The sequence below is a fragment of the Schistocerca piceifrons genome, chromosome 10 (assembly GCF_021461385.2).
Source record: "Schistocerca piceifrons isolate TAMUIC-IGC-003096 chromosome 10, iqSchPice1.1, whole genome shotgun sequence".
Lineage (NCBI taxonomy): Eukaryota > Metazoa > Arthropoda > Insecta > Orthoptera > Acrididae > Schistocerca > Schistocerca piceifrons.
This window is the reverse complement of record NC_060147.1, coordinates 142,389,143-142,677,500: the sequence shown is the minus strand read 5'-3', so window position 1 is coordinate 142,677,500 and position 288,358 is coordinate 142,389,143. Positions and strand designations below refer to the sequence as shown.

General features: G+C 40.7%; 3 protein-coding genes and 1 pseudogene across 5 annotated transcripts; 2 read left to right on the top strand and 2 right to left on the bottom strand.

Annotated features, from left to right (window-relative positions):
* The first annotated feature begins 20,273 nt into the window (after positions 1–20,273).
* Positions 20,274–65,753, top strand: LOC124719004 (SAC3 domain-containing protein 1). Its single transcript, XM_047244675.1, has 7 exons — positions 20,274–20,633; positions 20,923–21,144; positions 29,633–29,794; positions 37,912–38,136; positions 46,461–46,598; positions 54,481–54,673; positions 65,568–65,753. Exons 1-7 carry the CDS (start codon positions 20,557–20,559, stop codon positions 65,649–65,651), a joined length of 1,101 nt encoding a protein of 366 aa, XP_047100631.1. The 5' UTR covers positions 20,274–20,556; the 3' UTR covers positions 65,652–65,753.
* A 19,975-nt stretch (positions 65,754–85,728) lies between these two features.
* On the bottom strand, positions 85,729–145,612 carry LOC124718821 (tetraspanin-31). Of its 2 annotated transcripts, XM_047244440.1 has the most exons (7): positions 145,415–145,612; positions 145,013–145,180; positions 113,474–113,572; positions 107,042–107,137; positions 106,325–106,438; positions 101,410–101,515; positions 85,729–87,630 (listed from the first exon to the last, which is right to left on the bottom strand). In XM_047244440.1, the coding sequence occupies exons 1-6, from the start codon at positions 145,472–145,474 to the stop codon at positions 101,441–101,443; spliced, it is 612 nt and encodes a 203-aa protein (XP_047100396.1). In that variant the 5' UTR covers positions 145,475–145,612; the 3' UTR covers positions 85,729–87,630; positions 101,410–101,440. The 2 variants fall into 2 exon arrangements, with proteins under 2 accessions (XP_047100396.1, XP_047100395.1); XM_047244439.1 differs by lacking the exon at positions 101,410–101,515 and having other exon boundaries at positions 145,415–145,606.
* An 18,966-nt stretch (positions 145,613–164,578) lies between these two features.
* LOC124718864 (probable mitochondrial glutathione transporter SLC25A40) lies at positions 164,579–248,022 on the top strand. 2 transcript variants are annotated; one of them, XM_047244497.1, is made up of 8 exons: positions 164,579–164,895; positions 165,011–165,192; positions 173,302–173,572; positions 178,651–178,749; positions 178,844–178,941; positions 189,973–190,054; positions 195,586–195,657; positions 245,964–248,022. In XM_047244497.1, the coding sequence occupies exons 1-8, from the start codon at positions 164,778–164,780 to the stop codon at positions 246,278–246,280; spliced, it is 1,239 nt and encodes a 412-aa protein (XP_047100453.1). In that variant the 5' UTR covers positions 164,579–164,777; the 3' UTR covers positions 246,281–248,022. The 2 variants fall into 2 exon arrangements, with proteins under 2 accessions (XP_047100453.1, XP_047100454.1); XM_047244498.1 differs by lacking the exon at positions 195,586–195,657.
* A 19,411-nt stretch (positions 248,023–267,433) lies between these two features.
* Positions 267,434–288,358, bottom strand: part of LOC124718781 — a 22,482-nt pseudogene continuing 1,557 nt past the window's right edge.

Sequence of the window (288,358 nt, the reverse complement as noted above, 5' to 3'; positions counted from 1 at the left end):
AAATTCAATATCTCTTGTGTTATCCAAGGATTTATATTAGGCCTTGTCTTTTTACCAATTTGATCCTGTACTGCCTTCATTATTTTAGCTCTTAAAGCTGCCCATTTGTCTTCTACTTTATTCCTTTTCCCTCTTCTAGTCAACTGTTGCTTGATGCTCCCTCTGAAGCTCTCAACAACTTCTGGTTCTTTCAGTTTATCCAGTTCCCTAAATTTCCAACCCTTTTCCCATTTCTTCAGTTTTAATCTACAATTCATAACCAATCAATAGTGCTCAGAGTCCGCATCTGGGCCTGGAAATGTCTTATAGTTTAAAATTGATACCTAAATCTCTGTCTAACTATTATGTAATCAATCTTAAACTTTATGTTGCCTCCAGGTCGCTTCCACATATACAACCTTCTTTTATGATTCTCACAGCAAAGTGTTAGCTATGATTAAATTATGCTCTGTGCAAAATTCTACCAGGTGGCTTCCTCTTTCATTCCTTTCCCCCAGTCAATGTTCATTTACTATTTTTCCTTCTCATCCTTTCCCTACTATCGAATTCCAGTCCCCCAGTCCCAAATCTGCATTTCCTTTAACTATTTGAATCATTTCTTTTGCCTATTCACACATTTCTTCAGTCTCTTCATCATCTGCAAATTAAGTACAAATTCACAAGATGGTGTACTTATACATCATGGATCATTGTAAATCTATAGTTAATAGTACTGCTTCATTCACCATTTCAAGTTATTTACACTACCGGTCAAATAGAAAGTATACTAACATCAATGGTACATAAGTGCTACTCACTGTACCATCTAATAAATTAAATGTCACATTAAGAGGAGGTTTTGTAATGAGGCAAGTCTTGAGAGAAAGCCTGATGCTGCCATTAAGAGGCATTTGTTAAAGATGTGGAAATTAGGAAAGCTTCCACTGCTGCAGTAAGGCCCAGAATGCAAACAGACTGTCTGTGGAAAGACAAGAGCGGTGAATGAGCACAACCATTAGTTTAAGTGGCTGGTGAACACCAGTGATGGTCCCCTTTTGAGAAACATGTCCAACACGGAATTACTGAACAAAAATGTTGATAGTGCTGTGTATATGGATGAGGCTGACCAAATGGTAATAGGTTCCACTGAGAACAGCATGAGACGGGCGTATGGATATAGGAGGGAATTAGCAGGAGTGAACATCTGGCCTTAGGTGATAGGCAGGCACTTACAAGTAAAAGCTGAGAAGGCTGCTAACAGCTGAGGTGTTCAAAGCTGTGTTGTTTGGAAATACCAGAGCTCTGAACAGAACAAACATGCTAATAACTTAGAATGAGACAAGGAATATTGATGCGGTAAGTCTAAGAGAATAGGAAAATAGGAATGCGGGTAAGCTACTACAAACAGCATAGTGAACGCATTATTGTGGCCAAGATAGATACGAAGCCCACGCCTACTACAGTAGTACAAGTTTATATGCCAACTAGCTCTGCAGATGACGAAGAAATTGAAGAAATGTATGATGAAATAAAAGAAATTATTCAGATTGTGAAGGGAGACGAAAATTTAATAGTCATGGGTGACTGGAATTCGAGTGTAGGAAAAGGGAGAGAAGGAAACATAGTAGGTGAATATGGATTGGGGGACAGAAATGGAAGAGGAAGCCGCCTGGTCGAATTTTGCACAGAGCACAACATAATCATAACTAACACTTGGTTTAAGAATCATGAAAGAAGGTTGTATACATGGAAGAACCCTGGCGATACTAAAAGGTATCAGATAGATTATATAATGGTAAGACAGAGATTTAGGAACCAGGTTTTAAATTGTAAGACATTTCCAGGGGCAGATGTGGACTCTGACCACAATCTATTGGTTATGACCTGTAGATTAAAACTGAAGAAACTGCAAAAAGGTGGGAATTTAAGGAGATGGGACCTGGATAAACTAAAAGAACCAGAGGTTGTACAGAGATTCAGGGAGAGCATAAGGGAGCAATTGACAGGAATGGGGGAAATAAATACAGTAGAAGAAGAATGGGTAGCTTTGAGGGATGAAGTAGTGAAGGCAGCAGAGGATCAAGTAGGTAAAAAGACGAGGGCTAGTAGAAATCCTTGGGTAACAGAAGAAATATTGAATTTAATTGATGAAAGGAGAAAATATAAAAATGCAGTAAGTGAAACAGGCAAAAAGGAATACAAACGTCTCAAAAATGAGATCGACAGGAAGTGCAAAATGGCTAAGCAGGGATGGCTAGAGGACAAATGTAAGGATGTAGAGGCCTATCTCACTAGGGGTAAGATAGATACCACCTACAGGAAAATTAAAGAGACCTTTGGAGATAAGAGAACGACTTGTATGAATATCAAGAGCTCAGATGGAAACCCAGTTCTAAGCAAAGAAGGGAAAGCAGAAAGGTGGAAGGAGTATATAGAGGGTCTATACAAGGGCGATGTACTTGAGGACAATATTATGGAAATGGAAGAGGATGTAGATGAAGATGAAATGGGAGATATGATACTGCGTGAAGAGTTTGACAGAGCACTGAAAGACCTGAGTCGAAACAAGGCCCCCGGAGTAGACAATATTCCATTGGAACTACTGACGGCCGTGGGAGAGCCAGTCCTGACAAAACTCTACCATCTGGTGAGCAAGATGTATGAAACAGGCGAAATACCCTCAGACTTCAAGAAGAATATAATAATTCCAATCCCAAAGAAAGCAGGTGTTGACAGATGTGAAAATTACCGAACTATCAGCTTAATAAGTCACAGCTGCAAAATACTAACACGAATTCTTTACAGACGAATGGAAAAACTAGTAGAAGCCAACCTCGGGGAAGATCAGTGGTAAAATACAGGGAGCGAAAGGCTATTTACAATTTGTACAGAAACCAGATGGCAGTTATAAGAGTCGAGGGACATGAAAGGGAAGCAGTGGTTGGGAAGGGAGTAAGACAGGGTTGTAGCCTCTCCCCGATGTTGTTCAATCTGTATATTGAGCAAGCAGTAAAGGAAACAAAAGAAAAATTCGGAGTAGGTATTAAAATTCATGGAGAAGAAATAAAAACTTTGAGGTTCGCCGATGACATTGTAATTCTGTCAGAGACAGCAAAGGACTTGGAAGAGCAGTTGAATGGAATGGACAGTGTCTTGAAAGGAGGATATAAGATGAACATCAACAAAAGCAAAGCAAGGATAATGGAATGTAGTCTAATTAAGTCGGGTGATGCTGAGGGAATTAGATTAGGAAATGAGGCACTTAAAGTAGTAAAGGAGTTTTGCTATTTGGGGAGCAAAATAACTGATGATGGTCGAAGTAGAGAGGATATAAAATGTAGGCTGGCAATGGCAAGGAAAGCGTTTCTGAAGAAGAGAAATATTTTAACATCCAGTATAGATTTAAGTGTCAGGAAGTCATTTCTGAAAGTATTCGTATGGAGTGTAGCCATGTATGGAAGTGAAACATGGACGATAAATAGTTTGGACAAGAAGAGAATAGAAGCTTTCGAAATGTGGTGCTACAGAAGAATGCTGAAGATTAGATGGGTAGATCACATAACTAATGAGGAAGTATTGAATAGGATTGGGGAGAAGAGAAGTTTGTGGCACAACTTGACCAGAAGAAGGGATCGGTTGGTAGGACATGTTCTGAGGCATCAAGGGATCACCAATTTAGTATTGGAGGGCAGCGTGGAGGGTAAAAATCGTAGAGGGAGACCAAGAGATGAATACACTAAGCAGATTCAGAAGGATGTAGATTGCAGTAGGTACTGGGAGATGAAAAAGCTTGCACAGGAAAGAGTAGCATGGAGAGCTGCATCAAACCAGTCTCAGGACTGAAGACCACCACAACAACAACAACAACAAGTCTAAGGGTTATATGTGCATCCAAGAGATGCAATCTTGTATTCAAAAGCACCAACTGCAATGTCATGCATAACTAGACACTACACTGTAAGCATTTGCACATTATAAATAAAAAACAAGGCAGTCTTATGAGGTAGACATAATATCAGATAACGGCATTGTACAATGGTCATTATCCCTAGCTGAGTGTTCACATTAAGCGAGTGTGTCAAACTGGAAAATACTCTTCATATACACCTATAAATGAAGGGTTATGGGGCAATTTAACATAGTGACCTTATTGGCAGTACTTTATTGAAAGTGCAATAAATGCACATTCTTGTCTATGTAAATCACAGATCTGTGTTTCATGGAATAGTAAGTGTCTGTAGATGTGGTATCAAATATTGTTTCATGCAACACACAAAAATTAAGTGCAGAATTATTAGTTTATCAATGGTGGTCCAATTTCATTTACATTTCAAGTTCATTTTCATTCTATTTCAACTACAATGATGGCATTCCAAAAAGTGCATTATGTGGTGGGGAGCTACTTGAGATTCTGTTGGCTAAAGGTTGGTGACATTGGTAGGAACAGTGGTGGGAGATGTGCTCTTTGGAGCTGCTCGAAAATACAAGAAAAGTTTATATTATGGCCACCATACAGAGAAGCCTGGTTTGGTTTTTTCTGATGTGAGAGTGGACATTTGCTTAAGACCATAGGAGACACTCCTGATCGAGAGTGCAGCCAAATGACAGATTATGAACAGAGACTTGTGAATGTGACTTTGACTGTTGGAACATGTGACAGTATTTTGTTGTATGAGGACTTTAGTTTATGCATCAGAACTTGGGTTTAGAAGAACTGGTGTATAAATGCACTTACTAATTTGAGAATACTAAAAGAAGACTATCATCAAATGTGTTCTGCTAGTTAAGTTGATAATGGGACATTCTTACTGGACGAACTCACATTTTTATTCCATTAAGTACCACCATTCAGTAGGAAGCTGTATTTTGCTGAATAAATCAGTTATGCAAAACATAAATCTGGAATGCAGCGTACATTACTACTGACACTCCACATTTTTAACGGACAGAGTCACACATTAGCCCAGGAAAGTTAAGCCAAAGGTGAAATATTGCAATTTATTATTGCGTACTGGCAAAAGCATATAACATGAGATGACAAAAAACATCAATCACATAAGTATGACAAAGGCAGGTCACAAAGGCAACAGTACAAAAGATGTTACACGCTGTATCCCTTCAGCAATTATCATAGCATTTGGATAACAGTGTTGCCGTACAGCTCCCACCACCACTCACCCCCCTCCCCACTGGTAGGGTTGAGCTTGTGTTCTAGGAGTACTTGTAGTGCGCCATCTGGCATAGGTACAGACTTGTGATGGCTTCTGTGATATATGGACAGTGTCCAGTGGTGGCAAAGGCTATGATGTTGAAGATGAAGGAGTCATTCGTCATAGGCTTAGGGCGAAGGGCATGATGTTGAGTCACAGTAACATTTGAGAACACAATATTGTCTGTGGATCAAGGTTGTAATGATGATAGCTTGCGAGCCTTGAAAGTTACAGGAGCTCTGGGAGTAGTCTGAATGCGATATTTCGCACTATGTGAAATAACAGAACTAGGCGTAGGTTGATCCGTAGCAGCTATGACCAGAGAAACTCATGATGCTGATGCAGGCTGGGGCAGACAAAAATCTCTGTATTTCATACAAATTTTGGAATTTAACAGTTTATATTCAGTAGAAGTGTATGTTTTTTCCTTCCTTTATTGATGAAGCACACTTTAAAACATGAGAATCGTTCGAGATGTAGTTGTGGGCATGAGACCTGGAACCATTAGAGTCTACATTGGTTGCCAAGGGATCTTGTGCAGGAGAGCAGTGAACCTCACTATGATGTGGTGGGACATGAGACAGGGTGTAGTGCAGAGGATGCGAGCTGCTTGCTTTACCAAGCCATACGTAAACTGCCTCAAACCCCATACGGATTTGTGCTCGCCATGTGGAAATATCTTTGTTAAAATGGTGCAAGAAATGAATGCCAAGAATGGGTTCTGTGGCATCAGCTAGAAGGAAATTCCGTTGTAATGGTCACCTGAAGCCTAAGCTCACAATCACAGTTCATTTCCCAAATGTAGAAATTTTGGAGTTATTAGCACCTGTAAGCCAAGAGTCAGCTTATATTTGTTCATCTTGATTACTGGCAGTACTCTGACATCTGATCCTGACACACTGAAATATGTGCATGGAACAAGTGACTGTGACATATAATCAGCAGGATCCACAAGAAGTACCTGGAATGTTTTGTCACTCCCAAGTTGTGTAAATATTGACACGGCCAGTGCTGGGTGTGAAGTCAGATCCCTTGACTGATTTGGCAATAGCTGTTGGTTGGTCGCATTTGTTCCCAAAAACATAGAAAAGTTGCAAAGAACTACAAACATCAGTTTTGTCACTGTTGCAGAATAGGCAGAGCTTCTTGGAACAGTGGCCAGCTGGGCCAAACCCAGTCACTACTGTCGTTTGTAAGTGAAAAGAGAAATGCACGTTCTTGCTAGAGTTCCCCTCTGTACCAACAGCCGTCTGAAGCTCATTCGTAGGCACTACAGCACTTATTGCTGTGGGGTGTTGTCTTCCAAGAGGGTGTTAGGCAACGTTTTTTTCCATCACTTCTTTGAGCAACCACTGGAGAGCACTTACTTCTTGCTCCAGCACATGGATCTGTTCTGCTAGCAGAAGCTGCTGCCTTCTAGTAGTGTCAGGTGAGACTATTGCTGTGATGCTATTATCAGTTTGAGGGGACACACTCAAACTGATATTTTGCAAAATACTGTCAGCAATGGTCAATATGAAGACTCACTGTCACTTTTTATGGAAAACACTCCATTTTTAAATGTGGATGACAGTCGATTAACATTTCTAAGACAGCACCCGAGTTTCACTTGTGCACTGTTGTAGCCAGTGCCAGAGCCAAGACTCAGGTACTGGCTTGCGGGATTAAAAACAAGATCTGCATAGGGTTACTTCAGAAATTTCAAAGGTGATGCCAAAACTGTGATGGAAATTTGTCACCAAAAACATAATTATCTAGGAACTGTTGTATGCATAGGGTCTTTATTTATGCCCAAATTCTTACGGGAATCGCCAAAGCGTGCGCGAGTAATGAGTGAATGGGCAAATGTCTATAAGGTACATTACACATGTAGAATTGTGGACAGTTGGGAATGTGAGTCTCACGGGAAGCGTGCAAGGGATAAGTCCCTGCAGTCGCACTATTCATCTGTGTCCTCGGTGACTCAGATGGATAGAGCGTCTGCCATGTAAGCAGGAGATCCCGGGTTCGAGTCCCGGTCGGGGCACATATTTTCAGCTGTCCACATTGAGGTATACCATACCAACAACACCTGTCGGCAGCTGAGGGTTTCAGTTAGTCATCATTTATTCCAGGGAAAAGCTGCACGGTCATCAACAGTATTCTGTTCTTTCGAGAACAGTTACTGTCTTCATAAATAATAATAGAGTCTGAGCATCCAAAGTGCCAAACATAAGTGTGAACTAAATTGGAATCACATGCCATACGCCATAAATGATTGTTCCTGTATTTTCAAACACAAATATATGCTGCAGAATTACTGTCAGTCAGACATCTGACTCAGCAGACAACATTTACTTATGTTAATATAATCAAGCATGATGGCTTCATGACATCTGTTTCAGTGCGAATGGAAGAGATGCTGCAATGCAGCATGTGATAGGTTGAGAATTTAAGTCAGACAGGATGGTTAAGACAACTCTTCTGGAGAATCTGAGCATTTAGGTTCGAGTCCTGGGCTGGTACAAATTTTCAACTTTCACCACTGCAATGCCACAAAGCCCTCTTTGGCTTGGAGTCATGATTTCCCACCTACTCCTTTCCTTTCTTTATCTGCTTACAAATACAGCTGTTGCCAGAGAAGTAAAATGAAACCCTTAGATCACATAATTACATTATATCCCTAGTATTATTATGCAATGATTCACTGTAAAACTAACACTAGCCACAGCTATTGTCTGTAATGTGTTGGTGGCATTTTGCCACTAAAGTATTTAAATTTCATGATGTATTCTTGGATTGGATAGCAGATATCTCCAGGTAAACTGTTCGACTTCTTTATTCCTCTACCAACGTATAAGTATTTACCTCCACTGTTGTTCAATAATCACACACTTATTTTGTACTGATGGTCTCTTCCTTTATATACTCTGCCAGTAATGATTTTATGTACATGTTTTTCCAGCCATTCTCCCAGATGTACACTGGGTAAATTCCTCAAGACTAGCTCTTATCCTTCTTCATGCGTTACTTTCTTATTTAAATTCTTTAACAATTTTCGCGAGAGTGCTTGTCCTGTCGTGTCTCATATACCTACATATGGTTATACACTGAACAACACGTCGTGTGTAAAGTTCCTTGGGGTCCAATTGCTGAAGAAGTTAAAATGCAGTCAGTATGTAGATAAACTAAACAAGAAGCTCAGTTCAGGGTGTTGTGCTTGGTAGCATCTCTCACTGTACTGATCTAAAAACAAGTGTGTTAGTTTTTTTTTTTTTTTTCCGTATTTTCACTTGCTGCTGCTGTATGGAATTATCTTCTAGGATTGTGCACTTCAAGCAAACGAAGTATTTATTCAGCAAAAATGAGCAGTTAGAGTAGTATCTAAAGTAGATAATGTGGTGGTACATGTTACTATTGAAGGTAGCAACATGTCTCGCTGCCTTTCTATTGTGCCAATGGGAGATGGTTACGTAGAAATCCTGATTTATGCCAGTAGTGGTAGAGGAAAGAACGCATACTGTGGATGAATCTTTTATTTCAGATGCAAAACCCAAATGTAAGCACAGTAAAGCCACAAGATGCAATGGAGGGCATGTGTTTTACTGGTGGGGAAGGAGACATTTACACTATGATATCACGACTTGGGAGTGCGTGCCATGGATGCCAAAGAAGACGAGGTCAGCATGACAATCGCTGTCATTCCAAAATGAAAAACAAAAGAAGACTGTATGGAATTAATTAATTAATTAATTACTTCTTGGATTTGTGATACCAACAATATGTCTGTTGACAATTTTGTTTATTAAGAGCTTAAAAGTGAATATTTAATTGATATGTAATAGTGTTATGAGGCTGTCAAATACAGAAAGATTTTGAAAAGAAGTTTTTATGAGATTTCATAGCCAGTAGGTGGCAAACTTAATTTTCCATTATTACAGCGCTTTCTTTCAGGTGGTGAAGAAGTTCAATATAGCTACGAGTGCCAACGCATAGCGGGAATACAACTTCAAGCAGTGACATGAGTGCAGCGAGATAGGACTTAAGGTAGAGGTAATTATGAGCATAGAACTGACAGGTCACATTCACAGAAATTGTACCATGGTTAAGTACTCTCCAGCAGTGAACACCAAGTAGTAACAGACCAACAAGAATACATTTTAAAGAATGGTTTTTGCCACTGATAACCAAATTAGTTTCAGCTAGACTGCACTGGGACTGATGGTTTAACAGCGATGTGTAGGCCTAGATTTTGAGAGGCTGTGGTATCAAACCCTGGTCAGGACATGGAATATTTCATGTCTGTCTTTAACATTGAAAGACTTACATCAGATTATAGTCACAAGGAATCATCATCATCATCATCATCATCATCATCATCATCTGAGCTGTGTGTTACATAATCACAATACAATTACAAAACACTAATTTTCAGTAGACTTTGCCTTCTTGTTTAATTGCAAATAGAGTTACATACTCTGGTGGCAAGAGATTCAACAAGTTTCCATACAACATAAAGAAAGAAACTAGGAGTGTCTGCCATTTCAAAAGATAATTGAAAACATATCTCATTACCCAACTTTCTACTAATTAATAAAAGAATGCATTGTCCATTTTAGGCTGTATTATGCTTTATTAAAATAAAGCTATTAGCTAATTTCTGCCTTAATCCATTATCAAGCACACTTGTTATGTCATTTTACATGCTGTGCTCGTCACATTCTTTTATGTCACATACATAAATCGGGTCTAGTGTAGCAGGGGATACAACCCGTCGGCTTTGGACAATGACGTCACAAGTCGCCAGAGAGCAGTTTACCATTTTCGCTTTTGCTGTTATGTTTCAGTTTCGTTTTTTTACTGATTGCTTAATTAAGTGGATCTGTTTATTCTATCTCGTGAGATTTTTTTTTAAAGCCAAAAACCCCTTCTCAGCTACTGAAGGGAGCTACAACACTAAGATGAATCTCTTCTCGTTTGGCGACTTGTGACGACATTGTCCAAAGCCGACGGGTTGTATCCCCTGCTACACTAGTCCCCATAAATCCCGAAGTCATACTCAGTCATTAAAAAACCGATGTTACGATGGAGAACGACTCACATAACATATTGAAATATATCATTAACATATGTCACAGTTATCAAAGCCAGATAACTAGCAGTTATACAGTGCACTTTAGATGGCACCAGCCCTTTATTCAAAGAAGCAGATTTCTTTCTGATTTAGGCTACACAATTAAATTTAGCTGACATAAGCATGAGAAGTGTTAAGCAGTGTTATGATAATTTAGAGGTAAAGCAATAAACATGCTAAGTCTCTACAATTTCCTTGTCTTGTCAACAAATCATACATCCTGGCTCATTCCACAACTGTGAAGGCTATCTTTCTTGATGGGATCTATGGAACATGATATGAAGAAATGAATGCACCGCTTCTGGATTTACACCTATCCTCTTAGTAGCCTGCGTGGGTATGAGAAATTAGTTCTTAGTAAAATTTCTAATGTTTTGAGGAAAGACACTAAATATAGCTTCATTAACTTCCTTGGCTTTGTCCAAGCTGCAGTATTTGATTTACCTGTTTGAATGTTAACTATATTTACTCTGTAAGTCTGTCTTTCAGGTGAATTTATCCTAAAAATGACCTAGGGAATACAATGGTAATCACTGGAATAGGATGGATACTACACTGGTTAGATGATGTTTTCAAACAATTAGCCCTGCAAGTAGCCTCTTACCAGAAGCTGTCAGATGTAAACAATGTTTAGTATGATATGACCAAATGAGGGTTCGGGGATCCATTTCCAGTGAGCAATCTTAAAAGCTCTGCATTTACTCATTCCACAGAACAATTCATGCCCAGCAATCAAAGAGTGACACAATCTTCACACTAGTATGAAACGTTCTCAACAATGGGCCTGTTGTCATTCTTAACTGTATTGCCATCCAAACTGTTGACTGGACCCCCTACTATTATATGATTTTTTCCAAGAACCTTCCCTAAAGAGCATAAATCACAGATGACATCACTGAACCTTGCACTTAACTTAAAAATGCTACACTATACCTGTGAACTACTTTTCTGCAGATTTTTAACTAGTTCTGACATTCAGATGGGGAGGAAATAATAACTTGCCTGGAAACTTCAAAGTTTTTATATGTCCATATTGGTGAGAATTTAAACTGGAAAAAACAATTTTGGAACTTAGTTCTGTCATATTTCAACTTCAAATCATTGCAAATCTTGGGGAGAGACAAATCATTAAGTCATTTAATGTCATCATATTAAATAATGTTCTGGGATAACTCATCTTTGAGAAAGAAAGTGTTCATTGCATTGCTCAAAAAAGTCCTGTGAGAATAATTTGTGATGCTCATTCACGATCATGTCCTAGACATCTATTTGAGGAGTTATGCATTTTCACTACTGCCTCATAGTATATCCATTCCCTCATGAAGTTTAAATGTAACTAATCCACTGCAGTAAAACAGGTACAATGATACACATAATTACAATACCAGACAGAAAAATGAAATCGATTACTCCACATTACGGTTGTCCTTAGTACAAGAAGTGCATAATTGTGCCTCCAAAATTTTTAGTCACTTACCGTATGACATGAAATGTCACATAGGCAGAAAACTTAAATTTGAAATCAAACTGAAAAAGTTTCTTCACATAATATGAATGTGTAACGACAACATAAAAGGATTTGTTCCACATCATAACAATTTTTCAAATGATCCATGGAATGTGAAACTAAGTAACTCAGTCTCCAAAGAACTGAAGCCATTGGAGACGGCTAGACTGAAGCTAACAGACTTGCAGTATGACTTAGATCTTTGCACCGATTTAGAAGGCTTTATGTTAATCCAGTCACCTGGACCAGGCCTAATATTACTGCAGCTCCCAAAACTGCCAACTCTTCCTGCACTGCTGCCAAATCAGCATCTAGTTCCAAGATAAGCTACTGTTCATCAAATACGTGTAGCAAAAGTGACAATCACTGCATTTCCATAAGTAACACTCTTAGAATGAATACTGTACATAACATGGCATTACAATTTAAGAAAAACAAAAACAATGCAATTTACATACACAGACATTTGCATACTTACGGGTATAGTATGACAAGGATGGAAAAGGTAGCTGGCTGTGGCCATATAGTAGAAACAATCCGAAATTTCCTGAATTTTTTTGAGAAACCCTGGAAAACACAAATCAGGACGGTTGTATGAAGACTGGAGCCTCCATCCTCCTGCAACAGTTTGTACATTTGTTCAAAATAACACTTATGGTATTTGGTTGGCATGCTATGATCATGAAAGGTAAGTGATTTTCGTGCTAAACTGTTTCAAATTAAGAATTATTTTGGGGCAAATCAGTTACATAATTTAGGAGTATTTTTTTAACCTTAAATATTATGCACACCACAATGAAACTTATTTTACGAGAGAATATGAAATTTGTTAATTTAGATTTTAAGATCATTTATTGTCACACAAACGGTGGTTATGTTCGTTCACAGCTACTGCACAATCGAGATAAAACGAAGTAGTTTGACGATATTCAATGAGTAGTTTTGTGAACACTGGTGTTATACGAAATTGGTACCTACAATTACACAAAATTATTGGTATTTTCGTAAAACTAAATGCTAAAACTTATCTATAGCTCTGGGATACAACATCGATCCTGCGTATTTTCTTAGTAACAAATATTATCTATTAAGTACAAATAAACTTAATATATTATAATAGCTGTGAACGCACTGAACTTCTGTAACTACGAAACTTCAAGTAGTTGCGTCTGAGCTACAATTATAGCTAACCAGGAAAGCAATTCAATAATTAGAATCATGGGCTACATTACAAACCTATATTTCGCTGCAACCTCCATTCAAAATCAATCATTAAAAATAATGTCGAACATACTGAGCTGAAACTTCAATGAAACTACGGGTAACCTCTGTAGAGCGTCAAATAATTTCAAGTCCAGCGCTTCGAATATTCCCTTAGTTCCTCGTCTCTCATTGGCTACCTAAAACTGTCTTCCCATTGGCTAAGGGGACTGACGCATTGCCAACATATATGCTTCGAAAACAGGAGTGGTTGACACGCTCCTGATATGAACTGAAAAACTGGCATGTTGGATTTTATTTCCGCCAATCAACTTTTGTGCTGTTAAAGGACCTACACATGCACCAGTTTGTCTACCGACCTATCACATACACTGTTTTGACCAACAAATCATGTCGTTTGTTGCACTGTCGTGGCAACCGTCCCACAAAAGTTCATCTGCTGTCACTGCGAGCGGAATAAAGTTGTGTTAAATGAGGCTAAAGGCAGCTAACTGTCCCAGGTTCTGCGGGACCGTCCATCAAGGGAACCTCTAATAACGCACTGGAAGAATTAACCAAAAAAGGCCCACAAAACGTCTAACATGTCCCGCATTTTTGTAATTTTCACATTCCATCAATCATATTTTATTTTCATACTTCGTAGGAAGTATCGATCGACTTGTTAATAACGATCAACTGGAATGAAAGTAAATCTAATCTAATACAGAATCTCTGTTTGACTATGTGCAATAGCATACGTTGTCAAATGAAAACGAAAAAGAATGAAACACAGCATAACAACTTTTTAACCAGTACAGCTCCGCGAAAAGTTGACCGATTAGTCTGTTACGCGTGGGATGTTCAGATGAAATCACTTGACTTTGCTTGGAGCGGGAATGTGAGAGGAAAAATGCTGACACTAAAGTGCACGTCATTTACGACGGCGGCCGAGTTTAGGTTCGTTCTGCGCATCTGACGTCACAAAACACAGTCAGCCAATGAACAGAGAACGACGTTGCCAGAGCTCGACTGCAGTGCAGAGCATGGACGAGTGTCTTAAGTTTTAGAAACGTTCGGTCATAAATAAAGTAATTGAACAAAAGCAATGTCTTGATAGCAGACTTTCTATGAAAGAAAGTTTGGAAAAGGCATTCTTTATAACAACTGCTTCATATTCTTTTAATTAATTAAACCAAACAAGCAATAAGGCGATAGCAAGGAAATTCATTCTCACTAACCGCTTTTTTGCAGTAAAGAACAGCGGTAATTTCTTATTTCCTGTTGTACTTCGACGAAACGTGAGTAATTCATAGTCATATCAACAGTGTTTGTAGGTATTTTGCGTGATTCTTTAAAGAACTCCAGCAATTCTGTTGAACAACGAGGTGGGTTAGCGTAATGGTTATGGTGTTTGGCTGCTACGCCAAAGGTTCCGAATTCAAATCTTGTTCGATGCTTAATATTTTCTTTATTTACAAACAATATCGAAGTGTCTCACTTCATGAATTTTATTCGTTTGAATGTAATTTTTTGAAATTTCTAGTGGCAAGTAAATCGACCATACGGAAAGTATACGCTGTGGACTTTTACCTCTGCAAACTCTTCCAAATTTCGTGCAATGGATTACTACATTTAATGCTGCACAATAACTGCGTTGAACACCGAAACAAAATTAAGTCATTTATGGGGGGAAGGTATCAGTCAAGAAGACGTGAAAAAATCGAATTTTTGGGCCAAATAGTTTTTGTGAAATAGAATCATAAGTGTGTCATAGCAGTCGAGACACTGTGTGTCTACACAGGCGAGCAGTGTAGTGGAGACAAAATCGCGCACAGCGTGGAATGCGGGGTGCACGTGTCTGCAGCAGCGAAAGGGTTAATGCGGCCGTGGTGGCTTTACTTCATAAACTGCGCGTAAGTTTGCGAACTATACTATACTATGGCGCTACTTGGCACGTGCAACTGGCAACGCAGCAATCTCCCGCGTCTGGGCGGGCATGCGCGAGGCGCCAAGATAAAAGAATTGAACTATAGTGCCAGTAAACTACGGTTGCGCGTGCCTCATACTAGGCAGTGGCAAGCGAATAAATTTCACATAGATGTAACATGCATTCTTGAAAGTGAATTATAAAGGCCCTCTTGGAATGCGGTACTTATTTGTAGAAAAGAAAATGAAACTGAATTAAGGGTTTTGTAATACAATGTGGTTAGCATAACAAAATAACAAACACTGCTGAACCACTGAGGCTGGACACATCTGTAAAAACGACCTTCGGCGCAAAGCCATTGTTTGAGATTTAATTTAGTCCACGCGCTGACACGACATTGTTAACTTGTGTCTGTGTTGGCCACTTTGATGAAGTAATCTGCTTGTATTAGTTGGGAATGCCGACGACTGCGAATAAGCGAAGTTGTAAATACACAGAAGACTTGCAGAAAGAGTTCTCTTTTTTACAGTAGTGTTGAGCACCTTTTGGAGTATGGTGCAGTTCACTTTCGACGAGAAAAATACGGCGATCGAGAACTTGCAAGAGTTTGTGGACCTTCAAAGCGGTAAGTCAGAGCCAGAGTCTTAGATCTGTGGAGTGCACTTCTAAATTAATTCAAAAAGGATTTGAATAGAAGTATCGCTGCGGCAAAACTAAGTACTAGCAATTGTAAAGAGGTGATTGCGCTTTAGTCTTTAGACAGATTGAAGACAGAACTTAATAATGTCCCATTTATATGTACACGTACAGATATTTCAAATGCTAAAAACGTAAAAATATTTCCAATGCAAGCGCAGTACGTTCATCCTATCAGTGGAATTAATGTCAAAATATTAGATATCATCAATTTACCTCGCGAAACTGTAGTCATTATATATGATTCTTTAATAGACATTCTTGCAAAATATGATCTTCAAGAGAAAGTGACTGGAATTTGTGCTGATAACGCAAATAAAAATTTTGTTGTAGTTCAATGTGAAGGACGTTTTCTTCAAACTTCAAGAAGGCTTAGGAAGAAAAATAGCTGGTGTGAGGTGCTCAGCACACATTGCGTACAATAGTATACAAATATCGGTAGATTTGTTACTAGTGGACATCGAATATATTGTTGCATTATACATTCACAGTGTGTGTGCAAGCTCTCGAAGATTTTTGCGAAGAGGCGACGATTTAGTACAAAACTATTTTGCGACATAGTAAAACAAGATGGGTCACTCTTTTTCCAGCAGTTGAGAGAATCTTGCAAACATATGTACCACTGAAAGCTTACTTTTTATTTCAAGAAAAACGTTCAGCTGTACTACATGCATTCTTCTCTAATGAATGCTCAGAGCTGTGGCTGAAATTCGTACATATTCAAGCTGCATTATTTAACGATTCCATGAAAATGACTGAAGGAGTCAAAAATTAGCATTATGGATGTTTCTCATCTGTTTTTGTATCTGAAAATCATCTAGAAAAACCACCTCTGAGCATACGAAATAAGTTAAAAAACCTTGTGGAGAGCGGACAAGTCGATAGAAATTATTTTATTCGGTATATATGTTACTTCTATCACATCTGCATCCAGTACCTACAGAAATATATTCATCAGTACAACGAATTCGAAACATATAGTTGTAATGAGCTAAAACAATGCCTAAAATGGGCTGATGTGGAGTACACATAACAAAAGTTAATGGTGCAGATGCCTAAGACTGCAACGACAATAGCAGAAGCTAACATACTTGAGAAAGTTTGCTACATCTCACATTATGTGGATCACAATGTTCTGAATAGACGGGAAGAGATCAAGAACAGTACAGAGCAATGGTGGTTTAAGGTGTACAAAATCTTAACAAACCACACAAAATCTGTCTGGCTATCATCCAGCACCAACTCTGTTTACCAGGGATGAATGCACCTACTGAACAAGTATTTTCGTTGATGAAGGTCGTGTAGATTCGACGAAACCGTCACTTGAATTTGAAATGCTAAATGCAGTGCCTATTGTAAAATTTAACATGAGAAGTTGTGAAAATGTTTATAAATTTTAAATCAAAACGCAGAATTAATCAAAGAATGTCACTCTTGTCAGAAATATGAATTTAAAAATAAAATAATACATTAATAACTTACATTTCACTTCTAATTTCAGTGCAATGAAGACACTCAATCACCTATCCTCAGTCCCCACTCACACGCACAAAATGCCTCACAGTGATAAAGGTGGTCGCTTTAGGCTACAGGGTCCCACAGCCGATCGATTGATCACATGTGTCTATCGTATGGGCGACCGATGATACTGAAATCCATCAAGAAGAGTGGTTGGATAAAATACTGTAATAGTTTGACCAAGAATACTAAATTGTAGTGGATATGGCAAAAGGTCTATGTATTTAGGATTATCTCCCCTGGAGTCAATAATGTGCAATCACATGAGTGTATGGAAGAATTTTGTGATTTTATTGACGAATCAAGTACTCGCAATAAGTTATTCAGGAGACAAAGGAGAAATCCTGCAACTTGACATATGCTAAGTATGCAGTTCTCTACTGATGAGCTGACATCAGTCATCAAAGATAGCACTTATACTGCCTCAGCAATTGATCAAAAAACATATTCCACAATACAAAACATGCCTGACAATGCTGTTTGAAATCTATAATGGAATTTGGATGCATCAAGAGTTAGTCCCAAAATGGAAGACACAGATCATAGCCCTAAATTTTAAAAAAATGGAAGGAACCATTATTAGCCACTGCATACAGACTGACTTCACTGTCGTCACATATTGCTAAAACATTGGAAAAACTAATATAAAGGTAAATGGAATGGTGGGTAGAATTTTCATTCTTACCAGATGGATCACAATTCGGGTTCCGTAGAGGTAAAAGATGCAGGGACAACAGCATGTTAGTTGGCTTTGGTGAGATCAACTATAGAGCAGCAATATTTTAGGATATAGCAAAAGTGTATGATAATATTTAGACAAATATACTGTTTGATAAGTTGCTACATTTAGGACTCCACTAACGTTTGTAGAAGGTATTTCGTCATTAACCAATGAATGGACTCTATATATTAGAGAGAGTAAAACAGAAGGTGGTGAGCAACCTTATGTTATCGACAAAAGAACTGAGTCACTGACTTTGGGGCAATGGCCTGATGGTGACACTGGAGAAATCTTTGGTAGTCATTTTCACTAGGAATGGTTATGTACCAAGAAATTATTTAACACATATATATGATAAAATAATACAAGTTATAGCATTTATTTGGTTCTTTTGAATGACACTAGACAACAGATTTACTTGGACATTTCTTATTAATACCTGAATCATTCGATCCAGATTGAATTAAGGATATATGGACTACAAATCCACAACTTGCAAAATGTCGAGAAGCTGAGCAGATTACAGTATCACTGTATATGCACGTACTTAGGAGTGACGAAATCCTCACAGACAAATACACTACTAGTGGAGGCGTGAGAAATATCCTTCCAAATATGGAGGAAGAGTTTGTGGAACGATACAGAGTAGAGAAATTATTATGCTGACAGTTTTCAGTTCATCACATTCTATGACTGCACTGTCTTTTCCAGGAAATTGGGGCAGAAAGCCTTTTGATTTCATTTTGGCATGTACTGATTTGGAAAATAAGTGCAAAGATTTTCCCAAAAGTATAGAGTGACCTGCTTACCAATATGACTATTTCATCATCAGGAATCGCATCTCAATGGAAACGACAGAGGGAAAGTCTGATGTCTTGGAGACACTTACAGCAATGCAAAGACGAATGGAGGAAACAAGACAATGGGAAACCGACGTATTCGCAAATGGATCAAAGACAGCAGCAGAGGACAACACAGGATGTGCTATATTTAGTCCACAACTGCAGATAGTCAAAAATTTTAAATTACCAACTACTTCTATCTATTTGTCCAAAACAATCCCAATATTAAAGGCGATACAATGGTGTATGAATGAGAACTATACATCCTATGCAATATTATCAGACTGGAAAAGTCCCTTCAAGCAATATCAAATATAAAAGTCTCAAAAACCACCAATGAGTACCTACCTACTCCAAGTTCCTTATTGGTATTATGAATACCTCAAAAGACAGAAACAAATCGCCTTTACGTGGGTGAAAGCCCATTTTGGAATCCCAGGCAATGAAGGAGAGATCAACTGGCAAAACAGGCTATAAGCAACGGAACACCATTAGAAATAAAGCTCAACTATATGGACAACTTATTCAGAAACACACAATCGAATACTGACAGGAAACATGGATGCAGAGCTCACTACACAAAGGAGGCGACTGTCCACAAACAGAAATAGTACAGTCCGAGAGACATAATCTAAAGCGAGTTCTTGAAACTTTGTTAGTAGACTTTCTCGGGATAGTTTCCATCTATATTCAAGAGAGCTCCAGTATAGTTCCTACAGTATCTCTGAGACACTCCCATGGATAAATCAGCCCTGTAACCATTCATACCCTTCGTCTCTGTATACGTTCAACATCCCCTGTTAGCCCTGTTCAGTATGGATCCCAGGCATGAGCGATATTCTAGAACTGGTCACACGAGTGATTTGTAAGTATTCCCCTTTGTAGACTGAGTGCCTTCCCCAGTATTCTACCAACAAACGGAAGTCTAGCACTTGCTTTACCCATGCCTGAGCCTATGTAATTACTCCATTTCGTATTCCTACAATGACTGACACCCAGGTGTCTGTGTGAGTTGGCCGACCGCATCAGTGACTCATTGATATTATAGTCACAGGATATTATGTTTATTCGTTTTTGAAGTGCACAGTTTTACATTTCTGAACATTTAAGATATGTTGTCAATCTTTGCACACTTTGAAATCTTGTGCAGCTTTTTTCAGACAGTGTTTCGTTATAGATAACTGCATCAGCTGCAAAATGACCGAGGTTCCTGTTAGTATTAATACGATGATTGTAATAACACTACTCGGGGAGATACGACCATATGTTATTTCAATTCAGAAAATATACTGAGACGAGGAACAAGTTTCTAGCATTTCATATCAAGAGTAAAATCCTGCAAAAATTGCCAGTCTAGTCTGTGCTATATGATCCGAGGATTAAAACCTGCAAGAAGATAATCGTGTTTATATGTAATGGACAGATAAAGATATAAAGTTTAATAGTAAACTATGAGGGATAGGTAAAGCTTACCTACACGAAAGAATGTGGATAGTGAGTGAACAAAACTTTATTATTACGCAGCAATGACTGAATGGGGTAAAAAATACCATCTTTGGTTTGTTTACTTTTTCTCTAGCGTGTGTTATTTAGCTTTTGTGTGTTTGTAAACACGTGAGAATATTATGCAGATGAAACAGCATAACCTGTGGGGGAACTGAGTTTGACTTTTATGAAACCGTCGTAGACCACATGGCGCAGGGAATGTTAGAACGAGTGGTTCCGGCGTACGACAGTAGATTCGGGGAAAAATTATGTACTTTATTATTTCGTAATTTTGGATATTGTTGAGCGTAGTCTTCACACGTTTATATGAATTGCAGTAGTACATGTGACTTTTAAGATGAATAGCAGCTCAACTGTGAATACCTTCATTCGAGGGAAATGCATGTCAATGTGTCCAGAAAAAGAAATAAGGATGTGAGTTCGAACTAGAGTACCGAGCAATATCCTGTTCATAAATAATATCTTGAGTGACAATTTCTTTCCTGGAAACCCTCTGCTTTAGAGTTCAACCGCAACCTGTTTATGTGGCTACCTACTTTTACTCTCCTGTATGCTCATTGTACACCTGGCCCAGACATTGCGTCGGTCAGGCACCCATTTGTACCACACATGTAGAAAGGAAAAAGAATACAGTATACTGTTCTCTGATAATTATCAGAGTTTGCTATTTTAATAAGCGCCATCGTATTTTTTTCCCTTTTAGGCGAGAGCGAAATGGCTTGCTACATCAATTGGAAAGTGTGCAGATGGGGAAAAGTGAATCTGTAACTGGAAACAGAAGAACTATCAAGTCACGATGGCGAGCTGACTACAAACGCGTAATCAAAAGCTACAGTCGGCCAGCAGCTGGACACGGACCACCGGACCCCGACGATATCCGGCCCCCGCAGGTGCTGCTCCAGACTGTAAAATACCTCTTATCCGAGTAAGTCATCAGCAATGATGGTACGCAGCCGTAAGTCATTATTTGCACTACAACTTCTGGTAATGGGTATAACTTCCGTATTGGGCCTCCTTTCCATTTTTCGTAGTTTATATTCGACCCTACGTAGTACATAATATGCATCAAAATACGTGTTGTAGACTTGTTCCATTATCTAATATACGTTTTCATAATTTACCTTGTAGTGGTAATTTTATGACGAAAAGTGCGTTAAAATGTAGGCCACACTACAAGTGGGTCAGTCTATTACCACAAACTATATTTGTCTTTCACATTCGTTGCCTTCCACAACTCACGGTCATTGTATCACTTTTCAGCCTTTCCTGTACCGTGGGTATCGGTACAGATCTCTTTGTCACCATAAACGGTGCTTCATGTGTAGGCGAGAGGGGTATCCAGTGTACACTCTAGCTAGAGGTTTAGGTTAAGTTAAACGGTGATAATTGCTTGTGAATTCATGAAGCTAATAAATATGAAAACCAAATAAAGTTTATGCTAACAGATTGACCTGTAGCATAGCGTAATGTTTACATCTGCACGATATTTTAACGCATTTTGCCTTATTAAGAAAACCTATATTACATAATGGACTAGTCTTTGACATTTATTTGGATGCAAAGTCCATTACGTAACTTATGTTGTTGTTCTGGTCTTCAGTCCTGAGACTGGTTTGATGCAGCTCTCCATGCTACTCTATCCTGTGCAAGCTTCTTCGTCTTCCAGTACTTACTGCAACCTACATCCTTCTGAATCTGCTTAGTGTATTCATCTCTTGGTCTTCCTCTACGATTTTTACCCTCCTCGCTGCCCTCCAGTGCTAAATTTGTGATCCCTTGATGCCTCAGAACATGTCCTACCAACCGGTCCTTTCTTCTTGTCAGGTTGTGCCACAAACTCCCCTTCTCCCCAATTCTATTCAATACCTCCTCATTAGTTATGTGATCTACCCATCCAATCTTCAGCATTCTTCTGTAGCACCACATTTCGAAAGCTTCTATTCTCTTCTTGTCCAAACTATTTATCGTCAATGTTTCACTTCCATACATGGCTACACTCCATACAAATACTTTCAGAAACGACTTCCTGACATTTAACTCTATACTCAATGTTAACAAAGTTCTCTTCTTCAGAAACGCTTTCCTTGCCATTGCCAGTCTACATTTTATATCCTCTCTACTTCGACCATCATCAGTTATTTTGTTCCCCAAATAGCAAAACTCCTTCACTACTTTAAGTGTCTCATTTCCTAATCTAATTCCCTCAGCATCACCCGACTTAATTCGACTACATTCCATTATACCCTCCTTTCAGGATACTGTCCATTCCGTTCAACTGCTCTTCCAAGTCCTTTGCTGTCTCTGACGGAATTACAATGTCATCGGCGAACCTCAAAGTTTTATATCTTCTCCATGGATTTTAATACCTACTCGTAATTTTTCTTTTGTTTACTTTACTGCTTGCTCAATATACAGATTGAATAACATCGGGGAGAGGCTACAACCCTGTCTCACTCCCTTCCCAACCGCTGCTTCCCTCTCATGTCCCTCGACTCTTATAACTGCCATCTGGTTTCTGTACAAATTGTAAATAGCCTTGTACAAATGCTAGAAACGTAGGTTTGCCTTTCCTAAATCTTTCTTCTAAGATAAGTCGTAAGGTCAGTATTGCCTCCCGTGTTCCAATATTTCTACGGAATCCAAACTGATCTTCCCCAAGGTCAGCTTCTACTAGTTTTTCCATTCATCTGTAAAGAATTCGCATTAGTATTTTGCAGCCGTGGCTTATTAAACTGATTGTTTGGTAATTTTCACATCTGTCAACACCTGCTTTCTTTGGGATTGGAATTATTATATTCTTCTTGAAGTCTGAGGGTATTTCACCTGTCTCATACATCTTGCTCACCAGATGGTAGAGTTTTGTCAGGACTGGCTCTCCCAAGCCTGTCAGTAGTTCTAATGGAATGTTGTCTACTTCGGGGGCTTTGTTTTGACTCAGGTTTTTCAGTGCTCTGTCAAACTCTTCACGCAGTATTTTATCTCCCATTTCGTCTTCATCTACATTCTCTTCATTTCCAGAATATTGTCCTCAAGTACGTCGCCCTTGTATAGACCCTCTGTATACTCCTTCCACCTTTCTGCTTTTCCTTCTTTGCTTAGAACTGGGTTTCCATCTGAGCTCTTGATATGCAAGTGGTTCTCCTTTCTCCAAAGGTCTCTTTAATTTTCCTGTAGGCAGTTTCTATCTTACCGCTAGTGAGATAAGCCTCTACATCCTTACATTTGTCCTCTAGCCATCCCTGCTTAGCCATTTTGCACTTCCTGTCGATCTCATTTTTGAGACGTTTGTATTCCTTTTTGCCTGCTTCATTTACTGCGTTTTTATATTTTCTCCTTTCATCAATTAAATTCAATATTTCTTCTGATACCCAACGGTTTCTACTAGCCCTCGTCTTTTTACCTATTTGATCCTCTGCTGCCATCACTATTTTATCCCTCAAAGCTACCCATTTTTCTTCTACTGTATTTGTTCCCCCATTCCTGTCAATTGTTCCCTTATGCTCTCCCTGAAACTCTGTACAACCTCTGGTTCTTTCAGTTTATCCAGGTCCCATCTCCTTAAATTCCCACCTTTTTGCAGTTTCTTCAATTTTAATCTACAGTTCATAACCAATAGATTGTGGTCAGAGTCCACACCTGCCCCTGGAAATGTCTTACAATTTAAAATCTGGTTCCTAAATCTCTGTCTTACCATTATATAATCTATCTGATACCTTTTAGTATCTCCAGCGTTCTTCCATGTATACAACCTTCTTTCATGATTCTTGAACCAAGTGTTAGCTGTGATTAAGTTATGCTCTGCGCAAAATTCTACAAGACGGCTTCCTCTTTCATTTCTTAGCCCCAATCCATATTCAGCTACTATGTTTCCTTCTCTCCCTTTTCCTACTCTCGAATTCCAGTCACCCATGACTATAAAATTTTTGTCTCCCTTCACTATCTGAATAATTTCTTTTATCTCATCATACATTTCATCAATTTCTTCATCATCTGCACAGCTAGTTGGCATATAAACTTGTACTACTGTAGTAGGCGTGGGCTTCATGTCTATCTTGGCCACAATAATGTGTTCCCGATGCTGTTTGTAGTAGCTTACCCATACTCCTAATTTTTATTCATTATTAAACCTACTCCAGCATTACCCCTATTTGATTTTGTATTTATAACCCTCTATTCACCTGACCAAAAGTCTTGCCACCGAACTTCACTAATTCCCACTATATCTAACTTTAACCTGTCCATTTCCCTTTTTAAATTTTCTAACCTACCTGCCCGATTAAGGGATCTGACATTCCACGCTCCGATCTGTAAAACGCCAGTTTTCTTTCTCCTGATAACGACGTCCTCTTGAGTAGTCCCTGCCCAGAGATCCGAATGGGGAACTATTTTACCTCCGGAATATTTTACCCAATAGGACGCAATCATCATTTAATCGTACAGTAAAGCTGTGTGCCCTCGGGAAAAATTACGGCTGTTGTTTCCCCTTGCTTCAGCCATTCGCAGTACCAGCACAGCAAGGCCACTTTAATAATAATAATGAATAATGAATAAAAAAATAGGAGTGCGGGTAGGCTACTACAAACAGCATAGTGAACACATTATTGTGGCCAAGATATACACATGAAGCCGATGCCTACTGCAGTAGTACAAGTTTATATGCCAATTAGATCTGCAGATGACGAAGAGACTGATGAAATGTATGATGGCATAAAAGAAATTATTCAGGTAGTGAAGGGAGATGAAAATTTAATAGTCATGGGTGACTGGAATTCTACAGTAGGGAAAGGAAGAGAAAAAAACGTAGTAGGTGAATATGGATTGGGAGTAAGAAATGAAAGAGGAAGCCACCTGGTAGAATTTTGCACAGAGCATAACTTAATCATAGCTAACACTTGGTACAAGAATCATAAAAGAAGGTAGTATACATGGAAGAAGCCTGGAGATACTGGAAGGTTTGAGATAGAATATATAATGATAAGACAGAGGTTTAGGAACCAGGTTTGAAATTGTAGGACATTTCCAGGGGCAGATGTGGACTCTGACCACAATCTATTGGTTATGAACTGTAGATTAAAACTGAAGAAACTGCAAAAAGGTGGGAATTTAAGGGGATGGGACCTTTATAATCTGACTAAACCAGGGGTTGTACAGTGTTTCAGGGAGAGCATAAGGGAACGATTGACAGGAATGGGGGAAAGATATACAGTACAAGAAGAATGGGTAGTTTTGAGGGATGAAGTAGTGAAGGCATGGAAACCCAGTTCTAAGCAAAGAGGAGAAAGCAGAAAGGTGGAAGGAGTATATAGAGGGTCTACACAAGGGCGACGTACTTAAGGACAATGTAGATGAAGATGAAATGGGAGATATGATACTGCGTGAAGAGTTTGACAGAGCACTGAAAGACCTAAGTCGAAACAAGTCCCCAGGAGTAGACAACGTTCCATTAGAACTACTGACAGCCTTGGGAGAGCCAGTCCTGACAAAACTCTACCATCTGGTGAGCAAGATGTATGAGACAGGTGAAATACCCTCAGCTGCAAAATACACAGCTGCAAAATACTAACGTGAATTCTTTACAGACGAATGGAAAAACTGATAGAAGCCAACATCGGGGAAGCTCAGTTTGGATTCCGTAGAAATGTTGGAACACGGGAGGCAATACTGACACTACGACTTATCTTAGAAGATAGATTAAGAAAAGGCAAACATCTTTAGACAATGTTGACTGGAATACTCTCTTTCAAAAACTGAAGGTGGCAGGGGTAAAATACAGGGAGCGAAAGGCTATTTACAATTTGTACAGAAACCAGAAGGCAGTTATAAGAGTTGAGGGACATGAAAGGGAAGCAGTGTTTGGGAAGGGAATGAGACAGGTTGTAGCCTATCCCCAATGTTATTCAACCTGTATATTGAGCAAGTAGTAAAGGAAACAAAAGAAAAATTCGGAGTAGATTTCAAAATCCATGGAGAAGATATAAAAACTTTGTGGTTCACTGATGACATTGTAATTCTGTCAGAGACAGTAGAGGACCTGGAAGAGCAGTTGAACAGAATGGACAGTGTTTTGAAAGGAGGGTATAAGATGAACATCAACAAAAGCAAAACGAGAATAATGGAATGTAGTCAAATTAAGTCGGGTGATGCTGCGGGAATTAGATTAGGAAATGATACACTTAAAGTAGTAAAGGAGTTTTGCTATTTGGGGAGCAAAACAAGTGATGGCGGTCGAAGTGGAGATGATATAAAATGTAGATGCAATTGCAAGGAATGCGTTTCTGAAGAAGAGAAATTTGTTAACATCGAGTATTGATTTAAGTGTCAGGAAGTCGTTTCTGAGAGTATTTGTATGGGGTGTAGCCATGTATGGAAGTGAAACATGGACAATAAATAGTTTGGACAAGAAGAGAATAGAAGCTTTCGAAATGTGGTGCTACAGAAGAATGCTGAAGATTAGATGGGTAGATCACATAACTAATGAGGAGGTATTGAATAGAATTGGGGAGAAGAGAAATTTGTGACACAACTTGTCTAGAAAAAGGGATCGGTTGGTAGGACATGTTCTGAGGCATTTAGTATTGGAGGGCAGCGTAGAGGGTAAAAATCGTAGAGGGAGACCAAGAGATGAATACACTAAGCAGATTCATAAGGATGTAGGTTGCAGTAGGTACTGGGAGATGAAGAAGCTTGCACAGCATAGAGTAGCATGGAATGCTGCATCAAACCAGTCTCTGTACTGAAGACAACAACAACAACAACAACAGGCCTAGATGCATTGAAACAGTGCGTATTGGGAAGAGTATCTCCCTACACCAACATAATGAATGAGTCATTTCCAGTGGGGAACTTTCCATTATATCTTAAACAGTCAAGAGTTATGCCTCTGTTTCAGGAAAAGTAAAACAATAGGCAGAAAACTACAGGCCTGTTTCTCTGCCCTCATCATTTTTAAACCCAATAATCCATTTACCGTATCCACGAAATTGATTTCTCGGCAGAACAGAGCCTCAAGTTCAGTTCTACATGAGAAACAGGCCACTGCACTCAGGACTGCACCTCTTGCCAATAACTGAACGCCGGCAACTGGCTGCCTATCTCTATAACTCTTCAATCGAGTTCAGTGCTCTGTCATTCGACATTGCACCAGACACCAGTGTCTCTGAACTGAGTATCCCAGCATCACATTCTCAGGTCTGTTAATCCTCCCGACTTCCTTCTCTGCCAGGCCCTGTCCGACACCCACCTCCGCCTCTGCCTCAGGTACCTGATTCCCCTCACCACCTCCTCTCTGCAGCCTCTGTCCAGATCCACCCGTCCATGTCGCTGTGTGCCGTACGCAGTCCCACTGCCTTCAGCCTGAGTGGGCACACTGGTTCTGAGTCTCTTCTCCGTGTATCCGCTGCCTCTCTCGCAGCTATCAGCCACTTTTTGCCAAATTTTCACCCCATTTTGCACCTCCCCTCTCCCTGTGTCCACACCCATTCCATCTTGTACGATTCCTCTCCACACTCGAGTTGCAGAACTGGCAGAATGTAGTTGGCCAAGCCCAGACAGTGACTCTGTGAACATACAAAGGTGGTTTGATAATTCTGATAAATTTCCGTGAAACAACGGAACATGTTTATTGTGTATCATTGTTGGTAAGCGTTATTATCCCAAGGCTCATATAAAGAATTTCAACAATGTACGGCTTACAGTTCATTGATGACAGCTATCTGAATTCATCAATGTGTCAACAGCAATTGAAAATGGAGAAAATCAAATTACGTGCTGTTATTACAGTTTTTCTGGTGAAGGGTTGAAGTGCCACACAAATCAAAACAGAATTGCATGTATTTCATATGGACTCAAACCGCCATTGGAGACCATTTAATTTTGGATAAAAAAATGTAATACGATTGGACGAGCACTGAAGACGAAGCTCGTTCCGGCCATTCGGTCGGGGTCACCACAAAGCCTTCAAAACCGATGGTACGGTAATCTGAGACCGCTGAATAAGAATTTGTGAGATCGCTGAGACTGTAGGCATCTCAACTGAGCTAATGCATTAATTCCAGCATGGAGAATGACCTATATGAAACCTGTGAGTGACGTGGGTGCCACAGTTGCTTACAGTTGACCAAAAGCACATCCAGTACAACATTTGAACACAATGTCTTTTGATGTTTAATATAATCTGCAATACTTTTTGCACTGGTTTGTGACTGTTGATGAAACCTGGATCCGCCATTATATACTTGAGTCAAAACAATGGACAAAGGCTGATGAAAGTGCACTGAAGAAGGCTAAGACCATTTTGTCAGCTGGTAAGGAGATGGTCACTGTTTTTTAAGGAATAGTCCTCATAGAATACTAGAAAAAGGGGAGACCCATAACTGGACACTATTCTGTTTCATTGTTGGATCATTTGAAACTTGTGTTGGCTAAAAAAATACGAAGAGAGGCACACAAAAAAGTGCTGGTTCACCAGGATAATGCACCATCCCTCACATCAGTAATAACAATAGCGAAAGTGCTGAGCTTTGAAGCTGTTCAGCATCCACCCTATTCACCAGACTTAGCCCCAAGTGACTTTTGCCATTCCATAACTTGAAGCTTCGGCTTCTTTGGGAAGAAATTTTCATCAAATGGGGAAGTGATAGTTCAACAGAACCTACATTTCCGGCTGGATGAAAAAGCTGGAGGATTGCTGGACCAATTGTATATCCTTTAAAGAAGACTATGTTGAGAAGCAAGGTGAGTTGTTTATGAAACAAACATTTTTCTTTTTTTTTACCAGTATTATCAGACCACCATTGTATATAAAAATCATCATCTGATGTAGTTGGCTGCAGTTGACCACTATAAGAGCTTCATTGTTTTGTTTCTCACGAGAGAAATCAGTGATCGGATGCTATTGTGGTGTTCACCAAGTTTCTTTTTTCTCCCAACTTTATTGGTGTTTGGTCATTGCCTTACAGCCATCCCTCTGTACACCAGTTTGGTTGACAACTTTCCGTATTGATAATCTGTCTTGCCATAAAGTGACAAAGCATGCACTGCCTGAGTGTGTCGACTGAATGAACAGTACTCACTAACTGCATTGTCTCATTCACGATTGCAAACCCATTGCTTCTTATCATACTGTTCTAAGAGTGCAGGTTTACTTTAACCTCTGTCACACAGGTTGCAGTATGTAGTGACTTTCTGTGGTTGAAGCAAGATCGGGTTAGAGATTACCAACCAAACATAAACTGTGCAAGTCACAAGTTAGCTGCACATACTCTCTCTCTCTCTCTCTCTCTCTCTCTCTCTCTCTCTCTTTTAAACAGTTTATATTGTTAATGTCCTAGATGAAACTAACATGTGTTTATTTTTGAGCAATGCGATCATTGGCAGTGCCGCTCAATAAACATCTCACCCGTGTAAACTTTCAGAGTTGTTCCCAGCCAGAGCCTGCCTTGGAATGAAGTGTACGACTTTGTGTTCGACCGCCTGCGTGCTGTGAGGCAGGATTTGGTAATACAAGGCACGCCATCTGTGGAATCGGTGGAGATACTGGAGCCGATTGCGAGATTTCTGGCATACGCCGGATATAGGTACGTAGCACACAGCAGAGCGTGCCTTCATTGTTCATCCTCTTTACAGTTTTCTATGCGGATATTGGCTCGAGAAGATTATAGCGTTGTCAAAAAAAGCTGTTTATTCTTTTCGAGGATAGCCTATATGGAAAAGGGAACTTGGCTTCCCAGTGTGGGCAATCCCACATGTTGCAGAGGTTGTTTTGACTGCACTGCAGAAATTTTGCTGGGAAGCCCTTACGCACCATCTGTACAGTCTTGTTCACTCCAACAAATATTTTTCTGTGAAGTCATGGATTGTCTTGTCTCACATTGGCGTAAATGTGTTAACAGATATGGAAATTATTTTTTAAATAATAAAAAGTTTACTTTAAACAATCAAAAATCCTGGAGTGTAACAATATTATGAGAAGAAAAGTTGTTACTCACTAAATAGTGAAGATGCTGAGTCACAAATAGGCACAACAAAAAGACTCTCACAATTATAGCTTATTGCCATTAAGGCCTTCGTCAACAATAGACAAACATACGCACACGCAAACACACTCATGCAAACGTAGGGTGAGTTGAGTTTGCGTGAGTGTGTTTGCAAACTCAACTCACACTGTGTTTGCATAAGTGTGTTTGCCTGTGCGTATGTTTGTCTATTGTTGACAAAGACCTTAATGACGGTAAGGTATAATTGTGAGAGTCTTTTTGTTGTGCCTGTCAGCTACTCAGCATCTCCACTATATGGTTAGTAGCAACTTTCCTTCTCATAATATTGAAACAGTTAATTTATTTTTTTCCATCTGTCCCTCTTTTATTTGACTGCCCCTTATATATTCACTAAAGATAATTCTCATAGATAAACTGTTGCTGCTTGAGGAGAATAATGATTCCCACAGTTTCAACATTGGAAAAAGAAAGACCGTTATTACTCATTACCAAAGCTGTTATTGTCTCAGAAAGGAGTACAGTACAATATTTTCTGTTCCATAGACAACCATTTATTAAAAAGCGATAGTATGTACAGCAGTTTAAAGAAAGCAGCTTTATATCTATTATTAGGAAGTAGAGTTATGTCAAAGACTAATATGTTTATTCTTGTAAAATTTTTGCTCCACTGTGAGATTTACAAAAACGGTAATGTACCAGCTCCTAAATATATTGTGGATATGTAGCCTCGTTTCACACATTTTCTTTAAAAATTGTGAAAGTGCTGTATGGAACACACAGCTAACTAACTGCAACTGGTTGCAGATATTTGTGTATTTATGCTGACACATGTCCTAGGAATGCACCAGATGAGGAAGGGATCCAGTACTGGTATCATAGTACCTGAAAAAAGGATCAAAAAACTTCTCCTATCCTTTCTAATTAGGCCGATTCAAGGCTTCCTGGAGGAATATAATGTTAGTATCCCTTCTGAAACTCGGGAAGGATGTCACATTGCCAAGTAGTCACCGTAGTAGAAGTTGTGTTCGACTAGCACATGATCCAGCACTTAGAATTGTAGGAACTGCGTAGTAACTTTTTTGGCAGGTTTGGAAGTACTGTTCGACCCTCGATAGTCTCACACTGCGAGAAGTGGGAATACAATGATAGTCCTTCGTCCATGGATGGCACCATGTAGGTATCTTCTTCAAGCTGTGACTGACATTATTCAGAGGCGTAATGTCGTCTGAAGGCTCCACAAATGGAACATCTGAGGCTCTCTCTGGGTACTTGTACGTCCTTCCTTTCTCGACGCTTTTTTAGACATTCATTAGGTGATGCTCCTTTGGTCTGATTTGAGCAGGAGAATGGTATCCCTCAGAAATCTTGTTAAGTGTGACTGTTAGATACAGCAGTTGATGACATTCCACCCATACTTAATCCTTCCATTCATTGTTCAATGCTTGTTGACAACTTTACGATATCTTGACCCTTACCCGATCACATGACAACTACTCGTCGGTCACAACTGACGATACTGACTATAAGGTGGTAAGGTGGTCAGAGGAGTGCACTGGTACACAGGTTTTAAATTTTTCTTAAGCAGTGTTTCTGTGTAAATTTTGATCATTCCTGTCTTGCTTCTGAAATGAAAATGAAAAACTCTCAATTTTTAAGTTGAATGATGTTTTTGGGTTTCGAAATTTGTGAGAGGGTGACAGAATTATCGCACGTGAGGGATATGAAGGCCAAACACCTAATGGCATTGAATACATTAAAATGCCTCAGACATAGGTCACGGAGAGTAGACTGAATGTTATATGAGATTTTTGTGTGATCTGGCCTCGACTACAAATGCACAGTTCACGGTGTGGCTATGCAGTCACACCTAAAACTCATCTGTTTCGTTCACTGTGAGGGTATTTGGCTGGCAACAGGAACTTATAAGATGGGACATATTCCCACCAGCTGCTTTGACAAGGGTGGTGAGCCCCACTCACAATTTGGCAACAGACGCTTGTCATGTCTACAGTCTCGATGCCTCGGACACCAAGATTCCCTACTGTCACCCCCCCCCCCCCCTCACACACACACACACACAATGGAGAGAACTTTATAAATGGGCTGTGAGCTTTTAGGCCATTTGGAATTTGAGGGAACCACAGCCTAATAACAATTAATGTGGACCACACGACTGTGCTTCATTAAAGGTGCAGTTGTTCAACTGCCTGGTTAATAAACAGACCCGTAATTATTTTTGATTTATCAGGGTGAAAGTAATAGTGCACGTGACTTTGTTTTCAAATCCATGTTTTTGAGAATTTCATCTAAATACTACATCATTGTTGTACTTTACACTGATGAGCGTAAGCAGGGGTTCAATGGCTGCATTTTATTTCCTGAATATGCCCTAAAGGTTTCTCTAGCTAATTAGATCACAGTCTGCATTTTTTAATTATATGTGATTTTGATGGCTGTAGGGTTGGTAGGTCAAATTGTGCTAGCAAATCCTTCATCTGCAGTGACAATCTAAGAATCTCTCAGGCTATCAACACCTATAACCCAGCAGAAAAAACATGTTGAAATGATCCACCTACAGAGGAAAGGAAAGGATGAGTCACTGTGATAGTTACCTGGGCATTTTGGAAACCAGGTTCATGTGATCAGCAGCAGAAGTATTCACAACAAACTGCAAGAGTTTGAAGTTGTCCTAAAAACAGTGTAGTTAATAATTACTCGGTACACGACTCAATATTGAAGGTAAACACCCAATATTGAGAGTAAGCAGAAATTTGTGATTGGATTGTTCTATCAGCCACAACATTCATCGCCCAATGTAAGCGGAAACATAAGAGAAACCCTCAGTTTACTGGTAGGTATGTACATAATTGGAGGAGTCTTTAATCACCTGACAGTCAACTGCGATAATTACAGTTTTATTAGTGGTGAGCATGACAAGACCTCATGTGAGATATTACTGAATGACTTCTCTGAAAATTACATAGAATACCTCTACATCTAAATCTGCATCTACACTCTGTAAACCGCCATGAGGTGCGTGTCAGAGGGTACATCCCATTGTACCAGTTATTAGGGTCTCTTCCTGTTCCATTCACATATGGGGCATGGCAAGAATGATTGATTGAATGGCTCTTTGCACGCAGTAATCGTTCTACTCTTATCCTCATAATCCTTGTGTGAGCATTGCGTAGGGGATTGTATCGTATCCCTGGGGTAATCATTTAAAGCCGGTTCTTGAAACTACATTAAGAGACTTTCTCGGAGTAGTTTACATATATCTTCAAGAGTCTTCAAGTTCAGTTCCTTCAGTATCTCTGTAACACACTGCCACAGATTAAACAAACCTGTGACCATTTATTCTGCCTTTCTCTGTAGCGCAGCTTGTACATCATATGACTGGTTTCACAGGTAGCCCTGCCTTTGATGGGATAGGTGTTAGTGACTGGATTGGAGTACTTGGTGGTGGGAGAATGTATGGGACAAGTCTTGCACCTAGGTCTATTACAACGGTATGAGCCATGAGGTAAGGGGTTGGGAGCAGGGGTTGTGTAAGGATGGACGAGTATACTGTTTAGGTTCGTTGGTTGGTGGAACACCACTGTAGGAGGGGTGGGAAGGATAGTGGGCAGGACATTTCTCATTTCAGGGCACGGAAAGAGGTAATTGGAACCCTGGCAGAGAATGTAATTCAGTTATTAAAAAATAGTCATTTTCACCATAGTAATTTCATTGATAAATCAATCTGTGCAGCAGAAATTCTTCAAATGTGTATTCCATTTATGGTTCATAGTTTGGACATCCCCAAAGAGTTCTCAATGATGGATTAATTATTAGCAGTTGTGGAAGGATTTATAATACAGACAGAAATACTCATCCCTAATTTTAACCGCAATTATGCAACTGATAATGATCAAACTTTTTGTGGGAAGGACAGGCTGTTCAGAGACTTTACGATGAAAGCAGCTACACAGGTACTCATGAAAGGTCCCTCAACAACATATTGAAGACTCATCAACAAGACTCATCAACCTATGTGATTAACAGGTATGATTGTCCCCTTGTGAGTGTTAATATATTTTGTGCTTTTGTGTGTATGAGTGAATGAAAATGGAGCACAGTGGATCAGATTTCTGTTTCACACTTTACCTTTTAACATGTAATTATGAATGTTTTAGCCTCACTCACCTCAAAGAACAAGGATCATCCAATAAATAATGCCCCAGATTTTTTACCGCCTTTAATATATATAGGAAAACATCCTTTAAGTGCTTCAAACTTGATGTTACTTGTACACTTGTGTGAAGTTTTCAGCAGTTCCAGCGGTTGGAAAGCTATAGTGAACTTTTTTTGGAAAGCTATAGTGAACTGTCAGAATGTTTTCCTGATGAGACATTCTTTAACTGGCAAAGCCCTTTAATTGAATTTCTGCTTGTGGAAAAATAAACTGTGATGAATATGCGTAAATGTTTGTGTACAGTGTGTGGTAATGATGCATTTGACAGGGCTAGTGTTGCGCAATGGGTAAATATGGATAAAGCATCAGAAAGTGCAGAAACTGAGCTTCACAATTGGCTGCATTTAAGATGGCCTGTCATGACCACTGCTCCCAACACAGTGAATGAAGTGGATGCCATTATATGTGCGGACTTAATGTTTCTTTATGTGGGACACACTTTGAAGGTGATGAGGGCACAATTGATCTAGTGACAACATGGCTACGATCATGTGATGAGAACATTTACCAACAAGGAACATGTGTCAGTAAATTTAAATTTTTTTGGAGTATATGACTGCATTATAAGCATATAAAATTTTCCAGCATTTTGGCCACAATTTCAAATGGCCTTCCTCAGAGTGGTTTGCTTACTACTGAATGAGAAAAACTTTGGTTCTTATATACCAGTGGAAGAAGCTGTTTTTGTGATCCGATAGGATATTTAGTACATGGAGGAAGGGTATTAGATGTCTGTTATTGGTGTTTGCTTCATTTCTTGTCATTACTGGAAAGGATATGCCACATTCATATTAGTTTCAACACCGACAACAGAATATTGTGCGAACTGGATATGAAAGACTGGTAGAAGGATGACAGGTTAACTTTTTGACAAGCCACGAAGTCGAGCGATAGTATCACCAACCGTCAGACGAGGAAGTTCGAGAAGCTGTAGCAGAAAATGACAGATGAACATGGACTGACACCGGACATGTGACAGACAGTGGGTAACCTCTCTATCTACACCGTATGTGATGCAGTTATGCAAATGCTGACTAAGGTGATGAATTTTGCTGTAGCCTGAAAAGGGGTTATGAAAAGAAGGCATCATCGAATCCATTGAGGTTTCAGTATGTCACCTACCACAATTAGTGATGGATAAGAAAGGGTACAAGTCCTGGCTCACACAAAGCAACCCAAACAAAACACCAGCAAGAAGAAATGATATTCTATTGCAAACCTGAAGAACGGTGCTAAGTAGTATTACAGCCAGACAAGGTAAATGGCGCCATAGTGTTGGACATATCAGATTATATCAAATGACTGGAGGATCTCCTTAGTGAACCCATTTATAAGTAACGTAAAGGGAATCTGACAGCCAAGATAATCAAATTGATACAAGCACTGTTAAAGCAAACCAGAATGAACTTCACACAGCTGGAAGACTCATCCCGCAAGTTTCACCGGCACTGAGGACGTATGGGATGCCAAAGTTCCACAAAGGTCTTTTCCTACAAGACCCACGGTTAACAGCATAAACTCACCAAACTATAAAGTAGCAAAAGAAGTCGCTCTGAAGCTTCAACATCTAGTGAGCCAATAGATTCATACTTTAAGGACCCCACTCATTTTGGACACTTTTAAAAGAAGAATGTATCTTGGTTATGGATCTGCTGGTTAGTTACAATGTGAAGTCTTTATTTATGAATGGAGCAGTCGGCCACTGTGAACATCTCAGAGGAATGCGTTGCTACCGATGTCTGTGAGCTAGTGCGCCACTGTTTAATGACCGCCTACCTCAACAGACAATGTACCTGCATGTTTCCCCTCTCACTTATTGCAGCAGACATTTTCATGGAGGCATTTGAAGAAACAGCTCTCCAGTCAGCCCCATTATGCCCAAAATTCTGGTTCTGGTGTATTGATGATACCTCTGTTGTCCTGCCTCAAGGAGAAGAAGATTAAGAGAATTTCCACCAACACCTGACCGAACAGTATAGTAAAATCCAATTTACTATGGAGATCGAAAAGAATAGGGTGCTGCCTTTCCTCGATGTAGAAATTTACCAAAATCCAGATAGTAAACATGACCACAGCGTATACAGAAAAATCCACAAGCATAGACAGGTGTCTACATGCTTCCTGCCACTATCTCCCTGCTCAGAAGAAATCTGCCCTGCTCACTTTAACTGAGAGGACCCACAAGATTGGCGATGACGAACATCTGGAGGCAGAACTAAAAAACCTGGGGTCCACCTTTCGATCGTATGGTTATGATGTGAAAATAATAGGCAAAGCTTAGGTGGCAAAGGAAGGCAGTAGGGAAGTGCAGAAGGAAACACAGAGTACCGTCGTATTAGTGTGCCTGTGAGGGATCACCGAACGTGTGGGAAAATTCTCCACAGAGCAAGTTTTGAGCCAATTTTTCGAATCAGGGACGTAATAAAAGATATTCTCGGTTCAATGACAGCTGCAGTAGACGACTACATACAGCTGGAGTTCATGAAATCGGCAGTGAGTGTGAACTAGTGTACGTAGGTGAGGCTCGGTGACCGATTATGACACAGATATGTGGACACGAAAACTATATCTGCCTGAGAGAACACACCGAGTCGGCAGTGTCAAAACGCCAGGACGAGTGCGAAATAAGCACAGGATTTCGAGAAGCACGCATACTGGTGAAATGGCCGTTACTCTGACGATGAAGATTAGAGAGGTGATAGAAGTAACCGAATGACCGGGCAACACGAGTAGAGAAGATTGGTACACACTTTCAGCATCTCAGCTGCCAGCAATAACAGTGCTACAGGGTATCAGCTCTCACAAGAGACCTGAACAGTCGGGCAGGAGACCAAAGTGACCGTAGGCACACAGGGTACTGGCACGCCTCAGCTAGCACTGGGCAGCAAGTAAACGGCACTACATCACAACTGCCACTCATTTCTCATATGCCTATTTTCACCAGTGGTGAGAAATAAATCAAATGCCACTAGAGGATTTCTGTTTCCACCAATAACAAGAAACAAAAGAAAAACCAATAAAGGATGTATTAATACCCTTCCTCCTCATCCTTAAAACCTATCAGATCACGAAAACAGCTTCTTCCCTAGTCTATAAGAACTATTTTTTTTTTTTCATTCAACAGCAAGCAAAACACCTCCAGAAAGGTCATTTGCGATAGTGGCCAAACCGTCGGAGAATTTTACATACTGACAATGAAGTCACATACCCTGAAAAAGTTTGTTGACAGTGACCACATACTCGCAGAAGCCTACACTTTCAAGGAATACATACTCTTGTGTGTCCTACAGACTGTGTAGGAAAAAAGTAATGTGGAAGAAATGTCGATTGACATTGTCACCAAATTCTACCTCTTAAGAGAAAAATATGTTCCGAGAGAAAAGTTGTGGGGCACTATCGATCGAACGACCCCCGTTGCCCTGTACGTACGACTTACCTAAGTTTCAGGTAGCGCATTTTCCAGGTCGTGCGAAGAGCCAGCATCGCGCTTTGACGCGGTGATCCACAGGCAGCACTTGCTGGAGTGCGTGCAGCGGCTGCTGGTTCTCTACGACCGGCAGGAGCAGGAGAGTGGTGGGAGCGCGACCGGCTGCGACGGTCGGGCGGACACCGAGGCCCTCTACCTCGTGCTGGCGCCGGGAAGTGCAGACGCGCTGCAGCGGGCTCTGCAGCTGCCTGCGGCGTACAGGTGCGTCTGAGCCGACCCGTTAAAGTGCAACCACCAGAAATGGATACTTATCTTGCAGTTTCTTGAAGTTTGTGATATCTTCAAATATCTAAGGCTGTCAGTAATAGAGCTGCTTATCTCGGTTAATAAAATCTACTAAATACAGTGGAACCTCACTTAATGAGCACCTTGCATAGTGTGCAATTCGCATAATGAGCAAAACAAACTGTAAAAATGATTCACATAATGAGCGATGTTTCGCGCAATGAGTGACAGCAGTTTAGTGTGATGTCACACACGTTCAACAGTTTGAACACCTTTCATTCTCAGCAGCGGCATACGAACTGTGTCTTTAGTACATACTGCAATCTGGATTTAGCGTTCTTTCTGCTACCGTCTTAGTGCAGCTTGTGATCACACATTTCTCTAAACTTGTGTTCACACTGTGCTTTTTTTGTGCAAATTTTTGAAACGATCCTAGAAATGTTCCCGAAGATAAAGCTGCGAGAACATGACCGTAAGACAAAGAAAATGACCTTAGAAATGAAATGTAAAATCGTTGAAAAATGCGAACGTGGTGTGAGCATTGCTGATTTAGCAGGCACATATAATCAGTCTACATCAAGTATTTGCACTGTTCTCAAGAAGAAGGACAAGATTAAGGAGATAGGTGCTTCAAAGGGAGTGACAAAAGTATCTAAACAATGGTTTCATTTTTTGGATGATATCAACAGGTTGCTCCTTACCTGGATAAATGAAAAACAGTTGCAGGGCAACACTATTAAAGAGAACATCATTTGTGACGAGACGAGAATGATTTTCGCCGACCTCATTAAGAAGACGCCAGGATCGTCAGTGATTGAAGGAGTGTTTAAGGGAAGCCGTCGGTGGTTCGAGAAGTTTAAGAGAAGAACCGACATCCACAGTCTTATGAGGCACGGCGAAGCAGCCAGCTCTGACCCAGAGGCAGCAGAGAACTTCATCGGCAGCTTCGAGATGCTCGTAGATTCTGAGGGTTTACGCAACAGGTTTTTAATTGTGATGAGACTGGTCTATTTTGGAGAAAGATGCCGAATTGTACCTTTATAACAACAGCGGAGAATACACTGCACCGTCACAAGAAAATGAAAGATTGTCTCACACTGCTGTTTTGTGTCAATGCAAGCAGTGATTTGTAAATTAAACTGCTACTTGTTTACCATTCAGAAACTCCACGAGCCTTCGAGACGTATAAAGTCCAGAAGATGTAAATGTGATGTGGAGGTCGAACAACAAGGCTTGGGAGACACATGATGTTTTTTGTCATTGGATCAGTGAAATGTTGATTGCTATGGACGATGCTCCTACTCATCCTCCAGGGCTACAAGACCACTTCCTTCAAGAATTTCAGTTCATCAGTATCCTATTTTTGCCTCCCAACACCACTCCATTACTCCAGCCTATTGACCAGCAGATTATTTGTAACTTTAAGAAGCTCTACACTAAAACACTCTCCAAGCATTGCTTTGAGTTGACCGAAGCTACCAATTCCACTCTCATGCAATTTTGAGAATATCACTTCAATATCGTTGCCTGCGTCAAGGTGATGGTTAAGGCACGAGGGTTACCGAGATAACTCTCAGTTAGAAAAAGTCACAAGGATGCAGGTCAGGCGAATTGGGGGCTATGGAACAATAGGAATGCCTCTTGAGGTGAAGCATTTCGTGACGGAAGTAACTGTGTGAGATGGGGCATTGTCACAATGCAGCAACCATCGTCTGCAACAGTCTCACTCGATTCACCCTCTTCTGGAGCCTTTCGAGGACATATTTGTAAAACACCTAGGTGATAGTTTGTCCTAGGTGAACATATTCTTTATGCACGATATCCCTACAGTCAGAAAGTCAGATCGGCATTGTTTTGATCTCCAATTTGCTCATTCGAGCTTTTTTCAGTTGAGGAGATATCTCAGTCTGCCACTTCTCACTTTGTCACTTTGTCTCAGGATAGCACTCAAAAATCCACGATTCATCACTTGTCATCACACAATTGAACCATTCGTGGTCATTGGCAGTCCTCTCAAGAAGATCGAAGCACGTTTCTTCAGCACCGAGTCAAAAGCTGATGTATGGTGACAGTGTTGAAGTTTAACAGGTCACCTACCATCCTTAATTGTTAAACGTCGGTTTAATCTGACGAGAGCGTGCACACATTAGACGTTTTCGTCTGTTTTTTAAGTCAAAGGTCTCCCCGAGTGAGGTTCATCTTCGGCGTATTCTCTGCCTTCCAAAAACAATTCACGTCAGCAAAAAACTTGTGCTCTCAATAAGGAATATACCCCGTAGTCCCGTTTCAACTTTTCAGAGATCGTACTCGTGGATTTCCCAAATGTAACATAAAACTTGATGTTCATAATGTTTCTCTAAATTTCATTGTTCCCTGTTTGTAACACGCAACAAAAACACAACTTCACCGATTGCACTGTCAGAAATCACGTGACGGCTGTAGGGACTGAAACTCGAACTGAGCCTCTGAAAGATACGAACACGTCTGTCGACACAAGTAGAACAGCGTAACGTTGCCAGATTGCTCACAGTGTTGTCATTCTCGTGACTTTTCTCTCACATCTCGTACGAGCGTATTGAGTTACGTAAGTTTGTGTATACGTTGGGAGTTACTATCGGTTACTGTGCTGTCGTCTGTAGTGCAAACTTTGTTATGTATCTTAGTATTCTGTTACTTTACACTGTGCTGTGAATTTGTGTACAGTTTTCTGGAGGCAGAATGTGCAGCCAGTACTTACCTCAGGCAGGCAAAATACTGGCACTGCGGATAGGTAGATTTAAATGTATAAGACACAGTAAAGTGAACCCAAAATACGTCAGCCCATATCTGCACAGAAGGGGAGGAGACGATGGCAGCGGTGGGGGCTCCGGCCCAGATGACCACTGCCCAGCTGGGTGCTGCACATAAACGTGTACTTCTGCATCTGTCCAGAAGTAGTTTAGGCTCTGTGTTTCCCCCTCCTCTATTCTCTGTGTCATGCAGCTGGAGTTGCTAATGGCGTATGGAACTCTCTGGAGTGCAGTTTTTAATTAGATTTTTCTTTTCTCGCAATGGCACTGCATACACTGTGTCCCACGAGGAATGGTCAGTATTCGAGGATACGACAGGAACGTACGTGTGAAGCAAACAGGCTAGTAAAAATTTCTCTAAAATGCATACGTTAAGAACTGTGAGCACTTCTTCATCTTTGATACTGTGAAACAAATCTCTTCTATTGTAAGCTTGTGTTCATCTTTGCTACTGTAAAACACATCTCTTCTACTGAACAAGTACTCATAGCTCTTAAGGTATCCACTTTAGAGACTGCGTTTACTAGACACTTTATTCATGTTTTGGTCCATACTGTCTCCTCCCAAAGTATGGGAAGCAAATAGCTAGTGGTTTTTTATCACAGAAGGGCTCACTTTCAGTATGACTTTCAAGACTGAATACACCTTAACTTTACTGTGTTTCTGAGAAGCACATCTTACTACCAGTTATCTTACTGAAGGCATTGTTTTTCAACACATGGAGTTAAGATGTCAAGTGGACTAAGGATTTCAGGTAATTTTTTATGGAATTTATACAGTGCCTATCAGAGTAATCCACAGTCCCTTGTTGTGTGAGAGGAAAATAAATTAGGCAACTGTACACTTCAGACGGTAGAGAGAGAACATCGAGTAGATCTAACTGCGTAAAGGAAATTGGCTGTGATAGTGTCACGCTTTACTGGACTGTAATTAATGTTCCATTTCCAGAAAGGAAATATGAATTACTAATGCAAAAAAGCACAAAATTGCCATCCCAAAAGTCATCTCTCGAGGATATACATTGCACGTTTCAGTTCACGCACGTCGCAGCAGTTGTCGCAGAAAGTGGACTGGAAGTGAGTCAGTTGCTTAATGAAGTGGAGTGAGCCCTAGCAGACGGGCATAAATGAAAGGAAAATGTTTAAACTCGGACGAGATGGTTTCGAAGACGGATTTTGCTATCTGTGTATTAGATGTGATAAAGAAAAAAAGATGTGAGATAGACATAATAACGAGGATTGCGCCGGGGAGAGGCACATATTTACAGCACGAGATGTTCCTGAAAACTGCAGATGAATCGATGGTAGAGGGAAAGAATTATAGGGGAAGGATCTTGACACCCATTCCTAGCTTACCTGAACTCTGGAGATGGGATGTTCCCCTGCAACATGTCCTCACATACAGACACCCTCCTGGAGTTATTCTCCATTACAATATAGCCCCTCCTCCACTCCTTTTTTTTCAGTGCTAGCAGTTGTTTAATTCCCCTTTTACTTTTCTATCTCCATTTTTACCTCACTGTCTGCTTTCCTTCGTCACTTAGACGATGCCTTCAAAGGAGAAGTATTTGTGGGTGAGTATACAGTCAGTCGCAGTGACCGGGAAGGAGGCTGTAGGTGTGGAGTTGGACAGGCGTTGGGAAAAGTAGTGTTCAATAAGTGGCAAGGCTGTGGGCATTGGGGGTGTTCATTCTCAGAATCCCCCTGACCTCAACATTCACTAATCTCTGCCTCCCACTCACCAATCCCCATCCCTGCCCCCACTCCAGCACTACACACGCCTTCTATTTCAGTGATGTACCCACAGTCTTTCCCCCGTCTCTACCTCTCTCCTTTGCCCTCTCCCTTTCCTGCTCACCTGCCCCCACACAGCCTCCCAACTCTGCACCAGCAACCCTATCCTGCCCCATTACGTCCCGCATCCTCTACAGGCAATACATCATCTTCCCCCACCCCTCTCCTGCTGTCCTTCCCCCCTCCCCACCCAATGCCTCCTGCTTATCCCCAACATCCACCCCAAATTACTGCTCATGACAGACACTGTTGCAGTGCGCATTTGGGCCTCGGCAGCCGGAAATGGTGGTCGTGTGTGTGTGTGGAAACTACCCTTGTGTGACCTTCTGGTGGTGCTGAAATAATACTGTGGTGTGTTTATTTTATCCTTACATTTATCTACTTGTGTACGTACCACATGTCCTCCTAAACCACTGGACCGATTTCAGCCAAACTTGGTAAACCTATCACTTAATGTCTGCAAAGAATCACTGTGAGGTAAGAGCCAGCCACCTATCAAAAATGTGTGGGTGTGAATGAAAAAGCAGTGTAGCTCATGACATGCTAATAACCGGACTTCATTCATCCAGTATTTGAGGATGAGAGCCCTTAGTGACTTATAACAAACTTTGTACATAATTTCAATTCCGTATGAAAATTTTTCTCACTGACAATGCCACAAAATGATGGAAGGAAGAAAACTTGGCAGCCGGAGTGGCCGAGCAGTTCTAGGCGCTACGGTTGCTGGTTCGAATCCTTCCTCGGGCATGGATGTGTGTGATGTCCTTAGGTTAGTTAGGTTTACGTAGTTCTAAGTTCTAGGGGACTGATGACCTCAGAAGTTAAGTCCCATAGTGCTCAGAGCCATTTGAACCATGTTTTGAAGAAAACTTGTCACTTACTACATTTTCAGTTCTCGCAGTAAAATTGCCACATTAGGCATGACTTTTTACTGTACTACTAACTGTACTCGCAACACACTTTGCAGACAGTATTCACATAATGACTGAATGTACCCACAAAATTATAACATTGTACGACACATAGCTCAGGACATAAGATGTCGTAAGCATCGATAATGGTACAGTTCACTAAAGATGTGTGTGAAATATATTAAACATATGTGACATGTACGTGAGTGCTGAAAGCCTTGATAATAATTTAAAAAAAAGAAACCTGGATAAGTTTCAACCAAACTTGGTAAACGTAATACCTGGAAGTAAGAACGGGCAACCCCCTATTGGGGTTGGCGTTATAATGTGGAGAGAAACAGGAGGAGTGAGAGGTGGTGAGACAGAGATAGGAAGGGTGGGGGGAAAATTAGTCAGTAATTGCCATATGTGCTCATTCACTCTCTAAATGCAGCACAAAACAATGAGAACGGTGGAGACAAGCACAAATACACACATGTAAACCTTTGATATGCAGAGATCGCATCATTGCTGTGACAGGATCCAGTTCTACGTAAGACAATTACCACAAATTATGTAAACTCATTATGATTGTGCTTCCATTTACTAAGCAAAATATCACTGAGTTTTTATGTGACCTTCTCTCAGTCAGAGCACATACACAATAGTTGTCGAAGCTATGTACATGAAAATTACTTATTTTAAAAATAAGACTGGAACAGTGCTATGAGAAGGAAAGTTGCTACTCACCATATATCAGAGATGCTCAGTCGCAGATAGGCACAACAAAAAGGCTCTCACAATTATAGCTTTCGGCCATTAAGCCCTTCTTCAACAGTAAACACACAGACGCGCACACACACTACTTGTGTATGTGAGTTGCGCGCCTGTGTGTGTGTGTGTGTGTGTGTGTGTGTGTGTGTAGGACACCAGCTGTAGCCACAGTCATTTCCCACATAAGCACTGATATTGAGATTTGTGAACAGGAGACAGGATTATTATTCTTCTCCATTTCAGATTAATGTCAGCTCAGATTAAAAAACTACTGCATATTCAGTAAGCAGAGTCCACGCAGATTGTTGTGGCCAGTATGCAGTGACAAATTTTTCTCCAAAGTGCGGGGCGAGTTCATTTGTTTGTGCAGAAGGGGAGCAATGGTCGTTTGCTCACTTTCAGCCAGGCGGCAAGGAACTGTACCGGCAGAAGCAAGATGCGCAATCTGAAATTTTTCTCAAATTCTTTTACAGAAACTATTCATCGATGTCTCCCTTTAAGTATAACACTACCTGAAATTTGGTAAGTTCACAACGAAAAGCAAGGGCCACTTTGATTTTAGTTTAGGTGTATTTTACATCATACATTATTGTGTAAGGAATTAAACTAGTATATTGAATTTTTCCTTAGACTCGAATGGAGATTCGTACCTTCACCAATCTCGAGAAAATTGATTTTTATACAGTGCACTCATTTGCGATCACGTGCACTGGTAATAAAGCCAGAATGAAATATCTGAAATGTTCCTGACACCTGATAAACTTTTAAGATATTGAAACGACATTTTGTCAAATGATAGAACGTGGAGTATTTTGCCACACGATTAATTTGCGAAACTTCGTTATCTTCCATGTTATTCGACTAAATGCAGAATTTTTCAATTGAACACTAATTTTTAAGGGTGAAATGAGAATTGCTGTTGGTTTTGCAGCAACATAACTGAAGATATTGCACATTTATTTTTGTACTGAGAATGTGCCTTCTCATAAGATACTGGCTTTATTTGTCCTCAGTTCCTCACTTAAAACCACTGTTTCAAGATTCTCCCACAACTGAATCTGCACGACATGTTAGTGAGCTGACATTGTACACAGTGCTCTACATAATGGTGTGTTTTGGCAACAGAAACAATCAAAAAATTGCAACAAGAGAAATGTAGGCTTTACTCAAAATTCTCCACTCTTGACACTTCACTGGAAGTTTCAAACGGTTAACAAGTCAGGTGAAGATAAGTCGCTGCCTTCATTTCATTTTCAGCGGAATTATTTTTAGACACTAACCGAAGCAGAGGTGACAGTAGGTCTTTTTAGATGGCCACCGTGCAAGTGTGGGTGTGGAGGGGCTCCACTTAATACGAGTGTAGGCTTCAGTTTAGAAAGGCATTTCGCCTTCAGTGCTCAGCATTTCCCCCACCACTACTGCTCCCCCCCCCCCCCCTCCCACTTGCCCACGTCATTCTGCACGCGGTCTGTTGTGCATATTTTACAGTAGCAAAAGGTGACAAAGTTGCACGGATTTTTCAGACATTTGGAACAGTTTATTGCACACACCTGACTACTGGAGAGAGAGACCGTGTTTGTAAGCACAAAAGTCTTCGAGTAGTAGAATTGTGATCTTTCAGTATTTACACACACTCTCTCAGTTGGAGTTCCCGAGTCATTACGGTTGGGACCATTCGAGTATACTGTAAAATGGGGTCCACTGAACCTACAGAAAGAAGATGTTAATGTTGTTCCACAACAGAATGAAGATGTAGAGTGTGACATCGTACATGTACAAATGGAAGGACAATAGAACACTGACAGTATTTCTTTTTCTCTCTGTTAGTTTTTGGAACATTTGTCGTGGTGACAGACTGAACTGTAGCATAGCCCACAGTCTAGGTTTGGCAGTAAGGAGGCACCGTGACGGCTTCTCGCCAAAGCCGACGGATGGGAATACGGTGTAATGTAGCCCGAGGTCTAGCTTCGGTCGAAAGGTGACAATTCGGTCGTAAGTCCGCCAGACTTCAGTTAATCTGTAAGATTCCACGCTCGGTGCTTTCTTTTTACCAGGTCCGACACGGTGAAGAGTGCGCTGGAGTTCAGCCTGGCCTGCTACTCGGGGAACTACGTGCGGGCGCTGCGCCGCCCTCCACTCCTGCCGCCACTGCTCGCCTGCCTCGCCGCATTACACGTGCCGCACCTCCGCAGGTGGGTCGCCTGCCGCCACTGCCCCATCTCTGGCGTACGGACTCGGTGTACCGAATGTCCTCAGCTGTGATGCGTCCGTCCGACGGCTACAGTTTAGTACCCGGAGCACCTGCTGCCTGTGGCACAGAGGGGCAGTGAGACTTTAGCAGTCCGACGTGGAAATGTCCGGAGATTTGCGGATCGGAGGAGGATGGCCGGAGGTGTCCGACGCGTGCTCTGTCTTGCCCTTCCGGCCGCGGTCGAAACTACCGCGTCTGTGCGTTGAGGCCGTATTGTGTGATGCACTTGTGACGTTCACCTGTGCAACAGGACCCCAAATGTATGCGTTTGTAACTGCAGCTTTGTTCACATCACCCAATTACAGAGCACGTGTGGAATATTTGTGATGGAAATACTTGAATGGGAAGGTCTGAGTTAATGTTAAGTTGTTTTTCATTTCTACTAAAAATTTATGAGAGATTGAGATTCTTACTTATTAGGTAGTTTTTGTTCTCTTATGTAGCAGTCGTAGAACTAAGCTATTGCTGTACCGTATTACGGCCTCGACTGCTTGTTTTGTATCGTGCAGCTCACTTGCACGGGCATACACTTATCCGGAAGAAGACAGAAGACAGATACACGTATACCCTATTAGGAATGTTGATATTCTTTAAAAAATTGGGAATCCAGTACACCAGTATTTTAAAAAATATTGTTATCTGCCCTCGATAAATTGAAACAAAATTGTCAACGTTTTGATATGTTGACGGAAAAAGTATCGACATACCGGCCAAAAAAATATCATATGCACATTGTAAATAAACTGCCTGTTTTAGAGCTGTATATTTAAGTACTGGTTTATTATTGGATATAATGTACGCCGACAAGCTAGCAGCCTGCTTATCCCCTTCAAATCGAGGATTGAAAGAAAAACGGTGCACGTTTACGTTTGGCGATAAACACTGTGCTACCAGTGGTAACTGCATGTAAGAGGCACAATAAAAGGTATCCGGTGGATCTGTCGTTTGGTTTCATCACGTATCGGATTTCTCTGGAACACTTCGTGTCGATTTACCTCTTTTTTCATTTCTGCAAACACCTGCGACCTAGCAGTTGTAGCATCAAAACTGCACCGTGAAGTTAAACGTTGCAGTTTCTATCAGTAGTGTCGGCCACCGAACGTGTCGGCATTTCCCCTCAAATGTCTCCAACCTCCGCAAAGACCAATATTGTCATTTAGATCCTTGTTCATCAGTTTCAGCAACTAGCGTGCTATTTCTTCACATCGGATTTCTTGTTATTCCGTTCACACTGCCACTCCCCGTAGCAAACGGACTTCTTCTTTGTGCCATCTGTACTTGCTTCACACGGCCAAAGAGGAAGACTGGATGCGATGAGAGTTCAGAAAGCAGTGAGACTTCTTTACATGGTGCAACTAAAATTATGTTATATTTCAATTTCGAAGGAACAACTTCAAATATTTATCAGAAATTGTAAAAAAAATTTAATATAAAATAATATTGGCACTCAATAATAATATCGCCAATATATATTGGTATTTCATCGAGAGCTCTATTTCCTATTAGAAGGAGCTGAGGCCCCCGATCCACGAGAGTTGTTTTTCACTAGCTCTGTCGATGATAAAGGAAGGAATTCACTCGAGTGACAGAGTAATGAGGCCATCGGTTTCACGTAATCAGGAATAAGAATACAATTGCCTACATATCTTATAACAATACATCGGATCGTGAGGGATTGCACAAACATCTTTCCTCACTACACATCTCGGTTAGGATTCTCGAGCCTTGTTTGTGTTCCATTTTCAGAATATAAAGCAGTTAGTACAAAGAATGCATTTTGGAACAGCAGTACATAGAAAAGAGTGTCTACATGAGGAAATAACAAGTTTTCCCTCATCCCTGTGACATCACAGGCACTGTCACCGCCATTCTTCATCTTTGGCTCACACCATATCTACGAGGCTGGACTCGACGACACGGAATAACCGTCCGACCGACAGGTACCGTGAACGCGGCACGACGTTTATCGTCATCCTGACTTGTAGATATGCTGCATCTATCTATTTCGTGAGACACGCACACAAGTAAAATGTACATCCGAGCAGGAGGTTCTGTTAATTCATTAAAAAAATCGACTTTCTATGGTGACAATCATCAGTCATCGGTTCGACAAATGCTTGTGCGACACTTCACTTCACCAAAGTGATATGTTACACTAAAAATCACTTCAGGTGTACTCCAGATATGTGTGTTAGAAATCTTGCCATTTACATTATACATTAATGACCTCGAACACAATATTAATAGAAACCTCAGACTTTCTGCAGTTATCTTTAATGAAGTATTATGTGAAAAAAATTGCACAGTGTTCAGTTAGATATTGATTTAAGTGTTCAGAAATGTAAAAATGTGAACTTTACAAAATGCAGAAATGAATCAGTGAGTCATGTATGATCTTTACAACTGGCCTCAATCAATTCATACAAATTATTTGGTGTAACAATTTATGGGAATCTGAAATGGAAGATCATATAGGATCGTTCAGTTGTGCGTAAAGCAGGTGGCGGACCTTTGGATCAGTGGTAGGATGCTGACAAAATGCAATTGGTCTACAAAGGAGGCTTCTTAAAACACTTGTACGAGCTGTCTGTACTAATGATAAAACTGTAAAATTATCGTGTCTGTTCGAACACACTGATCCCCAAAGGTACATTACAAATTTTCATGGGGTTCTCACATTTAACTTGAGTACAGCTGGGTGAATCATGTAAGCTTTGTTTTTTTGAAAATCAGAACACAAAGAAAAGATATGATCTATAGTTTTATCTAAAATTGTCTGCTCAGCTTAGTAGTTCAGATACTTAATTACCACGGTAAACAGTGAGGTGACAAGAGTCGTGGGATACCTCCTAATATCGTGCCGGACCTCCTTTTGCCCGGCACAGTGCAGCATTTTGATGTGGCACGGACTCGACAAGTCGACGGAAGTTCCCGGCAGAAATACTGAGCCGTGCCGCATCCTTAGCCGTACACAATTGCAAAAGTGTTGCTGGCACAGGATTTTGTACACAAATTGACCTCTCGATTACGTCTAAGTCCTGTAAATCCGCCGTCGTTTGGGAACGTGAAGTCCACGAACGGCTGCAGACGGTCTCCGAGCAGCCGAACGTAACCATTTCTGGTCAGTGATTGGTTCCTTTGAACCTGAGGACCAGTCCATTCTGTTTAAACACAGCCCTTACCATTATGGAGTCACCACCAGGTTGCACAGTGCCTTGTTGACAACTGGTACAGTGGCTTTGTGGGATCCACACCAGACTCAAACCCTGCCATCGGCTCTTACCGAATGAAATCGGGACTCGTCTGACCGGGCCACACTTTTCCGGTCGTGCAGGGTCCAGCCGCCGTGGCCACGAGGACAGGAGAGGCACTGCAGGCGATGTCGTGCTGTTAGCAGAGACACTCGTGTCGTCCGTCTGCTGCCGCGGCTGTTAGTGCCAGATTGGCTGCACTCTCTGAACAGATATGTTTGTCGCGCATTCTGTTTTGGTTTCTGTGGTTATTTCGTGCAGTGCTGCTTGTCGTTTAGCACTGACAGCACTACGCAGACACTACTGTTGTCGGTCATTGAATGAAGGCCATTGTCTGTGGTGAGAGGTAGTGACCGAAATTTGGTATCCTCGGCAAACTCTTGACGTTGCCGGCCTCGGAATATTGAACTCCCTAATGATTTTTGAAATGGAATGTCCCTCGCGTGTAGCTCAATCGCGTCGCAAACCTTTTCACATGAATCACCCCAGTACAAATGACAACCCTGCCAATGCACTGCCCTTATATACCTCGTGTGTGCGATACTACTGCCATCTGTATGTGTGCGTATCACTATTCCACAACTTTTGTCACATTATTGTACGAGGTGTCCAAACAGTCTCTCCGCAGTGCTATACGATTGTTAGCCACGCGTGCCGTATGCCGCAGTGAATATACCGAAATGAAACTCGGTGAAATGCGAGTTATTAATTTATTGAAATTCATTTTTATGTACAAATTTTCACATTAAATGTTGAAAGTGTCCCCACTGTTGTCGAATACACAATTCAGTTTGTCTAATCGTGTTTCCAAACACGAGCTGTAACATTTCTTCTGTAACAGAAGCAGTGAAAGTGGATATTGCAATTTGTCGACAAATTTTGGACGGTTTTTATAGACAGTTGCTTTTGCTGCACCCCAGAAGAAAAAGTTAGATGGTGTTACGTCAGGTGATCGTGGAGGCCCAAGTCCCTGTGAAATTATGCGATCACCAAAAACATCGGCAAGCAGTGACATTGAAACGTGAGCTGTATGCGCAGTTGCACCATCTGATTGAAAGTAACCATTCACTGTTTCACTTAACACAAGTTCTCCTACGAATGGATACAGACTATCACTGCAGTATCGTTGTGCGTTTATCGTTTCGTTGAAAAACCCAGGCAGGCGAACAATCGTACGGCATGTGAGGCTAACAGTCGTACGGCACTGCGGAGAGACTTTTTGAACACCCCGTATTTTTTTAACCCAGTCAAATGTATTTTTGGTTTATGTGAGTGACAGAATTAAGTACCACAATCTTACATTTATATGAGTACAAACTAACATTGAATTTACATGGCTTTGATATAAAGATACACTGACTTTGCTTTGTGTATTAAAACCGTAATGACATTGCTTTACTTCTTTTAATAGGTTTTATTTATAATTTTTGTTAGGGGTGCCTACCCATTACATTTTGATTTCGTTTTGTTTACAAATAAAAATGATTCCTAGGAAGCAGCAAAGTCTTTCTTAATGCATCAGGATGGGTAAAATACTGAGGACCGGGCCCGACTCGAGAATCCACAGACTTGCTGCAGCTCGAGAACATCAGACTTTAACTTGCTGTGTAGAAACTCTTTCCAAAAGTGAAGCACAATGTAAATCTGAACAAGATGCAGTATTTCAGTACTCAGAATCTTTCACTTGAAGAGGTTTAAAGTTTCTTCTCTTCGACATAACTTCAAAGAAGCAGAAATTCTTATTGCGAAATGTTATTCTCGAGTGAGTTTTTATACCTCAAATCCCGGTTATTCCTAACAATTTACGATTTTGCTTTAACTGTACAGTTCCCGGCGATCTCGTGTTATAACACGACCGTAAACAGAGGACGAGGCCATACACTGCATGTCGCGGGCGTGGACCTCGGTGCCAGTTGCGTTTTGCATGGACGGCTCTGTGTGGCTCTCTCCCGTGTTGGCAAAGCAGATGAGCTCTTCGTTTGTGGCCTCAATTGTACTGCTTCCGACATCGTGTACAAAGAAGCTTTATAAGTGAAAAATGAATTCCAAACGTATGAATAAATAAATAAATACATGGGCAGAGATGGGTTTCTCAGCTTGCTCTAGAATATTTCTCAAGTGCTTCAGTCCTATACGAAACAGGGCTACAGGGGATACGGAATGTATACAAAGAAGAGGGCCATGAACGGTCACAGACGCCAACCATCCCACAAACACTTACTTCGAGAATGTGCTTTAAGTGATGAAACTAGAAACATATTTCACACTTCATGTATCTCTCAGATGCGAAGACAAGGTTAAACTAATTTGAGCGTGCACAGAAGCATTTAAACAATTGTTCTTCCAGAACTTCGTGTGTGAATGAAACAAGAAGACAACCAGTATTTGTGGTGCAGTGGGAAGCAGCCTTTGCCCTGCGCTGCAGTGGTTTGCATAGCCCAAATGTAGATGTAGTTGTAAGTATGTAAATCTGTGAGATTTGGCAATCTTTGTTAAGGAAATAAAATCGCTCTGTTGATTCTGCTGCATCATTTTTGTCTGAAAAGAAGAATGGAGAAGAGAAATATGATGCAGCCTAATCACTTAGAATATTTTATAAACATTTAAACCATTTAGTGCAATCACCTAGTGTGCTAACTTGCAGTTTCTTTACCCAGTATCTCAAAGCCCTGATTTTTTTTCCTGACATAAATCAAGAGTAATGTAGCAATTAATTGACACCTATGTGCAATTTTAATGAATTATGGAAATAGTTGTTGTGAGTATGCTGTAAATAATGTCAGTTTTATCTTAAGCAGAGTTTTACACTATCCACCTTTGTTCCAAGTTCTAACAAGGATTCAGAATTTCATTTGAATATTTAGAATGGCTTACGTCTCGAACTGTACCCCGATTCTTTCTCGATTAAACTTTTTTACATTCTGCAAAAATAATTTATTTTTAGTATACTGTATATCTAACGTTGTGCACACCAAACCTGATAGAGACGAGTAGTCGTATCGAAAGGGGAGGAGGAGTGAAGATAAGAAGAGGATGTGAAAGGCGGGGGCAGAGGACAGAGGATGGCCACCTGGTGACTCTTAAGGGAGAGTGGGGAGGCAGGGGAAGTTATCTACAACTTGTGCAGAATCCAGACTGCACTTGTAAGATCGAATGACATGAAAGGGAGTCAGATAGGGTTGTCGTGTATCTCCCACATTGTTCGATCCGAAAATGGAGCTCATAGTAAAGGAAACTGATGAGAAAGTTGGAAATGGGAGTACAGTTCAGGGAGGAGAATAAAAAACTTTACGGATTAGTGATGAAATAACTTTTGTCATGCAAAGAATTTGGAAGAACAGTTAAATGAAATGGTTACTATCTTAAAAAGAGATTTTTGAGGTAAATATCGAGAACAGTAAAACTAGGATAACAGACTGTAGTCTGCAAGGGTTCGTGCTGACGAATTGCAACGTCTCGCAGTTAGGCCCTCATGTTGGTCGGACGACTGCCCTGCAGAGTCTCAAAATATTTTCACACAATGGTTTCCTAATAGAAAATCTGTGTGTCGGTTAATGACTCACTTTATTATCTATTCATTAAATTGTGAGAAGTCACGACACAGAACTTCTCCAGGAGGGACTCCACGGCACACTGCGTCGCAGACTCCGAGGACACACTGTTCGATGACGTAAGCACGCCATAAAGAGACCTCGTGTCACTGCACAGCGGACCAGGAGTACCTCAAATGTAAAATTACTGCCAAATAAAAACACTTTAACTAACGAATGCCGTTGCTCTGAACCTTGTTTGAAATGTCCACACTTGCTCAATCATACACAAACATTGAGGGCACAAAGTCTATTCAGATGCTCTCTATGTTTAGAAAAACCTTAACCTGTACCCCCACGAGTGGGATTTATTGGGTAGTGCTGTGGAAATTGGACTAGGAAATGAGAAACTAAAAGTAATTCACGTGTTTTGCTGTTCGGGCAGCAAAATAACTGACGGCGGCCGGCAGCAAAATAACTGACGGTAGCCAAAGTAGAAAGGATATAGAATGCAGACGGGTTGTAGTTCAAAAAGCTTTTCTGAAAAGAGCAATTTGTTAACATTAAATATAAATTTAACTGGTAGGAAGTATTATCTGAAGGTATTTGTGTGAACTGTTGCCTTGTACAGAAGTTAAACTTTGGCGGAAAGCAGTTCAGATCAGAAGAGAGTAGAAATTTTTTATATGTGGCACTGTATGACAATGCTGAAGATTAGATAGGTAGATTGAGTAACTAGTGAGGAAGCACTGAATCGAACTGAGTAAAAAAAGAAATTTATGGCACAACTTCACAAACAGAAGGGATCGGTCGACAGGACACATTCCGAAGCACCGACAGATCACCAATTTGGTTAACGGAGGAAAGTGTCGGGGGTAAAAATTGTAGTGGGAGATTGAGGCTCGGATACATTAAGCGGGTTCGAACGGATGTAGGTTGCAGTAGTTATTCGGAGATGGACGTGCTGATACGGGATAAATTACTGTATAAAACTGCACGAAACCAGTGACTGTGACATGTAATGGGACTGTGCATCTGCCAGGCAGGCCCTGCGGGTGATGAGTGTGGCCTACAGCAGCCGCACCCTGCGCTACCCGAGCACCGTGCTCGCAGACCTCTTCTTGGCGGGCAGCGCGGCCGAAGTCGTGGACGAGTGTCGGCACTACGGGCTGAGCGCCGACGTCGACGCCGGAATATCTTTCGACAAGAACCGTTTCGACCTCAGTGTACGAGTGGTGAGTACGAGACGTGTACAGAATAAACACGTCTATTAAGATTCCTGCAAGTGGTCAGATGGTGAGGGCGCGAGCTATTTCACGATTTAGAGCCGGCTACCTCGTCGGATAGAGTACGGTCCCGTCACTGCCGCTTTTGGGCAGCTCGGCTCGTCACACGTCCGACGTGTCACGTGCCTCGTTCAGCTGACGGGGTGACGGTCGAGTGTAGTACGAGTGAGATACCTGTGTGTCGCCCACGTAGGTCAATCTGTCTCCGAGGTCGACCGGGTGCCGTATCTGGCGTGTGCTGCGAGTGACCCTGTAAGGCAGAGACGACAAGAGGCGACGTGTGTGGGGGACTGCACCTCGTCAGCAGCGGTTGCCGCAAACTGTCGCAGGTTGTGATCGCGGATAGGTGGATCGATCGAATCTACCGATACCAGATGCGAGGCCTTTGTCCCGTAACACGATGATGCTGTGGTGTGTGATGTTAGGTGTGCATAAAGAGGAGGACAGAAGAGTTGTAATCCTTTTTTTGTCACGGAATGTAGGTTATAGTGACTGGCTGATCTTTAGCTTAGCCCGAGTTCCGTATTAGGCTGGAAGATGACAGTTCAGTTGTGAGTTGGTGAAGCACTATTGAAGGATCCAGTTAATTCAATTATTCACGCTTTTGGTAGTGCTTAGTAATGGGTGATCAGTGGCCACACAGTTTGTAAGTCGGCACCTCATGTATGTAACTGTGATTGCTGCAGAAGATAGAGGAGACACGTGGGTGCCTTCCCTGCATACTCAGAATGTGGAAAACATTACCACAAATGATGAGTTACGAGTTTTGATACGCTCCTATTTGCTGGAAACCAACTAGAGGATGGAGAACAGCACTCTGTGGCCATTCCTCCTCCTCCTCCTCTGATATTTTGAGCACATCTGGGATTCCAACAAACATAGGGTTTCCCTCAGAGCCAATTCTGACCAACATTTGTGAGCTGTGGGCGGCAGTCAAAATGCAACTCCGTGGTGGTTTCGATTTCGTGTGGAGCCGAACCGAGCTCTGTCAGTAGCAGAGAGGTTGGGGTAGCCAGTTGCTTGGCTATTTGAGAAATCTGCAGACACGAAGTGGTCACACTTCTGAGAATAGCTCACGCATCTAGAGCAGACGCATTCTACCGCCCCAGTCTTAGTTGTTATCGATGCGCACTGTTTGTGTTAAAGAATTTCACAAGTAATAAAATTGATATTCGTAATATTGATCACATCGGTCAGTGACCGTTCGAAATCTAACTGCACAAAAGTATTTATGAGGCCTTAATATATTATCGTACACTGAATGAGAAGTGCTATTAACAGTGTAAAACACAATGCACTGATTACGTACGGAACGATACTATGCCGACCATCGATCATCGTCTCTCAATTACAACTGCTATTCCGTGCACTAACAGCCACTCTGCAACTACTACAATACAGCTCCACCCCCACTTTGTTTTGTGCCTCTACATATCGTCTACATTGGACTGTATTTATACTAATAATTTACAGATTATTTAAATAAACTTATTTCGTACAATCTATGTTAATGTAATTTGAATCAATAGTGTAATATAATTGATACATGCTTCCATATGTTCTCTTGCTCTTCTGAATATATACAGGTGGTTTGATAAATCCGGCAAAAAGCAAGGAGAATATTTTTCACTGTCAGTTTTGGCAATCTCACGAATTTTTATTCGGCTGTCTTACATTACCGTATCGTGGATTTTGTCAGTGGTTTCCTTTGTGGTCACCTTAGTTGGATGGCCGGAGTGCTCTTAATCTTTGGTGCTTGTCCAGTCATGTTTAAATTCATTAATCAAAAAGTAAATGTTCTTCAGTGATGCACAGGGTTCGCATAAACTTCATCCAGTTCTGTTTTGGTTGTGTGCCAGTGCAACCCTTCAAATGAAAATGTTTCATAACAGCATGAAACTCAGTTTTCTCAGTCGAAAAACTGACCAATACAAGTGCTGTCGACAAAGAGCTGTACACCGTACATTGTTGAAATTCTTTATGTGGTCCTTGGAATAATCTAGCTCACCAACGATGAGGATGCAATAGAAATTTTCCATTCTTTCATGGAAATTTACCAGATGTATCAAACCATTCATGTAAATTAATCATATCATATTTTTTTAAGCAAAAGTATGAAGCAATATTCATTATTATGTATTTGTAAACAACGAAATATGAGGGCTTTTCAGAAAGTAGGAAATGTTTTGGCATAAAAAAAAAACTAAGTACAAGAAATACATTTTATTATATACATCTGAAAGAGCGACTGACATACTACTTTTCCACATAGTCACCAAACACATTGAGGCACTTATCATAGCGGTGGACAAGCTTTGAAAAACCTTCGTCGTAAAATTCTGCCGCCTGAGACTTCAGTCAGCGAGTCACACCCTCCTGGAGTTCCACGTCGTCACCAAAGTGCTGCGATGCAAGCCAGTTCTTCATCTTGGGAAACAAGTGGAAAGCGCTTGGTGCAAGATTGGGGCTGTAGGGCGGATGAGGGAAAATTTCCCATTTGAATGAATTAAGGAGTTATTTAGTGCGGTTTGCCGAGTGAGGTTAGGCATTGTCGTGCAAAAACAAAATTTTGGAAATCAGTTTTCCTCAACCTTCGTTTTGAACTGCTCTTCTAAGGTTTTGCAAAGTTTGGCAGTACTGGGCAGAATTTATGGTTGCTCCATGTTCGAGAAAATCAATAAGCACACCTTGCCTATCCCAAAACACTGTCACCGTCAACTTCCTTCCTGACAAGGTTTGCAAACATTTTCTTGGTTTTTGGGGAGTCCTTGTGTGCCCCCACTCCATGGACTGTAATTTTATCTCACAATTGATGTGTTTCACCCAAGTCTCATCACCAGTTAAAATTTGATCCAGTAATGAATTGCCATGTTTGTGGTTGGCCTCCAGAAATGTCAACGTTGCCCCTTTCACTGTTCTTTATGGTGCTCTGTAAGCATTTTGGGCACCCATTGTGCACAAAATTTGTGGTAGCCTAGCTTTTGAGTGACAATTTCAAATAACAAAATCTCGTGAAACTTGTGGAAAAGAAAGCTAAAGCTCTGTTATTGTGAAGCGACGGTTTTCGCGAATCGTTTCATCAACGTTAGCGACAAGATCGTCAGTCACAATGCTCGGGTGTCCACTCTTCTCTTCATCATGAACGTTGGTTTGGCCATTTTTAAACCAAATGCAACATTTCCAGACTGAACATTCACTCATTATGTTGTTTTCGTACGCTTCGCACAGTGCACGATAAATTTCTATAGGTTTTAGGTTTTTTGCCAACAAAAGCCGTATCATAGACCACACATCACAACTGATGGGATTTTCGACCACACTTCACAACTGACAGGATTTTCGATTGCAGCGCACATTTCAAATTTCAATAATCGAAAAAATCAGATGCACAGAGATGTTCCCGCTTCATGGATCACCACGCGCCTAGCGGTGTCAGACGGAAACGTTCCCTACTTGCTGAATAGCCCTCATATGTAAATTAAAGTAACTTTTCAAATTAAAACATATTAGGTAAAATGAAACAAATTCATATACTCAGGAAACTTGGTAATTTATATCATTATAAGTCAGTGTATTAGCAAAAGTTTCTCAGAGGGTCAAAATGAGTAGTACTGAAAAATTTCATATATCTAGTTTTTCTGTAAAACAAAATATTGTCAGTAAAACTACAGTATGATTGAAATAACTTGTGAATTGTGACAGTGGATCGTGCCGCCATTACTCAGGTAATAGCGCTGACGAGCCAGAGTCCTCTCTAGCACTGCTGATAGATCGGCAAGCTCGGGCGTGACCTGTCGTTACTCTGTCGGTTGTTTTCTGTGTTCGTCAGCTTTTGTTGCAGAGTTGTGTTTTCAAGTATCAGTAAGTCTTCCATTTGTCTGCTGTTGTGAACTAGTGTTTTTGGATTAGGACTATTTTAATCAATGAGTGACACATACCGGTAAGTGAGTTACTGTAAAAGTGATAGTCTGAGAACACATTCACCAGCTTCGAAGATACAGAGGGTCGAAAGGGAAATTACAGTCTGCAGACGAGGACACTGATCTGGCTGTTTGCAACTGGAGTGCATTAGTAGAGGTCCAATTGCAGATGTAGAGGACAGTGATGTGCAGAACAGCTGCTACACTTAACATTTGTTGGTCTACTGTGCTGAAAGTTGGTATTGCAGAAACATGAGAACAGTGTAGCAATGCTGGGCAGGAAAACGTGTTGTTACAGACAGATAACGGAGATGGATGCATACCGGCAGGGTGCAATATGCAGAAGAGTGTACAGTTATTGCTGACATGAGGAATATGCTACTAAAGGGCCAACTAGGAAATCTGGGATAAACCCAGGACTTTTTTCATCTGGGGAAAAACTGGGAATTTTTTAGATTTCCAGGTATTTTTCATTGTTTTAGTTTTCAATTAAATTTTTGTAATTTTTACTGGTAAGAAGTGATACTCTTACAAAGAATTTTACTTTAGCCTGTTAATGCAGAATAATACTGCAGCAACAAAACATAAGGGAGAGGAAAAACCAAAAATAAAACTTAAATTGCAGAAAAAAATGCACGATTTATAAAACAAAACACAATGTGCACACAACTGCCTGCCGACAGCAAAATGTGTGCTGGAAAATACTGCGAGTGGTGGTTTGAGAAGTGTTACTTTCAAAGTACATTTCCTTTTACTCGAGATGAATTGCGTTACGTGTGAGAATGTTTAATGAATTTCTTAAATTAAAGAACATCTGACTATCATTCAAAAATTAAGAATATGAGGATCAGCCACTTAGAAAAATTTTGGGCCCAGGAGGTCAGGCAGTTGTGTCATTATTTAAAATTTTACTGGCACATTTGTGGTCGGTATTTCTTAAAGGGGAAAACACGCAAAAAAGAGTGATGTTGCATGTGAAAGCATAACTTTTTTTTGTAGCTCTACTATACGTTTATTAATTTAAACTGTTAACTTTTCGTATTCGTGTGTTCGCTCTACTTAACAGTAATTATTGCTGCCGGGGGACTAAATCACGTGTCGTGTTATCTGAATATCTGCTGTTACTTGCTGGCGAGATCATTGCTGACAAAAGCGCATCGCAGTCTCGATTTCAGTGCTTCGGAAGCTACCGTGCTGTGTTTGTATTTATGCTTTCGTGATACGAAAATATGCAGTTTACATGTTGCTGCACGTCAAAGGTCTTTTCAGAATGCTTTTTTTTTTTTTTTTTCTTTTTTTTTCTGCGTTTTGTTTCCTAAAGTGCTGGGAAGTTGTATGCTGGTGTATATAACCTTTACCATTCAATGGATTGATAAGTTTTACAGTTCCGAGAGAACATATACTGTCACTTAACATGGAGAAAGTGTATTTTCACACCGGAAAATGTTATTTCACCAGGGAAAAAATGTATTTTATCTCTTAAGTCCGGGAAAAACTTGGAAATTATTTTTCCTTGTTCAAAAAACAAAGATGATGTGACTTACCAAACAAAAGCGCTGGCAGGTCGATAGACACACAAACATACACACAAAATTCAAGCTTTCGCAACCAACAGTTGCTTCATCAGGAAAGAGGGAAGGAGAGGGAAAGACTAAAGGATGTGGGTTCTAAGGGAGAGGGTAAGGAGTCATTCCAATCCCGGAAGCGGAAAGACTTACCTTAGGGGGAAAAAAGGACATATATACACTCGCCACACACACGCATATCCATCCACACGTACACAGACACAAGCAGACATTTGTAAAGGCCTTGTTCATTTATACACACTGTACTACTGTGACAGTTTCACAGAGTGATTATCTAATTTTCTGATCCAAAATATTCCCAAAAATTCAACAGTAGTAATGGACAGTGGGCTGTAGTGTTACTCCTGTGAGCTACAACATTCTGACCCCTGCCCACTGTGAGACTGAATGCCTGGAGGCATTTGAAGTATGTGAAGAGGTGAGGAAAGAACAACACAAATGAATCGGGAATCATTCTAGTGACAATACGGGCTGCAGATGGGGAAGTCCACTGATATAAGTGACCACAATAAAGAGCAAATTGTTGTGGCTAGGGAGCAAGCCTCTCAGAAGTGGTGAAGCTGGTTGTCTAATTGTGTGCTGCTGGTAGTATTTTAAGGGTGGTGACTCACGATTAGGCGACAACTTGTGACGACATCTGAGGCTCCTCACAAAAGTGGAGGCTGGCTCGCCCACTCTGCAACGCAGGATACGTGTCAATCTGTGGCAGATTGGATGACAGAAGACGAGGTGTCTGTAATTAAAGTTCCAATTTTTAAATGCTGTAGGAAGAGAACTACTGCTCTGAATGACATTGAACAGCACATAGGGGTAAATGTCAGGGAAGGAAAAAATGTAACAAAAATTCTATAAACAGATGGAACTTTAATTGTCTTAATGTAAATGAGGTCTGCTACAAATGACAGATGATTCACAATCTGACTAATATGGTTTGAGGCGCACATTACACCATCTGTGCTGCCCAGTGAGCATGACTTTGTGCAGTCGACGACTGTGACATTATTAGGTAGATAAGCTCATCCACCATGGCAAGGTCGTGTGACACTGGATGGGAAAAACTGGTTTTTAATTGTTCCGAGGTTAAAAACTGCATAAAAGGCAGCGTTGTAAATATTTTGTAATTCTTCTAGGGTCTTTTTAATTGTCTTGTGGCCAAAAGTACATAAAAAGCAAAATAACATCGGTTTCTAATTGTCGAGAGACTGGTGCGAGACGTATTTGATATGCTGTCCGCTGTTTCCCACTACAAGTTGAAATTGAGAAACGGCGTGTTTCACAACAAATCAGTGTGTCTCGTCAGTCACATTCAGAGTGCATTGTGCAAAGTGTGCCTTTTGGATTAACTACATTTGTAACTTGAGCGCTGAACACATCATCTTTCAGATAACCTCACAGCCAGAAGTCAAATGGCAAAAGATCAAGTGATCTTTACAGCCATGCTGTAGGGAAATGACAACTGATAATTGTAGAAACTCCGTAACGCCTCTGCAGCGGCCGCTTCACTGGCTGTGCAATGTATGGAGGAGCACCATCTCGCATAAATTGCGGATATTCTGCAGTTCTGTGTATTGACGTGTCTCGGAGGTACAGATGAGCTTTGTCTGACCAGAGAATATTCTGTGGCCATTCAGTGTCCATTTCCGTGGGAGCAATAAATTCTAGAGCTTGCAGATCAGGAAGTAGCTCCTGAACGCAAGTGGTTTTGTTTGGATAGCAATGTAGGATGTTTTGTAGGATTTTGTGGTGCACACCATCGCTCGATTTCTCGTGCAGTGCTGTGGCCACATCTTTGACAGATGTCGGATCAATTGTTTTTCTCACTCTATCACTCACCTGTCTTTTCAAATTTTGTAATCTTCTCCAGACATCAGACCAATGCCTATTTTCATACTCTGGAGTGTCAGGAACTTCTATAGGGCTACTGGCCACAGTCACCATTCTCATAGCAGAGTTGTACCAGCAGTGTGCAATCCTTTGTGGAGACGGTAGTGTCAGGCGTCTCAGACGCAAACTGAGGAACAGCCGTGTGTCACGTGTTTGTCGATGTGTATATTGTGTCACTTGCGACGCCATTTATTGGTCAAATTTTCATTTTTATTTATTTTATTTTATTTTTTTTATTCCACGGCATTTCCCCCTGCATCAATGGTATGCTGTTAAAATTTGACATCATTCTTAGCAATTTTCCTTTCTGCACCATTTTGAAATTGTAACTTTAATTACAAACACCCTGTGCAATGTTAGCGCAGGCATTAGTGTTTCGGAGAATTCTATGTGGCAGATGCTGTTGACAATGGTGCTCTGTAGCATACATCACCTACACATTCCCACTTTGACCGACATCGTCATCATCTCCGGTTGCAGTGGGCACGAGATTGTGGACATTGGAATGTGGATCAGTGGAAACGTGTTGCTCATTTGAACGAATCACGTTTCTTGTTACATCCGATTGACGGTCGTGTCTGGATATACTATCAGGAGGTAAACTGCTCTTAGAAACGCATGTGGGTCAGGTGGGTAAGTAGTATGCTGTGGGGAGTATTGACCTAGCCATATGTGGGACATGTGGCAGTAATCGAATGCACTGCAGTAGCTGTGTATTACACGAACATTATTGTGGACCACTCACATATCTTCGTGCTCTGTGGCGACCCCGACGGTGACGGCACTGTTTGGCAGGATAACTGTCCCTGTCACGAAGTGAAAATTGTGCTACAATTGTTTGAGGAGCACGATAGTGAATGCATGTTGGTTTCTGGATCACTTAACTTGATCTGAACCTCAGAGAATACATATGAGATGCTATCTGGCATCAGCTCCGCACCTACAAACCACTGGTCCATAATTTACACGGACCGCGTGACCCGAGTGTAGATGTCTCATGCTACTACCTCCGGAAACCTATCGAGTTCTTGTCAAAACCGTGCCACACAGAATCGCTGCTGTATTGTGTTCTATATTTGAACCGACACACCGTTAAGTACACGGTTATAGGTGTTTTGGCTCATCAGTGTAAATAAACAGTGCGTTGTAGGACAGTAAATATGTCGTTCGAAGTAGAGAGGAACGTTCCACCGAGGAAATCTAACCCGATACAAGTAGTTTACAGAGCTCGTATTACTGTCGAGACCAGAAAACCCACACTATTTGGTCGACAGCAAAACGTGCAGGTCACTTCTGTACGTAGGAAGGGTGAAAGAATGGATCGACAAAGTTACAGATAGATGTCCTTAAAATTGGTTTTCTCAGAATCCTAGAACATATTCTAAGTTCAAATATAATAAAATTCTTAGGGGCCAAAAAGCTGATGTTCATGTATCACTCAGATGAAACTCAGCTTGCCCTTTTCTCACGTGATATACTGCAAACTATGGATGAAGACCAACAGGTAGATTCCATATTTCTAGAGTTCCGAAAAGCATTTAAAATGGTGCCGCATTGCAGACTGTTAATGAAAGTACGAATGTACAGAATAGGTTCCCAGGTACGTGATTCGCTCGAAGACTTCTGAAGTAATAGAACCCAGAATGTTGTCCTCGACAGTGAGCATTCGTCATAGATGAGGGTGTTATCAGGAGTGCCCTGATAGGACCGCTGTTATTTTCTATATACATGAATGATCCAGAAGTTTGTAGTGGTTTGCTGATGATGCTGTGCTGTATGGGCAGTTTTTGAAGATGAAGTGGCTGTAGGGTGGTACAAGGTGACCCACACAAAATGTCTAGTTTGTGTGAAGAGTGCCAGCTGGTTCTAAATGGCAAAAATGTAAGTTAATGTGGATAAATAGGAAAAACAAACTCATCTCGTTCTGATACAACATTAGTAGTGTCCTGCTCGACACAGTCACATCGTTTAAGTATCTGAGAGTAATGGCACAAAGTGATACAGAATGGAGTGAGCATGTGAGGATTGTGGTAGGGAAGGCAAACGGTTAGCTTCAGTCGATTGGGAAAATTTTTGGAAAGTGTGATTCATTTGCGAAGGAGACCACATAGAGGACACTCCTGTGACCTATTCTTGAGTGTTTAGGATCTGCACCATATTGGATTAAAGGAAGACACTGAATAGTTTCAGAGGCAGGCTGCTATACTCGTTACTGGAAGGTTCAAACAACACACGAGTAATATGGAGATACTTCGGGAACTGAAATGGGAATCCCTGGAGAAAAGGTGACGTTTGTTTCGAGAAGCAATATTGACAAAATTTGTAGTGCTGGCATTTGAAGCTGTCTCTAGAACAATTCTACTTCCACTTCACATAAGGACCACGGAGATGATGTAAGATAAATTAGGGCTCATGTGGAGGCATATAGACAGTCATTTTATCCTGTTTCTATTGGTGAGTGGAACAGGAAAGGAAATGAACAGTAATGGTACAGGGTACCCTCCCCCACGAACCACACAGTGGATTGCGAAGTTTGTAAGTCGATATAGATCTAGACGAACTGTTTATGCTAAATGGCCAAAGCATAATTAGGCTTCCTTTGGACAGTGTATATTGCAAAGTGATTCATTGTACACAGGTTCAAGTGGAAAGTAATGTGGCAAGAAGCTACAAACATTTTATTTTGAAATGATGTCGAAAGAAGCTGATGTGAGAGTTACTACCCTGTACGAATCTTGACTTGTGATCAGTGCTAAGGTAATTGAGGACGTGGATCTGTGAATGATTACTGCTAGAACAAATCGAAGAGATGATCATTCGTCTAAGAATTTGTACCATTTCTCGGTCCGAGGAAGAGTACGGCATCAGTTGGGTTGTTCGGCCTTACACAAAAACTCTCAGTAGTTAGAAAAAAATCACTGACAGAAGTACCTTTTTTGGTATTTCCATTTCTTCATTCCTTAGCATTATATTCTGACAGCCAGTTAACAACTAAAATCTGTATGTGCGCACGGTGCGGATAGTTTGTGCTGGTGATGACATTCCCCTCCACGACTGCCAAAAGTCACACTTTATATCGACTGTGGAAATGTTGCAGCTTGTTACATTCACAACCAGAAAAAAGTTTGCTGTGATGGCATTGGTGATTCAAACTAATAAAAGTGTGATGCTTGCTAATTTCAGAGTGACGAGTGATATTTAAACGTGTGTAATCTCAGGTGAAATTAACCTTATAGAAATGGATCGAGTGCCTGTGTGGTTTTTTAGGTAATTCTTAGACAAATATTTAACATGTCATTACAGCAAAGAGCACAAAGTTATTTGTTGCGGTCGGGGAAGGGCCTGTAAATGGGGACCAGTTATTTAACCTAACTGGTTGTTTGTTGTAATTACTGGTATTTCTATTTCCACTGTGTCAGTCGCATACTGACATGTATTCTTTTATCTGTACAGCGTACGCCGGTCCGCCTGAAAGCAGTCGACCGGAAGCTGGCTGCGGCAGACGTCACAAAATTGTTGCTGGGAGAACCTGTGTGATCATTTGGGAAGCAGTAAGCATTAAGTGGCACATAGGCCTACGTGCCAAAGGACAAAATATGTAATCCTGTGTTGTTGAACTAGTAAACCAGTGGGTGACTACTGCTTTGAGTTTCTTTTTATCCTGCTGCCTACTTGCTAACAACAAGAGAGCAACCATCACTAGAAAGGGACTTCCATAGAAGTTAAAAAACAGGGTACGTAAAACACCTCTGTTTTTCTCTACACTATACTGCAGTTAGTATCTATGACCCTAGCAAGTTGTTAGTTCTGTATGTTTTAGAGGATGGAAAGGGGCATCATTGAGTACTCAGTTTTAGCAAGTGTCTACAATGTAATAGTCTCACTGCAGAGTGGTAGCAAAAGTAGAAAATTGACAGTACTGAAAACTGTGAACCGTATCGCATGTGGCAATGTCGGCACATTGATTAGTCTGGCACGAGAAAAACGACAATTGAAAAATCCTGACTCTTTATTATTGCTCAGACACTATACTGTGACAGTTTTCGGTGGGTGACGTTTTGATTTACGGTTGCTAAAGTTACCGGTAGAGTCAGCCCTGTCTCATCACTCTTAGTGGCACTGCCGACAGTTACCGAAAGCCTCACGCATTCACTACTACACTTTGTTTTGCTTTGTATTGTGTGTCGCTCATTGCTCACATCTCGTAACTCTAAATGAGTGAAGATGCCACTCTGGCTCCGTCACGGGTTTCCGGTATGACTCTAGTGACCCCTAAAAGGAAAGGTATGTTTGTAATACGGACTGGTGCACTTAAAACGATGCTCAATTTGCCAGAGTACTGCGAGGTGGAAAAGGAGTGCCAAAAATGCCTACATCTGTAAGGGAGCTGCCACTTAGATCAACAGAAGTGTGTCAACCCTAGACAAAATTAGAAAGTTTGCAAACTTGGTAACCCAGGGAAGAAAGGGTCAATTTTGGTTGGAAATTGTACTGTAAAAGTATATAGCTGTTTGTATTTGACAGTGCTTTCAAGTAGGCAGCTGTTTGGTTCAAATTACTTTATTTTGTTGCTCTTAGGAAGAGATGCAGTGATATTGAAAAAGCCAACAACTTCAATAAATTAGTAGTAAGGAGTACTGCCGAGGTTTTCTACACTCGACAGAAAATAGTTCCTAGTGTGGCAGAACTCCTTCCAGTGCTGTGTGAGAAGATAAATTGGAGATGGGGCAGTACCTCACTAAAAAACTCGCTCGAGGCGATGGGGTTTGTACGTAAATCTGTACCGAACAAAGAAATCTCTTGCTGGAATGTGGTAACACTGTTCTCGGGCAAGCACATTTCCTTGCGCACGTGAGGAGCATTACAGAAGCTCGACAAAACATTTTTTACCTCGACAGTTCACGGATTGACAGCATCGTAATGTGCGGCAGATGTCGGCAGAGACCACGAGATGAATTGGGTGTTACAGTATGGGGAAGTGGCTCCAGAAAAATGGTAGTGGCAAGTGTCAGTTCGAAAAACGGGTTTGTAAAGCAAGGGAAGCTGAAGTTGACACGAGGAGGTTACCGAGGCCAAATGAACTCTGAGAATTTCAAGAAGTGGTTTTTGGAGGTGGTGCTCCACTTGTTCGGTCCAGTTCTCCCATTGTACTCTGAGAATTTCAAGAAGTGGTTTTTGGAGGTGGTGCTCCACTTGTTCGGTCCAGTTCTCCCATTGTCGCATACAGCGCATTGTGTCACTGTAGGCAAGTGGAGAAAACTCCACCAATATACTGTCTGAGGGTGGTGATCATAGAATAACTGCACAAAAGAAAGCTAAAATGAAACAGCAATACGACAGAGGGTGAGCTGTACGCTCTGGACTTGCCTGTAGAATTGCGACCTGAACACCACTGAATTCGTGTAGGCAAATATTAAACTTTATGTAAGGAAGAAAAATGTTTTTGGTGGCACGTTTGCAGCAAATCTCTAGAAACTCACACATGATGTCTTAGTTCTGTCACACCAGTCAGCTGAGAAGGGTACTGCAGGGAAGTACAAGACAAGGAAAACAATTATAGGAGGCACAAAGGTGTCACGGAAATTGCAATTGACAACATTATAATACATTCTAATGACTCTAGTGATGACTCATTTAATGCAAACACAGTGGAACAGAAAAGCTCATTTTGGACACACACAGCTGAAAATGAACTTTTGGTTTACTGACTTTTTGTGCAATATGTAAATGTTTCAAATGTTGTGTATATTTATATTTAATTACATTGGTCTTCTGTCACACATTTTGTTTACCTATAATTTCATATTGTATCTGAGAACTGTTACGCTCTTCATAGCAATAGGTGTCTTCACTAGTATCGGCATTCACTATCGTCCTCTACCACTCCAGTTCTCGTCGTTTATTTACGCCCACGGCTGAGTGCCACAATATAGTGTCAGAATATTAACAGAAAATGTATACGGAACTGATAGAGGCACAGCATTTTGTAGCAGGTGAAGAAAACAGTCAAAAACACAAATTTGTTTTCTCTTGAAATAAGTGAGCCTCCAGGCAGAAGACAGGGAGGGAGACCAGTACTGCTGGGGTGATCTGATGTGTCCAAAGCGCTCTTCCAGAACAAACCTCTCACTCTGCATCACAGTCCGCCATTTCGAAACTTCCTGATAGATAAAAGGGCCGGGTCAGAATACAAAATGTAGATAAATTCTCATATGTGCCTTACCGGGATAATAAAGTCAAACATTTATTTGCTAAGTGTGAAAACGGAGCAGACTCCCAAAGATTCATGCTGGAAACAACCACTAGGCTGTCACTAAGCATTTTATCTTCTGGGGGTGCTAACCCGGAGTTGTACCGGTTTAACTACCTGATAATCATGGACACTGCTGCAGATTACTTTTTATATGTGTATTTAGGTGAAGAGCAGCTACTTCGAGAACATTCCCCTCCTCGCCACTAGCCGACTCCTATTTTTATCTACTGTTGACCACTTATATAACTTTACTTATTTCTGAGAACACTGTAAATGTGTGTGGATTGGAAAAGCAAAAAACTTGTTTAATGTGAACAACAGTATTAATTGGACTTCATGTCCCCCAGAAGTCCAAATAGTCTCACAAATTATATGAGCAGTGGCTGATATGGTACTATTTTTATCCCTAAAGAGGGATGCATAGTCTACTTGGAAATTATTTTAATTCAGTCTTGTTACTAGCCACAAATAACTATGTTGGCACATGCTCAGTCCCTGAAGAGGCTTCTGCGAGATGTTCACTTAATAAACTGTACACGATATCCTTATGGCACAAGACTTCTTTGACCTTAGCTGCATTACCCCAAAAGTATGCTAGCAAGCCCACCTTGAGGCCAATACATTGTGAAAAGCTTATATAGGCATGATACAGGTAGGACTGAACTTTTTGGTTTAACTTATTTAAGTTTCTTATCTGTATAGACATACAAACAAGAAGAGAATAGAAGCTTTTCAAGTGTGGTGTTACAAAAGAATAATGAGGAGGTACTGAACTGAACTGGATAGAAAAGAAATAACAAATTATCTATGGCACAACTTGATTAAAAGAAGGGATCGATTGGTAGAACACATTGTGAGGTGTCAAGGATTCATCATGTTGACAATGGAAGGAAGTTTAATGGGGAAGGGGAGAACGGTGTAATTGTACAGTGAAACCAAGGCTTGAATACAATAATCAGATTTAGAAGAATGTAGGCTGCAGTAGTTATTTGGAGTTGAAGAGGCTTGCATAGGATGGAGTAACATGGAGAGCTGCATCGAACCGGTGTTCGGATGAAGATCACAAGAAGAAGAAGAAGAAGAACAGCAACATGTGCTACAATCCACGTTAAACAAACAACAAACACCTAGAAACTTTACACATGGAAGTTTGTGCCCATTGATGCCTACATCTGTCACCCGTAAATATTTTTATTTGTTTGATATTGCATCATTTTATGTATGTGTGTGTGTGTGTGTGTGTTGTTTTGTCCTTTTGTCAGTATACTTATGTTATTGGGAAGCTTCACAGTTTCAGTTTTTGAAGGGTCTTGCAATATCTTTGGTAAGTCATTTGTATAGGCCATGTGCTGAACCTCTGAGAGACTACAAGTAGATAAGATTTCGTACTGAGAGGAGTTGAAGAAATTGAAGGCCAAAACTGAGTTGAGGAGGTTTTGGTAAATTAAATAGAATGAAAGCTAAGTTTCTAGTGTTTATGAAAAGGAAAACATACACTTCTGCCAGTTGGACTCGTTATTTTAATGTGAATGCCACAGGTTGTGCACTGGGAACAAACAAATTGAGGTGGATAGGACATATAGCCCAGTAAATTGATGGAAGGTGAAACAAAAGCTGTTGGCTTGTTTCTGAGATAGCAGCCAAATGCAGTGTGAACAGACACTGCAGGAGCAAGTGGATGGGTGATATCTTCTTGATACTTTGGTTTGTTGTATGAAATTGTATTGTATCATACAGAATCACAAAGAATGACTGTGTGATTGTCTCTCTCTCAGGTGTGTGTGTGTGTGGGGGGGGGGGGGGGGGGGCAGGGGGGGGGGCATGGATGAATTCCCTCACTGCTGTAAATTTCAAGTTGACCGTACGAGGTGCGATATGATAGTCTGAGAAAAGAAGAGATTAATAATGGAACTTTTGAAACTGCCACAAGAAAAACTTGCTAGTACAAATTCAATCATCTTTAGCCCAACTCCTTACTCACTAAAAGACGTGTTTTTCAATAAACATATGGTATGATTAAAACTAACTGGCACTCGATACAAAGTTCCGACATATGTAGGCACCTGACGCAGTACATCGTACACTGCGGTGATAGAAAATTGCCTTAAAAGTCTATCTCCAACAAAAATCAAGTAAAAAACCTCAAATTCATGTACTTTATAGATCTCTATACTGTTTGTAAGTATATTAAAAATCTGTTGTTAATTTTTATTAGAGTCGGACTTACATTATTTTTAAAAAAAAAAACAGACGGTTTTCCCGTCATAAACAGCTTTAATCTTATCGCATCATATCTCAAAAACTATTGAACACACAGTAATACTTATGTTTCTTCGGTTACCAAAATACCTCGTTCAATGACAGATATTTTAAAAATTATGTATTGCATTGAGTTTCCTATATCTAAGCTTTTGAAAATTGCATTTTTATGCAATTGTGTCAATACTTGACTCGTAAGGGACAAGGTCGGATTAGGGAAGGATAGGGAAGGAAATCAGCTGTACACTTTCGAAGTAACCATCCTGGCATTTGCCTGAAATGATTTAGGGAAATCACAGAAAACCAAAATCGGGATGGCCGGACGCGGGTTTGAACTGTCATCCTCCCAAACGTGAGTCCAGTGTGCTAACGACTGCACCACCTCGCTCTGTAACTAAGAGTTATGTAGTTTAAAGTCTCTATCTCCTACAAAAATCATGTGAAAGTTATGAAATTCATATGTAGTATAGCTCTCACTAGTCTACTAAGCTTGTAAAAAGACCTTTTCTTAATTTAAAACATAATGGAAATTCCTAGATGAAGCAAAATGTAAAATACAGCAGAGGCAACCACCTACCTATAGTGGATTGGTGCTTGGCATCACAGAAACACACAACAGAAAACAGCATTCACACCAGCTTTCGAGCACTAGCTCTTTGTCTAGCAATAGTACACGCATTCCCACATGCAGCCACACAAACGCACTCTTCCACGTGCACAACAGGTGTAATTGTTGATACCGATTACTTAAAGCAGTTGCCTGACCAGATGGAGGTGAAGAAGGGTAGGGAAGGGTGTAAGAACAAGAGGCAGGTCTTTGGACGTATGACGACAAGACAAAAACACTACAGAGGATACAACAAAAGAGATGTAGGAAGAGGGAGAGGGGGCATGAGGGGAGGGAAAGGCAATGGGAAAAAGAACAGAAGGGTGAAGGTGAAGAGGGACAAATGGTGGGGAGGAGAAGGGAGAGAGGTTGAGGGCAGGGTGTGTGTGTGTGTGTGTGTGTGTGTGTGTGTGTGTGTGTGTGAGAGAGAGAGAGAGAGAGAATATGTCTGCATAGTGCATAGGGAGGGGCAGGTAAGAGGGGCGAGAGGAAACAGTGCTTGATATGGATGGAGGAGGAGTGGTGTGGACAGAATAGCACAGGGAAAAGGCAACACATTAGTGGAGTGTGCAAACGAATTTTGGCCTTGCAGCCGGTCAACGTTTAATTCACTGCCCGATATTTGGTGGGCACATGTGAGTCACCTTCAAGTGAGCCGTCGGAGACTGACAGAGACTCGCTCCGTTATAGCAAGCTGCAAGTGTCCCGTGCGTGCATCAAATTTCAAGTCGACAGGCAAACCACACGTCACAGGGGCAGTGCCCTCACTGGTGGATCTGTGAATTCAATTGTCCTCCGTGTTACCGCTTGCCGTGGCCGTTGCCGCACTCTGTCATCTTTGATTAGAACAGATTGTGAAGATGACTGGGTTCCGTGCGCTGTCCATCTGTTAGCCGCTATCACAGTTTGTCAGATTTTTCAGGAGGCGTGTTTCCGTGGATTCTTTAGTAATGGAGCCCGAAACAGTTGTAGCTGTGATCTGTATCACAGTTCTGTTGTACTTTATTGAATGTCAGTGGAAATGCAGCATTTGGCAAGAGCGGTCTTGTTTGGTTGCAAAAGGCAAATGCAATATTGATGTTCGGCACAGGGGTCTTTCACAGTACATGTGGTCTGTCCAACGTAAGCCATACCCCATTGACATGGTATTTTGTAAATTCTGGCTTTCCGCAATAACGAGTCGTCCTTCACCGATCCCAAAAGGTCTGCAGCCTTAGATGGTGGACGGAAAATCATTTTCTCTTGAAATTTACAGCGTATTACCACTGTTTTAAACAAAATGTTGCCCACAAAAGGAAGAAAAGCTAAAGATTTTGCCGACTTGCTCTCCTCCTTATACGTGATTTTATCTGACAGAACCCTATCAATCTGGTGGGTGGAATATCTATCCTTTATAAACATTGTCTTATGGGGGACTAGCTCTTTAGATAAAGTATCTAGATCTGAGGTGTTGGGAACTCTGTAAACAAATGTTTTAACCGAGCTCACAGTTTGCGATTAGTGACGACAACTTGACACTTGCAAATAGAAATCAGTGTGAGTGGGCTTACAACAAACTGGATGCCCCAGAGAGCCATCATTCGTTTGTCTAACCGAGACATCCAAGAAAGGCAGACAACCATCTTTCTCTATTTCCATGGTGAACCAAATGTTGTGAATGGATTTGAAATGGTGAAGAAAATACGTCAATTTATCTATTCCGTGAGGACACACTACGAAAGCGTTGTCCACATACCTCCAAAATATAATTGGTTTAAGGTCAGCTGATTCAAGTGCTCTCCCCTTGAAATCCTCCATGAAAAGGAGGCCATTTTCCCACCAACAGTCTCAGCAACAAACCAAGATGTTTGGCTAAACCATAGGTAGGTGCTCCAATGTTACGCATTATTGGACGTATGGAACACTTTCCTCGTGTAATTTTTGAGATCATCTCTTGTAGAGAACAGCAGTTTTTCTTAGTACTTTGAAGTGAACATAAACAGTCTCGACCACAAGAAACCTTTATTCTCGAGGTTACAGGTTTTGCCCAGTTCCTGACCGTGTCCAGACTTCATATCACGATGGTAGGCAGTGGCAGTGAATGGACCAGGAATCACGGACTCCACGAACATCTTTATGAATTTTTGAAAGGCCGTGCAGTATTGGTGGTACACAGCCACGAGGTCTTAACCACTTGATGATCTGAGGTAAGGAGGAGGAATTTAATAGTGCAGAAGGTTCACAGTGCACAAATCCTTTAGGGTTGTAATCAACCCTCCTATAGGTAGAGTCACTTAGTAGATCATTCATCTTACCATCATACCGACCCTGAGGTAACAAAACGGTTGCATTACCTTTATCAGCCTTCAGTACCACTACATCAGTTCCTTTCATTCACACGTTAGTGGAGATTTAGGCCAGGGGCATTGCAAGAACGCAGGATGTGTAGGAGGGATGATTCCCTCCTTCGTAGTTAACACACACTTATGCTGGTAGAGAGAGAATCCGAATGGCTCAGACAGTGAAGCAGCTGTCGAAGCCATTTGCCTTACGGTGTGTAGCACGTCTGTCAACTCGACAGTCGTGTTTCGGTGTCGGCCACTGTTCGGCAGTGGCCATTTGTGCGAGTTGACAGTCAGTTATTTGTCGTGCTCACGTAGAATGCTGTCTGTAATTGATATATAATGTAGCAGCATTCACACGCGACCCAAACTTTTATTGGGTAGGAAATGCCTGTGACTGGACTGTAGTAGGAGATGGTGGGTGGTGTATGGGACAGGTTTTGCACCCAGGCCGAACAGAAGGGTGTGGGATTGGGAGTAGGACTGTAATAGGCACAGACGAGGATATTCTGCAGGTCAGGTAGGTAGCAGAACAGTATTTTTGGCGATGTGGGCAGGAGTTCGGATAGGGTATCCCTCATTTCGGCACAACGGAGGTAATCGGAGCCCCGGTGGAGGGTGTGGTTGAGCTTCTCAGGGCCAGGCTGATACTGAGTAGTCAGTGGAGGTTGGTTAACAGGTGATTTGTTTATAGATAAGGTGGTTAGGATATTGTCTGTCAGTAACGGCTCTGGCAAGGTTATCGGTGTCTTTTGACAACTCCTGCTTTTCACTGCATATGATGAGGCACCACTCCATCCCCTCTTCCCCCTTCCTCTCTCCCACTTTTCACTCGCTCTACTTTCTCTCCCCCCTCCCTTTCCCTTTTCATCTTCACCTTTCTCTCCTCCCCCCCCCCCCTCCTTAAATATTGTTTCGCTGTACCCTCTATATTTTTTTCATCTCGGTGGCCGCAGAACCGTCTGTCCGAAGACTGGCCTCTTTCCTGCTACCGACTCCGCACCTCCACTAGCTCGGGCAAATGTTTTCAGTAATTGGTATCGACAATTAGTCTTGCTGTGGCCACAGAAGTGTGTGTTTGGGTGGGTGTCTGAGTTTGTGAATGTGTGTATTACTGCTAGAAAAAAAACTAGTAGCTAAAAGCTATAAGATTGCAATTTTCTGTGGTTTTGTTCCCCAGGCGCTGACCTGCTACAGGTGAGTGCCTTTTCCTTATTTTACATATTTTTCTTAATTTAAATTAGAGCCAGTGGTATGTTTAATTATTGAAATCCAAAAAATAATCACGTGTGGAAAATGTTCGTGTTTGTCACGACATATCTCTAAAACTGCTACATGCACTGAAATAACATTTTGTGTGTGCACAAATGCAGTTAAATTACCATAAGGAGGTGATGGCAGCTTACTCAACACCATAGTCTTACAACAGGAAAGATAAATTGACAAACAAGATTTGATTGGAGTCAGAGCTTCATTTAAGAACATTATACACTACACAGTAGTCAGACAATGGAGAAACACCGCTTAAATCGGTCTCAGTAGAACTATCGAGTTACCTGTTCGTAGTGGAAGATACAGTCGAGTCTTTACTGCACTGTTGCAATATACCTTCTTTTTTCCCTTCTTTCAGCATCACTAATTTCACATGTTTCACTACTGTTTTATTCTCCCCCCCCCCCCTCCCCACAGTTGCTTCTCTACGGCATCAACCCTCTTCAGAACATTTCTCCAATAAGTAATTTCTTTGTCAATCTAGACATGCAGTAAATTGCCAAGCTGGACATAAATCTCACTTCTTACTTTCAAACTAAGGATACTAGACGTGCGACATGCAGAGTTTTCATGCTGAGCTACTTGGTTTTGTAGATTTTTCCAGTCATTAAATCCTTCGTTCTCAGACTTAGTCTTCTTCTCCAATGGACCGAATGCCAAACAGGGCCCACAATATGTGGATCTTTTACTTTTAGAATAAACCAGCCAAATTCAGTTACTCACTTATTAGTTTTCATTTTTCTTTGGAAGATAGTCACTGGCAAGGAATGACACTGATCAGCTTTTTTTTCAGTTTTAGAGAAGTCACAAGACTTGTTTTGATTAAAGCCATTCCTAGCAATAATCCCCCTCAAGGTATCGTCGGTTTCCCATAAAGCTGGATGTTCGTTCAGATTTGCTGATGTTTGCACCTGGTTATTATGTAACATCTGAGACACATCTTCAATTGTGATTCCTCAACTGCCTTTTTCTCCAAAACAAAATGTCCCTTTTTTCAAAAGTAGGGTATTCAACGGATGACTGTTGTTGTTGAGCTGCAGAGGTCTAATCCGTTTCATCTTTTCCAGATTGTGTTGTGTCATTGCATGTTATTGAAGTTGCAGGTCTTTCAACACTAAACTGTTTTTTGCATTTTGGCCTTTTAATACTCAGCTCCACTAAGTCTTATTCTCGCATCACTCATTCTAACAACTTTTTATCCAATAACGAAACTAAAAAAGATTACATTGGGAGTTTTATTTCTCATACGTAATTAGCAGAATCTATTGTTCCGACTTCAGACATTGAATAATCACCTAAAAGTTCAAGAAATTAATTTAAGCAGGATATAACAAAAAATCAAAATATCTTTGTGTAGCTTCCGAAGCAGCTATTTATCAATTTAAATTATGGATGATATATTGTAATATATTATGATTACTCAACTACTATAAGTTTGTTCGCACTAGTGACGTTATTTTATGAGATCATTTATACAATCCACATACATAGAAATATTAATTTGTATTATTTGACCACAATAACTTGACGATTGCACTTGTGCTGGCACAAGCAAAGAAAACCGGTCCTAATTGAAAGATATTCATTTGTGTGTCCAGGCGCAGGTAATGGTGCTAGTGTTGCAAGCAGCAAACGCTGCCCTCACCTTACCACTAGTCTCCCTTCGACAACTTTAGTGTAGGCACAAGGCTGTTCTCAGCAGCCGCCATGCGAACTGTCAAATTATTGTGGCCAGGTAGTATTAGGAATTGCAGGACGCAATCAACCGAGGCAGTTTTTCTTTTGTTTTTGTAGTAAATATGGGACAGGCTTTCCCCATTTGTATTGCCGCCCTGTATCTGTCTGCCATCACGTGGCGTATGGTTAGTTGCACACACACCGATTTTGGACGGCCGGTAAAATATTGGCCATCCACATTCCAGTAGTGACCACTGGAGGGCATTGAACTTGGACATAAGCCGGCACCATAAAGAGACAGTCAGCGGCCGGCTGTTGCCACTTAAGACCGCCGGTGCGGGGAATACAATGGCGCACATTGTCAAATGGGAGCTTGCACACTCAACGATTGTTTAGGCCGGTATTACACTATCAAATTTCTTTGTCAAAAATTTGATCAAAGATGTGATCACATATTCCGTCAGATATATTTGACAAAGATCTTTGACGTAGCGCTAGAAGGCGTATATTACACTGTCGTCATATTTTTCGTCAAAGTTCAAGATGGCCGACAATAACAACTTGTCAACAGCAGTTGCATGTACCACAATTGTACTGTGTTCACATGCGGAAGAGAAGTGGGGGGGAAAAAAAGGAAACGTATCTGGGTGAAGCCGTGGGTTTTACGACACGATAAAGCATTCAACAAAACCTGTTATGTGAGCTTATAGTGGAGGACGTCAAGTCGTACATCAATTACTTAAGAATGGATGAGCATACATTTCTGTATGTGCTCAGTGAAGTGTATCCTCATATCACAAAGCACAATATTCACTTAAGAACTGCTATATCTGCAGAAGACAGGCTCACTGTAACACTCCGATTCCTTGCTACAGGAGAGGGTTATGTTAGGTCAGGTTAGGTCTCCAATCTTCTTAATCTATTTTTGTATTCAGGGTGCCTCACGTTGTAAAGCGCCTCATCAGCTTCATACATCTCTATTAATTTTGTAGTTGTCGGCACACGCCAATTGTATTTACTGGCAATGTTTATAAAAACACTACAGACGACAGAACGCTGCAGCGATGCTAGCGCTCCATGTGGAACCATGTCACATAGCGGTGAACAGAAGACAAGCGAGGCCCTAGATTTGATCAAATATGGGACGACATTTCTTTGTATGTTGTTTAGACATGTTGGGATCTCCTAGACTACACCTCATGAATTATATATATGTTTCTTCAGTATAGTTCAAAATATGTTCGCAGTTTCAACAATCGTAAGTTTGATGAAACTGATTTTCAGTGGATGGGGGAAGATGTCAGTAATGTAGATCAAGAAATAGATGAAAAAGTAAGCCGATGATTTTATAACAGTAATCATGGTTCTGCTAGTGAAGGATCCTTCGGAGGAAGAATTTCATGACAATTGTGATGGGGACCTTTCTGTTTTACCAATGGCACACTTTAAAGTGTTAGTTAAGATAAAATGTGTTCTGAGTGCTGATAAGGAAAAATGTAGAGAGTGAGCACTAAATGTCAATTTTGGAGTTTCTTTTTGTACCTATTGAATGCAATTTTTATGTGCAAGTCAAACCAAAATTTACTTGCTAGCAGTTCATTTGTGTGTATTATTTAAAAATAAAAAGCAAAAAAGTATGTGGTTTTCTGTGATAAAATGTAAAATACTGCTGGCTTTATTTAGTGTGGCAAAATCAGTGAGTAGTATTTAAACAACATTTAAATAATGGGAAAATAAATGTTATTGTTTAAGTTAAAATTTTCAAATGAATTCCACATAAAATTGCAGTTTAAACACTGCAGGCTGAGAAGCCCTACCTCGTATTACACATTATAGAAAAGCAACCTCATGGGCCGGTAAAGCTGTTGTCCCGTATTATCCTGTATCCCATGAAATACTAATAAATAAACTATAGTGCTATGGTGTCAAAAATAACGAACTGGCACTAATCAGATCATACCTGACAAACACGACTCAGGTAGTTATAGTAAATAGGCAGCAATCAAATGCCCTACCAGTTGTAAGAGGCATGCCACAAGGCTCAGTGCTTGGACCTTTTCTCTTCCTGGTATACATGAATGACTTGCCTACTTTCATGCTTCACAAGTCAATAATATATGCTGATGACACAACCCTGATTACCTCAGGTAACAAATTGGAGGAAGTGAAGAAACAAACAAAAGTAATGCTTGAAAAGTCTGCCATATGGCTCCACAGTAACAAGCTGATATTCAACAGTAGCAAGACTGAAACTATGTATCTCTTCTTGCACAATCTACAGGAAAAATTAAATGAGTCTGACTCTGTAAGACTTCTAGGAATACACCTGGACCCAAAATTAACACAGAACACCCACACGGAACTGTTATGTACCAGACTATCTAGAGTAGTCTTTTTGTTAAGGAAACTAAAAACATTAGTTAGCAGAAAACAACTTTTATCTTATTATTATGCCTTCTTTGAATCTCACTTACAGTACGGAATAAAATTATGGGACAACTCACTGGTGCTCAGACAGTGTTCATGTGGCAGAAGAAAGCAATTAGAGCAATTACAGGTATTAAAAGCCAAGAATCATGTTGAAAGCACTTTAAGGAACTTAACATCTTAACATTATCTTCTCTGTATATAAAAACGTGTCTTCTTTCCATAAAAAAAAAAAAAAACAAATACATACCTTACCTTCCAGAACAGATGTTCATTCACATGATACCAGATATAAAAACTATCTTGATGTAGACTTTACGAGGCTGTCTAAGGTTCAAAGTAGCTTTAAACAAACAGGATTAAAATTATATAACAAGTTACCACCATCACTGAAAGACGTAGCTATGATGTAAAGGAATTGGAATGTAGTAGAGAGTAACTATGATGTTAAGGAATTATAATGTAGATAATATCTCTTTATGCTCATGTAATGTAATCTGAATGTACATAGTTTCCCAATTTTAGATTCACTATCAAATGTAATGTCAAAACTGTCTATTTCAACAAATGTTGGCTAATGACAAGTGAATAAATAAAAATAAATAAATAAATATCATTCAGTCATTGTGTGTGTAACACAGAGAATAAAATGTATCCCTATTATCATACTTAACTGTACTCGAAACAGTCTGGCTTCTGCTCTAAGTGAATGAGCGCAGTATAGACACAGAAGTTCAGTTCTGAAAATTATTTTTTGTTGTATAGTATCTATGATGTGACTTAAGCAACATTTATATGTAATAAACTGGTTTCACAGGCAAACAAGAGAATTTGAAAATGCTGTTTGTGTAAGACACACATCTTTAGACCTTCACGACTGCACGCAACAGGTGAAATGAAGGAAGTGAACCTCCATCGATTTGTAGCACTAAAATTCTTCAGTGTTGTATTTATTTATGAAATTGCATATTATACTAAATACTGTACTTCCAGCAACTACTGCAGAAAATAGAAAAGAAGGCTGAGCTTTTTAGTATTTAGAGTCACGAAGAAATAAAAATGTGGTCAACTAATATCAAGAATTGTGTCTCATGAGCGAATTAATCTTCTATATTGAGTGAAATCGTTACATTCTGTGAACTAGTGAAAGTACCTAGAACAAATACGTGCTGGATGTGAATTAACTTGGTGAACAAAAATAACCAGCAAACAGGATTATTAAAGATTTGCAATTTTTAATTGAAGGCGTACTAGAAATTGTCATTGTTGTCACTGACAGCCGAATACTTAGACAAAGTGCACAATTAGTTGTAAGCACAACACACACAGAAATTTAAGAAGAAATAATAGTCGGTGTATACTAATTCAATTACAGACAAGATACAAGGGTGTGCTGAAAAGTAATGCCTCTGAATATTTTATGTGAAAGCACTCAAAGCTTTTTAAAGAAGAGTCACCCTGGTGACTAACACATTATTCCCAATGAATGACTAGTTTGTCGATACTGACACTGTAGGCTTCATTGGCGGAGCCACAACCTCATTCCAGCTAGCACCATTTCATCACTATAAGAGTGAAGTCCTTTAAAGTGATCTTTAAGTTTTGCAAACGCTCTGAGCACTGCCACACTTGTTGAGGTTAACACCACCATTTCCTCCATTACGAGCACAAACAACCCAACGTCACACATTACTGATGCCGATACACTCACCACCGTACACAGGTTCCATTCTGGTATGGATTTCAATTGGAGGCACATTTTCTGCAGTTAGAAACTTGATTACAGCACACCCTTTCTAATACACTGACACCGTTACACTACGTTACATGCTACAATTAAGAGCCTTCTATAGGCAGTGGGTTGCGTCAGGAAAGTCAACCGAGTAATATGCGTAATATGTAGTACCTCAACCGATATAGAGAACAGAATAAAAAATTTGTATGCATTATGTTTGAGCACACCATCATATACGTTGTAAAAGAAATTCCTAACTCCACAATTAAGGAGATTTATGTCCGAGACATCTGGTCCGTAACTATGCCACAAGTAGCAGAGTATATGTTAGCTGCTCATCTACCCACAGCACTGCACAGTTTCACTGGGTTGCGTGCGGTGTGATTCGTTGATCATTATGATACAGCATACTGCCCAAATAGGTTTGAGCAGCTGTATTTTCTTCTCATGGGGGGGGGGGGGGTGTTAAGTGAAGATAATTTGGTTTGTGTCAGTTGAAATTTGAAGTAGTGTTATTCAAGTGTTCTTATTATATGCCAGTGATAACCAGGAAAATGGAAGAAGTGTTGAAGCTACTGTTGATTGAATGTGAATATAAGGTGTTAAAAGTTGAGAAAGTGCTGGGTGAGACAAATGCTCAGACAGTTGCTTAAAAGCTGGATTACAAGTAGAAAATCCGCAATTAGATGAACACATTACGTGATTCCCACAAATAAATAATAAAAATATCCAAGCTACAATATACCCTTTTTACTTTATCAGGTGAGTCACGCTGGTTATTAAAAAGTGTGACTTAATAAGAAATGAAGTAAATGAACAATTTTGAGAGATTATTAAGGATTTCAAAAAATAAAAACTTACAGAACAGAAATTTATGAAGTACGCAAATTTCAGACACTGCACTAAGGTTAAATGTTTTAGAACGAAACTACAATCTCAGGCTCCGCTCTCACATCATCAGGGATCGAACAGAACAGAAGGTTCAAGAAAAGATTGAATTATCTGTCAGTGTGGCTCATTCGTCAGCTGACATAGATAGGACGAAAGCGGAATTTCAGTTCGAGTTAGCTAAAATGAAAGATCAATTTAATAAGGAGAAGCATAATGAAGACTGTGTGTACCCTACAGAATTAATGGAAGAACATGGTTTGGAAAACAAGCAAGTACTCGAGAAGTTAGCACTGGAGCTATTGGGGCCTAGATATTATAACAATAGTTGTGGTAGTAGTAAGTAGTATATCAAATGACAGTTAACAAGATCTAAATATTTAGATGATCCTATTGAAGAAATTCATTTAATAAAAGTATTAGTTCATAGACTGCCGCCCATAACAAGTAAAAATGGGAATATAGTATCAAGGATGGATGGATGGACGAAAAACAACAGATTAACATGTATCGAGGGATTTGACACATTATACAAAGCCCGAGGGGACTTACCCAAGAGAATACTCTCAATCAGATAATATGAATACTACTACCTAATAATAATAATAATAATAATAATAATAATAATAATGGAAGCTGTTATTCACCATGGTTTCAATGGAAAAGTGAAACCAGATACTATAAATTAAGGAAACAAAACTCAAGACATTTAATTCTAAAGTATGTCTTATGAAAAGGATAGATTGCTACTCATCATATTCAGGATTTGTTGAGTTGCAGACAGGTACAACAAAAAAGACTCCTAAACATTTAAGTTTACGGCCAGGAGGCCTTCTTCTGAAAAACACATATGACCTCTGTCTCTGGCCTTGGCAGCCAGCCAGAAACAGTGCTCAGGTGTGTGTGAGCTGCTTTTACATGAATGTGGGGGCTGAAAGCCTACTTGTTCAGTAGTGTTTTGTTGTGCCTGTCTGCGACTCAACGCCTCCACTATATGGTGAATAGTAACGATTTTTGGATGAAAATCAACAATCATTTAGACTATGGCAGTGAAACATCATTATCTCACAGGTACAGCTACCAGTAATAAGGAAAAAGTATCAGAGTTCTATAGCCAGAACATTTGTTGTTCAAATTACCAGTAATAAATGAAAACAATTTAAACAAGAAACCGTGACTGCCAGTCACAATTAAAATGTTGACCTTTTAGCAAATATTGCAAGTAGAACATAATTTAAACTTAGATGTACTATTGAGTAGAGAGTGGCTATTTAATAACAAGACACTATTGGATTTCAATAGGAGAAAGTGTCACAGGGGAAAGGGATAATATGGTCTCTAGTATACCTTTCCAGTACATATCACTAGAACTTAAAGACAATATTTAACAAAGCATATGCATTTAATAGCTTCTTGATATAAGTGCAGTAGAAGAATGAGAACAAGCAAAAGAGGAGTTATCTGGAAATGTTAAATCAAAAGCGCACGAATGAGATATACTGTCATAAAAACAGAAAATTCAATTACTAAATATTTTATCAGGATATAAATGTGTTTTCAGATCAAATGGGAATAATTAAGGAATACATACGTAGGTATAAGATAAAGGACAATAAGCGTTTCTTTTGCCAACCGTATCCTATACCTTTGAATCTTTGAACTGCAGTGAGAGAAGAAATAAAAAAGGTGATTGATAACAAATTGAAAATAGTGTTAGTGTATATAATCCGTTACTAGTTGTTACAAAACCTGCAGGAGGTGTTCCGTTATTCTTAGATGCATGAACACGCAATAGTCGCTCAGAAACTGAATACAATAGACCACAGCGGTGAGTACAGAAGAATTGAAGGCATTGATGCATTAACCGGGTAAGTCATGTGTACATATTTTGGATAACAAACAAAAAACTGTCTTTTCTCAACCTTTATGTAGGCCACCAGCACACTGTAACCGCTTATTACTCAACCTAAAGTTTATGATGATATTTAGTGTGTTATAAAACGTTGGATTCTCTCTCTCTCTCTCTCTCTCTCTCTCTCTCTCTCTCTCTCTATCTATCTATCTCTCTGTGTACATATTTTGGATAACAAACAAAAAACTGTCTTTTCTCAACCTTTATGTAGGCCACCAGCACACTGTAACCGCTTATTACTCAACCTAAAGTTTATTATGATATTTAGTGTGTTATAAAACATTGGATTCTCTCTCTATCTCTCTCTCTCTCTCACTTTGTTTTACAAGTATGATGTCAACCCAATAAACTACTATTAGTACTTTGAAGGTTACCGAATATTATGAGGACTCTTGCGGGCAGTGAGACAGATTCTGGAAATGTTTTTCGATGTCACGCAGCTGCTCCAAGCATAGACAGCACAAGCAGTACAATAGAAATATCAGACTATGCAGGCTGACAAAGAAAATGGTTCCTCCTTGAAACAGCTCATTTCCACAAGCAGATGTTTTGTAGGCTCCAATAGATTTTTGTGAATTTCTTAATGTCTCGTTGTTAAAGTACATGGCTGATGAACAGAGTAATTTATTTTCTGTTCAAAAGAATGCAAACAAGGCATTATAACTGACAGCAATAAACTTTAGCAGTTTCTTGGCACAGTCAGTTTATCATCTCTCAGACTCTTCTGTACCATGCAAGGGCAAGTTGACTTAAGTCATGTTACTGATGCCACGCTTCAGGATACAAGTCAGTGACGGCCACAAAATGATACGTGTCAGTGAAAACCACAAAATGCCAAATCCTGATGAACCACATAGAGACAGGTTGTTCAGAATATGCCCATTAACTGATTTATTGTTGCAGAAGTTTCAGGCAGTTCCTCAATCTCAGATAATCAGTGTAGATGAGAAGATGGTCCCTAAGAAACTGCAATCGGCACAAACAATATTTGCCCAATAATACAAATAAAAGGGGCTATAAAATATTTGTTTTATATGATACAAGAGGTAAGGTACATAATTTTGAGATTTAAAAGGGCAAAATAATTTCAGTTGCAGATACAGGTGCAAGTCAGAACACTGTTCCAGATCTGAACACAAGTCGTTTTTGATAACTGGCTTTCATCGGTGAATTTTCTAGTTGTATTGCAGGTGGTTCATTTATTAGGAACATTTAGACCAAACTGTCATTTAGGTTGCAAATTTTCAACTTACGCTAACCTGAAAAAATTGGGAACAGATGCTTTTGAAAAGTGAGACTAAGCGTTGAAGCCTGCCAGCATATCTGCATCTGCACGAATATGGGATACAACAAAAAGACATTTATGGGTACCGTGTCCTCCTATAGTCTCATTACACGATAAATTTATGTGAGGAGTGGATTATTTTCTTAATTCACTTATCTCCTATTACAGGGTATCCATCAAATGGAGGAAAAATTGCTGTACATTGTCTTTCCATTTGGTAGATCTGTAAATTCTCAGTTGCTACATTGGTGGGACTGTGAATTTTAAAATTTTCTGTGATAAACAAAATAATCTACCAGAATTCAAATCCAGAATAGAAGAGATACTCCACAAATGTGGAGAGGACATGACAAAAGGTGGCTGGCCATCAGCTATTACTACAAAGCAAGAAGCATCAGAGCGGTACAAAACCAGTTCCAGGTAAGTCTATCCAAATTTGTGCAGTATGACGTTGGTCTCAGGTTACAAACATAAGGTAAAGATATGAAATACCAAATTGTTAAGGACAGACAGTATTCGTGTGTAGAAAGTGCAATTGTTTACCAGAATTTCACAAATTAGTCTCTATTGTATTATAATACAGCTAGTTAAAATTTGTTATGTATTTTCTTTTCAACCATGTAAATCCTATCATTATATCATCAAAATGTTAAATTATCTTTTACTAAATTAAGTATTCAACTTCTAAAACACCTGTTGTCGCAAGTACGACATATTTAATTATACTTGATACATATAATATATGTTAGAGTTGACATTTATGAACTCTTAATGTTTCATTACTGGTTGCAAAATATGATTCTTTTTACCTGTGGAAAGGGTAATACAATAATATTGGTATGTTGTTATTCCAACCTGGACATTCTATTGTTTGACTGTTTTGTTTCTTTTGAGTATTATTTTTTTCTTTTTTGATAGTGTTAACTGTGCTGTGAAATAAAACATTGTAGGAGTAGGTTTTACACAGGGACAGACCAATTTTGTTGATTTGTCTATGCTTTATTAATAGCCCTTAAACATTCAGCTGTTCATATAAAATATTGAAGATTTCTTTTAGGTTTGAAATGATTTAAATTATACAAAAATATGCTAAAAAGATTTTTGTTTAAATAACAGAAGAGCTGATGGGATTTATCCAGTGGTAACAACACTACCACACAATTACTGCAATGCCTGAAACTACTCATTCAGGCAGAAAGTAGTGTTGTAGGTTATAAATTACACTTACGTATTTCAGCACAACCACAAAAGAAATGACTACAAGAGATTAGAAGCTCAGACATATGCAAGCAGTTACATTATACACAATATTTTGGTGATTTAGCCTCAAAGCTGGCCCAATCCAAATGAGTGTTTGCAGATAGGCAGCTTTAAAATTATGATTGCACCATGAGATTCCAGTATTAAATACTGTTCCTTCCTGTGTCTTTGTCAGTCCACTATACTGGACAGACAAAGGAAGAGAGAGAGAACAACATTAAGCATATTACGATGTAGGATGGCATTAGAGTGAAGAAACGAACCATAATGTCTCAACTCTGCCATCAGACACATCTAAGCACAAATGGAAAATACACGTTATAACAGTTTAACACACATTATTTCACATTTCTATTACAAGTAATGTTATCTTCAACACTCCTACGACAGTCTCAACGAACAATTCAAAATTTAGTAGGAAAATTAATGCATTCCCTGATGTTTTGCAAGCAGAGACATAACATAAAATGTCAGAATAAGGATGATTTCGCTAAAAAACTGGTATACCAGCAAATTGATTATTCTTTTTTAAAATAAGTTATAAAAGGTACATACATTGCAGAACCTATCTCAGAATTCATTTTTTTTCTTCGCACTGAATTAGGCATAATAATGAAATACATATGAATTAATCACTGTTCTACTGTCAATATATTTTAAGTAAGGCTACATCACAGGTATGTGATGACTGTTAAGAAGACAGTCAACACTACTCTCGCATTTATTAATACCACACTGTTGATAAAACTGTGTTATTTGTATACTAAGAACTAATCGATATACATGACACATCACCTTTCAATACGGGCCACTCTTTGGTGGCAAAGATTCACCTGGGTCAATTGGTATTTATACAGTATGCGACTAATGCCAAACTAAGCGGGGTATTGAGGAAGAATTATAGTCCTATTCTGGAACTGTCGGTCTCTGAGCTTATCCACTTACAGACATTGTGACACACATACAATTTTCCACAGTTAACATTTAAATCCTTATATCCGGATTTCTAACCATAAAATGCATCTCATGTTTCAATTTACTCCACCTACCTTTAATACGAGACACTTTTTCTAGGAATGTAAACGAGAGTTGTATTATATAAAAACTCTGTGAAATATCTGATACAACATTCTTCCAGTCAAAAGAACATATCCACACTTGGTAAAACAGTTACAAATATTTGTTATTAGTATCTAAATATCACCAGAATATTTAAGACTTAAAACTAATAAACAAAACAAAAAGAGATCTCCTAAAATGCTTCCAAAATTACCTTAACATGATAAATCTTTTTAAGTAAATGCAATAAAATGAAACACCCTGTGTAAAAACATGGTTTTACAATACAGCAAGAGCAAATTTCAAGTCATCATAAAGTACACATCTTTAGTCAAAATCTTGACTCGCATTACAATAATGTAAGAAAAATTTGTTACAATGGTGTTTTTCTCTCGCTGTAAGAAAATTTGTTTACACTAGTGCACAGGAGGTACACAGTTGACTAGTTCCCGTCTCATTTTAATACAAATAGCTGTTATACCTAGGTACATTAATGGCACTTGCTTTGTCTTTCGGATTCATCTGGTTGCGGTATCGGTAAGCGACGACGGCTGCAATTATCTGAAAACAGAATTTGAAACTGCCTGTTAGAGAGAAAATATGTATTTATAACAATACTAGTAAATGTTAAGGACACAGATTCCATGACAGTAGTTCTTTACGTTATTTCTTTTAATATGTTCAAAGTTAAATATGTTTTCAGTTTTTAGAACCTTTTTATAAACATGAATACTCTGCAAGCCATTATCTGGTATTCCATAGGATCATGTGTCATCCCCTCTCCCACATTCTCATTGCTGATGCGCTTATGAATAAACTGAAGAAAAGTCAATGTCTGTACGCCTTCACATGTGACTTTAAAGTGACACGTCTTTACACTTAAAAACAAACATTTATTGAGACAGTAAAACTTGAATAATGTTTTCCAAAACTAATTACATCTCGAGACTTTATAAGAGACACACCAAATGATGCAGGACGCCTACAGTAATTAGTGCTTAACCTGTACTTTACGTTATGAACGGTTCATGCCATTTAAAAAATTGTTGATCGGATGTTAAACACGACCCTCATTCGGGACGCCCTTCAACGTCTACTGACACCGTCGGTGTCAGGAATGTCAACAAAATTGCGTGCGCCAATCGAAGACTGACTGTCCGAGAGAATGCAGAAGAATGTAACATTTGTGTTGCATCATATCGTGAAATCTTGACACAGCATCTTAGAATGCATCGTATTGCCGCCACATTCATCCCGTGGCTCACGAGTCAAGAGCTGGAAGACATTCGCTTCACAATCTGTGAAGGGCTGTTGGATCGTGCAAATGAGAATGAGGTGCTCCTTAAGAAAATTATAACTGGCAATGATATGTGGGTCTAAGGTTATGATGTTGAGACCAAGGTTCAATCTTCACAATGGGTCGGGAAAGATTCTCCGGGGCCAATAAAAGTTCATCAGGCCAAATGCCAAAGCCGTGTTGATAGTTTTTTTTTTTTACTTTGAAGGAGTAGTTCATCACGAATTCTTGCTACAGGGACAAACTGTTAATTGACGGTACTATTGGGACCTGTTGCGATGCTTGCGAGAAAGTGAGAGAAGGAAACAGCCTGAAATGTGGTGAGAGAATTCACGGCTCTCGCGTCACAATAACACACCCACACATTCATCTCTGCACAAAACAAAAAATCACTGTGCTGCCTCATCTTCAGTACTCTACAGACTTGGTCCCTGCGGACTTCTTTTTTTTATTTCCAAAGTAAAAAATCCCGTTGAAAGGATGATTTGCAACGATAGATGAGATAAAAGAAAATTTGCAGACAGCGCTTCACGCAATCGAGCAAGAGGCATACCGAGACTGAGCAAGAGGCATACAGAGATTGCTTCCAGAAGTAGAAACAGCATTGGGAGTGGTGTATCAATTGTGATGGAGAGTATTTTGAAGAAGACCGTGCACAATAAGTAAAAGGTAAGGGTAGAAAAATTTTGTGGGCTAAGTTCTAGAATTTTTGAACAGATACTCTGCAAGCCACCCTACAGTGCATGGCTGAAGGTACCCTGTAGCACTACTGGCCATTTCCTTTCTTGTTCCAGTTGCAAACAGAGTGAGGGAAAAACAACTGACTATATGCGGTCAGCTTCAAATTCCAGTTCTCTAAATTTTCTCAATAGTGTTCCTCGAAAAGAGCATCGCTTTTCTGTCAGGGATTTCCATTTAAGTTCCCGAAGCATCTCTCTGACACTTACATTTTGTTCGGACCTACCGCTAACAAATCTAGTAGCCTGCCTATGAATTGTTTTGATGTTTTCCTTCAATCTGGCCTGGAACGGATGCGAAGCAATCTAGCAGTATTCGAGAATAGGTTGCACCGGCACCCTATATGCAGTCTCCTTTGAGATAAAACACGCTTTGCTAAAATTCCTTATAAAAGGATCAAAAAGATGGAATAGGTGTCGCCCTCAGCCAGAGGTGAAACTTGATACTATTTTATAATATTTTGATTTTGCTTAGTCTAACATTGCTGCAATAAACCTGTACATTTCTACACGTAAAACAAAATGCGCTGGCTGACTGACTTAATCGCCCATCCCAAACCGCTATGGATAGAAACTTGAAATTTGTTGAGGGTGTTTATTTTATACTGCAGGCATCATTTAAGAAGGGGTTTTTTGAAATGCCGCCCCTATAGAAATAACGAATGAAAACTTTCTGAGTATATATATCATACTACAGCAATTTGAAGTTGGAAGTACAAAAGCTTGTTTCTAAGTCAGAAATAAAGAAATGTGTTTCAGCGTTTTTGGAAATTCAACCCCTGAAGGGGTCAAATAGTGGGTGAAAGTTTTTTGAAAATAAATTGTTACAGAACTACTGAAGCGTTGTTAAAACTAAATCTGTGAATATTGGTATTTGACTTCACAGTTAGAAATAAAAAAGATTGTGGTCTCATGTTTTTCAAGATTCAGCCCGTAAAGGTGAAAACTTTTAAGAAAATGTTTCATTATGTCTGGTCTCTGCAGCCAGAGAACAGAGACTGTAGTCAAGTGAATGTAAGTTGCATCTGCATGTGTGCGTCACCTGCAACATGTCACAATACTAAACTGATGTACAGCAGTAGATGCTCAATGAAAGATGAAGCACCATGTAAGTACATTATTGCTGAATTTATGAAATGACATCCAAAATTACAAATTAGCGTGTGTCCATCACCTAATGTCAGTCGGCAATCAGTAAAAATGTGGAAACGTTCTGCCCTTTAGACGGTGGACTATTTAGTCGTTGACCTATTCAGATGAGCTGGAATGAAAATCCTCTGCAGTAGTTGTAACATATCTTGCAACTGGTTCACACTTCGCACTTAAGGATCCTTTATATGCTCAGATGTTTGCACTCAATTGTCCAGACAGACAGTGTTTCGGCCTGTGAAAAGTATGGCAGCACTCGAACTGATGCAGACGAGATGAAGCGCTTTAGTACTGTATATAGAGGCATGAAATATTTCTGGAAACATATGGCTCAACGAAGGTGATATCTCAGCAAAAAATTTCATATGAGCATAGCTTCTGCCAGTTGCTTTAGCACCTCGATTTTATTGTAAGTCTTTTATAACCACTTACTGATTTTCTCATCGATGTCAATTCTCCTTATATACAGTGTAATATGCCACAAGAAAAAAATCTGCTTTGTCCTAGATACTTAAACCAGTACTCTCAATTTCTAGCTCCTCGAAAGTGTTACGTATTTTAGAAGCCACTCTTTTGGTGATCTTCTATGTGCTTATCCTTATCTTTTTGTAACTTCTGAAGTAATAACGCTATACAGAATAATCATTTTATACACAAATTTACTTAATTTGGCCACAGCCAGTGAATACTCTGCACTCTCAGACTACTGATTAGGGACTGCAAGAGAGCTGCATCGTGGTCAGAAGGTGTAAATGCGAACTGGATACTCCAGACCAGATCTCCAGACAGTTGCAAACAGTCTGCTCCGACAAACTTGAATGTGTAAAGGCCCCATTATGGATTCAACATTTCCTATCACTTAATTTCTCTGACTAAAAGGGCTGTCAATCAGTTCAATGTTATAAGTGCACCTCTGGGTGGGAATATAAATCACTAACAGCCACGATTTGTAGTGGTACAGTCTTGTCCATCTCTCAATCTGCCTGCATTTAATCACTGATATGTTTGGCAAATAGAGCGTTCAGAAGAAGCAATGGCCAAGCTGCCCAGAGTGTCATTTCAGTCCAGAATACAAGGCAGCACCGAACCTGGATCAAAATGCAGTGTTTGCAGGATGTACACCTCACTGAAAAACTGTCACAGAATGAGCTCGGTTGCAGCAGAATGTTGTGGACGGCGCTCTGGGTTAGCAGAAGACTACTCATTTTCGGTAAGTGATTTAACTCCCCATGAAGCCTACAACAGATTAGAGCTAATAGTGAAACTGAGGAGAAAACTCGTAATGCTAATACTGAGCTATAAAACTAGCACTATAGTCCTCATTAAAGGGGATCATGTGAAGGGGTCCAATACCGAAATGCACAGCTTCTGCTGTCAGCTGTCCTTAATTGGCAGTTGATGAAAAGTCTACACCGTTGACCCCTTTTCTGCTCAACTGTATCACTATTACTCCAATCGAGCACACAACAGTAGCTTTTCGAGAAGATTGCACAATACCTACTCCAATTAACAAACATTCACCTGCAGTTATTTGAAGTTTTAACTTTCAGTGCAAAAACCCAACTTTTCATCTATGACAAGCTGACATCTTAGTGTAAGTTTACTAAAAGTAATGTAACTCTCAGAAAGTTATTCACTTACCAATAACTGAGCATGTGCTGAAAACGTTACACTTTTGAACAATTTAGTGATGTTATGTCATACGATAAAACACTTTTGTTACAATCACAACTAATTCTACGCTGAACAGTCCAAACCCTTGACCTTAAATTGAGACTGTGGGTTTAGTAAAACTGACATTATGAACACATGACACTTTGCCAATAATTACAATGAAGGAGCAGGTTAAATCTCAACTATATAGAACATTATGAAAAAAGTAAGTACACTAAACCATCCACCGCTGTTACTAGCCACCCATACAGAGTTACGCCAGGTTAACAATTATTTTGGTTATACAAAATTTTGAGGAATGTGTACAGAAAGTAGTTAACAGGAATGAAGACACACACCTGTCACATCAAGTGTTTCAGTCTGGCAGTCCCAAAAGGTGAGCTAAAAATTCTCCATCACAGGAACCTAACCAGTTCTGCCAGTCAATGACACTGATAACTGACTTTTGTGAGGAATTACAGCTTTTGTCTTATATTCACTTTAATAATCCTTTGGAGAGACAATGATCTTTAAGCATTAAAAATGGAATTTTAAAATGTTATGTGGCAGCATACAACTTTTTATAACTATTGGGTGGTTATAACTAAAGTGCAGCTACTTGTGGAGGTCCAGTACGGGCTGTAATTATCATACGGCAGTGAAATTTCGTAGGTACGATAATGCGAAACAGGTTTACACAGGAAAAAAATTGTTCCAATTTCGGACAGCAGATGCAATATGGCACTTTACACTGTCTGACGATAAGACATCCGCACAGTCATTTGACACGCTATAATGTGAGTGAATAGTATGGCTACCTAGAAGGGAGATCGTGTAATGTTAGTGAAACTGTTTTATGTAAAGTGGAGCAATTACAGTGCTGCACTGAGAGAGTATCATCAACTGAAAGGTCCGAGGAGAGGCCCAATGTCATTAAATAGTTTAAAGAAGATACCATATTTACTCGAATCTAAGCCGCACTTTTTTTCCGGTTTTTGTAATCCAAAAAACCGCCTGCGGCTTAGAATCGAGTGCAAAGTAAGCGGAAATTCTGAAAAATGTTGGTAGGTGCCGCCACAACTAACTTCTGCCGTCGAATATATGTAGCGCTACACAGGCATGCTTTGCAGGCACAAAGATAAATACTGGCGCCAAAACCTCTGCGTCAGTAAATAAATTTAAAAAAAAAAGTGTAAGACGAGCTTTTTTCTCCGCCCTGAGTTTCGACCACTGTATTTTCATACATTATCCAACGAAGTAAACACAAATTCCGTGTTGTTCATCTTCGTATGTAGCAGCATTTCAATGTACTACGAAAATCCGACTGGCAAGACTATTTGTGTTGTTTGTCAATATGGCCAACTCTACGTTCTGAATTTTTTCCTACCTGTGAGAAGAGATGGTTGCTAATAGGAACTTTTATGAATTGTGAATCACATGCAGTATTGTCTTCAACATAAGAATAATACGAATATAAACATTTTGCCATGTATTCTTTCGTGTTTGCTGCTATCTCATTTAAATCCTGCCTGCCTAATAACATACGAAACTAATGTGAGACATCAGCAAATGCGGAAGAATATACGTATCATGTCATGTTTATCTTCGCATTATTCTTATGCCTAATAGTGATACAATCAGAAATGAAGCACGGCAATTGACTAGATTTTTAAATCTAAGATGACTAATTTCTGTGCAGAATGTAATGTACGAAAGAGGCATCTGCAAAGATTTTCAAACGGAGAAAAGTTTTAGCTAAACTTTCGTTCAGAACATCTATCATACGCAGTCTATTATTTGGTTCTTGTTGATCATTATCAAAGAAAGCAGCAATGTAAGTAACAACAAATAGCAGTCTCTTGCCATTGGTTCGCTAATGAGACAATTCCTCTCTCTCTCTTTTTTTTTATTGTAAGCGGCAGTAGCGCGGACAAAAGCAAGCCATGCCACGAGCGGCGACAGGTCGTAAACACATCTTATCGGAATGCGACAAACAATGCATGACACAGTACAATAATGCATTTCAGCCTTGAGTGACGTAAACACCTATAACAAAGAGAACGGCACTTATCAGATCAAAGAAAAATAAGCAACCGATTCAAACCAGACGAAGCACGCCTGACGCATAGCAATGGCTACCTGGTAAAGCTTAACTGCTAAGCTTACGACTCAAACCGAACTACTGTAGCTGTATCGTCATGTATTCTACCTAAATTGTTTCTCATATTACAATAGACCAACTTTGTTTCGATTTGGAGGTGCGGCCTAAAACTTTTCTCTCCCCTTGAATTTCGAGTCTCAAATTTCAGGCGTGGCTTAGATTCGGGAAATTTTTTTTCCCTTGTTTTTGAGTCTCATTTTTCAGGTGCGGCTTAGATTCGAGTGCAGCTTAGATTTGAGTAAATATGGTAATGCAGTTCTGAAACACGGGTCAGCTCAGTGGGTAACGTGAAAGACGAAGGCGTACTATTACGGTGGAGGTTATAGATGAGGTTGCTGTCGTTGTAACTGACCGAGCAGCCCCGGGTAGTACTAGTGCTCGTGCAATGTCACGAGAATTGTCCCACCACGTGGTCAACAGTACAGAAAACCTTTACAGTTTATTTTACAAGACCTAGATGGTGCAGTAGCTGAGACCTCATTATCTGCAACATTTTGAATTTGCTTTGGTTTCTGGCACGGATCAACGTCGATGACATGGGGCAGACTAATATTCTACAGAGTGACAGTATGACAAATTGTGTCTTGTGCCAAAGAGCCACTGCACTCGCCGTACGTAACTGTGTCGTGTGCATTCTCGGTCCATCCTTCTTTGAAGAGAACACATCCAGACAGCCTGTCAGCTGTATCACGACCTCTGCATGAAATGGACTTCTGCACTGAACTCTGCAAATCACACTTAAGTGCCTGCCAGAGGGCTCATCTACCCAACTTCACAATTATTCTCTATTATTCCACTCTCGAATAACGCGGAGCAAGCTCCAATTTCCATAATTTTATGATGATGATTGTTTCTCCCTATGTAGGTCTGTGCTAACACATTTTTGCATTCAGAGGAGAAAGGTGGTGATTAAAATTTTGTGAGAAAATCCCTATGCAATGAGAAATGTCTCATTTTACTGATGTGTGCCCCAAATCCCATAGCACGTCTGTGACATTCTTTCCTGTTTCTCGATAATACAAACTGTGCTACTCTTCTTTGAACTTTCTCGATGTACTCTGTTAATCCTATCCAATAAAGAACCCCACGCCGCACAGCAGTACTCTAAAAGAGGATGGACGAGCAGTGTAGGCAGTGTTTAATAGGTCTGCTACACCTTCTAAATGTTCTGCCAATAAATCACAGACTGTTGTTCGCCTTACCCTCAACATTTTGTGTTCTTTCCAATTTCAGTTGTTCATACTTGTAATTCCTAGGTATTTAATTGAATTTACAGTTGTCAGATTTGATTGAGTTATTGTGTACATCAAGTTGAATGGATTCCTTTTGCAATCATGTAAATTACCTCACACTTTTCATTATTTAGGGTCACTTGCCAATTTTTGCACCATACCAGTATCTTTTCTAAATCATTTTATAATTTGCTTTGATCTTCTGATGACTTTACTAGACACTAAATGACAGCATCATCTGCAAACAACCTAAGACGGTTCCTCAAATTACTTGTGGAAAGCCAGAAATTACTTCTGTTTTACTCGACGACTTTCTGTGAGTTACTGTGAATTGTGACTTCTCTCACAAGAAATCACCCATCCAATCACATACCTGAGGCAATATTCCACAAGCTCATAATTTGATTACAAGCCACTTGACAGGTACAGTATCAAAAAGCATTCTGGAAATCCTGAAATACGGAATCAATTTGAAATCCCTTGTCAATAGCATGCAACACTATGTGTGAATGAAGAGGTACTTGTGTTTCACAACAACGTTTTCTAAATCTATATTGACTGTGTCAATAGACTGTTCTCTTTGATGTAATTCATAGTGTTAGAACACAATATGTTCCGAAATCCTGCTGCACACTGACTTTAACGAAATGGGGCCATAATTTAGTGGATTACTACTACTTCCTTTCTTGAATATTAGTATAACCTGTGCAACTTTCCAGTCTTTGGGTACAGACCTTTTGTTGAGTGGGTGACTGTGTATGATTGTTAAGTATGAGGCTATTCCATCAGCATACTCTGAAAGGAAACTAATTGGTATACAGTCTGGACCAGAAGAATTGCTTCTTTTAAGGGATTTCAGTTGCTTCACTACTCCGAGGATATCTACTTCCAAGTTACTCATGCTGGCAGCTATTCTTGATTTGAACTCTGTAATATTTACTTCTTCATCTTTTGTGAAGGAATTTCGGAAGGGTGTGTTTAGTAACTCTGCTTTAGCTGCACTGTCATTCTCATCAACTGTATTTCCACTGCTATTGCAAAGAGAAGGCAATGATTGTGTCTTGCCACCAGCATATTTTATATACATCCAGATTCTATGGATTTTTGCCAGATTTCGAGACAAAGTTTCATTGTAGAAACGATTATAAACATCTCACATTGAAGTTCGCAATAAATTTCGAGCTCCTGTACAAGATCGCCAATATTGGGGATTTTGCATTCATTTAAATTTGCCATGATTTTTTCATTGATTTTACAAAAGTGTTCTGACCTGTTTTGCATATCGAGGAGGATCAGCTCTGTCGTTTGCTAATTTATTTGGTATAAATCTCTCAATTGTTGCTGATACTATTTCTTTGAATTCAAGCTACATGATCTGGTCTACATTTATATTGTCAGTTTGGAAGGAGTGGAGATTGTCTCTTACAAAGGTGTCAAGTGAATTTTTATCTGCCCTTTTTTTTTTCTAATTGGTATATTTTTCGTTTATTTTTGGCCGATTTGTGAGTTATGGTACTCATCCTCACTGCAAGAACTCTGTATTCACTAATCCCTGTATCCGTTTTGATACACATAATTAGCTCAGGATTATTTGTTGCTAAGAAGTCCAGCGTATTTTCACAACCATTTACTATTTAAGTGGGCTCACGAACTAACTGCTGAAAATAATTTTTACCAAACATGTTTAGCAAAATTTTGGATGATGTTTTATGCATACCTCCAGAGTTAAACGTATATTTTTTGCCAACATATTGAGGGTAAACTGAAGTCGCCAGTGACTAATTGCACGAGTTACGTACATTTTTGAAATTAGACTCAAGTTTCCTTTGAACATTTCAGCAATTATATCGTCTGAGTTGGGAGGTCGGTAAAAGGATCCAATTATTATTTTATTCCAGTCGACAAGAATGACCTTGACTCACACTAACTCACAGGAACTACCTACTTCAGTTTCATTACAAGTTAAACTACTTTTAACAGTAACAAACACGCCACCAACAACTGTGTTTAGCCTATCCCTTTGAACACCATTGGGTGCTCTGCAAAAATTTCAGCTGAACTTACCTTCAGCTTTCAGTGCCTACAACAATTTGAGCATCGGTGCTTTCTATCAACCCTTGGAGCTCTGGTACTTTCCTAACACAGCTACAACTAGTTACAACTGTTATATCGACGGTTCCCGGATATACATTCTTCCCGTGTTCGATTTGCAACCATCTAGACAAAGGCCCTTCCGTGTTTCCCTGAGATCCTCTAACCTGCTACGCCTGTAGCTGCCTTTGCACGTAATGGACTCCTGACCTGTTTAGCGAGACATCCTTGTGCAGCTTGTGATACCTGCTTTGGAAGAATGCAACTGTGTGGAAACCAATGTTCTCATGCAAGATGGGGCAACACCTCATGTTGCTTGCCCAGTGAAAGATCTGCTTAATACAACCTTACACAAACATATTATCTTCACAGGTTTTCCAGGTGCGTAGTCTGTAAGATCACCTGGTCTAAATCCGTGTGACTTTACTTTTGAAAGAAACATTCGGCTCTCTACCTGATCTGAAGGCCAGTATACGGGAACACATCATTTAGGTTCCCTCAGAACTGCTGTCAGCAATCGTCTGACGGATACAGCCTCTCGTCGACGTCTTCGGTGCTTGTACTGAATAAATTGTTTAAGCGACAGTTAACAATAAAACTGACATTACGCCTTTCTCACTTGTTTGATCTTTTGTGCCCGCATTACGTCCGTAAAACATTACGTGTGGAAACATTTCTGTGCATCTTTCTTTATAGGAAAAAATTAGCACCAACTATTTTCCAGTGGATTCCGTAGAAATGTTGGAACACGTGAGGCAATACTGACCTTACGACTTTAGCATTTGTAGACTTAGAGAAAGCTTTTGACAATGTTGACTGGAATACACTCTTTCAAATTCTAAAGGTGGCAGGGGTAAAATACAGGGAGCGAAAGGCTATTTACAATTTGTACAGAAACCAGATGGCAGTTATAAGAGTCGAGGGGTATGAAAGGGAAGCAGCAGTTGGGAAGGGAGTGAGACAGGGTTGTAGCCTCTCCCCGATGTTATTCAATCTGTATATTGAGCAACCAGTAAAGGAAACAAAAGAAAAATTTGGAGTAGGTTTTAAAATCCATGGAGAAGAAATAAAAACTTTGAGGTTCGCCGATGACATTGTAATTCTGTCAGAGACAGCAAAGGACCTGGAAGAGCAGTTGAACGGAATGGACAGTGTCTTGAAAGGAGGATATAAGATGAACATCAACAAAAGTAAAACGAGGATAATGGAATGTAGTCGAATTAAGTCGGGTGATGCTGAGGGAATTAGATTAGGAAATGAGACAAAGTAGTAAAGGAGTTTTGCTATTTGGGGAGCAAAATAACTGATGATGGTCGAAGTAGAGAGGATATAAAATGTAGAATGGCAATGGCAAGGAAAGTGTTTCTGAAGAAGAGAAATTTGTTAACATCAAGTATAGATTTACGTGTCAGGAAGTCGTTTCTGAAAGTATTTGTATGGAGTGTAGCCATATATGGAAGTGAAACATGGACAATAAATAGTTTGGACAAGAAGAGAATAGAAGCTTTCGAAATGTGGTGCTACAGAAGAATTTTGAAGATTAGGTGGGTAGATCACGTAACTAATGAGGAAGTATTGAATAGGATTGGGGAGAAGAGAAGTTTGTGGCACAACTTGACTAGAAGAAGGGATCGGTTGGTAGGACATGTCCTGAGGCATCAAGGGATCACAAATTTAGCATTGGAGGGCAGCGTGGAGGGTAAAAATCGTAGAGGGAGACCAAGAGATGAATACACTAAGCAGATTCAGAAGGATGTAGGTTGCAGTAGGTACTGGGAGATGAAGGAGCTTGCACAGGATAGATTAGCATGGAGAGCTGCATCAAACCAGTCTCAGGACTGAAGACCACAACAACAACATTTTCCAGTGTAAATTGGTTTCACATTAATGCATTAGAACATCTACCAAGTTTCGCTGCCATACGGTAATCACAGCCTACACTGGACCTCTGTGAGTAGCTGCACTTTAATTATAACTGTCCAGTAGCTGCAAGAAATGAACATTTTAAAATTCTGTTAGCATACTAAATAAACAAATTTCATGTTTGCATTGATTTACAGCTGATTTATTTCACCTCTTGTAGCTTATCTGTAAAACACTGAGGAGAAGATGTTAAATTCAATCAAAAATGTCTACGTTCTGTTTGTAGACAGATGACATTTTTGTCAAGTGCGCCCATAAGACATTACCCGATCCTCGAATCACATCTGTGTTTGTGGGGCTCTTCACTTCGTAATCCAACTGAGAGAAGAGCCATTTATTTTTTTGGGTATACATACTGGTGTCTATCACCATCTGTGGTGTCATCTGCAACACAGAACTCTAACAATTACAAATGGTGACGGCCTTCATGAGACTGATCAATTTTTTAAGAATGCATAATTGCCCCTCCAAACTCGAGTCTTTACAAATAAAACCTCTCAGTAAGCTACGAGTCCTGAAAGGTGAGGTAGTTATTTTATTGTCGTCAAACCGAAGGCCAATCTGAATACCACAGTGCTCTGCAAGGCAAGCTCTTACTGCAGATGCTAAGCTGCTGCCTTCCTCTGACCTTTGAACTGACCGACCCAGCAAGTTGTACAGTTTAACATTCACACAACCCAAAAATTTTCACATTAATTAACACTACCAAAGGTGAAAGAAGTGATAAGTGACACATTAAAATCCTAGTGCTGACCTGGGAAAAAACTCGAGACCTTTGGATACGTACACCCGGAAAAGTTTTATCGAAGCAAGTAGCACCTGTCACACTACATACTACTTGTTTTGAGGTATAATCTATTTCATAACAGAGCAGCACAACTTTAACAGTGCTGTCTCTGCCCATTAACATCCACAACTGACGAAACAAAGTCTTTGATACTATATGTAGATTACCTAGTGGTCCGAGTCGATACATTACTGAAAGGAATACGTTACGACCGACGGAAGGACTAAAATTTCATCAATTAGCCCTGTCTTCTAATACGTATTGATACACAAAATGGCAGAACGTGACAACACAGTTTTTACACAATTTTGTGCAGTATAAATATGGCAATTACTACAAAAAGACTGAACAAATAAAATATTTGGCATTTTTTGTGCAGCTGTCTGTCAATAGCTATACTGTGCTTAGTCCAGAGAAATTCTTGTGCATCATAAGAACCCATTTTATAGAACTGATTCCAGCACTAGCAAACTAGCTATGGTAGTAATTGCCTTTCTGAAAGGCAAAAGCAAAATTCACAATGAACGTTTCTGTCAAATATCTTACAACAAATTCTACTCATTGAATGCAATTGGAAGGTAGGGTAAACTGATAACCTGACATCACAGACCACCAATTTTATATGCTCTATCAAATATTTACAAACAGGAGTAGAAACAATATTTGGAAGGCAAAATTTTAGTTCGTCCACTGAATTTTGTTCTTAGTTGCAAAATAACTCAAAATAAATAAATGCATTTTCTCCTTCACTGTCAGTGCAATACTAAGGTAAAAACTTTTCCATTTTGTTGTTTTCTTCCTCCATTTCACATTTCTGATGCCCCCCCCCCCCCTCCCCATATCAGTTTTAACCAGTCAAAAAACAGTGGAGCATCAACTATTGTCTATTGTTATAGAACAGCTTTATTCTAAGGTGCAATTTCAGACAACCTTTACTGCTATTATTAAAGCCTGAAATTCAGTCTTTGGAAATACTGGCTGTTAACTTCTCCCCATCTCGTCCTCCTCCTCCACTTACAATTCCGTTCCCAATCTGTTCTTTCCTTATGTAGGTCGTCTCCTGCCTTCTGCACGTCACAGACTTTCAAATAATTATAAATTCAATATGTTATCATCATTCCACATGTCACATGAAGGAATTCCAGTTTCTGAACACTAGTGCACTGTGCTTGATACTTCCTGAGAGAGAGACTCCTGCTGGCACACAACATTGTGAATGCTAACCTCTGGGACTGCCAAGACAGACAGGTGAGTTTTGATATGTGGAAGACCTTAGCTTAGCTTAGCTTAGCTTAGTAGTTAGTTCTCACCCGGCAACCAGCAGCACATTACTCTAGTGGGTTAGAGGAAAGCACTAGGGTTAGCTCGTGGGTCTTTCTGGTTCCTGTAGCGAACCGTCAACCAGACGCCGAGAAACTGCAAGAGAAACCACAACCGTTATTACGTGCAACTGAGCTTGTGTGCAAATACCTCGAGACTGAACACTTCCCGTGTCTGCGTGGCACAGGAATACGAAAACACTGACATTTGAGGACTTTGCGTGCACATGCCACAATTTTAGATTAGTAACAATTTACACTGAAGCATACAAATATTGAAGAGGAAATGAAAAGAGCTTAACTGTTTTCACTATTGCCAAATACAAACAGATAAAATACTTACCTGTTCAGAGTTTTGACAGCAGTTCTTTTCTCAAAAAAGATAAAGAAATGACAGCTTCCAAAATCAAGTCTCACTTTTTCCAGATAACAGGACAGGATGAAAGTTGACTGGAACTTTTTACTGGCTCAGGAAGGGCAGGGCAGACACCGCGAGGGCAAGACAGGCAACAGAATGGGAACACATTTTAGGCCATAACTTCTCATTGGTTTGTCTGAAATTCTGTACAAAATACTCCCTCTGTCAACCTCAGCCCTACACCCACATAATGATACGTATCGTATGGCTTTTTGACACACACAAAAAATATGTTGAATGTATAGAATAACATGTATAACACAAAAACTTGCAAACCTCTAGGCTATTGGTGTAATTATCAACTCTGGTAGTCGCCAGCTGGAAGTCTTAAGGTCTACCATTCTAGTGGTGGCATTCTTCTGCGATGTGTCTGATGGTCTGTGGTTCCCAACAATTGCCAAGTGGAGATAGTCGCTTAGTCCATTTGCGTAAAAAATAAGCACATCTGCCATATTTGGTTCTAATTCTTTTTAGCGCAGGCCACATTCTGCATTGCAGGTCAAATCCTGATTTTTTTTTTGGGGATCTATGGCACATTACTATTTTGCTTGAGTCCATGCATTAGTAAGGTTGGACAATTTTCCACAGCAACTCCTGCCCCTTCAGTTGTTGGTCGTCTAGAGCAGAGTAATTTAAAGTCTGCAACATTCATATCATGATGGACTGGTAGATTTTTAAAATAAATGGTCTTTTGTACTCGTCTGTGAGAGCATTTATGCGTCATCATCGAGGGGATGGAATGCGGCTCAGTGCCAGTAGTCACTGCATACGGCGTGATTCGACAATACCTCTGATCATTCTCACTGCCAAAAAACACAGGGTAAGTGCCGGTGCTTCCCAGGTTGTACTCCACAGATTTTGGATGATGTCATTTCTCACAATCAATATTTCAGATATTTTTGTTACATGCTCCCAGAAAGATACAGTTCTATCAAGGAATACCACCAGGTACTTTGATGTTTTTCCTACGAAGGTGGTTTGAAAAGTTCTCACAATCACTACAAGAGGTCAACGCTAGCATAACAAGTTGTTCACGTGATATTCATTCGACTGTTGCCTGTAAACACGTGCCACATGAGTGCTCTTTGAAGAGAGCTGTGGAGGTGATTTGGCTCTTGTTGTTGTTCCCATGTAGCGATTTGCGGATTTGTGAAGATGTCGGAGGGGGGGGGGGGGGGGGGGGGGGGGTAAGACCCGCGGTGATTAACTACTTCTTAAAGAAAAGTATGAAAGCAAAGGATGTTCATGCCGATTTACAAAATACACTTCATATTCAACTGTTGCAAAGTGGACAAATGAATTTCAATTTGGTCTGGAGAACTTAGGTGATGATCAGTGCAGTGGTCAACCAAGATGTGTCACTACTCCAGAAACCATTGTAAAAATGCACAAAATGGTCACGGAGGATCGCCGATTGAAAATGCCTGAAGTTGCTCACGCTTGCCAGATATCATCTGAAAGGGTACATCACATTTTAATTCAAGAACTAGAAACAAAAAAATTATCTGCAAGATGGGTGCCGTGATACGACACTGCGTGCCCGCACATATGTGCCATTGCCATGGCAAAATTACACAAACTAAGGTATGAACTGTTGCCACACCCACCTTATGCACCTGATATGGCTCCAGACTTCCATGTCTTCACAAAGCTGAAAATTTTTTCTTGGTGGATGAAGAACTGATAGCTGGAGTTGACAACTATTTTGCATGGCTGGAGGAAACTCATTATCGAGATGGGTTCAAGGCACTGGAACATCATTGGACCAAGTGCATTAATCTACAAGGAGACTACATTGAAAAATAAAAATAGTTTCAGTGATGTAAGTACTTTTTTTCTATTCTGTTCTGAGAGCTATTCAAACAACCTTCGTAAGTGCAGCATATTCACAAACCGTATGTCGAGTTTTCTTCTGGCCAGTTTCATATTTAATTGTAAGCAGGCAACCTCCATTTTGGTGATGTTTGGTTGGAGTCTTCATTTACGAAAGTACTTTCCAACTACATCTAGGTCTGTCATTAAGATTTCTTCCGATTGTTCAACTGAGCTACACCTCGTTACAAGTACGCAGTTGTCAGCATAACTAAACTCCCTTGATTTTGTTTCTAGAATGTCTGCAGTATATAGGTTTAAGATAAGTGGTACAACGACTGGTCTCTTTGGTACACCACTTTTAATTTTTTTTTGAGGGCTGATGATGTGTCCCACGACTACTCTGAACACTTGGTCGTTACCATACTGTCAATTAGTCGAGTGGTTGGTTTGCAAGAAATTTTATGATGAAGCTCGTATATTATGTCTTTCCTCCACTTTGCATTGTAGGCCACTTATAGTTCAGTGAATGTAGCTGCAGTTTTACGTTTTCTTTGTAATCCTACCTTAATGCTACCATTTTCTTTAGCTTCAGCTGTTAAGAGTTCAGAATTCTTATTTCACATCGTTTGTGTGCACTTTGTCTCTCACTGCTCTGACTTCGCCACTAGATGTCGAGCAACAGCATTTGGATTAACTGTTGTCTTACTACTTTGTGTGGGGGACCCACTTCCTGGTTTCCTTAACGATGTCCATATCTGCTACTCAATGTCTGAAAATTCAGGCTTTCTACTGTTTCTGTCCACAGATGGAATATTTTTAAGTTCCACTGCTTTTGGTTAAACCAATAAAGTCTTAAGAATTTTCTGTGGTCTCATATTGGCATTGAAGGCTTTAAAATTTAGTTCACTGTCATACTGGTTAATAGTTAGCAAGAAGCTACTGCTATCCTCTATCGTAAAGGTTTCTTTGGCAACATTTCTGGCAGCAATCAGCTAAAATACAAGTGCAGCTGCCTGAAGACACTGCAAACATTTGGATGTTACTGAAAAAGTGGCTAACACTCACAACCTTTTCTGTGCAAAAAAAAAAAAAAAATAAATAAATAAATAAATCTGACACGAGAAAAAGTGAAGCATATACATAAATACACAACAGGCTGCAGAAGCAGTTTTGCCAGGAACACACACACACACACACACACACACACACACACACACACACACACACACACACACACACACACAAAAATATCCCATAGAGGAGTCTTTTCGATGTGGAAAGATGTAGAAGATTAGAAGATGTAAATTTGTAAAAGAATTAGGTTTTGGTGTTATGCTCTGACAGGTTTGTAAACACACATGTACCACTACTTTGACCCCTGTCTGTTCTAATGTTAATCCCTTGACATCTTTTTAACAGCTGTTTTTGGTCTTAGTAATATATTCATGCTATTCCATGTTTCATAAGAAAAGGTCAATAATGGTAGCAAAAGGGGGCATTAATGACGCTGTTGAAACTTTTTACAAGTGGCCTCTGCAAGTTGTTCTACAATAAACACCTTCAATCCCTCAAACCTACCAACCAATTCTTAGCACACACTTGTATACTCTGAACATACTATTCGATTGAATTTCCACCAAAAAAAATGATAAACTCATTAGTGAATGGGAATATATACAGAATACATGCAGTTTCTTCATTTTTAAATTACCTGTAGCAGTGATTGTGCATACTCCAAAATGTGGGTGCTTTATTAATTCTAGGCAGTGGTTCCTGTAATAACTTGTACATCCTTGGTAAAGTAGACTACTTTCACACCTTTTGGTCTTCTATGAGACGTACTGACCTGTATGTACTGAACCTTGTTCAGATTTAATACCCATTTGCCTTTAACCACCAGATGATGTTTCCAAATATTTTGTTAGTCGCATTTTCAGCAATGGTTCTCTGGTATTATTTTTTATTCTTATACTTGTACCATCTGCAAAACAGACCAAATCTGCAGCTTCTACCAAAGCAAGTGGCAGAGAAGCAAAAGAAGATCCAGAGTAGAATCTTGTGGTACACTGTGTATGACTACTTCGAATTCTGAGTGCCTACTGCTATGCGACCGACACGGAACTGATATGCACTGCCTTCTGCCACAGAGGATAAAATAAAAACTGAACTGCCTATGTCCACATTCCATAATATTTTAACTTTTACACGAGAATATTGTGGTCCACAGAGTCAAAAGCCTCAGCCAAATCACAAAATATTCCCAATGGTAATAATTCACAATTTCTTGAATCTACAACAACTGTACCTCTAGTGATGGATTTCTAATAGTATTATATTTACTTCTGTATAGTTTGACATCATCAAATTATTTAAAATCACTCATGGATAAAAATGCACTATAATTGGAACAGCATACACCAGCTTCAAATCACGAGTCGTGAACCACATAAAATCAACAAGGAACAGGTTGTCTAGAAATAATATTTAAATCCACACTGTAATAAAAACTTCACAGTCAGGTAACATGAGTCGGCAAAGTACTCTGACATGATGTAAGACTTATCCACCAAAGCAGAAACCATAATGAGGATGTTTGCAAGAAAGGTAAGGGGGAAAGCTTGTGAGACTTAAATCAACTAGTGCAATGTCACACCTCTGGATCATCACCCCTACCTCTGTGAAGCTGAAAAACAAGCCTATCCCTCCGGACAGTTTGAAGGCATAGTCGATGGTGTTCTGCAGGGCCTCGCCACACTTCGAGCACTTCTGTGTGTTGCACAAGTCTGGCTGCAGGAAACAAATTACAATATCAACAGGTTTTTCACACATTTACTACAGAAACATTTCACTCTGTAGAAACACACTCAAGATTAGTTAACACTGTATAATCAAAAATTTTCTTATTTTCTTATTATGCATAAATTCCATAATAAAATAAATTAATTGAAACACGCAATATTAATAATAAAGTACAAAATACTTAGAAAGGATAAGAGCACAAAACATGTTTGGAAATAATTACAGACCTGCTAATCTGAAATTCCCCGCCAGAAGTTCCAGCTGAGACTGGGAAGATAAGCAAAAAATTAATAGGCATTTGGCTGGCAGTCTCACGAGTCATAATACAAATCACCGACAAAGGAGGTCTCCAAACAAACTGGGGGCCTCATACATAGCTTGTTGCGCACACCCGTCTGTTTTGTGTATTCGAAAGTTGTTTGGAGATGAGGGCTGTCCACTACTCAAGAGGAGACTGGTGCGAGCTATACGCAACCAAAGGTACCCGACCTTATCGAGATATACGAACTGCTTATTTGTCAACTCTCTGCAGGTCCATTATGTCGAACCAGGCATGTTTGCACAAAGATATATATGTGTATATGTACTCACACAAAAAGTAGTATTGTCTCCCTTATCGAACCCACAGCATTTAAACACTGTCTCCAAATCCATCTGTGTTGTCGTGTTTTCAATTTTGTTCCATCCCTGAAAAGACAAAACCAAAAAGAAAATGTGTAAGCATTGCAGTACAACTATCATCTGACTGGTTTTATGATGATACATTCAAAGATGAAATTCACACGCCAAATGAAATCCATTCACTGAGTAAATAGGTACAAGGAAATATTTTTGCAGTTTAGTTGATTGGTTGGTTTAAAAGAGAGGGGGTGGGGGGTGGGGGGTGGAGGGGGGGGGGCCAAACTGCTAGCTCATCGGTCCCTTGTTCCCATTAAAATAATTAGTCCACACACTTGTATGCAGAACTAAAGATCGGTGGCTTGTACTTTCTCCAGTAAAGCTGGTCTTCTCAAGCAACAGATTCAAAATAGCCATTGAGCCAAAATATGTATGATATAATGATTGCTAGGTTCATTAATAAACACTTCATGCATGTTTTTACTTCAATTCACTGTTCGATGGAAATTTTGCACATTATCCACAGTAGTCTAAGACAGGGGGCAATGTAACTGAGGAAGTACGGTTACGGCTTAACATCCCATCAACACTGTGCCCATCAAAGATAGACAATGGTGACAACGTTGGGGTTTAACAGGAACAACCGATAGTGTCATCAGTCCTTCCATCCCGAAAATGCCGTGCTCTTAAAGTTCCACTGCACTTTGCGATAACTGGAAGAACTGGAGGCCACTTTGCAACCAGTTCAAATGCAGTGGACACTAAAAGACAAAGTAATCTTTTGCTTCCAATCCAGCAACTCTCTGAAGACCTGGAACTACATGGAATGTGCTCTACAGCCAGGAAATAATTGCCATAATTTTAATCTTTCCAAAGTGTGAGTAGAGCCCTGGGACCTTCCCCATTATTACAGAAAAACCCGAGCTTTGACTTCATGATGATGGATTTGGTCCACTGAACAGCCAGTCATCAGTGCCCCTACTTTGTGTCAGCACGCAAATGTTGGAGCGGTGGGGCCGAGAGAACAGTAATCCATCCACAAATTGAAAAAACTGCCTTTGTGACAAACAAAATTACGACACTTAAAATTGGTAAAAATTCTACAACTGCCTGGTTAGTCTATCCACTCAGAGCTCATTAACCATCTCTCCCCAACACTTATAGGATGAGACCCAACATCGTTAGAATATTTTGTCATACATTACACAGTCATCAGCAAGAATGGTGGACAGAATTCCAGGCAATATGACAGCACATAAACCACTATTAAAGTATTTAAAACACTGAACTGAGAGTGGTAAACTACAAACTTCATACACTGGTAATCTTCCTGCTGGCGGGGAAAAATTTACATCAGTGGAGAGTGTTATTCTCAGTCCTGATAGCAGTATTTCCTTCCATCGGTGTCATCAGCACGAAATCAGCACATCTGCATTCAACTAACATTTGTTATTTCCCACTTCTCACCATTCATTTTTGCACTAATGCACAACTTCCATCAGACAATGAGATGACTGTTGGGGGATGGCGCACCCAATTAGGACACCATCTCTACATTAAAAAGTAATCATCTGCCGAGACACAATAGGAACAATCTGGAGATGGCAGTTTTGTGTGTGTGTGTGTGTGTGTGTGTGTGTGTGTGCGTGTGTGCACGTGTGTGTGTGTGTGCGTGTGCGTGTGCGTGTGTGCGTGCGCGTGTGTGTGTGTGCGCGCGTGCGTGCGCGCGTTGCCTTTCCAGTGAGTGGAGACGGAGTTCCCGACAGAGAAAAGCGCGACACATTCCAATCGGCCGGGTATCGGGAGGGAAACGTCCCTCATTCACAAAGAGGACGAGGTACACGGGATAGTCAGGGAATCGTCAAATGGAGATGCCATAAGAAACCGGTAGTTGGTTCCATTGTATTTGTAGAGGGGGAATCCCAGCTTCCGTGGGGAGACGGTCGACGGGACTAGTGTGAAAGGCACCGATTGCCAGAAGCACCCCATTAGGGTCAAGTAGTTTCAGAATGGAAGGAACCTTTGAGCCACAAACCTGACACCAATAATCTCATCTGGACAACACCAGAGCGCTATAAATATGGAGAAGAGTAGCACGGTCTGCACCCCAAGATGTCAGCCGGGAGGCAGAGAGCATTAAGCTGCTGCATGTAGATAGTCATCAGGTTGTGTATGGGGCAGCCGAGTCAGTTCGTTAGCAAAAAGAACGCCCAAGAAACGGGACTGTGCTACAACACCTAGGTGCTGGTCACGTAAATAAAGTTCAGGCTCAGGATGTGTCCTGGGTCGACGGCAAAAATGCGTAACCCACATTTTGGAGGGAGGAAACAAAGTCGTGGCAGAGGGCCGATGCAGAGGTCGACAGGATGGCGCTTCGGAGCTGACGTTCGGCAGATGCTACCGAGTGGGAGCTGCACCGGATGCAAAAATCGTCAACGTACAATGCCGGGATAACCGGAGGCCAAACGGGGGCTACAAGCCTGTTGACGGTGACGAAGAGTACGACATTTGACACAGAACCCTGTGGGATACCATTCTCCTGGATCCGACGGGTGGAGAACGAAGTGCCAACTCTAACCCGGTAGAGCCAATGGGTTAAAATATCACAGATAAAAATTGAAACGGGGCTGCAAAAGCCCCAGTCATGGAGAATACTTAAAATGTGATGGCTCTAAGCGGTATCATATGCCGTACGTAGATCAAATACGGTGTCAGTAAAATCCTGTCGGATTGCTGCTTCCAATCTGAGCAAATGGTCAGTTGTAGATCACCCTTCCCGGAAGCCACACTAATACCGGGACAGAAGGCCCCGAGATTTGAGGACCCGACATAATTTGAAGTTAATCATCCTCTCACGCAGTTTACAAAGTACACTGTTGGGGCTAAACAGTCGGTAACTGTCGAGAGATGCCGGGTTCTTCCCGAGTTTAAGGACGGGGAACTATGCCGTTTCCCCTTTGCCTGGGGAAGAGAACCATTAGCCAAATGCTGTTAAAGACCCCGAGCAGACGTCACCTCTCAGTAATGTCCGAGTGTTGTATCATCTGATTGTGGATGGAACCTGGCCTGAGGCCGTGTCACGTGAAGAGGTACGAGCCTGCAAGAATTCCCATTCAGTGAAGGGTTCATTTTAGGCTTCAGTTTGGTGCGGGTCGAAAGAGAAGGGGATTTTGCCAACTCCTGATTTCTGCCAGAGGAAGGTTGCAGAGTAGAACGATGACCCCACGCTGTCGTCAAGTGTGTCGCAAGATGTTCTACGAGGACTGACGCATCAGACAGTGCACCCTATAGGATAACACCCCGGACAGTCTATTGTCGTTTGCAGTCCGGAAAGCTACAGATCTTTGAGAAAACCTGCAATGAGGAGGCACTCGTCCCTAGGGAGGAAACACATTGCCTCGGTGCTCGCAGCATTCCTTTTTACTCTGCTTAAGAAGATAGTAAGCCTTAGCACAGAGATGCTTAAAAGTGGTAAGGTTGGTCTGTGGAGAGAGTTGTATAAATCACTGCAGTGCCCACTGGCAGTCCTGGATAGCAACTGCTACGTCCTCGGTCCACCACAGTACCAGTCGATGGGGGGAGGGGGACTGTCATTGACGAGACATAAATCAAAGTCTGTAATAATTCGATCAATTAGAAAACCCCTACACGTCGAAGTGTCACTCCCTCACAGGATAGTGTGCGTTATAGTCCCTGAGGAGGAGATATAGGGGTGGTTGCTGCTGTATTAAGATAGGCAGCTCAACGTAAGGAAGTGGCTGTAGAAAGGTACACATTGCCAATGTCGATTGCTGGGGTTGTTCACACGTGCTGCTATTGCTTCCAGGTTGGAGCGAAGAGGGATCCAGTCACTGATGACATCACTGTAAACCAAAGTGCAGACCCCTCCGGGTGCTATCGCAGGTTCGGCACAGTTCTGACACGACACCTGACAACTGCAAAACGTTGAAGAGTGGTCATCACGGAAGTGCGTTTCTCGAAGAGCAAGACAGAACACAGAATAAGAGGAAACAAGCTGTTTTACCGATAGGTGACGGTAATATATTTTGCAATTCCACTGGCTTATAATGTGGTGAGAGTTCGTGTCAGATATAAAGAAGATGAGGGTAGGACATGTCACCGGGTCAGTGGTCGTCACTGAGAGGATAGGGCGAGATCTATATAAATTGGACCGATTCGGAGAGAGAAGGAGGAGGGGGCGATCCCCTCCGGGATGCTGGAGGAGCCTCGAACTTGCGCTGCTGTTCTCCTCCCTCCGGAGGGAGGTGATTATCAGTAGGGGAATAGGAGGCAGTGATGTCCAGGTCAGACAGAGGGTGAGCGGCTCTGGACCCTTCAGAGACTGGGTCCCTTGTCTGACCCGAGGTTACAGGCTTCCTATCTAGAGAACGCCAGTGAGGTGTGCTCTGAGAGGGAGCCCCCAATGTAGCAGCAGCCAGAGAAGAGAATTTCTTCACTGGCTGAGGAGGAGGAGGAGTAGCAGTTCCTTGAGGAGAAAGGACAGTAGCCGCTGGGGGAGGAAAGAGAAGGGAGACAGGAAGGGGGGTAAGGAGAAGGGGAAAAAATGGAAAGATGTAACTGAGGCAAAGATAGATGAGAGATTCACAGGGTGAAGTCTGTCAAAACTTCTTCCACGCCTCTAAGTAGATGAGACGGTCAACCATTTTTATTTCCCGGATTCCTTTTTCCTTTATATATGCTGGACACACTACGGCGAGCGGGGAAAATTTAGACAAGAACAGTTTACACAGACAATGGGGTGCAATAGCTCCCCACAAGAAGAGGGCAGCCACAGTCAACCACAGATAGCAGTGGCACCGCATCACGAGGACACGTGTCCGAATTTGAGGCAACGGAAGCAACGCGTGGGAGATGCAATGAATGGTTTGACACTGTATCTGTGTACCACAGCCTCGACCTTCTCAGGCAAGGTATCCCCCTCGAAAGCCAGGACGAAAGTGGAGGTCTCTACCCGCCTGTCCTCAGGACCTCTCTCGGCACGTCGGACGAAATGAACTCCACACGGTTCCAGATTTGCCCCAAGTTCATCGTCGGACTTGAGGAGAAGGTCCCTATTGAAAATTACACCCCGTGTCATACTGAGACACTCGTGAGGAGTGATATTCACTGGACCGTCTCCTAAACGGTCACAGGCACGGAGGGAGGCCGACTGGCTGGCAGAAGTTGTGTTTATAAGGAGGGAGCCAGATCTCATCTTGCTTAAGAACTCAGCTTCACTGAACTTGCCCACGTGTTAAAAAAAGGGGGTTTGGTGGCAACAAAAGTCTCCTCGTCAGCACCGGTACAGACCGGGAACTCGGAAAGGGTTTCGCCCCACACCAGTGGACTTGACGCTCCTCCGAGGGGTTAGCTGAGGGAGGATAGGTTGGGAAGGCAGAAACAGGAACTGAGACAGAACTATTTCTAACAATGGCCAGAAAATTTAACACGTTTTGTGAACAAAATGTCCGCCCCGGTACCACCCACTCCGATCAGGGGCTCGTCTTGTGGGCAACACGTAGTCACTGCAACGGTCACCTGTCACGACAGTCGTTACCAGGAGTTCCAACACCCTGAAAAGGTAAGCAAACACTCCTAGGCTGTCACGAGGCATTCATAGTGCAGGTACCAGCAGTGTGTTCCCTGTGGAGTCAGGGGGCTCAGCCAGATGAGTATATAACAGCCCCAGCACCTGGACTGGCTACCGAGCTGGTGACTTAGCGAGGAGGCAAAAAGGGCGATGGCGGAGGGGGGAGGGGGGAAAGGGGGGAGGGAGGAGGAGGAGGAGGAGGAGGAGGAGGAGGAGGAGAGGAACACATGCCAAAGATGCTAGGGAGAGTGCGGATATTACATTTAGAGATGGAGGTCAGCTCCCTAAGGGGAACCAAAAAATAAAAGTCAAAAAACTGGAGGGAAAGCAAACAAACCAAATCCGCAAGGGAGGGAGGGGAAGGTAAAGCAGCCCCAAAAAGAAGGAAGGCCTTAATATCTTGAGGACCCGTGCACACCACGCTGTGAAAAGAATAGAATAAGAAGCGTGAGCAAGGGAAGAGGGGATAGTAATGGCATAGGAAACAAGGAGTTGGGAATGCCAAACCAAAAGGGAAGGTATTCCACATCAACCAGAATACTATCAACAGGGCTAGTGTAAAAGTTACCAGGTACTAAACGGATTCCACAGTGGTGGACTGGGTACAAGAGGAGCAGCACAGAAGGGCAGTTGATCCGTGAATTTGACAACCGTGGTCCAGACGAGACAGAACTAATGCCCAATAAAGGCACAGAAGGACTGAACAATCCGCACCCCCAAGAGGCACGAGCAAGAAAGCGAAGGACTCAAATATTAGAACATGCAGCACAAAGTTCTCAGTAAACTCCCTCCCACCACTATTGCACGATACGCACCTGCTTTGCGAGGTGCTGCTGCTGCTCCTGGTTGACGGCCAGGCACGCACAGGCCACGCTGAACTGCACGAGGAACAGCAGGAACAGAATCAGCATGTACTGCAGGTACCAGTCAAGGAACAGACAAACACTAAAAGCACACATTGTATATTTCCACCCATTTACAGGGCAATTTTACTAACGTCTAAAAACTTTGGAAACTACACAGGTGGCACCGAGGCGAGTAATTTAATAACAGACAAACGGAGTCACAAATGTCAGGAAGTACCTCAAAGTTGATGACAGATGACAAACACGTGATGTCAGCAGATCGTATCGGTCCGTCACACCCGATCGTCCCGACCCGAGTCGTGTATTCCCGTCAGAGTGGCTCTCGGCCCGGATGCGCGACTAGTGTGTGGGGCTGAGGGTTCGAGACTCGCTTCTGGCAGGCGCACTTTTACTCGGCCCCTGAGCGGGAGATGCCGGGAGCGGAAGTTTGCGATCGGCCAGTAACTCACCGGCTGCCGAGATGAGCCCCACCTCCTTTCCCGGAGCAGCCACCTTACAACTCGTAAAAAGAATTAATAGGTTAATATCCCAAGAAGTGATACGAAAGTTGACTCACTACGAGGACCAGGTACGGCCTCTTCACTCTCTTTTGTAAATGATATTAACGATCACTATGCACAACACTACACACGATCGACACTACATCCACACTGACTGCTTACTGTTACGATGCATAATCCTGCTCTGTAACTAATGTTGACAGCGACCGTAAACATTCTGGAGCAGCACGAAGTTAGCCCACTTCCACCAATCGTAGAGGGGCCAATTAAAAGTGCGTGATTAGTATGCTTTTCATCATGTTAAGCATTTGTGTGTTTACACTGATGTAAGATTTGTTATTTTATTTAGCAGTCCTGTGGTCTCCGCTGGTTTTTTGCAAAGTACAGTACAACAAAAACCTACCATATTGCATCAAAAGCAAATGATTCTAAGCTTACAAACTGCATCATTACCAATAAATAAACTACATTTTCTTTCTAAACAATGTCTGTAAATAAAAAAAAAAGAGGAGGGTCACAATGGGGGGAAAAAAAACAAAAAATAAGATAGCTTTACCTTTGTTACAGCAAGGACAATAATTTTGCAACTTCTACATTTACAACAGGTCTCATTCATAAAAGGTGTTCGAAAACTGCACGGTTTGCTCGAATGAAGGTATTGCATCGCTCAATTTATTCCTGAGACCAATCATTGCAAGTCACCTAGGGCTGTGCCACGTTCAACATTCCTCATCCATTTTCAGGGTATATTCCAACATTTGAACCCCATGTGTCTTATATTAAATTACATATAAAGATGTGAAGCAAACACTAACAAAGAGATAGAGGGGCTGGCCAGTACTTACCTCAGCTCAGTACAGCCGATAGACAACCATGCCTCCATCCTTGCTACCCTCCCTGTTTTCCTTTCCCTGTTGCTTCATAACCTGGGTTGTGAGTAACTGAATCCACTTTCCCTTCTTCCCTTTCTTTCCCCTCTCTCCTCCCTGATGAAGGAACAAAGTTCCGAAAGCTAGGAACGTAAATTCTCTGTTCTGTTTTTTGTGTATCTATTGGCTGTACTGAGCTGAGGTAAGTACTGGCCAGTCCCTCTATCTCTTCGTTAGTATTTTTATTACATTACTTGTCTCGGCATCATTTATGTCGCTTCGGCAGTTTTTGTACATTAATAACAATCACCCTGAATACATGTAATGCACCACATTTCATTTAAAAATTAGGATTATACAACTTTGCCAAAATTTTGGGTGAAATTGAAGTAGTCAGCAGAAGAAAGTACTAACAATTTAGTGAGGATTAGTCCAATCACGCAATCTGTCATGTTTTCGATAGCTCTGCATGCTGGTATGAAGTTGATCCGTATGTTCCACTAAAATGTGCTGTTTACTCCACAAATAGTTTTGTCTTATTGTATTTAGTTTCCAGTCTTCGAATTTAACCAAACACATAAAATGTAGAACTCGTGGGATAGCACTGTCTCCTGACGACTCTTCAATCATAAAATAATAACACATAAAATGTAGAACTCGTGGGATAGCACTGTCTCCTGACGACTCTTCAATCATAACATAATTTTGCATGCACGTGCCCACACACACACACACACACACACACACACACACACACACACACACACACACACACCAGAAACTCGTGTGCACTCAAATTAGCATACATATTATATATGTTCTACATTACATGTTCAATGGCCATGCTTCCAACTGGACAATTAACATTTAAAAATACTATTAGTGGGCACACACCGAACATACAAATCCAATGTCTAGAAAATACAGCTGGCTGCACCTGTCAGCTTCCAGTCTTCCCAGTGTACAAGCTGACACAGTCCCTTGTACTATCTTTGCTTTCAGTACGTATGTGAAAAAGTCACAAAGCAAACTCATATTGTGTGGATAAAGGACACTGATACAATTTCCAGACGCAAAACAGGACAAAGTGGCTGAAATTCACAAAGACATTTGTGGGCTTTCAGTAAGGAGTTACAGAGTGCAATGATGGAGCCTGTACAAATATGTACAGTGGAGATATCAATATGCTGTTGTTATTTTCAGTCCAAAGACTGGTTTGGTGCAGCTGTCCATGCTACTCTATCCTACAAAATTCTCTCCATGTATAACTCCTAGTACTGTTTTTTCCTTCAAATTTCAAGTTTCTTCACGTACAATCACTTAGTTGCTTTTTTTCCCATTTGTTTTAAAAAGAATTTTAAAATCTATTTTGTTGAAGCTGAAGACAAGGGACCCATACAGCAGTCGAGATGATGTGCTGTGTTACTACGTGTTCTTTGTTACTGCTTATTTTTGTGCTCGAGTGAGACCCCACAATGAAATTTTCATTCTGCAGCAGAGTGTGCTCCAATACGAAACTTTCCTGGCAGATTAAAACTGTGTCGGACTGAGGCTCAAACTCAGTACCTTTGCCTTTTGTGTCATCTACCGAACGAGCTACCGGAGCACGACTCATGGCCTGTCCTCACATCTTTACTTTTGCTAGTACCTCATCTTCTACATTTCAAAAAATTTTTACAGAAGGCCTCGTGCAAAACTTGCAGGACTAGCACTCTCAGAAGAAAGGATATTGTCTCGGGGTTGTTTCCACAATGAAATTTTCAATCTACAGTGGAATGAGTTCATTTCAGTCAAAAGTTTGGACATGAGGAAGTTACGCATAGATTTAGATTTCTTAAATAAGGTTCCTTTTTCTTGGGATACAAACACTTTCTGCCTTAGTGGCAAACAGGCTACGGAAAATTTAAGGAGACACACGGTATGGCAGAAAGAGGAGTTAAGTTAATGTAAGATTTCAGGAGACTGTTAATAGTTTATGAAGATCACCAGACATGGTAGCCTAAATGTAAAAAAAAGGTGCATTCAGACATTCTGTTTATTCTGCTATACAGTAGTACTTAAAATTTCTACCATTTAAATTTAATATTTTCAAAAAATATGTATATAGTTGTTTATTGCAATAGAAAACAGACACTTATTCCAGTATATAAGCCTTATTTAAATAACATTCAGGTCAGTTGTGGCATGGGTTAATATTACTGAATTGTAATGAAACGTGGCACACTATCAAATAATCAAATATGTCGAAAGTAAAAAAATGGAGTGCAGGTAGGGGGAGGGGAGGGGGACATGCTGAAATCACTTGACATTTTGATGTTACCCCCATACAGTATCCACCCTCACGACAGCAGTCAAGCACAAGCATAAGCAGTAACGAACAAAACGTAGTGACATGATGCATCTTCTCAAGCACTGCAGCACGGCTTCCTTGTCAATTTCAACAAAGAAGATCTTAAAATCCTTCTTAAACAAATGGGAAAAAGCTGGAGGGCGTGCTTGAAGAAACACTAAATTCAAAAAACTGAGGACCAACTTAATAACTACTCCGACCTCCACCCATTTGAAGCTGCTCAACTGCAGTCAAGCCCCGGTTCCCCTCTACAGTTTTTGTCCCTCACACGCCCTTCCGCTACCAAACTTGTGAATCTGTGATGCCTCAGGTTGCAGCCCACCAACTGAGCCCATCTTTTAGTCATACTGTGCCAGAATTTTGCTTATTTCTCCACTTTGTTACAGAACCTAGTCATTAGTTACCTAATCTACCTGTGAAATATTCAGCATTTTTCTGTAGCGTCACATTTGGAAACCTTTTATTCTCTTCTTGCCTGTACCAATTGTCGACCACATTTCAGTTTAATATAAGACAACACTGCAAAAAAATGGGAAAAATGTCCCGATACTTAATTTCATATTAGACGATAGCGTAGTTCTCCCCATTTCCAGTCCACATTTGATTTTGTCTCTCTTTCTATCATCAGTTATTCTGCTGCAGAAATGTACACACACTGTTTTTTTACTCAAGCCGTTACTGTCTAAGTAGCACAGTGGGCAAAGAACCACTTTGGCATTCGTTAATTTCCAATTCACTGTACTGTCATGCCGCTTCTCGTGGCACATTCGCCGGCTTCCCAAATCGAGTATCACATTCCGACTGGAACTAGATGTCATTTCACACAACATATTACATTTCATCACAATCTTCATTGCAGATGTGCGAGATCAAGATTCCAACTTTTGTGTTAAAAATAAATTGCCGTTTTCCTCACCACTTCTCTCTATTTACCTGTAACTACCTACCTGTTACACAAGCTGATGTGCTGCCAACATACAAGTGGTACGTGGCAAAGTTAACTGTCACTTATTCTATTTTCAAGTTTACTCTCTGCTCCAGCAGAAATATTTCAAAATTAATGTCTCAAAAATTTTCTAAACTACATAATTATAAATTAAGGTCGTGTTAAAGACTGATTTCTTCTGACCCACTCTACCACATTCATACAAAATCCATAATTAAAAGAAACATACAAACACCAAACAAGAAATTGAAAAAAAGCAGGTTGTTGACTGTTAACAAATATTAGGTGGGCTACTGGCAAGAACAGCACATTCGTTCTAGCAATGCAGGATATGTCAGCAGGGCAACAACACTGAAGTTTTACAGGCACAAAGTGTCTCTAAGTGCTCTCATTATGAAGCACTGGCTGAATATAAATCAACTGATATCATACACCCTGAACTGTGCGTCATACAGTCCTATAACTTTGTAGGTACATTCAGTGGTAACTGTCTGCAGACTGTGTTGCAAACAGAGATAATGGTGAAGTAGTAGTAAATTAAAATGTCATACCTGACAAAGTTTGACTGCACGAACAGCGAAAATGTGGTGATATTTCTTTTTCCTTTCACGAATTTGTGGATGATTCAATAAAAAGTTCTGTTTTGTTTGAAATTCCACGCAAAGTTGGTTGGAAGTTGCTAAGTGCTCTCATTCTCAAATACTAGACAAATGACGTCTCTGTATTTGCGTGCTGTCAGTTACATGGCCTCAAAACAGACAGACAGTTTCTAACTGTAACACTAGTTAACCTAATATTAAATCTCTTATCGAGTGGAATACAACAGTTTAAAATTTGATCAATAATTACACTAAATATTTGAAACTGAACTTTTGCTGCCGTTATGCTGCAAATGGTCCCGGATTCCAGGATAGGGTTTCAGTAATACAGACTAGCCACACGAGAAGCCCAGCTGACCACATACAGTGAGCAGGACGAGGCATCTGCAACCACTGGGAGCCCTGAGATGGCATGTGGAAGCTTCCCAGGGTCAATGTCGGACCAGATGGGGTGGAGGCACACCCGGCCCACAGCTTGGCCACCTATTGGAAGACGTACAGTTTGTAGGAATGGGGGAAAATACGACTCGCCATCACGGTGGAACGATTTCCGAGAAAAACATTTTCGGCACGAATACGGGGCCCATTTAGCCCGGGATGAGGACGGTGCGACATTCTTAAGAAAGTTATTGCTAAAAAGAGGCAATCGCCAGTAAGGACAGTATGAGTCGGCCAATTGTTCCGGAGACACGTGATGGTAAACTTTGCAGGAAGAACTCTTCCAACTGTGGGACACACTACCACCAGTCTTCAGTAAAGCTCAGTTTTGTGACCCTGATCACATTTGGAACAATCTGAAGAAAGATTAGTAGGTGGTCACTGCACAACTGCACAGTTCTGTAGTTCAAAATGTTCAGCACTGTTTAACTGGGTCCTTACACATTTCGTAATTAATGATTCTGAGTAGCTTTAATAAGCAAGATAGGTACTGCCCTCAAACTGGTCTCCATTCAATACATCATCTGGTTTGTAGTAACCTGTTTGACACTTTCACTGCAGAAGATTCATAACAGCAATTGATAACGCCATCAAGACAGTGGAATTTGGAGCTTACAGTCCATTTAACAGTAAATCAGCAGTGCCTGGCAGAATTTTGTTATTTTCTCATCTAAATCCAGGACACGTAAGTACAGATACACATGATGTTCATTTGTACACAGGCAACAGTGTGGGAGGCTAGCAACTACGGGACAATCCTTCGATAAGATACAAATATTATGACACACACAAAACCTGAAATTAAGTCCAGTTTCACTGTCATTAACTTTTTAAAATACTCACTCGATGCAGTTGAGAGCCTGAAAAAATATGTACCCAGCAGAAATATAAGACATGAGGATTTGTAGATAGAAGAGGTTAGGATTGGGAAAATTTTGGGATTAAATCATGATGGTAAAGTCAGTGAAGGGGAACAAACGACAAAACTGTAGAACTGATTAAACAAATCCCTTTGCAATGTGAATACTGTCGCAGAGAGGTGATGTGAAACCAAGAAGATGTGACGTACTTACTTTCATTATGTAATGCCATATGGGATTATGTTTTAATAAATGAAAAGCACCAGTTTGCTTTTGTTCTACAATATTACTTTTATTGTTAACCGGTTTTCGGCTTACAAGGCCATCTTCATACATTGGCTGAGTCTTATCACCAAAGAAGTTAAATGTTAGCAAACAACACTGGAAGAGAAGTAACACATCTAGACTGAAGTAGAAACATACAGCAAGTAACATCTTTGCAATGAAAAAGTAAAAACTGAACAGTACATAAATAACAATGGAGTAGACAGGAAAACCTTAAGCACAAAATGGGAATAGCATGCCTACATAACAGTCTCTATTAATAAACAAAACTAATAAAATAAAATAAAATTAGTACTAGACAAGGCTGCATCAGGAGGTATGGAACATGGAGAGTGATACACAACCAATTAAAAGAAGAGACAGTTATCAGTGTAAATACAGAATACATAAGGAACTTAAGCAATATCAATAAGATTAACAGAAATAAATAAATGCACGAAAATGGAGTTGTTTGAGGGAACCTACAATTTGAGGGTGTGGTGGTACTGCAATTTAACATTAACATTATAATCAAAGCAGTGGCTGTGTAACAGTTTTCGTTAAATAAATGAGCAAAGTAAAATATGAACAGTATTTGACGAGACAACTACAAGGGGTGTTAAAAATGGACGGTAATACAAGTAACAGTTAAAAGAAAGCCTTAACTATTGAAACAACAGTCTATGTGGAATACAAAGACAACTTCAACAAAATGAAACAACTTAATGAATGCAGGAAAATGGGAATATGTAGGAAGAGAGTGTGTGGGAAGTAACGAACAACAAAGATGATGATATGAAGTTTAGGAGAGGGGAAGTGTTGAGCTGTGTCTGGTCATTTAGGATGAGATCTGCACTGTGAGCAAGATGTTTGTTAATTTCCAGGGCTTCCAGCAGGTTGAGTTTATGGCCTTTGTTTGCTAAGTGAAGTCTGTGGGACACTGGCTGGTAGTTGTGACCCTCACTCAGTACATGCTCAGCAAATGCACTGTTGGCTAATAGCTGGATCTTGTCTTTGCTATTAAAAACACACTGGGCTGGTGTGTTCCTGACATAGTAGGAAAGCCTATACTTGCAGGATTTCAGTGCTTTGCCTAAAATCTGTGATACCTGACCTAGAAATGGTAGTGTACACCATTTCTTACAGACAGTGGATGAGGAAGCAGGTGGGGCATAGAGCAGGGGTATAATTTTCCGTTTTTGTTTCCTGGTCAATAAGAACTGGATTGTAGCCATTGGCTGTGGCAATAAATTTTATTGTATCTAACTCTGCTTTAAAATCATCCCTGGACATGGGGATGGATATGAGACAGTGTACCATTGAGTGGAAAGCTGCATGTTTGTGAGCTATGGGGTGTTGTGAGCAAGAAGATATTACTGTGTCTGTAGTAGTTGTTTTTCTGTAAATTTTGAAACAATGTGTGTGTGTGTGTGTGTGTGTGTGTGTGTGTGTGTGTGTGTGTACTGATGTCAATCATGAGATCTAAGAAGTTTACGGATTTATTGCCAATCTCCATAGTGAACTGGATATTTTTATGTTGACTGTTTAGGTTTTTCAAAAATGTATTGAGTTGTCTTGTAGTACCAGTCCACATACACAGGACATCATCTACATATCTAAACCAGTATTTGATGTTTGCACTCAAAGGTTCTGTTTTTAGAAAATTTTGTTCAAAATGGTCCACAAATATTTCAGCCAACAGTGGACTACGAGGGGAACCCATAGCTAAGCCATCTAATTGTTTATAAAGAGTCCCTTAGAACTGGAAATGGTTCTGTGTGAGGCATGTCTGTGTGGCCAGTCTCAAGTCATTCAATTCTACAGGATTGACATTAGACTTGTGCATCAGCTCTGTCAGAATATCAATGCATTCTACAACTGGTATGTTAGAAAACAAATTGCTGAGATCAAAGGATACTAATTTATCACTGTGTGAGACAGATATACCTTTTAACTTGTTTACTAGGTCCACAGAGGTTGAAATACCATGCTTTGGTTTGAATTTAGTCTTGCTCTTAACTAGGACATCCAGTTCACTGGCTAGTTTGTAAGATGGAGCATCGAATGATGATACAACTGGACGAATAGGAACATCTTGTTTATGCAGTTTAGGAAGCCCATACGTTCTAGGAGGCACTGGGTTCATATTAGTTAACAGTTTTGCTTCAAATACAGAGAATATGCTTTTGCATGAATTGATTGCATATTTAACATCCTCTTTGAACAATTTAATAGGGTCTTTAGGAAGGACTTGGAAGCATGTGGTATTCAGGAAATCATTAACTTTATCCACATAATCACATTTGTTCAAAAGCACAATACTGTTGCCTTTATCAGATTTTGTGGCAATGATACCTTGGTGTTGTAATTTCTGTTTTAAGGGCTTGAGGGTGTAAAAGTCAATAGACCGTGGGATGTTACACACGAGTTTGGTTTTGTTCTTTAGTGCATTAGCAACTATATATTTTGCAGTGGTGTCTTTCGTTAGGGCATATTCAATATCAACTTACATAACATCCAGTTGTTTTTCTGATGGAGGGTGGGGAGGACCATATTTAAAACCTTTCTCAAGCACTTTTTGTTCGTTTTGAGACAGAACTAAGTTCGGTAAATTATTTACGCGTTGCGAAAAATTTTGTTTACAGGTTGAGGTTAGAGGTACATTCACCTTCCTAATCATAGATAATTTCTTATTCTGCTGCAAAAATACGTCGTCAAAAAGATCACTTACACTTTGACGAACTTCTCGATCAAAAACGTCGAACTTACAGGGGTGTAACTTAGATGTGATTGCCATATGTACCAGTTTCAAATGTGTACACACGTTGTCACGAACACGATACCATTTCTTCATTTCTTCCTTTATCCACGTGTATCTTGCGATGTCAACGGCTTTGTTTGCAGCGGCGGATGTTCCTCTAGACTTTATGGAGACGTATTTTGGAATAATTTTGCGATGCAAACACTGTTTGTTAAACCAAATGTGTTGTGTTGACTTTGCTTTTTGTCTCAGTAATCTACTATGAAATATAGCCAAAGCACTGAAATCCTGCAAGTATAGGCTTTCCTACTATGTCAGGAACACACCAGCCCAGTGTGTTTTTAATAGCAAAGACAAGATCCAGCTATTAGCCAACAGTGCATTTGCTGAGCATGTACTGAGTGAGGGTCACAACTACCAGCCAGTGTCCCACAGACTTCACTTAGCAAACAAAGGCCATAAACTCAACCTGCTGGAAGCCCTGGAAATTAACAAACATCTTGCTCACAGTGCAGATCTCATCCTAAATGACCAGACACAGCTCAACACTTCCCCTCTCCTAAACTTCATATCATCATCTTTGTTGTTCGTTACTTCCCACACACTCTCTTCCTACATATTCCCATTTTCCTGTATTCATTAAGTTGTTTCATTTTGTTGAAGTTGTCTTTGTATTCCACATAGACTGTTGTTTCAATAGTTAAGGCTTTCTTTTAACTGTTACTTGTATTACCGTCCATTTTTAACACCCCTTGTAGTTGTCTCGTCAAATACTGTTCATATTTTACTTTGCTCATTTATTTAACGAAAACTGTTACACAGCCACTGCTTTGATTATAATGTTAATGTTAAATTGCAGTACCACCACACCCTCAAATTGTAGGTTCCCTCAAACAACTCCATTTTCGTGCATTTATTTATTTCTGTTAATCTTATTGATATTGCTTAAGTTCCTTATGTATTCTGTATTTACACTGATAACTGTCTCTTCTTTTAATTGGTTGTGTATCACTCTCCATGTTCCATACCTCCTGATGCGGCCTTGTCTAGTACTAATTTTATTTTATTTTATTTTATTAGTTTTGTTTATTAATAGAGACTGTTATGTAGGCATGCTATTCCCATTTTGTGCTTAAGGTTTTCCTGTCTACTCCATTGTTATTTATGTACTGTTCAGTTTTTACTTTTTCATTGCAAAGATGTTACTTGCTGTATGTTTCTACTTCAGTCTAGATGTGTTACTTCTCTTCCAATGTTGTTTGCTAACATTTAACTTCTTTGGTGATAAGACTCAGCCAATGTCTGAAGATGGCCTTGTAAGCCGAAAACCGGTTAACAATAAAAGTAATATTGTAGAACAAAAGCAAACTGGTGCTTTTCATTTATTATAATGTTGTTCTACCAAGAACCAATGGAAGAGTCTGTTAATATGATCATGTTTTAGGTTAACAACTAAAAGGAGACATGACACAATTTTCTGTGTCCAAAAGCACATAATATATATTACTATATTTGAGGAGTCAATTCAAGAACACCCTGCAGAAGATTGAACAAAGCAATTAATTTGGTCACTTCTCTTTCAAGGTGTTGAGCTCAGATCATGGGAACAACAGCTAAAGTAAGAATCTCTATCCACTTTTGACCACAAAAATGTGCATTCAGGGTGGCAGCTGTGTCATCAAAAGATTTCTCACAGATTTTCACACTGAAATTACAAATTTACCTGCACCAATTTTTGTTGTATGCAAGAGCAAATATTTACTAGTTTTCACAGCAGCAACTGAAGTTATTTGACTGCCACATCACACACTACAAATTATTCCAAGGTTAAATAAGATACAGAATTTTAACAACAATCTCATTTGTCACAACCTCTTGTCATCCTTAGAGATTAGACTGAATTTAGTTTCCATTCCACAGACCCAAAAATTAGATGATTCTCATGTGTGTGGAACATGTGAGAAAGTATACAATAAAAAACATTGACCGTCTGAATACAATACTCATTTCCCTGATCGTTTATCAGGTGATTGTCATGATACTTAAATACGTTACAGGAAACTAACACTGCTAGTATTTACAGAATTAATATACTGTCAGAATGAAACATAGTTATGTACTTTTAATAAATTTATCAAGCACAAAATATCAACCTTGACTATTTCAACCAAGTGCTTTCAAAACTGAAATCTGACAAGACATTTTTACTTAAGCTCATCTAACAGTCCCTGTTAAGATATTCACCTACAGAGTACAAGTATTTGCCTACCAAAAAGTCCTTCAAACACTCTTTAAACTGAGCTATACCTGAAACCAAGTTTAGTGGTTACTGGCAATTTACTGAAAATTGTGTGTTCCTGAATACTGGACCCTTTTTTGGACCAAGGTAAGTGATTTTAGGTCTTCATGTAGATTGTTCTTATTCCTAGTATTGATACTATGTATTGAGCTATTGGCTGGAAATAGGGAAACATTATTTGCAACAATTTCATTAAAGAACAAATATACTGACAAGCAGTGGTAGAATATCCAGTTTCTTGAACAGATCGCTACATGATGTACTTGAATTTACACCACAAATGAGTTACCCCAGAATATGGCCCCATATGACATAATAGAATGAAATTCGGGCAGTAGTAGCCGAGTGCGACAGAAGCAGCAACAGGTAAGTAAACCGCTTTTGTGACATTTACGAGTTCCTAACCACGAGCGAATTTTATTATATCATCTGTGTGCTTTAATAGTTTAGTTTCTTGAGTTTGTGTGTGTAAATTTAAAATCTAATAGCCACAGTTCCCGCATTTTCGTTTGCATCAGAAAGTAAATCGATTTTGTGATATATTACAAGTTCCTTATCAGGGGCAAACAATTTAGTTTCACCAGAGTGCTTCGGTAGTTAGGTTCTCGAATATCGGCGTATTACTAGACACAGTTCGTGTGTTTTCGTCAGGGTCTACATTAGAGTTGCGCAGCACGTGCCGATAGTCCGTTTATCTGCACAGTTTAATTTTTTACGGTCTTCAGTACGGACAGGGGCTGCGATTGTCGTGTGCGGATGCGAGCCGAGTTGGTCGACTGGGAGGTCGCCCCAGGGCGAAGCCGGCGGCAAAAGACTTCCCAGGCAGCCGCACGTAAGGCCTCCCCAGTTTGTCTGACAAACAGGTTCCAGGTGCCGTCTGTGGCTGACACTGTCGCCGAGCTGGATGCTGTCGTCTGTCCTGTTTCGGAGGAAACCACTCAGCCTGCAAGATCTGGGCAATCGCAGAGGGTGAGACTATTGGTAGTTGGGAGTTCCAACGTTAGGTGCATTATGGGGCCCCTTAGGGACTTGGCTGACAAGGATGGTAAGAAAACCAATGTGCACTCTGTGTGCATACTGGGTGGAGTCATTCCAGATGTGGAAAAGGTCGTCCTGGGTGCCATGAAGAGCACAGGGTGAAGCCAACTGCAGGTGGTGGCTCACGTCAGTACCAATGATGTGTTTCACTTTGGATCAGAAGAGATCCTCTCTGGTTTCAAGCGGCTAACAGAAGTGGTAAAGGCTGCCAGTCTTGCTTGCAAGATGAAAGCAGGGCTGACCATTTGCAGCACAGTCTTCAGGACAAATTGCGGACCTCTGGTACAGAGCTGTGTTGAGGGTCCGAATCGGAGGCTCAGGCGGTTCTGCGACCGTGTAGTCTGCAGATTCCTCGACTTGCGCCAAAGGGTGGTCGGGTTTCGGGTTCCGCTGAATAAGTCGGGTGGCCACTATACGTAGGAGGCAGCTACACGGGTAGCAGGGGCTGTGTGGCGTGGAATGGGCGGTGTTTTTAGGTTAGAGGGTCTCGGGATAACACAAGATGGGCTTCCGTCACAAAGGGTGCAGGCTGAACACAGGGAGAACATAGATACATGAACCATTGTATAACAGTTGTAAATTGTCATAGCTGTGTTGAGAAAGTACCAGAGCTCCAAGCGCTAATAGAAAGCACTGATGCTCAAATCGTTATAGGCACTGAAAGCTGACTAAAGCCTGATATAAGATCAGCTGAAATTTTTGCGAAGAACCTAACGGTGTTCTGAAAAGATAGGCTAAACACAGTTGGTGGTGGCGTGTTTGCTGCAGTTAGAAGTAGTTTAACTTGCGAATTTGAAGTAGATACTTCCTGTGAGTTAGTATGGGCAGAGGTCATTGTTGGCAACTGGAATAAAATAATAATTGGATCCTTTTACCAACCTCCCAGTTCAGATGATACAGTTGCTGAAAGGTTCAAAGAAAACTTGAGTGATTTCAAACACGTACCTGACTCATACGATAACAGTTGGTGGTTACTTTAATTTACCCTCAATATGTTGGTGAAAGTACGTGTTTAATTCTGGAGGTACACATAAAATACCATCCGAAATTTTGCTAAATGCATTTGCTGAAAATTATTTCGAGCAATTAGTTCATGAGCCCGCATGAATAGTAAACGGTTGTGAAAACACACTTGACCTCTTAGCAACAAATAATCCTGAATTAATAACAAGCATCAAAACCGATATAGGGATTGTCGTAGTGAGATTGACTATCGTAATCCCCAAATCCTCGAAAAATATACCTATTCAAAAAAGCAGATAAAAATTCACTTGGCGCCTTCCTGAGAGACAGTCTCCACTCATTCCAAATTAATAATATAAGTGGAGGCCAGATGTGGCTTGGATTCAAAGAAATAGTGTTGGCAGCAATTGAGAGGTTTATACCAAATAAACTAACAAACGACGGAGCTGATCCTCCTTGGTACCCAAAATGGGTTAGAACACTGTTGCAGAAACAACGAAACAAACATGCCAAATTTAAACAGATGCAAAATCCCCAAGATTGGTGATCTTTTACAGAAGCTCGAAACCTAGCGCAGAGTTCAATGCGAGATGCCTATAACAGTTTCCACAATGAAACTTTGTCTTGAAACCTGGCAGAAAATCCAAAGAGATTCTGGTCATATGTTAAGTATATTAGCGGCAAGAAACAATCAATGCCTTATTCGCACGATAACAATGAAGATACTATCAAAGACAGTGCTGCCAAAGAAGATTTACTAAACACAGCCTTCTGAAATGCCTTAATAAAAGAAGAGGATGTAAATATTCCAGAATTCAAATCGAGAACAGCTGCCAACATGAGTAACGTAGAAGTAAATATCCTCAGAGTAGTGAAGCAGCTTAAATCACTTCATAAAAGCAAGTCTTCTGGTCCAGACTGTATACCAAGTAGGTTCCTTTCGGAGTATGCTGATGCATTAGCTCCATACTTGACAATCATATACAACCGTTCACTCGACGAAATAACTGTACCCGAAGACTGGAAAGTTGCACAGGTCACACCAATATTCAAGAAAGGTAGTAGGAGTAATCCACTAAATTACAGGCTCATATCATTAACGTCGATATGCAGCAGGATTTTAGCACATATATTGTGTTCGAACATTATGAATTACCTCGAAGGAAACGGTCTATTGACAGACAGTCAACATGGGTTTAGAAAACATCGTTCCTGTGAAACACAACTAGCTCTTTATTCACATGAAGTGCTGAGTGCTGTTGGCAAGGGATTTCAGATCCATTCCGTGTTCCTGGATTTCTGGAAGGCTTTTGACACTGTAGCACACAAGCGGCTCGTAGTAAAATTGCATGCTTATGGAATATCGTCTGAGTTATGTGACTGGATTTGCGATTTCCTGTCAGAGAGGTCACAGTTCGTAGTAACTGACAGAAAGTCATTGAGTAAAACAGAATTGATTACAGGCTTTCCCCAAGGTAGCGTTACAGGCCCTTTGTTGTTCGTTATCTATCTAAACGATTCTGGAGACAATCTGAGCAGCCGTCTTCGGTTGTTTGCAGATGACACTGTCGTTTATCGACTAAAAGTCATCAGAAGATAAAAACAAACTGTAAAACAATTTAGAAAAAATATCTGAATGGTGCGATAAGTGGCAGTTGACCCTAAATAACAGAAAGTGTGAGGTCATTCACATGAGTGCTAAAAGGAACCCGTTAAACTTCAGTTACACAATAAATCAGTCTAATCTAAAAGCCGTACATCCGATTAAATACCTAGGTATTACAATTACAACTTAAATTGAAACGAACACATAGAAAATGTTGTGGACAAGGCTAACCAAAGGCTGCGTTTTATCAGCACTTAGAAAATGTAACAGACCTACTAAGGAGACTGCCTACACTACGCTTGTCCGTCCTCTTTTAGAATACTGCTGTGCGATGTGGGATCCTTACCAGGTAGGACTGACGGAGTACATCGAAAAAGTTCAAAGAAAGGCAGCATGTTTTGTATTATCGCGAAATATGGGAGAGAGTGTCACAAAAATGATACTGGACTTGGGCTGGAAATCATTACAAGAAAGGAGTTTTTCGTTGCAATGGAATCTTCTCACGAAATTCCAATCACCAACTTTCTCCTCCGAATGCGAAAATATTTTGTTGACACCAACCTACACCGGCCGGAATGATCACGACGATAAAATAAGGGAAATCAGAGCTCGTACGGAAAGATATAGGTGTTCATTCTTTCTGCGCACTATATGAGACTGGAATAATAGAGAATTGTGAAGGTGGTTCGATGAACCCTCTGCCACGCACTTAAATGTGATTTGCAAAGTATCCATGTAGATGTAGACGTAGATGTAGAAAGTAAGGAGGTAAAGTATGCATGGGTTTTTTTTTTTCGATTTCCATCTCCTACATATGATATAATTCACATTACAAATACAGACTTGTTTAGGCACTTCAGCAGTTCTGTGGTATGCCCTTCCCCAACTGAATGAATTATCGAGTTGTAATCCCTGAAATGTAACACTGTCAACCTCTTATATCTGCACGTCTTCATATATTATACTCACGCTGGAAGAAAATCTCTTAAAGGTATAGCATATAGCGGGTCTTTCCACAGTTTAACGAGAGTTAATTACCTTTAAACCATTTATTAACGCAATGACAATTTGATCTGTACTTGACTTGCCATTTACTGTAATGTTTGCATCACATGCAAACAAAACAAATTTAGCATCTGGCAATGAAACAGACGAGAGGTCAATAATGTACACAAAAAACAATAGCCCCAAGGTGTAACTGTGAGGAACACCACATGTAATTAACTCCCAATCAAATTAAGACTGACTGCTTACTCCATAGATATTACGTAATGACACCATTTATTTTACGTTAGTTAGGTAAGACTGGTTGGGGACCAAACTACCACGTCACCAGTCCCTTTTACTCAGACAGACAGGTCTACATGACTGTTGATCAGAGACAGCCTACTGCACAAAACCCAGGGGAAGAAAACACCAAGATCTACCACGTCAATGAAGGTGAGATAAGGGACAAAAAGATTAAAAGAAGACAGAGAAAGAAAGGCAGGCAAGGTGCTCCACTAGGGAGCAGCTGGAAGCCCCCGAAAGCAAGAGTCCAATGAGGAGACACCAACCTCTGTCGCTTAGCTGAGGTCCCCACTCAGAAATTGCCTAGGAAAGACCGGCAACACAGATAGACAAAAGATGAACAAGTTGAAGAGACCACATGAGAGGGGTTTTACTCTTTCCTCCCCCCTCCCACCAAGCAGGGCTGCACAATGAAAACTATCCAAGAGAGAGAGAGAGAGAGAGAGAGAGAGAGAGAGAGAGAGAGAGAGGAGGGAAAGGGATAGTGGAAGCATAGGCATGCAGCGTGGCAAGGAAGTAATGCTGACCTGGGGACCCGTGGTAGTGGTAGCCAAGCATGTACTCACAAAAGAGTTGTGAGCTCCCTGATGGGGAGGGGGGGTGAACCATTTTGCAGGACTGCTAGTGACATCATAATATTCTAATTTACTTATGAGGATGCTGTGATTCCCACAGTCAAAGGCTTTTGGCAGGTCACAGAAAATGGCAGTAGCCTCTAACTTGTTATCTAATTAACTATGTACATTCTTGCTGTATGTGTAAATAGCCTTCTTCATATTGAAACCCTTAAGAGACCCAAACTGTGACTTGGAGACCATATATTGTTTACAGTCAGATGCTAAGATGATGTCTGAATACAACCTTTTCAAATATTTTCGAAAAAGCCAACCAAAGTGAAATTGGTTGACAGTTTACAGAGATAATGTCAAACCATTGGCCAGTTTTACTTTTGGCGACTTCTTGAAAAATATCTGAAAAGGTTGTGTCAAATATCTCTTTAAACCCATGACTGCAAATAATACATTGTCCAAGAGACAGTTTGTGTTCCTTAAGGGTTCCAATACAGAGAAGGCTATTTACGCTTACAGTGAGAATGTATTTAATTTGTTAGATAAAAAATTAGAGGCTACTGTAACTTTCTGTAACCTGTAAAGCCTTTGACTGTTTAAATTCCTCCATTGTCATTATCTATCATGATTCTGTGCTACACTGTGTCATTGTTTGAAAACATCAAGTGCGTGAGAAATCCTCACAGGAACACACAATCAGTTTCATCTTCTCTGGATCATTTGCATGATTAACCACAATGATATGGAATGAGACCCTTTACATTCATATGTAAATATGGATACATCCCAACCATTTCCAAGTTTTTTTAACAGATGCAAATTAGTAATTGCTACCCACCATCATCTACCTGTTACACAAATAGAAATTATTTTAGGGAGTGGAAGGAGCTGTCACAAACTTTTTCTACTTTTTTCCAAATTTAGCTTTGTTGTCAGCCAGATATTTTACATCACCGTACAGGTGTTAAAACTTTTTGTGGACCCCTTCTGGGCTAAAGATAATCTCAGTGTGGAGTAAAGAAAGTAATTTTTTCCTTCTACTACTGTAATTATGCACAATACTATGCCTTTGAAGAGTTGAGCTATTTACAAGAAACTTCATGAAAGAATACACGTACTGGGGAGCAGAAGTCAAAATGTTAACTCCTCAAACAGATTTCTACTAGTAGACCGTGGGTGAACACACATTATTATTACAGCAAGCCTCTGAGCAATGAAACCTTACTTATCTGATGAGTTCATCCCCTCTCCCCCCCACCATAACTTCTCATGAGATTTTACATGTAAATACACAAACACTTAGCACTTTGTCTCTCCCCAAAATTTTGTAATGATTTGAAATGTAATTATGGTTGTTATGGTAGAACTGATTTTTTTTAGGCGTTCGATAATGTGTTTGTTTCTGTTCAAATTCCGGGTAACATGGACATCCAAATAGTTTGAAGTCTCCAATCTGCTTATTACTTTCTCACTATGTGTTACATTGGTGTAGTACCTCTAAATGTGCAGAAATGAAATTCTGGAGTGAGACTGCTAGAAGCTGGTGAAGCACTGCTTCCACTGAAATGAGTGAAAATAAAATGTAGGCTAAATTTTCAGTGTTGACCTACAAATCTTCTAGTGTTCAAATATGAATACATCTTTTATATATGTACGTAAAATTAGAAAAGCTCACCTTAAAAACTGTGTGTTAGTGGCAAGGTCACAACTATGTGCAAATTTTTTGAGTCATGTTACACTCATTTGCACTTTTAATCATGCAATGGGAAACTGACCTGAAGTCTGGGAACCCAATGAGAATAAAAGGCATTCTCAAGGACACCAAGTGCTGAGGAGTCACCAGTGTGACTCACTTCACCCATTTTGATGAAACGCACAAGGGTAGGGGCCTATTAATCGTCGGCAATTCAAATGTACGGTGAGTGATGTGCCCCTTAGGGAAATGACAATAAGGGACAGGGAAGGACACGAGGTGCACTCAGTGTGTATGCCTGGGGGCCTCATTCAAGATGTTGAAGAGACTATTCCAACAGCCACTGAGGAAACAGGTCACAACCAACTGCAAATTTTGGCGGCTGTTGGAACAAATGACGCGCGTCATTTGGGCCCCGATGTCATTCTCGGGTCATTCCAGTGACCGGCGTAGAACAGTGGGAGGTGGTGGTGGTTGTTGGGATGTTTAAGGGGGACTAAACAGCGAAGGTCATCAGTCCCCCATTCCAAAAACAGGCGAGCCAAAAATCGGCGGAGCAGGTAAAAACCAAAGGGGGGGGGGGGAGGAGACGACCCCCCAGGCGCTAAAAGAACACAAATGCAGCAACAAACACTACAGACAAGAAGAGTACAGATGAACACCAGACAGAAAGAAACAGAAGAAAAGAAGATGGCCGGAGACTGGTTGACTGACCACGAGAACAAAAAAAGGGAAAGAGTCAACCATCCGACGACGCATCAAAACAGCAACAAATATTGAAAGACGCGAGGACAAAAGACACAGAAAGGGAAAGGTGTAGGACCTCCCTAAATGGAACCATAAAAAGGACTACCACGGATAAAATTTAAAATGTCATTAGCCATGGAGGTATCATCGCATAAAACCAAAGGCAAAGTGCCCGGGAGATTAAAAGACTGCCGGAGGGTGTGCAGTCGGGGACACTCCAACAGAATGTGGGCGACCGTCAGCCGGGACTCACACCGACACAGGGGGGGATCCTCCTGACGCAAAAGACGGTCGTGCGTCAGGTAGGTATGGCCGATGCGGAGCCGACACAGGATAACAGAGTCCCTGCGAGAAGCCCGCAGGGAGGAGCGCCACACATCGGTCGTCTCCTTGACAGCCCGCAGTTTATTCGGGGAAGTCATGCCACGCCACTCAGCAGTCCACATCCCAAGCACCTGACGGCGCAATACCAGCTGCTGATCGTGAGCCGTGAGGCCGATCTCCAAAGCTGGGGCGTCTATCGCCCCTTTGGCCAGCCTGTCGACACGTTCGTTCCCCGGGATGCCAACATGACCTGGCGTCCAAACAAAGACCACCGAACGACTAGAACGGGTAATGGCGGAAACAGACTCCTGAATACAGGACACCAGAGGAGAAGAGGTATAGCAGCGGTCGATGGCCTGGAGGCTGCTCAGGGAGTCACTGCAGATGATGGACGTACCTGAGCAGAAACGCATATGCTCAAGAGCGCGCAATATGGCCACCAGCTCTGCAGTAAAAATACTGCAGCCAGCCGGCAAGGAGCGCTGCTCAACATGGGCAGCGTGAGCAAAAGCGTAGGCAGTGCGACCATCAACCAGGGAACCATCAGTGTAGACAGTCTCACAGCCCGAAAATGAGGCGAGGAGCGCAAGAAAACGACGACGGAGGGCCACAGGCAGAACCGAGTCCTTGGGTCCCTGTGCCAAGTCCAGACGGACGGATGGCCGGGGCAAACACCAGGGAGGCATAGGTGCACGGACCCGGAAGGGAGGCAGAAGAGGGAATGACCCCAGTTCCGACAGCAGGGACTGGACGCGGACAGCTATGGAAAGCCCAGACCTATGTCGCCTTTCGGGCAGAGGGAGAACCATGGCAGGGAAAAGCAGGCGACGATTGTGATGGCCCGGCGAGCAATGCACATGGACAGCATAGTCGGCGAGCAGTCGATGGCGGCGAATCCTCAGCGGGGGAACCCCGGCCTCCACCAGTAGACTATCCACGGGGCTCGTACAAAAAGCGCCAGTTGCAAGTCGAACCCCACAGTGGTGTATGGGGTCTAACAACTTCAACACTGAGGGTGATGCAGACCCATAGGCCAGACTCCCATAATCAAGCCTGGACTGCACAAGGGCCCTGTACAATCGCAACAGCGTGCAGCGATCCGCACCCCAAGATGTGTGGCTCAGGCAGCGGAGGGCGTTGAGGTGCCTCCAGCACTTTTGCTTCAGCTGAGTAATATGAGGAACCCATGTGAGCCGGGCATCAAAGACGAGTCCTAAGAAGCGGCAAGTGTCCACTTCAAGCAGGTGGCCGTCGAGGTAAAGTTCAGGATGAGGGTGGACCGTCCGACGGCTGCAGAAGTGCATAACTCGAGTCTTGGCAGCAGAGAACTGAAAACCATGAGTCAGAGCCCATGATGCTGCCTTGCGAACGGCTACTTGCAGCCTGCGTTCGGTGACTCCCATAGTCGTGGAGCTAAAGGAGATGCAGAAGTCGTCGGCATACAAAGAAGGAGACACCGACGACCCCACGGCTGCAGCCAGACCATTAATGGCCACTAGAAATAAGGAGACGCTCAACACCGAGCCCTGCGGGACCCCATTTTCCTGTGTATAAGAGGAACTAGAGGTGGCATCGACTTGCACCCGGAAAGAGCGGCGCAATAAAAAGGTTTGAAGAAAAGCCTGGTGCCGACCACGAAGACCTCATTCATGTAACGTAGCAAGGATGTGATGCCTCCATGTGGTGTCATACACCTTCCGCAGATCAAAAAAGACAGCAACGAGATGCTGACGTCGGGCAAAGGCCGTACGGATAGCAGATTCCAGCTGCACCAAATTGTCCGCTGCAGACCGGCCCCAACGGAAGCCACCCTGCGATGGAGCGAGGAGACCGCACGACTCAAGGACCCAACACAAACGCCGCCCCACCATACGTTCGAGCAATTTGCACAAAATGTTGGTGAGGGTAATGGGACGATAGCTGTCCACCGCCAGTGGGTCCGCACCGGGCTTCAAGATGGGGACAATAACACCCTCTCGCCATTGCGACGGGAACACGCCCTCGCTCCAAATGCGGTTAAAGATGGTGAGAATGTGTCTCTGGCAGTCCCTGGAGAGATGCTTCAGCATCTGTGCGTGGATGCAGTCTGGTCCTGGTGCCGTATCAGGGCAATCGGCGAGGGCAGCGAGGAATTCCCTCTCGCTGAAAGGAGCATTGTATTTTTCAGAACGACGCGTGTGGAACGATAACAGCGTCTGCTCAGCTCGCTCCTTTAGAGAGCGAAAGGCGGGGGGATAAGTTGCAGTCGCAGAGCTCTTAGCAAAGAGTGCAGCAAGGCGTTCAGCAATGGCGGCAGCGTCCATGCAGACAGCGCCGTCCACGGAGATCCCAGGGACACCCATAGGGGTCTGGTATCCATAAATCCGCCGGATCCGGGACCACACGAGCGAGGGGGAGACACGGGAGCCCAAGGATGAGACATACCTCTCCCAGCACTCCTGCTTACGCCTTGCAATAAGACGACGGGCCAAGGCACGGAGCCTCTTAAAGGCGATGAGGGTCTCTAGAGACGGGTGCCGCCTATGACGCTGGAGAGCTCGCCTACGGTCGCGAATAGCCTCAGCAATCTCCGGCGACCACCAGGGTACAGCCTGCCACCGAGGGAGTCCAGAAGAGCGGGGGATGGCAGCCTCTGCCGCCGAAATGAGTGACGTGGTTAAGACACGGACCACCTCGTCAATGTCACCCTGTGGGGGAGACTCAATGGTTGCAGCGGAAGTAAAAGCCGGCCAGTCAGCCCTGTGGAGAGCCCAGCGGGGCAGGCGCCCAGAAGAATGACACTGGGGCAGTGACAAATAGATGGGAAAATCGTCACTACCACACAGGTCAGGATGCACCCTCCAGTGGAGGGATGGGACAAGTCCGGGGCTGCAAAGAGAGAGATCGATGGCCGAGAGCGAGCCATGGGCCACACTGAAATGCGTGGGAGCACCGATGTTCAAGAGGCTAAGGTCGAGCTGAGCCAACAAATGCTCCACGGCACGACCGCGGTCATCGGAGACAGTCCCACCCCATAGAGGGTTGTGGGCATTGAAATCGCCCACCAACAAGAAAGGTGGCGGCAATTGGGCTATCAGTGCTGCCAGGGCAGGCAGCGCAACATCACCATCCGGTGGAAGGTAAAGACTGCAGACGGTAATAGCCCGCGGCGTCCACACCCTAACAGCGACAGCCTCTAGCGCTGTGAAGAGAGTTAAGGACATAGATGCAGACGCCACCAGACACCCTTTCATAAGCTGCTCAGTTCTTATAATAACCCTGATAGCCACGGAGGGCAGGGGTTCGCATTGCTGGAAACCAAGTTTCCTGCAGAGCAATGCAAAGGAAAGGATGAAGGCTGATAAGTTGGCGGAGCTCAGCTAGATGGTGGAAGAAACCGCTGCAGTTCCACTGGAGGATGGTATTGGCCATGGATGGGAAAGGCGTGAAGGGACTGGGGAGGCAGATTACGCCTCCTGGGCCCCTGCTGCTACTGAGTCACCACCTGTACAACAGCCATCCATTGCGTCCGAGGGACTGGCGAGATCCAGGTCCTCTGCGGACGCCAGAATCTCCACCTCATCTTCGGACGCAGAGTGAGAAGGTTGCGGTGGGACAGGTGCCACCGCAATGTCAGGATGTTTGGGAGCCTTTTTCTTGGACTGCTTTGCGTGCTGTGCCTTAGGTGGTTCTGGCTGGGAGGGCCTCACTGGGTCAGTCTCAGGGACGGAAGACGACCGTGACACCCTACGACCAGCGACCGGTGGTTGTTTGAGATACTTGCGGGTGTCCGCTTTGGCACTGGGCAAAGCCTGGGATGGGAGGCCCCCAAGGGACCCCTTCTGGGCAAGAGGAGCCGAAGAAGGCTCACGCTTCTCCAGCTGGGAAGGGGGAACAGATGTCCCCAGTGGTTGGGGTGGTGTTGCTCCTGAAGTAGATGGAGCAGGAGCAACATGGAATGAAGTGGCCCCCACAAGCAAGGGGGCCGGCGAATTCTGACAGAGCTGAGATCGAACTGTAGGTGACGACACTGTAGAGGTTCGAACCGGTGTTGCAGCAGTGGCATAAGTAGACGTCTTGGGCACAGGATGTAGCCATTCATATTTCCGCCTTGCCTCGGTGTAGGTCAGGCGGTCCAGGGTCTTATATTCCATTATCTTCCTTTCCTTCTGGAAGACCCGACAGTCCGGTGAGCAGGGGGAATGGTGTTCCCCGCAGTTAACACAGATGGGAGGCGGAGCACATGGAGTATTGGGATGCGAAGGACGTCCACAATCTCGACATGTGATGCTGGAAGTGCAGCGAGATGACATGTGCCCGAACTTCCAGCATTTAAAACACCGTATTGGAGGAGGGATATATGGCTTCACATCACAACGGTAAACCATCAACTTGACCTTTTCGGGTAAAACATCACCTTCGAAGGCCTAGATGAAGGCACCGGTGGCTACCTGATTATCCCTCGGACCCCAATGGACGCGCCGGACGAAGTGAACACCTCGTCGTTCTAGGTTGGCTCGTAGTTCATGACGGACTGTAGAAGAAGATCCCTGTGGAATATAATACCCTGGACCATGTTGAGACTCTTATGCGGCGTGATGCTAACGGAAACATCCCCCAACTTGTCACAATTGAGCAACCTCCGTGACTGGGCAGAGGATGTTGTTTTGATGAGTACTGAACCAGAGCGCATTTTGGACAAGCCCTCCACCTCCCCGAACTTGTCCTCTAAATGCTCCACAAAAAACTGGGGCTTGGTTGACATAAACGATTCCCCATCAACTCGCTTACACACAAGGAACCGGGGGGAATATTCTCCACTGCCTTCTTTTGCCATACGTTCCTCCCATGGAGTGGCCAGGGAGGGAAATAATCGTGGTTCGTATTTCTTGCCGTTGAGGTTAGACCTCGATCGCTTAGAGACTGCTGGTGGAGGCCCACCAGCGAGAGATAATGTACCACGCTTCATTGCGGGTCATCCGCCCTGATGCCACCTACTCCGACCAGGGGCTCTCCCCACGGGCGCCACCCAGCCACAGCAAAGACCACCTGGCAGGATGGCCTTTGCCGGGAGTCCCGATGCCCCAGAGGGATAGGCATCTACTCCTCGGCATACGTGGGGAGGTAGCAGCTCAGGCATCAGCAGTGGGATCCCTGTGTAGTCAGGGGACTACCACCAAGAGGGTACACGACGACCCCACCACAACAGACTGGCTACCGTGCTGGATGTCGGGTGTCGAATATCCATATGTGTCAGGAGGGCAAAGATGGACGTTCATAATGGAGGGCATGTATGCTGCCCGGAACACACAGCAGCTGATGTGGCTGGAAGCACGGTGTAAGGCCAACTCCATGACAATATTGGTTGTGCCAGATCTTAGGGCAAGAGGGATATATAATACACCACGTAAGGCGTCCTTCCCTAAATGGTACGCACTAACAGAAAATTTTGAAAGATATGGGTCAAACCCCGTAGGGGACCATCACATTAAGGCCGAATCTTTTGAGACTCCTTTTAGTCGCCTCTTACGACAGGCAGGAATACCGCGGGCCTATTCTTACCCCCGGACCCGCAGGGGGAGAAGAGTGGGAAGACAAACCTCACCCGTGGAGTTTCAACGAAGCTCAAAATTTGCAGCATTGTCCCCAGAACTGATCGAGACCCGTCGGTTCCAAGTCCAGTGGAAGGACTGAACCGGAGACTTCCAAAATTCTATGACATGCTAGGCTGCAATTTCTTGGACTTGCGCCACAGCGTTAAGAACTGAAGGGTTCATCTAAATAGGTCAGATATGGACCACACGCCAGAGCTGCTAACCAAGTAGCTGACTGAGTGAGGTGCCCACAAGGATTGTTTAGATTAAGTGACTCCATCCAATCCAGATAACAACAGATGTAGGAAACCAGGACGTATCAGATCAAAAGAAACGCCTCCCACAGATGACTATTAAAATCCTATCACTCAACTGCTGAAGCATTCACAACAAAGTGGCAAATTCAAAGTGCTCCTGAAAAGCAGTGAAGTCCACATAATACAACGTACAGAACGCTGGTTGAAACCTGAAATTGATAGCTGTGAGATTTTTGGGGAAAATTTAAGTGTATATTGAAAGGATATAAGCCAATGGGGTTGGCGGTGGTGTATTTGTCGCAGGGGACGAGAAACTCAAATTCAGCAAGACCGAAGCTGAAACTGCGCGAGAGACTTTTTGGGCAAGACTCAGTATGACAGGTAGACATCAAATGATAACTGCATCCTTCTATCACCCATCATCTCCTGATGTATCTGGAAACTTAAGAGAAAACCTCAGTTCACTTATACATAAGTTCCCCAATCATACTGTAATCACTGGTGGAGACTTTAATCAACCAACAATTAACTGGGAAAAGTAAAGTTTTGTTAGTGGCAGGCACTATAAGACATTCTGTGAAACATTACTAAATGCCTTCTCTGAAAACTACCTAGAACAGACAGTTTGGCGCCCCACTCATGATGGAAATATTCTGGATCTAATGGCAACAAATAGACCTGACCTCTCTAAAGATGCCCAGATAGAAACTACTATCAGTGATGCCCAGATAGAAACTACTATCAGTGATAATAACAATGATTATTATGAAAACAAGCAGAAGGATGTACATGGTCAGCAAACGATTAAAAAAATCAGTAGTCATATCTCAAGCACGAATTTGAAACTTTTTAGCACAGAGCAGGAGGATGTAGAGGAACTATGGTTCAAGTTTAAAAAAGTAAGTGACCACGCACTGGATAGGTATCTACCCGGCAGAACAGTTCACAATGGTAGGGGCCCCCATGTTATACAGCCACTGTACGGAAACTTCTAATAAAACAGAGATTACTGCATAATAGATGTACACGTGCAAGACTATACATAGAGATATGCTGAATTAAACACATTTGGCTATCAATGGAGAAATACATAAAGCCTTCAATGGCTACTGCATCAGAATATTGTCAAATGATCTTTCACAAAACCCTAAGAAATTCTGGTTATGTAAAGATTGTTAGTGGCACCAAAGTTAGTGTCCAGTCCCAAGCAAATGAGACAGAAATTGACTCTGAGGGGTAGCAGAACAAAAGCTGAAGTTGAAATGCTTAACTATTTTCAAATGTGCCTTTAAAAAATAAAATCCAAAAAATTGCCCCAATTTAACACTCGTGTCAATGAAAAAATGAGTGAAATCAATATCAATGCCAGTGATGTTGAGTACAGTTGGAAGCATTAAAATCGAACAAAGTTCCAGTGCCCGATGGAATCCCTATCCGATTTTATACCAAATCTGTGGCTGAGTTAGCCCCTCTTCTAACTATAACCTATCCTAGATCCTCGAACAAAAAGCCATGTCCAGTTCTCAGAAAAAAGCATACACACCCAGCTTCAAAAAAGGTAGAAGAAGTGATCTACAACACTACTGTCCAATACCCTTGACATTGAATTGTTGTCAAATCTTAGAACACATTCTGTGCTGGTACCATTCTGTGCTGGTACCTTGAACAGAATGACATCCTCTACGCCAACCAGCATGGATTCTGAGAACAATGATCACGTGAAACCGAACTGTACTTTTCCCACATGACATACTGAAAGCTTTGAATCAAGGCAGTCAGATAATGCAGTATATCTTGGTTTTTGAAAATCATTTGATTTGGCACCACACCTGTGCTTATTATCAAAAGTTCAATCATATGGGGTATCATTCGAACTCCTGTTGTTAACATTGCATATAATGACCTTGTCGACAATATTAATAGTAACCCCAGGCTTTTTGCAGAAGATGCAATTACCTAGAATGAAGGACTGTCTGAAAGAAGCTGCATAAATATCCAGTTAGATATCGATAAGCTTTCAAAGTGGTGCAAAGATGGGAAACTTGCTTCAAATGTTCAGAAATGTAAAACTGTTCACTTCACAAATTGAATATACATAGTAGTCTGTAAAAACAAAATCAATGCGCCACTGTTGGAATCGGCCAACTCATACAAACACCTGCATGTAAAACTATGTAAGGATATGAAATGGAATGATCACATAGTGTCAGTTGTGGGGAAAGCAGTTGGTAGACTTCAGTTTATTGGTAAAATATTAGGGTATTGCAATCAGTCTACAAAGAAGATTGCTTACAAATCACTCATGTGACTGATTCTGGAATATTGCTCAAGTGTGTAGGGCCCCTACTAAATAGGACTGATGGGAGATATGAACCTGTACAGAAAAGAGCAGTACAAATGATCGCAAGTTTGTCCGACTCATGAGAGAGTGTCACAGAGATGTTGAAGTAACTGAACTGGTAGAGTCTTGAAGATAGATGTAAACTACATCAAGAAATTCTACTAACAAAATGTCAAGAACCAGCTTTAAATTATGACTAAGAATATACTACGATCCCCTACATATCACTCACATGGGGATCATGAGGACAAGATTAGAATAGTTACGGCATGCACAGAGGCATTCAAACAGTTATTCTTCCTGTGCTCTACACACAAATGTAATGGGAAAAAACCTAATAGCTGGTACAGTGGGATGTACCCTCTACCATGCATTTCACACTGGTTTGCAGAGTATGGATGTAGATGACTTAGCAAAAATCACAACAACTGGACATAGGAAATCTTCACATAGGCTACCTAAATGTGATTTTTAACAAAATGACTAAGAAAATGCCTTTCTACCAACAAAACATTTGACTAGCATTGGTCAATAAGATTTCCTGACTTTTCCAGTAAAATCATTTTTTTGAAAACTACCCTTTTGACACAATACCATCCTGTCATGCATCATGGACACACATTTGCATTAACTTGTCAGGAAAAATAAAAAACTTAGCTGCCAGTAGTAACATACAGTTTAAAAGCATTATAAAATATTTATAAATAGCTAACCTCGACCCCACTGATATGTTTCTCAGCAGAATCAGTGGTTGTATATTTATTATTAACTAGATCCCATTCTTTCCCCACTCTTTCTATTCAATAAATTTTCAGCATCCCTCAAAGGGTCAAGAGGGTCATAGCTGCTTTGTGACACACACAACATCCTTAACAATCTCAAAGAGTCAAGAGGGTCATAGCTGTTTTGTGGCACACGCCACATCCTTAACAATCTCCTCACTTTGGGTCTACAGAACAAACAGTGCATCTGATGTAATCTAAAACCAACTTTATTTCTGGAGCATCATTTGGGAGGGGCAATACCAACATAAACATCCCAACAAGTCCTATTTATTGATCTATCCAAGGACATAACACCTGGGGAAAAAAAGAAAACCACATAGTCATTTTATGTTTAAAGCATTACATCTAGAAATGTGTTCTGTAAAGACCGAGCAACTTGCTGTAACTGTCCTCTAAAAGTCTGCTCAGTAAAAACCAGCGCATACCCACCAGGGTTTCTTCAACGTTCTCAGAAGCTAGTGAGGACAACGCAGAATAAATAAATGTTATCAAAGGTCCCAACTTCAATCGAAGACATGTCGACAGACTTAACTATGATAAAAAGTCCCCATGCATTTAGAAACAAGACAGTGCATAGCACCAACACTGGTATGAAGGGGGAGAAAGAACAGACTTCTTTGTGGACAGGTGAAGAATGAGGAAGGAAATCATCTATATCATTTATGAATTTGGGCAAATAGCGGAAAACCTAAATCTGGATAACTGGAAAGGAGTTTGCGCCACATTCAAGTCCAGTGTCTACCCAAAGTGCCACTTCACATTATCCTTGATAACGCACATTCAGATAGTGATTACTATATAATGCAATTTTCTCAACATGTACCTACATTCAAGTCTAATCATGTACGTTGCCCATGGTATCGCTACAAGTAACAAGACATTATGTACTGCTAGTCACTCTGTGTGCCCACTTTTATTTTCAATACATCGTGCACACCAAGTTTGGTGAGGCGAGAATGTGATAGCTTACAGAGGAAAGGAGGGAGAGGGGGGGAGAGGGGGAGGGAGAGAGAGGGAGGGGACGGGGAGGGAGGGAGGGGAGGGGGAGAGAGGGAATAAGGGGGGAGGAGGGGGAGGGGGAAGGGGGGGGGGGAGAGGGGGAGAGAGAGAGAGAGAGAGAGAGAGAGAGAGAGAGAGAGAGAGAGAGAGAGAGAGAGAGAGAGAGTAAATAAATTTCATGTGCTATCACATTCTGCAATTGAGCTGTATAGCTAATTTTTCACACTCCCTCCTTTCCTGCAGATTCCAAGTTAAGATCCACAAACAGATATCCTCACTGCCAAGTCTGTGTCCTCAAATACAGACAAAGATGACAAGTTTTTCCACTACAGCTGGCATTTCAACATGTTGGTGACATGTCAACTTTTCGAATGAATAGTGAATCATTACATGGCTGTAACTGTGCTGATCACATCTTAAGTCACACATAATAGCTAGAACCACATAAGTAACTTTACTCAGTGACACAACAAAAATTATTAAAAGTAGGTGGAGATGTATAAGAAAAGAGTGGAGGCATAATTACAGAAATCATTACCTGCATGTTAGAGTTATTGACTCTGGCTGTTGAGACGCTTGTCCCACTTTAACACAAGGCGATGAATGGCTGTCTCATAAAATTCCCAGGGCTGCAATGTTAACCAGTTCCACATGTACAGCTGGACATCGTCATCCGAGGTGAATTGTTTGCCCCTCAGAGCCTTTTTAAGGGTACCAAAAATGGTGTAATCATACGAAGAGAGGTTCACACTGTATGGAGGGTGGCTGAGAATCTCCCATTGAAATTTCTGCAGGAGTGTCACGACTGTATGGTCATATGAGACTTTGCATTGTCATGGAACAGAATGACCCCATGGTTAGATTGCCTGGTCGTTTTGATTTGGTCACTTGGCAAAGGGTGGTCAAGGTTTGCGAGTAATGCTGGGCATTTACTATTGTCCCGTGCTGCATGAAGTTAATCAGAAGGGGACCATCTTTTGGTCCCCTTATAAACGCTCTGGGGTGCAAACAATTCCCCTTGGACAATGAGGTCCATCTGTACGTGCAGAAGTGGTTAACACTGCAGACCCGGGAATTTTAGGGACGGCCTTTCACTGCCTTGTGTCACAGTGGGACAAGTGTCTCAACAGCCAGGGTCAATACTTCTAACATACAGGTACTGCGTTCTATAATTATGCCTCCGGCTCGTTTCTCTTTGAACACCACTTATATTACAATGCACCCATTAATTTGCATCTTAAGTTGTATATTTTCAAAATTTTTACGGTGTCCACGGAACCAGTCATTCGACGTACCATAATGGAATAAAGTACATGGGGGTACAAAACATAATAAATTTTCTAGGCTCATCATTGGTAATCACTTTTGGAAAGTTGATCAGACCGTAACAATTTAATAAAATGTTGTGCAAGGATACAAAAAACAACAGCACTTGATGATGCTTGATAGCACCAATTAGTCCAAGAATGGAAATGAGAATAAGAAAGACGCCACAGGCAAGGATGCCGCCAATAATCGGCAGGTTTTCACCAAGTGGCGTAGCGCGTCCATAGACAGCAACTCCAATTAGAATGAAGGCGACAACCTGTAAATTGTGGATGAAGTGTGTTAATTACCAAGTGTTCAACACCTTGTTCATGTAGTAAACAAGACTGAGTAATCATAAACAGCACCTGGTTATATAATTAACGTAGAATACAGTTATGCAATTATGCATTAATAACATAAATTTAAACCGGATGCTAGCTTTATAAACAGATGATTTATAAAATCTTTTGCCGGTATATTGACCTATGGCAATTGTATTTTGGCTACTTACGATATACAAAATGTTTAACGCAGTAAGTGCGTTTTTCGAACACGTAAATCCACCACACATATTCAGATCATTCAACAACTGCTTGTAGTTTTACTGAGTCAGTCTCCACACGATAACAAACATTCGGTCTTCAAAAAAAAAAAAAAAGAATCCAGTGATCACGAGATACAATAATGTCAGACGAACTTCATCTGCGCTATTCAACTTACAACTGTCAAGCAAAACCAAAGAAGATATTAGGGAAGGCTACAGTGCAGTGCTACCAAGAGTGATACAGGATGTCTTTACAGAAAAATAGAGCTTTGAACACAAGGAGATTAGAACACAGAGAAGGTTCTTATTTTCTAACCACCTTGATTAGAATGTACTTCTTGTCGGAATCATGGCCAGTGGTTAATATACTACGTCATTGTTGCATCTAAATGCTTCTGATGACAAATTGTGACGATGCACATTGCGTCACTTTTATCCCAGATCACCAAATTTAAAATTTATTTATTCATTAGTTCATCTGTAGACAAATTCCTTTCCTTTAAACAGATGCAGTCAGGACATTAGGCCTATGTAATTTATATCATATTAACGCATATAGCGTAACACTGACACATCTTATCCACTCAAAATTTAATTGAATCTACATCTGCGTCTATTTCAGGTGTGACCAAATTTTTAACTTACATGCGCAACATTGGAAGAAGGAGAGTATCTTTTGGCCACTCATAATGTACTTAACATTACTTCAACTGCTGGGAATAAAAAAGAAAAAGGATGGACCAAGGACAAAAAACCATTGTGTGCTGGTAGTTTCAGATCAACATATTCAGTTTACTATAAATTTTTTTATCAGATGTGCAATGAACAATAGCGGCTTGGGTCACATTGTTGCTTGCTTTTGGGCCGCCTGCAAAAATTGTGAAGTGCTTGGCAAAGGGAGATATCCACTGTACCAGTTATTGAAACTCTCCCATTCTGTTCAAGAATGGAGCACAGGGAAATTGATTGTTTATGATTGTTCAAAATGCCTCTAATTATGCAGTAGTCAATCTAATCTTTCCTTCACAATCCATGTGGTAGCGATATGTAGGAACTTGTAGTATATCTCTAGAGTCATGATTTAAAGCAGGTTCTTGAAACTTTGTTACGTCAATCCAAGATTTCCTTAAAATCATATGAACAAGAGAGGAACATGATTAATCACGCATTGATGTCCACACGAATTCCCATGCTCATTTTCACATTTTTAAAATTATGTATTTCTCCACTTCACTTTTAAAACATGCACTGACTGCATTCACCAGCTTCACTAATATACGGTCTCCAAACTCGACTTTGAAGCACGATGGATGCTAAAAGCGAATGGAACAAACAAAAACAGAGCAAATAGCAGCAGGGTCATTCTCCTATAACGAAAAAGTACATGCGTTATATATTTATGATTCCTCGTTTATATCTACACAATAAATTCTTGCTTGTATTAGCCTACAAATAATTATCAAGACTGTATCGATTACCAGCTACAACTGGATAGACTGCATCAAACATTATTAAAGTGTTACGTTACAAAACAAATAATATGTAAAATTACCAAAAATTTGAAAAGTTTAAACGTGTTTCTATAGATACACTTCAGCTACCTTTGACATTTTAGTTCCCTCACAAATTTATAGTTTTTAGCAGAGCCTTTCTCCTGTTTAGCTAGTGGCTAGTCTTTTAGGTTACATCGAGATGAAAGATTAAATAACTTCATAATTTATTTTTGAATACAGATGTCTTCCCAGATATATTTTATTCTGATTGTGATTTGTTGTATAAAATTCATACGACAGTTATGGATGCTTTTTCAGTTACTTCAAGCCATTTCCTTTGTAGAAAATAATCGACCCTATTTCTCATATTGTTGTCATGCATGTCCTCATTTAACTGAGTAGTACTATTTTCTTCAAAGTGCCTAATTGTTGCAGTATACACCGGAAAGGGATGGCTGTGCTATTCTCTGGATTTACTTTTGCAGGGCTTCATTAGCTTATGCTTATGCATATCTGCCGCAGTTCCACAATCTATAATACAGTAGTAGAACAAGTGTGGGTTGACTCTGTCATAGTACATTGTTAATAGTGTATCTGTTGTTACTTCCCAGTTATCATTCTAATTAAGAATATGCTAATGCTTATTATTTTCTTTGATGACATGATCCTCCCATGTCAAGGGTTTATCACCTATAACACCCAAAATTCAGTTTTCCATACTATTTTGAGAGGCAGATATTGTTGGTCTTTGTAGTTTTACTTGTTTGTAATTATATGTAAGTGTTTTTATTTGTACTTACACGTAAGTTTTGTCGCTGAAATATTTATAAGCCTCCCTCAGATTTGCGGATGCACTTGATTCCAGTTCAGCTACTGAATCACTTTTGTACTACAAGTGAAATGTCACTTGCTACATTGTCACCTACAGAATGAACCTGAAAGGATGAAAAGAAAGAATCCTTTAACTGAGCCTGAGGAACACCAAACTTTATTACCTGAAAATTAGTTTAAATTTAAAATAAAATTCCTTGTTTTATATTTTACTTCCACTCACTGTTTTTTGTTATCAACAGGTGATTTTATTAAGTCAACAGCCTTGCTTCTGATACTGTGATAGTTTAGTTTATGTGTTGTCTGTTGTGATATATTCAGTCAAATGATGACTTCTTTGCTCATCTAAAGCCCCAAGAACATCAGCTACAAAGTTAGCTTAGAATGTGCTGATAGACTTAAATTATCTGAAACCTTGCTGTGCCTCACTAAGTGTGTTATTCTTCTCTATAATATATAATATTTTATCTTACAAGACAGTTCCCACAATTTTAGATAAAATAGATACACTATTGATTATCATAGGATTTGCAGGATTTATCTTATTACCACCCTTATAAATGGGCACAACCATTCTCTTTTTCTGGTATTTAGGAAACTTTCTGTTTTTAATGGTTGAGTTTTGTAGCGTTGCTATTGAGGGAAGAAAAGAAAAAGAATTGTTATTTTATATTTTTTTGAAAAATGTCAAAAAGTAAATATATTGGTGGGCCACTTGGCAACAGAATAGGGGATTGAGTACACTATTGTAATAACATACGTTGGGATTAAATACCTGGTTGGCTCATTTTGAAAAAGAGCAGCAGATAGATTTATTTGAGATCGTTCAGAAGAAACATTATCATTTCTGTGCATTTTTGTAGTCTTATGTAGTCATACCTGGAACAACACTAGGGGACCAGAAGATTTATAGACTTTAAAAGAAATGCAACACTACACAATTAAAAAAAAGCTGATTCAGAAACAATAGGAAAACGATAATTTTCCTTCTGTCTCATGCTGTGTTTGGCCCATCAGCGTGATCGTAATTTCTGGTGATGAACTAACACAAAATAATTAACATTCAAGTTTAATTTACTAAAATAAGCACACTTATCTTTAACACACGTTTTTTAATGCTATGTACCTTTTCATATTAAATTACAATGGATGACCATTGTGGTTAAATACTTTATACATAACAGTTAAAATATCGCCTTGATGCTGTCTGTTCGTAATCAGTTACCAGAAACTACATGTTTTCTGATTGGAAAAATAACAATTAGTGTATTTAGTGAATATTTTCACATAAAATATAAAATACCAATGTGGAACGCAGCAAGTCTGTGTCCGCCTATCATGGAATACAAACAGTAAAAGCTGAGGCGCCCAATGCCCCATTTGTCTTGAAACAACATAATTCTTTTTTATATCATTAATTGATACATGTTCATAGAGATTTACAGGCACCACGCAAGAACGGCAAAGATAAAGAATAATAGATCCTGTCAGTGCTATGCGATGGTTCATTTCTTTTACTTTAGAATTGTTCGGTAAGTTTAGGCCATCAGGCGTTTATTATTGATCGTATATTAATGTTTGTGAGGCGAAAATTACTAATATTACAGTTTTACAAATCAGTCAGGAAAACAACAAGCACAGTGTTTTACTACACAAGTAAATATTCTGTCAAGACCTTTTATGTTTTGGGCTTGTATTATGCATTTGTTTTGCTGTGTCCATTGATGCCACCAGAAAATACATTCTGTGACATTAGGGATGTTGTTCATAATTCCAGAGGCCAACGTTCATTTTACCGCCACGTGGTTATGAAAATTTACAATGAATATAAATTATTCTGTAACTTACTCTCCGCTACCAAAACGCTGTGTGATGGATGTGAAGTAGGTTAAAATCCACCTTTCTAGGTATTTAATAGAATTAACAACTAGATAATTTTTTCTTCATTGAAGACTTATTCCAACCAAAACTAAATTTATTTACTCTTGACCAAGTTATTAATTTTCTGCAGGGAATATTGGATATGTCACACAATTTAATATGCAAATACACTAAAACAGGTATAAAATCTCTGTTCCGACTACATTTATCATGTTATGTTCAATCAAGAGTTCATTACAAGGCATATACAATAAATGTGTAATGAAAGAAAAAGAGCATTACACTTCTCAGGCACATAAAAGGTTATTATATATTTTCTGCTACAATGTGGAATTTGACACACATACTCACTTCAAATATTTCTGTGAGGTACTCTTTTAAACATTGTTCAAAAATTTTTAATCTTTCTATTTCCTTAACTCAGTTAGCAGCTTATCAAAACACTCTCTACCTTCTTCACTTGGAGCTCTAGTCTTCAGTTGGGGATTCCTCTGTCATGTGTAATAATTTTGCTTTCTTTTGTTATATATTCAGGTACGTTTTGTTGAAGAACCGATTATCACTTGCTCTCAGCATCATAATATTCTGATATATGTGCAGTGAGTGTACTATCACAACAGTATGTTGTATAAAATCTTATCCACAGGACTGTCTGGATAGTATATTTGCTATACTTCTCACTGTTCTTTCCTGAATTGCACTTTTTCAAAGTAGCTAGGTTGTACATTACCCCGTGTATGATTTAAGTAAAACATATGTGCAAGCAGAAGTCCATAGTACACTGCCTAAGAACTTTATCACTCTCAACTATTGCCATTTTGGGTATGAGGAAAACCTGTGTAGTAATCTTTTCACATCGCGTGTATATGTAAACCCCTGCCCCCATGTGAAATGCTTATCTATAACAGTTTTGAGCTGCTTACATCGTTAATTGTCACTCTATTTATTTTAATATCTACATTACAAATTCCTGTCTGGTAGATTTGATCCACTGTATACACTGTTTAAGATTGATTTATAAAAATATTGCTTTGCAGTAGATACTTATTTCCATTTTCAATATTCAGGACTACTTGCTTTTCAGGCTTCTCTTTCACTCGAGGAGTACAGATAACTGTTGTGCCACTGTAGGTACCTGAATTATATTCACTAGGAAATCATTTATGGAGAAAATATATACACTATGTGATCAAAAGTATCCAGACACACCCAAAAAGATATGTTTTTCATATTAGGTGAATTGTGCTGCCACATACTGACAGGTAATCCATATCAGTGGTCTTAGTAGTCATTAGACATCGCAAGAGAGCAGAATAGGGCGCTCTGCGGAACTCGAGGGCTTCGAACATGGTCAGGTGATTGGGTTTCACATGTATCTTACGTCTGTATGCGAGATTTCCACACACTTAAACAACCCTAGGTACATTGTTTCGGATGTGATAGTGAAGTGGAAACGTGAAGGGACACATACAGCATCAAAGTGTACAGGCCGACCTCGTCTGTTGTCTGACAGAGGCTGGTGACAGTTGAAGAGGGTCGTAATGTGAAATAGGTTGAATCTATTCAGACCATCACACAGAAATTCCAAATTGCATCAGGATCCAATGCAAATAGTATGACAATTAGGTGGGAGACGAGAAAACGAGCGGCTGCTCATAAGCCACACATCATGCCGGTAAATGCCAAACGACTCCTGGCTTGGTGTAAGGAGCATAAACATTTGACGATTGAACAGTGGAAAAACGTTGTGTGGAGTGACGATTCATGGTACACCTGTGGCTCGTGTAATATATTAAAAAAATGAACTAATTAATAATTAATAGATTGAATATTAGTAACTAAATATGAATTGAATTTGTTCAAAAATGTCTGCTTGTGCATTGGGCTTCCTTACAATGTTGGTGAAGATGCAGGCAGCTAAATGACTCCATGGGCACTGGCGCTTGTCGAAATTACACAAAAATTCAGCTACTTCCATAAATAAAAATGCTTTGTATTGATTCATGCACATTTAAATACACTTAGAATTTGTGCTCTAGAAATGTATATCCTTCTCTCTTACGAGAAAAAAGCTCGACTGATCTACTACTAAAAACTAAAAACAGTATATCAAAAGATGAATGTGAAAAAATTAATTCCTTGGTTTACACTTTCCTGATTAATGTCTTTACAGACTCGATATTTTATCCTTGTTTGTTCTTAAAATACTATCATTATGTTCCTGTACAGTTGCCCCCACTCTGTATGTTGACATGTTATAGAGACATACAGTGTTGTTGTTTGTTTACATTTGCCGATAGAGGTCAATGAACTTTATTGTCGGCTTCTCTTATTTTATTTTATAGAATGTATATGTCAGCTTATCCTACAAGTCTACAAGAAATTAAAATATTACATATGTGAGTCGATCATATTTAAATTTTGCATGTTACCAATGATGTCCAGTTTGTTTCATTCTTGCTGCCGTGTTTCCCACTTGCACACTGGCTGATTGAGCGGCAAGAGCTAGTCGCCGACAGTCAACATGTTATAAGCTACCATTGCACGTGTGTCCACTCGTTTTCTTGGGGTTGATGTCACATTGAGTGTTAGTTACACTTTCATCTGATTGCCATGTATCGAAGAATTTGTTTCGGAGGCGAGAAGTGAAATACTCATCTACTGGTTCAAGGATTTATGAGGAAATGTTACTTGTACAGTCATGAACTAGATGCTAAGGAACTTCATTCAGGGTGCAGTGAGTGTCTGCTTATTGTTCAAAATCCGACGCTGTGGCAGAATATCTCTATTTTTACGGCCCAGGCATCATTACTACCTATTGTACTCGCACTTTCAGCAGTGAGAACCCCGACCATCAACATCTGTCGATGCTGCTCGAACAACTTTAGTGCACTTGTCCATGTATCAAGCATTGAGCCACGGTACTCATTTCGTTTTACACACATGTTCATGTCCCACACTTGAAAATGCACTTGTTAAAAGACACATGTAGCCTCCAACATTGTATAAACTGCTTGTCCTTGGAGTTCATTTCTTCGTATAGAGTTTGATTTTCACTGAAAATTCATACAAGTCTTGAGTTACAATATACATAAGATGATAGCTTTTACCTATGGCTGACATTCCATGCATAAGTTATACAACATTATAAAATTTTTCATCAACTGCAGTTTGTTTGTTTGCGTCAACTCATCTTTGATCACATCATGTATGCAAATTAGTTACATATCACTTTTTTATAACACAATACAAGCATATGATACATTTCTGCTTCATTTCATTGATAGGCTTTTATCACTTATGGGAACTCATTTCTTTCGTAGTTAGAGGAGGGAGAGAAAAGAACATTGGAAATAAGACTAAAACATAACGCACTGTTGGCCTAACTACGCTTGGCGCCGCTTCCTTTGTTTCGGAGGTGAGAAGTGAAATACTTATCTACTGGTTCAAGGATTTATGAGGAAATGTTACTCGTACAGTCATGAACTAGTTGCTAAGGAACTTTGGTTCATTGAAATAATGTATACTGACTAATCATTGACAAAGTGTCATGTTGTTTCTTCATGTTTTAATACTGTTTACGTCAAATCGCGTGTAATTTAGAGTGAAATCTAATGTCTTCACCACCGTAGACTTATCTTTCTTAAATACCGGTACCTGGAAATGTCATTTTGTAAGGTCTCCTGTTTAAATGATCATGTGTACTCTGCAGTGAATAGGTAGAGACAATTGAACCGGGAATATACTACGACGATGCATATTTCATTTTTTTTTCTTATGACCTTTACTGTAAATATCCTTATAAGTAAATTGTTTACTCAAGTTGCGGCCCGTTTCTTCATTTGGTATGTGCTGCTCTCACATTATTCTCTTCTTCTGCGCCATACGATGCACTGTTCGCTGAAAGAAAGTAACTTAAAACTAACATAAAACTAATTGCATTTTGTAGCTTGATGGTCACTGATACATTTGGGCATTACATACATCCACAGATATTTCCATACTTTGCTTCATTTCATAGACTTTCGATTACTCTACAAAGAAAATTTTGTTGTTAGTTCATCCCTTACATGTCTCGTATAGTTTTTTTCATAATGTTTCCTTTTGGTTGTAAATATTGTTGTAGTTAGCATTTAATTAGATCTCTGTGTACATAGAGTAATAGGTTCCTTACTTCTTGGACAGTAGATGTATTTGCGGAGTATTTCTGCTTACTTTATATTTAGGTTAAGTGCACATTGCGTCTCTATTTTGCTTGTGCCTTCAGCCAGTCTGTCGTGCATGCGTACAGGTCAATGTCTCCTCTCCTGCTTCTAACATCAGTGCGAATTGTGGAGCGCGAGTCGCTGAGCCGCAAGCTGTTTTTGTTTATACTTTCTCTTCCCATGAAGTGGTGTTTTACTCCACATTTGCTGTTAATCTTATACCTATGTGTACAGATCAAAAGAATCACTTATGCCTATACTCATTATTTTATCTTAAAATACATTCGAGAAGAAATTTATACTTAGAATTAGGTACACTATGTACAGTTGTCTTGTAATAGAAAAATGTTACCTAGCTTCATTATTCTATAAAGGGTTTTATATCCTTGTGAGGGTAGAGACAATTGTCTCTTCCTGTTTTCTCATACACTAATCTGTACGTCCCTGGGTATGGTATTTTAGGAATTACATATGGTCCTGAATATAGTAATTGCCATTTCTTATTCAGTTTACCAATTTTTGTCGATTTATCGTGCGTCTGTATGAGGACTAGTTTCCCTTCAAAGAACTGTGTAACACGTTTCAGTTTCTTGTTATAAATTTTCTTTCTATACTCGGCCCTGTTTTCTAGAGTAACTATGGCTTGTTTGATTTTATCTTATAGTGTCATTTCTTAGTGGGTACCTTTGGTATGGGCGACTCCCACTCATTCGTTTGCTTTGTGTGGAACATCAATTTATTAGGTGTGAAACCTGTTGAAGAATGTGGAAGGTGATTGACAACTTGCATGAAAGGAGTTACGTATTCTACCAGTTTGGTGTGTTTCTGTGGTGTGTATGTCTTAATAACCCTGTTAAATTTTTTAAAGACTCGTTCAACTGGGATTGCTTCTGGGTGAAAAAAGCTTACTAATATATGCTTTATGCCCTGTGACATCATAAATGGTTTTCAATGTTGCCCAACGAAATATGAAGCATTATCAGTTAGTAGTACCTTTGGTTTACCTACTCTTCTCAAATAGTCTCCCTCAATTCTTCTTCTGGTGTTTGTGGCTGTTACATTTTTAATGGCATCCATTTTGACATGTTTTCAGAAAACGTCATAGTGCTACTATGTATTTTACTCCTCATTTACTTCTTGGATATGGACCAGCTGTGTCCAGGGATACTATCTCTAGAGGGTTTTTTGTGAGTATTGGGTGTAGCTCAGTATATTTTGACACATGTGACTGTTTTGATTTTTGACATACTGCACACTTTCTTGATACCTGTAGGGCTCATCTTCTCAAATTCGGAAAATAAAAAAGTGTCGCAATTTTTTCAGCACACTTGCACACTCCGTAGTGTCCCCATACTTCATGTGTGTGTCTTATAAATTCGTCGATATAAACTTCAGGAATACACACACACACACCTTTTGATCAGATTTCTCATGTTTCCTATGAAACAGAACGCCCCTGTACTCCTGATATCATTTACTTATCTTTTCACCTTCATCTTGTTTAAGGTTTTGCATGACTATACTCCATCTGCGATCTTGCTGTTGTATAATTTTCATCTGCTTACAAAATCTATGATAATCAGATTGTTGTGTCGTACCTTGCAAAAATAGCGTTTTGATTGCTGCATCTTGCTCTGTTAATTCATCAAATTCCTCTAAACCTAGTGGTAGTCTAGACAAGGCATCTGCAATAACATTCTGAGTTCCACTGACATAAATGATTTCAAAATTGAAATCCTGTAAATATAGACACCACCTAGCTAATCTACGGTGCAATAGCTTACATGTTAAAAGAAATGACAGTGACTGGTGGTCACAGTAAACTTTGGTACTCTTGCCCCACAAAAAATATTCAGACTTTTTAAATACCCATATTACCACTAAACTTTCCAATCCTGACACAGAGTAAGACGTTTCTGCTTCTGATAATGTGCGACTAGCAAAACTAATGACTTTCGGTACTTCCTCTCGCATCTGAAATAAACATACCCCAAGCCCTTGAGATGAGGCACCTGCGCATGGACAAAAACCCTTTGACATGTCAGGGTGGCTAAGTATGTTTGCATTTACCAATGCCTACTTAATATTATTAAAGTCGTCTTGACACTTATCATCCCATAACCAAAGCCTATTTTTTCGTAACAAGTTGAGAAATGCATCACTGTTCATCAGTTGCTGTGGTACAAACTTACAAAAAACCAAGCTAGTCCTACAAAGGCTTTTAGTTGTTTTTTATTCCTTGGAGCTGGACAGTTGCGTATGGCATCAACTTTTTTCGGATCAGGAAATGTACCTTGTTCTAGCACAACATGTCCGAAAAATTTGACTTGCTCCTTATCAAAACTATACTTTTTTAAGTTGGCTGTTACTCCATAATCTGAAAATCGTTGGAGCACCTGTTCAATCAGCCTGATATGTTCTAACCAAGTGGGTTTGGCTATCAGCAGGTCGTCTACATATACAGTGATTTTGCTAAGCAGTTCTGGTCCTAAGACCTTGTCCAATGCACATATGAACACTCCTGCGCTAATGTTCGTAACTTCTGCCCCACAAAGAAGTGTAGTAATTTTTCGACTTTCTTCGTGGAGCTTTATTTGCGAGTAGGACATTTTGAGATTGAGTATACTGAAATATTTTGTATTGTAAAACTTTAGAAGCTGTTCGTCCAAATTGTCTGGTCTTATGCATTCTGGTACTATAATCTTATTGATACATGTTCCACATCCTGGAGGACCTCCTCACTACGGATCAATTGGAATGAAAGTAAATCTAATCTAATCTAATCTAAAAACCTCTAGCATCGAGAACTAATCTTACAGAACCATCTGGTTTGCTTACTGGTAATATTGGACTACAATAATATGAAAATGAAGGTTGCATAATTCCCCATTTAATCATATGATTGTTCCCTGCCTTTACTGCCTCTCTTTTTTCCCATGGAATAGGATATGACATTACTCAAAATTGTTCATGTGGAGAGACTTCAATTTTACATTCATAGCCTTTGATTACTCCTGGCTCCTTACTGAAAACATTGGCATACTTAAATAACAAGTTAGAAAGTTCTTGTTGTTGCGTCTCATGTAGTACCTGTGATTCACTTACTTTCTACTTTACCATTTCGTAACTAACCTCAATATTCGCTTCTTGTTCAGTATCGAATATTTTGTGAAATACACAGCTGGGAATGAATATTGTACTATGACATTTGACTCTGGTATGTTTTGGTTACTTTCATCAGGTGTTTTGACTAATTAAATAGAAAAGATCTGATCTATTACATATAAGTGGCATTTACCATTACCTATATCAATTTGTGTTTTGTACGTTCTAAATGTGTGCATGCCAATAAGTCAATTAACAATAAGTTTGACATTTATATGAAAGTTGCACTTCACTGTGTAATGTTCAGTTTGTACAGGAATAAGCGCTTATTGCTTAACCAATTTAGTCTTACTGCCAATAGCAGCTTGCACCTTGCAATTTTGTACAGAAAATATTGGGAGCTTACCGCTCTTCTTCAATTCACAAAAAAATGCATTTGACATTCGGTTGGTAGTTGAACTTCTTATAACTGCCTTTATATTAACTTGTAGTGTGGTAAGTCCCTACGTACCGCTTATTAACCCGTTAAATCTAATACTGCATAAAGCTTATTACCCACCCCAATACCTGGCTATGACATCCAGCCTTTATGTTCTTATAGTAACTTCGGGTATTCCCCGTCTATACCCAGCATATTTAATACACTAACCTATGTTCAATGCTGCTTCAAAATTTGCTACATACCAAATGGTGTATTTATATTTGAGAGCTTCATGAAGTTTGTATGTAACTCCACTGGCTATACTGTCTTCATAATGTTTTGTGACGTTGCACGCACCTATTATCTGATAAATCCATTACTTTATATAATTGTCAGTAGCTGGCTATGACATACAGCCAACTGGTTTTCTCATGTATTAATTGCTGATCTCATATTGTGTATCTAACCGCTAAGCTGTACGAGACAATTGTCCTTATTATCATTTACAGGCGTTAATTCTTAGCTAAGTTCCACATATGTCAGTCACTGTTAGTCTTAACTTATGGTTTTTTCTTATTAAAAGGTTCCTTTATGCTATATACTGTCATCTGCCTCTCATAGAACTGACCTTCAGTCATTATGGTTTATTTGCCAGTAACATTTTTAGCTGTTGTAACAAATAATGTTATCAGTTAATGTTTGTTCTTACTTATGTACAGTACACTTCTTATATGTCTTTTGCATTTATGGAATGGTAATTTCAATGACTTATGATTTTAATGCTGTTAATAGTCCAAACTATTGTAATAAAATATCTTCCATAATAATCTCAATTAACATTTTCTGATTTTAAGTCAGTATTACTCCACAAGCACATCCGCGTGACCACAAGCTGATTTCTCCGCATCGCTGTCCGCAGTGCCCAGTTACGACTCAGCACCTGGGGCCCACCTGTCTGGCCCGTTTGTGTGGCCTGTCGGCAAAACATTAGTAATAGTGACGCAGTCTAATGAATATGTACTGTAGTACTAACATTTTAAGTTTGACAAGGCCAATATGTGGCATGTTTTAAATTTAATTTTATATTGTGACATTTATGTAGAAGGCTACATTTTTAAAGCCGAATCCTAGGTAACGTTTCTTTGCTTATGCAACTGGAGGCTGAAACTTAATATAATTACATTTTACAGTTGCTGACTCTGCTGCACTATGCTAAAAATATTTAAATAATTATGATGTTCGTTTTGCCAGCACATTGGTATAGATGAGTTGGCTGATAATTGTCAGTTGTTGAGTAGCCCCAGAATGTTCGCAAATTGTCTGATAAAAAGGCTAATTTGATATTTCATTTTTGTAATGTTTCCAAGATTTGTTAACAGAGCTATTTCTAATTTGATGATTTGCATTTATGCTGGTTTAGTGAGGTTAGGTAATACTTGTTGCATAAATGAATCAATTAGTAAATATGATATAATTTTTCTAACTAATGTAACTTCAGTTGTCAGATGTTTTTGAACAGTTAAACTTTACATGCAATATAATTTTACTAAAACAAATCAGTCTCAGTAATTCACCACAATCAGTACCCCCTCCCTGTCCTGGCCTGGTCATACGTTTTCCAAAGAAGTTTGAGTTTCTAAAATGTTTTCATTTGCCAGCCAAAAGAAATTCTTGTGCATTCAGAAATATTACAGCCAGCATAGCACACTGCTGAGCCTGTACATAGCATATTTTTTTTATGAGAGACTATAATATATTTCATTCCAAAGTTGCTGCTTTACAAGTAAGATAATTTAATTTATTTTTTATGTGCACCGGCACCAAAGTTATCAGTTCTGAATGGCAGAGGATACAGTGCATAAGGGGCTGAATGTATTTGGCAGTGACTGTATTTATTTATTGGTATTGTGAATTGCATTGTCCAAAACAATAAGACACAGTAAGTACAGTTATAACACATTACACAATAACTCCAGATTTATTTGTCATGTGCACAGGCAGACATTACATAACTCAAAGAAATAAATATTAAAGAACATTACAAGAAGTACTTGAGCAGGTCTAGCTAGTGCGAAATAATACATCCCAAGACAATATTCGCCATATGCATGATCGACCGGATGTAAGAGTCAGCGCCTGAATTGCCAACTGTGGAGGCTATATGACGTATTAATACTGGTGTTTAAGAATGGGCCGATACCTGATACCTCAGAACTGCTTGTATTGTTGATCTGTAAATGTAGTCACTTCATGTACTCTATATGCACTAATAAAACAATAAATCTTGAGTTAATTGGAACTGTCTAAAAGAGCGTACTAATTTTTTTCCGATAGTGTACTTGAACCCCCTTACTTTCTAGTGGTATTCTTTAGGTCACTCCAAGTATGGTGGGACAAATCGACAAAGATATATTTTGTGCTCAGCTATTTAGAAAGTATTGTAGGTTTGTGGAGAGTAGCACACTCTGAAGAATCTCCTTCTTGAGATGACTTCCAAAAATTTAAAAGAACGTGCTTGTCTCTAAGTGCTCAGGAAAAACTAACACTAGAACTTCTCAATCCCAAGTATTACAATAGTGTGTTGGTGAATTGTAAGAAGTACACAAAGAAATCTGGAATGGGAGAAGGTCAACAGTTAGTGATTTATTAACATTTATTGAAGGATTAGAAATGTTCAATAAGGATTGTTGTGGTTTATGCCCGGTGAATGTTGCCGAGACGAAAATAATGAAGATAAGTGTTACCCACCAAGGTATCAACAGAGGTGAGAAAATAAGTTCTGTAAGGTGCATAAGCAGTATATATGCTAGGGGCAATAATTAGACAACTAATTTCCCCCAAGTAATTACTCCCAGTGACTTTAATAATGGAGAATTCCAGGTATCTTTTCCTAATCGACAATCTGGAAACATAGAACTTCATGGGGCAGGAGCCATGCTCCAGGGCATGACAGTAAAACTAGACAAAATGATTAGGAGATTAACTTTAGCATAGCCATGAATCTTTGTTAGATTCTATGAAGTTTCAAGGGAAGGCACAAGTTTATGAATATATTTCCACATTGTGTAACAAGCGTCACCTGGTTAGCAGCTTACCATAAGTTACATGAAGTACTAGCAATTGAGGATTTGGTACAGTATTGAAAAAGTAATGAATTTCATGGTTGGGTTTGTGGATGTTCTTGTGGGACAGGCTTTACTTTATTGTAATTATTAATTTTTAAATTTCTATGGAATAGTGACTTCAAACGACTTCGCTAACAGGATTAGTTTTCTATATACACTATTGGCCATTAAAATTGCTACACCACGAAGATGACGTGCTACAGACGCGAAATTTAACCGACAGGAAGAAGATGCTGTGATATGCAAATGATTAGCTTTTCAGAGCATTCACACAAGGTTGGCGCCGGTGGCGACACCTACAACGTGCTGTCATGAGGAAAGTTTCTAACCGATTTCTCATACACAAACAGCTGTTGACCGGTGTTGCCTGGTGAAACGTTGTTGTCATGTAAGGAGGAGAAATGCGTACCATCACGTTTCCGACTTTGATAAAGGTCGGATTGTAAACTATCGCGATTGCGGTTTATTGTATCGCGACATTGTTGCTCGCTTTGGTCGAAATCCAATGACTGTTAGCAGAATATGGAATCGATGGCTTCAGGAGGGTAATACGGCCTCGTATCACTAGCAGTCGAGATGACAGGCATCTTATCCGCATGGCTGTAACGGATCATGCAGCCACGTCTCGATCCCTGAATCAACGCATGGGGCCGTTTGCAAGACAACAACCATCTGCACTTACAGTTTGATGACGTTTGCAGCAGCATGGACTATCAGCTCGGAGACCATGGCTACGGTTACCCTTGACGCTGCATCACAGACAGGAGCGCCTGCGATGGCGTACTTAACGACAAACCTGGGTGCACGAATGCAAAACGTCATTTTTTTCGGATGAATCCAGGTTCCGCTTACAGCATCATGATGGTCGCATCCGCGTTTGGCAACATCGCGGTGAACACACATTGGCAGCGTGTATTCGTCATCGCCATACTGGCGTATCACCTGGCGTGATGGTATGGGGTGCCATTGGTTACACGCCTCGGTCACCTCTTGTTCGCATTGACGGCACTTTGAACAGTGGACGTTCATTTCAGATGTGTTACGACCCCTGGCTCTACCCTTCATTCTATCCCTGCAAACCCTACATTACAGCAGGATAATGCACGACCGCATGTTGCAGGTCCCGTATGGACCTTTCTGGATACAGAAAATGTTCGTCTGCTGCCCTGGCTAGCACATTCTCCAGATCTCTCACCAACTGAAAACGTCTGGTCAATGGTGGCCGAACAACAGGCTCGTCACAATACGCCAGTCACTACTCTTGATGAACTATGGTATCGTGTTGAAGCTGCATGGGCTGCTGTACCTGTACACGCCATCCATGCTCTGTTTGACTCAATGCCCAGGCGTATCAAGGCCGTTATTACGTCCAGAGGTGGTTGTTCTGGGTACTGATTTCTCAGGATCTATGCACCCAAACTCCTGAGAATGTAATCACATGTCAGTTCTAGTATAATATATTTGTCCAATGAATACCCGTTTATCACCTGCATTTCTTCTTGGTGTAGAAATTTTAATTGCCGGTAGTGTAAAAGAATCAGTAACTTGTTTCATGAGTAACTGGGATGGACGGATAGTAGTTGACCCTGGAACGTAATGTATAGACAATTTCATGTGTGGATAGCACATCTATTCCTGATAGCAAACTCAAAAAAGAACCATATGGCGTGCAGACAGAATTATGATAACAGAATTTCTTCTATCCAAGTTTGCAACTTAAGGCAGCGGGCTGATGTGAGCACAGATACAAGTAAGGGTTTGAAACGAAGCTAAGATGGTTTAAGATTGTTTAAAACCTTTGTGTTAAATTCACTGTAAAGTAACTTGTTTTGAACAGCAACCTTCTGTTTGGGACAAAAATATAAGTAAAGAAAAACTACCGATACTGTAACATACTGAAGATGTGAGTTGAAAATTAGTTATAGTTGCTTTACTTTATCCGTGGGATAGGACTGTTGCAACATCAGTCATCTAAGTGCGGACTCTTCCAATTCGACGAATGATGTTCGCTATTTTTAAAAGGATTTTCCTTTCCGTTTAGTAGACTTTTGCCACCATTTTTCATGTGCCAAATTATTGTTTTCTTAGCACATGTGTCGTGTGCTGAGGTGAGTGCAGCATGCCTGCGAAATCAGGCGACGGATTGCGATGTTAAGGCGCGTTGCGGCACTTGCTGCAGCGAATGATTATTCGATGGCACTAATGTCCCATACAGTATGAAACTTCCTTGCCGGATCGACACTTGTACTCAGGACCTTTGCCTTCCAAAGGCAAGTACTCTACCAACTGAGATAACCATGCACGACTCATGGCCCTTCCTCACAGCCTTACTTCTGCCTGTACCTCGTCTCCTATCTTCCAAACTTCACAGAAGCTCTCCTGCGAAAAAAAGCTCTCCTGCGAAACTTGGAAGATTAGCACTCCTGGGAGAAAGGATACTGCAGAGACATGTCTTAGCCACAGCCTGGGGGATGTTTCCAGAATGAAATTTTCACTCTGCAGTGGAATGTGTGCTTATATGAAACTTTCTGGTAGATTAAAAATGTATGCCAGACCGAGACTCGAACTCAGGAAATTTGTCCTTGAGTATTCTACCAACAGTGCTACCCAAGCACGACTCCAGACCCTTCCTCACAGCTTTACTTCCGCCAGTACATCGTGTCCTACCTTCCAGTCTTCATAGAAGCTCTCCTGCAGAACTTGTAGCAGCAGCACTCTTGGAAGAAAGGATATTGTGGAAACATTGCTTAGCCACCTGTGGGATGTTTCCAGAATGAAATTTCCACTCTGCAGCGATGTGTGTGCTCATATGAAACATCCTGGCAAATTACAACGGTGTACTGAACTGAGACTCGAACTCAGGATCTTTTCCTTTTGCAGGCAATCTTCCACAAGCAAGTACCCTACCGAGTGACTTACCTAAGCACGACTAATGACCTGCCCTCTTAGCTTTACTTACGCCAGTATTTCGTCTCCTACCTTCCAAACATCACGCAGGCTGTCCTGAAAAACTTGCAAGACTAGTACTCCTGGAAGAAATATATTCGGAAGACATGGCTTAGCCACAAAGTGAGGGTGATTCTAGAATGATATTTTCACTCTGCAGCGGATTCTTCGCTGATATGGAACGTCCTGGCAGATTAAAATTGCGCGCTGGGTCGAGACTCGAGCTTAGGCGCTTTCCTGTTCAGGGGCACATCCTCTACAGACTGAGCTACCAAAGCCCGTCTCATGAGCCTTCACCTAAGCTATACTTGCGTCAGTACCTCGTCTCCTACCTTCCAAACATCACAAAAAGCCTCCTGCGAAATTTGCAAGACAAGCAGTCCTGGAAGAAAAGATATCGTGGACATGTGACTAACCACAGGATGTTTCCAGGATGAAATTTTCTCTCTGTGGATGAGAATCTAGCGGATTTTTTCCTTTTTGGGGACATTTAAAATCCTTTGTGTATTCAATTCTCGTGGTCAGTGTCGATATTCTGGGAAGCATATCATAAATGAATTTGACCAAATGTGGAACACATGAGGAGTTTTGCAAAATGGACAGCAAAGTATGAAACGCAGGCTCAGCTGCCGCACAGAAGCAGTGGGTGGTCACTTGGAACAATTTCTGTAAACCAAACTGTTTTTAGTAATTGGGTCATTTTTTGCCATGAATGATAAGCTCTTTCATATTTATAAATGTTTTTCGTAAATGTATTATTTTTGCGGCATCAGTAATATATTCAATCATAGCTCCTTAGCAAAACTAGGGATTCTCGGACCGATGTTTGTATGACCTTTTTGTAAAATTTTTATGTCACGAATAAATCCTTAATATTTCTTACATGTCTTCATATACCTAGTATATTGTGAAATGTTTCTATGCTCTTTGCCGTTAAGTGTGAATCACGGAACAAAGCCACCGTGTTGTTAAAAATCTACGAACAGTATCCATAGTATTTACAAAATTTTGGAAGACTGACAATGGCAGAAAGAAGGTCGCGTCTCCTGCGTCAGATCGTTTTAATTCTGTGCCGGTTGTTCTTGGTTCAAACAAAGTCTCAGACTCCATAGATGTACCTATCAAAATGTCTTGGCAATGGCGAGTGGTGGGAGGAAAGACGAATGGTGGAAGATGTGTACGAGATAGTGCAGAAGATGGAAAAAGGAAATGGGTGTTATAGGAAATGAGTTTGTTACCATGCTATACATCAGTTTGAGGGGATGGGATAGATGTTCTTAACAGTGAAGAATTTAAAAGTTGACAAAGCCTCACGATTTAGAAATGCCGGAAAATGCTACATCGTCGGAGTCCTTCAACCAGGATGATCCCCGCTATAGAATTACAATGCCACAGCAAATGGCAGCGTCGTGTACGGGAGCATTGTTGACATCTCTTGTAGGTGAGATTCAAACTCTTTTTGGTGTCTTCTCCAGGAATGATTACGTAATCATGTTGATGAACATGGTGCGTGCATGCAAGGTATGATGTTGATACTTGATTTGTTTACCTTTCAGTGACGCCATTTGATGTGGTGAAGACGAGATTACAAACACAACAGAAGAGACTACTGTCAAATAAATGCTACTTATACTGTAATGGCCTTATGGATCATTTATGTCCGTGTGTCAGCAACGCAAATGGTTCCCAGATACCAATACGAATGCCTACGCCGAGCACACATTTCAGTGGAACAGTGGTGAGTGTAGTTGTGTTTATATCCCATGAATCTTAGTTTGCAGAACTGAGTAAGTCGTGGATAAATGTAAATGATGTACGTGTATGAATGCACATTGTGCTATATGTATAGTTACGGAACGGTGATGTTATAAATTTGGTAATAACTGTACGAATATACGAATGGCTTCCACTAGTATTTTGCGTCGTTGCATCTCCGGTGATTTCGTCTCCATGTTTAATTTCATTGGACTTATTCGTTTCATGAACTGGAGTATTAACTGAAATCATGACAAGTGCTTGGTTATTTTCCAATTTGTTTTAAGAATTTCTGTGAACGTTTTATCTAACAATCTCGATAACAGGTCTGTTTAACACACTATTAAGCTTACAGTAGTTATCTCAAGACTTGAAGTGGGATCTGACAAGTTGTTGGATATGTTTAGACCTGTGCACTGGACTCTCTCTGTATTATTTTGTAACCCTAGGTAGTCTTTGTCTGGATAGTATATAGATCTAACCTAATAATCCTGCAAAGAAGATGCAATTCTCATAAAATTTTGTTACCAGAAATTGTTCTTGTTTGATGTGCCTGGTGTGTTGTTGTTATTGGATGTCCCTCGTCCTCAGAAATCTTGGCTGTTGTGATAGACTGATCTGTAGCATAACCTCAGTTCAGGTGTTGATTTCGTTGTGAGTTGAGAAATCCAACAAATGTGAATGTCAAATAAAGGTTCACTCATTGTCACAACTTCAGCTACAAAGTAAATTCAGAAAATTTACATTATGTAGTGGGTAAATATCTGATGAGTATTTCGATGCATATGCTGTACATATATCACACACAAAATAAGGAAAATTGAAGGAGGAGAGGGGCAGTGTGGTTCTCTTGTGCCATCCTCTTCATTACAAAGTAGCATTTACACCCAGCTTCCAGAATTATTTGTTGGATATATTCCGATCTCTGTTTTTTCCCATCAGTTTTTGTTCTCTGTGGATCCGTATATAGTACCATGGAAGTTACTCGTCAATATCTCGATGCATGTCCTATTGTAATGTCCAGATTCCCAATTGTTTCCCAAATATTGCTTTCCTCATTGCTTCAGTTGACGACCTCCACAACTATTAGCCCATCAGCTACTTAATTTTCGGCACACTTCTGTAATATGTTTCAAACACTTTGATTCTCTTATTTTTTATTTTTTCACTATTTGTGACCCACTTTGATACAGTTTTGTGGCCCAGAAGTATGTTCTCAGAAGTTTATTGAATTAAAGTCCTGTGTTTGCTACATTAAACTTCCTGTAGTCAAAAATGCCTTCTTTGCCTGTGCTAATATTCATATGTCTACCTTACTTTATCCATCATGCGTTATTGTGCTTCTAAGGTAGCAGTATTCTTCACTTCAGCTACTACATAATCCCAAATTTTTATGCAAAATTTGTTATAAATCTTGTTTGTGGCATTCCTCAATACCTTCATCTTTTGGTTTACTTACAGTCCATATTCTGTGGTCATTAGACTGTCCAGTTCATTCAAGAGATACTTTAATTCCTCCCCACTTCCAAGGAGGATTGCAATATAACCGGCAAATCTTATCGTTGGTGTCCATTAATCGTGAATTTCAGTCTCACCTCTTTTTCGCATGGGCCTTGTGTTCCATAGATCCCATTGAGACAGGGAAGCTTCAGGGATGTGGAACAAGTTCACTCACACATTAATAAAAAGCAAGCAAATCATAGAAACATAGATTGTAAAGTGAGCAAACAGTAAACTGCCATACTGCTTATTGGTGATAAAGTTTATGATAATTTTCTTTTTTCAAATAAATTGTAAAGAAAACTATTAGTCTACTTAAAAAAATAGAGACGCAGAAGCTGCTGCCTTATCAGTTACACTGCAGCACTACCATCAGCTTGTTAGTTGATTTCAGTGTCATAAAAAAAAATATGCTTCAACAAAATCTCAGCCAGAAGAGCTTAGGCCCCCAGTGATGTCCAAGGAAGGAAGATAAGGGTGTAATATTCCATCAAGGGATGGAGCACAAGCTCGCCCTGTTTCAAAGGCGGGGAAGGAAATCGGCTGTGCTCTTTCAAAGGAATTATCCTGCCTTGTGCCTTCAGTGATATATGAAAGTTGCAGAAACCCTAGATCTGGATGGCCGAAAACGTGTTTGAATTGTTGTCCTCTTGAATGTGGATATAATGTGCTGATCACTCTGCTACCTTGTTTGGTGGCAGTGTTGATGCTTGTCTTTTATTGCCTTCTTGATATTGTTGTGCAGGTTGAGAACTTTCTTCCGGGTATTCAAATTGTTATTTGTCAGCCCCCTCCCCAGGTGTTCCACAGATCTAAATATGTATCTTGTTCTACATACAGGATTTGGATGCCAGTTCTGCTGCAGTTTTCTAGAGTTTTCCAAGATATCTACATCTATCAACATCTACATCCATACTCCGCAAGCCACTTGACGATGTGTGGCGGAGGGTACCCTGAGTACCTCTATCGGTTCTCCCTTTTATTTCAGTCTCGTATTGTTCGTGGAAAGGAGGATTGTCGGTATACTTCTGTGTGGGCTCTAATCTCTCTGATTTTATCCTCATGGTCTCTTCGCGAGATATACGTAGGAGGGAGCAATATACTGCTTGACTCTTCAGTGAAGGTATGTTCTCGAAACTTCAACAGAAGCCCGTACCGAGCTACTGAGCGTCTCTCCTGCAGAGTCTTCCACTGGAGTTTATCTGTCATCTCCGTAACGCTTTCGCGATTACTAAATGATCCTGTAACGAAGCGCACTGCTCTCCGTTGGATATTCTCTATCTCTTCTATCAACCCTAATCTCAGTCTGGCATCTGCTTTACTGACGATCAAATTTATATGATCATTCCATTTTAAATCACTCCTAATGCGTACTCCCAGATAATTTATGGAATTAACTGCTTCCAGTTGCTGTCTTGCTATTTTGTAGCTACATGGTAAGGGAACTATCTTTCTGGGTATTCGCAGCACATTACACTTGTCTACATTGAGATTCAATTGCCATTCCCTGCACCATGCATCAATTCGCTGCAGATCCTCCTGCATTTCAGTACAATTTTCCATTGTTACAACCTCTCGATACACCACATCGTCATCCGCAAAAAGCCTCAGTGAACTTCCGATGTCATTCACAAGGTCATTTATGTATATTGTGAATAGCAACAGTCCTATGACACTCCCCTGCGGCACACCTGAAATCACTCTTACTTCGGAAGACTCCTTTCCATTGAGAATGACGTGCTGCGTTCTGTTATCTAGGAACTCTTCAATCCAATCACACAGTTGGTCTGATAGTCCATATGCTCTTACTTTGTTCATTAAACGACTGTGGGGAACTGTATCGAACGCCTTGCGGAAGTCGAGAAACACGGCATCTACCTGTGAACCCGTGTCTATGGTCCTCTGAGTCTCGTGGACGAATAGCGCGAGCTGGGTTTCACACGACCGTCTTTTTCGAAACCCATGCTGATTCCTACAGAGTAGATTTCTAGTCTCCAGAAAAGTCATTATACTCAAACATAATATGTGTTCCAAAATCCTACAACTGACAGGGGCAGCATATGTTCTTTTGGGCACAATGTGGTCTCTCCGCTGCAGTTCTGCTTGTGCCGTTGTCCTACTTTCCAAACTTTGCAGATACACTGGTGAAATGTGAGAGTGCAGCAAACAGATTTAGTTCCAGAAATTTTACTGAGTTTGATATGATGATTTTGTCCAGAATATGACAGGTGGGGGCTACAGTGAGTCGGCGCAGTGGTTAGCACACTGGACTCGCATTCGGGAGGACGACGGTTCAATCCCGTCTCCAGCCATCCTGATTTAGGTTTTCCGTGATTTCCCTAAATCGTTTCAGGCAAATGCCGGGACGGTTCCTTTGAAAAGGCACGGCCGATTTCCTTCCCAATCCTTCCCTAAACCGAGCTTGCGCTCCGTCTCTAATGACCTTGTTGTCGACGGGACGTTAAACACTAACAACCACCACCACTACAGTGAGTCAGCCAAAAGCCAAATATCTGATAGTTAGTTCTGACATTATGTTTGAAGTACACATAGATTCCAGAACTGTTATGAGGCAGGTAGAAAAATAAAAGTATTTAATAGTGATAAAACTGGTGTGGGTAATACAGATATAAAATATAGAGTACGACAAGGCAGAAGTTTCTTGCGGGACAAGAATGTTTCCAACAACTGTATGAAGAGAGTGGGTAGACTTATTGTTTAATCTGCACTATGCTACGGATTTTAAATGCTGGCCACAAAAAGACCTGTTGCTTTGCGAATGGATTATTTGTAAAGGAGTAACAGAATGGTGAGAAAAGGAAGAAACTAATTAAGGAAGATCTGCAATGATGACAAATGATTCAAAAGGTAATTGTTGAACTGGTACAGACATTTCTCAAGAATATCAGACCATCAGTGATCAAAGAAAATTTTTGCGTAGAAAGCACCTGGCAGATGAAAACTTGGCAGACCATGGCATTTTCAAAGAGAGTGTGTGGACGAGGTGAATTCGAAATTGATTTGTTGACTGCAGGTTCCTTGGTTTTGGCTGTGTTAGGTATTGATCTTCTGCCCAATAGTGACATGAAAATGGAATCGAACGCATTTTTCACCCTTATCTTGAGTGGCTACCTTAACCAGTACAGTGATCTGTGTGCATGCTTTGTGGGCCGACCCAAACTTTTGTATGTTGCACTGTCTACATCCTTATGTCTTAGTCAACTAACTTTGCCACCTGGTGCACACAATATTACTTCAATGCCTGCAACAAGGAGAGTAAGACAATGAGGAATCAAGACCAAAGTTGAAACTCCCTGCAGATTAAAACAGTGTTCCAGACTGAGACACTCTTCAGAACCTCTGCGTTTCTCAGGCAAGTGCTCTACTGACTGAGCTACCCAAGCACAGCTCACGACCTGTCCTCACAGCTTTACTTCAGCTGGTATCTTGTTTCCTACCTTTCGAACTTCAAGGAAGTTCTCCTGTGAAACTTGGAAGACTAGCACTCTTGGAAGAACGGGTATTGTATAGACATGGCTTAGCTACAACTTGGAGGATGTTTCCAGAATGTAATTTTCACTCCGCAGTGGAGTGTGTGCTGATATGAAACCTCGTGGCAGATTAAAACTATGTGTCGGACTGAGACTTGAACACAGGACCTAGCAAGAGCGCTCCTGTGAAGTGTGAAGTGTGGAAGGTAGGAGACGAGTTACAATTGGAAGTGAAGTTGTGAGGATGGGTCGTGAGTCTTGCTTGTGTAGCTCAGTCAGTAGAACATTTGCCCGCGAAAGGGAAAGGTTCTGAGTTCGAGTTTCAGTCCGCTACACTGTTTTAATCTGTCAGAAAGTTTCATATCAGCGCACACTGCGCTACAGAATGAAAATTTCATTGTGAGACCAAAGTTATCATGTGCTCACCTTGACTTTTAGCACTTGCATGCATGTCGGAAAGAAGAGACACTTAATGATCCACAGCTGTATGAAATAATTCAAATTTGAATTCCTTGACATCAACTGATATAGTCCATATCAATTCAGGCAGGCTAGGAAAAAATTTTACCTTCATAGTCTCAGATGTTATTCAATTTAGCATATGTTGAAGTGAAGGACTGAGTAAGGAACACACAATTTTTTTGTTTTCTCCAAAAAAACCTTCTGCTCTGAGATACAGCCCACCGAAGATTATACTGCGCAAACCATTTTGAAGATGTGAATTTTGGTAAAAATTTTAAAATGTTGTATCTCTGGAACAGTTCTAGATATTTCGTTGGTTTTTTTTATATGAAAGAAAATTGCCTTATGGTTACAAAAAAATCCTCCTTTTGGGCTTACCTATCAATGTTTTTACTATAGTGTTCTGAACTTTTTAATAATTTATGGATTTTTTCAGAAATGCCAATCCATAAATTTTTTCTGTTGATTAGTATCATGTAGTTCTAACATCCCTGAAAAGGGGAGCTTCCACTTTTAGCTTGAACAGGTTTTATAAACAAATGAATTTTTTGCCATACATCAAACCTTTTTTGTTACACACACTATCACATAACAGGTTCATAAAAATCAAATTCTTGCTGTATTTAACATAATTTTAATTTTGAAATATGAGTAAGACTCTCATTTTTCATGCATTTTAAATGGTTCCGAAGTGTATGTGAAAGTTCCAAAGACATAAAGTTTTCAATTTATACAACTTCTGTGCACTCTGTTTTGTACTGAAATTAGGCGGTCAATGAACTAAAAATGTGGTCCACTGCTTCAGTATCTTCCTTTGATAGAGTGATGCCTTCCTGTTGAACCAATAGGAACTGCACTTCAATCTTCAAAACATTGTGAACAGGAAGTGAGCACTGATGGCGTTGTTGCTGTCCTTCAGCTGGAAGCCTATATCCTGCAGCTGGTCCATGTGGTAGCATTAAGTTCACTACAATTTCATTTAACTCATAATTGGTGTCTGTAATCTCTACAATCGACCAGTGACACACACACACACACACACACACACACACACACACAACAAACATCCCCTTCTCAGGTTGTGAATCTGAATATTACCCTGCTGTTTCTGAGGTGTTGGCCAAATGAAAGAAATTAATTCTTTCTTGCTTGCAATATGAGTTCGCCCATCACTTTGTTTGGACAAAAGAATGAGGGCTGTTGATGTGTAAGATTTCACAACACTGGTAAAATCCTCAGCATTCTGAATCACAGCTGTGTCTGGCCTGGAAAGATTGTTTTGTAGCATGGTGCTTCAGCAGGCCTCCTACTCCATCACAAGGCCCCTTCCCGTTTCCAGTATCACTGTATACGCAGTCAGTTGGCACAAGTGACGTACTCAAAATCAAATAGCTTGTAACGATTTTTAAAATGACTAGCAGCAGCATCAGAAATAATGATCATCTTCTCTGCCCCTGTTTGCAGTTGAAGAATTTTGCGCATTGCTAGCAAAACATGTGCTGAGTCATGTCATGTGTCATCACTTATAACTGGCAGCGGAGTGTGCGCTGATATGAAACTTCCTGGCAGGTTAAAACTGTGTGCCGGACCGAGACTCGAACTTGGTAGAGCACTTGCCCGCGAAAGGCAAAGGTCCCGAGTTCGGTCCGGCACACAGTTTTAATCTGCCAGGAAGCTTCAATAGAAGGACCGATGACCTTTGAAGCCTGGTCCCTTCAACCCCACAAAACAACCAAAGACAATAGAAATAAACATTGTATCAAAGAAATTAGTAAGAAGCAACTTCAGTGAAGACCTACATTACCCTTGAAAGTTAAAAAAGATATTTTAAAATAAAACCTGTCCAACTTAAAAGTAATCACTACATGGTTCTAATCAACAGAAAAAATCTAACTCTTCTGTAAATCATAAAAAAAATTCAAAAGGTAAAAGAACTATGACATGTGTCCAAACAGAGGATACTATTGTAATTATAAACCAATTATCTTTCAAATAAATAACTCGTAACAAAATATCTAGAACTGCTACAAAGATACAGCATTTTTTTAAAAATTCCAAAATTTGCATCTTCAAAATGGTGTTCGCAATGTCATCTTTGGAGGCCTGTATCTTGGGGCAGGAATTTTTTTTGGAGAAAACAAAAGATGTGTGTTTCTTACTTACTCCCAAGACTATGAGGGTAACCCCCCTCCCCGAAGTGATACAGATTATGCCAGTTACATTAGGTGCAGATCTACTACCCAATTGCGTCATATGAATGAAATTCAAGTAATGTAGACATGTTTTGATTGGAAGTTTGAGTTGATCTGAGGAGCGTGCACGGATAGCTGTGACTGCTTGCAAAAAGTAGCAAATCTAGGATCAAGTCCCAGTCCTGGACAGTCATGTCTCACTATTGAGTAGTAGATCTATTCCTAACACAGCTGATGTCCAAAAGTTCAGTCGATTTACACGCATGTAAGAAATAAGGACATGTTGTCGTGCGCATGAGGCTGACACCCAAATACAAAGCCTCAGCGGAGGACAGGAGGAATACAGCAAAATGATGATCCTCGTATTAATTAATCCAGTATAATAAAAGCAATAAATAATTAGTTTCTCGAATAATGACGCCGGTCTCTCGACACTGTCCCTCACAGGACGCGTTCGTGAAGATCGTGCGGACGGAGGGTGTGACGTCACTGTGGAGTGGCCTGAGCCCCACACTGGTGCTGGCGGTGCCACTGACGGTGATTTACTTCACGTCGTACGAACAACTGCGGCTGCTGATCCGTGACCGGCACGGTGGTGTGCAGCCTGTGTGGGGACCACTGGTGGCGGGTGCCGTGGCGCGCACGTGGTCCGTGTCTGTCGTCAGCCCACTGGAGCTGGTGCGCACCAAGATGCAGTCGCGCCGCCTCTCCTACCTCGGTGAGTTGTAGGGACACCTCCCTCCGCAACTGGAGGAACTGAATGTCAGACGAGCAGTCGCTCACAGTCGGTGGATAGCTCGTTCCGTCCGCTCGGTAGTAAATCGGGTTCCGAACTGACGGAACGAGTTTTACACTAGTGCCCAGTCTAACACCTACAAAGAACTGCTTATCTGACGTTTCTGCAGCCCCTCCTGACACCCCAGCGTATACAGCATAGTGTTTGGCACTCATACTGCCGTTTACTGTCTGCTCCGGACTGATGTTCTCAAGGAAAGGGTGACTTGACAGATGTGACACCACCTAGGTGTCCACCTACTGACTTGTCTCTTGCTCTACTTTGATTAAAATTACAACTTTACCATGAAATTGCTGTTTTTTGTTGGACAGCAAACCTCATTTCTGTGAATTTGTTTGCTCGATCTTTCCTAATTGTCTCGAGAATAAATGTCAGAACCTCAATAATTTTAAGATGACATTGAAAGAAAAGACTTTTTACTTAGCTTCGTTTGAGTGTCCATTACAACTTGTTTCCATTGTTGCACAGTGTTTTCAGTGAGATGATTCTGCATGCCAAATGGATTTCAGAGTTCAAATTTTACAATATACAGTACTAAATGAGTGCAATAGGCCATTTGTTTTCACTTTTCCACATTTTATTAATAATCTTTGCTAATTAATACCAATCAACATTAGTTCAGAATACAGAATGGCTTTCAGCTGTAGTGGAGGGTGGCGGCAGTTGTAGTGTTTCCTTTCCTCGAGGTTCTGCCGTGAAAATATAAAATCTGATTGGGTTTCGAATTTTGATGGAATAAGTTACGGATAAGGCGGACTTCGTGTTATCGATTGAGATAGTGCTGTAATTTGACTGTGCATGGCAGACCAGGTCGGCAACACTACAATAAGCGACTGTAAGGAAATAGCATCAGAAATAAATTGAAATTTACCTATAAGTCTGTTAGGAACGTACTATTAATTATAATATAGTCTTCGTGGCTGTCTTCTTAATTTTCTTGTAGGATGACCTGTTTTCATTGTTCTCCGTCTGTTGAAAATTTCTTTAAGTTGTCACTGTCAGGATTAATTCTTAAATTTGACGATAACCATTTCGAATGACTATTGAAATAACTTCGTTTTGTAATATAGTTTTAATTTCCACTTAAAAGCATATTTAACACAGCGCCGAAAAATAAATGTCTTTCGTATGAAGACAAGGGAGAGAGAGAGTAATCAGATCGTTGTTAAAAACAAACACCTACCGAAAAAAAAAGATCAAAATTATTTATATAAATCGGTCGCTAGCGCATCGCTCTTCTGCATGCGCGATCGTAAGTCATATCTTTGTATTGGCGGCGGCACGGTAGTCAAATTACCGTTACAATGCCTCCTCTACTGACACGCTCCCCAAGCGAGCGTGGCACAGAGGGAAACATTCCACGTGGCAAAAATATATCTAGAAACAAAGATGATGTGACTTACCAAACGAAAGCGCTGGCATGTCGACAGACACACAAACAAATAGAAACATACACACAAAATTCAAGATTTCGCAACCAACGGTTGCTTCGTCAGGAAAGAGGGAAGGAGAGGGAAAGACGAAAGGATCTGGGTTTTAAGGGAGAGGGTAAGGAGTCATTCCAATCCCGGGAGCGGAAAGACTTACCTTAGGGGGAAAAAGGGACAAGTATACACTTGCACACACACACACACACACACACACACACACACACACACACACACACACACACACACACATCCATCCATCCGCACATACAGACACAAGCAGAAATTTGAAAAGGCAAAGAGTTTGGCCAGAGACATCAGTCGAGGCGGAAGTACAGAGGCAAAGATGTTGTTGAATGACAGGTGAGGTATGAGCAGCGGCAACTTGAAATTAGCGGAGGTTGAGGCCTGGTGGGTAACGAGAAGAGAGGATGTACTGAAGGGCAAGTTCCCATTTCCGGAGTTCTGACAGGTTGGTGTTAGTGGGAAGTATCCAGATAACCCAGGCGGTGTAACGCTGTGCCAAGATGTGCTGGCCGTGCACCGAGGCATGTTTAGCCACAGGGTGATCCTCATTACCAACAAACACTGTCTGCCTGTGTCCATTCATGCGAATGGACAGTTTGTTGCTGGTCATTCCCACATAGAAAGCTTCACAGTGTAGGCAGGTCAGTTGGTAAATCACGTGGGTGCTTTCACACGTGGCTCTGCCTTTGATCGTGTACACCTTCCAGGTTACAGGACTGGAGTAGGTGGTGGTGGGAGGGTGCATGGGACAGGTTTTACACCGGGGGCGGTTACAAGGGTAGGAGCCAGAGGGTAGGGAAGGTGGTTTGGGGATTTCTTAGGGATGAACTAAGAGGTTACGAAGGTTAGGTGGACGGCGGAAGGCACTCTTGGTGGAGTGGGGAGGATTTCATGAAGGATGGATCTCATTTCAGGGCAGGATTTGAGGAAGTCGTATCCCTGCTGGAGAGCCACATAAAGAATCTGATCCAGTCCAGGGAAGTATCCTATCACAAGTGGGGCACTTTTGGGGTTCTTCTGTGAGAGGTTCTGGGTTTGAGGGGATGAGGAAGTGGCTCTGGTTATTTGCTTCTGTATCAAGTCGGGAGGGTAGTTGTTCCGTCCTCCATCACAGCGGGAGCCACCTCCTTCCTCAAAATCACCCTCTCCAAACCTTCCAGGAATTTCTCACTTCCAGCCTTGCCCCTCTATCTTTCTTGAAAAACCTTAATCCTACTCCCAACATCACCACACCAGGTTTTGAATTTTGATGGAATAAGTTACGGATAAGGTGGACTTCATAATATTGATTGAGATAGTGCTGTAATTTGACCGTGCATGGCAGACCGGGTCGGCAACACTACAATAAGTGACTGTAAGGAAATGACATCAGAAATAAGTTGAAATTTACCTTATAAGTCTGTTAGGAACGTACTATTAATTACAATATAGTCTTCGTGGCTGTCTTCTTAATTTTCTTGTAGGATGACCTGTTTTCATTGTTCTCCGTCTATTGAAATTTTCTTTAAGTTGTCACTGTCAGGATTAATTCTTAAATTTGGCAATAACCATTTCGAATGACTATTGAAATAACTTCGTTTTGTAATATAGTTTTAATTTCCACTTAAAAGCATATTTAACACAGCGCCGAAAAATAAACGTCTTTCGTATGAAGACAAGGGGGGGGGGGGAGAGAGAGAGAGAGAGAGAGAGAGAGAGAGAGAGAGAGAGAGAGAGTGATCACACCTACGCAAAAAAAAAGAAATCAAAATTATTTATATAAATCGGTCGCTGGCGCATCGCTCTTCTGCATGCGCGATCATAAATCATATCTTTGTATTGGCGGAGGTGCGGTAGTGAAAGTACAGTTACACAGTATATGTTGGGGTCTGCTTAACTACAATTTCTAATTGAGGCTGATCTCAACATAAAGTTGTTCTCCTCCTGCCTTCTATACTGAATTTGCAGGTAAGTTATCCCCTCTTGTAACTATATTCTATTGTAGATTCCTTTAAAAAAAAAACCATACCCAGTTCTTGGAAAAAAAACTCAGGTCACACCCATTTACAAGAAGGGTAGTTGAAGTGATCCACAAAACTACTATCCAATATCCTTGACATCGATTTGTTGTAGAATATTAGAACATATTCTGAGCTCAAATGTAATGATCTGTCTTTGCAATGCCAACCAACACGGATTTCGAAAATGTCGATTATGTGAAACCCGACACTCACTTATCTCACATGATGTACTGAAAACTTTGGATCAGGGCAATCAGGTAGATGTTGTATTTCTTGATTTCCAAAAAGGACTTCTCAATACTGCACCTATGCTTATTGTCAAAAGTGCAATCATATAGGGTATGAAATGAAATTTGTGACTGGAATGAGGATTTTTTGGTAGGGAGGATGCAACACGTTATCTTGTATGGAGAATCGTCGTCAAATGTAGCAATAACTTTGGGATGTGCCCCAGGGAAGTGTATTGGGATCATTGCTGTTAATGTTGTATATTAATTACCTTGAAGACAATATTAATAGTAAAATCAGGTTTTTTGCAGAGGATTCAGTTAGCTGTAATGAAATACTATCTGAAAAAGCTGCATAAATATCCAGTTGGGTCTTGATAAGATTTCAAAGTGTTGCAGAGATTGACAGCTTTCTTTAAATGTTCAGAAATGTGGAATTTTGCATTTCACTAAATGAAAAAAAAATCCTATGCCTATAACATTAATGAGTTACTGCTGTAATCAGCCAGCTCATACAAATACCTGGATGTAACATTTTATAGGGATATGAAGTGGAATGATCACATAGGATGAGTCATGGGTAAAGCGGGTGGTAGACTTCAGTTTATTGATAGAATACTGGGGAAATGTATTCAATCAGCAAACGAGTTGGTGTGAAAGCCACTCATGCAAACAGTTCTGGAATGTTGCTCTCATGGGTGGGACCATAGATAGGACTAACAGGGGATACTGAATGTACACAGAGAAGGGCAGCACAAATGATCACAGGTTTGTTTAATCTGTGGGAGTGTGTCACAGAGATACTGAAGGAACAGAACTGGAAGACTCCTGAAGATAGATGTAAACTATCCTGAGAAAAGCCTATTAAGTGTTTCAAGAACACACTTTCAATTCTTACTCTTTGACTATACAACTAATCCCTGCGCATTGCTCATGTAGGGATTGTGAAGATAAGATTAGAATAATTACTGCATACACAGAGCCATTCCACTATCTACCATGCACCTCACGGTGCAGAATGTAGGTGTAGTTGGTTGTTGTTCTGTCATGGGCTTTCTGATGATTGTACTTGTGTAATAAATTGTATTTGAAATATTAATGGATTGCATTGTTACAAGACTGGTGTATATTGTGTTATTTGCTAGGCAATGAGAATTTCATTACAACTTCTTACAACTACTTTTCTGGTGGATGGTGAACAAGTCTGAGGATTAAAGAGCTGTCACACAAGAGCTGCAATACGTGACGAGCGTCGCTGAGGTGCACATTTGTCTGTGTGTGAAGATAGGTACTAATCGAGCACATCGGAATGTTCGCAGAGATCGGGGAGGCTCTGAAGACTCTGTACCTGACCCGTGGGGTGATGGGCTTCTGGCGCGGCCTGGGCTCCACACTGCTTCGTGACGTCCCCTTCTCAGGTACGGCTCGCTCTGACCCGCTCGTTTCTGCCGCTGCTCTGTTCGTGTCTGCAGTCCTCAGTACTCACTCTCCTCTTCTCCCGTCTGTCTGCAGCACTGTATTGGCTGAATTATGAGGCACTCAAGAGCAAGTTCGGTCCGCCGACACCGTCCGTCAGCTTCTCTTTCTTTGCCGGCGCCGTGGCGGGCTCGGTAAGTCGGATGTCCTTATGCCTGCAACGTTATTGAACGGTTTTTATTTGGTCTGTGTGGTATTTAATTTTGTTAAGAAATTTGCCTTTGGGTTGGTGGGTTGTAGGTGACAGTGTCTAGTCGCTGTTGTACCTCGTAAGTGGAACAAGTCGGGAGTCGATACTCATTACAAGCGCTCTCTCTCTCTCTCTCTCTCTCTCTCTCTCTCTCTCTCTCTCTCTCTCAGATAGTGTGAATCCCACTCAGTAAGTAGAGATGGAGAATGGAGATACAAGATGTGTTGTGAGATGTGTTTGTGAAGCTGATTCTCTTTATCGCCTAGTCGGATTGTTTTTCACAAAATGCCCTGTATTTTCTATGAAGCTCTAAAGAACAACCACTTCATCTGTTTGCAGTTCTGAGAATAGCTCCTAGGTGTCAGAAGAAATGAGTAGCCAGATGTTGAACGTGGTTTCTTGAACAAAAGGCTATCATTGCTGATTTATCTTTGATTCCTTCTGAGATAAATGTTGATAGTTACTAAAATGATATATCCAATACCGTGCGGTATCAGTAACACATACTACTGACATGAGGGGGAGTACTTTGAAAAAAAAAAAAAAAACCACGCACGTAAGTTGTTGTTGACTTTCATTAACAACATTCTTTTTAAAGAGATACTGATGTATATGTAGGGTCCCAGAACCTGAAACATCTTTGAACACTTATTTGTTGTGTGAGTCTGTTTGACTTAAATTTTGTGGATTAGGTTTAGTTGAAAATTTAAAATACTTACAGCGTCTGATTGAAAAATATTGTTTTTAATGAATTTTTCTAAGGTTTAGAATATAATGCACAGTATACTTACAGAAGGTGGGCACACAGAATCTGCTCCTCGCCTCCCACAACACCGACCACCACCACTACCACCACCACCACCACTACCACCACCACCATTGCTATTGCCTGGGTTAAACTAAACTTGACAATATCTCTAATGGTCAGCATATAATAATTACGGTACATATGCATCCCATTAAACAAGCAAGATTGCTTAACAACCGAGTAACATCAGGACTGTGGGTACGCCTCCCTCAGGTGTATTTTAAGCAATGGAAACTGCCGGTCAGAATATCGACAATGTAGGAATAGATACATTTGCTACTTACTGTAAAGATGACATATCAAGCCCGCCATTGTGGCCTTGCGGTTCTAGGCGCTTCAGCCCGAAACCGTGCTGCTGCTAAGGTCGCAGGTTTGAATCCTGCCTCGGACATGGATGTATGTGATGTCCTTAGGTTAGTTAGGTTTAAGTAGTTCTAAGTCTAGAGGACTGATGACCTCAGATGTTAAGTGCTCAGAGCCATTTCGACATATTAAGTTGCAGACAGGCACAATAAATACACTTACATGTAAGTTTTTGGTCAAAGTCTTCATCAGAAAAAGAAAGAAGAACATGCACAAGTCTTTCACACAAGCAAACATACTTCACCCACACACGATCACCAGATCTGGCAGCTCGGACCAGAATGCGACTGTCACGTGGAATGGAAGTGGCAGTCTGGTGGCGACAGGGAAGGGGAAGGGACAGGGGCAGCAGTGTACGGGTGGGGGAGAGGGGAACACTGTCTGGCAAAATGTGCAGCGTCTGGAGGTTGTGTGGAAGGGAGGTGCGGAAAAGGAGAGGAGCAGGGAAAGATGGGAGGGTGCACTGGCAGAAGGCGGCAAACGGAGATGGGGAAGACGAGGATGGGAAGGAGGTGATGAAAACGGAGGGATATGGAAGTTATTGCGCGGAGGGCATGAGCACAGTACGTTATAGTAGGGTGAGGCCGAGATAATTGTAGGAGCGGAGACTGTGTTATACGGATGACTCCCGTGTGTGCAGCTCAGGAAAGCTGGCGGTGGAGGGGTGGATCCGGATGGCTAGGGTAGTGCGGCGGCGATCGAAATCCGGCACGTTATATACGTGTGCACGGTGTGCCTTGGGGTGTTACTTTGCTCTCGGCTATTTATCCTGTTGGACAGCTGATTGGTAGTCGTACCAATACAAAAAGCTGTGCAGGTACTGCAGCAGTACGTGTTACACATGTCGTATGTCTCGTACCGGCCTGAGGAGGTTAGAGTACACGGTGATGGGGGTGGTTCATCTATAGCTACAACACTACTCTGCAATTCCTAATTATGTGCTTGGCAGATGGTTATCGTATATATTTACTGTACATACATATTGTACAAGCAAGTGTCCCTAATGACCAAATGTCATCAGGACTCTGAGTATGCCTCCCTTAGTTGCATATTGCGTGATGAAATACGTATGTCCATATGTGATGAAATGCACACAAGTTTGGGACCCCATAATGTACTGTGGCATGAATTATACAATCTGTCACTACAAAATCTTATACATGTTTCACTATACGTGGATACGTGTATTTCATCACGTAATATCGAGATGAAATGTTGCCCAGTGTAAACTGGTATTGCCTCCGAATTTTGAGTTACAGTACCTTAACAATACTGATCTCATTACTCTTGATTTTCTTGTTCTGGTAAACCGTATAATCTTAAGATGGAGGTCTTTTCTCCTTTACAGTCTGCTGGAAATGAGATGAGTGCTTATCTGTTTCTTCAACTAACAACTGAATCATAAAAAGAGTGCTTCATCTCATATGTAAACATATTGTACCACCAGCTACAATAGACAGTGTTGTTTGTAACTCAGATGTCTTTTTGTTAATGTCCACTTTCTCCTGACAAGACTCCATGTTTAGATTAGCGTTTGTTGTCTACTTTAGTACCTAAGTCAGCAACAGAGTGCCTAATCCAGCACCTAACTCATTACTTAAACGTGTCTTAATTGTCTTGATCTCTGATTGTACAGCCCGGACCTCTGGGCTACATTCTTGGACACTGGCAGGAAGCTGGTGTGACATGCCTGCCAAACTGTGTTGTTCACCAACCTCAGAACATGTCCTACTAACTGATGCCTTCTTCTAATCAGGTTGAGCCACAAATTTCTCTTCTCTCCAATTCTATTCATTACCTCCTCATTAGTTAGGTGATTGACCCATCTAATCTTTAGCATTCTTCTGTAGCACCACATTTCGAAAGCTTCTATTCTCTTTTTGTCTAAACTATTTATTGTCCATGTTTCACTTCCATATGTGGCTATACTCCATACAAATACTTTTAGAAAAGACTTCCTGGCACTTAAATCTATACTCGATGTTAACAAATTTCTCTCCTTCAGAAATGCTTTCCTTGCCATTGCCAGTCTACATTTTATATCCTCTCTACTTCAACCATCATCAGTTATTTTGCTCCCCAAATAGCAAAACTCATCTACTACTTTAAGTGTCTCATTTCCTATCTCTGACAGAATTAAAATGTCAACGGCAAATGTCAAAGTTTTTATTTCTTCTCCATGGATTTTAATTCCTACTCTGAATTTTTCTTTTGTTACCTTTACTGCTTGCTCAATATACAGATTGAGTAACATCGGGGATAGGCTACAACCCTGTCTCACTCCCTTCCAACATTTCTACAGAAACCAAACTGATCTTCCCTGAGGTCGGCTTCTACTGGGTTTTCCATTCATCTCTAAAGAATTCGCGTTAGTATTTTCCTGCTGTGACTTATTAAACTGCTAGTTTGGTAATTTTCACATGTCAACACCTGCTTTCTTTGGGATTGGAATTATTATATTCTTCTTGAAGTCTGAGGGTATTTCGCCTGTCTCATACATCCTGCTTACCAGATGGTAGAGTTTTGTCAGGGCTGGCTCTCCCAAGGCCGTCAGTAGTTCCAGTGGAATGTTGTCTACTCCCAGGGCCTTGTTTTGACTTAGGTCTTTCAGTGCTCTGTCAAACTCTTCACGCAGTATCATATCTCCCATTTCATCTTCATCTGCGTCCTCTTCCATTTCCATAATATTGCCCTCAAGTACATCACCCTTGTATAGACCCCCTATATACTCCTTCCACCTTTCTGCTTTCCCTTCTTTGCTTAGAACTGGGTTTACATCTAAGCTCCTGATATTCATACAAGTGGTTCTTTTTTCTCCAAAGGTCTCTTTAATTTTCCTGTTGGCAGTATCTATCTTACCCCTAATGATATATGCCTCTATATCCTCACATTTGTACTTACTCCAATTCTCTTGGTGCCTTACAATCATTGCAGAATCTGTACCCAACTGAGGAGATGGTCCAGCTGATATATGACCAACTGTACTCCTGCTGGGTGCCTGGTCGTGTAGGAATATGGGGCAATGAACAGGCCGATCGGGCTGCCAAGGAGGCCTGCAGAGATCAGGATGTGATCTAGTGTCCTATTCCCTTGCAGTCTGTTATTTCTGCACTCCACAAGAAGTGCACAGAGTTGTGGGAGGAAGAATGGCTGGCGGTGATGGCCAATAAACTGTGGTTGGTGAAGTAAGCAACTCGGCCGTGGCGTTCCTCCTGCCGGTTGCTCAGGCGAGAAGTAGTAACGCTCACGCATCTTCGGATTGGGCACTGTCGTCTCACACATAGCTTTCTATTATGGCGGCAGGATCCCCCGTTTTGTGATGCTTGTGGTGTGCACATTTCTGTCCAGCACATTTTTACAGACTGCATTTTATACTGCGATGAAAGGGCAGAAGCACAAGTTGATGGGGATCAGCCCTGTGTTTTAGCTAATGATGAGACGGGTGTGTCTAGGGTTTTAAAGTTTTGTGATGTGTCTGGACTCTGGCCTAAACTTTTAGGCTGGAGGTTTTAGTGTATTGCAAAGTGGCTGGCTCCTCCCTTTTTTCCTTGTGGTCAGCCAGCCACTTCCATCTGCTATATTGTTTTAGCTCCCTCTACCACTTTCTTACTGTGTTGTCCGTGTTTTACTGCTGACTTCATGCTTCGTCCCACGCTTCAGTGTGGGTAGGCACATATTTTTCCAAGCTTGTTACCTGTGTTTTATGTTCTGTTTTATTGTATTGTTCTGAGTATTTTCTTGACACCCGTCTCAATCTGTTACTGAACTGGCACTGAAGACTTTGCCGTCATGCGCCCATACAACCCTCTCCATCCATCCCTCCATCCATCCATCCCTCAGTAATGGTGTATTCCCTGTCCTTTTGAAAATTACTGAAATTATACCAGTGCATAAAAAGGGATTAAAAACTGACACTGAAAACTACTGGCCAATATCATTAACCTCAGAACTATGCAAATTGTTGAATCATATTTCACCAAACACAATCTGTTAAACAATCTACAACATGGATTTAGAAAAGGGAGATCTACTACAACAGCAGTAGCATCTTTTATACATGAAATATTAAATAAGCTGGACAAAAGTGACAAGGTAATAGACACTTTCCTAGATATGAGGAAAGCCTTTAATACTGTGAATCGTACCATTCTTCTGTGTAAGCTAGAAGAGTACGGGTTGAGGGGACTAGCCTTGAAATTACTTACCTCCTATTTGAAAGACAGGAAACAGTGTGTAAAGCTAACTTATAAAAATAATGAGCAGCTCCTAACAACTAAATCAACCTTCAGGACACTTCCACGTGGCGTGCCTCAAGGAAGCATACTAGGGCCTTTTCTGTACCTTGTATATGTAAATAACTTATTTGAACCCCAAAATTGCACAGTTGTAAGCAATGCCGATGACATATCCTTCATCAGCTGTGGCAGTGATATGCAGTCTGCAGCTAACAGTACCGAGATCAGTTTCAATACTCTGTCCGCATACCTTACAGCAAACAAGCTTCTTGTAAGTAAAGACAAAACGGTAATAATTAAGTTCATCCTCAGTTATAATGCTGCCATAACTGATACTGTATTTACATCCCCATTGGGTCTTGCATATGCAAATTCACATAAATTTTTTGGGCATTGTTGTTGATGAACACTTATCATGGAAAGAACATGTTCATAATATTTGCAAGAAAATCAGTAGAAATGTGTATCTACTGAAACGGGTGTCAGCCTTCGTGGACCATGATACTTTAAGGCAAATATCTTTTGGGTTGATTCATCTGCACCTTCAGTATGGTATTGAGATATGGGATGGGGCATCAGCGGTTCATATAGATAGACTTTTTAGATTACAAAGAAAGGCAGTAAGAATGGTAGCCAAGGTAAAGAAGAGAGAGCCTTGTAGAGACATCTTTAGAAAATATAAAATTCTTACAGTGTACTCCACGTATATACTGCAGTCAGTCTTGTTCGTGAAACAAAATCCTGAATTTAATATGACAAACAGTAATGTACACAACTATGATACACGGGGGGAAAATTTTCATAGAATTGTGACCAATAAAAAGGCAACGGACCACAGCCCACATAGAATGGGAGCAATTTTCTACAATGCACTACCCTGTGAACTCAAGAAAGCAAATCTAAATATGCTAAAGAGTAGATTGAAGCAATTATTAATAGAGAAGTGTTGTTACTCTATAGAGGACTTTAAGTTGTAGTGCCATCTTGGAAAACAGTGACAGACAATGTCTCCGATCTATCTGTGGTATGAAAGAATGTAATTATACACTGTATTATGTGTACTGTACTATTATAAATAGAAGCTAAATTGTGTTACACTATAGAGGAATCTACTTGTAGTGCCCTTTTGAAAAATAGTGTGTACAGACGTGTGTCTGATCCATATGATGTTATGAAAGAATGTAAATATTTTACTGTATATGTGTAATGTAAGCTAAATTTTTCCGACAATGTCCGAAAACTTTTCGTTATATGCACAGAAAATGAATAAATAGTTATACCCTGTGCAAAATTCTACCATATGGCTTCCTCCTTCATTCATTACCCCCATTCCATATTCATTTACTACTTTTCCTTCTCTTCCTTTTCCTACTATCAAATTCCAGTCACCCATGACTATTAAACTTTCGTCTCCCTTCACTATCTGAATAATTTCTTTTAACTCATCATACATTTCATCAATCTCTTCATCATCTGTGGAGCTAGTTGGCATATAAACTTGTGCTACTGTGGTAGGCGTGGGCTTCGTGTCTATCTTTGCTACAATAATGCATTTACTATGCTGTTGTTAGGAACTTACCTGCACTCCTATTTTTTTTTTTTTTATTCATTATTAAACCAACTCCTGCAGTACCCCTATTTGATTTTGTAATTATAATCTTGTATTCACCTGGCCAGAAGTCGTGTTCCTCCTGCCACCGAACTTCACTGATTCCCACTATATCTAACATTAACCTAGCCATTTCCCTTTTTAAATTTTCTAACCTGCCTGCCCGATTAAGGGATCTGACATTCCACGCTCTGATATGTAGGACGCCAGTTTTCTTTCTCCTGATAACGATGTCCTCCTGAGTAGTCCCCACCTGGAGATCCAAATGGGGGACTATTATACCTCCAGAATATTTTACCCGAGAGGACACCATCATCATTTAACCATACAGTAAAGCTGCATGCCCTCGGGAAAAATGACAGCTGTAGTTTCCCCTTGCTTTCAGCCGTTCGCAGTACCAGCACAGCAAGGCCGTTTTGATTAGTGTTACAATGCCAGATCAGTCAATCATCCACAATGTTGCCCCTGCAACTACTGAAAAGGCTGCTGCCTCTCTTCTGCGTCTACATGTACATGGATACTCCGCAAATTACATTTAAGTGCCTGGCAGAGGTTGATTCGTAAGTTCATAGTATTTTTCCAAATGAGCAACAAAGCCTTCGTCGGAGAGAAGAGAGAGTGCACGCGCAGGTGCGCCCGCGCGCGCGCGCGCACACACACACACACACACACACACACACACACACACACACACACACACGACTGCAGTCTCTGGATGCGGAGAAGTATGGCATTCTACTTCACTATTTACAATAGTCTGCCAGTGTTGGAGTAATTTTTTGATTCTGCAGCTGTGGAAATTGTGTGGCTCTGAGACGAATAACTCGTTGAGGCTCATTACGGGTCCATTTTCATCAGGAAAACAAGTTCCTTCAAGGTTGTTTGATACAGAGCAGAAAAGATGAAAGTCTGAGGGCACAAGATAGGGCGAATAAGGTGACTGCGGAATAGCTTCCCAGCCAACTCCTGTGTAGTGCTTTTTGTCAGTGTAGCAATATGTGGTTGGGAGTTATCATGGATTAGCATCACTTCACAAAGTCTTCCTGGTCATTCTTCTCGGATTAAGTCTGCGTGGCATCTCAGTTGTTGACAATAAATGCCAGTAGTGATGGTTACACCTCAGGCAGCAGTTGGTAGTACATCACACCATTGCTGCTCCACCAGGAGTATAACATTAATGTAGGTTGATTCTTACAAAGAAGAAGACAGCAACCAGCCACTATTAATATTGCTTTTTATTTAAGTAAATAGCACTGTAACCGGTTTCGAACTGACAAGTTCATCATCAGATGGCTGTTCACATGATTTGCAAGATACACTTTACATAATTGTCAGTTTTCGATTTTTATTCTTCCACTGTGGCGAAATATTCTTGGTGTGTTGGTGCCATCGAAATCTTTGTCAGCTTTACATGTGGCAAATACTTGTTTTTGTGTGTGTGTGTGTGTGTGTGTGTGTGTGTGTGTGTGTGTGTGTGTGTGTGTGTGTGGCGCTTTGCACGATATGGTGATTTGAAAATTATGTAAGTGCTGCGTATATTTTGGAATGTTTGAAAAATACAATCCTGCAATTTCGCAACAAAATCGTGCGGAATTTTTAATGGCACCAACACACCAAGAATATTTCGGCACAGTGGAAGAATAAAATTCGAGGACTGATGATTCTGTAAAGTGTATCTTGCAAATCATGTGAACAGCTGTCTGATGATGAACTTGTCAGTTTGAAACCGGTTATTTACTTAAATAAAGAGCAATATGAATAGCGGCTGGTTGCTGTCTTCTTCTTTTTAAGAATCAACCTTCATTAATTGTACACAGCCATGGTCTCACTATGTCAGTATTAGACAAAATAGCAGTATAACATTATCTCTTGTGTATGCACAAAGGTCTTTGTGTGGGGAGTTGCTGCTTTGTTTGGGCTCAACCATTCCTTTCTTTTCCTTATGTTAGCATTTCTTGTCACCAGTAAGGATACAGCATAGGAATGATCAGTGTTGTTCAGGAGCCAATTGTTGACAAGCAAGCATAGATGTGCATGTGATCACTGATGATATTTATGATTTTGTCTTAGACCATGCAGACCTGTACTGCCTATGTTTGAACCATCCCCATTGTACGCAAATGTCACACCATAGTGGAATGTTCACAGTTCATCACGTTTGCCAATTCTCAAGTACACTGAAGTGGATCATTGTGGATTAATGTGTTTAAATGAACTTCATCTCAATCCTGTAGATCTTACTGAATGTAGAGTGTCACTAATGTCAAAACAATCCTCCTTAAAACAGGAAAATCATTTTCCTTGCCATGCTCTGTCAAATGGCATTAAGCCCATATATGGTGCAAATGTTTCTAGCTACCTCCACTGCTATCACACCTCTATTAAACTCAAACAGAAGAATATGTTGGAAATGTTCAGATTTCTCCCCTTGATTCCATTTTCTAGTGTCCACAACTCCACTCGCTATCTCCAGATGACAAAATGATAATATGTAAACTCAGATAGCTACAGGGAAATACAAATAAATATTACATTTGATAAATAAAGCCGTAACAGCTGGAATACCAGTGTGCGAAACAAAAACACTGTAAACCTATGCACCAACCTAATATAAAAAAATTTGGGGCATTATCCGAATAAAATGCCGTATACTGATTTGGTTTTTTAATGGTACTGGACAGGTACCAAGTGCGTCTTTTCTATGTCAGTGTTTAATTAATTCAGTTGATTTCTAGCTATTTCAGTGCTACTCCTTCCCACTCTCTCCCTCACTTACTCACGTACTGCCATCGTGTGCCCTGATTTTCCTCAGCTCGAAAGATATCGGTGTGATGTCAGTTCACAAGTTGCATTTGTGAAGCACCTCCTAATGACAGTCAGCGTGATATTTTATGGTTTATTATTGTGGTTTAAGGGTAAGAGCCAGATCTGGGGGAATTTACAAAGCATTTGTGGATAAGAGTGAACGGGAAGGCTTAGGACAAGGATTGGTCACAGACTAAGTATACAAGCGAAGGAAAGATTATGGACAATAGGCAAAGGGTAAATTGAGTTTTATACCGAATTATTGTACACTAGGTATATAGTATAAGAATGTGATTAAAAATGTTATTTTCACTGCTTTGGCAACAGCCATATTTTTTAGCAAATAGAATTACCGATCTACCTACGTAACTCTTACGTAGTGCACTGTCACCTCTTGCTGTACTGGTCTTTACTATTGTATTGTTGCACTGTGTGAGTTTACAGAAGGCCAGTTATGTGCCAGTTACTTTGATTTGTGTTGGGATTTCTCCCTTGTACTGGAAAGTGCTCCTTTCAATGTCAAATACCAGAAAACCAATCTGTGTATAATGTCTCGGGGTATTAGGATGACTTGCTAATCTCTCTGTGTCATCCCACTATCTGATCTTCCCCAACCTCTCCTTCTTTCATTGCTGAGGCAGAAACTAACAGTACCAAAAGCTGGGAATAATTTCTCACTTTCAGATATGTCTTTGGGCAATACTCGAATATCACCCCTTGATAATAAGCACCAGCCAGCCATTCTCTCTTTTTGTAATTTTGGAGGATACCTTAATGCCTTTCTGAGCTGATTTTGTGTGCTTCGTGCAAATTCAGGTATCTTTATCTATTTTGCATCACAGTGTATTAGACATTTGTATAACACTTACTGTAGATCACAATTTTTGCTGTTAAACCCACCTTTTCCTTCAGCATGGTGATAGTGTGTACATTGAAAGTGGTAATTTAAGTTTACAAATGAGTGAAAAAGTACAAGAAATGAAAACCACGTTTTTACTTATATTCTGGAACAGTGTCTGATTTTGTTTTAGCTGTAGGGACGTATTACCTGTTAATGCTAACAGTAAAACTCTGCTAGTTACAATGATATCACTGCTTCAAAGAGGAGACATCAAATTGGCTAATACTTGTATGCAATGACTTACCTTTTTTTAGATTGCTGCCATTGTAACGAACCCGTTTGACGTGGTGAAGACGCACCAGCAGATTGATGTCGGTGAAAAGGAAATATACTCAGGTAAGACGTTTGACTGCCACATCTTTTTTTATGTAAGTACCATCACCGAGGTCAAACTGAAAATTTTCACTCGGCCGATTTGAAGGTTTGAGCCATATTGTTTGGAATTACGTGTGCCATATTTTATGTTTGTAGTTATTTATTGTAATGCTACCAGCCATAACTCATCTTTTGCTCAATGTAATGGTTGTTCTGTAATTTTTCACCTTCCCATCTACTGTGTCTTGCTCACACATTTTGCATGCCATTTAATTTCTTGTTTGTTATTTCATTTGGGATGTAGCTTCCTTGTGCACAAATTCCCTTGTAAATATTTTGTGTAGTATCCATTCCTTTACTTTAACAGATCCAGTATTGCTTCTGTTCCCTTTCTATACTGAACATTCCTTTCTCCACACTTTTTATGAGCTGTACAAAGAACAGATAACTATATTGTGGAGTTCTGATTTATGTCCATCTCCTACTGTAAGAGTAAATGTGGAGCTATCTTTCGCAATACATTACTGAATTCTGGAAGAAGTTAAAAGAATGTTCAGGCAGGATTTCTGGCATACAAATATGTCTGGTGTTTAACACCTCTTTCATACAGTATTGTCACTAGTTTGACAACAATATAGAAAGGAAAGGGTGTTACTCACTACATAGTGGACGTATTGAGTCACAGCCAGACACAGTGAGAAAGAATGATAGAAATATTTCGGCCTTTGGATAAAGTCCTTCAGAAGTAGAAAAAGCGCGCGTGCGCGCGCTCCCACACACACACACACACACACACACACACACACACACACACAAAAAGTCTCTGGGGTGCTAATGCCCATCTACATTGCTTTTGGGCCTTAGTACCCAGAGACAGTGGCCGTGTATACATGAATTTTTGTTGTGAGAATGTATGATAGTTTTGTGCTTCTGAAGAAAGACTTTGTCCAAAAGCTGAAATATTTCTAGTATTCTTTTTCATCGAGCACGTCTGTGACCCAATACCTCTGCTATGTGGTGAGTAAAAATCAGTTGTTTCCATATTACTCTTATTTCGTCATGGGCCCATTGTTTGTGATCTGCTTGACAATTTTTAAACTCTCTCCCCTCAGACACAGATAGCCATTTAGTTGCCCACTCTGACACGCATTATCACTAAATTCAGTTCTTTTTATCCAGTTTCGGTACATTGGCTCGTGTGAGCGGAAGGCCATCTGTGATAGATGCCATACTTTGGCAGTTTAGGAGAAATGGCATGTGGAGATCTTGTTGGCTCCAGCTATTTCTCCTGTACACTTTCTAGGGACCGTGTACACGATTTGGTGATGATGGCGTTGCTTGAAAAATAGCATTTCCTTAATTATGCCTTCAGTGTTTGATTTTGTGTGTGTTTGTCTGTAAGGAAAACGGTGCTTTGCAATGCCTGTAAACTATTGTAATATCAATCAACCTCAATGCTGGTAGGTATTTGGCACACGTTATGTTTTGCCACTTCCATTATTGTTTTTTTGGTATGATGTCAAGTGTACTGTGTTGTAATTGTGTGTTGATAACCGATTAACATACCCTCACTGTGACACCAGAAGAGAGTGCCTACTTGAAAACTGCAGAAATAAGGGCAACTAAAGTAGTTTACCAGAAAACAGAAATGAGAAGTGACGTGTAATCGCAATTTTTGGAACTGGCGGCCATTTAATGGGAATTGAAGTGACCAGAAAAGTGTGGTGCTGGTTGCAGTTACCTGTTCACTGCCAATATGCTCAAGGCGATTTACTCAGTGTGCTTTAGTTTGCCAATATTGTGTAAAATAACAATTAGTGTAATATTGATTTAACCACAGAATGTGTAAGGAGTCCAGAAGAACATCACCTGTGTCGTGTCATTTTTAAATAACAGTCCCCACCTAGGTTTCTACTTGTCGAGCTATACGATTCGTACACAGACATTTCTGCAAATCACCTCAAGAAAGAGATCCATTATGTTATCTGTCTGGAAAATACGAGACAGAAGAATGGTGCATATGTCGAGACGGTGTGTCCGTCATTCAGGAAAGTGTTTGTCAATTATGTGGCAAATGGATAACATAAAAGATTGAATGTTTTTGTGTTGTCAAATTCCTCTCAATTCCTGCAAGAGTATCTTGTATTCATTTAATTGTAGTTACTACTGAAGGAATGATGAAATCGAGAAATTAGTATTTTTGTAATTAGAACTTTGGGGCCAAGTTGTTCCAGGTAAATTCTGGGATGGTCTATTGTCTACAATAGGTTACAACTGCCTCTTCATTCCATGCCGAAAGCGAAATTTGCACATTGTACAAACAGCCCCCCCCCCCCCCCCTGCCCGCACCACCACCACCACCACCATGCCGTGGTTGGCTAAGGCCAACAATAAGTTAGCAGCAATTGACCATTCGAGGTGTCTGACAACTTGTTCCTGCTGCTGTTTGGCACCAGTTGTGTATTTTTTGTATTAGAAAGTCCCAAATATCGCTAAAACTGTTGTGAAGATGTTTCAGCTCATCTATTTTCTGGTTGTATACGCATTTTCTCTAGATCTATAACTTATATTCCATAGCTCATAGTGAAATTCGAAAATTGTAGTTGAACTTTCAAAATTAGTTAATGTTTGTACATTGGAAGAAAATTTGTATTCATATTTCCAAAAATGAGGGTGGGGAGTTGGGGTAGGGAGTAAAAGCTTAAGAGACTATGTTCAGCCCTGGCCCAGCGGGGAAGCCCAGCCAGAACATCGGCTCTTGGACAATGTGGAACACAGTACACAAGGCACAATAAAGGGTTGTGAAATTTGAGTCCAAATTTAAAGTGACCACACAACCGTCCAGTAGTGTTGCTGCCCTTTCGACAAGGGCCCTGCCTCACAGAGACTAACAGTTTGTCCTGCCTCCTGTACTGTGTCTTCTCTCTTGTGACTCACATTTTTAATTTTTGCCTTTAATTTATGATCATGTAGTTCCCCTCCTATGTGGAAATGACACAAGGTCTTCAGAACTCATTAAAAGAGGAAATCAAAGTAATAAAATGTTGAGCTTTGAAATGACAAAATTATAGTAGAAATGTAAATAATAATAATAACAATAACAATGATGATGATGATGATGATGATAACAATAATAATAATAATAATAATTCTTTATAGAATGAGCAAAAACTAGCAAAATACACAAAGCAATCACTCATATAAATACATTGGCTACACCATTGTAATTTCATAACCACTTCTACAACCTTTTAGATCACATAACGTCAACAGATACAAAGAAAGTAAATTGGAAAAAGGAAACACTACATGGCAAGCACCCGTATCATCTAACACAGCCACACATCGATCAAGACGCATCCAACACATGGCTAAGAAAAGTGAGACAGAAGGATTCATGATTGCAATACAGGATCAAACAATAAACACCAGATATTACAGCAAGCATATTATTAAAGAAACCAATACCACAACAGATAAATGCAGACTTTGCAAACAACGAATAGAAACAGTAGATCACATCACAAGCAGATGTACAATACTAGCAAACACCGAATACCCCAGAAGACATGACAATGTAGCAAAAATAATACATCAACAGCTTGCCTTACAACATAAACTTACAAAACAACATGTTCCCACATACAAGTATGCACCACAAAATGTACTAGAGAACGATGAATACAAATTATACTGGAACAGAACCATTGTAACAGATAAAACAACACCACATAATAAACCTGACATCATACTCACCAATAAAAAGAAGAAATTAACACAACTAATCGAAATATCCATACCCAATACAACAAATATACAGAAGAAAACAGGAGAAAAAATTGAAAAATACATCCAACTGGCTGAGGAAGTCAAGGAGATGTGGCATCAGGATAAAGTTGACATTATACCAATTATACTGTCAACTACAGGAGTCATACCACACAGTATCCACCAATACATCAACGCAATACAGCTACATCAAAACATATATATACAACTATAGAAATCAAAGATGATGTGACTTACCAAACGAAAGCGCTGGCACGTCGATAGACACACAAACATTCACACAAAATTCAAGCTTTCGCAACAAACTGTTGCCTCATCAGGAAAGAGGGAAGGAGAGGGAAAGACGAAAGGATATGGGTTTTAAGGGAGAGGGTAAGGAGTCATTCCAATCCCGGGAGCGGAAAGACTTACCTTAGGGGGGAAAAAGGACGGGTATACACTCGCACATACACACACATCCATCCACACATATACAGACACAAGCAGACATATACAGAGACCCTGTATATCACATAATCTTTGTTTTTAGATATATTTTTCCCATGTGGAATGTTTCCCTCTATTAATTCAACTATAGAAATCTGTAATTATGTTCAATTACCCCAAAGTTCCTAAATGCAATGTAACATATACCGTACAGTTACAAGGAAGTCACGCTTGATCAAGGTCCGTGTACTTTCCATTTTTATCCAGACATAACGTCTGAGAAAGCAAAGAAATAATAATAATAATAATAATAATAATAATAATAATAATAATAATAATAATAATAATATTAGCATAAATTGTAATATCTTACACCATTTATCTGATCTCAATAGAGGCTGAGCACAGGTGAAGGTGGCGTCCTTGGTCTCTCGGTAGGAACCGTCCCGGAATCTGCCTTGAATGACATTGAAAACAGTGGCAAAACCAAATTGTGCTACCGGGTCTGTACGCTTTTCAGATTGGACAGTTTCTTATACCTGTCTCTCCATCTCAATGACTTAAAACTACTGTAATTCAATTGAGTGGACAGGACATACTCCTATTCACAGTTATTTGATTCTGTCCCATTCACTTCAGTGAATTCGACGTGTGTAAAGTAATTTAATATTTCTATGAAGACAAAAGTTGGTCTTCTGAGAGAGTGGTAGACCCTCTTTTGGAATCAGAGTGGAAGAGAGACACACACAGCATGGCCTCTGTTTTACACGTTTCCTGTCCTTATCTTGCTTCTCCTGCTACAAATTGATATAACACTTCAGAAAGTTCTAGGTTCACGCCTCCCCCTTTATGCGATTCTGCTGCATTTGCTCCATTCGTTCCCATTTCTGCAGTTCGAGAGGCCCGATTTTCCAGTGTCACGTCACATTCTAATTTGTGTCATGTCGTCGAGCACCTCCGCAACTGTGGCTGTTACAAAGTGGCCCGAGTGTTTGCTGTCTGCTACATCTGTTTTCACTGTTACTTAATGCACACAGTTTCTCTCTCTTTCGTTCAGACACATGACTACCACCCGACTTCCTCAGTTCCGAAATACCTCATTACCTTCACCGAGAGGTCTACTAGAAGTAGTGTGCACAAATCGGCCCGTCGCAGAGGTCGGAAAGTCGAGAAAAATGAAGTTTTGCACCCCTTTACTGCACGGTCGGTGCTGCAGCCTGTAGACGGGTGCCGAGTGTGTGCTGCTTCCGGTGGGCCCCTCCTCCCCTCCCGCCCCTACTCCCACCTCCCAGTTTCCCCGCCGCTAATCTGAAGTGTTGGCCGTCGCTTATGTGCAGGCAAGAGGAAGCCCGGCGGCCCGTGGTCAGTTGTGGCCAACGCCATGGCGGGCTCTCTCCGTCACAGCAAAGGTGCGTACCTCTCATTCTAACTCTACACGTCATCTTGTGACGTTTTGTTCCTAATCGATTTTGTTTCATTGTACTACTGTCGTAACGGTGAGTATCTGCAAAATATTTTCTACTGTTAATTGATATGTGTGTGAAGATACGTTGTGAGGGTGCTCAAAAATGTTTCAAAATACTGCTGTTTTCCTCAAGTAACTGGTGCACTGATACACGACTGAAATTCGTTAGCATATTCCTCACTGCCATCACCTGCATTGACTCTACACTTCGACTTGCAAGTTTATGAATCCCCCTCCCACAGTTTTTCATGGGAGGCTGGTTTGTGTAGCTACATCAGTTACTGACAAAAGCTTCGTTGCTACCAGTTTTGACCTATTTGTGGATTATGTACAAAACATTTATTGTGTAATTGTTATGCAATTATGAACAAAACAGACTATGATACCAGTAGTAAATTAAAAAAAAAAATTAATAATTTTACAGATTCATATAATTTATCAGTATGTACGTATTGGTTTAAAAATTCATTAAAGCATTTTGCTTTCTAATCCATTACATATACAGGGTGTTTATAAATGAATATCAGTGTTTTAACAATTTATAATATTTATTACATTAAACTTACAGTTATAAATGATATGTCAAACGAAAGAGCAACTCACGGTTTTACGAAGAGCATTATAAATGTTCAATGTGGGCACCATTTGTCACACAGCACACATCAAGTCTATAGCTGAGTCCTTCCCAAACGTTGATAAGTGTGTCTTCCGTAATTGTAGCAACAGCTGCTTCAATCCGGTTTCATTATTCAGGGATGCGATTTTTTCCTTTGGGGATTCATCAAGGATCGTGTGTACGTGCCTTCGTTACCAGCAGACCTCCCTGAATTAAGAAACCAGATTGAAGCAGCTTTTGCTATAATCACTGAAGACACACTTATCAACATTTGGGAAGAACTCGGCTATAGACCTGATGCGTACCGTGTGACAAATGGTGCTCACATAGAACATTTATAACGTTCTTGGTAAAACTGTTTGAATTGCTCTTTCATTTGACATATCATTTGTAACTGTAAGTTTAATGTAATAAATGTTATAAAGGATTAAAACCCCAATATTCATTTATAAACACCCTGTAGTTGCGTTAATATTGAGTTAAATGGGTGAGCATCTCTGTTACACACATCAAAGAAAGTTTTGCATCACTCTGATTCCCAGAACTCCTGAAGATAGACATTGACTGTGGATATTGTATCACAGACACAGTCCCTTTGACTGTTCAGAGATGTCACTATACCCGCCTGAAGATGTAAACAACCATGCATGAGCAGCACCACAGACGGAGGGGGTTCGACAGCCGATCATATCCAGTCATCCCACCAGGAAGGAGGTATATGGCTCGTGTTTTCTGTAGTTCAGTGCCTAGACGATCAATACCACAGTTCGATCGCGTCCGCATTGTTACTTTGTGCCAGGAAGGGCTCTCAACAAGGGAAGTGTCCAGGCGTCTCGAAGTGAACCAAAGCGGTGTTGTTCGGACATGGAGGAGATTCAGGAACTGTCAATGTCATGCCTCGCTCAGGCCCCCCAAGGGCTACTACTGCAGTGAATGAATGACTGCTACCTACGGTTTATGGTTAGGTGGAACCCTGACAGCAATGCCACCATCTTGAGTAATGCTTTTCGTGCAGCCGCAGGACGTCGTGTTAAGACTCAAACTGTGCGCAATAGGCTGCATAATGTGCACTCCCAGCGTCCATGGCAAGCTCCATCTTTGCAACCACGACACCGTGCAGCGTGGTACAGATGGGCCCAACAACATGCCTAATGGACTGCTTAGGACCGGCATCACGTTCTCTTCACCAGTGAGTGTCACATATTCCTTCAACCAGACAATCATCGGAGACTTGTTTGGAGGCAACCCTGTCACACTGAACGCCTTAGATACACTGTTCAGTGAGTGCAGTAAGGTGGAGGTTCCCTGCTACTCTGGGGTGGCATTATGTGAGGCCGACGTACGGCGCTGGTGGTCACAGAAGGCACTGTAACGGCTGTACAATACGTGAATGCCATCCTTTGACCGATAGTGCAATCGTATCGGCACCATATTGGCGAGGCATTCGTCTTCACGGACGACAATTCGCGCCCCCATCGTGCACATCTTGTGAATGACTTCCTCCAAGATAACGACATCGCTCGACTAGAATGGCCAGCATGTTCTCCAGGCATAAACTCTACCGTACATGCCTGGGATGGATTGAAAAGACTGTTTATGGACGATGTGACCCACCAACCACTCTGAGGGGTCTACGCGGAATCGCCATTGAGGAGTGGGATGATCAGGACCGACAGTGCCTTGATGAACTTGGGGGTAGCGTGCCACGACGAATACAGGCATGCGTCAGTGAAGTAAGACGTGCTACTGGGTATTAAAGATACCTGTGTGTACAGCAATCTGGACCACCACCTCTGAAGGTCTCCCTGTATGGTGGTACAACATGCAGTGTGTGGTTTTCATGAGCAATAAAAAGGGCAGAAATGATGTTTGTGTTGATCTCTATTCCAATTTTCTGTACAGGTTCCGGAACTCTCGGAACCGAGATGATGCAAAACTTTTTTTGATGTGTGTTTTACACATCACTAATAATCACTCACTGTCTGGACACATCTTGTCTTTCATTGCACACAATGGCAAATACCTCTCTCGTCAGGCCTGCTTATATTATTCTTAATATGCTCACGTCACAACTCCTCTGAAAACTTATTTACTACTACTACTACTACTACTGCTGCTGCTGCTGCTGCTGCTGCTGCTGCTGCTGCTTCTACTTCTACTTCTACTTCTACCACCACCACCACCGCCACCACCACCACCACGACTACTATTGTGTTAATACCAATGCAAGCTACTGAATTCATTATCAGTTTTTGTCTTTAACTAGCTGAAAATTGAGAACTAAACTGCAGTTCCCTGTCGGCAATAGCTCCAGTTAAATATTAGAAAAAGATAATATTGCATAAGAAAGGACTGACATGTATATTTAAGAAATGGGTACAGAAAGACAGTAGACAAATTCGATGGTAAGCATACCTTATCTGTATGAGGTAGAGGGGTCATTGTAGTAGTCACTTGGGTGGTGGACACAGCTGTTCACATATTGTCAGTGGTCATTGAGCTCAATATAAGTGGAGTTATATAGTGAATCTGAAGAACAGTAGCCTGTAGTGAGGTAAATACGTGTTTCAACTATGCAGGAATGAAGTTTTTGCCAAGGTTGCACTGTTGGCATATTAAGAATGACTTCAGAAGGTCTTATGACAGGCTTTTTTGCCACAGTGAGCAACAGAGGTACAGATGTCTCCAGGTGGTGAGAGTGCATTAGTGAAATGTAATAACAACACTGGTGCTCACCTATTTAACCCAATATTAAGGCAACTACATGTAATGCATTAGAAGGAGAGATGATATGATGATTTTTTCGGCTAGTAAGTGCATACTGATACATCACGGGAATTTGTAGGATTTTTAATTATTTTACTGTTTAGTCCTGATATTATTGTCTGCATTGTTCATAATTACCATGTGTCAGAAGATAATCTAGACCAGAGATCTCCAAGCTACGGCTTGCGGGCCGACACCAGCCCGCAAACACGATTGATCCGGCCCGCAGTGACGGGTCATATGTGCCACTGTCTGGCCCACCGTTATTTTCTTTTATTGCAGTCGAACTTTGCTTATTGAGCACCTCTCATAAAGAGTAATTTGCACAACGAGTAGAAGAAACTGAATCACTTGACGAATGATTTTTCACGTAAAGAGTCTGTTTAGTGTTTTTTTTTCCCTTCAGTCTGTACTAACAATTTCAAAAACCAACACTTGGCCTGGATCGCTCTCTTTACCCATTATGAATGAACACACAATCGTGCGTTGTCCTATAGACTAACACTCTGTAAAGTAGAAGCTATATCCAATCAGCTGTACTGAATGCAGTGTGCCTCACACCACAATTATCACCACTGCTCAGGCTTTCGCAGCAGTGTTGCAAATTTTCCACAAAGATGTCGCAAGATCTTTTCTTCACCTGCATGTGTTAACTCTTTTCCTTGCAATATCTGTTTATGAATTCCAGTTGTGATTTTGTGTCATTAACTAACACAAATTCATTAAATGTGCCTGTAAAGCAGTAGCTATGCTTGCTATGAATTTAATTAATAATCATGCTATGCCTCTCTTTTGACAGATTTTGAAGCATGGGCATAAACAAATATCTCTTGACAACTTTCTTCTAAAATAGGCTGTACTGTTTATGAATAAAAAATTACAATATTGTATTATAAATCTGTTTGAATACCCGTTTCTTTGGACTGGAATGTATTGATCTAAGTTTTTTCACAGAGATAAGCAGTATAAAAATGGGAAAAAAGCTATGTGCAAACTTATGCAACTGATCAAACTGTGTGAATGAAAGACTCGTATAAAGTTCCAGCAATGATGCATTAAATATTTATCTTTGCAAATCAACCATTTCCATTTGAAGGTCGTGGGCAATACTTTCTAAATTGGTGTTAAAAGGATTTTGAAAAAATCTTGATATCAATAGCAATTTTAGAAGAGACATTTTTTGTTCATTGAGACTGAAACAAAACAATTTTTTGTTAAAAGGATTTAATATAAGTGTATAAAACAGGCAGGAGCCAGTTTGTTTCTTGTAAATTTAAATTGAGGTTGTTCATATGTTTAGTTAAATCTGTACAAAATAACAACTTCCATAACCACTCATTGTTTTGTACCGTATTTACTCGAATCTAAGCCACACTCGAGTCTAAGCCGCACCTGAAAAATGAGACTCGAAATTCAAGGGGAGAGAAAAGTTTTAGGTCGCACCTCCAAATCGAAACAAAGTTCGTCTAGTTGTAATATGAGACACAATTTAGGTCGAATGAATGACGATACAGCAGCAGTAGTTTGGTTCGAGTCGTAAGCTTAGCAGTTACGGTTTACCAGGTAGCCATTACTACGCGTCACGCGCTCCGTCTGTATTTATACGGAATCCTTCCTTTTTCACGCGCTTCGTCTGGTTTGAATTGATTGCTTATTTTTCTTTGATCTGATAAGTCCGTTCTCTTTGTTATAGGTGTTTACGTCACTCCAAGCTGAAAATGCATTACTGTCATGCATTGTTTGTCGCATTCTGATAGTGCGTGTTTACGGCCTGTCGCCGCTCGCGGCGTGGCTTGCTTTTGTGCGCGCTACCGCCTTTTACAAATAAAAAATAGAGAGGAGTCGTCTCATTAGCGAAACATTTGTTGTTACTTACACTACTGCTTTCTTTGATAATGATCAACAAGAACCAAATAACAGACTGCGTATGATAGATGATGTTCTGAACGAAATTTTAGCGAAAATTTAGCGAAAATTTTTCTCCGTTCCAAAATCTTTGCAGGCGCCTCTTTAGTTCATTACATTCTGCACAGAAATTAGAGTCATCTTAGATTTAAAAATCTAGTCAGTTGCCGTGCTTCATTTCTGACTGTATCACTATCAGGCATAAGAATAATACGAATATAAACATGACATGATACGTATATTCTTCCGCGTTTGCTGTTGTCTCACTCTAGTTTCGTAGTTTATTAGGCAGACAGGATTTAAATGAGATAGTAGCAAACACGAAACAATACATGGCAAAATGTTTATATTCATATTAATCTTATGGCGAAGAGAATACTACATGTGATTCACAATTCATAAAAGCTCCTATTAGCAACCATCTCTTCTCACAGGTAGGAAAAAATTCAGAACGTAGAGTTGGCCATATTGACAAACATCCCAAATAGTCTTGCCAGTCGGATTTTCATAGTACATTGAAATGCTGCTACATTCGAAGATCAACAACACGGAATTTGTGTTTACTTCGTTGGATAATGTATGAAAATACAGTGGTCGAAACTCTGGGCGGAGGAAAAAGGCTCGTCTTCCACTTCTTTTTTTTTAATTTATTTACTGACGCAGAGATTTTGGTGCCAGTATTTATCTTTGTGCCTACAAAGCGTGCCTGTGAGGCGCTACATATATCCGACGGCAGAAGTTAGTTGTGGCGGCATCCACCAACATTTTTCAGAACTCCCGCTTGCTTTGCACTCGATTCTAAGCCGCAGGCGGTTTTTTGGATTGCAAAAACCGGAAAAAAAGTGCGGCTTAGATTCGAGTAAATATGGTAATTCAGTCAGAGGACGATTCCTTTCGTTCAAGAAAATTTTGATAGTTGTTAAGAGTTCAAAAAATCATGTCGGAGCTTTTCTGCAGCTAACCCAGCGTACTGCTGTATAATATGGTAAGTCATTCCTTCAGTCTCTTCAATAAACTTGCAGAATTAATGATAATTGAGAGCATGTGATCTTACATAGTTAACAGCTGACATGACTGACATTCAAACTTTTGACATATCCAGACATTTTCGACATTTTCTACTGCCTCTGTCTTGAGAGCAACAGTACCTTTATTTGTTCCTCACATTCTTGCCATCATCAGTTGTGATACATCTTAAGTTTTTCCATTGAACATTGTTTATCTGAACAGCATTTTCATCTCACTTAAAAGTTTCTTCCTCTGTGGCCATGCCGTGAATACTGTGAATGTCAAGCAGCTCTTCATATACTTAATGATTCTTGTTTATTCCTCAAATCAAAATTAACACTTCTGGAGTATCTGAAACGTCTTCTGACTCATCCAGAGCCAAAGAGAATGGCTCTAAGTGTTGAGTTTTCTCAGACAATCAAGTTAATATATTTCAGCAATATCATTTACTCTTCAAGCCACAGTGTTTGCTGACAAACTGAGGTTTTCAAGTAAACTACTTTTTCCTGGTCACATCTCTTCAACTGCTGCAATCATGTAGTCCTTCCCAATTTGCTGTAAGTAGATGTTTTTACATACTTTGCTGTTGAGTGAGCCATGCAGAAACTAGCAGGACTTGTTGCTTCTTGTTCAGCATTTACTCAGGTGCTGTTCAAAGATGTGTGTGTTTCTAATCATTGACTTCTATTGAATTTGAATTAAGTCTGAGAATGCTTAGTCTCTTAATGATGTTTCATATTGTATTGACTCAGTCACAAAATATTGATGCCCCATTGCTTTTTAAAATTTATGCACTCACTTTCTATCCTCCTTTACTTTTCCATATTTGTACAAGCCTACACAAGGGACGTAACTGCAAATCAAAATTATGCCAATTAATAGTATTAAGAGCAAGGGTTCTGAGTAAAGAATTGTACGGGCTTTGTCTTTAAGACAATTTTAGTTGAACTAGATACTCACTGTTAAACGCACTGTATGTCGACTAAGAAACTTTTGTCACAATACATATTAGTCCCAGTATATTTTGCGCTTCAGATCAGACATGTTGCCTCTACCAACAAGATAGTGCTGCACTACTGCACTTCTCTACTTTCCCAAAGACATTAATACAAAAATTTAGCATTGTCAGAAATAGTTGTAATAATACATAAAGCGCAGCACGCACATCAGCTGTTACTGCAGCAATGAAATGATCTGGACACTCACCCGTAAGTGACAACAGAAATTGCGGAGTTGAGTCCGCCCCTGCTTCCTGTGTTATAGATATCTCACTCTCTGTCTAGTCCCGAAACAAAAATTTGCGCATAATCTGACACTGCAGTATGTTAGTATGCTGTCCAACTTTTCTCTAACTGTGCAAGTGGTGACCACAGGGAACTGAGAGAGAACCCCTATGACTGCTGCGTGGTAAGCATTGCCAGGATGAGAAGATATCCCACAGTGCTTGCATTATGTTCTGACCACTTGTTGTGATGTTAACAATAACGGAAGTAACGAGGTTTTGCAAAAGTGTGTTAAGACAGTCACAAGTGGTATGTATTTGTAGAAATGTATATGAAATTAAATTAAAGCCACATCTCAAGATAAAACAATAAGCAACTCGCTGCATAATGACCACTGTGGTGCCACTTGGTGTCAGTTTGTGGCAAGCATCACGAAAACTTCTGAATTGTACCAAGGATTTCTGAGTGGAACAAGGGTATACGGCTTCAAGAAAACTTAGGGCTAAAATGTTTGGAGACTTCTGATCAAGACCAAAACTGGTATCAACACCTAGAAAGTTTTTGTCAGCAGCTGACAGCGTAGCTACACAAATATGTCTTTCACAAAAGTTAAGTTTCATTGAGTTCTGCCAAATCCTTAATAGGGAACCGGGCACAGTTTTGTTTGTTGGAAAACATTTCCTATCAAATCACATTTCCTTCTAAGAGATCAGAAGCAAAGAACTAGTGGCTGAATTTCAAGAGTAAGACAGACAGTGAAGACATTTAAGTCCCAACTGAAACCTTTTTTGCTGTATTCGGTACTCTGTCATCGTACAACTGTAAGTGAGGCTTTCGCGAGCTCTTCGCTCTGCTTTGAGTTTTTAGTGTGGATAGGACCAGCAAAAACAAAGATTTACACAACCTATGCAGGCGCATTAAATATTGTTGCTGCCGTCAACACGGCTGTCATTATCTTCAGAAAAAGTTAAAAGTTAATTCAAATTGTAAAAATAGGTCGGTAGGCAGGACATGACAAGAGACATAGAAGTTTGAACTGGAGACAGTTGACAGACCCCTACCCCTTAGTGTTTGCTTCCCCGACTCTGAACATAGTAGGCTTCCATACAGGTGAAGTAGCTCTCACTGGGCTAGAGGTGAAAATGTTCTACAAGAGAAGAGACAATAGAGGATTGATTAAAACCGGATGAAAGATTGATGACAGCTTCAAATTTAAATTGATTTGGGTGAAGTGAGTATATGTGTAAATAGTGTGACTTCACAAATGTGAAAGATTCTGTTTTTGGTTATGTCACGGTTAGTATATTAGACAGAAACACGGAACAGTTGAGCCTTTCACTGTACACGTCCAGTGCCCCATTCTGCAGCTGCCGTCGTACGTGCACCGCTTGGGTTTTCCCACAGTGCAGTGCACATTTGTATGCGTCCTGAGCCACTGACCTCTCACTGCTGCGAACAAGTTACTTCCGTATCTTTGTAAATAAAAAAGTTTCAGGTATTTATCGTACATCTTGTGTGCCTCAACGTGTGCTGCTATTTGCAGAAAACCTCATTTCGACGGCTGGAATCACTCGAGATATGACGATTATTAGAACCGCACGATACGCAATGCAGAAGGATGCGAACAGATGTGTGGCGCACGAGTGTCAGACGAATATAAAAGCCAGTAACGTGAGAACTAAATGTTCTGCTCTCAATTTTAAATAAAATTTCTATATCTCATCTGCATTTCATTCGTTGCAATGTACGAGCTTAAATCGACTGTACGTAAAGTGTATGCAGTGTGTTTTCACCTCTGCAAACTTCTTTTCTCCAAATAGTTTTAAAAAAATCGGCCGATAATTATTTTGTATTCGCCAGAACGGCATCTCTCAGCACAGGCACCGGCATTTGGCAGGCAGTACAGCCGTAACAGAAGTCACCCTCAGCATGAAATGCAGATAGCTGCTCTGTAGCAGGGAAAGTGTTAATCTCGTTCGAGAGGGAAGTGTGAAGAGGAAAACTGTAGAGGAATAACTGAGGTGTGAGTACAGAAAGCAGGTCCAAGTGTATGCAGGGTGCAGTACTTGAAGAGAGATGGAGAGGTCTGCACGGGGCGGACTAATGTAGACAGCGGCATCTAGCTAGTCTCCAAACTGGTGACTACAGTAACACCAGTTGGTATATTCTGTACGGGTAAATTAAATATTGCTACAGACCTTAATATCCCGCAAGGAGTTCTGCGTGCACAGATACTTGGATCGTGTCAGGTTTCTTGTCCGTCTCCTACAAATCGAATGCAGTCAGCAAAGGACATTTCGATATTGCATTTTGAAAACCATGGCTTTAGTTGAAAAACTGATCTCTCTCTACACTCTGGGAACAAACCTTACGTTGGGGCAATTGATGATGAAAGTGAGAGCTCACTTGGGAGGGGAAAGCAGTTAGTTACATTTTCCATAGGTCACACGGGACACTTACATACAGCTAAAAAAAAAAAAAATTGTACATCAGCATGCTGGCCATTTACAGATTTTTTTTAAACAACTAATTATCATTACTAAAGAATTCCTCAATCATATAGAAGTAGTTGTTTGAGAGAAACATCTTTTATCTACATTTGAAAACACCTCTGCTATCCGTCAGTTGTTTTATTTCCGCATGTAGATTGTCAGAGTTTTGTACCTGCTTATTTTACCCTGTTTGTACCAAAATTTATTCATTAAAGGGTAATGCAGATAATTTTTCCTTCTAGTTTTGTACTTGCAAATATCTTTATTACTCTGAAACTTAGATGGATTGTTAATGACAAGTCTCATTAGTGAATAAATATACTGAAGCTGTGCTTAATGTTCCCAGATGCGTAAAGAGATAAGTAGAAGACTTTCATGTGTCAACTCCGTACGTAATTACTTTCTTTTGTGCATTGAACACTTTTTGGCAAAGTGAGGAGTTACCCCAGAATATTATCCCACAAAATATCAATGAATGAAACTGTGCATAATTTGTTAACTTGCCGAGTGTTAAATCTCCAAAGTTGGCAATTACTCTTATATCAAAAGTAGCTGAGCCTAATTGTTTTAATAGGTGTACTATATGGGTTTTCCAGTTCAAGTGTTCATTATGTACAACTAAGAACTGAAGATTTTCTACCCTGTTTACTGGTTCATGATGGTATACTAAGGTCATAGGAGGTGTGACATTTTTGGCAGCACAAAACTGGATGAACTGTGTGTGATAGCTTTTTTTTTTAAGTTTAACACTAGCCCATTTGTGCAAAATCATTCAGCAATTTTCACAAAAACATGTTTTACTATTTTCTCAGTCAATTTTTCAGTGCTCGGTTGTATAGAAATTCTTGTATCATCTGCAAACAGTACTAATTCTGCCTTCTGATTCAAGTAAAATGACAAATCATTTGGGTAAAGTCACTTGAGTGGGGTGAGTCAGTTTCATGGTCCATGAATAATTTGTGTGATAAATTGTAGTAAGGTGTAAAGAGTTATTTTACATTCACATCACAAATTAATTTGTAAGTATGGCTACATGCTGAACATGTATAAGTTTTTTTTTATTCATATATATTTTTTTCCAATAAACAGATGTGAGTTAGTCATTCTTACCTACCACCTTTTACACATTACAGTAACAGAAATTCTTCTACAGAATACGAGGTCAAGTTTTTAAGGAGAAATATTCCCAGTTTGTTTTCAAATTTTATTTTGCTGACTGTCAGACATTTTATGTCACTGAGTAAGTTTTAAAAGTTTAGTTGCAGCTTTGTGCATCCGTTTTTGTGCTAGAGACAATCTGAACGCGAAGTAATGAACATCATTTTTCCTTCTAATATTGTAATTACGTACATCATCGTCCCTTTCGAACTGCAGCGGATTATTTACAAGAAGCTTCATGGGGGTATGAATATACTGTGAAGCAGTAATCAGTATGCCTAACTCCTTCAACAACAATGTAGGAAGAGACACGTTGCTACTTACCATAAAGAAGACACCTCAAGTTGCGGACATGCGCAATTAAGACTCACATATAGCTTTCGGGCATGGCCTACATAAGTAACACACACACACACACACACACACACACACACACACACACACACACACACACACAAAAGAAGAAAGCACACCTCGAGCACACACGACTGCCAACTGCAGCATCTCGGGCTCATCAGTTGTCTCCAAGGTGATCAGGAGTGAGCATCACATATTATTCTTACAGCATATTTTTGAGCAATGAAGACTTTCTTTCTTAAAGACGAATTACCCCAGAATGATATTTCATATGAAATTATTGAATGAAAATATTCAGAATATGTCAACTTCTGGATTTGTCTTTTCTTAGGATTTGCAGAGATTCTAAGTGAAAAGGTGGCTGAATTTAGTTAGGATATCCAAAATGTACTTTTACAGTTTAAATTCTTATCAGTACAGATACCTAAGAAGCAAGATGGATGTTCTGTTTGACACACTTGCTCTGCCATTGTTACACAGCACTGGTGTACTTGAACTGCCCTTGTGGCATCTCCATCGTATGTGTTTATTTGTTCAGTGCGTGCAATGGTTGATGTCAGAGGGACTATGGGATCAAAGGATATGCTGTAGGGACAGTTTCCACCTATACAAATCACAAAATCTGTTGTTGATAGGCAGGGTCAAGATGGCACAGGCTGTGAAGTAGCCATCAAAGTGAAGCACATCATGTCGGGAAGCTTGTTCAGTAACTGATTGGTGTCTGTACAGGATGGATGGGTACTAGGGATAACTCAGGGCGTTGTACCAATCCCTCTAACCAACAAGTTTGAGGTGCTGTCTGTCTCTGAAACAAACTGACTCAGTGGGACTCACTTCACGTGTTTTGGGGAAACCTGTTTTGTCCGGTGTCAGGAGGTGGTAAGTGCAAAAAGGTAGGAGTCTATTAGTCGTCAGCAGTTCAAAAGTATGACAAATGATAGTACCCCTTAGAGAAATGGCAGCAAGGGACAAGAAAAGATACAGGTGCCTCACTGTTTGTGCCCGGGAGCCTCATTCGGCATGTCGAAGAGGCTATGCTGACAGCCGTCGAGGGAATGGGGTGCAACTAGCTGTAGACTGTGGCACACGTTGGAACAAATGATGGGTGTCTTCTGGGCTTTGAAGTCATACTCGGATCGTACCTGTGACTGGCAGAGAAGTTTGAGAAGACCATCCTTTCGCACGGAGTTTCAACGAGTTCACAATTCGCAGCATTGTCCACAGTACCGATTGTGGCCCATCGGTTGTGATTCAGATGGGAGGACCGAACCAGAGACTCCGAAAGTTCAATGACGAGCTAGGTTGTGACATTCGGGTCGTGGACCGTAGGTCTGAGAACTCCAGGGTGCCCCTAAATGGATCAGGTGTGCACTACACATCAGAGGCCGCTGCCCAGATAGCTGACTGCGTGCGGGGCGTACACGAGGTGGTGGTTGTTTTTAAGGTTAGGCGACTCCGTCAAATCCAGATAACGATAGTGGTAGGAAACTCAGAAGTATCAGTATAAGACCGAAAGAAATGTCTCCCACAAGTGAGAGCATTAAAATGCTAATGGTGAACTACCGAACTGTTCGCAACAAAGTGCCAGCGTTTGAAGCACTTGTGAACAGTAGTGAGGCTTACATAATACAAGGTACAGAGAGCTGGTTGAAACCTGAAGTTGATAGCTCTGAGATTTTTGGGGAAAATGTAAATGTATATTGAAGGAAGAGGCAAATGTGTAATGGAAGTGGTGTATTTGTCACGCTACATAACGAACTAAGATCCACAGATGTAGAAATTAAAGCTGCATGTGAGATAGTTTGGAAAACACTCAGTATCAGGGGTGGGCATAAAATGATAATTGAATTTATATCCTGGCAGACTCATCTCCTGATGTAACCAAAAACTTTATAGAAAAGCACACTTCACTTGTATGTACGCTCCTCAGTCATATTGTCGTCATTGGAAGAGACTAATCATCCAACAATTAATTGGGAAAATGACAGTTTTGTTAGTGGTGGGCACGGTATGACGTCCTGTGAAACAATGCTAGATGCCTGAAAACTAGCTGGAATAGATAGGTTTTTTTCATCAGTCAACTGACTGGTTTGATGCGGCCCGCCACGAATTCCTTTCCTGTGCTAACCTCTTCATCTCAGAGTAGCACTTGCAACCTACGTCCTCAATTTTTGCTTGACATATTCCAATCTCTGTCTTCCTCTACAGTTTTTGCCCTCTACAGCTCCCTCTAGTACCATGGAAGTCATTCCCTCATGTCTTAGCAGATGTCCTATCATCCTGTCCCTTCTCCTTATCAGTGTTTTCCACAGATTCCTTTCCTCTCAGGTTCTGCGTAGAACCTCCTCATTCCTTACCTTATCAGTCCACCTAATTTTCAACATTCGTCTATAGCACCACATCTCAAATGCTTCGATTCTCTTCTGTTCCGGTTTTCCCACAGTCCATGTTTCACTACCATACAATGCTGTACTCCAGACGTACATCCTCAGAAATTTCTTCCTCAAATTAAGGCCGGCCGGTATTTGATATTAGTAGACTTCTCTTGGCCAGAAATGCCTTTTTTGCCATAGCGAGTCTGCTTTTGATGTCCTCCTTGCTCCGTCCGTCATTGGTTATTTTACTGCCTAGGTAGCAGAATTCCTTAATTTCATTGACTTCGTGACCATCAATCCTGATTTTAAGTTTCTCGCTGTTCTCATTTCTACTACTTCTCATTACCTTCGTCTTTCTCAGATTTACTCTCAAACCATACTCTGTACTCATTAGACTGTTCATTCCGTTCAGCAGATCATTTAATTCCTTCTTCGCTTTCACTCAGGATAGCAATGTCATCAGCGAATCGTATCATTGATATCCCTTCACCTTGTATTTTTATTCCACTCCTGAACCTTTCTTTTATTTCCATCATTGCTTCCTCGATGTACAGATTGAAGAGTAGGGGCGGAAGGCTACAGCCTTGTCTTACACCCTTCTTAATACGAGCACTTCGTTCTTGATCGTCCACTCTTATTATTCCCTCTTGGTTGTTGTACATATTGTATATGACCCGTCTCTCCCTATAGCTTACCCCTACTTTTTTCCGAATCTCGAACAGCTTGCACCATTTTATATTGTCGAACGCTTTTTCCAGGTCGACAAATCCTATGAAAGTGTCTTGATTTTTCTTTAGCCTTGCTTCCATTATTAGCCGTAACGTCAGAATTGTCTCTGTCGTCCCTTTACTTTTCCTAAAGCCAAACTGATCGTCACCTAGCGCATTCTCAATTTTCTTTTCCATTCTTCTGTATATTATTCTTGTAAGCAGCTTCGATGCATGAGCTGTTAAGCTGATTGTGCGATAATTCTCGCACTTGTCAGCTCTTGCCGTCTTCGGAATTGTGTGGATGATGCTTTTCCGAAAGTCAGATGGTATGTCGCCAGACTCGTATATTCTAACACAAACGTGAATAGTCGTTTTGTTGCCACTTCCCCCAATAGATAGTTAGGAAGCCCATTCATGATAGAAGTATGTTGGATCTAATGACAACAAATACTCCTGACTTCTTTGAGGATGTCAACACTGAAACTGCTGTCAGTGACAGTGACACAGTTCTGACAACAGTGATTGCCAAAGTACAAAAGGACAACTAAAACAAGCAGAAAGATACATATGTTCAATAAACTAGATAAAAAATCAGGAGAGTCATATCTTAATGAGGAACTTTAAACTTTCAACACAGGGCAGGAGCATTAGAGCAACTGTGGTTCAAGTTTTAAAAAAATAGTTGACCATGCAACGGATAGACATTTACTGAAGTGTTGCAACGTTAGATCGTGACCGAATAACATTAAGTAGGGAGTAAGTTGTGGAAGAGATTGCGTGCACGGGTGTTTCTTTTCGTATGTGCAGACATTAAACAGGGGGTGTAGAATACGAGAAAATGGCAAAGTGTGATGACAAAGTTTGAGAAGACCATCCTTTCGCACGGAGTTTCAACGGAGCTCACAATTTGCAACATTTTCCTCAGTACTGATTGTGGCCCATTGGTTGTGATTCAAATGGGAGGACAAAATGAAATATGTTGTAATCTAGAGTATCATGTTGAGCCTTTGAGGCATATGTAGTATGTAAAGTTGGTTGTACTCTTAATTCATGAATCACTCTGATGATCAGTACACCCATCCAACGAAATATGGTCTCCGGCCATCCTGATTTAGGTTCACCGTGATTTCCCTAAATCATTTCAGGCAAATGCCGGGATGGTTCCTTTGAAAGGGCACGGCCGATTTCCTTCCCAATCCTTCTCTAACCCGAGCTTGCGCTCCGTCTCTAATGACCTCATTGTCGATGGGACGTTAAACACTAACCACCACCATCAACGAAATATGTTTGTAAAAGGAAAGTAGTGGACATCCTTTCTCTTGATACGAGTAGAAGTTATCTTGTTGTGCTCAAATTACAGATGCAGAATGTGAAGTAGTCAAGCCTTTTCTTGCCAACACATGGGATTTCTGAAGCACTGGCATAATGGGTGGGACCCTCTATAGTATGTAGTTTCTGTAAGTCTGTGGAAAACAAAACATGACAATATATCTAAGAACAAAGATGATGTGACTTACCAAACGAAAGTGCTGGCAGGTTGATAGACACACAAACAGACACACAAAATTCAAGCTTTCGCAACCAATGGTTGCTTCATCGGGAAAGAGGGAAGGAGAGGGAAAGATGAAAGGATGTGGGTTTTAAGGGAGAGGGTAAGGAGTCATTCCAATCCCGGGAGCGGAAAGACTTACCTTAGGGGGAAAAAAAGGACAGGTATACACTCGCACACATATACATATCCATCTGAACATACACACACACAAGCAGACGTTTGTAAAGGCAAAGAGTTTGGGCAGAGACGTCAGTCGAGGCGGAAGTACAGAGTCAAAGATGTTGTTGAATGACAGGTGGGGTATGAGGGGCAGCAACTTGAAATTAGCGGAGGTTGAGGCCTGGTGGGTAACGAGAAGAGAGGATGTACTGAAGGGCAAGTTACCATCTCCGGAGTTCTGACAGGTTGGTGTTAGTGGGAAGTATCCAGATAACCCAGGCGGTGTAACGCTGTGCCAAGATGTGCTGGCCGTGCACCGAGGCATGTTTAGCCACAGGGTGATCCTCATTACCAACAAACACTGTCTGCCTGTGTCCATTCATGCGAATGGACAGTTTGTTGCTGGTCATTCCCACATAGAAAGCTTCACAGTGTAGGCAGGTCAGTTGGTAAATCACGTGGGTGCTTTCACACATGGCTCTGCCTTTGATCGTGTACACCTTCCGGGTTACAGGACTGGAGTAGGTGGTGGTGGGAGGGTGCATGGGACAGGTTTTACACCGGGGGCGGTTACAAGGGTAGGAGCCAGAGGGTAGGGAAGGTGGTTTGGGGATTTCATAGGGATGAACTAAGAGGTTACGAAGGTTTGGTGGACGGCGGAAAGACACTCTTGGTGGAGTGGGGAGGATTTCATGAAGGATGGATCTCATTTCAGGGCAGGATTTGAGGAAGTCGTATCCCTGCTGGAGAGCCACATTCAGAGTCTGATCCAGTCCAGGAAAGTATCCTGTCACAAGTGGGGCACTTTTGGGGTTCTTCTGTGGGAGGTTCTGGGTTTGAGGGGATGAGGAAGTGGCTCTGGTTATTTGCTTCTGTACCAGGTCGGGAGGATAGTTGCTAGATGCGAAAGCTGGTTTCAGGTTGTTGGTGTAATGGTTCAGGGATTCCGGACTGGAGCAGATTCGTTTGCCACGAAGACCTAGGCTGTAGGGAAGGGAACGTTTGATGTGGAATGGGTGGCAGCTGTCATAATGGAGGTACTGTTGCTTGTTGGTGGGTCTGTCCAATGGCCAGCTTCACATATCCGTCCACATCAAACCCACCAACAAGCAACAGTACCTCCATTATGACAGCTGCCACCCATTCCACATCAAACGGTCTGAGATGTGCTAAATGAAACACATTTGGCTGTCAAGAGGGCAATGCGGGAAGCCTTCGGTGTCTACCACAGCAGAATATTGTCAGATGAGCTATAATGAGACCCAAAGAAATTCTGGTTATATGTAAAAGACTTGGTGGCACAAAAATTAGTATCCAGGTTGTAGCGAGTGAAACAGTAACTGAAATTTAGGGTAGCTAAGCAAGAGCTGGAAAGCTGAAGCATGGGACTTCGGGAAAGCAGGAAAAGGTGTGGACGGGGCCTTACTCACTTAGCGTTGGGTGCACAGTAAACACACACACTTTAAGGTAATAATTATCAACAATCATTTTAAAGGAATTGACTGTAACACAAATTACACTGACAGCTGAAGGCATTATTAAGAAAAAATTCAAATTATTTGTCGGCTGAAGGCCACAAGCAATACCACAGAATGATTAATGGCTGAAGGCCTGAATTACAAATCAGGAAGATAATTACATGTTGAAAATATTAAAATAAATTCTAAAACAATCGTAAAATTACTGACTATAACACAAGCTACGCTGACGACTGATGGCCTTATTAAGAAGAGATTCAAATCCTTTGTCAGCTGAAGGCCGCAATAGGAGTAATTTAAACATAATATTATTTTCTTAAACAATTAACACAATCTGACCAAATAAGAAGGGTGTGACCCACAGACACTGCTCCAAAGGTCAACCTGGGAAAGTCCCTCAAACTTAAGTAAGGTGAGACAGGCAGCCAAGAGTTAAGCTCACTTAACAGGATGGGAACTCAAACTAGGGGCAGCTTAAACGTTGACCAACACACTCGCAGAATCCACCTAAGATATGATAACCAGCACCGTGATAGAATAACAGTTAACATTGTCAAATGATGAGCAGTCACTATTCAGCTACAGGACGAATTGCGTGTAGTCATGAATGCTAAGAACACAGAAATGGTGGAAAGACCAGATACACATCATCTACTGAGACGACCGACCGAATGACCAACCATCAGTCGTTACCAATCGAGTCAGGCAAGGGAAACGTTGGAGTATAACTCTTCTGTCTGACAACTTGATGGCATGAGGTCACTTCAACGGACGGACACACACACACACACACACACACACACACACACACAAGTGAAAGTTGCACTACTTAAATATAACGGTCCATTCAACTTAAACCTGCTGAATCTGGACCTCGATGTGGTGGTACGCTCTCACGACTACGTCCTTCCATTGGGCAGTGCATGTATCGCTAGTTCCCTCGGCTTGTGCTGGCACTGTCAGACCTCACTGCTGCTCCGTCCCCAGCGAACTACCGACACACTCGACCAGAAAACACTTCACGTCCTTCCAAAGATAGTAAGGGTACTAGATATCGATAAATGCTGTTGCTGCCACTCAAGGACAGACAACGCTAGCAAATGTAGTGGTGCCAGTGAACGGACTAAGGAAACGAGAGGTCACAATCCGAATACATGATGCCAACCTGTCCACGGCACAAACACTAGCCGGAGCATGGCTCAAAAGCCACCTGTCCCTTTGTGAAGGAAAACTGAGGAGAATTGCCCCAATTTAATCCTTGTGCCACTGAAAGCTGACTGAAATCAGTATTATTGTCAGTAATGTTCAGAAATAACTGAAATCATTAAAATTGAACAAAGCTCCAGGATCCAGTGGAATCCCTATTAAGATTATATACTGAGTTTGCAGCTGAATTAGCCTCTCTTCTGTCTATTTAAATCACTGGAACAAAAAACAAGTCCAGTAGTTGGAAGAAAGCGTAAGTAACACCATGTGCGAGAAGGGTAATAGAAGTGATCCACAAAACTACCATATATCTTTGAAATTGATTTCTTGTAGAATCTTAGAAGATATTCTGAGCTCAAACATAAGGAGGTATCTTGAACAGAATGACCTCCTCCATGCCAATCTGCAGGGATTTCGAAAACATCGATCGTGTGAAACCCAGAAACCCAACTTGCACTTTTCTCACAGGACATACCGAAAGCTTTGGTTTGAGGGATTACATAGATGCTGTAGTTCATGATTTCTGAAAAGCATTTGTCTCAGTACCACACCTACACTTATTGTCAAAAGTTCGATCGTATGGGGTATCGAGCGAAATTTGTGATTTGATTGAGGACTTTTGGTAGGAAGAATGCAGCGTGTTATCTCGGATGGAGAGTCGTCAGATGTACGTAGAGGGAACTTTGGGTGTGCCCCAGGGAAATGTATTTGAACCCTTGTTGTTCATATTGTATATTAATGACGGTGTGGACAATATTAATAGCGACCTTAGTTTAATGCCGATGGTGCAGTTATCTATAAGGGAGTACTGTCTGAAAGCAACTGCATAAATATTCAGTCAGATCTCGATAAGATTTCAAAGTGGTGCAGATATTGCAAACTTGCTTAAAATGCTCAGAAATGTGAAATTGTTCACTTCACAAAACGAAAAAGAAGTCTATAACTATAATATTAGAACCGGCCAATTCATATAAAAACATGGATGTAATACTTTGTAGGGATATGAAATGAAATGATCACTTAGGCTCAGTTGTTGGTGAAGCAGATGGTAGATTTTGGTTTATTAGTAGAATACTTGGGAAATGCAGTCAGTCAACAAAGGGGATTGCTTACAAACCACTCATGTGACCCATTCTAGAATATTGCTCAAGTGTGTGGGACATGTACCAAATTGAACTGTCAGGCGATGTTGAACATATTCAGTAAAGGGCTGCACAAATGGTCACAAGTTTGTGTAACCCATGGGAGAGTTTCACAGAGATACTGGGAACTAAAGTGGAAGACCGTCGAAGGCAGACGTAAACTATCCCAAGAAAGTCTGTTAACAAAGTTTCAAGAACCGGCTTTAAGTGATTACTCTAGGAATATGCTACAACCCCCTACATATCGTTCACATTAGGATCGTGAGGATAAGATTAGAATTATTACTGCATGCTCAGAGGCATTCACACAGTCATTCTTCCCTTACTCCATGTGTGAATAGTATGGGAAGAAAACCTAATAACTGGTTCAGTAGGACGTACCCTGTGCCACACACTTCACAGTGGTTTGCAGGTTGTAGATGTAGATGTAGGTGTGAGACATGGGGGGACGGCACGATGAGATATAGTCGAAATCCAAATGTAGACTGTGATTCAGCTACTTCAGTCCTGGATGATACTGAGTCATGAGGAAGTGCTCCTCTGTGGCCAGACGCCATCTCAAAAAACTCTCAAAACTGTTTCTCCTACCCCCACCTTGGCCTGGATCTATCCATAACTTCTATAAGAGCCTCCGAACTTCCCCCGCATTCCCTCATAGTGAACAAACACTGCCTCAGTTTCAGGAATTCCCTCTCATCACCGTAGAGAATCGAGAACCTAAACAGATGGGATACACAGTCATGATCCTGTCCTCCAAAAACCTCTGCCTCACAGAAGTATCAGTCCTTTTGAAGGTCTTATCTGTTGCCTCACTCCCAAGTTTAGTCGTGCTGCTTTCCTTCGTCTGGGCCCCATGTTGGAAACCCTTTTTCACCACCGACCTTACCAATCGGACCCAACTCCACTGCCCCCAAATCATCCCGTTAACTTCCCAGAATTTCCTAACCTTGAACCTTGCCTCATTGTCCTTCCCAAAATCCCTCAACAGGAAATCAACCATACATTTGCAGAAAGAACTGCAATCCACCACCCAAAAACTGGTGCTGAACTTCTACGTGCCACAAAGGCTCGGCAACTATGGCGCTGAACTGCGAACTGTCTGACTCGTCCACCTAAAAACACTGCCACACTGACCCCGTTCCAGAAATACAATACGATCTTCAGTCTCTTCTCAAATCCTTTGACCCATCCCAGAATCCCCTTCCCCGAATCTGTTTCTCTTGTCACCCCTATCACTCCCAGCACTCCTACTTTCCTCCATGCTTCCTAAAGTCCATAAAGCCAACCAGCCAAGACACCCCATTGTGTCAGGTTACTGTGCCCTCACTGAGAGAAACTCTGCTCTCATGGACTGACACCATTAGTCTGTTACCCGTAGACTACCTTATTATATAAAGGACAACAACCATATCCTTCACAGACCCTCCACAGTTCTTGTTCCATTACCACGTAGCACCCTGCTAATTGCTGTTTATGCCACCTCCCTCTACATTAAAATCCCTGATGCCAGTGGCGTTTTGGCTGTTAAATTGTACCTTTCCCAGTGCCCAACTGACTCCAAACCTACAACCTCCTTCCTGGTCTCTATTCCCACAATTACTTCACATTTGAAGATATCAGATACAAACAAATCTGTGGTACAGTAACAGGCATCCAAACGACACCATCCTTTGCTGACCTTTTGACGGGCAATCGAGGGAAATCCTTCCTAACTGGTCGGGCTCCCAAACCCTTCACTTAGTTCAGATTCATTGACGACATCTTTGTGATCTGGACCGAGGGTGAGGACACCCTATCCACTTTCCTCCAGAACCTCAACACCTTATCTCCTATTCGCTTTATGTGATCCTCCTCAGCTCAAAAAGACGCTTTTCTTTGATGTTGACCTCCACCTCAAAGATGGCTACGTCAGTACCTCTGCCCATATTAAACCTACCGACGATCGGCAATACATCCGTTTTGACAGCTGCCACCCATTCTGTACCGAGAAGACTCTTTCACGCAGCCTCGCCGTGTGTGGCCGTCGCATCTGTAGTGACGAGCAGTCCCTCTCAAAATATACTGAGGGTCTCACTGATGCCTTCACAAACCATAATTAACATCCCGACCTCGTACAGAAACAACTCTCGTGGCTTATCTCTCCGGTCACCCACCACCTACCTTCTGAACTCCCACCGACCAGCCACAGAGGAGCATTCCTTTCCTGACTCGATACCACCCGGGAGTGAAGCTGCCGGATCACATCCTCTGCTAGGGTTTCGACTAGCACTCATTGAGCCCTGAAATGAGGAATATCCTACCCACTATCGTCCCTACCCCTCCCACAGTGGTGATCCGCAGCTGCTGCCCCACCCCCCACATGGCTTACACCCCTGCAATTGACCTAGATGCAAGACCTGTCCCATACATCTACCCATCACCACCCACTCCAGTCCAGTCATAAGCATCACCTATCCCATCAAAGGCTGCGCTACCTGTGAAAGCAATCGTGATCTACGAACTAAGCTGCAACCACAGTGTAGTTTTCTACATGGACTAGTATCTGATAAGCTGTCCATTCACCTGAATGGTCACTACCAAACTGTGGGGAAGAGACAGCTGTACCACCCAGTTGCTGATCATGTGTCCCAATGTAATGTACTTCACTTTGATAACTGCTTCACAGCCTGTGCTGTCTGGATCCTGTCTCACCAACAACAGCTTTTCTGAATTGTACAGTTGGGAGCTGTCCCCACAACATACACTTTGTGTTTGTGCCTGTAATCTACCTGGTCTCAGCCTATGGTAGTCATAGTACTCCAGGTATCAATCCCCCTCCTTTCTGCCACTTTAGCAGTACACAGCACACAGCATCCATTCTACCAATGTACCCACTAGTCCCCTCCCCTCCCCTCCCCTCCCCTCTTTCCATTTACCCCCCCCCCCCCCCCCCCCCCCTCTGCCCCTGGCACAGTGTCCTGTAATATTGTTGCTATTGTGACCTGGACTTTATTGGTAAGGTAGCTGGTACTTAGAAAAAACACCTCCCTCCTCACTTGTACTGTACAGCTGCTGATTATGTGCCATTGGTAGCCTAATATTTACTGGATTACAATGGTATTTTTCAAAGGAAATATGTTTTACATCTAAAAACTCGGAGTTCTGTTTACAGTTCATTATTAGTTGCCATACAGCTTTACAACAAACACTACTAGAGGCCGTGTAGCTAACTGAACTGTTCAATCCCTGGATCTAGGTATTCAGATAATTTGTAGAAAGAGTACTTAGAGAGGCATGTTTTTAATTTTCTTTTGAATTGGTAGATATTCTCAGTTTCTCGCTTTCCGTTAGACTGAAACTAGTCGAATATGTAACTCCGTTCTAAACCCTGTAAGAGGAGTCAGTCTACATGAAAATTATTTTTCTGTCTCATATCGTGACTGTGTATATTGCAGTTTTAGTTGAAACTGATTTTTAGTGTCAGCAGCAAAAAGCATTAAGCAGTAAACATATTGGGAAGTGTGCGCAAGAATTCCAGTATCCTTAAAAAGTCTCCTGCAAGATGTACAGTGATCTGTTTTACCCAATATTCTTATTGCTCATCTCTAATAACTAAACACTATGTTACTTTAGGTAACTGGATAGATAAAAAATCTATTCAATAAGCGGCTGTAGGAGAACAGAGATATAAAAATGTATTTCTAAAACCGTGCCATGAAATGAGCTCCATTCTGTCAAAGATTTTGCTAAGTACATGTAGAATAGCTTTTCGTCACCCGCCCAATCTCTGCGATATTCTTGTCAGACCCTATGCTCCTTCTGCTCTTACCACTGTGACTGTCCTCACTGTAAGACTTGCTCTATGCACCCTCCTACCACCACCTACACCAGCCCTGTAACTGACAAAACACACTACGAAAGGGAGAGCCTTCTGTGAAACGACATGTCATATACCAGCTGTTATGTGAACACTTTTCGGTCTTTACCAGCACATTATCAGTTAGGATGAGTGAGCATAGGCAGAGGGTGTATACTGGCAACACACAATACCCTGTCGCAGAGCACGCACTGCAGCATTACAGTTGAGACCTCGACATGTGCGTCGGCCCCACGTACCACCTGGATTTGTCCCCCGGACACCAGTTTCTCAGAACTCTGCAGGTAGGACCTTGCACTACAACACATCCTCAGTTCTCGCCACCCGTCTGGCCTTAATTTACATCTACTTCTTCAGTCTCAGCATTTCTTCACAGTAAATATACCTTTCTTCAATCCGTCTTAGTTTTCTACATCTTTCATTTGCCGACCTGTCTATTTTTCGCCATCCGCATCCCCTCTCTGTGATGTACAATGCACTCACTTTCCTTTCTTATTAACTGGTGTATGTTGTTTTAGCAGTAATCATTGTCTTGCAGTTTAACATATCTTCCACATTTAAGCTCTCGGGTTGTCAAATCTCGTTCAGAGCAGTCCCCGACAATCTTTCTTCCCTTCTCGTCACATCCAGTAAGTCTCCTCTGACTCGGGCATTCTCGGTGACTTTTCTGAACCCTACTACTTTTCCTAACCGTCACTAGTCCTTTTTCTTCAACCCACTCCATTCCTATTCAACCCCTCTGCCAGAAGAAGGTGCCACTGGCACCGAAAGCTTGCGAACTATGATACATGTTAATATATGTGTTCTGCTACTGCCACTTGGTGAGTAGATTTTTTGGTCTTTCCAATTACTTATATTTTCAAAAATTATTGCTGCTTCTCCTTCACTGCACGGTAAGTCCATATTAACAGAACATTCTGAAACCAAAATGTAACTTGAAAACCAAAGCACATTTCAAAACTGGTTGCATTTACATAGGAACGAAAAAGTTTACGGAATTGGAAAACTGGCAATGAGAAGCAGATTTCCAGAATTGATTTTGAAGTGTTTACATAACCATCCAGAAGTGGCATTGGGAAATTGGTTTATGAAATCTGGTTTTGAGAGCCCTATGTAAACGGGAAGGTTATGTAGAAGGGAAAAGGAAGTGAGGAAGGAAGAGATTCCAGATACTGGATGACATGATGGACGGTACAACATACAGCAGCCTTAAGAAGGAAGCAATGGACCGCAGAAAATGGAGAGGCAAAGGACCTGCTAACATAGCAGATAACTGATGATGATGATGATGATGATGTAAACGGGAGTTGAATTTAAAGCTGTGGTAACAGTTCTTCCATGTGAATCTTGTGTGTTGACAGGCTCTGCTCTGAAAATTCTTTGTTCTGCTCCATTTGCTTGATTTGCTTGTTGTGATTTAACCCACATTCTTTGACCATGTATGGACTAATTACATTCGTTCCACGTGTCTGCCACTCCATTTACATGGGGCTCCCAAAACTGGATTTCGTAAACAGTTTTCCCAACACCACTTCTTTGTGGTCATGTAAACAATTCAAAATCATTTCTGGATATCTGCTTCTGTTGCCAGTTTTCCAATTCTGCAATTGATTTTAGTTCCCATTTAAACTCAAATTAGACTGAAGCTGTTTATCCCTCATCTAATTCGAGACAAATAGAAATAGTACTGACTAAATAATAAACTGTAACAGATGTCTTCCAGGCACCATATTTAACTGGGTTAGCACATCCTCTTCAGACCTTAACATCTAAACAAGACAGTGAAAAATGGTTTCTCAGATTCAGTTTTTGTCTTTCGAAAGATGTGTTGCATGTAAATGTAATGTGTGTGTGTGTGTGTGTGTGTGTGTGTGTGTGTGTGTGTGTGTGTGTGTGTGTTTTTCACCACATGCGTATTCTTTGTTCAGGAGGTTGGTGTTGTGTTCATTTAATGGTTTAAGATTTTGTGTACCTTTACATGTTTCAATGACGTGTTTGACTGCCTTGAGTGTTTAGACATTTTCATACACTATATTGCTATTGTAGGATTCATGAATAACTCCAACAAGAAGCAGTACCTCCAGACATTTAAAGGATCATATTCTGTTGATTTTCAGTGCGTACTAAAATCAAGAAACGGAGAAAAATTTGCCTCTTGCCTGGTATGTGGGTGTGATTTTAATATTGCGCATGGTGGAAGGAACGATTTAAGTATTCATGTGAAGTGCAGTAAAAACGTAAGTTATGTTAAATCGAAGGAAGATAATAATAAAATCAACACCTTTCTAGCCAAGTCTGGAAACGTTTACAGTGACATAACTAGTGTCTGTTTACTTCTTTTTTAAGAAATATTGCTGTGGTCACACAAAAACAAAATACATTGTAAATGGCAAAAAATGCATCATCTGAAGTTGTCAGGTGCCTTCAGAATTGATCATTTTCTTAGGCAATGGATGGAAGCAGTGATACAAATATGGAGTTGCATCCTGTTGTTACATTCTATGATATTCTGCAGGGAAAAGTAGTGAGCACTGTGCTATCCATACAAGTGTTAGATGTGGACTCAACAGGATGAAATATAGATAACCTGATATTATCACAGTTGAATTCTCATAACATGTCAACTAAAACTGTGTAACTTTCTGCTCCGACAGTGTTCCTGTTACGATAGGACACAAAAATGGGATTTCAGCAATTCTAAAAGATATTCAACCAGGTATTGCCATTGTAGCTTGCATTGGCCACCTGATTAATCTAGCCACTGAAAAAGATACTGGAAGATTACAATTTAAAGCAGATGAAATCCTTGTTGATATATTTTATTTCTTGGAGAAGGGAGTCGAGAGAAAAGAACACTTTCAGAAATTTCAGAACTTGCACAATAAAGGGGCAAAAAAATTTGAAGCATGTATGTACTAGGTGATAATCTTTAGGCAGATGTTTGGATAGACTAATGGACCAGTGGGATCCACTTCTTTCTTTCTTCAAGGAAGCAGTAATATTATGGAACCAAAACCTTTTCACGAGCTTGAAATCTTTCAGAATGCGTAGAGTTGAAAAGTAAGACTTCTGCTACGACAGGTGAGGAAAAATTGTTTATGTTCCTGTCCTCAGACTTGAACAAGGCCTTTTGCACTTTCCTTCCTGTGACTATTTCTGTATTTAATGTATTGAATGTTGTTCTTCAGACTTCTCCCCACATGTCTGGAAACATTTACACTGACATAATTAGGGCTGAGTGTCTGTTTACTTTCTTTTTAAGAAATATTTCTGTGGTCACACAAAAACAAAATGCATTGTAAATGGCAAAAAATGTGTCCTCTTAAGTTGTCAAGTGTCTTCAGAATCAATCATTTTCTTTGACAACAGATGGAAGCAATGATACGAATATGGAGTTGCATGCTGTTGTTACGTTCTATGATATTCTGCAGGGAAAAGTAGTGAGCACTGTGCTATCCATACCAGTGTTATATGGGTACTCAACAGGATGAAATATAGATAACCTGATATTATCACAGATGAATTCTCGTAACATATCAACTGAAACTATGTAGATTTCTGCTGTGACAGTGCTCCTGTTATGATAAAACACAAAAATGGGATTTCAGCAATTCTAAAAGATATTCAACCAGGTATTGTCATTGTAGGTTGCATTTGCCACATGATTAATCTAGATCGATGAAGCACATACATAGGTCTCCTCCTTTTTCAATAAACCTTTCTCCCAAGATTCGTAGGAGCCCTATTGCATCTCTGGTGCCCGTATTCTATCTAGAGTAGTTTGGCTTTAGACGGAATATGGGCACCAGAGATGCAATAGGGCTCCTATGAATCTTGAGAGAATGGTTTATTGGAAAAGGAAGAGGCCTATATATGTTCTTCATCGATCTATAAAAGGCATTTGACAATGTGTTTTGGGACAAGCTGGCGACTATAATGAGGGAAAAGAGAGTTGACTGGAAAACCAGAAGACTTGTAAACTCATTATATCTTAATCAAAAAGCCTCAGTTGAAGTGAGAGGAGAAAGCACAAACTGGATCAGACTGGGAAAATGAGTAAGACAAGGATGCTATCTATCACCTACTCTTTTCAACCTGTACTTGGAAAATATGTTTTACCAATGATCATTAAATGACAAAGGAGTAGAAATTGGAGGAAGAAGAGTAGGGTGTTTGAGGTTTGCTGATGACATGGTCCTTCTAGCCACAGGGAAAAAGAATTGCAGTATTTGGTGGACACCATTGAAGCTAAAGGAAAAAATTGCGGAATGAAAATTAACACAAAGACAACAAAAGTATTGACACTAGGAGGAAATAAAAATTATGCTGAATGGAGAAATACTAAAACAGGTGCAAAATTTTAAGTATCTTGGAAGCAGGATAGACACTGACTGGAAGTGCACCACAGAAATTAAAACAAAGATAGCAATGGCAAAAGAGGCATTTTATAAGAAAAGGAGATTTTTCTACAGCAGTCTGGACAGAGAACTCAGGAAGAGACTCATAAAATGTATTGTATGGGGTGTTCTTCTATATGCCACTGAAACATGGACTTTGAGGAAGAAAGACAGAGAGAGGCTCTAGGCTTTTGAGATGTGCATATGGCGGAGGATGGAAAGAATAAGTTGGATGGACAGAGTAAAAAATGAAGAGGTACTGAGAAGGGTGGGAGAGAAGAGACAGTTACTAGAAGTAATAAAAAGAAGAAAAAGAAATTGGATTGGGCATATATTAAGAAAGAATGACAGACTGATAAAAACAGTTTTATTGGGTTATGTAGAAGGAAGCAAGGAAGGAAGAGATTTCAGATACTGGATGACGTGATGGACAGTACAACATACAGCAGCCTTAAGAAGGAAGCAATGGATCACAGAAAATAGAGAGGCAAAGGACCTGCTAATATAACAGAAAACGTGGTGGTGGTGGTGGTGGTGGTGGTGGTGGTGGTGATCTAACAGCTGAAAAAGATGCTATAAGATTACAACTTACAGTGGATGAGATCCTTGTTGATATATTTTATTTCTTAGAGAAGAGAGTCAAAAGAAAAGAACACTTTCAGAAATTTCAGAACTTACACAATAAAGAGGCAAAAAAATTTGAAGCATGTATGCACTTGGTGATAATCTTTAGGCAGATGTTTGGATAGGCTAATGGACCAGTGGGATCCACTTCTTTCTTTAAGGAAGCAAAAATATTATGTAATCAAAAACATTTTCGCGAGCTTGATATCTTTCAGAATGCGTAGAGTTGAAAAATAAGACTTCTGCTACAACAGGCGAGGAAAAATTGTTTATGTTCCTTTCCTCAGACTTAAACAAGGCCTTTTGCACTTTCCTTCCTGTGATTATTTCTGTATTTGACAAATGGAATGTTTCCCTTCAGACTTCTTCCCCAAAAGTTCACTTTTTATTAGAACTTCTAATGGATGTGCTAAAGCAGCCCAATACTGCCAAAAGCTCCTCACTGCTTGAAGTTGAGTACAACTTGATTCAACATCAAAGAAGTGAAGATGAGTTAGTTATTGGCATTCAGACTTCAAACATAGTGAATGATCTACAGGAAACAGATACATCCCTTTTCTTTTCATCAGTGAGAAACTACTTTTGTACTGCCTGTGACTACATCATCAACAAGTTTCCACTCAAGGATGATGTGGTAAAGCATGCTGAAGTTGCTAGGTTAAACATAATTCAAGGTGCACAGTTTTCTTCTGTTCATTTTTTCTTGGAGAAGTTGCCTATGATATGCAAGGAAGATAATGAAACTACAGGTGAAGTGGCGAATGAGCTTCAGAGCCGATTTGTCTGTTTCTATGGGCTAGAAGCACATAAATGGATATTACGCATAGACACAGGCAGCAGGTAAGCTACTTTCTATTTTTATCATGAACCATGAATGAATTGGTGAGTTATAAGTTTTCTGCTCATATGATGTCGCAGATTTCTTGTGGCTCCTCCTATTTTTAATCTTTTAAAGCAAATGGAGCATTGTACTTCACTGATATCACACTTCTTATAATACTTCCAGACTAGAGATGGTGCTATTCTGTAATACAACTGATGTCCAATGACACTGTGAGAAACTAGTATACAGAGAAGATGGGGCAAATCTCATACCCTGCAAGTTCGTGTGTACTGTCCAGTAGGTCACCCCACATATTAACAGGTGCATTATTCTCTGAGCAAGACTGTACCAATGCTTACGTGATACATTTGTCCCTCATTTCTGTTGGCATTTCCCATTTTCTATTATAATGCAATATTTCAAAGCAATGGAAAGTTTGCACATAAAAATTACTCTCTTTTGTAAAAAATTTTTTTAAAAACCAAAAATTTTAGCACTGATGCTATGGCTAAATTGATATTTCAGTTTTTTTACCTTGTTATTAGTAAAAAATTTAAAAAAACACCTGTTTTAACCGAGGCCAAACAAATACTAAAAAGTATTGGTTATTCAAAACTAAAATATCAGTACCAGATTTAACCGGTCGGTTTTTCCCATCCGTAGTGTGTTACTGCTACCACGTATGTGTATATTGCGTTGTTAACTGGGAGGCCCCTTCCAGTGTGTTAAGGCACCAATTGCAAGTCTTCGCAGTCGACACCACTTCAGCGACTGGTGCATCGGTGACAACACGTACGTCCAGAGTGGAGAAAATCCCTGACGTGGCCGGGAATCGTACACGGGGCCCCGTGATCGAGAGCTGGCAAAGCTAACCGTGAGCTGCCGAGGGGTTACGGTTGCCGACGTACTGAAATAAGTCTTTGTGTAAAAGAAAAGGAAACAATATGACACTACGTAAAAGACAGTGTTCGTTAACCGTGTTCGTATTGCCAATACGTAAAATAAGACGACGAGAGCTACGGAATTGTATGAGGCACTACATTTAAGTTTATGCATTCAGGTCATATATTATATAGTCCCGCTTACAGTCCGGAAGACTGAGAAGCAGCAACACTGATATGTGTAAAGTTGGCAAAATGGCCAGGAAAGCTGTGTGTGTGTGCTGGCTGCGTGCCACTCTGTAGTGCACCCACACAGCAGGAACAAACACAGCCGTCTGTCTACATACCTCGGGCCTTCGAGGCCTGGGTGGGGGAGATCTTTAATATGTGTGAAGTCTGTCAGCCAAAAATATGGCATACTGTTATACTTGGGTGCAGATTGTTTGTTAGGTTAGGGATATTTTTGCTAATAATGCGCCATAATCAGATACTATTACTTTGTTACCCTGTTTAAGCTCAATGTGTTTTGGAACTACAACTCCATTTTTGAGGACTACATTTGTACTCAGTAGTGAGCCTGTTGTCATTGTCGTTGTCATTGTTGTTGTGTTGTGTTCAACCCAAAGACTGGTTTGATGCAACTACTTATACTAGTCAGTGCTTTGCAAACTTATCAACTCTGACCGATCACTGCAACATACGTGCAGTTGAACCTGTTACTGTAGTCAAATGTTGGTAACGCTCAACAATTGGCCTCAGGATGTGTCCTGTAACTGATCTCTTCTTTTATTCAGGTTGTACAATAAATCTCTTTTGTCTCCCAGTTTGATTCAGTATTTGCTCATTAGTTATTCTATCCAACCCTCAGCAGTTCAGCATTCTTCAGTACAGTATCACATTTCAAGAGCATCTATTGTCTTCTTGTGTGAACTGTTTATTGTGCACATTTCACACACGTAAGAGATTGCGCTCCGGACAAATACCTTCAGCGTAGACTTCCAAACATTTAAATTTATATTCACTCTTATCAGATTTCTCATTTTCAGAAAACATGTTCTCCCTACTTCCAGACTGCATTTTATATCCTCCCTCTTCGGATAGTGTCAGTTACTTCACTGCCAAAGAGCAGAACTCATAATCTTGCTCCCTCAGCATTGCACAGTTTTACTCGACTACATTTCTTTGCCATTATTTTACTTCTGTTGGTGTTCATCTTATATCCTTATTTTCGAGAGACTGCTCCTCCAAATCCTTTGCTGTCTCTGACACAATTGAAATGTAATCAGCAAACCTCAAAGTTTTGATTTCTCCACCCTGAACATAAATTCCTTTCCCAAATTACTCCTTTATTTCCTCTACTGCTTACTCACAGTATGTACGGTGTAACACCGAAGTTAGGTTACGACCCTGTCTCTCTACCTCCTGAATTTCTGCTTGCTATTCATATATCCAGTTCCTAATTGCCATTTGGTTTCTACAGAAGTTGTGAATAACCTTACACTTCTTGTATTTCATCCCTGTTGAGAGTGTATTCCAGCCAACACTGTGAAAATCTTTCTCTAAATCTACAAATGCTGTAGCCATAGGTTTGTCTTCTTTCAACCTATGTTTTAAGATAAGCCAAAGCTTCAGTATCGCTATGAGTTCCTAAATTTATCCAGAACCCAAACAGATTTTCCTAAACTTTATGTTCACCAGTTTTTCCTTCCTTTTGTAAATAATTTGCACTGGTATTTTGCAACTGTGAAGTATGAAGCGGACTGTTCAGTAATATGCACATCTGTCAACATCTGCTTTCTTTGGGATTGCGATTGGTATATTCTTCTCGAAGTCTAAGGATATTTTGCCTGTCTCATATAGCTTGCATACTATGTGGAATATTTCTGTTATGAGATTGCTGATAAATTCAGCATTGTCTGTCCGTAAGCTCCAGTTTTGGTATGATTCATCGTCTCTGACTATTATTAAATCTGAGGGAATGTCTTCTACTCCATGTGGGTTTTTTTGGTCTTTCGGTGTTCTATCAAATTCTTCCCGCAGTATCGCATCTCCATTCTTATCTTCGTCTACTTCCTGTCTCTATTCCATAATGTTGTCTTTAAGTTAATTTTCCTTGTATAGCCCTTCCCTTCTTTGCTTACAACTTGCTTACCATCTGAGCTCTTGATATTCATACAGGTTTCTCTTTTCTCCAAAAGGCATCTTCACATTTTTGTGACCAGAAGGTCATTTGTGTCCCACACAAAAGTTTCTTTCCCTGAGTTCACAGGGATATGAAAGTCCCACATCTGCGTGGTGCTCCAATCTAGTGGCGAATGTATGTTTGGAGCCAGAGTCGGCTGTGCATTGTGTGCCTTGTGTTTTGGTGGTTTTATGTAATTTTTTTTCTCTCTGGGCAACAGATAAACTCAATGAAGGTATTTGTCTTTTTTTACATTGTTTGCTAGAAATTTACAGATTTGTGCATATATTTTCTAAAAAAAAACACTTTTAAAATTATTTAATGGTTTTCCATACAGCCATTGTATATAGAGAATTTCCTTTGTTCTTATTTTTGTATAAATTTAATATTTATATATTATATTTGGTGATGTAATCATATCCTTACCAAAGGCAGGAAACCAGTTTTTACAATAGTATGCGAAATTTTAATGAATTTGGTCACGAAATGGTTAATTTTCCTACTGGCAGGATCTATTCATCCCCAGTCAAGTCTGCTCGTACAGATTTGTTTTTCTCTTGTAGACATTCCTTCTTTGCCCATTTTGCAACGCCTGTCAATCTCATTTTTTATAAGTTTGTTTCCCATTTGCCTTCTCCACCTAATGTGTTTTATATTTTCTTCTTTCGTCAGTTGAAATTAGCGTACTTACCACATGGTACTGAAGTACTTCTACTAGGTCTTGTTTTTTGCCTGTTTGATCAACTGTTGCCTTCACTTGTATCATCCGTCAGAGCTATTCATTCACCTTCTATGTCTGTGTGTTCATTTGGTCAATATTGATTTTTGTTTAATTGTTTTTCATTTTTATTCTTCGGCCATATTCCACTCATTAGTGTTGAAAGAACACAATGTTAAAACATGAGCCAAACAATATTTTACTGTTAAATACATCTAGAACGAATATTTATTGTAGAACTCCGTGAATAGATGAATGAAAGAGGAATCCTCCAGGTAGAATTTTGCGCTGAACACTATTTAATCTTTGCAGATATATACACTGGGGAGTGATCTGGTGGCAAAAGGTTTCAGATTTATTATATAATGATAAGCAAAGATTGTGAAACCAGATTTTAAACTGTAAGACATCTCCAGGGGCATATGTGGGCTTTGACAATAATTTGATAATGAACCTGCAGATTAAAACTGAAGAAATTGCAGAAAGGTAGGGCATTAAGGAGATGGGACCTGTATCAGTTGAAAGAACCAAAAGTTTTTGACAGTTTCAAAGGAGACGCTCGCCAACAATTGACTGCAACAGGGGGAAAGGAATACAGTAGAAGGTGACTGGGGTAACTTTGTGGAAACAACACAGAATCGTCTAGGCGGAAAGACGAAGACCCAGTTGAAATACTTCAGTCACACATGATATATTGAATTTAATTGATGAAAGGAGCAAATATACAACACAGTTAGTGGAGCAGATCCCCTCCCTGGGGACACCGTCTTATCGTAGGCACCTTCAATGCTGGGTGGGAGGGTTTGTGTGTTCTGATGAGGTAGAGAGCTGTATGGGGGGCAGCATAGCTACTGGCAGGGTCACCCAAGCTGGAGTGGTCTTGACTGAGGAGTCAGACAAAGTGTCTCCCACACCATAGGGTAGGAGGGACTCTATAGGTTAGATCGTCAACCCCTCTAGGGGGAGCTAACCCTGAAATCAAAGCCTGGTCCTCCAGCTTGGGGATTGAGTGCAGGGTTTATACCCCTGTCTTGTAAAAAATCTATTCTTACAAATAATTCAACAAGACATGTATAAATTTAATATTTATATATTATATTTGGTGGTGTAATCATATCCTTACCAAAGGCAGGAAACCAGTTTTTACAATAGTATGCGAAATTTTAATGAATTTGGTCACGAAATGGTTAATTTTCCTACTGTCCTACTGGACAGCCCCTACGTAGAGAAACTATGCTAGGAAACAGGAATATGGATTTATCGGTGCTTAAATTGGGAACGTGGAACGAGTGTACGCTGTTGCAAACACGAGTGATGAATAGTGTTTCAGAAGAAGTGCTAAGGTATGGAATGGGAGTTGTTGCACTGCAGGAAATCAGTGGAAGGGAACCAGAAATTCTCCATGTACTATTCAGGGAAAGACAAAAGACAAGGGGAGTATGGAGGTGGGTTTATAGTCTCAAAGGGTCAATTATTGCTTTCACCCCATATGATGAAAGAATATGTACTCTGCATATGAAAGGCAAATTTCACAATGTGACCTTCATGAATGTATATGCACAAACGGAAGAATCAGATGAAGACACTGTGGACATCTTCTATGATCAACTACAGGGGGTGTGTGACAGAATACCCAGATATGAATCCAAAATAGTTCTTGGTGACTATAATGCAAAACTGGGAAAGGAAGAGGTGTTCAAAAGTGTGTTTGGGAAGGAAAGTCTGCATGATGAAACTAATAATGATGGTATGAAGGTTGGCTAGTTTGCTTCTGCAAACAAGTTGAAGGCAGTAAGTACCTGTTTTCCAAGGAAAAATATCTACAAAGGGACATGGAAAATACCAGGAACAAATGACGCAAACCAAATAGACCATATATTGATATCAAAGAGGTGGGTATCCATTATGGAAAATGTGCACACTTTCTAAGGACCTGATTCTGATTCTGAGCATTACCTAGTAGGAGATTCTGAGCATTACCTAGTAGGAGCCAAAATGAGACGGAAACTTGCCATGGTTGCCAGAGGAAGTGGTACAAGAGTAAAGAAATGGAATGTAGAACAACAGAAAGATAGTACCAGAAAAGATTGAGACTGGAGTTATAAACAAAAGATGGTGGAGATGATACAAAGAATCGAACTCTATTAAAGATGCCATTAGGACAACAGCACATGAAATACTGGGGGAAGCAAGGAGACGTAGGAATGAAGACTGATATGATGATGAATGTAGACAGGCAATGGAACAGAAAAAGGAGGCTAGACTCAAATACTTGCGGTGGGATACTACATCAAATCAGGCATTATATAATGAAAAGAGAATAGAGGCAGCAAGGTTATGCAGGAGGGAAAAAAGAGAAGCCATGAAGAGAAAGATAGAGGAGATGGAAGAGCGCTACCACAGGAATGAAAGCAGAAAATTCTACAAGAAAATTAAAGAAGGAACTCAAGAATATAGTAGACCAAAAGTAACAGCTTGTAAGGACAAAGAGGGAAATTTGCTGACAGATAAACAAGATGTTCTGGACAGATGGAGAGAATATTTCAAGGGAATTTTGGAGGGCAATCCTACCAAGAATAAGGATCCACTCTATTACACCGTAGATCCAGAAATAGAAGAATTAACATTAGATGAAGTACGAAAGGTAGTGCATTGTTTAAAAAAATTATAAAGCACCAGGAACTGACGAAATAACTGCAGAGCTGCTAAAAAATGGGGGAACTGATCTTCATAAGCAGATCAAGTTTGTGCGGAATCAGGAAAGAATCCCAGAAGAATGGAATTTAGGTGTAATCCAACCAATACACAAAAAAGGAGACAAGATCTGCTGTTCAAATTACTAAGGAATTACCCTGATGAATGTAACCTACAAGATCTTCTCTAGTATTATCTACAACAGATTAGCACCATATGCAGAAGAGATTCTGGGGATGTATCAGTGTGGATTTTGACCTAATAGATCAACAAGATACCAGATATTTGTGTTGAGGCAAATACATGAAAAGGCATAAGAGTATAACATTGAGCTTAATAACCTCTACGTAGACTTCAAACAGGCCTTTGATTGTCTCTATAGAGCACAAATGCTAAATGATTTGCTGCTACTTGGTCTACCATTGAAGTATGTCTCACTTATTCAAGCAAGTGCTGCAGTGCGAGTGTATGGGGAACTGAGCAATTGGTTTAGCATTAGTAAAGGAGTCAGACAAGGGGACGCACTCTCTACAACGCTTTTCAATCATACTCTCGAAGCAGCCACGCGGAAGCTTCAGATATCTGGTTACATAGGCGCAAAGTTGACTCAGATATGTGCATATGCTGATGTAGCAATTATTAGTAGAAGAAGGGTATCACTATAGAGGACAATATATGAGCTGAAAGAAGTCACAGGATCTAGAGGCCTTTCTATTAATTAAATAAAGACTAAGTACATGAATTTCACTAGGAAAGAAAATAAAAACTTGGATAGATTAGCAGCAGACAGTTTCAACTTTGAACATGTGCAGAAGTTTGACTATTTGTGCTCCAATATTAACAGCTCAAATTCCATGTCAAATAAAACTGCGCATCCTAAGTGGTAATAGATGCTTCCACATGTTTAAGAAATTGTTGGCCTCTAGTTTATAAAATAGGCAGCTGAAGCTGCAACTATATAAGGTCATCATCAGTCCAGTTGTAACCTACGGATGTGAAACAGCTAAGGATATTTGAACGTAGAGTGCTGTGTAAGATCTATGGGGCAGTTCAGGATAATAATGGTTTCTGGAGATCTAGAACGAATACTGAGCTAGACCGCCTCATACAAGGAGCTGACATCATAAGAATTATAAAGAGCAGAAGAATAGCCTGGCTTGGGCGTGTCCTCAGGACGGATACTGGAAGAATGACTAAAAAGATTTTTGAATGGAGGCCAACTGGAATAAGACAGAGGGAGGCCACAAAAACGGTGGATAGATGATGTGCGAGGAGATATAAAATCTCTGAGTCCGAGGATGGTGGAAAACCGCACAGGAGAGGGCAGAATGGAGGAAACTTGTTGTAATGCCATGAGGAGGAGGAGGAAAGTGGAGTAGATAAATGGGAATTCAGACATATAAAAAACAAGGCTGATAGGAAGTGCAAATGGTAAAGCAGAGATGGCTATAGGAGAAATGAAAAGCTGCAGAAGTATGCATGACTGGGAAAGATAGATGCTGCTTATGGAAAAGTTAGAGAGACCTTTGAAGAAAAGAAAAGTAACTGTTTGTATATCAAGAGCTCATATGGAAAACCAGCCCTAAGCAAAGAAGTATATAGAGGCACTATCCAAGGAAAATGAATTTGAAGACAATATTATAGAAAGAGAACAGAAAGTAAATGAAGATGTGATGAGAGTTAAGATACTGTAGGATGGATTTCACAGCTGTTCCACTCTTTGAATAGCTCATGAGAAACGTCGACACCTAAGTCTCCTCGTACATCATCTGATTTCTCTTATTGTATTGTAAAAGCCATTTCTCTGTATGTATGTGGGAGTCCACAAAGTACAAAGATTATCCAGAAAGCAGTTTACGTTTTGGTATTTAGAAAAGAGTATAGGAAAAGATTATTTTATTCATTTGAAAGTGATACTTTTCATTACAGTCTCCACACAAATTTGAGCACTTGCAATAGCGGTGAACGAGCTTTGAAATTACATTGTGATAATATTGTGCCTCCTGACATTTAAAACAGTTAGTCACATCCTCCCACAGTTGTATGTTGTCACGAAAGTGTTGCATTGTGATCCACATCTTCGTGGTTGGAAATGTGTGGTGGTCACTGGGTGCGAGGTCTGGAGTGTGTGGCAGATGAGGAAACGCCTCCCACTTGAGAGTATAGATTACTTCTGTGTACAGAGTGAATGAATGTTGCCGTGTGAGAACAAAAATTTTTAAGCTCAACCTTCCTTACACTTATTCTGAATTGCTTTTCTCAAGTTTTCCAATGTAACTGAACAAGAGCTCTGTCACTTTGACGTGGCGGCCTTCTTGAATCTTCATTCGTTTTTGCGACCAGTTCGTCAGTCACAGTGCTTGGTTGTCCACCTCATTCTTCATTGTGAACATTAGTTTGGCCACTTTTAAACCTTACACACCACTGGCACACTCCACATTCAGTGATTACATTGTTTCCATACACCTAACACGTGCCTTTAAATTTCAGTCAGTTTATGTTTTTATCCCCAACCAAAAACTTTATTACTGACCGCACTTCACAACTAGGGTATTTTAAATTGCGGCATATATTTAAAACTTTTATTTTGAAATAAAGGAAAGTGACACAAACCTCATGCCGGTAAGGCTGGATACCGACTGAACGAATAAACACTCGGCACTGGCCCCCGCCATTTTTGCTGCAGGCAAAAATGTAGTCTATTTTCTGGATAGGCTTCGTATTTTCACTTTTGGTGGAGAAAGTTGGTGGTTGAAATTTAGTGAAAAGAACTTGCCGCGACAGTCTTTTCTTTTAATGATAGCCACCCGAACTAGTGCATCATCATCCATAACTCTCTCCCTCCCTCTCTCTCTCTCTCTCTCTCTCTCTCTCTCTCTCTCTCTCTCTCTCTTTTTCATGTCACAATAATAGAAAATGTGCTGTCCTCCTGTGAACTTTTTTGAAGTCCTGCATCAATATTATCTGGTAAGGATCTCATACCACATAGCAATATACAGAAGACGATGGACGTGTATAGTGTTGTCAGTCTCTTTAGTAGATCTGTTGCATTTTGTAAGTGTTCTGCCAAACAAATAGTCTTTGATTCACCTTCCCCACAATATTTGCTGTGTGCTTGTCCCTGTTTAAGTTATTTGTTATTGTAATCCCTACACTAATATCTACATAGATATTCCACAAACCACCATACGGCACATGGCGGAGGGTACCCTATACCACCTAGTCATTTTGTTTCCTGTTCCACTCACAAATAGTGTCTGTATGTCTCCACATGAGCCTTAATTTCTTGTATCTTATCTTCATGATCCTTATATGCAATGTATGTTGGCGACAGTTGAATTGTTCTGCAGTCAGCTTCAGATGCCAAGTCTCTAAATTTTCTCAATAATATTCCTCGTACAGAATGTCACTTTCCTTACAGAGATTTCCATTTGAGTTCCCGAAGCATATCCATAACATTTGTTGTTCGAACCTACCGGTAACAAATCTAGCAGCCCGCCTTTGAGTTGCTTCGATGTCTTTCTTTTAATCCTACCTGGTATGGATCCCAAACTCTCAAACAGTACTCAAGAATAGGTCACACCAGTGTCCTGTATGCAGTTTTCTTTACAAGTGAACCACACTTTCCTAAAATTCTCTCAATAAACCGAAGTCGACCACTTGCATGGCTATCACAGTGCTCACATGCTTGTTCCATTTTGTATTGCTTTTTAATATTACACACAGATATTTAAATAACGTGTCTGTGTCAGGCAGGGCACTACAAATGCTCTATCCAAATATTGTGGGTTTGTTTTTCCTATTTATCTGCATTAATTTATATTTTTGTACATTCTGAGTCATCACACCAGCTAGAAATTTTGTCTAAGTCATTTTGTACCCTCCTGATGTCACTCAACTCTGACACCTTTCCGTACGCCACAGTATCGTCAGCAAACAGCAACAGATTATTACCCTCCCAGTCCACCAAAACATTTATGTATGCAGAAAATGCTAGTGGTCTGTCACACTTTCTGGGGCACTCCTGATAATACTCATGTCTCTGGTGAACATTTGCCATTGAGGACAATATACTGGGTTCTCCAACTTAAAAAGTAATCGAGCAATTTGCATAATTGCTCCATGTGCTGGTACCTTTGTTAACAGCCTGTAGTGGGGCACCGTGTCCGATGCTTTCCAGAAATGTAGAAATTTTGAATCTGCCTGTTACCCTTCATCCATAGTTTGCAGTGTTGAGAGAAAATGGCAAGCTGAGTTGTGCATGAGTGATGCTTTCTAGAACTGTGCTGATTCTTGGACATAAGCTTCACAGTCACAAGAAAATTTATTATATTTGAAGTGGGAATATGTTCAAGGACCTAGGTATTTAGCTGAATCAACTGACTTTAAATTTGTGAGGTTTATCATGGAACTGAGAGTTAATGGTTTATTTTTTTTTTTTTTTTTTTTTTTTTTTTTTTTTTTTTTTTTTTTTTTTTTTTCTCTGGTACTCTTGTGAAGGACCTTACGTTTTATTGTTTATCATCAGTTACCACTGTTTACGCTGTGCAGGTGTCGTGTCTAAATAATACTGCAGTTGAATTTGATCTTCTGATGACTTTACTGTTCAGTAAACAACAGCATTGTCGGCAGACAATTTGAGAAGCCTGCTTGTATTATCTCCTAAACCATTTTTATAGGTCCAGAATTGCAGAGGGCCCAAGACCACCTTGGGTGACCCCAGATATCTCAATAGCTTGAAGAAAGGCAAACATTATTGATTAGAATATCTGGTGTCTGAGAATAGAAGTTGGAATATTTGCAGGTAGGGAAATTTGGTGGCGGAAGGATGAGAAACTCTGGTAAATGACAGACTCGACAACAAAGTAGAATAGGAAACTACTCTCAAATGTGGTGCTAACACACTGACTGTGTTGTCAATCGTAAGTGCCACAAGAGACAGAGACCCGCCAAGGGGCGAGAGTAATGCTGGTCCGTCGCCTGAAGCAGACCGAGTGCAGAATATCTACCAGCACTGGGAGCAGCGCTTATAAAGGCACGCATTATGCGCCTCCCACATGATGCTGCACTGTTCTCCAGACTTCTGTTCCTCCCAGGAGCTTCTTTACAGCTGGTCACGTAGTCTCCTGCCTCGTAGCATCTCTGCTGGCATTGAGCTACCCTTCTGCGTGCACACATTGTGCAACATTGCAGTTCTAACTACTCACTCTTAAGTGACTCCCACGACTCGTTCGCAACTACTCTCTGAAATTCTGAAGGTAGCAAGGATTAAACACTATGAGTGTAAGATCATCTCTAACTGTGCAGAAACCAAACTGTAGTCATAAGAATCAAATGATACGAAAGGGGATCAGTTGTTAAGAAGGGACTGGAACAGGCGTGTAGGTTTCACCCAATGCTATTCAATTTATATGTCAATTGAGCAATAAAGGGGAACACAAGAAATTTGGAAAGGCAGTTAAAGTTCAGTTAGAAGAAATAAAACTTTGAAATATGATGATGACATTGTAATTCTGCCAGAGATGGCAAGTGTCTTTAGAGAGCAGTTGAACAGAATGGATAGTGTGTTGTGAAGAGATTATAAAGTGATCATCAACAAAAGTAAAGCAAGGGTAATGGACTGTAGTTGAATAAAATTGGGTAGATGCTGAGGGATTAGATGGGGAAATGAGAACCGAGAAGTATAAGGGCTGTTGAAAGAAAACAAGCCGGGAAGAAAACAGTAAGTAAACTGTTTATTATTTCAGAAGTAATCACCATAACTAAATGGGAATATTGAGAAACCTCACCTGTCCATTTTTTGACAAAAGAGATTGGGCTAAGATTCATCATCATCATTTAAGACTGATTATGCCTTTCAGCGTTCAGTCTGGAGCATAGCCCCCCTTATAAAATTCCTCCATGATCCCCTATTCAGTGCTAACATTGGTGCCTCTTCTGATGTTAAACCTATTACTTCAAAATCATTCTTAACCGAATCCAGGTACCTTCTCCTTGGTCTGCCCCGACTCCTCCTACCCTCTACTGCTGAACCCATGAGTCTCTTGGGTAACCTTGCTTCTCCCATGCGTGTAACATGACCCCACCATCTAAGCCTGTTCACCCTGACTGCTACATCTATAGAGTTCATTCCCAGTTTTTCTTTGATTTCCTCATTGTGGACACCCTCCTGCCATGGTTCCCATCTACTAGTACCTGCAATCATCCTAGCTACTTTCATATCCGTAACCTCAACCTTGTTGATAAGGTAACCTGAATCCACCCAGCTTTCGCTCCCATACAACAAAGTTGGTCGAAAGATTGAACGGTGCACAGATAACTTAGTCTTGGTACTGACTTCCTTCTTGCAGAAGAGAGTAGATCGTAGCTGAGCGCTCACTGCATTAGCCTTGCTACACCTCGCTTCCAGTTCTTTCACTATGTTGCCATCCTGTGAGAATATGCATCCTAAGTACTTGAAACCGTCCACCTGTTCTAACTTTGTTCCTCCTATTTGGCACTCAATCCATTTATATCTCTTTCCCACTGCCATTACTTTCGTTTTGGAGATGTTAATCTTCATACCATAGTCCTTACATTTCTGATCTAGCTCTTAAATATTACTTTGCAAACTTTCAATCGAATCTGCCATCACAACTAAGTCATCTGCATATGCGAGACTGCTTATTTTGTGTTCACATATCTTAATCTCACCCAGCCAGTCTATTGTTTTCAACATATGATCCGTAAATAATATGAAGAACAGTGGAGACAGGTTGCAGCCTTGTCTTACCCATGAAACTACTCTGAACCATGAACTCAATTTACCGTCAACTCTAAATGCTGCCTGGCTATCTATGTAAAGACCTTTAATTGCTTGCAAAAGTTTGCCTCCTATTCCATAATCTCGTAGAACAGTCAATAACTTCCTTCTAGAAAGTCATATGCCTTTTCTAGATCTATAAAGCATAGATACAATTCCCTGTTCCACTCATAACACTTCTCCATTATTTGCCGTAAGCTAAAGATCTGGTCCTGACAACCTCTAAGACGCCTAAACCCGCACTGATTTTCATCCAATTGCTCCTCAACTAATACTCGCACTTTCCTTTCAACAATACCTGAGAAGATTTTACCCACAATGCTGATTAAAGAGATACCTCTGTAGTTGTTACAATCTTTTCTGTTTCCATGTTTAAAGATTGGTGTGATTACTGCTTTTGTCCAGTCTGATGGAACCTGTCCCGACTCCCAGGCCATTTCAATTATCCTGTGTAGCCATTTAAGACCTGACATTCCACTGTACTTGATGAGTTCCAACTTAATTTCATCCACCCCAGCTGCTTTATTGCACTGCAATCTATTGACCATTTTCTCCACTTCCTCAAACATGATCCTATTTCCATCATCATTCCTATCCCATTCTACCTCGAAATCTGAAACATTACTGATCGTATTTTCACCTACATTTGAGCAACTCTTCAAAATATTCCCTCCATCTGCCCAAGGCATCCACAGGATTCACCAGCAGTTTTCCTGACCTGTCCAAAATACTTGTCATTTCCTTCTTACCTCCCTTTCGAAGACTGCTAATTACACTCCAGAATGGTTTTCCAGCAGCTTGACCCAATGTCTCCAATCTGAGCTAAGATTTTGTACTTAAAATGTATTGGCTGGCCGTGATAGAGAGAAACCCTTTTCTGTGTTTCTGTACAGTCGTCGTATCACCTAAACTGAAGAGAAACTCAATATACACAAAAGGTATGGGATTTCTCAAAATTTTAAGTTGCCAGTACTGTTGACTATCAGTGTTATTGAATTTATCCCACTGTGAGACAAGACGGTTAGTGCCGTCATGGGAAATTTTTGCGATTGCCTACATAACCACAATTGTACCCGAGTGTGGTGCATCCTTTCTTCCAAAGCACATTGATAGCTACAAATGTCTTTCTTCAGGGTTCCAAAAATATGGGAAGAAAATGGGATCATATGGATTCTGCGTAAGGGCTTCCCATTGAAACTTCTGCAGCGTAGTCGAAATGACCACGGCAACTTGTTAACCAGTCCACGAAGGGGTGCACGGCTGGGTACAGTCGGGGTTCTGAAGGCGAGCACAAACATTATTCTGTGAAGGCATTGACTGTCTTGTATCACAGTGGGATAAATGTGCTAACAGTTACAGTGATTGCTTTTGAAATAGTAAGTAGTTTACTTTTTTTCATCCATCTCATTTCCATGTGACTGCCTCTTAGAAGATTACTTTTGCTATTTGGGTAGTAAAATAACTAATGACGCCAAAGTAGATAATATATAAAATGGAGACTAGCTATAGCAAGGAAAGCATTTATGAAAAAGAGGGAATTTGTTAATATCAATAAAAATTTAAGTGTAGGGAAGTCTCTTTTGAAGACAGACAAAAATATGGAAACACCGTTACCATTATCTTCGTAATACTCTGTGGGAAACCCGTTGGCATGCGAAACAGTTTAGATTTTTCTCTGTATGGATAAATACTGGTCCTGTATGGTGTTGTAGGGAATCTTATACTATTCTTCCGGGAAAATAGTGGCAGGTACGAGTAACAATGATGGAGGTGGATAGTGATCGTGCACACTTCAAAGTAGACTGCAAAGGTTCAAGAATATTGAGATCAATTCATCCTCGTGCCCAGAAAACCGGTCCCGGACAACGTGAGCTGTGTGAACGGCACCGTGTCGTCTTGGAACACGTAGTCACCATTGGGGAACGTACATTCTACTATGGAATAGACATGATGCAGTACTGTGAACTTTTAATGGGGTCCACAGAACTGCTGCGCAAATCGTCACCGATCCACCATGCCGTGTTTCACTCTCGGTACGTAATGTCAGCCAGAAGTTAGAAATAGTATCAGACGAGACTCACTGACCAAATTACTTTCTTCAATTGCTCCGTAATTCAGATTTTATTGCTCTGACACCACATTTTCCTGTTACGGGCTTTTGCATCACCTTGATGGTTTTGGAATTCCAGCTTGCCCTGCAATTCCCTGGTTATGGAGCTCCATTCGTGTTATGGTGCAGGCAGGACTTGCAAGTCAGGCTTCCAGTTCTGCAGTGACTTTTGAAACTGTCATCCTTTTATTTTTTGTTACAGGCCTCTTCCGTCACAGTCACGCGACACGTGCTTTCGAATGCATTGTGACTTAGCGGATGATGTTTTCCTGCTTTCCCTGTACTCGGTATAGATCTTCAATACAGTACCTCTTGAAACATCGAACACTTTGACTGGCTCGGTTACAGAACTGCCCAAGATACGATCACCAACAATTTGCCCACGTTCGATTTCACTTAGCTTCGACACGGTACTATCACACTACACAGAATGCAAAATGTTGAGAACATTGTACAGGTGCTGTTCGTGGTCAAATATGACAGCACTACGTGCAGTTTTGACTAGCATCTGCATTTACATTTGAGCACACATTTCTCACTGTGTTTCCTTATTTTTGACCAACCCGTATACTGATCGGTATTCTCATTCCCCACCTTCTTAGCCGAGGTCACTAAGGTACACCTGCAGGGCAGGGCTATCCTTTGAAGTAGTGGGTTGGAATCCTGTGGTGGAGCAACTGCTGGTGTTTTGTCAGTTCAGGAGGAAGTTGTGGTCTCGTATTTAACTTTATTTAATCAGGGAGACAAAACAGCAGTGGGCCTAGCTGTTACCCGAACTGAAACTAAGTTTATTGTGGGTTATCTCTCCTTGCCATTCTAGTAAAGCCAGGCAGTAATCTTGAAGAGTAGTAAGTGAACCTTACTGGTTCTTTCTGAGACACACTCTCTTGAGGAATTAGTGACCCAAATATTTTACGTCATTTGGCTTCCAGTTGCTTTGCGTCGGAAACCTATCTGCTTGTTCATTACCACCAGTTCCTGAGTGAACAGCTACCAGTGCAAGTTTACCTTGCCGCTTTCTCCTAACCTCACCGGGGTTTCGTCGTATTCTGCGACGACCTTCGATCTCGTCGCGGGGCCCGATGAAGTTTTCGGAACTACTCGTACGCTTTAACGAATGTAGATACCACGACTCGTATAGCACCTTTGCTGATTCTCCTCTCTGTGCACTCTGAGTGTAAATATATTTGCCCAAAATACTGCAAAGTGAGATCGTGCCCTCTGGTCTAGGCTGCACCTCGTGTACCCAGGCCCCAGCAGTATTGTTGTTTGTTTTTCCACTGCTTCCTGCCGGCAGCTTTATGCCGAACGATTTGTCGAAGCAGCTGAAAACTATTATGTAGTTGGTCTGCATTTCCTGTACCGTTCCTGTATTTACTGCATTCTGGATATCGTAACTGTATGTGTTATGGTTAGGCAGGCTAATCTCTGCACCTTTCTGAGCTCCTTAGCAGCCACTTCATTCCACTGTACTGTAGCCCCGTAAATTATTATAGTTTATGTTATGGAGACACACATCCAGTGTGCGCTCCTGGGGTTTACACCCCAGTTTTTACTAAAGGCTCTGCTAGTGCTGGTGGCGTATAGTTCCTGTTTGCCAAACTCTGCTCCCTTGTTGTGGATTAAATCCCAAATGTTCCACAATGTCACACAAAGTGAGGGCACGCGACGCTCTCAGTGGCGGTTTGTCCGTCGCATGGAGCCGTTTAGCTCGGAGGCCCCGTCGGTGATATTCAAGATGAGAGGCCTCGTGTCAGCACGGTGTTTTGAACCTCTCCTCTCTCTCGTAGTCATAAAACACAAATGTGGTGCTACACTAAATGCATCCTACCTTCAGTCACTCGCACACGGCAGACACAGTTAAGAGACGACTCTCGTATGGTGCTTGGGAAAGGTCCGCTGTGCGTAGAGGAACATAGGCCCTTTTCCGATTAAGCAGCTGAAGCTACGTTTCTGGGTCTCCCAGCGGACATTACTATATAACTTTACTTTTTCTGGTGTTAAATAATAACAGATATCATTGTGCCCATGTAAATATTAAGCTAACAGTAGGAGAAAAATCATTGCTACTCAAAGCAATTGAAGGAGTAACACCTCCCTATCCCTATTCTCCAATGAAGTAGCTGGCCTCTTAATTTGGGTATGATACTTATGGTGTGAAGTGGTGTAAATGTGATTTAAATATGCGAAATGAATGATAGCCAGATGTTAATGTGGTGTACAGAAACGACTTGCTACTTAAGTGTTCTTATTTTCTCTCTCTCTCTCTCTCTCTCTCTCTCTCTCTCTCTCTCTCTCTCTCTCTCTCTCTCTCTCGTGTGTGTGTGTGTGTGTGTGTGTCTGTTATGTTGTGTTGTGTTGTAACACCTCCGTTTTTATCCTGACCTGATCTGATCGAATAGCAGCCCAATATTTATTATTAACATGACCGTGAACCTAATGGGGCTGGTAATCGGAATTGACTGCTACGGAAGTTGTTACTTTCCAGTTCGTCCTGTGCAATACAATAATACTGAATGTATGGTAATAAGAAACACCAACACAGTTTTACTAATTACAAACTTATATTCTGCTCAAAACACAAAAAGGAGAGAGCCACTGCCTTCGTCATACATATCTAATTGCGGCTAATCTCAGCACAGGCTTTCTTCATTTTCCATTATCGTCACACGCTAATCCATCACTGCATCCAACACTGCAATCCAAGGTTAGGCCGGCGCGGTAGACGCGAAACCAAATATCGGCACTAGTAACGTCACTGATCACTTTCCCGGTATTAATTTATTATTTAGGTGTCTAACTACGGCGATGGTGACATCCTTCTCGGTTAAAGACCCTGTATTTCAATAATGGCGTACACACACACACACACACACACACACACACACACACACACACACACACACACACACACACCTTTCCCGCCAACCACTCTGGCGCACCACGACACTCGCTCTCTCAACACGTCACAATCGATTGTTCGCCCTATCGACCTGTGCCGAGTGCAAAGTTATAGTAAGGGCCTACAAACCCCTTCCAGTGTCTGTGTGTGTGTTTTTTTAAAGTAGATTTGCTGTAGAAAATTGTTTTCGGTCTAGCTTGTTACATTAAATACGTAGGTGCAGCTCTCAGCTCTTTCGGTCCATTACTTTCCTGATGAAGGCAGCTCGAAGTTTTTTAGGGATTTAATGTGACGAGCTCACAGGGAGCAGTGTATGCATCTTTTCTCAAATGTTCATATAATTTTGGCATAAAACTTTCAAGATACTAGTGTGTCCTTGAAGTTGCAATACATCAATATGGCAAAACGTTTTTGCGTTCTAAAAACATTGATTCTGTAAATATCTGTTTATACTGTTTACAGAAATTAGAGAAGAATGTTATTTTTGGCAATAACTCAATAACGCGGAATTTGTGAATTGATTTATCTCGGAAAGCTTTGAATCCGAAAGTGCTCCAAATACAGAAGGGTAACGATTACCTGGTTATTCGTTTTTGTTTCTCTCTCCATTCCCATCCCTGCCCTTCCAGTAGTAGTGAAATGTCGCAGAGGCTGTCAGTGGAAACCCGATAACTCCAAAAGCCTCGAGATAAGACAGTGCTGTCGGTCATTTTCAGTTGTTTCTCATGTTACCACTGTGCCACCCCCACTCCCAAACCGACCACTTGCCTTGGAGGTGCCAGGCAGCGTGCACTGTCCTCTTTCAGCTAATTTGTGATATTTGTACCAAATTTGGTTGACATTGCTCCACACATTCCACACTTGTAATGGACACATCTGTCCGTTTCCACCACCACCTATGGGTCAGTTGTCGCCAGTAGCGTTATCGTTCAGTGTAGTACCGGTGAATACTGTCGATATGACACTAATGTTTTCGACAACTGTTAATGTTGCCCCCTTCCACCTAATCCCCCATCCTCAGCAAATCTCCCGGGACAAAATACCATCGAAGCTGGCATTGGTCGGCCTAGTAACACTATAACTATAGATCTGATGATAATGTTTGTCACTTCCAATATTTTTAGCACTTCACCGCCTCCCAGTTCTGCACTATGATTGCTAGTGGTACAAGGAGCACCTATCATTCAACCTCCACTCCCAGTAATTTTTTGTTGTTGTGGAGGACAGGCCATATTTGTACCAAGTTTGATTGACACATTCCTCCTGGCATTTCAGAGCTACTTAAGTCAGTGTGAAACTGCAAAAATACATGAGCGTGCACACATGGGCACATGCAAAACTGTTTGAGGATGAACCACTTAACATGTGTCATCAGATGGGCATGCAACTAGACAGAATTCCCGCACTCACTTCTGTGGAAGTATGTAACATACTCAGTACCACTTGTCTCTGGTATTGGATTGGAAAAGGAGAACCAGTTGCATGTTGCCTGGCCACCGTCCTACCCTGATCTGATGCTTCTTTCTTGTTCTTGTATAAATAATAATATACTTTTTTGAGTCATATAAAAAGCCTCATGTATGTGACATCTATTCCTAATGTAGAAACACTTCTTGCCAGCATATCTGCACCATCTGATGAGATCGCTTGGTGCTCAATGTTCTGATTAGAGTGCAACAGAAATTTCTGCGAAGATGATATGCTTGTATTGAATGTAGTCATTAGAACACCTTCTGTAATGCACTACATTGCTGAGTGAACTGTGCATTGCTTTGCTATTCTTAAGGCACAGGTGCATTGATTATCCTTTTATCTTATATTTCCAAGCTTGCACTTTACTTCCAACATCAGAAATTCATATTCCACAGTTGTCGTATTTTCACTCTTCTGTTAGCTCCTTCATTTTGTATGCATCCTTTTTGTTTGCCCTGTATATGAGTAAATTAAGAAACTGAGGCTAGCTGTAATTAATAAATATAATGAATTTCTAATGGGGAAGGGAGTTCTTACGGCCCGCAGAATGTGCTCCCTTTAACTGAGCTTAGGATAGCAAAGTTTAATGCCATTCTCTACGACTCCTTTCGCTCAGCACAGGTCCATCGTACTTGTTTCAGATCCCCCGAAGCGAGGTAGCTCAATGGCGGAAGTTCTGCGTCGCATCTACTCGCAGCACGGCATGCGTGGGCTGTTCGCAGGACTCACGCCGCGCCTCGTCAAGGTGGCACCGGCGTGTGCAATCATGATCTCGAGCTTCGAGTACGGCAAGAGCTTCTTCCGCAGGTACAACGAGCGTCGAACGCCACAGCGGCGAATGCCGCAGCGGCATGCCGGGCAATACCGGACGACGGTATCTGCCCCCGCACCCGGCGTGCATGCCAGGAATGGGGCGATGGAGGCGCCGGCGTGGCAGAGCCGCCGGTCAGATGAATAGGATGGGGGAGGTTTCTGGCTGGGTCGGAAATTGTCAGCAGGCCGGTAGTGGTTTGATCCCTCAGTCTGCCCTCAAAAGTGCGTGCCGGGCAAATTTTTTATCCCCTTGAGAGTACGAGTTCAATGCTGCATATTTCTATATTTTTGGGAAATTTTTTGTTCTCTTAAGTATGGCAGGTCACAGTGAAGTCACTTCATGTAAAAGCTAGATGATTTATTTCTATACCCATCAGAATAAATAATTTGTGATGCAAATATTTTTCTTTTATTCTCTTACTAGCTCTTGTTTATTTCATTATTTGCCCCCTCTGGGATGGTTTCCAAGTTTTCTGATACTTCTATTGTCTTCACCTCCAGTATAAATAGAAACGGCTTTAAAGTGTATGATATTAGAAAATTATTTTAAATTCTGAATGAAAATAATATTGAGGCAGTGAAATCCACGAGATGCCTCAATTAGTATTGGAATTTCTTGTAATTTCCTTCCTCTTAAATATTGTGCAGACTGTCAGGGGACTAGGAAATAGGATTTCGGTGTGAAAGAAAGCAAAAATGAACACAACACAGTAAGGGAGAATACACTAGAGGTGTGCAAAAATGAAAGAAACATTTCAGTGAAATTTTTTTTAGAAATATAGAAAATTGGAGTACAGTGAGACTTGAGTGCAAGTGGGAAGAGAGTAAATCTCGTCAGTTTAGAATTTGGTACAGTATTGACGGCATTATTTCTTCCTTACAGGAAATTTCATGCATGTATAGGTTTAAATGTCGATTGCCACGCAATTGGATACTTTTGGGTCGAATGATTCTGGCAGACTGATGTGAGCACAAAGTGGTGGATGGGCAGGACGTGGCAGCAGTGACCAGGGTTCCACTGCAAGTAACTGGAGAGATCTGCCACAGGCTACTCGGGCGAGACTCGAGCCGGCACTCCCGTACTGACCTGGTGATATTTGTTTTAAGCTGTAACAGTTGCACGCAGGGATTCCCTATATTTCTGTGCTCGGCATGTGACACCCTTAGTTACCACTAATAATAGTTTTCACTACATAAAGGGTAACATACTGGTGGATGGGTCAGCTAGCAATGTTTTCCCCAAAGGATTTCCTGTTTAGATTTATGCTCTGTTAATGGATTTTATAGATTTTTATGATATTATGTGTAGTAATGTGGCAACAGATGTTTGTTAACCACTTTAAAATGTAGTGTATATTCTGAAATGCAGTGATGTGACGATGCACTGTAGCTGATATGTCTTGCAGAGCTTATATTTGTGGTTTCATTTGGGCATTTGTCCCATAAAGGGAGAAATGGTGGCACGGCACTTCCTGTGCCTGTAGATTTAAAGTCTGATGTCAATGTAGAATTAAAAGGAGGAGAGGAAGCAAGAAGAATAAGAAAAAGCAACAGCAAAATTGGTCATTTTATTTCAAATTGACCTATAAAATTGTTTTAAATGTCGATCACAGGAGTCTTATTAGTGTTGAGCAAGGTGAAGCTCGCACTGGCAGATGTGTGTTGCTCTATTAACTGCAAGATAATTTACTGTTTGTGAGAATGTTATGTTAAATCATTAAGAGTTGTGACTGGAGATCCACTTGCATCACAATATCCGACTTGTGCATCACAAATGCTGACTTTTAAATTTTATGTGTGGGATTTAATTACCCAAGAAGACTGTTGAGAAGGGCATGTTACATGTACACAGTAATAATGTATGAATAAAGGACTGTGAAAATGGTATTGTGAGTGGATTCAGGAAGTATTTGGTCTGAAATTGCTTTGTCAGAATCAATGGAACTGTTTTTTGTGCTTCCTTTATCATGTACTGCCAGCAAGGGGAAAAGTGCACTTATTCTCTGTGTGTGTGTGTGTGGGGGGGGGGGGGGGGGGGGGGGGAGAGAGAGAAGGAAAAGTGCATAACTCACAAATTTTTAAAAAAATCTGTTAATGAAAAAGGCCAGTAAGAATAATATGAACACCTGAATGAGCTGCTTCTACATCCACTCTCCAGTGAATAATTTCTATTTTAAGGGTGTATAAAAATCTTGCAGGCCCACCACATTGAAGAAACATCCTTGTTTCAATTTCGTCTTTTTATCTGTCCAGAGTTAGTTTTTTGTTTTTAATGGTGGTTGACTCATTCCAGTGAGTAGATTCCCACCAATGCCTTTTCTTTCCTTCTCTGCTACAATGAAATAATTGTAATGTTCTTGCAGTATACCATTTGTAACAAACTGTGAGGGCATTACATATTTTCCATTCCTGGCAACAAGAGTCATACATTCAAACTATTGTCCAGTTGTACTTCCTACTTTGTTACTCAGTACAATACAACCCTGACATTTTTCCTTGCTCCTAACTTGAATTTCTGTCTAATTTATGTCATTTCCCCTTCACTTTGAATACACCTTTCTGTTCCCAATTTCTATACAGGAGAACACACTTACTTACAAATTGGTGTCATTTTGTTTCTTAGTTAATTTGTGCTTATCGCTTTATGCACTTCAAGCAGTTTCCTCAAGTTGTGTGTACTACTCAACACATTGTAAACTTGGATGTATTATTACTTTGGCAGTGGGTAGATGGAATACTCTGTTCCTTTTACATACATTTTTAATGGCAGTTTTTATGGGAAATATATTTCTTTTATAAACTTTGTACTCTATAAAATACTTATAATAAAATGTTTGAGAACACTGTTAATACTAACCATTTTCGTAACAGACTTTTACTCTTTCTCCTGTCCTACAAAGGTATCTTTGCACACTTTTGAGGAACTAAAATATTGTGGAGGTAAGTGCAAACATCTACTGTTGAAATGAATGAACGAGGACTGTGTTGTACAGTCTGTCATCCTTCAGTTCATCATTATTATCACTAATTTGAGAGATGATTGTAGCAAGACCAACCTAAACCTTGGCAGTGATCAAATGGTTCGTGGCATGCCAACTCGGAACATGCCAATGATGAAGTGGATAATGTTAGAACAGTAATTAAGTATATATTTAACTTACATGCTGGACATACAGGTTCAACATTCTTAACTCAAAGAAACAATGTTGCTATGATTCCTTAACAAAAATAATCAATTTTTGAAAACATATAATGTAATTGGATGGATAAAAAGTATACTCAGAAAGCGCCAGTGGAACACACGTACCAAAATGTATTGAAATTTGCAAGCTCTTTGAGCCACTGACTCCTCCTCTTGGCACAAGGTTTAAAGGAGAAAGAAGAGGGGCGAAGGAAAAGGACTGATGAGGTTTAGGAAACGGGGAGGGTCCAGAAAAGTCACCCAGAACCCTGGATCAGTAGAGACCTACCACATGGGATGAGAAGTAGAGACTGATGGTTGAGGACTGCACTAGACGAGATCTGAAAACCTGAGAGCTTAAACTTGGAAGATAGGGTAATACGCAAGACAGAGATTACTGACTAAACATAGCGCATGGGTTAATAAGAGCTGAAAGCCTAGTGCACTGTATGTGATAAAGATTTTTGGAGGGAGGGGGGGGGGGGTCATAAACAGGTAAGAAAATAAAAGATATAGGAAGCTAAAAGGTTGTGAAGAAAGGAATAGTGACAGATAAGCAATGCTGGCAACAAAGAAATTAAGGGGGGTAGGATGTCAAACGGACCAACTTGGAGCAGGAGAGGCATTACAAGACATTTTAATATCCACTGTACCATACTTTTGCAAATACATTCATAAAACTTTGTCAGCATGACCAGGAAGGATTCAGGATTAACACATGTAGCAGTGGAAGTTCAAAAACATACAAAGTAATTTTTTTTACATGTGAAATTTCATCTTTTTTTCCACTTACTACTGGCTGCATTTGTTGCTATAGTACAGTTTTCTTCCTAAGCAAAAAAGACTCTTCAGTGAATTTTGCACAGCATACAAACCATACTTGCAGGTGTATGAAACTCTAGATTTTTTGTAAATTATGAAAAAATGAATGACCTGTTACATTTTAAACTTCTTGTTCAGAAAAAACTCAAATTTTTTATAGTTAACTGTCTCAATTTTTACCACAGTCTTTAATAGATTTAGAAAATTTCCAAGTTTCGTACACCTCTAAGTATGGTTTGTATGCTGTGCATAATTTAGCGCAGAACCTCTCTTACTTATGAAGAAAAGTGTACCTATAGCAACAAATGCAGCCAATAGTAAGTGAAAAAATGATGAAATTTCACATGTAAAAAAAGTTATTTTGTTATATTTTTGAACTTCCACTGCCATGAGGTGAATCCTGAATCCTTACTGGTCATGCTGACAAAGTTTTATGAATTTATTTGTAGAAATATAGACAGTGGTAATTAAAATGTCCTGTGGTGCCTCTCCTGCTTAAAGTCGGCCCGTTTGACACCCTACCTCTCCTTAAGGTCAGGTGAGTGACGAGAACCAAGGACGCGTGCTCCATTTGTGTTCTGAGAAACCGATGCCTGCGTGAAGAATCCAGATAGCATGAGTGGTGAAATGGGCACCGAGGTCATGACTACGCTCTGCAACAGAATATTGTGTCCAGAATGAGATTTTCACTCTGCAGCGGAGTGTGCACTGATATGAAACTTCCTGGCAGATTAAAACTGTGTGCCGGACCGAGACTCGAACTCAGGACCTTTGCCTTTCGCGGACAAGTGCTCTACCAACTGAGCTACCCAAGCACGACTCACGCCCCGTCCTCACAGCTTTACTTCTGCCAGTACCTTGCCTCTCGGTCCGGACCTTGATCAAGCGTGACTTCCTTTTAACTGTACGGTATATGTTACATTGCATTTAGGAACTTTCGGGTAATTGAACATGTATCAATAATTACAGATTTCTGTAGTTGTATATATACGTTTGGATGTAGCTGTATTGCGTTGATGTACTGGTGGTTATTGTGTGGTATGACTCCTGTGGTTGACAGTATAATTGGTATAATGTCAACTTTATCATGATGCCACATCTCCTTGACTTCCTCAGCCAGTTGGATGTATTTTTCAATTTTTTCTCCTGTTTTCATCTGTATATTTGTTGTTTCGGGTATGGATATTTCGATTAGTTGTGTTGATTTCTTCTTTTTATTGGTGAGTATGATGTCAGGTTTGTTATGTGGTGTTGTTTTATCTGTTATAATGGTTCTGTTCCAGTATAATTTGTATTCATCATTCTCCAGTACATTTTGTGGTGCATACTTGTATGTGGGAACGCGTTGTTTTATTAGTTTATGTTGTATGGTAAGTTGTTGATGTATTATTTTTGCTACATTGTCATGTCACGTACTATGAATGTAGTGCGGGACAATACGTAGAGAATGTGGGTTTCGCAGGAGGTGTGCCAGAGATAAATCCCTGCAGTCATTATTATTATTATTATTATTATTATTGTCATTGTCTTTCATATTTACAAACAAGTTCTGAGAAATATATCCAACTGGAAAGGGGAAGGCAGGTGTGAAATACCAGTTTAAAGATGTTTATCTCTTACGGAATGTTCAGACGGAAGATTAAATTCTGTTCTACTAGAAGGTGTGAAGAACTCGGATGTTTCTCCAGTAACCTGTAGAACAGATGGCTCTAGAAAGAACAGCTCTCTGTCTAGCCTGTCGTGACAGATTTCGGAATGGAGTTCACACCTAGTGCTTTGATGCTTTGTAAGGAACCCGGAGACTGTGGTGACGAATTCTCCACTGTGCAGCTGAGTGATCACCATCTATGTGCATGTGCCGGCTTTCACTGTTTAATTTTGTGGACATGATGGGACGTTGAGCTAATTTCCAGTTTTTGTCAAAAATTATTACAAGTGTAATTACAATGAAATGAACACCCTTAGCTGCTTACAGGCATTGACATACGTCAACAGGGACAGATATACTAAGATGGTATCTGTTCTTTCGGACATGTCCGAAAGTGTGTATATATAGTTAATTATATATGTAGTTAAGGCTCACCGGCTACTTGACCATCTTCTTCTGTGCGAATGCACAAACAGTGCCCGAACTCCTACGGGAATCGGCAACGCGCTGCGAGTAATGAGTATAATGGGCGGGGGCACTACGAATGTAGTGTGGGACAATACGTTGAGACTGTGGGTTTCGCGGGAGGTGTGCCAGAGATAAATCCCTGCAGTCATGCTATCCTCTGTATCCTCGGTGGCTCAGATGGATAGAGCGTCTGCCATGTAAGCAGGAGATCCCGGGCTCGAGTCCCGGTCGGGGCACACATTTTCATCTGTCCCTGTTGACGTATGTCAACGCTTGTAAGCAGCTAAGGGTGTTCATTTCATTGTAATTTCATTCTAACGAGCTGCATTTGTCACTGATGGTATCTGTTCTTTCGGCCATGTCCGAAAGAACAGATAACATCTTAGTATATATTACAAGTGTAATAATTCTATATAAAATCAAAGATGAGGTGACTTACCGAACGAAAGCGCTGGCAGGTCGATAGACACACAAACAAACACAAACATACACACAAAATTCAAGCTTTCGCAACAAACTGTTGCCTCATCAGGAAAGAGGGAAGGAGAGGGGAAGACGAAAGGAAGTGGGTTTTAAGGGAGAGGGTAAGGAGTCATTCCAATCCCGGGAGCGGAAAGACTTACCTTAGGGGGAAAAAAGGACAGGTATACACTCGCACACACGCACATATCCATCCACACATACAGACACAAGCAGACATATTTAAAGACCTTTTGTCCTTTTTTCCCCCTAAGGTAAGTCTTTCCGCTCCCGGGATTGGAATGACTCCTTACCCTCTCCCTTAAAACCCACTTCCTTTCGTCTTCCCCTCTCCTTCCCCCTTTCCTGATGAGACAACAGTTTGTTGCGAAAGCTTGAATTTTGTGTGTATGTTTGTGTTTGTTTGTGTGTCTATCGACCTGCTAGCGCTTTCGTTCGGTAAGTCACCTCATCTTTGATTTTATATATAATTTTTCCCACGTGGAATGTTTCCTTCTATTAAAGTGTAATAATTCTGTGCATATGGGCCAGTCGTTGGACGATTGCTTCTGAAGAAACCAAAATAGGTAAGACTTGATGAAAGCAATGTTTTTAACCCTCCCCCTACTCACCCCGTCATTTCCAGGTGTGAAGAGGACAGTGAATTTGTTGTCCTAGATATCCTAGTTAACTATCTTTACTACCTCAAAATTTCCACTTTCTCTCTCTCTCTATCTCTCTCTCTCCCCCTTTCTCTCTCTCTCTCTCTCTCTGTCTCTCTCTCTCTCTCTCTCTCTCTCTCTCTCTCTCTCCCTCTCTCCCTCTCTCCCTCTCCCCCCTTTTCTCCTTTCTCTCTCTCTCTATCTCTCTCTCCCCCCTTTCTCCTTTCTCTCTTTCCCTCCCACCCTCCCTTTCTCCTTTCTCTCTTTCCCTCCCCCTCTGTTCCTTTTCCCCTAGAATGAAGTGAACAGGGATATGGAATGAAAATTTTTCCTGTGGATTATAGAGAGGAAACAGAATTTGACAAACATTATATGTAGGCACATATTCCATATTGTGCAAGCCACCGTACAGTGCCTGATGTACCATCACTAGTCATTCCCTTTCCAATTCTACTTGCACATGGACTAAGGTAAAGATAATTTAAAATTGTTGCCTACTGGTTATGCTTCCATCTCAGTTCCACATTTTTTTACAGTACGACGACTTTTGATCACAAAAAGAAACAAATCCTTGTAAATGTGAGCATCTAGTCATAATCACAAATTAATTTGCAATGTAATGTAGAATGACTCATTCCACATTATTATGATTTATCATGCATAAGGATCCATTGAACACAATATTAACTAATACAATTGGCTTCAGACCTACAAATTGGCACTAGCAACCTGTCGTGTCGCGTAGAAACTGTGTGTCGGAATGCCGGGTGATGGTGTTCTGATCTGTTATTGTCTGCACTAAACAACATTTTGCTTGCTTGAGTTTTTAAGCCTGAAGATGATCACTTTCAACCAAAGCTAATCATATTATAAATACATGTGTGACTGAAATGGAAAAATAAACAGTACACAAAAACTTTTAAATATTGACACAGTTACTGAATTCTTCAATGACAGATACGTTGACTGTAGCAAAAAGAATTGATTGTGTGTCTCACTGTGGACCTAGTCTCTCCTACTTCTTCACAGTGAGCTTTATACAACATCAGTACATTTGTTCACACACGGTGTTCTATAAACTCTGTCGTGAAAAAGAGCTTACAGGGATGTGGAACTAATGCAGTTCTGCATTAACAGGCCAAAGCAACCTCTGCAAGCAACTTCTTTAAAGTGTACTGACAACAAATTGACTAGCGCCGATCTGTTCAACCTGATAATTACGGTGATCACTTTATTTATGTATCTTAGGGGGAAAACGACTGCCGTAGAAAAGCTCATTGCTTCTCCTCCTGCTGTTTCGTAAGCAGTTCAGTGGATCTACAGTCTGTTGAAAATACTGGTTCTCTAAACCTTCTCGAAATAGCAATTTGTGGAAAGATCATCAGCTTCCCTCAAAGGGTACCCGTCTGAGCTCATAGAGCATTTCCGTAACACTCGTGTTGATGGAACTGACTAGTAATATACTTAGTATCACATTTCCGAATTGCTACTGTGCCTTCCATTAATCTGAGGTCATGCCAATCCTGAGCGCAGGAGCAGTACTGGGGAATAGGTCACATGAGTGTTCTGTACATGCTTATAACTGATTTGTGCTCATTCCTTGTCGCCTCATTTTTTGACATTATGTTGACATACGTATTCGACATGTCACAGTTGAGCAGTATACTGTCAATAATGTATTTGACCGTTATACAGGAACGTTTCTCCTTTACGTCCTCGTTAACCCTGTGAGGCACTTGTCCACTGTGGTTGACAACTGTTAATGGTCACTTCAGCTGGTCCTGAGGCTACAAAAATGCAGCCAGCCACTCCAGTGGACACTCCCTACTGGTGCTGTGCTCTGCATGCATTTGCAGCCTCAAGACTGACTGAAAACGCCAGAGGAGGACCATTAACAGCTCTCCAGCAGTGTACACGTGCACCAGAAATTAACTCGCATTTATCTACGTGTAAAGCACACTGCCGTTCATCACACCGAACAGAAGCTCTGTCTGAGTCACCTCGAATCCCCCCGACAATCTACCACTGTCCCGTACGTGACTGCGTCATCGCCAGCCGGCCTCTGACTCTAGTCGACAGTCGGTCTACATTCGCTGTGGATCGGAGCGGCCGTATCTGGCACTCCTGATGTCGCCTTTGTCTCCGATTGACACTCCAAATCCGGGACAATTCTCAGTTCTGCAATTTATTTGCTTTGGCACTTTCTTTGGCTTGTGACTTAGATTTTTATCTGTAACTTTTTTACATGTCACAGTAGTGAAAATATGCTGCTAAGCCAAATCGTTACAACCAGTGTCCGCCAAAATGTGGAATGCCACCTGGTGACATTGTGGGCATATGGTGTGTTATGTAAGTGCAGCAGAGGTGGATGGGGGATCACCCTTGCAAAAATGAGCTGGAAATGAGGAAATCCATTGAGATAAGCTACTTTGTCAAAGGACATTATTATTACACAAAGCTCGTGAACGAGTATCTACTAAAAGAGGTATGGCAGTGAAACTACCACTAGGCACTTTTCGGTTGGACGTGCTCGACTCTTCACAGAACGTGGGGTTTGGAAGCTTGTCAGCTCTGTAAAGTAGGACAGATGGTGATCTGTGGCATCTCAGCAGGAAGAGCATCTCTGTGGAAAGAGGACTGTGGTGGTCCACACTCTTTATTGTACACTTTCGAATATGGAGCTCTGGCGCCCACCACCCCTATGTTTTCACTTGTCGACTCGACGACATTGTCTGTTAAGCTTGCAATGGGCACAGGACCGTACCGATTCGACCATTGATAAGTGGAAAAATATTGGCTCTTTGGACGAATCACATATTTGCTACACTAAGTTGACGGTCCTCTCCACAAATGCCCTCGTAGAGTTGAACAGCAGCTCAAAACGTGCAGCACATTGTGGACGCGAGCTAGTGGGAGCAGTATTATGATACAGGAGACATTCTACTGCACTTGCACGGACCTGTGGTAGTGATCAAAGGCATGCTGACAGCTGCAAACCGACGGCATCCCTTTGTGCTCGATTGGTGTCTTCCCAGATGGCAGTCTCAACTTTCGGCAATATAGATGTCCACATCTTGGAGCCAGAACTGTGCTACAGTGGTTGGAGGTGCGTTATAGTGAATATAGTTGATGTCTCAGCGACCAAATTCCCCTGATGTAAATTTTATGGAAACCATTTGGGTCGCTATCGGGCTTCTTCACCGCATACGCAAATCAGCGGCCCATTATTTATGCAAATTACGTGATCTGTGTGTAGACATCCAATGCTACATACCTCCACAAACTTACCAACAAAGTTTCAGATGTATGATACACAAAATCAGCGATGTTTTTCATTCCAAAGACGGACAAGCTAACTATTTAGCAGCTGGTCATAATGTTTTGGTTCATCAGTGTGTTGTCTTCATGCTTTGGAACATCCTCACATGACCCAGACTCTGACATAAATGTGACTCCCTCCACAGTGTGTAATAGAAGCTCCTAGTACCAGGATTGTACCAAAAGTAAGGTTCCCACATTTTTTACAAATAAAAAACATTGTTTATTGCTATTAATTTATACATTGTTGTAAAGCTTACACTTTTGTTTATTTTTCAATATAGCCTCCATTTTTTCGACACACTTTTGAAGACTGTGCTCCAGCTTTAAAATTCCTAAGTCGCAGAAGTCTCCTGCGAACCCGTCGAGGAAGCGTGTGACCTCTACTCGGACTTCGTCGTTGCTCTTGACGCGTTTGCCACCTAAGTGTTCCTTTAGCTCGGGAAAGAGGTGGTGATCGCTAAGGGCTAAGTCCGGGCTGTATGGCAGATGGGGCGTAACAGTCCGCCCAGATTTCTCCAAAAGCTCCCGTATTTGCCGAGTGATGTGGGGTTGAGCATTGTCGTGAAGAAGCACTACTCCCTGCTCGAGTCGTCCTCTTCGGCTATTCTGGATTGCTCACTGGAGTTTGGTCAATGTTTCACAATATCTTTCTGAGTTTGTCGTACCAGGTTGCACGAAATCGATGAGGAGTACCTCCTTCTGATCCCTAAAGACAATCGCCATAACCTTTCCTGCCGACTGTGTTTGTTTGAATGTCTTCGGTGGCGGTGAACCAGAGTGGCGCCACTGACGAGATTGTTGTTTTGTCTTGGTGGTGTAATGAAACACCCACGTTTCATCTCCCGTGATGATAGAGTCAAACTACTACTCCTTTTTGCCTACCCCCTCATTTCGTCGAAGATACTTGCCAGCACAATCGAGGCGTTGCTCCTTGTGTCCGTCAGTCAGCATCCGGGGGACCCAGAGCGCGCTCACCTTGCGATAACCCGACGTTTCTGTTAAAGTTCTTTCATTTGTGCTGTTGGAAGCTTCAGGAATGCATTCGACAAGTTCACAGACAGTGTTCCTCTGATCTTTGAGCAGCTCACTGTTGATATTCTGGACAACTGCATCCGAAACCGGCGGTCTTCCACTCCGTTCTTCATCACGAACTTCCGTGCGACCCTCGGCAAAAGCCCTGCACCATTTGCGGATGTACTGAACCCTCGTAGAAGAACTTGTAACTAGCACTGTGTTGCCAACTGGAAAAGAATTGTACTTACTAGGTGCTACATCTGCACCCACCCCAACTTGGCCAATTTCATCCAAATAAGGCTACAAATAGTCAGAAGTTGGCACTCGTCTTGTGAAAGATTTTTACGGCCAGCTTCCTCACTGCGGACACCCGGACTTAACACAAAATGGGCTGTTGTTATCGTGTCGGAAGAACATTGGCTGAAATGGTTAGACCTCGAACACTGGCAAATGTTACCACTGGCAAGCCCGTGGGGTGCTGCCCGACTGGGACCGAGGCGCTCGAGATGTCACTGTTCCTCACCGACTGTTCCAAAGAATCGACGTGGCATCCGTACGGAATGTCACACAGGACCAAATTTTGGGATAAATATACTGTACCCTACTACGGACCACTGTTACCGGTGTGCCGCATACGGACTTCCCGAGAATTACCTGCGTTGTGCTGTCAAATGGAAACTGTGGAAATGCTATCTGCGGCTCACAACATTGCAATTTTTGTTGCTGTGTAAAAATTGCACTGTGTTATTACATGTAGATACAGGGCAGAATCACAATATATTAGTCCCACGTTTCTCACAATATATTAGTCCCACATTTCATTTTCATAGCCAGTGCAGACATGACATTTTGAAAGTATTTGCAACCATAGTATTCACCATTTTGAGTCCGGAGCACTTGAATGAGCAACAGGTGGTGAAAAGTTTTGTTCTTGTTTAGCTACACAGGCTCCTCTTCACCTTTTATCTTCATTACACTGAGGTGTCATAAGTTATGGGATAGTAATATGCACATATACAGATGGTGGTAGTGTCACGTATGCAGTGGATGAAAGGCAGTGCTTGGGCGGAGCTGTCATTTGTACTCAGGTGATTTATGGGAAGAGGTTTCTGACGTGATTATGGTCGAATGACGAATTGAGACTTTGAATGCAGAATGGTAGTTGGAGATAGGTGCGTAGGAAAATCCATTTCTGAAATCATTAGGGAATTCAATATTCCGAGATCTGCAATGTCAAGAGTGTGCCAAGAATACCAAATTTTGGGCATTATTTGTCACCACAGACAACACAGTGGCCAACGGCCTTCACTTATCAACCGAGGCCAGTGGTGTTTACGTAGAGTCGTCAGCGCTAACAGATGAGCGACGCAGGGTGAAATAACTGCAGAAATTGGTGTGGGATGGACAACAGACGTATCCGTTTGGATAGTGTGGTGAAATTTGCCATTAATGGGCTATGGCAGTAGATGACAGGTGCGGGTGCCTTTGCCGACGAAATGAAATCACCGTCGGCACCTTCCCGGGCTTGTGACCGTGTCAGTCGGATCCTAGATGACTGGAAAACTGCGGTCTGGTGAGACGAGTTCGGATTTCGGTGACGGTGTGGTTCAAATGTGGCACAGCCCTAGCTCGATAATGGCGTGAGCTGTGTTTACATGGAATCCATTGGGTTCTGTGGTCCAACTGAACCTGTCATTGACTGGAATGGTGATGTTCGGCTACTCCGTAACCATTTGCAGCTATTTGTGGACTTCGTGTTCCCAGACGACAGTGATATTTTTACGGATGACAACGAGCCGTGTCACTGGGTCACAATTGTTTGCAATTGGTTTGATGAACATTCTGGACAATTTGAGTGAATGATTTGGCCACCAACTGAACATTTATGGGACATAACGCTTTTGCAATTACGGACGGCTCGACTTGTCGAGTCCGTGCCACACCGAGTTGCTGCACTACACCAGGCAAAAGGAGGTCTGTCACGATGTCGGGAGGTATCTCAAGACTTACTCTCGATATATTTTTTTAATTTTTTTTACAAGTATTCAAACACCCTGTAATTATTGTCAGATTTGGTGTCCGGGAAGGGAGGGATGTGCCACATTTACTGTTTTCATATGAGTTATCTTATTAACTTCTATCAATGTAATTCTGTATGTAATTAAAAGAAACTTGTAACAGACATATGTGCCCTGCCGACAGGCGCTTGCAGGTGGACGTACACGGCACGGACGACCCGGACGGCGCACCCTGCTCTTGCTCGTGAGGCCCGCAAGTGTCGGCAGCCCTGCCTGTACATTTTGTCACGTGTCAATCTGCGTTAATTTATCCTTGTGAAAGTTTCTTTGTGAGTGCCAATAAATTATCTCTGTCTCAAGTTTCTGTTTATTTGAGGCACATAGAAATGTTCATTTTGTGATAGACCAAAGTATTGCCCAAAAGGTCCAGCACTAAAAGTTTATTCTGAAGCAAACTGATTTTTTTTAACTGAGTAATGAAATTATAATTCTTGACAGCCATATGGGAAGATACATCATTGCACCAACACTGTCTTCTGCTGGCAAGTAGATGAATCATTATTCTCAGTTTGGCTTGCTCAGCATACACGGCATCGATTTCACCTGCAAATCAGTTGTGATGTTCATCCTGCAGAACATCAGGTTACGTGATGTCACATGTTTAGTTCATTTTCTGTGAAATCAACTGAAGGCTGTGTTACACCTCTTTTCTATTGTTGTTGTTGATGGACATGAAAGATAACAGTAAACACAGCAGATGTGATCACTATACTGCATTTGATATCTTATGACAAGTTAGTTACTTCTCAGGTGCCTAGGACTGCACGATATATAAGCAGCTGTTGCAGCCCCATCCCAGAAAACTTGCAATTTTTAGTTACTATACAGATATTTTATTACCACACATTGTGTTTCAGTATTTGCTTCCACTCGAGGTTGGCTCATTAATTTCTGAGCATTTTCGTGACTCACGATAGTGTCAGTTTGGCACTGACAGATGATATTTGCGACATAAGTGCCAGTGCACATTTATGCCTCTGCTCACAACTGATTTGTGCGGTCTCTGTGCAGATTGTGCACGTCAGATCGTCGGCTGATTTTTCATTTCTGGCTTGGGTTGAGAAAGCTTGAAATTTGTGTGTGTGTTTGTGTGTAGGAAATTAGGTTATGTTTGGATCATTGTGCTGATTTATGTTGGAGGTATTCTGGGGCACCAGACAGCTGGTCGCAACATCAGGGCAGGCAGGGGCTCAGTTTGCAGAACAGTGTGGCATGCTGTGGAGCTCAATCTGTGGTGAAGTTCCACGGTTGTGGGACTTGGTAAAAAGAGAGACCCGTTTACAACACAGAACTGAATTTGACTCAGAAGTATAATGAGAGTCTGTCCTCATTACAGGTTGTAAGAAGTTATTGTAGATCAGAAGTTAAACCAATTTGTAATTTGAATAATAAACCCTTATTTGTGAATCTACCAGTGCCTGCTACTACATAATAGTAGTAATTTCACAGGAAAAGTCTGGTAGAAGGCGAGGTCCCTGTGAAACGAGTAATAATATTACATCAAGGAGGAGAGAACCTTCACACTAGTTATAGGAAGAAAGAACCTGTGCATTTCCTGAAACACAATGTCATTTTGGAATACACGAACTTTATGGGAACAGTTACAGAGCTGATCAGTACTGTGGTTGCTACGGCTTTACAAGGTGATCGTACAAGTGATGGAAAAAATTATTCTTCTGGCTGATTGAAGCTTCTGTCTTGAACAGTTGTATTCTTTACTCAATGGACAAAAATGTGTGTGTAGAAAAACTACTGCAGATTCACCTTTCGGACAGAAGAAATCTAATCAAATAGCTAGTTGGCAAGGTGAGAAATACAAACACAGAGAAAAGAGAAAGAGTATTATTGTCTGACACTGAGGAAAGGCTAAATGGGAAGATGCAGTTTACAATGCAAAATGGAGAAAAAAAGGACTGCGTGGTTTGCTGCAAACCCAGTGAGGAAGAAGAAATTTTCTACTGTGAAACATGCAAGAGGGAGTCTGAACCTCACCCAAGAGACTGGTTCAAGAAGTACCATACAGAAATGAGTTGTAAACAACCATAAATGGACACCAATGTCGGTTCAAAAACTAGTGTCAAAGATAATAAAGCTGTTCAAGTGACCTAATATTGCATTTTTTTTAAACAGTAGCATAACAATCTGTAATGCCTTACACCTGTACATGCATCAAATAAATAAGATGCGAGGAGAACAGTGAATAGAAAAATTGGATTGGAAAGGTTAAGAATGGGAAGAGGCACAAAAAGTCTGGGGAGTCAAAAGAGTAACAAATGACAGGATAGGAAAATTTTATGTGTCTACACAACTTCTCTGATATAAACACCTAAGTCTTTAGCAGAGTGTTCACGGAACATTTCACACTCGAATAGCATGTGAGGAAAGTGAATACCCAAATATTTGTGCGAGCTCTAATTTCTCTTTGTGTATTAGGATGGTAGTTTCTCTTTGTGTAGATGGGAGTCGACAGAATATTTTTGCATTCAAAAAGGTGTGCCTTAGGAAATGAATTAAAGTGTGAGAACTTGTGTACACAGCTGTAAGCTAATTTCCATAGACCACAACCGTACCACACCTGTTGGCAGGCGAGGACGACATCACAGATGTAAGCTTCATGGTTGGAGAAAGCCAGGAACCAAAGTTCGGCATGTCAAGTGTCGCCAGCAAGGGAAGTGACTGTTGGTCTAGAAATCCTGGGACCCATGCCTTGATCACCAACTTGGACTGCCTTCTCAAAAGCACTGTCATCAAAGTTAATGACTCTCAAACAGAAAACGTCTTTCAGTTCACAGAGAGGGAATTTATAACTGGAATCCAATGTGCTTTCTTTGTTAAAATGTCATGTTATCTCCTGGGTGATGACAACATCCAAAGACGGTATAATCTGGGTGAAAGAACTTGTTGTCTTTGAAATAAGAACAGTACAGGTTGACTGAGTGTATATGTAATGGATGTTGAACATATGAAAGATCTTCTTTCAGATGAAGACAGAGAATTCACATATGAGTGAAATGAAAACCTTAAAAACATAAGACATTTGATTTTCTTCAGCATTGTTGCCAGTATAATTAAAAGTCCACAGCTTGTTGTCTAGTGGCTAGCGTTGCTGCCTCTGTTTCACGGGGTCCTGGGTTCGATTACCAGCCGGGTTGGGGATTTTCTCTGCTCGGGGACTGGGTGTTCGTGTCGTCCTCATTGTTTCATCATCACGGGGCAAGCCTCGCACACTGCATGTACGTGCCTTCCTCAAGCTGCGACACAGGACAATGGGAACAATATTGTCTCAGCAATGCTGTACCAATTCTTGTGCCACGTGTTTGTTGCTCATTTCTCTTGACAATGTTATTAAAACTGCACTGGTCACTTTTCCCATTTTTTATAACAACACAATATTTCAAATATGTTCGTATTTCAAGAATAAAAATTATTCCTTTTGTTTAAAAATGAAAGGTTTTAGCACTGCTGTTATGGCTAGTTACTATTTCAGTTTTCTTACTCGATTATTATTAAATAATGAAGTATAATGGTTATAACTGAGACCAAACTACTGGTCATTCAGACCTAAAATACCAGTATTAGTTTCAATTGGTTGGTTTTTCCCATCCTTAATCCGGGCCCAGCCATCTGCAGAGAAGGCCATGCTGATTCTCATTTGATGTGAATGAATCATTATCTTGGAAGACTACACACTTAGGGAAACATGTTCACCAATGTCTTATGCTGATTTGTTGAAAAAATCACCTTTGGCCTGCACTCAGATCAAATTGATTTGACTGTCTGACGACAGGCATCATTTTGCAACGTAGTAGCACCCGACCACCGTGCAGCTGTTGCATTTGGCACTGATCTACACTTTGATATTCTTCTAAATCTTCCATACCTGCCATTTCTCATGCAAAGTGATCACGACACGTTTTGACTACTCAGAGAGGTGACGGGAGGAAAGAAATTTTGTTTTGACGCAGAGGTGCACAGGTAGCTGCTTGTGCAAGCACGAGAATTTGTTTCCAGCAGAATTTGTGCTCTTCCTGTTTGTGCCAGAAAGACAGTGTTGAAAAATGGCGTGCACGTTCCACTCTTATTCAGTACGTGACGTGAAAAAGGTATTTAATGTTTTTGTTTGACTCACCCTCGTACATAATATGCGGCAAAATATTAGTCAATAACTTGTCTTATTGTGTAATACAGACCAATCTGTTGCCACGAAACGTATTTGATGTCCACATTCACTGGATTAACCAACTTGCGAGCAGATTTTCATCTTCCAGCCTAATGTAGACGTCAGATACAACAACAAATCGGTCTGTCACAGTAACTGAGATTTCGAAGGTGGTCACTGCAACACTCAGACCAGATACTACAACGCAAGTGAGTCGACCTAATATTTTTTGCTGTATCTCATAGAGAAATTTTTGAGCTATTCGATATAAAATATGACCATGGATCGCGTGTATGCCTAATGGATTTTTTCTAATTGTATAAGGCTATCTTTCCCGATACTAACACGAATTCTTTACAGACGAATGGAAAAACTAGTAGAAGCCAACCTCGGGGAAGATCAGTTTGGATTCCGTAGAAACACTGGAACACGTGAGGCAATACTGACCTTACGACTTATCTTAGAAGAAAGATTAAGGAAAGGCAAACCTACGTTTCTAGCATTTGTAGACTTAGAGAAAGCTTTTGACAATGTTGACTGGAATACTCTCTTTCAAATTCTGAAGGTGGCAGGGGTAAAATACAGGGAGCGAAAGGCTATTTACAATTTGTACAGAAACCAGATGGTACTTATAAGAGTCGAGGGACATGAAAGGGAAGCAGTGGTTGGGAAGGGGGTAAGACAGGGTTGTAGCCTCTCCCCGATGTTGTTCAATCTGTATATTGAGCAAGCAGTAAAGGAAACAAAAGAAAAATTCGGAGTAGGTATTAAAATTCATGGAGAAGAAATAAAAACTTTGAGGTTCGCCGATGACATTGCAATTCTGTCAGAGACAGCAAAGGACTTGGAAGAGCAGTTGAATGGAATGGACAGTGTCTTGAAAGGAGGATATAAGATGAACATCAACAAAAGCAAAACAAGGATAATGGAATGTAGTCTAATTAAGTCGGGTGATGCTGAGGGAATTAGATTAGGACATGAGGCACTTAAAGTAGTAAAGGAGTTTTGCTATTTGGGGAGCAAAATAACTGATGATGGTCGAAGTAGAGAGGATATAAAATGTAGGCTGGCAATGGCAAGGAAAGCGTTTCTGAAGAAGAGAAATTTGTTAACATCCAGTATTGATTTAAGTGTCAGGAAGTCATTTCTGAAAGTATTCGTATGGAGTGTAGCCATGTATGGAAGTGAAACATGGACGATAAATAGTTTTGACAAGAAGAGAAGAGAAGCTTTCGAAATGTGGTGCTACAGAAGAATGCTGAAGATTAGATGGGTAGATCACATAACTAATGAGGAAGTATTGAATAGGATTGGGGAGAAGAGAAGTTTGTGGCACAACTTGACCAGAAGAAGGGATCGGTTGGTAGGACATGTTCTGAGGCATCAAGGGATCACCAATTTAGTATTGGAGGGCAGCGTGGAGGGTAAAAATCGTAGAGGGAGACCAAGAGATGAATACACTAAGCAGATTCAGAAGGATGTAGGTTGCAGTAGGTACTGGGAGATGAAAAAGCTTGCACAGGATAGAGTAGCATGGAGAGCTGCATCAAACCAGTCTTAGGACTGAAGACCACAACAACAACAACAACAACAACAACAACAACATCTTTCCCGAAGAAGTGACACCGATAGGTAGGAGGAAAATGTTCAACCGACCCTTCTGATGAAAAGTCTACTAAAAATAAAAGTAATTAAACCGAATGGGGCTATAATTTGGAAAATGAAAGTTATTTTGTGCATTCACTCATGAACAACATTGGACAGAAAGGGATACCACTGACCATGAATCCAAAAGTTACACTAATGAATGAAAACGAAGTAATTAACGGTCAGCAGCTCACTAGGGCAATTTACATCCTTTTTTTAAATTTTTTTATTATTTTTTTTTTTTTTTCACACTAATTTTAAGTGAGTATGTAATGATAAAGAAAACTGTGAAATCAATCTTACGTTATGTTTGGCATTAAATTTTGAAAAAGGCAATCGAGTAATGATTTGAAAATACTGAACTTCGTTACGCTAACAATGACTTTCAGTGACCTCAGCATAACGTCATTAAAGAAATTTAGAAAAAAAGCAAGCACTTTTTACTTTGCCGTTACTTATTTTGCAAATTGGGTTTCATATTATTGTCTGAACAACTGAGCCTTTTTTACTGAATTGAACAGAATTAAATACTAGAATACGTACCACACCAAACAGCCATGTGCTCCAAGCTATATGTAAAATAAATAAAACTTCCGCATTCTTAATTTGTGCATTTCTTTAGATTTGGATTTTTGCCAGTGATTGATTCTCAAAGTTGAAAAATGAAATTGCTTTACTTTAGGCATATAATGAAGCTTCTGTAGTATAACAGTTGATTGAAAGTAGACTGAGGCTAAAATTCTTAAAAGAGAAATTATTCATTAATAAACTGGCTGTAACTATTCAATTTGTTTCTTATGACACTCAGTTAACACATTAGGGGAAAAAAAGGAACAAGGATCCTGCTTGGTAACAGTGTCTGGGGACAATGAGGACACAATCACCCTGAGTTTAACTGATTGTTATTTAAATAAATCTTATCAATCAAATCACATTCAGTTGTGCTGCTGGGTTAGCCATTAATACTTTCTACCAATGAACAGTCTCACTTCAGTGCTGTGCATACAACGTAACTCGGAGCCGATGATGAAACTGTGTTGCTGGGATTGCTGCTGTTGTTGAAGACGGTAGCATACTGTGGAGTCATGGCTAATTATAGGAACGGGCAATCGTAATTAGTACAGCCTCTTCCGCCTGTCCACTGTCCATACTCCTGTTTGAGACATCTGGCTGGCACGCGTACATGATGCCGCCGAAAATGGTACTCTCTGCTGCGAGAGCGTTAACACCACACTACAAGCGCACGAACCCATCTCCCGCTTTCTCTGCGCGCTCTGCGCAGCAACTCCCTACCCAAAGATTTTACAACGCACAAGCACTGCAAATTACAATTCCTTTGGCTTTTTCCCAGAGCTTACAAGTTTCACCAGTGATATCTATACTCTATAGTGATCACTGAGTTTCACAGTAAGATGCAGATAAATACAATGAAACGTTGACAGATTTCTACCTAAATGTACACATACAGTGAAGCAATGTCCTTACTTATTAAAAGAAAGCATTTAAATTACAAATATTTACATACAGTTAAAAAAAATTATATACCAGTAGCAGGTGCCATGCATCCTGCATTTTCGGTGTTACAGATTGACATATTAGAAAACATTTGGGTTTTTCCAAGTCTCTTCCCTTCAAGAAATAAAGCAAAGGATATATTCTTCTTCCATTTATTTTACTGTTTAATAATAATTACATATTTAGATAGTTTATAAAATGTTAACAGTAAATAATAAAAGTACAGGTGCAACTTGAGTATGATGTACAAACTTACTACTGCATTAATCTTGTCGCCATCGTCCACTTGCCAAAAGCAGGTGGTGTAATGCAGCTTTTGTTGTCCTAGTAGCGCTCCTTAAATGGGTATTCTGGATGTCTCAATCTCCTGGAACACAGATAATGGTCTTTCAAAAATATTGTGCTGATGAATCTGACAGTCTACTCAACGTGAAGGAAAACACTTACTCCGGACCAATGCTATCACCAAACATCCGTCCCTTTGGTCCCATATCGAGAGTGTCCAATTTCTCCATATCCTCTGGTGTCAGTTCAAAATCAAATACCTGAGAGTTTTGTGTGATTTTAAATGTGAATGACAAGCACAACTGTAAAGATGAAAGAAGCCAATTGTGGTGTAATGTGAAGAAAAATATTAGGAATGACAGGTACATCAGAAAGAAAGTGGTCAAGGCACCAGACTCGTGCAGAGAACCACAGAGTTCAGATTTACATAAATTATTCTAGTTGAATTCTGGGCTGGTTTCCTCAGAAGTTCTGAAATCAGCCCAAGTAAGTGTGCTGTCTGTAATGACCTTGAGAGTACTTTCACTTCCTTTCTGTCACTCACTTGAGAACAGGAGAGAAAACTAAAAAATGTTGATACGGAAAAAAACGAGATTCAAAACTGAGAAGAAAAGGACTGAAACTGAATGTAGATCATGGTCTTAGCTTGCACACTCGTTTGCCAGAGTGGGAGTAACAGTTGAATGTGGGTTCTCGCAGTCATTAACCGGTCTGATTGAGATGGGGTTTGAATGCATAAAAAACCACAATCACAATCAACTTCACTGTATCAGCTGTTTGTTTGAGGTTTTTTTTTTACTCTGCCAGATATCATGTGCTATGTAACATTTGGTAATGTAAGAGACAACCTCAAAATTGGAAACTGTAAGAAATAAAAAGTAACAACAGTGGAGGAGAAGGATCATTCAGTGTCTTCCTGAATTTTTCCAGCCACAGATCTTCACAGACATTGTTAATATGAATAAAAACTTGCAAATGATTTCACTTTGAACCAAAAAATGTCAATAACGCAACCAATTTGATCAACTTTGACATTGAAAAGATGAGTGAAATTAGTATTAGTGTCAGTGGTGTTGAGAAACAGCTGAAATCATTAAAATTGTACAGAGCTCCAGGCACCGGTGGAATCCCTATTGAATTCTATACTGAATTTGTGGCTTTGTTTGCACCTCTTCTAACTACGGTCAATTGTAGGTCATTCAAACAAGCACAGATCTCACCCATCTACGGGAAGGGTAGTAAAAGTGAGCCACAAAACTACTAGTATTCTTGACATCGATTTGTTGTTGAGTCTTAGATCATATTCTGAGCTGAAACATAATGAGGTACCTTTAACTGAATGACCGCAATGCCAACCAGCATGGAATCTCGAAACATCTATAATGTAAAAACCTAACTCACACTTTTCTTATATGACATATGAAAGCTTTGGATCAAGGCTGTCAGGTAAATGCAGTTTTCTTTGATGTGTTAAAAGCATATGACTCAGTACCACATCTACACTTATTGTCAAAAGTACATTCATATCAAACTTGTGACTGGATTGAGGATTTTTTGGTAGGGAGAACAAATCTCGAATGGAGAGTCATGGTAAGATGTAGAAGTAATTTCAGATGTGCCCCGGGAAGTGTGATTGGACTCCTGCTGTTAATGTTGTATATTAATGACCTGTCAGACAATATTAATAGTTAACTCAGGCTTTTTGCAGATTATGCAGATATACATAATGAAGTACTGACTGAAAGAAGCTGCATAATAGTCTGTCAGATTTTGATAAGATTTCAAAGTGGTGCAAAGATTGGCAACTTGCTTTAAACGTTCAGAAATGTAAAATTTTGCACTTTACAAAATGAAAACAAAAAGCGTAAAATCCTTTGACTCTAGTATCAATGAGTTGGAATCGACCAGCTCTTACAAATACCTTGGTGTAACAATTTGTAGAAATAGACTGATCACATAGGCTCAGTTGTGGGTAAAGCATGGGGTTGACTTTGGTTTGTTGGCGGAATACTGGGGAAGTGTGATCTGTCTACAAAGGAGAGTGTTTACAAATCATTAGTGCAACCCATTCTACAATATTGCTCGAGTGTGTGGGACCCGTACCAAATAGGACTAACGGGGGATATTGAATGTATAGAGAGGAGCGCAGCACAAATGGTCACATGGTTGTTTGATCAGTGGGAGTGTGTCACAGACTTACTGGAAGACAGATGTAAAATATCCGGAGAAAGTCTATTGACAAATTTTCAAGAACTGGCTTTAAATGGTTACTCCAGGAATATATTACAACCCCCTACATATCGCCCACTTAGGGATTGTGAAGATAAGATTAGAATAATTACTGCATGCACAGAGCATTCAAAAATCATTCTTCCGACGCATTGTACCTGAATGGAACAGAAAGAAACCCTAACAATTGGTAAAGAGAGATGTACCCTCTTCTGTGCACATTATAGTGGTTTGTAGAGTATAGGTATACAAATTTTTTGGATGTTTTGGGCACGAGACGTATGTCAGCAAAGTTTGTTCCAAAAGTTCTCAATTTTGATCAGAAGAACTGTCGGGCGAGCATCGCTCATCTCTCGAATGGTGTCAGTGATGATCCTGACTTGCTCAAAGGGTCATAACTGGTGACAGAACACGGGTTTACGGTTATGACATTGAAACCGAAGCCCAGTAATCTTAATGGAAGCATCCCGGAGAGCCGACGCCGAAAAAGCACGCCAAGTTCGATCGAATTACTGTACCATAATGCATCACGAATTTTTGCCTCGAGGTTGTACGGTCAATAAGGAGTATTACCTCTATAAGTCGTTTGTGAGAAGCAGTACACAAAAAATATCCGGAACAGTTCGTGGCTTTCGAATCACGACGACGCACCTGCTCATTCGTCATTGCTCGTGAGAGATTTTTTGGCCAAAAACAACACGACAATCGTGGCTTGGCACCACAGTCACCAGATTTGGCCACCTGTGACTTTTTTCTGTTCCCAAAACTGAAGAGAGACATGAAAGGATGAAGTTTTCAATGATTGAGGAAATGAAAACTGCATCACTTAAAGTACTCTAGGCTGTACCAAAAAGTGCTTATGAGAAGTGCTTCGAGGATCAGAACAAGCATTGGCACAAGTATATTGTGTCCGAATGGGATTAATTTGAAGGGGACAACGTGAATATTTTTTCATAATAATATAAAGTCACCTTACTTTTTGAACACGCTTTATAGATGTAGAATTATTTTTCAGATCTGCTCAAAGATAATTCGGAGATACAAATATTTGGGGAAAAAACAACACATGTAATGACATTACTTTTGCCAAAGAACAGAATTATAAGTACAACTGTTAGATTTGTTGTTGCTGTCTTCAGTACAAGGACTGATTTGAACATGCTTTATAGATGTAGAATTATTTTTCAGATCTGCTCAAAGATAATTCGGAGATACAAATATTTGGGGAAAAAACAACACATGTAATGACATTACTTTTGCCAAAGAACAGAATTATAAGTACAACTGTTAGATTTGTTGTTGCTGTCTTCAGTACAAAGACTGATTTCGTGCAGCTCTCCATGCGAGTCCATCGTGTGCAGGTTGTCACTCCTGTTACTGCAGCCTACATCCACCTGAACCTGTAAACTGTAGTCAAGACGTGTTCCCCCTCTGCAGTTCTGACTCTCCCGTATACCACTCCGTCACCAAACTGATACTTACTCGATGCCTTCGGATGTGTTCTATCGATCTAAATCTTCCTTTAGTGAAGTTTTACAATAAATTTCTTTTCTCCCCAGTTGTATTCAGCACCTCTTGAATTAGTTATGTGACCTACCCACAGTTTTTTCTCTTTTTTAGAGACTCTTTTCTTGTTATTACCAATCTGCATTTTATATCCTCGCTACTTTAGCCATTATAATTATTTCTCTCCTTAAATACCTGAATCATTTCAACTACACTCCATTACCATTGTTTTAGTTTTGTTGGTGTTCAGCTTATAACCCCTTTTATAGACATTATGCATTTCGTTCAGCTGGTCTTCCGAGTCCTTTACCACCTGTGAGAGAATTGTGTTGTCAGTGGCAAACCTAAAAGTCTTTTTCCTTCTCCGTCTTTTTCTTCTCTTCTTTTTCCAAATTTATTGTCAGTTTTCTTTACTACTTGCTCAACATGCAGATTAAATTACATTGGGGATAGGCTAGAATCCTGCCTCTCACCATTTTCAATTACAGCCTTCCTTTGATGTTCATTTTGTTGTGTAGAATGTGTTACAGTTAAAATTATCAATAGCTTTCTCCAAATATATAAAAACTATAAATATAGGTTTGTCTTTCTTCAATCTATCTTGTAGTTTTAAAGTAAGTCATAGGATCAGTATTGCCTCGTGTGCTCCTAAACTTCTCTGGAACCCAAACTGATCTTGTCAGAGGTCAGCTGCTACTAGTGTTCCATTCTTCCGTAAATAATTTGTGTCAGTAGTTTGCAGTCACAAATTATTAAACTGACAATTTGGTAATATTCACACTTGTCATCACCCATCTATTTTTACAACTGGGGTTATTGCTTTCCTCTCAAAAGTGGAACAGTATTTCTCTAGTCATATATATTGCACAGAATATGCCTATTGTCTTCTTTGTTTATCAGCCTCTTTTTTTTCTGCGATTACAGTTATACTTGATTTATTACTGTCTCAAAAGATGGTATCTATTCTTTATCAGGTGGAATAGTTTTTTCAGGGGTGAGTCTTGCAAGGATCTCAGTGATTCTGAGAATATGTCATATACTCCAGGTGCCTTGTTTTAACTTGTCTTTCAGTGCACTGACAAATTCTTCTCGTATACTGTAACTGCCACCTCATCTTCATCTGCTTCCTCTTCCCTTTCTGTAACACTGCTTTCAAGTTCATTTCTCTTGCACAGCCTGTCCATATGTCTGTTTCTCCTCTCAGCTTTCTCTTCATTGCTTACCTATTTGAGCTCTTGGTACTCACACAGCTGTTTCTCTTTCCTCCAAAGGTCTCTCTAATTTTCCCGTAAGCAGAATCTTTCCCATAATTTTGTACTGTGCCATTTCACATTTTGTCAATGTAGTCTATTTTGTCTGCTTTATTGTTTATATTTTGTCCCTTTGATTATGAAATTCAGTATCTTGTGTGTTTCCAACAGATTTCTTTAGGGACTTGTCAATTTGTTTCTTTTGTTCTTTGCTGCCTTCACTGTTTGATCTCAGTTATACCCACTTGTAGTCTATTGTATTCCTTGCCAGTGTTTAGTCAATCATTGCCTAATGCCCCCTTTGAAACAATCAACAGTCTGTAGTGCTTTCAATTTATCCATGTCCTGTCTCCATAATTTCAAATCTTTTTGCAATTTCTTGAGTTTTGATCTGCATCTAATAATCAATAAATAATGATAGGAGCCAACATGGGGCCCTGAAAATGTTTAGCATATTAAAATCTGGTTTTGAAATCTGTCTTACAATTATGTAATCCATTGGAAACATCCCTTTGCCTCCAGGCCTTTTTCACATGTCCAGCTTTCTTTCATGATGCTCAAACAGGTTGTTGACAATGATTACATTGTGTTCTGTGAAAAATTGTACCAGGCGGCTTCCCCCTTTCATTCCTCTGTCCGAGCCTGTTTTCCTGTTATTTTTCCTTCTCTTTCTTTTCCTACCATCAAATTCCAGTGCCACATCACAATTAAACTTTTGTTTCCTCTAACTATGTGAATAATTCTCTTCAATCTCTTCATCATCTGCAGAGCTAGTAGGCATATAAATTTGTACTATCATAGTTGGTGATGGTTTTACATCTTTCTTGGCTATAATGAAGCATTCACTATGCTATTCATAGTATCTTGTCCATGTCTATGTTTTTATTCACTATTAGACATACATCTGTGTCACCCCTGTTTGATTTTGTGTACTTTCCTGACCAGAAATCTTGTTTCTGCTGCCTTTTGCAATTCAGTAATTTCCACTATATATCACTTAAACCTACCCATTTTTGTTTTATCTCATTTATCCCTGATTAAGGGATGAACATTCCACACTCTGAGCTGTAAAGTGGCAGTGCTGTCTTTCCCAGTGATACCATTCTGAATGGTTCCTGCCTGAAAATCCATATATGGGAGTAGTTTACCTTAAGAGTATGTTACCCAATAGGATTTCACGATCGTTACACCATACATTATTGTCGAATCTGCCCTTTGTGACAAAACCCTTTGTTCTTTGTGGACTGTGATAGTTATAGTAGGCAGTCAAATGAAAGTGAGACACATGAAAAAGATTAAGTTAACTGTTTATTAAGTCAAAAGTAATTGCTGTAACTGTTGGTACATACATCGAGATGTGAGACAAGATAATCAGTGCCTTCATGGAAAAATATTTGTGTTTGCCTACAGAACCACGATTGTGTCCAGGTGCACAGCTGTGGGTAGGCCTACATGTTGTCGAGGTTGTTTAGACTGCGGTGCAGAAGCTTTGCTGCGAAGCCCTTATACGTTCTCCGTACAGGCTTGCACTTTCCCCACGCGACTTCCATGTTTTTGGAGTCACCGAGAAAGACATTTTTGACCGTCGATTTGCTTTGGAAAAAGAGGTGGGATCGTGGTTCCGTAGGCAACCGCAAACATTTTCCGTGAGGGCATTGACTGTCATGTCTCTCACAGAGACAAATGTATTGACAGTTATGGCGGCTGCTTTTGAAATAATAAAGTTTAGTTGCTTTGTTTCCATCTGTCTTGTTTTCATTTGACTGCACTTCACATATTTCACAAAAAGAAATTAAATTAAAAAATAATAAAGGCAGTAATTGCCAATATCGTGGAAAATCAATGAGTACTGCTTAGTTTTTCAGACACTGAAGTTGTTACCTGTATCACTAATGAAACATACATCTTCCAGCCACTATGTATCGAGATACAAAGGAATTGGACATTAGCTGCCAGTGAGACTGATTTATATGAATGGGGTTGTTGAAAATTTGTGGCAGACTGGAATTCGATCCCAGGTCTCTTGCTTCCTAGGCAGACGTGCTGACCACTACGCCTTCTGGACACAGTGGTTACCAGAACTGCACGAACTATCCTAGCGCACCTCCTGTTGGGCCCAAATCCTCAACTTATACCACACACAACCGATGTAGTGCCCCTGCTCATTAACCTCATTACTCGCAGCATCTTGCCGATTCCTGTACAAATTTGAGTTTGGTGCACATCTGCACTGAAGGGACCATTGGCCGTCTTTGCTGTAATTATATATATGTGGTGTCTCTTCTTTTGTACGTGTCTGAATGAGGCTAATGAGCAGGGGCCCTACATAAGCAGGGTGTGGTGTAAGTTGAGTATTGGGTCTGATGGTAGGTGCGCTAGTGTAGCCCGTGCGGTTGTGGTGAGAGTTGTGTTCAGATAGCGTAGTGGTCAGTGCATCTGTCTAGTAATCAGAAGACCCGGGTTCAGATCATAGTCCGGCACAAATTTTCAACTTTCCCAACTGACATACAGGGTAGTCCATCTGAAGTTTTGGATGAGATTATCTCGAAAACTATAGATCGGGTAAAAATAGTGGGTAAGACAAGTTCGTAAGTTCAAAGTGGGACATCAAATGACACCACACGTGACCTCCAGTAACTTTTAAATCTTGATGGAAACACCCATATTTTATTGCCGATTCGGATTCTCCATAAAAAAATAATAAAGTTTTGTCTGAAACATTTTTTAAACCATTGACAGATGGCGCTGAAATCGAGAAAAAAGTAAAGTTGGGGAAGAACTCTGATTTATTTAGAATTATCTACAAAAAATTATCAACAAAAAAGCTGCACCAAATCTTTCGTTATGCCAAATTAAGCTGTTTTTGTACAAAATGTACTGTATCCTACTACCGTTACCCAGGAACGACGATATGGACTAGTAGAATGATGTTCCCATGGGATGTTTCATTAGTGAGAGTCCCCTTGCCTCTCACATGTTGGGGTGCTTTATTAGTGTCAGTCCCCTTGCCTATCACAATTTGGGGTGCTTAATTAAGGAAATTAGCCACAAAGAAATTGTTCTAAATTATCCCCATTTGCTTCAATGCACGAAGTCAATCGTCCGCGAAAGTTGTCCACAGTTTTGAACAGCACATCCCGTGGTATGGCTGCACATGCTCTTCAAATGTGTTCCTTCATATTGTTTCGGGTTGTGGGCTGTCTGTCATAAACAATATTTTTTAAATAACCCCACATGAAAATATTAGGAGATGTTAGGTCTGGTGAACGTGGAGGCCACTGAATTGGTCCGCTGCGTCCTATCTACTGACCAGGATACTGTAAATTTAAAATGTACCGCACATTTTTAGCATAATGGGAAGCTGCTCTGTCCTATTGGAACCACATTCATTGCCTAATTACTAAATCAACATCTTCCATTAGCTTCAACAAATCATCATGGAGAAGTTGTAAATAAGATTCCCCATTAACATTTCGGTAAAAAAAATGCCAATGTGGATTGACAGGGGACCAATAATGACAATCATGACGATTTAATTTGCCACTGAATGTGGCTTAATTGGTGAACATAACGTATCTAAAAAAATCATTGTCACCTCTTATCATTTCCAAGGTCCATTGGCAGAAATGCACACGTATTTGCATATCGTTCAGCGTTAATGCCTGTGTCAGTGTGATATGATACACATGATATTTATGTTTCTTAAAAATCCTCAAAACAGTTGATTTCGGTATTCCAGTTTTTCTCTGAATCTCACGACTACTCATTTCAGGATCCAGTTGAACACAGGCAAGAACGGTAAGGGTACAAGCATCATTTTCATTGTATTCGCGATGACGAGGTGGACGGTGCATGTATCCATTTCGAGCTCATTGAGTGCAATTTTGAATAATGTTTTTGCTTGGATGTCATCTGTTTGGGAAACGATCCACATACAACTGCGTAGCTGCAGCATAATTGTTATGGCATTCATCTAAAATTAACATCATATCAACAATCTGTGTAGGAAGATAGTGCCATGTTTCACTAAAGAATAATTTACTTTCATCAGTTGATGTTTATGTTTCACAATCTGAAAGTGAAGTGACGTCGGATCACATTGCACTGACCTTTATACTGACCCATAGTTTGCTGTTTGGCCACAGTAGTGCCACAGTCGGGTGAGTAAGGCAATTGTGAAGATTTCCCTAACGAGATTTTAATACAATTCCGCCTCCCTCCATCAAAAACTGTGGCAGGTACAATGCTTTTTGAAAAAAAAAAAAAAAAAAAAAAAGTTTAATTTGGCGTAATGAAAGAATTGGTGCACATTTTGCATCGATTTTATGCGTCCTTCTCGAATCATTCTAAATAAATTGGAGTTCTTCCCCAATTTTAATTTTTCTCAATTTCAGCGCCCTGTGTCAGTGGTTTAAAAAATGTTTTGGACAAAACTTGATTGCTTTTTTATGGAGAATCTGAATGAGCAATAAAAAATGGGGGTTTCCATTTAAGAGTTGCCCCCCTTGCTCCACCCTAGGTGGCAGGGACTGGGGGTCATGTGTAGTATCATTTGATGTCCCCCTTTGAGCTTACGAACTTGTCTTACTCACTATTTTTACCCAATATATAGTTTTCGAGATAATCTCATCTGAAACTCCAGATGGACCACCCACTGGCACCTAATATCTTTAATTCCATTGAGTCTCGACTAATAAATTGTGTTGTGAACCGTGCCCCTGCACACGTACTTACGTCAAAATTCTGCCGGATACGCTCTGGCTTGACACTCTTCGGGATGACGACTATCCTGTGCTGCACGAGGTGGCGCAGCAGCACCTGAGCGGGAGTCTTACCGTGCCGCTGCGCGATGTCCACCATGACGGGGTCTGACATGGGGCTCAGCTGCACGATTCTGCGAGCAGATGAAAGGGGAGACGCTAGAGGAAAGAGTTGCCACACATTCTTCTTTGTACAGCATTTCTGCTGCGAGAATTTGTAGTAACAATCTGACAACATTTTGTCTACATACAAGTTACGAGGCACAAGATCAAAAATACACAGGAATTACAAAGGGAAAAAAATGACAGTGTGTTAATTCAGCAAACGTTGTTGGTCACAGCCAGGTGTTAACATTTTTAGATGGTACAGGGGGTGGACAAGAACATGGAAACACCGCAAACACACACTTTACCGTACCTAATACAGTGCAGGAAAATAGTTGGCATTCAAAACAGCTTCCAGTCATCTTGGGATAGATAAATATGGATCTTGTTAGTTTTCAATGGAATCTTACACCTTTCTTTCTGGAAAATATTGACAATTTGAGGCAGTGATATTGTAGGGGATAGTGGTCATGCACCCTTCTCTCCAAAGTGACCAGCAAAGGCTCAATAATACTGATATCCGGTGACTGCTGTAGCCAGCAGAGATGTGAGAATTCATCCTCGTGCTCACAAAACCAGTGCTTGATGATGTGGACTATGAGAACAGGGACCCTGTCGCCTTCAAACACAGCTTCACCGTTTTGGGGGAGGGGGAGGGTGTGACCTTAGTAATCACAGGGCCCACTGAACCACAGAATACCACAATATGGCTGCCCAAATGATCAATAACTCCAGTCGTGTTTCACTTTCAGAATGTAAACTTGGACAGAAGTTGTAAACAGTATGAAATGAGACCCCATCTGACCAAATTACTTTCCTCCATTGGTCCATAGTCAGAGTTTTATGGCCTCAGCACCACGTTTTCCTGTTGACGGGTGTCCGAATCATTGACGAGTTATTTTGAATTCCAGCCTGTTTTGTAATCCCTGCTTCTGGAGCTCCGTTTGTGTTGTCAGGTGCTGACAGGGTTCAGGAGGGCGATGTTCAGTTCTGCAGTGTCTTTTACAAGCATTGTCCTCTTATTTTTCAAACTTCCTGGCAGATTAAAACTGTGTGCCGGACCGAGAATCAAACTCTGGAACTTTACCTTCCGCGAGCAACTGCTCTGCTGTGTGAGATACCCGAGTACTACTCATGACCTATCCTCACAGCTTTACTTCCACCGGTACCTCGTCTCCTACCTTCCGGACTTCACAGAAGCTCTCCTGTGAACCTTGCAAGACTAGCACTTCTGGAAGAAAGGATATAGCAATGATACGGCTTAGCCACAGCTGTGGGTCATTTCCAAAATGACATGCCAGGAAGTTTCGTTACAGCGCACACCCCGCTGCAGAATGAAAATTTCATTTTGGAAACATCCCCCAGGCTGTGGCTAAGCCACATCTCCACATTATCCTTTTTTTTTCAGAAGTGCTAGTCTCGCACAGTTTGGAGGAGAGCTTCTGTGATATTTGAGGAGCTGAGGCTGTGACGATGGGTCGTGAGTTTTGCTCGGGTAGCTCAGGCGGTTAGAGCATTTGTCCGCAGAAAGCAAAGTTCCCAGTTTCGAGTCTCGATCCGGCACACAGTTTTAATCTCACGGGAAGTTTCATAACAGTGCACACTCTGCTGCAGAGTAATAATTTTATTCTCTTATTTTTTGTTGGAATTCTTTTCGATGACCGTTTGTATGTTTACTCGACACATACTTTTGTCCACACTCTGGTTTAAAAGATGAGGTTTTACTGCATCCTCTGCCTCTTGAAAACCAAACACTGCAGCTACTTTGGTTACAGAAGCACCCACCGTATTTGCCCACATTCACTTAGCACTGACGTAATGCACTCTCAAACATACGGGATACTGTTCTGAGCTCGACTGACACCTGCCAATGTATTGAGGACATTGCACAGGTGCCACTGATGACCAAATCCAACAGTGTAACCTGCAGGCTTAGCTGGGACCTGTACTTCTGGTAAAGCATGCATTTCTTGGAGTGTGTCCATAATTTTGTCAAACCCCTGTAGGTGACTGATACTTCAAAGCATCAGTATGTATTAGGTTTGGTTTGTCTTCAGGTGAACATTGTCATAACAAATGGTGGGGCATATAATTTCACGTTTATTGTACTGGAGGACGTATTTCACAGATAGAAAATTTCCAAAGCGTGCTTCTACTCTGCCGAACGTATTTAGTGAACACGTGAGTGGTACGGATGGCTTTTAAAATATACTGTGAGCTGCAGGAAAAGCGCTAGGAATTTGTGATGTAGCAGTCTCACTTGCTGGTGTCACCGCCGCGTTTGCGGACAAAATCGACCATCCCCGGAGAACCGAGGGGGCCGCACGCGCAGACGGTGATGTCGAGGGCACGGCAGAAGGCGACCAGCTCGCGCTGCTGGAAGTAGACGTGCAGCTCCACCTGCAGATTGGCTGGGGGGGATGCGTGCTGCCTGCCAGATGCGCTTCACCTGTCTAGAGTTGAAGTTGGACAGCCCGATGGAGCGCGCCCGAGTCGAGTCCACTTGGGCTTCCATGGCCTGGACAGGAAAAATAAAAAGTAACGCAAACTAAACACATAGTATTGTGGATAGTCCACAGCATTAAATTCTTCATTAACTGGGTTTTGTTGTACGATGGTACCATCAAATTTTAACAGGTTATCACTGTCAAAGAGTGTACACTGTTTGTGTCAACTCTGAAATAGGTGTTATATGTCAAGAGTAAAGTACAAACATGGAGTAAATGCCAACTTTGATAGTGCAGTGGTAACATAATTGTAAATGTTAACTGTGACGGTAAAGGAAACAAACTAGCAAAACATTGCCATATAAAATATAAATAAATAAGTAAAATAATTGTGCATCCACACATGAAGATGATGTGGAAGGGAAGAATTACACTCAACAAAATAGTATATGTTCATATACTGGAACAGTGTAATAGCCTATATAATAATTTATATTTTTTTCACGTTAACTGATTATAAGATTGCATCTCGGTAGAACAACTTCATATTTGTACATGAAAAGCACGGACATTATTAATTTATTCTATCAACAGTTTGAAAATTTAAGCTGTTCCTCAGTACACTTCTTATGCATCAATTTTATTTTATCACAATTGTTAAATTTATTTAAATTGTTGCACAGGCTATTACACTGTTTCAGTATACGAACATACATGCCCGCGTCTGGCCGTCACAGTTCAGGTTTTCCGTGATTTCCCTAAATTGCTCCAGGAAAATGCCGGGATGGTTCCTTTGAAAGGGCACGGCCAACTTCCTTTCCTGTCCTTCCCTAATCTGATGAGACCGATGACCTCGCTGTTTGGCCTCTTCCCCCAAACAACCCGGCCCGACCCATACAGGACTTGAAGGTAAAGTGTTAAAGAAGACCCCTTTAAAGCTGAAAAGATTTTGAAACACTGTTAAACGCAAAATATTTCCACGATTTTGCAAGGCTCACTGGTAGATAACTGCATACCATATGTGCTCGTAATTTGAAAGTCACCAATTCGATTATCTCTGGTAGCAAACTTCTTTTTTCTTTTATGTAAATTATCTATGTATTGTCAACTTTGAATGATAATTAACAAATAGTGCATCGTAATTTTTAGTACAAACAACATCATTTTATTATTAATTACTGATAACGTGAAGATAAATTAAAATTTGATAGACATGCAAAATGCCATATTTTTAAATGAAAAAATTGTATACATCAGTAATACCATTCAGTCTCTAGAAATAAAATATATTACTTTTTTCAGTTTGATGTTTTGTACCTTGAAATTGAATTTTGAAACTCCGTTCATTCCTTCCTTCAAAGCCAGCTGTGGTAGTGCTGCTCTGGCACTCGTTGTCTCGTGATAGGCTGCAGTTAGCGCGTCTGAGCAGCAGGAGAGATGCTCTGAGCTTAGCTGGGGTGGCACGAGATGGAAGAAGCAATATAGCTGTACCGAGTGACAACAATAACGACACCGTCTAGAGGCCAGTGCCGGACGAGCCCGCGGCATGCCGTCGGGGCTCAGGATTGACGCAGCAGCTGAGGCCGTCCGTATCTGTGGGCCGAGTCTGGATGTGCCTGGTGGGACGGGGAGAAGCGGCTGTGACAACTTCGGCCACTGCCGGAAGTCGCGGCATCTGGTGACGTACATTTTGCCGGGCTGTGTCGGCCCTGGTAGGTGGTTCTATCTGGATTATTTTTGGGTGCAGTGTGGCGAGCCAGTGTTGTCACTGCAACACACATTTGCAGGCGATAGGAATTGGACGGTGGCCGTCAATTTGGCCGGAAGTTAATACGGAATGCCGTGTGTCGACGAGCCCGGCAGACTGTGCAGTCGACAGTTGAGGTGCGGCGTGGCCGAGCTTCCTAGCCGGGGTCTACCTGGAGGGTGGACACTTATTTATACAGTGGCCGGAGAAGGTGGCGACCGCAAAGAGGTTTGCGGAGGTCGGGTCTGTTGTCGCTATTTTATAGTAAGGTTGTCAGATTGAGATTATTGTATGGCAGGTACTGTGCACAGTGGAGACACCAGTGAATTTTGTATGTGTTTTTTGTACGAAGTGTTCGTTACGAGTTTTCGTAATATATGGTATGGCTTTGGGGGGGTAAGAGTGTGGCTTTTGCAATGTTTCGTATCTTGTTGTTGACTGCATGTTCTACTGTTGTCCACAGTTCTGTCTGTTTGGTGCTTTGTTTAACAATGTGCCACTGTTAAAACATTCAGTTGTTCACACACATTTGAATTTGGTTTTGTGTTAAAATTTTGGCCAAGATGTGTGGTGAGAAACACACAGAATTTGAAGAGTGTTACCTGGCCATTTAATTCTACTGATTTTTAAGACAGTGAAATGAAGTGACTGTCTACAGTTTCTCACTAGTGAGAAAAACCCTGAAACAAAGCTGGCATACCTGAACAAAATAAAAAGTCTTTCTTCGTACTTTAGACAAATACTGATTTGAGAAGGGGGCCGGTACTGAGACCCTCGATGTGTCGAAGTCGTCCCGGTCCCTTTACGTGCCACATTCATTCGTAACTAGTTTGCACCGAGGAGACCGAATAAAAGAACACGGTAGTTGTGCTTATGATTGAAATATCTGCTTCCGTTGTTGTATGAGCACTGCAGAACCGTATGTTTGTCATCCAAATGCACCAAACTGTTTGGGAGCTTCCCTCTCCCTTCAGAATATCAGGTGAAATGCAACCATTCTTCCCTAGCCTGAAGGCTTAAGGCAAACAAAAAATATATTAAAAAAACTAATTAAACATTTTGATTGAAGACGATCCTCCTTCACACGCCACCAATCGCCTACACATGTGCACATTCAGAAACAAACACACAGCTACATATTCTAGGACTTTTGAATATGAATGTTAAGTAGGAACTAAGTCTTTCATTTTCCAGAGAGAGAGAGACATTATGTAGTCATCAACTTACTTTAATGTAGCTTTCCAAGGATTTCAGTGTTAGACGGATATTTGAAGAGGTATTAAGTAAGAGTGTGGTTTTCTGCAGCTCTTTTTAATGTTTACGAAGAGGCAAGTGTAAGAAAAAGATAAGCATAGTACTAGGAGGAGAAAACATAAAGGCAATTAAGTATGTGGATGATCAAAGAATGTTCACTGAATCAGAGGATGAAATAGAATTTATGGTGGAGTGGATTGTAGAAGTGGGAGAAAAGTATGGAGTGAGGATAAATATAGGAATGAAAATTGGCAAAAAAGAAGGTTCTATCAAAATATCTGTGGTGGGAAATATATCACAACTAGTAAAACCTTATACATGCTTAGAAGTTAGGTAGCAAAAAACAGAAACCTTCTGAATGAATAAGAAGTAAAATATTTATAGGTAAAAATCAAACAATGGAAAATCCAGGATGGAATGTAACAATAATTTGAAAAGGAAAGTTGCTACTCACCATATAGCAGAGATGGCGAGTCACAGATAGGCACAACAAAAAGACTGTCACAAATATAGCTTTTGGCCAGTAATGCCTCCGTCAAAATTAGCTGACAAACACACGTACACACTCGTGCAAATGCAACTTGCACACACGATTGCAGTCTCACACGACTGTGGTCCCAGTTGATTTTTTTTATCTAGTTTATTGAATATATATATATCTTTCTGCTTGTTTTAGTTGTCCTTAGTTCTTTGATAATCACTATTGCCACAATTGTATCACGGTCACTGATACCAGTTTCGATGTGGACATCCTCAAAGAAGTCAGGTCTACTTGTTGCCATTAGATCCAGGATCTTTCCATCACAGATGGGGTTCTGAACTATCCATTCTAGGTAGTTTTCGGAGAAGGCATTTAGCATTGTTTCACAGGACGTCTTACCGTGCCCATCACTAACAATTTTCCCAATTAATTGTTGGATGATTAAAGTCTCCACCAGTGATTGCAGTACGGTTGAGGAGCTTACATACAAGTGAACTGCAGTTTTCTCTAAAGTTTTCTGTGACATCAGGAGACGATTCTGGTGGGCGATAGAAGGATCCAGTTATCATTTTATGCCCACCCTTGATACTGAGTGTTGCCCAAATAATCTCTGCCTCAGTGAATTTGAGTTAGTTGTCTAGTATGACAAATACACCACGTCCATTTCCCTTTTGCCTATCCTTTTGATATACATTTAAATTTTCCCCAAAAATCTCATTGCTATCAATTTTAGATTTCAGCCAGCTTTCTGTGCCTAGTATTACGTGAGCATCACTGCTTTTCATGAGTTCTTCAAACACTGCCACTTTGTTGCGAGTGGTTCAGCAGTTTACTGTTAAGATTTTAATACTCTCACCTGTGGGATTCATTTCTTTCGATCTAACACTGATACTTCTGGGTTTCCTACAGCTATCATTATCTGGATTGGATGGAGGGTTGCCTAACCTAGAAACCCCTTGTGAGCATCCCACACACAGTCCTGAATAGCAGCCTCTGATGTGTAGTGCACACATGACCCATCTATGGGGACCATGCAGTTGTTAACCCTATGGTGGAAATCCAGAAAGTAGCACCCTAGCTCATCACAGAACTTTCGAAGTCTCCGGTTCAGACATTCCACTCGACTCAGGACTGTAGGGCCACAAACAGTTCTGGGGACAGTGCTGCAAATTGTGAGCTTTGTTGAAACTCCACGCTCGAGGCTCGTCTTCTCGAACTTAACCAGTACCGGCTGTCAACAGTAAGTTGGTACCTTCCACAGGCTGATGTGATCAGTATTCATATCGATGAGAAGCTTTCCCTCCTTGTCTCTCGGAAAAACGGAGCCATCCACATCTAGGTGACCTACAGGATGGTGAATGAGTTACAGGTCGACATATTCCAGCTGCAGTGCCTCGAGGGATTTCTTGAGGTACTTCTCCACAGACTCTGCTCTGTTTCCATTGAATGGAAGCTGAAAATAGATACAAATGTGGCTCATTAAAATTGTACTAAATTGTATTTAGCCTACTGAATAATCTGAAGAATAATAAAGGATTGACAAGTGATTAAAGACAGATCATACAAAGCTTATGGATAACAATAGTCAGAATTAATGAAATGACACCATACGTTTTTAATCTTGCAAATTTCTGATTGTGAGTGGCTACAAAACTACTACATCAGCAGCTGGACATTGACATTGGTTGTTGCATCACAAATAAACTGTAGAGTAGATTTTCTAAAGAAGAGCAATGCTCCAGAAATTTTGTATTTTGACAGACTTAGAAAGGGAGACTGCTGAGTCTCTGCTGCTCAAAGAGGTTTCCTTCTTTTTAGTGAATTTGGCTGCTCTGCATTCGAAGTGTCAGCTGTAGAATGCACTTTTGTTTGTCTCAGTCAGCTGAAAATTCTTGTTGTAGTGTTATGCTGAAATGAGTGTCACTGTTCTGAGTCCTGACAGCTGTGAGTTGAGAAAAATAATCCAGTTTCTTCTTGCAAAGAGAAACTTGCAATTTCAGATTTTTATAATGCTGTCACAACTGTTTATGGGAGTGGTATGAGGAGTTGCACTAATGTGTACCAGTGATACCGTGCCTTTAAAGATGGCAGAAGGAATGTCGACAGTGAACAGAGAAGTGGGCATTTGTGACTGATGAGAAGGTGAACGGGAGCAAAGAAATGATTTGTGACCGCTATTGATTGATTCTGGGCCAGATCGATGCAATGTTTGCAGAAATATCCAGCTCTCTTTCACACAAAGTCATTAATGAAACACTTGGTATTTGAAGATTCTGTGTGAGGTTGTTAATAGAACAAATTACATATCAACACAAAGTCAGCAGACTCCCTCATGGGTATTTCTCAAGCACTTCAAACTGGGAGGCGAACAGTTCTTTGACTCTGTTGTGACTGGTGATGAGTGGCCTGTTACACCCCCAAAAGGATGGTGTTGTGGTGACATCCATCCACACCGTCACCTAAATTCAAACTCTTTGTTTCGACTTGAAAAATCGTGTCTTCTGACATTTGGGCTATAATGAGATTCTCCTTATTGAATTTTTGCCCCAGGGGAAAAGAAGTAATGCCGCACAGTACTGTGAAACCCTAAAAATACTGCAGAGGGTGGTACAGGACAAAAGGAGGGGATTTTAACGAAAGGAGTGTGCTTGTTGGATAACATTGCATGTCCCCACACAGCAACTCTCGGATTCCTTCGGTTGGGACTTCATCAAACAGCCCACTCAGAGTGCCGATTTAACACCTTCAGATTTTGACCTTTACACCTCTCCGAAGTTGTTTACAAGTGGAAAGAGGTTTTCTGTTGACGGTGAGGTCCAGAGTGCCGTCACACGGTGGGTCGTACAGGTGGCAGGAGACTTTTTGTCCGAGATATCAAAAAGCTCATTCCTCACTCCACAAAGTGCACCGAGAATGCAGATGACTGCGTTGCACAATGGTGTTTGGTGTTCATTTTTCATAAATATATATGTGGTGTCTGCTCCTAGAGGCATTTTCAAAAGAACAGATACAATTTTAATCCTGCAGCCACTATAAATCGAGACACAAAGGAATTAACTACAATAGCTGCCAATGGACGAGGATTTATGTTGATGGAACAGTTTCAAAATTCGTGCCAGACCGGGATTCGACCCTGGGTCTCCCACTTACCGGCCAGATGCAGTGACACAATGCAGTCCGGACACGGCGATCACCACGACCGCACAGATACCGTAGCTCACCTCTCGTCTGACCCAGACTCTCAACTTATACCGCACACTACTGATTTAGTGACCCTGCCCATTAACCTCATTACTCTCGCAGGAACTGGTGAGATGCCACGAGTAATGAGGCTAATGAGGAGGTGCATCAGAAGTGTGTGGAACAAATTGAGAATTTGGGTCTGACGGGAGGTACACTAGGGTAGTCCGTGCGGTTGTGGTTGTGGTGACCACTGTATCCGGACGACATAGTGGTTACCGCATCTGGCAGCTAAGTGGGAGACCCAGGTTCGAATCCCGGTCTGCCGTGAATTTTCAGCTTTCCTCATTGATATAAATCAGTGGCCACTGGCAGCTAATGTCTTTAATTCCTTTGTGCCTTTTCATAAATATATTGCCTTTTACATTTTTAAACAACTGAGTACTATTAATTTCTGCACATGCCTTGTGTATGAAGCCATTACTACTACTGCTACTACTACTACTACTAGTAGTAGTAGTAGTAGTTTTATCCATCTGTAGATCTCTACTACTACTACTACTACTACTACTACTAGTAGTAGTAGTAGTAGTAGTAGTAGTAGTTTTATCCATCTGTAGATCTCTTTTAATAGGATGTTGGATATGTTCTGATTCTAATTTGAGTGTTTAAGGAGACCAAACAGTGAAGGTCATTAGTCTCCTATTCATCCACCACTACCAGAACATAAGCAATGTATCCAATCTGTCTATGTGTAGAGTAAATTCTGTGCACAACTCTGGGAATGTGTTCAGAATGCTTACGTTGTGTGTATCTCAGGTGGAATGTGAAACCAGCCCAGTATTCACTTAGTGGGATGAGGGGAAACCTCCTAGAAACCACATCCAAGCTGACTGGTACACCAGCCCACCACCGTTAATCTGCCGGGCAGATTCGATCTTGGGCCGGTGTACCTCCCTGTACCAGAAGCATTCGCATTAATGCGTGTAGTATATTGAACGTGTATTGGTATTTAAGAACAATAAAAATAAATTAATTCACATATACTGAAATTTACATACATACAGGTCTAGTATGACAAGGATGGCATAAGTAGTCAGCTGTGGCCTTATGATAGAAACCATCCCATCATTTGCCTTAAATAATTTAGGGAAGTCACAGAAAACCTACATCGGGATAGTCGGACGAATATTGGAGCTTCGAAACTCCCGAATGTAAGGCCACTCTTTATAAAACAGTGCTGCCTCATTCAGTTTATCCCTAGTGAACAATACTATTGTATAAATAAATTATTTAATAATGATAAAAGACTAATGCTACAATTTTCCTTCTTTCTCACTCGTAGTCACTGCACACAATACTCACATTGTTTCATAAAACTACACACACTGTTTCATAACACTACACACACCAGCAGCTGACTTCCGGACCATTTTGTGTACTGCAATATCCAATCTGCTAGCCCAAAAACTGACTCAGGATTCCTCTGTAATTTGTGATATGTTGAGCTCGTGAAGAGGGTGTGGTGTTAGTATGACATATTGTATAGCTTTGTGAACAGGTTTTCCAGAAAAGGAAAAAAAGGAGGAAAAAATTTAGTGTGAAAATGTTAGGTAGACTGCTAGATCTTTTATAATACATATATTATTTATCTGTGTTAAACTTTTTACCAAATTCCTTTTTAAATAAGTTTGTTTGAGCAATTTCTTTATCCCCTTTGGCAATATATTGTACAGTTTTATTCCCTGGTAGAGAAGTGCTGTTTTAAGTTTTGTGTTTATTTTTTCTTGGTAAATGTAACCTCAGTATAGATTTTGTTTCATGCTTGTAGCCAGAGGTGTTCTTGCAGTAATTACCAGTATTATTTTTGATGTGTTCACCTGACTGGTAATTGTATTCACACAATGCAGTTGAAAACTGCAGGGTTTTGAAGAGATTTTTACAATAAGCTCGACTACTATTTTTGTTTATTATTCTAGTGGCCCTTTTCTACAGTTTGAAAATT

What these genes read in the sequence shown, in the direction of transcription:
- LOC124719004 (XM_047244675.1), top strand. Translation starts at nt 20,557, where the DNA reads ATGAATAGCAGCTCAACTGTGAATACCTTCATTCGAGGGAAATGCATG. An exon ending in CAGCTGCCTGCGGCGTACAG is followed by an intron (nt 38,137 to 46,460) that starts GTGCGTCTGAGC and finishes TCTTTTTACCAG; the next exon opens with GTCCGACACGGTGAAGAGTG. An exon ending in TCGACCTCAGTGTACGAGTG is followed by an intron (nt 54,674 to 65,567) that starts GTGAGTACGAGA and finishes TTATCTGTACAG; the next exon opens with CGTACGCCGGTCCGCCTGAA.
- LOC124718821 (XM_047244439.1), bottom strand. Translation starts at nt 145,474, where the DNA reads ATGTGTGGTGGATTTACGTGTTCGAAAAACGCACTTACTGCGTTAAAC. An exon ending in AGCAGCACCTCGCAAAGCAG is followed by an intron (nt 107,138 to 113,473) that starts GTGCGTATCGTG and finishes TTGTCTTTTCAG; the next exon opens with GGATGGAACAAAATTGAAAA. An exon ending in GAGACAATACTACTTTTTGT is followed by an intron (nt 106,439 to 107,041) that starts GTGAGTACATAT and finishes TGTTTCCTGCAG; the next exon opens with CCAGACTTGTGCAACACACA.
- LOC124718864 (XM_047244497.1), top strand. Translation starts at nt 164,778, where the DNA reads ATGCCGGAAAATGCTACATCGTCGGAGTCCTTCAACCAGGATGATCCC. An exon ending in ATTGTTGACATCTCTTGTAG is followed by an intron (nt 164,896 to 165,010) that starts GTGAGATTCAAA and finishes TTTACCTTTCAG; the next exon opens with TGACGCCATTTGATGTGGTG. An exon ending in CCGGCGCCGTGGCGGGCTCG is followed by an intron (nt 178,942 to 189,972) that starts GTAAGTCGGATG and finishes ACCTTTTTTTAG; the next exon opens with ATTGCTGCCATTGTAACGAA.